General features: G+C 44.4%; 35 protein-coding genes and 3 long non-coding RNA genes across 58 annotated transcripts; 17 read left to right on the top strand and 21 right to left on the bottom strand.

The window, feature by feature from the left end:
* The first annotated feature begins 16,034 nt into the window (after positions 1-16,034).
* LOC6730293 lies at positions 16,035-17,110 on the top strand. Its single transcript, XM_044923283.1, has 4 exons — positions 16,035-16,094; positions 16,153-16,308; positions 16,378-16,545; positions 16,600-17,110. The coding sequence occupies exons 1-4, from the start codon at positions 16,035-16,037 to the stop codon at positions 16,753-16,755; spliced, it is 540 nt and encodes a 179-aa protein (XP_044779218.1). The 3' UTR covers positions 16,756-17,110.
* Positions 17,111-19,921: 2,811 nt separating this feature from the next.
* On the top strand, positions 19,922-27,839 carry LOC6730294 (serine/threonine-protein phosphatase 2B catalytic subunit 1). 3 transcript variants are annotated; one of them, XM_016177876.3, is made up of 13 exons: positions 19,922-20,113; positions 20,569-20,895; positions 22,127-22,458; positions 22,522-22,633; positions 22,840-22,985; positions 23,043-23,260; positions 23,320-23,413; positions 23,667-23,792; positions 23,920-24,001; positions 24,246-24,323; positions 24,573-24,657; positions 24,723-24,820; positions 27,074-27,839. In XM_016177876.3, exons 2-13 carry the CDS (start codon positions 20,724-20,726, stop codon positions 27,400-27,402), a joined length of 1,872 nt encoding a protein of 623 aa, XP_016037052.1. In that variant the 5' UTR covers positions 19,922-20,113; positions 20,569-20,723; the 3' UTR covers positions 27,403-27,839. The 3 variants fall into 3 exon arrangements, 2 of the variants coding, with proteins under 2 accessions (XP_016037052.1, XP_039151806.1); XM_039295872.2 differs by lacking the exon at positions 24,246-24,323 and having other exon boundaries at positions 19,922-20,895; XR_005544334.2 differs by lacking the exons at positions 24,246-24,323; positions 24,573-24,657; positions 24,723-24,820; positions 27,074-27,839 and having other exon boundaries at positions 19,922-20,895; positions 23,671-23,792.
* LOC6730295 lies at positions 24,798-25,628 on the bottom strand. The gene is made up of 3 exons (XM_016173396.3): positions 25,569-25,628; positions 25,364-25,513; positions 24,798-25,303 (listed from the first exon to the last, which is right to left on the bottom strand). The coding sequence occupies exons 1-3, from the start codon at positions 25,626-25,628 to the stop codon at positions 24,914-24,916; spliced, it is 600 nt and encodes a 199-aa protein (XP_016037057.1). The 3' UTR covers positions 24,798-24,913.
* Positions 25,658-27,074, bottom strand: LOC6730296. Its single transcript, XM_039295873.2, has 3 exons — positions 26,290-27,074; positions 26,065-26,232; positions 25,658-26,012 (listed from the first exon to the last, which is right to left on the bottom strand). Exons 1-3 carry the CDS (start codon positions 26,299-26,301, stop codon positions 25,857-25,859), a joined length of 336 nt encoding a protein of 111 aa, XP_039151807.1. The 5' UTR covers positions 26,302-27,074; the 3' UTR covers positions 25,658-25,856.
* A 1,949-nt stretch (positions 27,840-29,788) lies between the features above and the next one.
* On the top strand, positions 29,789-33,619 carry LOC6730297 (alkaline phosphatase 4). The gene is made up of 4 exons (XM_002105544.3): positions 29,789-30,365; positions 31,733-31,974; positions 32,042-33,005; positions 33,066-33,619. Exons 1-4 carry the CDS (start codon positions 30,209-30,211, stop codon positions 33,491-33,493), a joined length of 1,791 nt encoding a protein of 596 aa, XP_002105580.1. The 5' UTR covers positions 29,789-30,208; the 3' UTR covers positions 33,494-33,619.
* Positions 33,620-33,687: 68 nt separating this feature from the next.
* On the bottom strand, positions 33,688-35,050 carry LOC6730298. Its single transcript, XM_016173367.3, has 3 exons — positions 34,893-35,050; positions 34,641-34,805; positions 33,688-34,387 (listed from the first exon to the last, which is right to left on the bottom strand). Exons 2-3 carry the CDS (start codon positions 34,765-34,767, stop codon positions 33,843-33,845), a joined length of 672 nt encoding a protein of 223 aa, XP_016037059.1. The 5' UTR covers positions 34,768-34,805; positions 34,893-35,050; the 3' UTR covers positions 33,688-33,842.
* Positions 35,051-36,021: 971 nt separating this feature from the next.
* Positions 36,022-42,133, bottom strand: LOC27206381 (discs overgrown protein kinase). 5 transcript variants are annotated; one of them, XM_016173347.3, is made up of 4 exons: positions 41,979-42,133; positions 41,277-41,365; positions 39,473-39,560; positions 36,022-38,906 (listed from the first exon to the last, which is right to left on the bottom strand). In XM_016173347.3, exon 4 carries the CDS (start codon positions 38,845-38,847, stop codon positions 37,525-37,527), a length of 1,323 nt encoding a protein of 440 aa, XP_016037060.1. In that variant the 5' UTR covers positions 38,848-38,906; positions 39,473-39,560; positions 41,277-41,365; positions 41,979-42,133; the 3' UTR covers positions 36,022-37,524. The 5 variants fall into 5 exon arrangements, with proteins under 5 accessions (XP_016037060.1, XP_016037064.1, XP_016037062.1 ...); XM_016173351.3 differs by having other exon boundaries at positions 41,972-42,133; XM_016173349.3 differs by lacking the exon at positions 41,277-41,365.
* On the top strand, positions 39,560-40,149 carry LOC123327321. The gene is made up of 2 exons (XR_006541985.1): positions 39,560-39,889; positions 39,955-40,149. It is a non-coding gene; the product is annotated as an uncharacterized LOC123327321 (long non-coding RNA).
* Positions 42,134-45,915: 3,782 nt separating the features above from the next.
* LOC6730300 (transcription factor Sox-10) lies at positions 45,916-57,050 on the top strand. Its single transcript, XM_002105547.4, has 3 exons — positions 45,916-46,462; positions 53,934-54,080; positions 55,026-57,050. The coding sequence occupies exons 1-3, from the start codon at positions 46,263-46,265 to the stop codon at positions 56,272-56,274; spliced, it is 1,596 nt and encodes a 531-aa protein (XP_002105583.1). The 5' UTR covers positions 45,916-46,262; the 3' UTR covers positions 56,275-57,050.
* Positions 57,051-63,827: 6,777 nt separating this feature from the next.
* Positions 63,828-70,431, bottom strand: LOC6730301. Its single transcript, XM_002105548.4, has 4 exons — positions 70,065-70,431; positions 65,154-65,642; positions 64,809-64,896; positions 63,828-64,687 (listed from the first exon to the last, which is right to left on the bottom strand). The coding sequence occupies exons 1-4, from the start codon at positions 70,177-70,179 to the stop codon at positions 64,492-64,494; spliced, it is 888 nt and encodes a 295-aa protein (XP_002105584.1). The 5' UTR covers positions 70,180-70,431; the 3' UTR covers positions 63,828-64,491.
* A 1,535-nt stretch (positions 70,432-71,966) lies between these two features.
* LOC6730302 (proton-coupled folate transporter) lies at positions 71,967-74,531 on the bottom strand. Its single transcript, XM_016173336.3, has 10 exons — positions 74,081-74,531; positions 73,917-74,026; positions 73,709-73,859; positions 73,467-73,650; positions 72,935-73,404; positions 72,738-72,874; positions 72,489-72,678; positions 72,382-72,429; positions 72,216-72,324; positions 71,967-72,158 (listed from the first exon to the last, which is right to left on the bottom strand). Exons 1-10 carry the CDS (start codon positions 74,190-74,192, stop codon positions 72,101-72,103), a joined length of 1,569 nt encoding a protein of 522 aa, XP_016037066.1. The 5' UTR covers positions 74,193-74,531; the 3' UTR covers positions 71,967-72,100.
* A 5,021-nt stretch (positions 74,532-79,552) lies between these two features.
* LOC6730303 (adhesion G-protein coupled receptor G7) lies at positions 79,553-82,433 on the bottom strand. The gene is made up of 2 exons (XM_002105550.4): positions 80,960-82,433; positions 79,553-80,892 (listed from the first exon to the last, which is right to left on the bottom strand). Exons 1-2 carry the CDS (start codon positions 82,176-82,178, stop codon positions 79,703-79,705), a joined length of 2,409 nt encoding a protein of 802 aa, XP_002105586.1. The 5' UTR covers positions 82,179-82,433; the 3' UTR covers positions 79,553-79,702.
* Positions 82,434-95,609: 13,176 nt separating this feature from the next.
* On the bottom strand, positions 95,610-96,643 carry LOC6730304 (proteasome subunit alpha type-4-like). Its single transcript, XM_002105551.4, has one exon. The coding sequence runs from the start codon at positions 96,527-96,529 to the stop codon at positions 95,756-95,758; it is 774 nt and encodes a 257-aa protein (XP_002105587.1). The 5' UTR covers positions 96,530-96,643; the 3' UTR covers positions 95,610-95,755.
* A 2,663-nt stretch (positions 96,644-99,306) lies between these two features.
* Positions 99,307-100,544, top strand: LOC6730305. The gene is made up of 2 exons (XM_002105552.4): positions 99,307-99,448; positions 99,856-100,544. The coding sequence occupies exons 1-2, from the start codon at positions 99,428-99,430 to the stop codon at positions 100,276-100,278; spliced, it is 444 nt and encodes a 147-aa protein (XP_002105588.1). The 5' UTR covers positions 99,307-99,427; the 3' UTR covers positions 100,279-100,544.
* A 609-nt stretch (positions 100,545-101,153) lies between these two features.
* Positions 101,154-104,869, bottom strand: LOC6730306 (adhesion G-protein coupled receptor G2). Of its 2 annotated transcripts, XM_016173313.3 has the most exons (3): positions 104,597-104,869; positions 102,428-103,803; positions 101,154-102,366 (listed from the first exon to the last, which is right to left on the bottom strand). In XM_016173313.3, exons 2-3 carry the CDS (start codon positions 103,548-103,550, stop codon positions 101,219-101,221), a joined length of 2,271 nt encoding a protein of 756 aa, XP_016037067.1. In that variant the 5' UTR covers positions 103,551-103,803; positions 104,597-104,869; the 3' UTR covers positions 101,154-101,218. The 2 variants fall into 2 exon arrangements, with proteins under 2 accessions (XP_016037067.1, XP_002105589.2); XM_002105553.4 differs by lacking the exon at positions 104,597-104,869 and having other exon boundaries at positions 102,428-103,856.
* A 2,676-nt stretch (positions 104,870-107,545) lies between these two features.
* Positions 107,546-151,120, top strand: LOC6730307 (guanylate cyclase soluble subunit beta-1). The gene is made up of 18 exons (XM_016177882.3): positions 107,546-107,872; positions 110,598-110,698; positions 111,552-111,625; positions 123,601-123,701; positions 123,780-123,898; positions 124,536-124,685; positions 124,814-125,117; positions 125,520-125,741; positions 125,818-125,929; positions 126,179-126,344; positions 126,544-126,626; positions 127,119-127,289; positions 127,420-127,491; positions 127,700-127,865; positions 128,040-128,177; positions 131,219-131,376; positions 143,759-144,385; positions 150,044-151,120. The coding sequence occupies exons 2-17, from the start codon at positions 110,696-110,698 to the stop codon at positions 144,084-144,086; spliced, it is 2,367 nt and encodes a 788-aa protein (XP_016037068.1). The 5' UTR covers positions 107,546-107,872; positions 110,598-110,695; the 3' UTR covers positions 144,087-144,385; positions 150,044-151,120.
* On the bottom strand, positions 131,137-141,938 carry LOC6730308. Of its 2 annotated transcripts, XM_016173306.3 has the most exons (9): positions 141,628-141,938; positions 140,876-141,310; positions 140,228-140,327; positions 139,267-139,376; positions 139,093-139,196; positions 136,464-136,559; positions 134,112-134,268; positions 133,897-134,015; positions 131,137-131,842 (listed from the first exon to the last, which is right to left on the bottom strand). In XM_016173306.3, the coding sequence occupies exons 2-9, from the start codon at positions 141,092-141,094 to the stop codon at positions 131,410-131,412; spliced, it is 1,338 nt and encodes a 445-aa protein (XP_016037069.1). In that variant the 5' UTR covers positions 141,095-141,310; positions 141,628-141,938; the 3' UTR covers positions 131,137-131,409. The 2 variants fall into 2 exon arrangements, with proteins under 2 accessions (XP_016037069.1, XP_002105591.2); XM_002105555.4 differs by lacking the exon at positions 141,628-141,938 and having other exon boundaries at positions 140,876-141,337.
* Positions 151,121-151,229: 109 nt separating the features above from the next.
* LOC6730309 (protein mesh) lies at positions 151,230-168,658 on the bottom strand. 4 transcript variants are annotated; one of them, XM_016173294.3, is made up of 16 exons: positions 168,511-168,657; positions 167,841-168,292; positions 164,409-164,644; positions 164,132-164,319; positions 158,788-158,965; positions 158,572-158,709; positions 157,829-157,997; positions 157,123-157,717; positions 155,871-155,993; positions 155,536-155,694; positions 154,712-155,456; positions 154,225-154,643; positions 153,964-154,151; positions 153,509-153,748; positions 153,389-153,439; positions 152,513-153,319 (listed from the first exon to the last, which is right to left on the bottom strand). In XM_016173294.3, exons 2-16 carry the CDS (start codon positions 168,235-168,237, stop codon positions 152,850-152,852), a joined length of 4,296 nt encoding a protein of 1,431 aa, XP_016037071.1. In that variant the 5' UTR covers positions 168,238-168,292; positions 168,511-168,657; the 3' UTR covers positions 152,513-152,849. The 4 variants fall into 4 exon arrangements, with proteins under 4 accessions (XP_016037070.1, XP_016037071.1, XP_016037073.1 ...); XM_016173296.3 differs by having other exon boundaries at positions 153,389-153,748; XM_016173297.3 differs by having other exon boundaries at positions 153,389-153,748; positions 167,841-168,289; positions 168,511-168,591.
* Positions 160,718-178,246, top strand: LOC6730311 (probable 2-oxoglutarate dehydrogenase E1 component DHKTD1 homolog, mitochondrial). Of its 3 annotated transcripts, none has more exons than XM_039295455.1 (12): positions 160,718-160,781; positions 173,642-173,759; positions 173,956-174,133; positions 174,215-174,434; positions 174,889-175,050; positions 175,405-175,478; positions 175,555-176,316; positions 176,375-176,792; positions 176,848-177,171; positions 177,554-177,742; positions 177,878-177,963; positions 178,048-178,246. In XM_039295455.1, the coding sequence occupies exons 1-12, from the start codon at positions 160,733-160,735 to the stop codon at positions 178,150-178,152; spliced, it is 2,685 nt and encodes an 894-aa protein (XP_039151389.1). In that variant the 5' UTR covers positions 160,718-160,732; the 3' UTR covers positions 178,153-178,246. The 3 variants fall into 3 exon arrangements, with proteins under 3 accessions (XP_039151389.1, XP_039151388.1, XP_016037076.1); XM_039295454.1 differs by lacking the exon at positions 160,718-160,781 and adding an exon at positions 161,372-161,402; XM_016177884.3 differs by lacking the exon at positions 160,718-160,781 and adding an exon at positions 171,367-171,593.
* On the top strand, positions 166,060-167,113 carry LOC27206492 (protein bottleneck). The gene has a single exon (XM_016177883.3). The coding sequence runs from the start codon at positions 166,175-166,177 to the stop codon at positions 167,084-167,086; it is 912 nt and encodes a 303-aa protein (XP_016037075.1). The 5' UTR covers positions 166,060-166,174; the 3' UTR covers positions 167,087-167,113.
* Positions 178,247-178,690: 444 nt separating the features above from the next.
* On the bottom strand, positions 178,691-184,986 carry LOC6730312 (chaoptin). Of its 2 annotated transcripts, none has more exons than XM_039295453.2 (15): positions 184,727-184,986; positions 183,978-184,193; positions 183,148-183,861; positions 182,874-183,049; positions 182,450-182,584; positions 182,136-182,364; positions 181,467-182,076; positions 181,282-181,412; positions 180,970-181,226; positions 180,771-180,912; positions 180,349-180,707; positions 179,867-180,290; positions 179,562-179,803; positions 179,314-179,500; positions 178,691-179,255 (listed from the first exon to the last, which is right to left on the bottom strand). In XM_039295453.2, the coding sequence occupies exons 1-15, from the start codon at positions 184,727-184,729 to the stop codon at positions 179,154-179,156; spliced, it is 3,927 nt and encodes a 1,308-aa protein (XP_039151387.1). In that variant the 5' UTR covers positions 184,730-184,986; the 3' UTR covers positions 178,691-179,153. The 2 variants fall into 2 exon arrangements, with proteins under 2 accessions (XP_039151387.1, XP_002105595.3); XM_002105559.4 differs by having other exon boundaries at positions 183,978-184,214.
* Positions 184,987-185,412: 426 nt separating this feature from the next.
* On the bottom strand, positions 185,413-187,795 carry LOC6730313 (protein zwilch). The gene is made up of 4 exons (XM_002105560.4): positions 186,596-187,795; positions 186,045-186,540; positions 185,731-185,985; positions 185,413-185,671 (listed from the first exon to the last, which is right to left on the bottom strand). The coding sequence occupies exons 1-4, from the start codon at positions 187,700-187,702 to the stop codon at positions 185,604-185,606; spliced, it is 1,926 nt and encodes a 641-aa protein (XP_002105596.1). The 5' UTR covers positions 187,703-187,795; the 3' UTR covers positions 185,413-185,603.
* Positions 187,796-187,865: 70 nt separating this feature from the next.
* On the top strand, positions 187,866-189,115 carry LOC6730314 (probable rRNA-processing protein EBP2 homolog). The gene is made up of 3 exons (XM_002105561.4): positions 187,866-188,032; positions 188,094-188,177; positions 188,236-189,115. The coding sequence occupies exons 1-3, from the start codon at positions 187,967-187,969 to the stop codon at positions 189,007-189,009; spliced, it is 924 nt and encodes a 307-aa protein (XP_002105597.1). The 5' UTR covers positions 187,866-187,966; the 3' UTR covers positions 189,010-189,115.
* A 57-nt stretch (positions 189,116-189,172) lies between these two features.
* Positions 189,173-190,401, bottom strand: LOC6730315 (G patch domain-containing protein 4). The gene has a single exon (XM_002105562.4). The coding sequence runs from the start codon at positions 190,297-190,299 to the stop codon at positions 189,217-189,219; it is 1,083 nt and encodes a 360-aa protein (XP_002105598.2). The 5' UTR covers positions 190,300-190,401; the 3' UTR covers positions 189,173-189,216.
* Positions 190,402-190,569: 168 nt separating this feature from the next.
* Positions 190,570-194,071, bottom strand: LOC6730316 (ATP synthase lipid-binding protein, mitochondrial). Of its 2 annotated transcripts, none has more exons than XM_016173273.3 (4): positions 193,966-194,071; positions 193,375-193,480; positions 192,177-192,381; positions 190,570-191,601 (listed from the first exon to the last, which is right to left on the bottom strand). In XM_016173273.3, the coding sequence occupies exons 2-4, from the start codon at positions 193,420-193,422 to the stop codon at positions 191,438-191,440; spliced, it is 417 nt and encodes a 138-aa protein (XP_016037078.1). In that variant the 5' UTR covers positions 193,423-193,480; positions 193,966-194,071; the 3' UTR covers positions 190,570-191,437. The 2 variants fall into 2 exon arrangements, with proteins under 2 accessions (XP_016037078.1, XP_016037081.1); XM_016173276.2 differs by lacking the exon at positions 193,966-194,071 and adding an exon at positions 193,606-193,794.
* Positions 194,072-195,068: 997 nt separating this feature from the next.
* LOC6730318 (myb-like protein AA) lies at positions 195,069-204,775 on the top strand. Of its 2 annotated transcripts, XM_016177886.3 has the most exons (7): positions 195,069-195,243; positions 195,313-195,865; positions 200,257-200,520; positions 200,584-200,692; positions 200,808-200,945; positions 201,009-201,523; positions 203,138-204,775. In XM_016177886.3, exons 2-7 carry the CDS (start codon positions 195,766-195,768, stop codon positions 203,563-203,565), a joined length of 1,554 nt encoding a protein of 517 aa, XP_016037082.1. In that variant the 5' UTR covers positions 195,069-195,243; positions 195,313-195,765; the 3' UTR covers positions 203,566-204,775. The 2 variants fall into 2 exon arrangements, with proteins under 2 accessions (XP_016037082.1, XP_016037083.1); XM_016177887.2 differs by lacking the exon at positions 203,138-204,775 and having other exon boundaries at positions 201,009-202,943.
* Positions 195,508-198,868, bottom strand: LOC123327248. The gene is made up of 2 exons (XR_006541841.1): positions 198,709-198,868; positions 195,508-196,662 (listed from the first exon to the last, which is right to left on the bottom strand). It is a non-coding gene; the product is annotated as an uncharacterized LOC123327248 (long non-coding RNA).
* A 1,081-nt stretch (positions 204,776-205,856) lies between the features above and the next one.
* On the bottom strand, positions 205,857-206,738 carry LOC27206377. The gene is given in 2 exon segments (XM_039295765.2): positions 205,857-206,617; positions 206,619-206,738. Coding segments are annotated over 2 exon segments (363 nt in total). The 3' UTR covers positions 205,857-206,374.
* A 35-nt stretch (positions 206,739-206,773) lies between these two features.
* Positions 206,774-209,897, bottom strand: LOC6730320. 3 transcript variants are annotated; one of them, XM_039295764.2, is made up of 6 exons: positions 209,527-209,895; positions 208,545-208,661; positions 207,988-208,479; positions 207,829-207,918; positions 207,275-207,771; positions 206,774-206,862 (listed from the first exon to the last, which is right to left on the bottom strand). In XM_039295764.2, the coding sequence occupies exons 1-6, from the start codon at positions 209,707-209,709 to the stop codon at positions 206,826-206,828; spliced, it is 1,416 nt and encodes a 471-aa protein (XP_039151698.1). In that variant the 5' UTR covers positions 209,710-209,895; the 3' UTR covers positions 206,774-206,825. The 3 variants fall into 3 exon arrangements, with proteins under 3 accessions (XP_039151698.1, XP_002105602.1, XP_039151697.1); XM_002105566.4 differs by lacking the exon at positions 206,774-206,862 and having other exon boundaries at positions 207,061-207,771; positions 207,988-208,145; positions 208,203-208,479; positions 209,527-209,896; XM_039295763.2 differs by lacking the exon at positions 206,774-206,862 and having other exon boundaries at positions 207,061-207,771; positions 209,527-209,897.
* A 563-nt stretch (positions 209,898-210,460) lies between these two features.
* On the bottom strand, positions 210,461-226,769 carry LOC6730321 (all trans-polyprenyl-diphosphate synthase PDSS1). Its single transcript, XM_016173225.3, has 8 exons — positions 225,815-226,769; positions 216,904-217,080; positions 216,459-216,598; positions 215,961-216,102; positions 215,323-215,412; positions 212,756-212,887; positions 212,374-212,568; positions 210,461-211,883 (listed from the first exon to the last, which is right to left on the bottom strand). The coding sequence occupies exons 1-8, from the start codon at positions 226,025-226,027 to the stop codon at positions 211,662-211,664; spliced, it is 1,311 nt and encodes a 436-aa protein (XP_016037084.1). The 5' UTR covers positions 226,028-226,769; the 3' UTR covers positions 210,461-211,661.
* On the bottom strand, positions 226,089-229,059 carry LOC6730323 (methionyl-tRNA formyltransferase, mitochondrial). Its single transcript, XM_016173189.3, has 5 exons — positions 228,818-229,059; positions 228,436-228,760; positions 228,216-228,378; positions 226,966-228,160; positions 226,089-226,847 (listed from the first exon to the last, which is right to left on the bottom strand). The coding sequence occupies exons 1-4, from the start codon at positions 228,991-228,993 to the stop codon at positions 227,796-227,798; spliced, it is 1,029 nt and encodes a 342-aa protein (XP_016037085.2). The 5' UTR covers positions 228,994-229,059; the 3' UTR covers positions 226,089-226,847; positions 226,966-227,795.
* On the top strand, positions 227,016-227,800 carry LOC6730322 (39S ribosomal protein L32, mitochondrial). The gene is made up of 3 exons (XM_002105568.4): positions 227,016-227,140; positions 227,196-227,435; positions 227,492-227,800. Exons 1-3 carry the CDS (start codon positions 227,056-227,058, stop codon positions 227,752-227,754), a joined length of 588 nt encoding a protein of 195 aa, XP_002105604.1. The 5' UTR covers positions 227,016-227,055; the 3' UTR covers positions 227,755-227,800.
* A 180-nt stretch (positions 229,060-229,239) lies between the features above and the next one.
* Positions 229,240-230,813, top strand: LOC6730324 (protein spindle-F). Its single transcript, XM_002105570.4, has 2 exons — positions 229,240-230,126; positions 230,196-230,813. Exons 1-2 carry the CDS (start codon positions 229,400-229,402, stop codon positions 230,561-230,563), a joined length of 1,095 nt encoding a protein of 364 aa, XP_002105606.1. The 5' UTR covers positions 229,240-229,399; the 3' UTR covers positions 230,564-230,813.
* A 130-nt stretch (positions 230,814-230,943) lies between these two features.
* Positions 230,944-234,134, top strand: LOC6730325 (carbonic anhydrase 2). The gene is made up of 5 exons (XM_002105571.3): positions 230,944-231,937; positions 232,322-232,431; positions 233,012-233,102; positions 233,165-233,427; positions 233,688-234,134. The coding sequence occupies exons 1-5, from the start codon at positions 231,871-231,873 to the stop codon at positions 234,054-234,056; spliced, it is 900 nt and encodes a 299-aa protein (XP_002105607.1). The 5' UTR covers positions 230,944-231,870; the 3' UTR covers positions 234,057-234,134.
* Positions 233,307-234,511, bottom strand: LOC27207595. The gene is made up of 3 exons (XR_001600490.3): positions 234,410-234,511; positions 233,471-234,352; positions 233,307-233,412 (listed from the first exon to the last, which is right to left on the bottom strand). It is a non-coding gene; the product is annotated as an uncharacterized LOC27207595 (long non-coding RNA).
* Positions 234,346-236,111, top strand: LOC6730326 (carbonic anhydrase 2). Of its 3 annotated transcripts, XM_016177890.3 has the most exons (6): positions 234,346-234,482; positions 234,646-234,740; positions 234,815-234,905; positions 234,967-235,229; positions 235,287-235,640; positions 235,698-236,111. In XM_016177890.3, exons 1-5 carry the CDS (start codon positions 234,416-234,418, stop codon positions 235,638-235,640), a joined length of 870 nt encoding a protein of 289 aa, XP_016037088.1. In that variant the 5' UTR covers positions 234,346-234,415; the 3' UTR covers positions 235,698-236,111. The 3 variants fall into 3 exon arrangements, with proteins under 3 accessions (XP_016037088.1, XP_016037089.1, XP_016037086.1); XM_016177891.3 differs by lacking the exon at positions 235,698-236,111 and having other exon boundaries at positions 235,287-235,682; XM_016177888.3 differs by lacking the exon at positions 235,698-236,111 and having other exon boundaries at positions 234,366-234,482; positions 234,967-235,223; positions 235,287-235,682.
* A 532-nt stretch (positions 236,112-236,643) lies between these two features.
* On the top strand, positions 236,644-237,856 carry LOC6730327 (carbonic anhydrase 2). The gene is made up of 5 exons (XM_016177892.3): positions 236,644-236,763; positions 236,820-236,971; positions 237,028-237,118; positions 237,177-237,590; positions 237,646-237,856. Exons 1-5 carry the CDS (start codon positions 236,703-236,705, stop codon positions 237,834-237,836), a joined length of 909 nt encoding a protein of 302 aa, XP_016037090.1. The 5' UTR covers positions 236,644-236,702; the 3' UTR covers positions 237,837-237,856.
* A 1,151-nt stretch (positions 237,857-239,007) lies between these two features.
* LOC6730328 (sodium channel protein Nach) lies at positions 239,008-242,800 on the top strand. The gene is made up of 8 exons (XM_039295425.2): positions 239,008-239,956; positions 240,183-240,386; positions 240,450-240,767; positions 240,841-240,954; positions 241,035-241,161; positions 241,225-241,429; positions 241,511-241,682; positions 242,009-242,800. Exons 1-8 carry the CDS (start codon positions 239,700-239,702, stop codon positions 242,466-242,468), a joined length of 1,857 nt encoding a protein of 618 aa, XP_039151359.1. The 5' UTR covers positions 239,008-239,699; the 3' UTR covers positions 242,469-242,800.
* Positions 242,801-243,793: the final 993 nt, after the last annotated feature.

The raw sequence follows: 243,793 nt of genomic DNA on the forward strand, positions 1-243,793 counted from the left end.
GTTGATAATGCCACGTCAATCGTCTAAGTAACTGGCGATGGGCTGTCTGTCGGGCTGACAGTCCCTCTTCACCTGCTTTAAATTTCCCGACTCGCCAATTATTATGAAACAATGATTGATCCGCTGGAGAAAATCAGGGAAAATCAGGAAAGCTCACGAATCGATGCCGACAAGGAAGCGCCGACAGATAGAGGCAAAACAAATTCGCTACTCAACTGGAAAAGAATCATAAATAAAATATGCGCGCCAAGCAAACACATCAGGCAGCTCCCTCCCAATCGAATCCCAATCGGAATTTCGGGGCGGCGGATACAAGGGTACAAGCTGAGGAGAATCCAATTTGATTTATGATAAATACCCCATGATTTATGCCCTTTGTCCAGAGCCTAAGCCGTCGATACGCATCAGTTCAGCTGGCGACCGCAAAATCATCGCATTTCGCTGAGCGTTTTTCAATTTTTCATTTCGCTAAAACTCTTTTGGGTTTTCATGCGAGATGCTCAGCCATTGATGGGTATGCTCATCTGGAGCATATTACCGTTTTTAAATATACATAAAATTCCAAAAATATATGCTCATCGCAAATATCTGAATAGATTTACTAGATGTGGTGGAAGCTGTGCTTTTTAACGGGTATCAATTGTTCGATCCGTCCACATTTGCAAGCTCTGCAACCGAGGTCTTTGTATTCAATTCATTGTAGATTCGTTTCGATTCGCTTTATTTTTTCGTGCATATAAATTGGCTGCGTCATGAGTTTAAAATTTCGTTGCATACTTTTGCGGGTTTGGGTTTGTGTTTGCTTTGGTATATATTTGCATTCGAGTTTGCGGTTCGTCGTTTGTTTGTTGCTTATTTATTTAGTTGTAAGCGAGTGCGAAACAAATATGGAGGTAAACTTGTTCGACGCCCATTTCGTGTTCGTGGGAAATAGAGTAAATATGTAAATCGACCGAGTTTGCCTAAGTTTGGGCCATATTTTTGAATGATAAATGTGCTGGCAGGTTGGCAAATTGTGTTGATAATCGCTGCCAGAACCTTTGGCGCCTCTAAATCGCTAATGTTGCTGGAATTAATGAGTGTATTTATGCTTTATGGTACCGGCCCACGCAGTTCAAAGAATTTGATGTTTGCCTGCTTCCCAACTCTGCAAACTATCAGAGAGTCACGCACTCGGCAAGCCGAAAGTAAAACAGAAACAAAATTCAATTAACTTCCCGGCTCTGAGCCTCGCCGAAAAGCGGCATATAGAATTCAGGATTTAGACGGCTTATAAATAGGATCGGTGCTAGGCACTAGCTTAAAGCCCACCTCATGTCCACCCTTATCAATTCCTTCATTTCGGCTAATTAAATGGACATTTCGACAGTTTGACATGTGTGTACTCGTAGGTTTCGGGGCCATTGGGTAATCCCGTTCCGACGGTTTTAATTCGGCTTAAAGCTGGGGGTTCCACCAAACTGACAATGTTAATTGAAACTGTGGAAGTAAAAACTGTAAAAAAACGGAAAACATCTGAAAACCCGAAATAAACAGAGTGCCAAGCGAAAAAACCTGACGCGTAATAAAAGCACACTTCGACATTGCGTATACGCAACGTGTAGCGCAGGAGACGGCGAAAATAAAACTTTATTGCTAATTTATTTGATTAAATTTCACGCCGCCACTGCTGTCATCTCAAATGTATTTTTCGTTACACTTGTTTTGCTTTGTGTGGATTGCCTGTGAAATCTTTGACATTTGCTGACACAGGAGAGGCCTGCAAGGCCTGAGATTCCCTACAAATTGATAAGAAATACACTCGGGCAGCTGATTATCGGGCGGCCGAGATCAAAGCAGGTGTTTCCCTTAAAGATTTAAGCTGCGACTGAGCCTGCCGTTGACCCGCCTTCAAAGCAATTCAATTAGATCTTCGCTGCGGCAGACAGCGCGGCGTATGATTAACATTTGGCGCGCCGCTCAAAAGTATGCAAAAACCGAGAGCGAAATGCAAATGTCAAGCACACAAAGACAATAAATGAAAAATAAATGAACGGAATGCATAAATAAGAAGCGTAAAAAGGCAAGTGCCAAATGTAAAAAGGTATTATGACACCACACACGCGCACACATGCAGAAGACAATTAAAGCAGGTGAAAGGCAAAGGCGAGGGAAAATAGGAGAAAACCCAGGATAAGAAGGGACAGCAGGGGCGTAACTCAAAGCTAAACCATCGCGAATTTCCGCAACGCTGACATTTCCATTTAAATGCGTAACACACTCGCACTTTGCGGAAAAAGGAAAAGTGTTTGCGGGGTGGCTTGAGGAATAACGTCCTTAATTTGAATGACGCTTTTTATGCGCTCAACGTTCATTTGGCTACCTTTTGCAATTTCGCCTCCTGCCATAAAAAACTTTCACTCAGGGAAAGTATGACCGAAGTCGAGCAGCACGTGGTAAACTCCAGCGGGTCTAGTTTCCCCAGAATTCACCCACGAGCACCACCATTTCGTGGGCGTGCTAGGAAAAGCCGCAGGCCTGCGAAATTGCGAATCTAATAAAAATATATAAATACAACAAGAAGGAAAATCCAACTAATCACAATGTTCGGCAGATACACGCGGAATAATGCAAAATATGTTTGCATATGCCAATATGGAAAGTTAAAAATAATTTAGAAACTATGTTAACGACAAACAAAAGCTCATTGATTCCAAATTTAAGTTAATAATTTAATTCAGCTTGATGAAACTAGTAGAACCATAACACACTTTAGTTTTTATGAGTGTTTCAGTACTCATATTATTGAACCGCAAGAAAAATCGTCGGGCAATGAAACACTTTGCCAAGGCTAATGCCCTGCTACCAACAATTTTATCGCCCCCAGTACATAACAAATATCGAGGCAATAAAAAGCTGTAACTAAACGGGCAAAGAAAAACACAAATTGCAGCGACCACGGCACAGATTGAATTTCCACGCATCAATAGCATTGGCGGAAAAGTCGGTCGCACAAAAGTAGCGGCCATAATAGCCTCGTCAAAATGGCCAGCGGCATTAGTGTGCATGTGTGTGTGAGCGTGGGTGCGAGTGTGCGTGGGCTACAGGCAAATCGAATTGACATAAATTGAGGGTATTTATGGCAGCGCTAGATGGCAAAACAGGCCTTAACTCAGTCAGTCCAACGGTTGCCCAAATGATATTTTAGTGCCTAAATTTGCATGCACACATCAACGGAATTAAAGTCGTAGAATACATACATAAAATGCAAAGCATGGCTTTAGACCCAAATCAGCTTCATTTTCCTGCAGAATATTGACGACTTTCTTGCTATTCAAAACCAGTTACTTACAGGATTAAGTTATCTTACTATGCCTCCAATCAACAGCTTAATTAGCCCACATATTGCAGAAAAACTGGAATCAAAGAGATTTCCAGGCAAGACATTCGAATGCCAGGTCCTGAAAAAACCAAGGGAAATGCACATAATTGAAGAGGGAAAATCAACATGATTTGCGAGCAGCAGCATAATTTTTGGTTCAATTTCCCAGCTCAGAGGCAGAGCTAAATCATGGAAAATGACAAACGCATATGCAAGGGATGCCGAACATGAGTAAGGATGTTGTGGGTTTAGAATTTTCGCTGGAATCCTCGACATCGAAGGGATGGAAGAATTTCCCGCTCATGCAAACGAAAAAATTCCATTTTAAATGTTGTTTTTCCAGCTACGAGAAGCTGAAGCAAGCTTTATTAGCCATGAATGAGATGTGGAACGAACATGAGCTGTGGAAAAGCGGTTAGAGGATGATAATCCCCAGTCAATTAAGGACGATGAATGCAGGATGCATTACTGGGATAAAAGTCTATTCAAAGACCATTGTAATCAATATTAATTAAGTGACCTTTCCAGCGAATCGTTTGCCTTAATTAAAAGATACCCAAAGGGACTTGGACACGGATAGAAAATAAGACTGGCACACAAATTGAAATTGCTAGGCTACATGGCAAATCAATTCGAATGCAATAAATAGTCGTTTATATTTGCTTGCCAATGCAACATGCAAATGGAAATGGAAATATAAATAGGAATGCTGCGTATACGACGTGTTGGCCCAGAAACCAGAAGAGCAAACTTGGCTGCCAAGTGACAAATCGAAGCTCCCCTCCCATTCCAGCAGTAAAATTTGATTACTTTGTGGCTGAAGCACAATGTTTGCACTAGGGCTTCCACTTTCAACCGAAATCCTGGTGAATCCTTCTATTCACCCACTTTGTGTGCATTGCGCTTTTGCAGCATTGTGCAAATAATAAAGGCCCTGCCTTAAAATTGCATTCATGGGACCTAGGCCTATATTTGCACAACTTTACTGCAAACCCGAACCTTCCGCCCCGAAATCAAACTTCATATTTAATTAGTTTCGCAATGAAAGTTCTCTGGCCTAACTAAATATTTACAAAAATCAGTCTTTGGGTCCCAATCCCAGACCCTAGTTTTCCTTTCCCTCCCAAAAATTGGTCGGCTCTCCTCTAGCTTTTTTGTGGCACGTGTCCGGCTTGTAGTTAATTAAGTATACGCACTGAGGCCTACACAATTTAGCATTCGTTTAGTTTCTGCTGACTTTGCATAATTTGCCAGACGCTTTTTTGGCTATCCGGTGGTAGGTCGTCCAGTAAATATTTCAAGTTAAATACGGCCAAAACACTTGCTCCGGCTCCACATGCAAATTACATTTAAAAGAATTTTCGTATGTACTCAGTCGAATGCCTGAAGTTTTGCTATTTAGGCATGCACCACCCTCGTTTGTGTGCTTGTTTTTTGTACTTAATTGGAATTCCTGTTAACTTAAACATGTGTGAAGTTATCTAAATACGAAGTGCTACTAAACAAACACGTAGTTCTTTAGAAAAAGGGGACCCCCTCTTTATTATGAGGATACATTACTAGATCTATCTATTAAACTCAGATGAAGTAGTAAGTAATCATAATAAACCAAATAACAAATGAAGGAGCTCACAAAATTTAATGAATGGTTTCGCACAACTTGAATGAAAATCATTTGACTTACGAACAAAAACTTTTCAATTTCGGGGAGCCATCTGGCAGTAGAAAGTCGAATATCTCTATAAGTTGCCAAGAAAGCGAACAAATGTATTAATTAATCTTGAAAGTATTTATAACTTTTGTTTCACCAATTCGAAACAATTGTAAATAATTAATGCACCATTATACTCAATTACTGAAAAACCTGCATACAAAATCCCCAACGGAGTGAAACCGAAAGTCAAAAGTTTCACAAGTTGCAGCTGTTGAGGCAACTTTTCCGGTTGGAAAGGGAGAAGGGGTCAAGGGTCACCGAGTGGAAACTAAACTCAGTCAGAATTTAAGCATTCCCTCGTGCTGCGGCTGGTAAGACATTAAAGTTGCATTACAGACATGGCCACGATATTTTTTTAAACTTTGTGTTCAAATTTGAAGGGCTGCTTGAAAAATGAGGTCAAAGAAGTAAGGTTGGGGAGTTAGAGAGACGTGGTTTTGTAAAACATTTTTACTAAAACCACCGGTAACTTTAATACTTCTGAGCCCAAAGCTTGTATAGTTTTGTTTAAAAGGAAACGATTTCCTGTACAATACCATGGTGTTAAATGGGCAAACTTATGACCTCTTCCTTCCTGGAACTTAAATCCCATTTTGCTTCTTCCTTCGCTTGGCGCTGAACTTTTTGAGCTGAAATATTCGCCGGAAAAGACAAAATGCAAATGCCTTAAGTTACAATTTGGTGTGGCATTGCGGGCGGGGCAATCAACTACAATTTGCATTATTGCAGCTCCACGCGGATGCCGCCAACAGAGCTGCCCCAAAAGCCCCGAAGCCGACCGCAAATACTTGCAGCAGCAGCAACAAAAACTTGCAACAACCATTGCCACAATAGCACAGAAGAACGAGGGCGTGGGACAACTATGCGGCTCATTCGCAGCGACATTGTATAAACAACAATTTTAGCGGATATTAAAAACAATGTTGCTGCTCTCGGCGGGCTTCCTTCTGCTTCTGCTGCTGCTGCTGCTGGGAAAATGAATAAATGGGAGGGAGATGGAAGAGGGGAAGTGAAAGCGGGGGAGAGCCGGAAAATGGCGAGCTAAAGGCACCCCTGACTTTCCGTGCACGTCAAATTTCAAGTCGTGTTTTGTCATTTTCCATTCAGCTGTCTGCAGCTGTTTCGTTTCGTTTTGTTTTATTCCGTTTTGTTTGGCCCTGTTTGTTATCGCTCACTTGAATGGTGTTTTCCATTGAACGGCGGCCGGATATCCGCTTGTCGCACTTAAACACAGTCAGCCGCCAAAAGCCGCCGAAAGTCCTCCGACTGCGGAAGTGCCACTGACTCGGACTCTTTTCGGGCCTAATTGAGCCTTTGAAGCCGTCCCTTCGAGTTGATTAAAATTTCATTGGCACCACATTTCACTAATGCGCCAGTAGTGATAGAAAGTTCTGCCACTTTGGCAGCTCGAACTCTGGGAGCATTTCCTGTTTATTAACAGTTGAGAGCCACTCGCTGAATTTAATTTAAATAGAATCTGTAAATAAAGTTTAATAAAGTCCATCCTGCAGGCCACGTTCCTTAAAGGTCGCAGCGTTTACACTGTCATATTAATAAATATAAAATGGTTCGGTTTCCCATTTGATTGGTCAAATATTGGCTTATTAATTCGAAATGTTTGCTTGGGCGGATGGTGACAACAATTAGGTGCAAATGGGAAAGCATTAGCACACAATCAGCACTCCAATCGGGCCAATCGCCCAGCATGTTAATTAAATGCTATTAATTTAAATTTAAATGGCGACGGCGCTGAAAGGTCCACGGAGATTTGTCTAAATTTAGCTGCTAGCCAACTGGGGAATGATGGAATTTGGCGCAATTATCTGACAATGAGGTCTCAGCAGGGTTCAGATCAGGTGTTTCGCAGCTCTAATTGGCACGTGTTATCGCGTGTCTGCGCCCCTCGGATATCAACGGCTAATCAAAGGCCCGCCATCCCCGAGGTTTGCCTTTGTACGGTGTCACTGACATTTGGCCAAGTCAACTGGAGTCAAGTCGAACGTGGCCCAAACGTTTGTCTATCATTAACTGCTCGGCAATTTGTGCAATTCGGCCATATAGGAGCTGTCACACGCACACACGTCCCTTATGCGCTTTTGAGTGGACCGGCACGGCTTAATCAACTTACGGCCAAACAAAAGCCCATATAAATTATTTAATTAATCCTTGGGTTTCGGCTTCGGCTGGAGTGCGCCTAAGTGTGCGTGCGGGCAATCAATGTCATAAACGCACACGTGTAGGTGTGAAACAGTCTGCCATGATTGTGATTTCCAATTAATTTTGTTGCCTACTTTCGGGAATTCCTGCGGGGGAGTCGGCATTCCGGAGAAGGTAACCTGAGGTTTGTGGGCTGCGAAAAGTTTGACGAGGATTGGCACACACTTTTGGGAAAAATGGGTGAAGGTTAGCTTAGGTTAATAAGGCGATGACACTAGTATGGACCCTTAAACTTAACTTTGCCAAATGTTTAATTACACCATCATTGGCCTTTTGATAGATGAATAACTAATACAATTGGGTAGGTGTAAAGGTTAAAGAAGAAAAGTGTACAGTCTTCGATTTGCAATACAGCAAAATAGCCACAACTAAAAGGATTTCGAATCCATAGACAATGTTTTATTAATGTTGTTTTCCTTTTAAAATGTCGAGCCTGTCAGCTGTGGATAACCTTGCTAAATAGAAAGATACACCTGGTCCCTTTTTCCCTACCTATGCAGACACACTCATGGATATCCTGGATATTCAGGAACCATAAATATTCATTGCCTGGCCAGCGGCATGGGCTTAAACTCGCAACCGAATTGGCAAAAGATGCTTCTGGTAAGAAACTCACCAGGAATATCATTGTCTGCCCCCGGAAAATCCCAACAATACATCTGCAGACAATCCAAGTTCATGCCGACACGCACTAAATCTTTGCTTTCATGTTTGCGTTTTTGTTCGCAAATGAAACGAGCGAAAACTAACCCTTCATTCCAGGCCAAGTTTTTGCCACCACACAAACACACACATAGACACACAAGCATTGGGGAGAAGAGCCGAAAAACCTATAGTGTAGTGGATATAAATCCCTGCCACATGCCTTTATGCAAAGTTTGGATTAAGTTTTGGTGAGCAGGGAGGTCCTGGCAAGGTCCTGGCAGGGCCTCCGAAAGACCAAGGACCAAGGACCGACCGCTTCTGCATGACTGCCCAAATTTGTAAACAATCAGAAAATGTGTCAACTTATTTTTTCAGCCAAAATGCCGAGCAGGGCGAACAACAATGGCAACACAATCTGATGCCTGATGCCTTAAGTAAATACATAGTTTGAAATTTGTTTTGTGTGTTGTCGCCAGTTGGAAAATTCAGTTAAGCCGCTTACCGAATTTCGTCCTAACAATAATAGCATCATAATAGGAAGCGATTTCAACTTTTAAACGCTAAACGCATTTAAATTGCACAGGAACAACAAGCTCGGTGGCTCGCATTTGCATAAGTTTGTTGGATTTTGAGAGCATGGCCAAGTGCTTTTTGGCCAATTGTAGTTGGCAGAGCGTAAAATGAACTCCCAGTGCAGTTTTCAATTGCAAAAGAAAGGCAGACACACATGCAGGGCGGCCATTGATATTGATCCCTTCAGCTGGACAATTGTCAGACGAATAAATTGGATTTCGTATTCTTTGGCAGACCGATTTGTCCCTTGTCTGATAACATTTAATTTGGCCCACTACTTGGCTAACCTTTCGAGACAAAAGCTTTCCCAAGTCGACTAACCAGACGGAGCTGTTCCAACAATTAGTAAGCCAACACCACGACACAGCTCGCATTTCAAAGCCATTTAAATCAATCGATCGGCAACACTTTCCCGCAATGATAACAACAGAGACGCAGAGAATTTAATCGAATCGAATCAACAATGGCGAATATTATTGCGGTAATCATATCTGTTTTCCATCTGCATAGCTTCCGCAGCAATGGCTCTTTAAACAACGTTATTTCGCTCGTTTGGCTAACAAGCAGTTGGCCTTTTCGGGTTTATGCAGAAGAATATATTTGAGAAAAACACATTTAACCTGTAGCCACCACTTATAAAAGCTGATTTTAAGTCTAAGCATTCACATAAATTCCAACTCGTTGGCTTAAGTGCTTAATTAATTATACTTTAAACTTGCACCATTAAAATATACTAGGTATGCATTCGAAATTGATTTTCTCTAAATTCAGGAGAGCATGCAACTTTGCCACATGAGCTCGATTGGGCAACACTAAATTCAAGTTCTAGGCAACCTCTAAGCTTATTTTATTGCACCCACTAAGCCCACCCAACTTTTGCGAATTTCCGAAAAGTTGCTCTACTTCATGATATTGCACTGGCATAAACTTTGGGCCCCGATCCAGGATGCGAGGCTATAAATAAACTGCCAAATGTGTAAAGTTGCTCCACTCGAAAAGGCAAACAGGCAAACAAGGACCAGAAATGCGAAGGGCTGAGTTGGGAAATATGTTTGTCATTGTTAGAAGCGGCATTGCGGCAAGCGATACCGTTGTACTCGCATCACGAGCACGTGTGCCAGGACATTCCCCATCTCCGAGCCCCGAAAAGGATACCCCTCGAACAGGACGAAATTTCCCCAGTGACTGACGGACAAATTTCACATTTTGTGTCAAAATTCTGCTGCCAGGAGTCGCAGGAGCAGCATCAGCAGCAATAACAGGACACATTCAATTGCGGCAACCGCAACACAGACACTCATTGAGCTGGGGTTTCCAAGGATATGCCTGAGAATCTGCTCCTGCATCACGGTATATTCTTACCCATTACTGAAATAGGGAACTTAAAAAATGTATTCAGTGCAAACCCAAAAATAGAGTTCTAAGTACGTCAGTAATCCAAGGCCTCATTGGCCTCATTACTAATTTAATGTTCCTCTTAATTGTTGTATAAATATAAATATTATGCAGAACTTTATGATACAATATACAATACATTTTAATATATATTCTCAGTAAAGTAAGCATTTCCGCTGTACTTAGCCCCAAAATGGGTTTGAATCGTAAGTCTCACTTAGGGAGTACCAACATATTTTGCATATATTGGGAAACAATAAATTTTGCAGTAAGAGCTCCATTGTGGGGGTGTCACTCGATTTGGGTGAATGTGGGCCCACGTCCGACAGAAGCTGACCTTCGACACGGCTGGGGAAAAGGAGGAAATCCAAAGACAAAGGACCCAAAATCGCCAGACTGTGACAGCTGCGGGGCTCGGATAACTTAAATGGGTTAAAAGGATATGTTCCTGGCTCGGGCTTCCCCCGTTCTTCCCACTCCCATTTCCCATTTCAATATAGAAAACAGAAAGGAAAAGCTTATTAAACGCATGAGTTGTCGAAATTGAATTTTCTCTGACCGAGAAGAGAACTATGTGAAATCAGAATTGAGCACCTCCCCTGCCACTGTCACCAATCGAGATACAGAGGGATTTGTGGGAATAACTTCAAATGTCGACTCGCAAAACAATTTACAATTATAATGATAATCAATTTTACTTTTCGCTTTCCTCCCGTTTGCAATGCAAATTGTTTCCTTCATCAGGCAAAAGTAATGCCCAAGTATTTTAATGCTCGAGCGCAGGAGAAAAGTAAAACAACATTAGTGACTTGGCAGCAAAAAACTTTATCCTCGACTAGCTTTCGCTTTTCTACGGATGCAAGAGCAATTTTTTCATTAAAAAGCAGCAAACTTTCGGCACAAACAATTTTAATAAACATTCACAAAAATTTAATTATATGCATGGGCATTCTCAGATGATCGGCCAAAATAGAGCCATCCAGCGGGGCGCCCAAGTAAACATGGCCAGATGGAAAGTCGAAGATAACCCACACAGGAAAAGCCAAGAAACAGAACCTTTAACCCGGCTGCTAAGCCGAAATTTAATATTGGAAGGCAATGAGCCAGCGCGCAATAAAAGCCAGGCCCCCAATGGGATTGGGTTCGGAATTGCGGAGTGCCAATGGCTGAGTGGGGGGCCAGGAGTGGGGGCTACGGACGGAACTTTAGGGGCCGTCGGCCCCTCATGTGCTGCATTCAAATTGGGACTTCTCCCCGATTTCTTGTCTATTTCAGTGCCTCTTTGGTAGCAGCCAATAAAGTATGGTGGTAGTCAAGATACTACCAATGCACTGGAAGATACACTTGGGAAAATGAAAGTTAGTCCAATGCGGTTATGTGTCTGTTTTTCTTATTAACTATAACTTGATTGTACATAACCCTCTATATGTAATATATGCTTTACTTCTCACTATCTTTCTCTCAGTGTAGCACTAGCCCGTGAGTCGATCGACAGGAACCTGGGGGCTGCGGGATGGGAAAACGATGGAGTCGTTGGCGGTAAGCGTTCTGTTCAGTTCTGGGCTTTGTTACATAATAGGTGAAGTTTTATTGTCGAAAGCTATTAAACTTTTCCCATCAAAAGTGTACGATGTTGCCACACGGAAAAGGTGTAGAGCATTAAAGTTGTGCCAGTCGGGAAAGTGGAAAAGCGGTCCGAGAATCGGAGGAGCAGACCCTCGGGAGTTTGGGAAGTAGCTCTTATGGTAATGATGATTTTGCGGTCCATGATGGCAAGCAGTGCACACACTATTCGATTATAGTTAATTGATTATATGTTTTCCCCCAAAGCCTATCGAATTCTGAATGTCTATTTTAGTATATAACATAAGAAGGAAAAGGAAACATTAAACTTGAAAGTTCCATTGATTTGTATTAAATTTGCGGCCTCATCGGATGACAATAATATGTTGGCCACATTCTAACCCAAGGGACTGAAAAACAATTGACTCTCTGCGTTGTTGCCGATTGTTGGCACTCCACTCCATCTTCGATTTGTGTTCTTCCTGCCCTGCAGTCGGGGCACGCATTGCGCATAAAATAGCTGCCACAGAGGGATTTCGAGGGGGCTCACTGGGGCTTGTGGCCCCCAGAAGTTCCACTTCATTTGGGCCATTCGCTTCGTGTGCGGTTGATGTCTACATTTTCAGCATGTTGGTTAAGCACTCCGGCAAGTTGCTTGTTTTTCCGGTTTCCCGGATCCACCGCTTCCGCCAATATTTTTTGCGCCCGCTGAAATTGAAAAAGTTTATGAGCAATTTTAAAAGTGAGTTTCCGACTTAACCGGACGGACGACCCGTCCGTCCGAGATGGGGTTAATTCGGATTTTGTGTCGAATGGTGCTAATGAATTGGCTCGTTTGCACTTGTGGTTGCACTGCTGACCTCCGACCTCTGGCCACGCCCACCAGCACTTGAAATGCAATTAATCAGTGCACGATGATGGCAAAAAGTTGTGGCCAAAACCGATAGCAGGGGCACACCGCAAAGAAACCTCAAAGCCGAAAACATTTGCGAGTCCATGCATACATATAGTTGGAAATTAGGGTGGATGACAGGCTATTAGAAGGCAGTTACTTTGTCTTAAGTGAAATTTCCTTCAAGCAAAAGCAGAGAGTTGCGCTCTATAATGTAGTTTTCTTTTTTTAGGATCTAATTGATAGCGCAAATACCCAATAAGATATTATACATTTTTGATTATCGATATGGGTCGGCCTTAATTGCCCTCCAATGCCAGCTATTAAGGCTGGTGAGAGTTATGTGTCCTAATTGCAGCTTGTACATGTGTTGTGTTGCACCCTAATTCCCGTTGTAAACATGAACCCATACCAGTGTACTTTTTGGCGCACATCCACGCACACCAGCGCACGTTCGGAGAGCAAGAAATAATGTTGATGCAATAACATGCAACTTTGACACCATCACAAGTGCAAAGGCCACCGAAAGGACTCTATGCTCGTGCGTGTGCGAGTGTGTGTAGTGGTGTGTGTGTGAGCGAGTTACATGCTCTTAACGTTGATTTGTGCATCGACCGTAGGATCTGAAGCCAGTTCAGAGGCACTTGCAAGTCCTGCTTACCCCACTTCAGTTCACAGGACTCCAATCCACTCCTCTCCATTCCACTTCGGCTTACTTCAGCTGAGCACGGCTAAGTTTCATTTGCAATTTTCATCTGCAGCTGTTGCAAAGTGCACCGCACACAAGCCCAAAACACAGAAATATCATTACGGGAAACTGGGAAACTCGGAAAATGGAATTGGAAGAGCAAGCTCAATTCGTAATTGAAATGCCGAGTATCTCTCGCTTTTACCCAAAATTTGATACTTATGAGGGCTGACTGAATAAATTCATTTATAAATTACAACATTTCATCGTATCAATAATCATGTTGCAATATATGCTTATGTGAAAAGTTTTAGAGCAAATCTATAAAAAATATATAGAAAAGGTAATATATATAATGTTTGCAAGACATACCACAGCTGTCGGTTGCCTTTCCGAGCGATTTTTCCATCTCCCTGCCCGGAAAATGCAATTAGATTTAATAAATAAATATGATTTGCCGACTAGGAGAAGACGCGAGACACGCCACAGTAAAACCCGAGAGGTATGGCCATTAAAATTGTCGGAGCCAAGAAGTGGAAACGGAATTATTACAACGGGCTATTAAATTATTTTTAATTGGCCGCCCGCAAGCAAAGCTCAGCGGAAATTGAATCAAATGTTGAGAGCCACTCTCACTCACTACCAAGGTCAGAGTTCGTAATTACTCGATATATTTTCGCCTGTCTACGTCTTTTATGGGACATTAGCTACAGGAACCCGGGGTCAAAGGGATGCCGGTCTGGGGGGTCGAACGAAACCACAACCTGCAACTCCGTGTTCCAGATGCCCAGCCAGTTGAACTGAGCGATGGGGCTAGTAATTATGACAACCGCAGTCATCGCAGGCATTCAGGGACCAACAATGAAGCGGTCCTAATGGGTAATTAATTGGTGTGTTGACAGTTCAAAAACCACAAGAATTCCCCATGCAGGGCAGGGGCTATTGGGTGCAGACACATTTATTTGAACATTGACGTCTTCTGTGTAACTCAGTTAGAGCTGAGCTCCCTTAGATCTACCAATATAAAAAGGAGTTATTTTCAAAAATTACATAATCTTTTTAAAAATATATAATCGCAGACAACGTGTCAAATGACCCATGAGCTAAAACCCACTAAAACTAATATATTAATCTTGCAAGGTTCCAAGTCATGAACTTATTTTATCGTCTGCAGTTCCATCCCATAAATCATAATCAACGGAACTTTGGCACCTGAAAAAAGTGCTGAAACAGTGCGCGTGGGAATGAGAAGCAATAAAAATGATATTGCCTGTCGGGAAAAGCCAAGGACGAGCAGTGAAATCAATTAAATGCATTTTCCGAAGTCTCATCTCATTCTGTCTTCCGCTTCCGCCCAACCACTCCTCTTGTCATTTCGTCCATTTTCTGGCTTTGCTCGTTTACCTAAGCTTTAAGTTGTTATAATTTATGGCGTCTATAATTGCAGCAATTTGTGCGATGCGCCAGGTAGGCACAACCCCACTCACCACTTCCAATGCCACCCACCTGGACGTGCTCGTATTTGAGATGGAACTTATATACAACGTGCTACACATGACCCCACAGCCATGCTGGGATGCACTGAAAAAAGTGTGGAAAGGATCATACACATATAGATATGTTGATATACGATTAAATCCCATAAATTTTAAAGAGTTCATATAAGAATGTGTCTGAGAGTACGCTATAATTGGCAATTTCCAACCTTTCGCTCATTTTGAAAATATGTTCGCAGTGTGGAAATTGCTTTTCTTCATCCATTTTTTGTCGTCTCCGTTGCAGGCAAAATGTCAGCATCGTTCAGGACCTGATGCCCTACCACCTCTCTCTCTCTCGCTGTGGCCCCTACCCGTCTCTTTCTTTCTGCGGTCCGGGCTGCTGCTTGATTGCACTTTTAATTAACTTTTTTGCGAGCTTCCCAGCTTGGGATCCTTGGGATCCTTCGGATCCCGCTCCTGTTTCAGCTGCTGCCAATTGTCGGCACTTTGTGCTTTATACTTTCGCCTCGTCATTAACAAAAAGCAAACAAGTCGTGCACGGGGCCCATAAATAATGGCAATCTCGCACGCCCACCGCCCATCGGAAAATTATTTGTAGACAGTTTAAGCCATATCCCGCTACCTCGGCTTTCGGCATTCGGCTTGCAAAGCCATAATTCCGCCCGCCGGCCAATATGTTAATTCAATTCACCGCATTGTAATCAGCGGCAGCGAAACTGCGAGTGCCGCAAATGTTTACGGATTCCCTCAGCTCACCGGATTTCCACATATTTTCCCCGGCAGGTGAGTATTGGCAGTGCAGGCACGCGTAATGTTATGATTGGAAAATGAAAATCATTTACGTGAGCAACCAATTGGTAGCTCATATAAAGCAAATCTAGCGGCAGTTGCATTACCCACAGCAATTCGGGCAAATCGATCGGTTTGCCTGCTTATCATGTGGGCAAATTAATGCGCCCAACGTGATGAGCATGGCGATAGATTCCACATCGTAGCTATTGACCCGGGGCGGAAAAGTGGTCAAAACGGCTGCCAAAACGAGGTAATCGAGGATTGATGGAAGGGTGCCCGATAAATAAGGATAAACGCAGTTTTATTGTGCATCCGTTAGCCCATTTAGATAACCTAAGCTCAACAACGACGTTAACATTTAGTTCAAAAGGTAAACAATTACTATTTCTCGATTATATTGGATGATTGCTGAACATCAATATATCAAACAGATAATAAAGAGAAAAATATATAATTTATACATTTGTTTGCTTTTGATGCTCATTTTGAAACGCACAATAAATTAAAAACATTTAACTCGTGCTCCTAAAAGTCGTAATTATTGCTTTACGATCTGATAAGCGATTTATTTCAATCGGTTATTTGGCCAAATAAAACGAATCACTCGAATGAATTTATAATCATTCATATATTTCGACTGTAATTTTGACTTCCGCACAAAAACTCAGTACTGAGTTGGTAGCCAAAAATGGAAGATGAGCGCCAAGGGAATTAACCTGATGTTGGCCATTTCGATGCTTTATTCAATCATGGAAGTGCGTAAAATTTCAAAATAAATTTTAACAATATATGTAATCTTAACATTTATTCAAGACAAATTCCCGCTTTGAATTTACGAACTTAAACTGCACTGCTTTTGACCTGCGAGTTGGGGAATTCGAGTACTGCAACTTAAAGTCGATAAATCGAAGCTACAAATATGTTTCCGGAAAGTATAAATTACATCAAATTCCGCTGCCGAACATGAAGGTAATTCAATTAGTAAACAGGCTGATTGGATTTCATGATAATGAATAAAGATAATTCAATTGCTTAAAGGTAAATTTCATAATGTGGAAACGACTCAACGGATACAGGCCTTTTCTCTACAACATAACAGTAGATGCATGCAAATTCATTGAGAATCCGAAATCTAACCCGGTCCTGAAATATATATTCGAATCATTTTCCGCGTATTCCAATATGAACCACTCGTGTCCCTACTCGGTAAGTAAAGTTAAATTATTATATATGAAATTATTAATTATTAACCATGCTTAGAGCGACTTAATTGTGGAAAGGCTGCCCATTGGCTTTATGAATCATCGAGTAACTGAAATTCTTCCCATTCCCGAGGGCAATTACCTGTTTGAGTTTCGCTTCAGTCACCGAAAATCTATTTTTGCAGGCACTCGAGTCTATTTTACTATTTCATAAAAGTGTCAAATGTGTACAGAATTATAACTTATCGAATGTTTAAAGTGAAAGCTGAGAACTTGAACAAATGGCCGAGCTTATTTGTTAGTGTGTTGGTTTTGTAGTTACGATCGTTTATCAAAATTGCAAAAATAAGAGTTGAAGTCATTGCTACTGTTATCAATAACATAATATGCCAGCGTAAGTAAATCCCCTTGGTTACTTTTCAATTAACAAGATTTTTATGGACCTGCATTAACCCTCAATAAAGTTAAACACAAAATTGGCCCCAAACAAAGAGGCTAAGACCGCGGCTGGGGGAGAATTGTATAAATGAAAACTAAATATTTACTTTGGGCCCTTGTTATTGCTGCCAACTGACAGCAGGAAAACAAAGAAAATTGAGAAAAGGTTTTCCCGGCGCTTATCTATGAGCGCTGAGCGCCCAAATAAGTAAGTCAATAAATCAATTCAATAAAATTTCTGCTGCCTTTTTATATCTAAAGTTTTTGGCTCCGGTTCTTTTTTGGCAAATCCCAAGCAAACAAATGTGAGCGCAAAAAACTTACGGCCTGGCAAATGTTTGGCACTCAGCAGGGAAAACAATGACGTGGGGCAGTGGGCAGGGGGCAGAGGGGCTCGGGAAAGGGTCAAAGGTTAAGAGGGAACGAAGGCTTGGACCAGAAAGATACATAAGCACTGATAGCTGAAAAGTTTATCAATTTGTAAAACGACAGCCGCAGACATAAGGAGTTTTCCCCGGAAAAGTGTGGGCGCAGTTTTCCCGAGCTGAAGAAACGTTTGAAAAAACGAAAAGAGCTTTTCGTCGGGGTTTCTGAATCTGCTGAGCTTTCCTCACGGACATTTGCCCCAATTTATTTGCTTTGAAATCAATGCAAATAATTAATTTAAATTAAGTGCTGGCCCGGAGGAAGTGTTTGCTTTGCTGTTTCCTTCTGCCAGCCACCGAATAGCCCACAAATCGGCCATCATTCACACATAACCCCATGCCTGTGGTCACATAACTCAAATGAATTGTTTATACAGCGCCAGAAGCTAAACAAAAAACAGCAACAATTGCGATTGCCGAAAAAGTTGAAACAATGAATGAAATGTTTGCGTTGCGTGTCAATATTATCTTTTTATTTCACTGCCGTTTTGTTTATGCGCAAAAAGAGAGGAAGCGCCGTTCGGCTTTCTGCGTGCGAGCATAAAAAACATTGTTTTAAAAATACTCGGCCAGTGCGGCTATTGCTATTTTGGCACTTCTATTTTGGCCATGTCCAACGCAGAAAATGTATATCAGCCCGAAGACTAAGTGACATGCCGACATGACGAAACGGGTGTTCAAAGTGTCAGGCGCGAAATCTGTTGAAATGCGAACAACTTGAGTCAACTTGACTGGCAAATAATTCAGCAAATCCCCAGCGTTTGCTCTAGCCGAGGCGATCGGCTAGTCTCTAGTTTAGATAATCTTGAGGTGAATCAATTGCGGGTGTCGGCCACTTAATCTCGGCCAGCTGACCGCAGTTGCCTCGCCTCCTAATTGCGCCTATAATGCGCTGCCAACGGAATTTTGGGGCTATTTTAATAGCCGCAGATCGGAAACACAGGGTTTTGATGTAAGGGGAAGAGCAGCTCGATTGACTAACTTAATTGTATATATTTTATGCCCGAATTGATATTTAATTTGCAACCAACTATTACGCACTCTGTGTTTAAATAATAAAGTAGAGTAGTAAACCATACTTAAATACCAATTTAAATGCAATCACAAACGTGTGTTATGATAATCTGAAACATATTAGTGAATTGAAAATATATAGTGACACCTATTGAGCTCTTCTATTCCTCGGCGGCACTTTCGAAAGTTAAAAACCCCGTATTGCCATTGGATACCCCCAGAAGGATGGGGGGCTGGACTGGGCTGAGCTGTCAGCGCTTTTGCCAAAATTTCGCGATGGGAATGCAATGCTCTCATCGGTCCGCCCACCGCACCCCTCCACGCCCCTTTCGAGCACTTACAGCCCCTCGAATCCAATCCCACCCACTGGCTAGCACCGGAAAGTATTTCTTTCTAGTCTGCGGCGGTCGTGCGACTCGCTTTTGTCTCTCTGCGACTTGCGAATTCGCGGGGGCGTCCAAGTAAAATCGTCTCCGCTCTTTGCCAAATCGAAAATCCAAGTGCCATCGATGCGCATTTGGCTGGCAGCGGGTGCATTGGCATTGCAATGGATTCCGATTCGGAGATTCCGATTCCGAGTGCCCGAAATCGGCGACCCATCCTTCCCAGCATATATTATGGAACTGGCTGTCGAGCGATATAGCGCTTCCCCAGCCAAATCGTACATATCAATTGACCATCGCGACAAACAACATTGACGGGGCAAAACACACATATTGTTTGTGGCTGTGTTTTTTATGGGGCCATCCACACAGATAGTTGCTCAAATATTGCCACGCTTCGCATAAAAGTTGCATGAAATCGGTTTCACCAGCGAAGCATTCAAATGAAAAGCAGAACCTCGAATGCGCTACCATAAAAATTAACTTACTATACTATTGCAAGTACTTTCAAAAAAAAAAATGTGTTTATTTAATATTTAATTTAGATACAAATTTGTGATTTCTTATTTTTTTTTTAATATTTTATTTTAATCAAATATAAATTTTATCCGAACCGAAACACCCCCTTTTAATTGTAGATCGCATATATTTTTGCACGAGGCGCGCACAAAGTCAAGACTATAATTATAGCGACACCCACCTATTGGCGCCCAATTTCTGGCAAACACACACAATCGCACACACACACACGGACGCACGAAGCACGCACACACAATCAATATCACGGTCAAGTTGAAAATCATTGAGAGCGGATGTGGACATGGAATGGGGCATGGAGGTGGAAACGGGCATGGGGATGGGGTGGACATATCACAGATGTGTAAATGTCTGTGAAGGTCGAGCAGTCAGTCGCCCGCCCAGTCGACGATCGCAGAAGGGCAGTGATACGAAGATGAGACCAGAGTGCGTGTGTGACATTAACCCAATAAAATAAACAAATAGATGGAACCCTACGAGAGCGGGGTGTATTCTTATTTATATTTTCATTTTCGGCGGAGAGTGGGAGTCAAGGGCGTGAGATCGGCCGATCTCAGCCGATCTTCTTCGGGCTTTCAAATTGGGTCTTCTGAATGCCAAACGATGCCAGCGAATTTCGCTCAGTTTCGAGGAAAATCGCGTCGCGCCAACTTGGGAAATGCGTTGCGTCGTGTCCCGTGGAAATCATCGCGACTAAGGCCCCGAGAATCCCCAAAGGATTAGCCCGAAAATAATAACAATAATCGCAAGCGGCAAACGGCGAACTGCAAACAAAGTGTGACCAAAGTGATATATGTGTGGCCTGTCTGGCCGTCGATTCGCAAATCCATTGCTATTTTCGTAGTCGCTCGCTTTGTGGGCAATTAGCACAAAGTGTCGAGCAATTTTCCGTCTCAATTGAAGTGCTGCTTACCCTTTGCCAAAAGCATCCGTTAAACAATGTGATGACTTAATGAAAAGTTAATACGTCTCTGAATAATTGCAGCAAATTGAAATATTAATTGTTCAACATTTGTTTCGTGTGCGCCGCGGGCCAAAGTTGTCTCTATCTCGCTATATTGGCATTGCCTGGCTAAAAATACAAGAAAGTCCACAGCTATACAAATTATAACAACAAGTTTTATTTATTGCCTAAATATATTTGTGTGTTTTGTGTGCTGCTGTGTTGGTGTCTCGTCGTCCATAAAGACGCTAGGCAAAGGCGTATAATTATCTAAATTCCTGTGTTAGTAACACTTTCAGCACCAGCAAACAGTCAAGCCATTAAAAAATATATACCGAGCTAAGGCATCGCGAAAATCAGCACCAACAGAACGCAGAAAAATTAATAAAAAAATAAATAAAAATTTAACAAAAAGCAGGGGCCGAATAAATAATCAAGCATCATGTCGGCGGCCTCCACGCGAAGTTCGGTGACGAGGAAATCATCGCTATCAAAAAGTTCTAGTTCAGACAAATCGGCAAAGTCCTCGACGAATTCCTCGAAATCCCCGACAGCCGCCAGTGGAAACAAACAGAAAATGCAGTACACAAAAACCAGGGAGCGCATGGTCGATGGTAAAGATCTCTATTCTCTATGGGCACTACGGAGCCCAATCAAGCATTATCCCAAGCACGATTCCCTCCTGCGATTGTATCTTTAATGACATGCGATCATGCTTCAATGGCATTCCGATGTGCTGACCGCCGTCATTAATGTCAAAACTGAGGGTTTCACAAATTATTTCCTTTGAACATTTCGGTCAGCGGAGGCAAGCGTTTCGAAAAGTGTGTTTCGAGAATTGGGAAGTCATGCTTGTAATTTTCAAAACAATAGCATGGCTGCACCTTCTCGAGGAGCAGTACATCTATCGTTAAGTTTTCGTGTTTAAAAACCAATAAATGGGCATTTCAAATGGAAATAAACATAGAAAAGAAAACATTTTGTAGCTCATGTAAATTTAGCTTATTTCAAAAAAAGATCTTGATGGAAGTTTTGATTTATTTTACAGACCATACTAAATGCGTTATGGGCAACATTTATATATAAATAATTTACTGTTTTTTAATAACCCATATATTCCGATGCAACTGCCATAAAACTGCTTTAATTAATCAATTATTCGGCATCGTAACTTTAAACCCTTAAATGAAAAATGCGGTGCTCGCTTTTGTTCTTTGGTTTATTGGGTCCATAAAAATTAATTTAATTATCTTCGAGCACCCATAATAAGCAACAACTGCAGCACATTGGCATTTTATTGGCCATTGCGTCAAAATTCGAGACATTTACCCAAATTATGACAATTAAAAATGGCGTTCGCCCTGGCGTTTCGATGTGTGTGTGTCCGATTACGTTTGTTTGTTTTGTGTGTGCCAATCAATTTTCGACTTTTATATTCACTCAGTCAAATTTTGTAATTAGCGTACGAATCTCATGTGGCTGCATCTGGCGGAATTTCGGTTTTCTTTATAGCCGGGCCAAGAAAAGCGGCCAAACCGAATGAATATTGGCGCTAAGTTGCAGCACCTCGTTAACCCACATCGCCGTCGGACAGCAATGTTTATTATAATTCTATCAATGCAGGCCTACACCGAAAAAATTCAGGGGAACTGTAACAAGGAAGCCAAAAATCAAAGAGATGTGCCATTCACGTCATATCAGATATAAGATACAACAAGATACCATACCATAAGATACCATTTATAATTAACAATTGAATCAGGCGCTTCCTCTAGAAATGGGTGATAACAGTCACGGGATGCTCTTTACTTAATAATTTGATTAATTTCCTATTTACTTCCCCAGATGTTCCACTGCCGCCCACCCACAAGCTGACCATGTCGGAGGTATACGACGATCCGAAGACCGGAAAGCCCAACTTCGACGCCCTGCGCCAGCACTTTCTGCTGGAGGGGCGGATCGAGGAGGCGGTGGCCCTGAGGATCATCACCGAAGGAGCCGCCCTGCTGCGCGAGGAGAAGAACATGATCGACGTGGAGGCACCCATTACCGTGTGCGGGGACATCCACGGGCAGTTCTTCGATCTCGTAAAGCTCTTCGAGGTGGGCGGCCCGCCGGCCACCACCAGGTACCTTTTCCTAGGCGACTACGTGGACAGGGGATACTTCAGTATTGAGGTGGGTCAACAGAACAACATATATTTTTCGAAGCTATTCGCTGAGTTTTCCACCTAATTTCAGTGCGTTCTCTACCTGTGGTCCCTGAAAATAACCTACCCCACCACACTTTCCCTGCTGCGAGGAAATCACGAGTGCAGGCACCTCACAGAGTACTTCACCTTCAAACAGGAATGTAAGTTGGACTTAATGCCAGATATGGCCAGTTATAAGAAAGTTGATTAGATTCCTGTTGATTTACATAAACTACAAAATGAGCAAACTTGGCTGCTTCAGCCACTTTACGATTGTTGTTGCAGGAACTTAATGCGCTTTTAAGTGCGAGTATGAATGCAATAAATCTCCTTGCTTCGCTAATTCATTAATATTACTCTGTTGAAGGCATCATCAAGTATTCGGAAAGTATTTACGACGCCTGCATGGAGGCGTTCGACTGCCTGCCCCTCGCCGCGCTCCTGAACCAGCAGTTCCTCTGTATTCACGGCGGTCTGTCGCCCGAGATTTTCACACTCGACGACATCAAGACGGTAATAAAGCAGCGCTGAAATGTTTACAATATAATGCATCTGTGCGGATTTTCCCAGCTGAATCGCTTCAGGGAACCGCCGGCCTACGGGCCCATGTGCGACCTGCTCTGGTCCGATCCTCTGGAGGACTTTGGCAACGAGAAGACCAACGAGTTCTTCTCGCACAACTCGGTGCGCGGGTGCTCCTACTTCTTCAGCTACTCGGCCTGCTGTGAGTTCCTGCAGAAGAACAACCTGCTGTCGATAGTCAGGGCCCACGAGGCCCAGGATGCGGGGTAGGATCGGAAGTTCCAAGTAATATCGACGATCATGTATCGAACTCCTTCCGCTCCAGGTATCGCATGTATCGGAAGAACCAGGTTACGGGCTTCCCCTCGCTGATCACCATTTTCTCCGCCCCCAATTATCTGGATGTTTACAACAACAAGGTATGAGATAGTTCCACCTCCCTTCCTCTGCTCGCCCTATCTCTTTCTGGGTTGTTTATTTATCTTGCTGTTGTTGTTCCCGCCTTTGCTATTTTTAAATAACGAAATCTTTTTTGGCTGCATTGCGAGCTGGTGCGGTTCAAATCGCGCTGCGTTCGTAATACCCACTCTTCCCTCTCTTTCTCCGGCACTCGCCCCGTCTCTTTCTCCGCTCGCGCTGATTTTGTCAACCATCGAACCCATTTGACAAAAGGCAGCTGTGCTCAAGTACGAGAACAACGTGATGAACATCCGCCAGTTCAACTGCTCGCCACATCCCTACTGGCTGCCCAACTTCATGGACGTCTTCACATGGTCGCTGCCCTTCGTGGGCGAAAAGGTGGGTTCCTAACCAATCGGGTGGATTTATCTATACATATATTTTGAGTTCAGTGATGGATCTAAGCCATAATACTCGAACTAGCCTTTCAGTGATTTTAATTTCCAATTTACCATGCCGTTCAAAGGTAACCGAGATGCTGGTCAACATCCTGAACATTTGCTCAGACGATGAGCTGGTGGCCGGACCCGATGACGAGCTCGAGGAAGGTAAGTTTGGGGATCCGCAGAGCGTCTCTGTCCGTACTAGACTGTGTGTAAATGTCGCAGTGCTTTGGATGTTGTGGGCCAATACGGATACACGTGAATTAAAAAACTAATCTTCTATTAAAAATATTTTCCGAAACCAAATACCGAAATACGACAACTGCAATCTACTACCAACACCCATAATAATTTCTGTACCAACACCACCAACTTTCCACTCAAAACACGTCCAAAACACGACCAAAAGAGCTCCGCAAGAAAATTGTGCTCGTGCCGGCGAACGCGAGCAATAATAACAATAACAATAATACGCCCAGTAAGCCAGGTAAGCCAGGTATTAAGCGCAGGCCCAAAGTGAAGCCAAACAGTACCGCCAATGCAAATGCCACTGCCACTCCCTCTGCCAAAAATAAAAATGCCTGAGCCAACAAAAAACCGCCTGAGCGATGATAGGAAGCTTAGTTATTGCCTTGCGCCCAGCTTTGATCGGCTTTTCAGCGAGTTTTCCAGCTGATTACCATTACATTTACCCCGTGACCCCGAGATTCCGTCTAATCGAGCCCTCAATTCGCAGCTTCAATGTCGGCGCTGCGCAAAGAGATAATTCGGAATAAGATTCGGGCCATTGGCAAGATGTCGCGCGTCTTCTCCATCCTCAGGTGCATAATGACCCCGATAATCCCCTGGATTCAGCTAAATAATTCAATATTCCCACTTCCCGCAGGGAGGAATCCGAGAGCGTGCTCCAGCTGAAGGGTCTGACGCCCACGGGCGCCCTGCCAGTGGGCGCCTTGTCCGGCGGAAGGGATTCCCTCAAGGAGGGTAAGTCAAATACATAGGTATTCCCAGGATCAAATTGGAGTAGTGTGTGTGTTGAATTGCAACTTGTTGATTTTACATATGCCTATAAATTAATCAGGATATAGTTCCGTACACCTTGATCACAGCCCTCCTTATGTCGTAGGCCATCCAATTTGTTTCGTATAGGTAATCGCCTTCAGGAACGGGAAGGACATTTGTCACCTGGTGATTAACGAAGTGTATGGGTAGTTTTTCGATCAAGAGATCGTGCTGTATAAGAAACCAGAAACATAAGCACAGATCGGAGTCAGTTAAGGATATACGCACATCATAGGGACAGTTGTGATTCATGTTGGTGAAGGGCCTAATGAAGTCATAAAGGTAACTGGCTATCGGGTTCGACTTCGTGTTGTTCAGGAACCTGCAAGCATCCACTGTCATATTAACCATGAAGGGTCTGTAGCCATTATATCCATTAAATCGCTTGAGGATCACTCCGTTGATCTGAGAACAGTGATTGTGGAAGCGAAAATGTTGTTAACCAAATTATTGAAATACCTTCACTTTTGTAATGGGCGTTTTAAATAATTTTGCTTTGATCGACACATACTTGTAGCTTCGATTAACCGACTTTATGTAGCAGTACTCAAAGTCGGAAAACTTTTTATCCAAAGAATTGCAAATGATATTGGTGAACTCGAATTTCGATGATATCTGAGGAAGATTCTGAATTGATTCGTATTGTACCTAATGTTTAAATAACTCTTACCTCGACTACTGAAATTGAAAGAGCCAAAAGCACCACAAAACCACATTGATTTATACCCATCTTTCGATGTCGACTAACCAGTGTAAGTAGTTTACAGAACCCTATTAATATTCTATTGATTCAGCAACATAAATCAATTTCCAAAGCAATTAATAGCTCCACCAAGCCAGAAAATCACAATGAACCCACATAATGAGTTTGGTATAGTTTTGTTTATTAAAAATAGTTTTTAGTGTCTACAATTTACACATGCCAACAAAGTTTACCAGTTTGGTGATAGCTAACCGATCAGGAGAGGGTGCCATATACTTTCACCACGGCTCGGTCGATGTCGTAGGCAATCCAGTGGGTTTCCAGTTGGTAGTCTCCTTCGGGAAAGGGCAAGACCTTTGTTGCCTGATGGTTCACAAAGCCAACTTCCAGTTTCTCCACAATCAAATCGTGCTAGAATCGGTCAATTCGAGTAAGCCAACCGAAAGTGCTAGGACGTACTCACATCGAAGGGACACGTGTGGTTCATGTTGGAGTACGGTTTCAGGAATTCAAAGAAGTACAAGGCTGCCGGATTTGACTTTGTATTCTTCAGGAACCTGCAGGCATCCACTGTGACATTGAACATGAATGGCTTATAGCCGTTGTAGCGCTTGAAAAGAATGGCTCGAACCTAATCAAATTGGTGATCAAACACAATATTCTTGGCCAATGTTACTACCTTGCGTACCTTGACCTTCATGATCGGCGTTTTGAATAGTTTGACTTTGAGCGATAGATACTTATAGCTCCGGTTGAAGGATTTCAGATGGCAATATTCAAAGTCGTCAAAGGACTTATCCAAAGACTTGCATTCTACGTGGGTGAATTCAAACTTGGAGGATATCTTAAAGTGTGGTTTAACATATAAAAATGTGTATAATTGTGTCCTTCAAAATAATAACCTCTACTGCAGAATACAGGAGAGTCAATACCAATATGAAGCCGATGCGCCTAGCACACATCTTTCTAAATTGACTAACCAACCTAAACAGATTCGATTGGAGCTCAAAGGCAGACTGGTCAAAATCCATTACAATTCGATTTGCAGCGAGTTTTAATCTAGATGTTTGCTTAAATATTGTTTAATTATTTGCCTATCACGGCCAATTAACCAATGCTGATCGCAGACTAGCCTTCGTTTCTATACTAGATTCGTTGAAAAGTATGTCACTAGCAGAAGGAATATAAAGAATAAAAATTCTTGATCAGGATTCGTCTGTCCGTCCATATGAACATTCACGTCCATTCCAATATACCCCGTCCGCACCTTACAGTATTCAAATTATTCTTTCCCCAATTTCTACCGATATTCCTTAAATATAGTTCGACTATAGCGTTCTCTTGCTTTTAATTAATAACTAAGTAATAAACCCCCCCATGTTAAGTTTAATTGAAACTTTTTGCCAAGACACTGCCCCGCCGATTATTAATTGAGCTGTTTCCCATCCCCTCCCGACTCTATGAACCCTCAGCTCTGCAAGGACTGACCGCATCCTCGCACATCCACTCCTTTGCGGAGGCCAAGGGCCTGGATGCGGTCAACGAACGGATGCCGCCGCGTCGTCCTCTTTTGATGAGTGCCAGCAGCAGCAGCATCACCACGGTCACAAGGAGCAGCAGCAGCAGCAACAACAACAACAACAACAACAGCAGCAACACCAGCAGCACCACGACGACAAAGGACATCAGCAACACCAGCAGTAATGACACCGCAACCGTAACCAAAACGAGCAGGACGACTGTGAAATCGGCCACCACCAGTAATGTGCGGGCAGGATTCACCGCCAAGAAGTTCTCATAGGGGGTGAAGCACTTGCCTGCTCAACACTGATTTGTATCTTTTTCGTTTCGACCTTCTGTTACCCATTTAAGTTTACACCTTGTTAGGGTAAGGTCAGACGTGGCCATAAATTAACGCAAACTGTTGCCACCATTCAACTTTCGTCACAAAGTTCTGATAACTTCGCATATGAGATAGATAAACATGAAACTAGGACACTAGTTTGCGCCAATTTATTTCAGTGTCTGACCTTAGCTGTAGTTAAAATTTTATACAACAACTTTCTCTAATGCTAGTCATAAACCAACAAATTGCAGCCTGCGATTGCTCAGCTTTCGATTGCAGGTGCATACTTATAGAATCTCTCCGCAAAAACTCCCGGGCGATATTAGCAAAAATTTATACGTGACATGAAAAACAGTTTAATAAAAGGTGGCTACAAATAGCTAAACAAATGAGTGCTTGATTTTCTCTTGTTTATCTAGTTTTTGAGAAAAAAATAACTTAAAAACTTGAACATATTTTAAAGCAGAGACTATGTTTTAAATTGGCTTTAACGGATAAGTATGGGTTAGATGTAAAAATTGCTATTCCGCTCTGTACCAAGCTATGTACTTTAGTTGCACTTCAACTTCACATCGCTTGAGCTCTCTAGTCAAGCGTAAAAATCAGCACGACCCGATGTAATAATAATTAACTAAATGCAAACAGAGGGGAATGAACGGGTCCAAAAAGCACGTCACTTGCAGTGGAAGTTTCCCCATTCCCCATATTCTATTCCAATTTATCTGTTTGGCCATAAAGATAGCCCGGCGGAGCAGATTAAGATTTACAACGCTCTGAATGTCGACAATCTATCATCACCATCCCCAATGCTCTTCTATTACCACGTTTATGTTGTACGATTTCACGGTTTATGGAAAGCGTAAAATCCACTGTTTATACGAAGCAAAATGCACTCTTTTATTTGGTATTTGCTAAGAGGAATGTTTGATGGCGGGACAAATGTACTTTGATTAACATTGATTAAATACGTGTAAGATGTTATGCCAGACCAGACTATCAGACACCTCTTACGCACCACACTCATTCATATGCAGTCAACAGTAAAAAACTCAATTCAAATTCAAGCAGTTAAAGTTTAGCTAATTCATATTTCTTATGCGGACGATTGGCTTCCCAAGTTATACAGACGTTTTGTCTGAATACAAAGTTAACTTTCATATTTTGGAGAATCCGTGAAAAGTGCATCGTATGAACACAGCTTAACACAGTATCTTGGTAGCCCACTATGACATTAACTGTCAAGATTAATATTGACTTTGATCTCACCCCTGTCTTTTGTAAGCACTAGTAAGTATCGCATAAAAATGATCACGTGCTTTTTTGAAAAACATTACGGCGATCTTGAAAAGTTAAGTACACAAACTTTTAAAGGGACTGTCTTCACTCACAAAAATATGTGTCGTATAAAAACAAATGTTTTTGAAGAAGACAAAGAAAACATTTAACACAGAGTGAAGATGAACAATGATTATAAGAACGTTAAAGAACGCCCAATATGGTACCTATATATTTTTATATTTTAATAGGGCCAGTTATTTTTGTCTGGAAAGTCGAATGCGTCACTAGACGCAAACGTGAATAGCACACGCATAGAAACTAGAACGTTAGACCGTGACAATAGACCGCATTTCAAGCCGCTCTTCATTGTATTCCTCAGATCCAGTAATATAATAAGCCCAGCATATAAAAAGAACCGAATAAGTGGCATTGAGGTCCCCCTCAGAATGGGCGATAAACTCTTCTCGGAATGGCAGCCAAAAGTCAGACAAGTGCAAATAGCAAATATCGCGCATACGCAATGTGTGCCGCTGAGGGTACCCCTTGATTGTCCTTATCTGTTCCGAAGAAGACAAACAGCGGCCTCTGCAGACATCGGCAGAGATGAAGATAAAGATATAGATAAAGATAATGCCAACCAGCAGCCGCTTCACGTGCAAGATCCGCCGTAAATCAGCCCATCGACACGGGATCCGGCGGAGAATTCCGCGCCAGAATCCGGGCAAACAAATGATCGCGCGGAATGGGCTTATGGTGCGCGGGCCCTTAGTTCGTAAAAGCTTTGCACGTTTTTATGGATTAATCTCGGCGGAGCCGTAATTTTAATTGAGACAAACGTTTTGCAATTGCAAGCAGCTCAATGGCTTCGTTTTGGGCTATGGACTGCGGGATATCCTGTAGTTGGATATCATTGCCATTAGTAGGTACTTTATACCCATTGTAATGGGTATGACACTTTTGCTATTTTATTTTTATGGATGTATTTATTTTATAGGCTTGCAAAGTGCTTTGCACGGTAGGAAACATATATATTTTTGCTGGTTAACTACGAATACATGTGTTTCAGTTTTTTTACGTATAGAACGTGTCTAAAAGCCGAAAATGTCGTAAGCTGGATATGGTCCGCGAGTACCTGGTATAATTCCCGAAGCGCCACACGAAGCGATCCACACGCACACATGTGTGAGTGCGCGGACTTCGGGTCGAGCCGATCGTCTGGGTGGACAGTTAGTTCGCATATAACGGCGCTTGCTTGCCGACTTCGGTGTTAGTCGCAAGTTGAGAACCACTCGGCGCAGAATTAGAATTCCAGGCAGAGCCGAGAAGAATCGTTCCGATCCGTTCCACTCCGCACTTCGAATCAATTTCGATGGCCCGCTGAAGAATCTGCGCCTCGAGCTAAGCTGTGATACGAATCCGCATTTGAAAAGAAGTCGCCATAGTAGTCGCCCCCAATTGCTCGCGTGTTGTGCACATTAGAGAAATGCATTCCCTGGTGATACTCGGACTTCTGCTGGGTGGCCTGGTGGCCATCAGCTGGGCAGGAGTCACCACCCAGCCACCGCCGCTGATTCGCACCCTGAGTGCCGGAGGAGACATAGGACCGCAGTTCGACGTGGGGAAGCCCAAGGAACCCGAAGGTGAGACCCACATCCCGATCCCACTGCAGCGCAGTTGCAAACGTGCGAAATGTGAGCTGGAGCACTACTGCGCTTAGAACGTGAAATAATTTAAATTACTTGAACTTGAATGGTGGTTGTCCAGTTCAATTATGCAACGAGTGCCTAACTTGGGTCTATCAAGGTTGCAAATCTTAGGCACTAAATAGTCACTTGCGTTTACTTTCCAAACTGAGAGCTCATTGCTGGGAAATTAGCCACAAAGCAGACTGTTCTACGTAATCCAGTGAAACAGAAAGGCATTACGAGTGGTGGTGACATATTACGAAATAGGCGCTTAACTGTAACTGTTCGAATTGCCAACAAAGTAGAGTTTACAATTTTCTAGTCACCTAATTGCTTAGTTTCGCTATGAGTGCAGTTAACAATCTTTTTTGGCTTTCGAAAAACCACACGAGTAAATCAGCTAAGCAGCTGACAAAAACTGATTAATCATATACTTTTGATTTCATTGACAAGCCCAAATTAACAGTCGGCGAATGAAGCCTAACTGTAACCTGTCTCAGTGTCGAGGTCGTCGGCGGTGGGCGGTGGGTGGCGCTGGGTGGAATACCCCGCCCCTTCCCCAAGCTACCTCAACTGAATATTAATTACGATCATCATCACCGCAAGTAAAGCAGTGAATGGACGTCGCTCCAAATCGCGAAATGCAAATGTTATAAAGCCAAAAAGTAATTTTTAATCTCTGAAAATATAGATATAGATATAGATATACCCGCTACTCGTGTAGTAATTTTGTATCTAATGGAAGACCATTTCAATATTGCATCACTATTAAGAAGTCTTATAAAGATTACCACCTTGACTTTATAACTATTTTACTACCGAAAGTCTGAGGAATACTGTCGCTGCTACTAAAACAATGATCGTGTCGTATAAATTTAGACGGGCTAATAAAATAAAGATTAGAACAGGGAAAATGGAAATTCGAGTGCATACATTGACTAATTTCAACGTAAATAATGATAAGCGCATATAAATCAGCCGAGAAAATCGAATTCAGAAATTCTGGCTTACATTAAACAATGCAAAATAATATATATCGAGCAGGGCTTAAAGCGCATAAATCAAGAAAAGTCGTTTTCCACTCGAAGGGGATCCACCTGCCACCGAATTGTGGAAAGCCTAGGCATTTTCTGCGACGTACGTCGCGATAATAAGTCCCATTAACTAGTCGAGTACTTAAAATACGATCCGGAACATGTTCAAGTGCCAACTGGATCTCACTGGAGATGGGCAATTAATACGTGACATGGCACTTGACTTACCCAGCGATTTCCGATCCGATTCAGTTTCAATATGTTTTCGATCTGCGAATCCGATTTCAGATGCGGAATTCTGGCACAAAGTGGGCCTCAGGCAGCTGGAGAAGACCATTAAGCACGCGCAGCGGCTGAAGGAGGACTCCTACCAGAAAAAGGCCCGGAACATCATCATCTTCATTGGAGACGGCATGGGAATATCCACGATCAGTGCTGGGCGCATCTACAAGGGGCAGTACCTGAAGCACGGTTACGGCGAGGAGGAAACCCTCATCTTCGACGATTTCCCAAACACTGGAATGGCCAAAGTAAGTTGATATCGGAGAGCTAGTTTAAATAGGAACAGGAAATTAATGTTGATACAATCCTTTACAGACCTACAACGTGGACAAACAGGTTCCGGACTCGGCGGGCACTGCCACTGCGATCTTCTCGGGTTCGAAAACCCATTATGGAGCTATTGGAATGGACGCCACCCGCTCCAAGAAGAACGGCCAACAAGGCAGGGTCCAGAGCGTCATGGAGTGGGCCCAGAAGGAGGGCAAGCGCACGGGCGTGGTCACCACAACCAGGATCACCCACGCCACGCCCGCCGCCACCTACGCCCACATCTACGACCGCGACTGGGAGTGCGACACGGAAGTGCCCGCGGAATCGGTGGGCTATCATGTCGATATTGCCCGTCAGTTGGTGGAGAATGCTCCGGGAAATCGGTTCAATGTGATCCTGGGCGGAGGAATGTCGCCCATGGGCATCCTGAATGCCTCCGAGGTGAAGACTACTATTTTCGAAGGACCCACGGAAACAATTTGCAGCCGAGGTGATAACAGAAACCTTCCTGCCGAGTGGTTGGCTCATCACGCCAACGACACAGTTCCTCCAGCATTGGTACACAACCGTAGGGATCTGCTCAATGTGAATGTCAAGAAGGTGGACCACTTGATGGGCCTGTTCCGAAACAATCACATTACCTACTCCATAGCCAGGGAGGCGGGAGAACCTTCCCTGCAGGAGATGACGGAGACGGCGTTGGGAATCTTGGAAAGGGGCGATGAGTCCAACGGCTATGTGCTCCTGGTGGAAGGAGGTCGCATTGACCAGGGTCACCACATGAACTACGCCCGCGCTGCTCTGCACGAGCTCTACGAATTCGATTTGGCAATCCAAGCGGCCGTGAACAACACGGATCCCGACGAAACGTTGATCCTGGTGACGGCAGACCATTCCCACGCGGTCACCTTTAATGGTTACGCGCTCCGTGGAGCTGATATCCTGGGGACAGCCAATTCGCACGAGAAAAACGATCCCATGTTCTATGAGACCATCTCGTATGCTAATGGTAAGCTAGACCTTTGCATTATCATACTTATCTGGTAAAACGAACTTTGAATTTCTTCAGGTCCTGGCTATTGGGATCACTTGGCTAATGACTCCAGACCTCAGAACAGCTCCAACATGTGGATGCCTCTGAAGCATTTTACCGCTGAGGAGCGGGCTGCTCCCACTTATCGCCACTTGGCGACGGTTCCCAGAAAGGACGAAACCCACGGCGGCGAGGACGTGGCTGTCTTTGCATATGGACCTGGTTCCAGCTTGATTCGCGGAGTCTTCGAGCAGAACTACTTGGCCTATGTGATGAGCTACGCGGGCTGTCTGGGTCCCGCCAAGGACTTCGATGACTCTTGCGAGGATCACAAGGATGGGCAAAAGGAGAGGCCGCTGGACAAGCCCAATCCAAAGAGAAGTGGCGCCTCTGTTGTGGGAGCCTCCTTGATCCCCATTTTGACGGCCGCCACTGCGGCTATTTTGCGCGGTCACGGGCTGTAATTAATGTTGTTTAATTATATTAATTGTTATTAAAGATTATAGACGTACGGATGGCTTCATTGAATGAGAGTGAGCGAGATGGAGGAGTGATCGTTGCAACTTAACAAATAGATACACTAAAAAATATGCAATGTTTTTTATTTTCGTCATGGTAAACTTGAATAGAAAGTCCCGGCCATAAAAACATCCATGGATTGATTCATTTAAGTTAGTTTACTACTATCGCTAGCAATGACACTTTTGCTTAAGTTTTGAGTGCATCCCCATCGATCGCTCAATCGTTTATACAAAACCCATAAGGGGAATCTAAGAAAAGTCAACAAATCAGGACAAAGGATCTGCCAGGATCCTAGGCCGCCTTGGCAGGAACGGTGGCCTTGGAGGTCGCTTTCGGCGACTCTGGTTCCGCATCCAGCTTCTGGACGCGATGTAGATCGATGCACTGTCGGAATTGGGCCACCTCCTCCATGCACTTCAAGGTCTCCCCGGGATGCGCGCGGTAGCAGGCAAGCAGCTGGGATTTCAGGTCCTGGCAGGGAGGCACTTTGTGCGACGACGCGGTGCTGACGAATCGCTTGTGCACATTGTCTACAGCATTGGCGTACTCCTTCTCCAGGATGGTGTTGGTCTTCTTGAGGTTCTCCTCCAGCTTCGCCATGCGCTCCTTCCACAGCTCGTCGTTCTTGATCAGCTCCTGGTTCATCTGGCGCTGCACATCGGCCGCGCTGATGGTGTGTCCTCCTCCCTGGACGTAAATGGGCACTGCAGCGGGATAGGAGGATACTTTCGGAGCAGGAGGAGCAGCTGGCGAGGATGCGGCTGGCTTGGCGGCAGTCTTCGACGTTGGCTTGGGCACTGGTTTCGATTCCTCCGCAGCAGCTGCGTGCTCACGAGCTGAAGTGGACAGATATAAATCAATAGTTTAATGAAAAACACATACAAATAGGAATGGAAACTAGCTAATAGAGCCAAAGCTACACCCTCTGAAGTGCGGAAACTCTCTCCACAACTTGCAGCTGTTCTTGTTAACGAGTTTCCACTGTGTTTGGCGTAAACATTTGCCCGTTTTGACAATTGTTGCATAACACCGGGCAGAGTGAAATGGACATTTCCGGATATTACTCCACAATGCCATTGAATTCCTTACCCTGCTGGGATATTCCCGCCTTCAGTCGCTTGACCACATCGTCGGATATATCAATAACGCCGGCAGGAGTTGGGTTTTCCATCGAAACGGAGCGGGGCTCGCGGGATTGAGACTGTCGGGCTCCCATCTTCGAAGTTCCTCTAGCTGCTGATCGTGGCGCAAAACCTGGAATATCGGCGATTGGTTAATGGGTTCCAAGTCTTCGCAAGCTCAGGCAACACTCCGATCTGTTTATTTCGGCGCTTTTATTACCCTTTTCGGTGAAAAACTACAGGGTCAACCCAACAAAAATAAGACGTGCTCAGAGTGACCTTAAAGCGCAAGCACGAAAATGCGCAAAACAGCTGACCGCTAGAGTAGCCAGACTGTTCGACCAGGGCAGGTTGTTTTCACTTAGTGGCGTTGCCAGATTATCGAATATTCAAATCCTTCACTGAAGAATCCTTTCAAAAAAGTTGAATTTAGTTCGACAATTTACCCCAACTTCTGGTTGACAAGACAATAAGCAAATCCGGTGAATCGTGTTATTATTGTTTAAGCTTTTTAATGCCTCGTTCGTAATTGTTATTGTGAATGGTGTGGCTTATTAGTAGCTGCTTTTATTCTGTTCACACATACATATTCCATGTTCGGTTTAATTCGAAATACTTGCTAATTACATAAATGTGGCCTTATCGTGCACTTATCGATACATCCGTCGAATTCCGATCCAACGTACTTTTGAAATGTTTCATGAACCGCTTCGATTTCGATTTCGTTTGTGGTTATTTTGTATTCCATATCACTGGTGGTTTATTTTTAATGATTTTCTCTCGTATCGCCCACGATACACTCGAACTCGATCCAAGTATAATTAGTTATTAGTTCAAAATTCTATTCTCAATATACATATACAGTTAATTATACAAAACTTCGAAATTACTATGTTCTCAATTTGTTAGTTTCTCTATTTCGCTTATGCTGAATGGACTGCTCACACAAGATCATTTAGTTCCCCAGTTCTAGTGGCTCATAATCGCTATGAATCAGTTTGTCGGGCTTCGATTTCGTTTCTTCTATCAATAAAATGCTAATGGTTTAGGTTTAGTACTCTGTATGCTAGGAGGAAAATCACACATATATTTTAATTTTATACTTTTCTTAGGGTTCGGGTATTATTCTTATGTACACTCACTAGGTTGTCAATTCGGTTTGGGGAGGGGGCTTGGGGCTTCTCGCCGGTCGCGGATCCCCTAGTCTGAATGCGCTATATGGTCGTGTTTACAAGGTTGGTCGTTTGCAAGGCGTGCGCTTCGAATGGAGTTGTGATCCAATATAAAAAATAAAAGTGAAATGACTGAAACAAACCGATCAGAAACAAGGTCGATAAAACATAAAACAATTTGTAAGAAATATCACGTAATGTACTTTTATTTAAGTTTTAGTGGCTTCTGCGTTCAGTGATCCGATTTGTGTTTTGCATTTCTTTGATTTGTTAGTTCTTAGCCAGCCAATCGCTGTGGGGTTTACATGTTTACGTTTTCGTTCTCATAAGATATAGTTTATATTAATGTATATTCATATTTTTGCCCATTCATTATCTCTTGGCGCATTTAGAATTTATGTTTTTTTTTTGCATTTTCCTTTTTATTTTACGGTTTGGTATTACTTATAAACAAATTTCATATTATAGCTATAGTTTATTAGCTAGCGTTGTGTAACTTTCCTCCGCAGGGCCATTACTTACATTGTTAAATCGAAACGTTAATGCAATTGTTTTGTTGTGTATGTCTAACGCAATTTATATGCTCTCTATCTTAGTTTCATGATCTTGTTGCGTAAACAAAGGGCTGCCCCAACTCCCAGCTCCCACATCTCGCATCCCGTTTGCCCACCGCTCGGGAAATACGCGCTTAAGTTTTTAAATTTCGGAAAGATATATATGAACACAGGCAGCGAAGTGCAGACCACGAAAGTATATATATGTATATATAAAGGGGAGAGTAGACGGTACAGAAGGATACATAGGATAACATAGGAGGGCCTTATAAGTCAGAGCGTTGCTTAAAGCTAGAGAACTGCACGTGATAATCGCAATCATTTTGCCATCAACTTAGATTACAATGTGGGTGCCTTGCTGTGTGGCATATGCTTTTGTATGGATTGGATTGGATTCGCTAGAGCTAGAGCCTATAGTCTAGGGTTAGGGACACTCGCTGAACGCGGTGTCCTTTGTTTCTTTTACACAAATATTACACTTACAATCGAGTTATTATGTGTTCATGATCGGTTCTGCATGTTCTGCCTGATTTGGTCGGGACTTCAAGTTAACAAAGAAAAAGTTGAGCCGGCCAAGAGCAATAGTCAAATGCAAAACAGAATTAAATGCCTGCGTGTCCTGCTGACCCTCCTCCCAAACCCCGCCGCGGACCCCTAATTAACCACCGATCTATTGGCCGATCTTGAGGCAGGGATCTCAAATCAATTGAACAGTGCGGTGTTTGTTGCAGTTTCTTGCAGCCAGGTTGCAATCGTTTATGTTCTAATAGTATAAATTAAATTAATCATAGGCTAGTTAATTAATAATAAGCGCGCTCAACGTTCTAACATCTGGGAGCAGAAACCAAAATGTCAGAAAACAAACGAAAATGTACACAAAAAAAGAAAAGCGCCGCGCTTTGCTATGCTCTGCTCTTCTTCTCTCACTGCTCTTGTCCTCCGTTTCTGGCAGGGACCTGGTCATCCTGCCGCTTGGATACATTCAACGTGTTTTACCGCATATATAAAGCAAGTATTATATATTTTAGGTATATATAACTATATATCCTACATGTATAGTTTGTTGAGTTCTGTTGTTGTTTGTCTACTGTGTCGTGTCCAGCGTCGCAACCTAAACGATAAAATATTATTTGGCGTTCCCCACGCCACCGCCCCCTCCGCCGCTCTGCATACCGCCCACACCCACTCCGCCGCCGCCTCCTCCGCCTCCCTGGCGCATCCGTATCGAGGGCCGACGCTCCGGCGTGTCGTACGGCGGTCTCGACGAGTTGGTGGCCGCCATCGAGTCGTCCATGTTGAGTCCGTTGCCGCCGATCAGTTGGCTGCCGTTGCCGCCCCCGTTGCCGCCCAGCATCGCCAGCGTTTGGCCGCCCTGGAGTTGCTGTTGCGCTGCACTGCCTCCTCCGCCGCCGAGCGCCGCATTGACCTTGTGTTGCTGCTGTTGATGCGAGGAGGCGGCTGCCGCTGCTGCCACGGCCGCTGCTGCGGCCACCGCATCATGACCCGCCTGGCCGTCCGCTCCGTCCTGCGCCTGCTGAATGGCCTGGGGATTGCGAGGTCCGCCAAACTTAAGCAGGTTCCAGTCAAACACATAGTCGTAAGTGAAGCCCAAACGGTGGAACAAGTTGCGGAAGAGCTTGCGCAGGTGGCAGTAATCGGGACGCTGGTCGAAATGCATCTGGCGACAGAAGTTCAGATAGTTGACGAACTCGCTGGGGAAGCCCTTGCACAGCACCACAATCGAGGTGGACAGCTTCTTCTCCGAGATCCTTTCGTACTTTTGTCTCTTGTTGGCTGCCTTTAAGCCCTGCCAAGGCAAGGCGCCCAGATTGAAGTACATGAGGACGTAGCCCAGGGATTCCAGGTCGTCACGACGCGATTGCTCAATGCCCAAATGTGTGTTGATGGAGGCATAGCGGGCAGTGCCCGTGAGGTTCTTGTTTTCCCGATAGGGAATGTGCTTCAGCGACCGGGCATCGCGGAACTTCTTGGCCAGGCCAAAGTCAATGATGTACACCAGGTTGCCCTTCTTGCCAAGACCCATGAGGAAGTTGTCCGGCTTGATGTCGCGATGGATGAAGTCCCGCGAGTGTATGTAATCGATGCGGGAGATCATCTGGTCCGCCAGCAGCAGAACCGTCTTCAACGAAAAGCGGCGCGAACAAAAGTTGAAGAGGTCCTCCAGCGAGGGTCCGAGTAGCTCCATCACCATCACATTGTAGTCGCCCTCGCTGCCGCACCAGATTATGCGGGGTATGCCTATGCCGCCCTGCATTGTCTTGTAGAACTTCGACTCTATGTGCAGCTGGGGGTGCTTGGTGCGGATGCACTCCAACTTGATGGCCACCTCCTCGCCAGTGTTGATCGTGGTGCCCAGATAGATGTCGCCGAACGATCCCGATCCTATCTTGCGGCCCAGGCGATATTTGTTACCCACGCGCAGCTCCATTTTTTGACGACTGTTTCTGTGGGTTTCTGTGTGGTAGAGTCCGGAGTTGCGTTGCCTTTCTGCGGGAGCGGAGAATTCAATTTTAGTTTTAATTGCACAACACATTGACTCGAAAAGAAGGCTGCACGCTTTTCTTACTCATAATACTACACGAATTGGTCGATCCCAGTTCAGATTAGCTGTGCTTAAAATAATATACAGTTTCAAATGTCTACGCCAAAGACTACAACTTTTACTTTGTAATCGCGATAGGATATGGAAAGGTTGCTACGATGCAGTCAAATGGGTGAATTCGATCAGAATGTTAATATGCTTAGTCACGATTGCTTTGACTAATTATAGAACTATCAGCGCCGTCACAGGTTTTTACGAGTAAATATGAATCAAGTGACTTCGAAAATTCGGCTATTGACCACTAGCAACAATGTGTGATGTTAGCGATAGCGGTAAATATTCGTCGGATTTTGTTAGCTACAATATCTTCTTCTTTTAGTAAAAATACTTTTGATTCTTCTGACACGTGATGTGTGACAACCCTGCTGTTCTGTACAGTTTGCTAAAAGTCTACTTTTGACAGCTAACAGGACTTCGTAAGTCTTTCCCAACACTTCTCCACTTTTCTCACCTGGCGCTGTCCTTTCGTCTGAGCTCCTCTCTTCTTCTTGTTCCGATTTGTTCAAGGCAGTCGCTTATGGCTTTGTTTTCGAAGGGTTCTGTAATAGGAGGTACTAAGTTAGTTTTTTAGATCTTCAACATGGTTAATCGAAATTCCCCACGGCTGTTGAGTAATCCTCTGTTTTTACCGTGCATAATTCGCTTTTGTTTGTGGTGATAAGGATTGTGGGACACAGACATGAAAACAACACACGGCAACAATCGATATCGAAATTAGAAAACGGTTAGCTAAGAATAAAACATGAGAGAGAGAGAGAGAGAGAGAGCTAGAGAGAGGGAGAGAGAAGTAAGCTTGGCTTACGTTGACAACACAAAAATAGCAGAGAAAAGCGTACCAAAAGAAATTCAAAATGCAAATGCACAGTGGGTAAATATGATAAGAACCCGAACCTCGCACAAAGTAAAAGTTTATCTCGTATATTTATATTTAAGAGTGAGCGCGTCCCTGCATTCGGCAGCGTTTATTGATTACGAATGGGAAAAACAACAGATTTAATAAGTGATGAGTAACGATAATTTATAAGCACAGAGCAAAAAAGCACTACTTTTTGACATTCGTCACAGTTATTGTTTTAGTCAATTTAATATTATATTGTACTATTAAAAAATAAAGCAAATGTGCCACAACGCTTATACATGTTTGAATAGATATAATTCTTTTTTTCAAGTGTATTTTTTACGTGACGACACCAGCAACATGGAGAGGTGAATCAGCAATCAGGAAAAGACAACGAAGAGATTAACAACAAATAGATAAAAGAGACGTGTGTTTGTGTATGCGTGGAGTAAACAATCGACGACAAAAGGGAGAGAAGTAAAATAAAACGCAGCGACTGTGAAAATGCCACTTAAATGACACTTTCAGTGGTAGAAAGCACAAACAAATAGCGAAGATAAAGCGCATGGAAGTGAGAAAAAGAAGCAACAAGCCGAAAGTTTTCACTTGCCGGCCGAAAATCAAAAAAAAATTAGTTTAATTGTTGTTTTCGGCGGCTCTCACTCACTAACCCCTTCCCTCTCCTCTTTCCGACATTCTGTGCGCTTTCTTTTACCGCTCACGCATTTTGATCGCTCTCTCTCTCTCCTCCTTTTCCCCACTCTTTATCACTCACTCTGCGGTTCTAACCTCAAAACCTGCCTGTGTTTGTTGTTGTTTTTGCTTTGGCTTTGATTTATTTAACCGAAATGTACCGTTTTTTATTGGTATCTTCCATGTTCTACACTGAGAAAAATCACTGCATAAGCACTGTAGTCATGTTGAATGTAGTATTAATTTAAAGAGCTTTAATTTGTGTACTGTGAGGCGAGCAGGAAAATCGCGGTTTTTCCTATTGGTAACTGAATATTTTCCAGGGTATCCAGCTGTTGTTTCGGCCAAGCGGGTAAACACGATTGATTACAATTGCAGAACAGCTGCACGTTGCGTTGGCGGCTGCCGAAAAGCTTCCGCAAAAAAAAAAAAAAACGCACAAGAGAACAAAGAAGATACAAAAAACAGTTGTTCCAGCAGGCGCCACAAAAATAAAAAGCTTAAGTAAACAGGGAAGAGCAACTGGAATGGAAAACCAGAGCAAAATCAACGGGGAAACCTCAGAAGGGGAAGGAAACTTGCTATTAATTGTCAAACGCTAATGGCCTCCGAAAAGTAACGGCACTCCACGAATGCACTGCGAATAACGGGGCTGATAAGAAACAGCCGATAGCGGGTGGAGAAGGGAAACTTGAACGCACAGTGGAACAAATTCCGCACTTACCGTGGCTTGTTTTCTTATTTTACTTGTTTCCTATTCCGCTTTGCCCACTTCCTCTGCTGGCGACGCTGCTTTTCCTTCTTCTAATTCGACTGAAATCGAAATCGAATTTTTTAATTGGATTGATTCTGCCACAATAATTTTCATTTTCTTTGTTTTAGAGCCCAGACGTTGTTTTTGTTGTAGTTGCCACAGTCGCACACAAACACACGCACACAGTCGCACTTTTTGGGGCCACACGCAAGCGCATTTTATGCAATACTTTTAATAATAATGCATTGCTGCCATATTTCAGTTATTTTTATCGTTTATTTTCAAGTCGGTTATGCTGTTCATCTCGGATTTTATGGGCGCATCGATTAGCATCGGGTTGCAAATCAACTCGAGAAAATTAAACGAAACCAAACGGAACTCGGAATCTTATTAAAAAAACCAAACTTATGCGAGTCGTTTGCCCTGGCAATAGATTCGTGCACACTAGTCGTCCCGCCCGCACTCACACGGTTTTTACCGCGAGCACGTTGCTATCCCTCCTGCTTCAGCATTTTCACACCAACACAAAGACGAGGGCACTCACTCACACACTCGCACGCTCAATGAGACACTGAAATGCTGCTGGGAAATTCGAGTTTTCCTGCGCGTGGTAACCGCCGCTTTTCCGCTCGCAAACGGGTCTCTCGATCCGAAACGCTACTGACCACTTACGTTTTGCATCAACGCTGCGCTTTCGTTTCAATTTTCCTGGCTATTTCACATAGATTTCGACGATTTTTTACAAATTTACGCCATCTTGATATTCGCAGTGTGACCGCGCCGAAAACGAAGAAAATTACCATCTGGTATTTACTCCGTCGCGAGTGCCCAGATAGACATGTAATTGTGAAAAACTGTGATTCATATACTTAGTTGTGATGGTCCAAAGATAGTTTCGAAGTACCACATTAAGAAAATGAAGCTAGAGTATTGGTAAAACCAGAGAAAGAACAAAAATATTTCTTTGCAACAGCTAGCCAGAAACTCAAATTGAAAGAAACTATAAATAGCGAGAAATAGCTAAGTTGTCAACGTTGTTTTTATAATATGGGCACACTAGTGCTTACACTGTGAAATCAGGCAGCACCGTACTTATTATCACAGACCCAGTGCTGCCAGATGGAGGCAAACTACTTGTAAGCTGCGCCACCTAGCGGATGAGTAGGCGAAAAGTGGTACCCAGGTGGCGCCTACAATTTCAGTATATCTGAAATTCAATTTCAAATGAATATATTTCATGTTTTTGAATCTTACATTCAAAGAAAAGACCCACCCTTATGTTATTTTTAAAAAGAATGCAAATAACAATACATAAATCGGACGTTATTTAAGGATATATAATATACAAATTTGATGTATCAACAATATGTTAATAGAAGTCATGTCTTAATTTGCAATAATTTTAAAAAATTTGTTAACCCTTTTTTAGGATTCAGTTCCACATTCACGTGTAAATAGAAATTGAAAATGTATTTTATTGGCATGTTTTGCAGTTATAGGTAGCATGCCAATTTTGATGTTACGCCGAGGCATCGAAATACCTGAAACGAATACTTTTATTGCAGCAATACGAATAAAGCAAAACACGTGTGAATTCCATTAGCCCGCCCACCCGCTTTCCCCATTTCCACTCACATCGTGCATTTTCCGGCTGTGTAACCCAAGAAACGGTGACATAAAAAAGGAAGCAGAGCCAGTTATGTATGCATATATGAGAAAATGTGTGTTTTTTTTTGGGAGTATGTGCCAAGGTGTGTTTCATTTCAAGTGGGGGTAGGGTAGATAAGCAATCACTCGAAATTGATAACAAAAAAGGGGAGAAAAGAGTGTAACGATTCGGTATCGGAGCCGACAATTTAAAATGAAATATAGACAAAATAAATCACCTTAATTGCAATTACCTACTATTTTTGTTTCCACTGCTGCTATTTAGATGCATTAGCTTAATTGCATTTTTGTATGCAACTATAGAAATCTCCATTTTCTATTTATTGGTGGATCGTTCAAGATCTTCGTAAAAACCCGCCTTTGTCTCCCATTGGCTGGGAAAAAGAGAAAACAAAGCAATCCAACGAGGCAATTGAAGATACAACAAGTAAAGCGAGAAAACACTCACACACGCAAAGACGTGCGATCGCCGACGAATGAAAACCGTCGTTATTTCGACCGATGGTCAACCACCAACAAATAAATAACGAAAACCGTAAACCAAATATGTAGGTGCGAAGCAATAAAAACCGAGCGAGACGCGTGTATGTAAATGATCCATTCAAAGAACACTGTAAAAAAGTATGCCACATTTATAGGGATACCGAGACAATTTATTTTATTAATTATGCAATATAAACCTATTTTTCAATTCATATTTAAAACAAAAATACGAATCTGACCACAGACTTAGCTGCTTTGGTAGTAATTTTGAATGATATTTGAAAAACGGTAATCGTTCATTTTTCTCAGTGCCCTTTTGTATTTTTGCATATTTCCTGACTGCGCCTTGCTGCTTTTCTTGCTCGCAAAATATTTCCGCAACACATGTCGCATATCTGGGCGCTTCCAGCTCCTCGCGGCTCCCACTGCCCCGCCCCCTTGTCCGCGACGCCCCTGGGCTTCTGCTTCTAACGCAGCAGTTAAAAAAGCGCCATTTGGTTTCGTTTAGCAGTCGGCTTGAAGATTTTTGTATTTCCTTTTTTGCTCGTCGGCGGCTTAGATCAAATAATGCGATTTCATGGCAAGTCGCAAATTGTCAAGCGGTCGTCGCATCCGCCGCCACGCCCCCCCCCCCCCACGGGCGCATTCAGATGCATTTCGACCTTTCTGCTCCAGTTTGATTATGAAACATAAAAAGTGGGGGAAAATTAATTTGCCTGCGCTGATTTTTTTCCTATACAGCGCAAATATTTTTAATTAATTCATAATATTTTTTTAGCTTTTTTTCAGCGAGTTGTTTATCAACAAGTTGCGGGCTTTGAAGTTTGCCGGTCCAGAAAAAAATGCTTGAACGCGGCTGGGGAAATTGTTAGATGGTCGGCCATTAAATTTCCTAGACGCGAATCAATTTTCCAGTCGCTGCAGTTCAGCGAACTGCCCTCGAAGTTCTGAGCGTTTGTGTATTTCATTCTTTTTATGGAGTATCGTATAATTTTCATTTTGATGCCTTTTATGACACTTCCAAAAAGAGTAAAAAACGGGCGCTGCTTTGACGTCAGGTTCGATTTCATCTCCCCACTTGGCATAAAACATCCGAAATGGCCTAGGTATTTATGATTTCGTTTATGCATTTTTCTCTGTTTTATTGTTTAATTTCGATACTTCGATTTGTCTGCCCGGCCGGCGGCGTTTGAAAAAAGTTAATTGAGCTGTAAAAATTATAAAGATGTAAAAACCCCCAAAACTATTTGGCGGCTGAGATACGTGCGCTGCAGATAGCCACTTGGGTCCTACCATAACTTCCAGTTGAAACCAGCTGGAAAACAAAAGCGTAACCAAACTACACTTCTTCGATCTTTTACGATCGTGGAATGAATAGCCCTCCGTTGACCGATTATTTCATTTCTCTTCTTCGAGGGTGTTTTCTTCGCATTTTACGATTTCGGATCGCATCGGATCGGATCGGATCGTGTGGAGCATAAAGTAAATCTAGTGCAAAGTGGTTATGAAAAGATCGTACCAGATCACCTGATCTCTACTTCTATGTGGACTTACTAAACGTTTGATCGATGAAAGGGTACAGCATTTGCATTTCGCTGGATGGAGCGGGGATGAACTTCGTCTCTTGTATCTGAAAGTATGTCGAACTCAGAGTGCCAAGGAAGTAGGTCATAGTTTGTAGGAATCTAGTTTTATGACCCTTTCATAAGATATTAATTTCTATCAGTACATGTTAATAGTTTCAGGTAAATAGTCCTCCCACTTTCCCCAAGTTCGGTCCACCCTGGGAACCCATCCATCACTTCCCACCCCCACTCCCTCGCATTATCTCCATTCACCGCAGTTAACCCTTAAATCCCTAATGATCTTATCGACTCCTCATTACCAATCGTTACCCATTCAGGACCTATGCGCCCCCCTCCCCTCCCGGAAGGGACACCAAATACAGCTGCAACAAGTGGCAGGTTTCTAACGACCCCGAGAGTCCACCCTCTGGCCCGAAGTCTTTGAGGTGTCATAAATCCACATGTGGCTGTAAAGTGTTACTAATTTCTGTTTCTGTTTCCATTTCGATTTATGTCCCAGCTCTTTGCCATCACTAGATATCCTGGATTTTTGGATATAGAGGGTATGTTGTATTCTTCCTATATTTGGTGGGAGTTATTACAAAACCCCGTTGGATTATTATTTTTTATAGATAATAGTGTTATGTATATAATCCAAGAGATACAATCACTGTTATTTTTTTATAATTATAAATTTCGAATACTAGGTACTCAACAGTCGAACCACTGCCGTTTATATATTGCCACTAGTTTCTCGGCGACAGTCGTCACCCCCGCCCCATTTTCGATTCCGCTCTGGGGCCAACTAATTTCACATGAACATGTTAATATTTACACGCGTACCGCCGCGATTTTTATGTTCGCCCCCGCCGAGTACTGCTGCCCCCTCCCCCTCACCCTGCCCCTGCCCCGCTCCAAAACCCCCAGCACCCCCAAGTGACAGCAAACGATCCAACCAACCACCGTCTTCAGCTTATCGCCACGATCGCCTCGAAATCCGACGATTGCCGAGCTCGTCTTGGGGCACCAGACCAGCGATCCCCAAGATCAGTCGCAGTTAGTCCGTCGACCTCGTCGCGTCTCTGCTATCCGTAAAACTCGAAAGCCCCATTCAAAATTCCCCGAGATCTTCGTGGGCTCCAAGCAGCTGCCAGAACAAATCGTGATTCAGTGACATATTTCGATTGTGAACAGCGGATGATTTAGTTTAAGAGGAGATTTAAGACAAGTGCCGCCGAAAATGAGTGACAGTTCCAGCTCCACTTGCTCGAAGGATCGTGCTAAGCCGGTGGAAACCCTGGTTTTGGCCAACTATGCCCTGAAAGCCGAGCAGAAGAAGGCCCAAGGACAGGGTGGTCGAAAGGAGGACGAGCGCATCACCACTGCGGTGATGAAGGTCCTCGAGGGCTACGACTGGAATCTAGTCCAGGCATCGGCCAAGTAAGTCAGACTTGTGGTTTATGCCTTTTACGATTAAAAGGGTGTTGATAATAAGGCTATTTCAACATCATAAAAAGGTTATGCAGAGAACTAAATTCAGAATATAGCATTCCGATGAGCACAACGAGTCCTCAGTTAAGCCAAGAATGACTAACCCACCAACCTCCGATGAGTTCGCTGATTAACACAATTTCCAGGCTCATATGCACATACGTGGGTTTTCTTTTATTTAACTGGATAAACAAACTTGGCGAACCGCAAAGGGAAAGGAAAATACATGGGCGAAAGAAGGGAATACGATTGGGAATCCGCCGGCATTTATGTAAATATAAATGAATTTACACATTCACACATATTAGACAAACAAACGACGGCAACAACAAATTGGCCAAAGGCAGCAATAATAGGAAGAGGCAATAACAAGCCACCAGATACAAAGATACGAAATACAGGCCTCAATAAATGCGCCTTGCGGACTGGAACTAAATGCTCGAGATGAAGACGAGACGACGACGACAAATCAATTCAGGCATAAAAAGCGAATAAATATGTTTTTAGCGTTAAGATGCTAACTGCTAACAAGGTGGGGGATGGGGTTCTCGGGGGGCCAGCCCCAGCGGATCTCAGCTCAAGCGGACCGGGGAGGTGACACTTGGTTCCGTATTTTGGAGTACACGTAGTGCTGCAGGTCGTGGGAAAGACGGGCGGCCGCAGCGGCTGATCTCTCTGATCCCTCGGATTCCAGATTCACCAGATCCCATATGCCAGATCCCAGATCCCAGATCCTCGGTAGCTCTATCTGTCTGTCTGTTTGACCGGCAATTAGCAAATGTCGGGGCTTCCACCTCCGGTCTTTAAGCAGGGCTCCATTCTTATCTGAGTTTGTCAGCCGCCTTCAGTCGCTTTGTACTCAACGGCGCTTATCACTGGCTGGGATTACACTGGAATAAACAGTCTAGTAATCATTTGATTTATTTTGAGTGGTAATTAGTTGTTTAGTTTGGTGCTGATCAATTTTAACTCGAATTTTTAGAACATGTTTTGAGCAAGTGCACCTAAACAGGAAGGGTTTCTCCCTCGGATGAACTCGAAGAAAAGCCAGAGTCAGTATTGATTTGCGATTCTGTTTCCCCCAGTGCCGCCGCCGCCGAGTGGAGCTGATTCTCAGCTGTCCAGGGACAAACATCCTTGGGCGCAGTTGCCTCCTCGTTGCGAAATGCGCAGAAAGCGCTGTCAAGAGCACGTGTGTGTTTGCACAAGGATATGAGCGCCATTTCCTTTCCTTTATCTATCCACGGTGGGGCTCCTCGGCCCCAAAACCCACCCTGCCCACCACTCCACCCGCTAGGTGCCCTCCTGCACTCACTATCCCCCAACTCTCTGCAAATTGTTTACCTTGCGCTTTATGAGCCTTGTTTATTTCCACTTAAAATCGCTTAAATGCACATCGTTTGCCTCCAAGTCCCGCTCACTTCACCAGATTACCACGTATCCCTGTCACCTTAAAATTAAATCTTTTAAATGGTGAAAAGTGCTGTGTGGGAGATACGTTTAATTGCTTCGCTGTTTGCCCTTATTGACAGCAGAAATTGATTCGCAATTGCTTTGCTTTTCGCTTGGAATTTTGCTAGGATGAGGTGAGAACTCAAAGCGCTGGCATTTACCTTGGTGTCTCTTGATTATTTTACTAGTTAGTTACAATCTTAACTAACTAGTAAAGAGTAACTAGTAACTAGTGATTGGAAACGATATAGCACGGCATAGCAAGTATCGAACATATCTGAAGTTTTGTGACTTCCTTCTGCCAACTTTTATGATCCACTTTTGGCGAAGGGGAGACCGCAAACATTATATGGCTGTTTGATTTGGTTAAATTAATTTCGCATGAATCACTTGAAAACTGTTACTTAAGAGCAACACCAAAGTGCCGAGGAGCCACTTGAATAGTCAGACGATCGTCGTAGCCCGATATAAACCCATATATGTATATGAACACACATATGTGTGTATGCTATGGGAGGGCTGGGGTTTGTTATTAAATAATACAGACACCATGTGCGGAACCCCTTCTTATGCGCCCTGCTCTATTTACTTGGCTCGATTAGATATGGGGCCCTACTACTAAGGAGGAGGAAATGCGAGCCCGTCGGAGGAGCCGCCACTTCGGGTAGGACTTTGGCGACGCTATAAATATTTCATTGCTTATCTGCGTGTCCGGCCCGAGGTGTTATCACTCGCCCATGGAGTACCCCTCGGCCAGGTGGGCAGAGCCAGAGCCAGAGCCAGAGCTCCCAAGTTCCCAGCCCCTAAGCCATCCGATAGTTCCACTTTCGGCGCTGCGACGAGTCAATTTACATGGCCCCAACAAGTCATCTCGGGCAGCCTAACCAAACACTTCCCCATGGTGAAAGCTCCGCTGGAGGCCCCAACCACATCAGCCCATGCAACCCAAGTGGGGCTACAGTGGGGCATATCCAGATCCAGCGAATTGAGGGGCTATAAGGAAAAAATTATACGTTCAGACTTGAAAAACAGGAAACATAACATAACATATTATATCAAACATACGTACCTCAGCATTATTCTCAATTATTTGAATCATAGTTCAACCCTTTCGAAAGCAGTAGTGTAGGCTCCACCGTTTCCTGGTTCTTGGAGCTGGACCGGCAAACCTGTTTGTAGCTGTTGCTCCGCCTCATGTTGGTAAAACCTCCTCATATGTTGGTAGAACACCGCCCCCTGCAGACCCCAAAAATCCGCCCCAAGAGTAGCAACCTCAGCTTTCGGTGGCCGGTAAAAGTTTGTGCAGCGGCAACAAGAAGAACAGATACACGTGCGGCTTACAAGGCAAATATTGATTTTGTTGCTGCTGATGGCGCTGTTTTTGTTGCTGCCCCACAACCACAACTGCTGGCCAAAAGTTTCCAGCCTAGACTCTCGTTTTGCATACTTTTTGTTGCAGCAGGAATTTACAAAACATCGGGAGCTCATCTCCCCGAGGTGTTGTCCTCCTCCTGTAGTCCGCATCAATGGGCGAGTTTTATGGCCAGGTGAGCGCGACAATGGCCGAAAAAGTTGGCAGCAACTAAAGTGCAAGTAAGCCAAGTCGCTGGAACGATGTGGGCCAAAGCCAGCGAGGCTCAAAGGATGCCCCGATTAAGGCCACAAAAATCTGTCCTTCAGGACGGAAATGAAAAGGAACTTCGATTTGATTAGCTCAAGAGTATGCCATTTCATGAAGTATCTGTTACTTTACCAAGGTTGCTGTATAAAGCTAAGAGACAAGTTCCTTAAATAATATTAAAAATTATATTATATTATAAATTTTTATTTTAATAAGAAAGCCTTCTAGTGTACTGAAAAATCTAGAATATCTTTGCTTTGAACATCCGAGGGTATCACAATACTGAGTAAGCTCCACGTTCTTTTCCTAAGCTCGGGGTATTTTGCCAAATATTGAACAACATTTGCGCATCAAATTGAAGGCGCATTTGATCCGGCCATAAGCTTTTAGCCGAAGTACTCGTACTCGCACATTTTGGCGCAAATCCGCTCGATATGCCTTTCAAAAAGGGTTCAATGGCTCAGCAGCCATTCCGTTTGGAATCCCCGTCCTGTATCCATTCCGCATCTCGGTGCGTGTTTCTGGCGGCACTGGGAATCCTGTGGCCGCTGTTTCCATGGCGGGAACACCCACGCGATTATTCCTCGGATGCCGAAGTCTACCGGATTTCCCGTGCTGAAACTGACGATGGATGGACGGAAAATCGCCAGCGGCAAAATAGGTGTGGAAATTCAGAGCAAACTTTTCATTTTTGTGAGATTCCGAAAACGTACGTTACGCTAGAAAACAGGCAAACATCGCTGGGCGCGAAGCCATAAATAATATTTAGTGTTTACTTGCTTTGCATTTGGGTGAATCATGCATATTCCCACGAATTTTAAATATTTAACTACTCTGTAGCGACTGCTTTGATTGGAGGTGAGTCATTAACCAGTTTAGATAATTGATATGCCAAGACCTCCAGTAAGCTAAAAGTCAATGTATTGAATTTTGAATTACCAATGATATTCCATTCGAAATCTGTCATCCTTGTTGGGCAGTGTCTTCTGATTCACGGCCACTTCACCACAATGACAATCATCAAATGTCAGGGACATATGTATATACAGCATTGATTGTAGCTGCAACCACCCACCAATCAGGCGCAAAACAGCCAGCAAAAATAAAGGGACCACCCACGAAAACCAGGATGATGCAGAGCTCTTTCCTCTACGCCACTTAAGCTGTCGCTCTTCATCGCGTTCCCGCACCCAGCTGCCACGCCCCCTTTGCCTGGGTCCTTTCACGCCTATCCAGTTGCTCCTAGCTGGTCAGCGGTGCCGGGGAATCCCCCGAACTCTCTGTCACTTTGCTCGAGTGCGGCACAGTGCGCTGTAAAAATAAATTGACTTGGAAATTGAAAAAAGCAGGAAAATGAAATGAAAATGAGAGTGGTGGTGGAAGTGGAAATGGATGAGGACGTGGCCAAATGAAATGATAACAGCGAATGGGATCGAGATGAAGTGGCCAAGAGGCGGCTTAAGCCGAAGGGGAAAGCTCAAAAAGGCCGCTTCTCGAGAGGTCGCCATGTGTGGATGCCACTCCGATAAGTTTCCAATAAGTCCAGCCATTCCCATTGATCCCTGACCTAAGTAGCAGCCAATAACGAGATGTTTTTCTTCTTACCAGAGCCGCACAAAGTTGGCCAAAAGCACTGAGCAAAACTATGCAGGACATCTGAGCTGGCTACAATTTAAGAATAGTATTTATTCGTCAACGTAACATAGCTGAATTGAAAGTCCATTTAAATATTGTAATCACTTTTAAGCAGAAGCAAGAAAATGCGTAAAATAAGACAGAGCTCTTGAAGATTGCCGAATGCACCTAAATTCCCAGTGCAGCTGGCGCAGAACAGCCACAAACACTGAGCAAACTCGGATGCCAGTCTCACGGTAGCAGATCCCCCGGATTGAGAAGAAAGGGGCAGTTCCAGCGCCTTATCACCTTATCAGTGCCCTAGGTGTTTGACCACCTTTTCGGACGAACTTCGGGGGCCAAAAGAGGGCAGAACATGAAAGGAGAAGAAAGGCCAACCGACCGCAGTGCAAACAAGCAACTGCATCCGTTGGATGCATTTTAAATTTGTTTGACAAAAGTGTCGTAAAAGCGGCGGCTGCGTGGGAAAATGTGGGCACTGCCTAAGCAAATAAGAAATAAAAACGAAAATACTGGAGATACAAAAACAACGAGCTGCGGCGGCTGCAATTTGTTTACACGCGCTGTATCTGTTAGATACATTTCATATTTGTGAACTTGTGAAAATCGCTGAGACGTCTCCGCCGCTAATTAGGCGCATTTGTCCCCGCTTTTTGACATGCGCTTACAAATTGGAAATGAAAATGGGCATGGAAATGGAAATGGGAGTTTTCATGCCGTGTTTACAGCTTCGTGTTAAGGCCGTAAATATTTGGGATTCGCCCCTGCCCCCGCTGTAAAACTTAATAACAAAAGCGGCAAATGGCCCGTTGCTGATAAAAGAGGCGCAACAAAAGCCGAAGTGTATCTTGGCATCTTCGCGCATCCCTGTATCTTGTATCTTTGGCATATGCGAAAAATGGAAAGCTGCACATTCAAAATTCCTCGCAGTCTCCGCTCATTTCTCATATTTGCTCATGAGCTAACGGCCACTTGAAGATATCACTTAATGAGATTTGCGCATCTCCGAATGCAACAACAGCAGCAAATAATGAAGACGTGCTTGAGTTGCCAAGTGCCCCGCGGATATGCTGTGCATGTATCTCTGGGGTTCGGCGCTGCACGCGAAGAAATTCAACAAAGTTTAGTTACTTCTGCCCTGAAAATTAAATGTACAATAGATATTGTAGATAATAATTTTGTTCAGTGTATGCCTGGGAATGGTGCACCACCTCCCAAGCCCCAGAACCGAGTGCAGCAAAACGAACATCACTTGATTCTGATTAGCGTGCTGTCAAGCGTGAGAGCTGCATATACATATATATCTGTATATGTACGCGCAGATACTTTTGAATCGGGGGAGGGCGTTGGGATGCTGAGCGGGGCGGGGTCGTGACGCCGACGATACCAAAAGGCAGATAACAAACCCCAAGACGATGTCCATTTGGCCTCCGGTTGCGTTTTAAATCGCTTAATAAGCTCGGTCGAACTTCTAATTAAGTCCAGGAGCAAGGCGGCTTTCAACTGAAATTTAAAAGGCAGAATGGTAATATATAGGGGCTATTAAGCTAATCAATCCATGGGTCTGCTGAAGACACCTGCTTATTGATTTGCACTGATTGAAAACAGATGGAGAATCTACCATTTTCCGGCCAGGCACAGGATGCAGCCAGGCATATCGAATAAACTCGCCCACAGGGCCACTGGCACACGCACACCCAACTCAATTGAAGGATTTACCTAACAAATCCTTGCCCTGATCATGTTTACTTAGGATAAATAATTCAATATACGAGGCTCCCAAAAGGTGGGCAGCCAATGGGAAATCTGGGCCACTCTGCCATAGTGTTCCGCCCCTGGAACGCCTATCTCTTTGATTGAATCTCTGTCTTCCTCGGAGCTCGACATGCTAAATAAAACTGAATGAATAGATAAGAACAATCTGGGTGCTCGGATGTGTGTGTCAGAGTTAGAGTTGGTTAGGGGTGTCCTTATATATCACTGCTGAAAATATGTAGAAAAAGGCTTTTACATTTTTGTGTTGAAGAATTCATGTTACCAAACAAGGCTTCACTTCTCTCTCTCAAAGGGAATACAAATATTTATAGGAATAGAATGGAATTAGACAGCAGCAGGCTTAAGTTTCTTAGAAAAGTATGCAGTATTTTATTATTTCATTGTGCTATGCTATTTGGTACATGGGCATACCACAGTGTTCGTAGAATAGAAGCCATCATACGCCCCGTTGGCTTTATTTGGACGAGCTTGTATCGCACTGTCAATGGAATTATTGGGAAGTTGGGCGAGAGACAAGTGGATGGACTTGGCTGGGGATAGACCGTTGTACACTTTATGCAAAGTCAAGAGTTGAGGCAACCACTTAAAGGATTCCCAATGCTTTTTGGCACAGCTGAAATAGATTTTGGCCCGCCAAAAGCCCGCCTTAATCGAATTTTGCACGATTTTGCTGATTGCTTTTGTTTGCACTTCACTTTTGCACTGCCCGCTGCCATTTGAGCTCGGAAATACATTTTTGACTGCACTCTTGAACTTTCCTGGGAGCCATTCTATTTACCACGGCAAATAAAAGTTTTAATTGCAAATTTCAGTTTGACATTATGCGTTGTTGTGCCGTTTTTCGGTCTGCGACGTCTTTTAGCAATTAATGAAACTTGTTTACCCGGCCAACAAGTCACTGCATTTCTGACTGACTTCTCTCCACTTCATTTCCAGAGCGCCCACGGACCGCAAAAAGGAGCACATCAAGCGCCCCATGAACGCCTTCATGGTTTGGGCCCAGGCAGCCCGCAGGGTCATGTCCAAACAGTATCCGCATCTGCAGAACTCGGAGCTGAGCAAATCGCTGGGCAAGCTGTGGAAGTAAGTACTGGCTATTCCATTCTATGCCCCACTATACTATATATACATCACTCGGAACGGAGGAATACGGAGCAGATGCGAAACAGAGACACGTATCTGGCTGCGTAAACGCTGGGGCATGGGCCACTTGAGAAGTGTCTTTTATAAGCCCCACTTCTCGGCCAGACAAAGAAGCCATCCGCAGGGGGTGGGAAGTCGCCCAAGTTTGGTTAAGGGCTTTCCGTCGGGACAGGGAATTGCATCTGAAGGCGGTTTGTACTGTCAAAAAGGAGGAGTCAGTTACTCAGAGGACATCCATCCAACTGCAGCCCAGCAAATAAAGTCAGATAAACATCTAGGAGGCCAAGATAAATATATTAGGTTCACCTGGTGGACACTTGCCAAGGACAGTCATGAGCTGCAAGCTGAAATATTACACTCGATTGCATTGGAAAAACAGGGTTTTCTTTGTATATAGTACTCTTCTTACCTTATATTTCCATAAAGCATACGTTCTTGCAAGGAAATGTCGCTTTTATTATTATGCTCAAGAATACTGCGAATCGCAGTGACAGTTAATTAAACAGGATTTATTTATGGGCCAACAAATGGGCCCAGCTCCATTCCCAATTAGTTGGGGCGGATGCTGCGACTTCTTATCAGCCGAAGACTCCACTGCTTATCGCGAGTCGCCCCAAGCGCTGAACTGTGAAATTTTAATTTCGAACCGGACAATATTTTATTACAAACAATATATGAAAACGACGCCGCTGTGTCGCAGATCGCCTTTTGGCCTGACAGACAGGCCTGCATTAATCATGAAAGAGGCGATCTGCGGCAGATAGCTTTTAAGAATAGTGGAATCCAGTGCAAGTGTTTTGTAAGCCTGGCGGATGTTTATTTATAACTATATGTACTTTTCCAAATAGAATCTGCTTTACTGAGTATCCCCACTTACACTTGCAGAAATCTAAAGGACAGTGATAAGAAGCCCTTCATGGAATTCGCCGAGAAGCTTCGAATGACCCACAAGCAGGAGCATCCGGACTACAAGTACCAGCCGCGGCGCAAGAAGGCGCGGGTGATGCCGAGCCAGCAAAGCGGGGATGGGGGATCCCTGGGTCCAGAGATGACGTTGTCCGCCACAACGGGTAGCTCCGGGAAGCCAAGGAGCAGCAATTCCAACGGCCAGAGGCGAGCTGGTAAGGGAAATGCAGCTGCAGATCTGGGCAGCTGCGCCTCGACCATCTCCCCCCATTCCAATGTGGGCTCGAGCTCCTCGGATGTCTTCAGTAATGAGGCCTTCATGAAATCCCTGAACAGTGCCTGTGCGGCCAGTTTGATGGAGCAGGGCCTCATCGAAACTGGCCTGGACTCTCCGTGCTCCACGGCCAGTTCACTGTCCTCGCTGACGCCCCCAGCCACACCCTACAACGCAGTCCCATCTAATGCAAAAGCGTCTGCAGCAAATAACTCCAGTCTTTTGCTAAGGCAACTAAGTGAGCCAGTGGGAAATGCAGGCCATGATTATGGAGTTCTCCTCGAGGCAGGCAGGGAATATGTGGCCCTAGGTGAGGTCAATTATCAGGGGCAATCGGCGGGAGTTCAGAGTGCAGCAGAAGGAGGAGGAGCAGGTCAGGAGATGGACTTCCTGGAGAACATCAATGGGTATGGTGGCTACACGGGCAGTCGGGTGAGCTACCCTGCCTACTCCTACCCCGCAAACGGAGGCCACTTCGCCGCCGAGGAGCAGCAGCAGCAGGCGTCACAGGCCAGTGAAGCCTTAAATTACAAGCCTGCAGCCGCCGACATCGATCCCAAGGAAATTGACCAGTATTTCATGGATCAAATGCTGCCCATGACGCAGCACCACCATCCGCACCACACGCACCCGCTGCACCACCCACTGCACCACTCGCCGCCTTTGAACTCCTCCGCCTCGCTATCCTCGGCCTGCTCCAGTGCCAGCTCGCAGCAGCCGGTGGCGGAGTACTACGAGCACTTGGGCTACTCCCCGGCCGCCTCCTCCGCCAGCCAGGTCCCCAACTTCGGGCCCCAGCAGCCGTATGCCAACGGGACGGCCTCCCTGACCCCCACACTGGGTGACCCCGCACCGCAACAGGAGCTGCAGTCGCAGCAGCAGGAGCAGCAGCACCAGCACCAGAATCCATCGCAGCATCATCTGTGGGGCACTTACACTTATGTCAATCCCTAAGCTACTTCATTTGCACATTTGTTGTGAGGCACAGAGAGAAAGAAGGCATCGGTATTCCTAAACTTATGTGGGGATTCAGTCGGAGAAATCCAATGGCAGAGTTATCAACAATCATCTATTAATTGTCATTCCTCAATGTTACATATTAGTTTTAGCCGATTTGGGATAACATAATTCTTTTTATCTAAATTTGTTCTACTCTTCCGAATATTATTTAAAATATTTATACCCCACGTTGTTATAAATTAATTTAAAATAAACAAAAATTGCTCGTAAAGCAATTATGCATTGCACCTAAGACAACCACCAATTTCTCTCCGTGCACCTGCCCCCTCCACTTCCGTTTCCGCCCCTCTTTATGGGTCACTTAGATGGCTTTCGTTTATTGGTTTATTGTCTGTGCAATGTCCGTGTGAGCGGGTGACTGTGCATGTGTGTGTGTTTCTGGCTCGAGGGTCTTTTTGGAGATTCCCTGCAATTTAAGCTAATCGCTGCGATTTTCGTTTATGGCTGCATTATTCCTTTCCCCATCAATATGCAATTCCAGTAAGAATCGAAGAAAGAGCCATGGCTATACAATCTAAATGGAAATTGCCGGGGGTGGCAAGAATACCGAGATCATAGCTAATTGGAAGCAATATAAACTAGTAGTAATAAATTATATTTGTAAGAACATATTGTTTAGAATTGGCAAGATAGTATACGAAAATGTATGAGCAGTGCTAAGAAAATATATAAACGCCTTATTTAAAGTACGAAATAAATAGACAACGATTTACACACTTAAATGTTTTGTAACTTTATGCAAAATCTTTTGCCGTATAAATGTTTAAAGTCTAAGCGAATGAAGCTACCAACCTTTGAGTCTAAAGGTGAAGGAATGGACTTGTAAAAGGTAATCCCATTTGTATCAATTTTCAGTTGGTCAATTGAAATCAAGCCCGGTATCCCAGGTATCCCACCTTGAAGCACTGGCCAATTCCAAATGGCCCGAGGTTGGTACAAATTCACTCAGTTGGGCGTGGCTTCTGACAGTTTCCCACACTCTGCAGATCATATTTGGGCCTTAGAGTCTACACCTGGCTGTATGGCACCTGTAACCGTTGTAAAACCAAAAAAATTCCAGTGAAATTAACACCCGCCTACCAAACGGGTTTTTCACTTCGTTTTTGCCATGCAAAACAATTTGTGACAAAATGAAAATCACACTCAGCTTCGAATGGGCGACGCACATTTTTTATTTGCCGACTCTTTTGAATTTTTTATTTAGCACGGCATTTATTTTATTTATTTAAATTTGGAAGCTTAAGTTCAATTTGCGGCTGTAACAAGTTGTTGTTAATTGAAGCGCAAGCAGGAAGGCAAAATAAAAAATAAAAAAAAACAGATGGCTATTAGAAAAGAAGAAAAAGCAATGGCCATGCCAAAATGGCCGGAAAATAAAATGGCCGAGGGCAAACAGAAATTCATTTAGATGTGTATGCATTAATTTCGAAAGTTGCAAATTAACACGTTTAGCGAAACCCTTGTTTATTTATTCACCATATTTATGGGCAGTATTTATTTTCCGATTTTTTCGCTTCTTTTCATTTGGTGCCAGGCGCCGGACGCTTTCTCACTAATTATGTAAATTATTTTCGCCGATTGGGCAGAAGATCTGATGAAATTGTTGCGCCACAAAAGTTACACGAAAGTATCGCAAACTTCTCGGGGCAAAAGCGGGATTTTGAAAAGTACGTGCCAAAATTAATAATCAGTTAATTAGATTGAATTATTTGTACCTAAATTTGTTTTGATTGAGTTGTTATGCACTGAAAGTTGTTTCGAATTCTTAAAACACTTCGTTTTGAAAATATATAAATGACAAGAATACAGAAAAGTGTTACTAATTTATTATACAAAATTTTACTTTGAAATTTATTTGTGAGCTGTATTCACTAGTCTTCTAATCGACTTGCTTCTCTTCAATGATTTTCAGAATTTGCCGTATAATTTAAATGGAAATTGCTTTGCGTTCTCAGTTATTGCACACTCATGATTAGGGAATAATTTAATTAACTCAATTTGATGATTGGCAGGCAGCCTTGGGAATCATTATTCATTTTGAGGGAGCACGAAATTCGCTCACGTGGCAAATCGGAAGCAGAGCCAAATGCATCCAACCAGCAAATGTGAATGTCATTCCTCATTAAGATCCGAGAACAAATGTTGTGATGGCCCGACTTTCACCCGAGTCCTACCAAGGACGTCCATTTTCGTTTGGGTTGCTTAAATGTTATTAAAACTAATGATTTTTGCAGCAAACTTTGGCCAACTGTGCTTTTACGCCTGGTCGTGCAACGTGTCGTATGCGTAATGGCATTCCGTGCTAGTGCCCTGTGCTCTCGGCATAACTCAATTAAACTTTTCCTCTGCGGTCTCAGTTTAAATTCACTTAGAACTTGAACGATTGGAGATGGAGCTTACGGGACACTCTCATTAGACGTCGGCTTAGCACCTGGGAAAATGTTATTCAAATTGAGCTGCACACGAGATCCGCCTAATGGCCGTTGAAACTTCTGACCCTCCTCGGAAAACTCAGCTTGGACCAGTGGGGAGTGTGCCAAAAATTGGAAAACCGAGGCGAATGGACAGGAGGGGATGCCGCGTAATGGCCGCATTCTTGCTGTTGTTTTCCTGTGCAATTTCTTTTTTAACGGCGGCAAAATGTGAAAATGTCAGGCACTCAAGCAGCTCAAATTATCCTGCGGAGCAGCGTACAGCAAACAAAAAGAGAAAATAATAATGTGAGCCATTTGAATAAAATATAAGGCGAGAAAAGTTAAATGTAATGCCAAAGCCACAGCCAAGCTCCATTCTTTTTGCCGACTTGAAATTGAAATTTTGTTTCGGTTTTAATACTCTTGCCCGGGTACATTAGAGATGGTGGTTGAGATGGTGTCTGCAAGATGGAATCATAGACATCTCCCCGGATTACACATCTTGTAGTGTGCGAATGAGCTTGTCGCCATAAATCTCCCGGGATTTTAAATTAAAATGTGATAAGGTTCGGGCAACATTGCCTTTGACAGATAGATTTATGTATTTACTACAAAGAAAAGTCAATTATATTTAGTTTTTGTATAATACACCGAAGTTAATACATACTACCTTAACTGCTTGAATGTTTTCTATGTTTTCGTTTTAAATGTGTAAAAATAAGAATATCCTAGGTATCCCACAACCGAAAGGTAAACACTGAAATCCCTCAGTTGCTTTCTCAATTTGACCTGCCTCGTTTAACCGAAATTTATTCCAATTTTTAATGTGACCCCGCCCCAGAGAGGCAAACGGCAGGAAAGGTAAGATGATTTTAATGGCGGACAGCAATAGGCGAGGTCCTTGCCCAAAGACCACCCACCTCCCTTGCGGACACCCATGCCCCCGCGCGCACTGCTTGCTCGAGCAGAGGAAACTGCAAACACAGTAACACTAAACTCGAGGAACTGCTTTAATGCGCTCGCCCGAAAGTATGCAGCGAAATAATTTTGTTTGCGCATCAATCAAAGCGATTTTTCGGGGGCGTTGGCGTTGTGGGCGGAGGCGGTGGCAAATGCGTGGGCGTGGCCAAGCCAAGTGTGGGAGCCGAAAAATCACTTTTGGACCAGCGCATTTGGCCCATCAATCAGCGTCAGGCAAATGCTGCTTATCATATTGCTGGTGTACTCGTACGAAAAACGCTGGCAGTGCATCAAATTGATATTTGTCAATAATCTTCTTTTTTTCGGCTGCGGATGCTGCTGCGGATTCTGCTGCGGATGCTGCTGCGGCGCCAGCTGCTGTGATAAATGTCACTCACCATGACAAAATATGCTCTGTGGCTGCTGGAAAACGTGACGTGGGCAGCGACGTCGATGCATAAAATATTGGAAAATCACCAGCAAATGGCCACATCAATTTAATTAAAAATGCTTACTTTATGGTGACATGCAAAAAGTACCCGGTTTTTACAACGCGGTCGCTTTTTGTGCCGTTGGCGGTAGTGGGGCTAATTAAACAGTCACTTTCGTTGGCCGGAAATGGACAAGTGCTCGCATTATTAAATACAATTGCGTCATGAAGATGTAATTGAATTAAAACTCTCTCCAAACCAATTGCATGTATAATGCTGTTTTCTTTTCATAATTGCTTAATATCCAATTAAAGTGTTATTTAATATTCCTCAGAGCTCTTTACATGTTTTCTGGGTAATTCACATTATTGTATTCCATGGCAACATTTTTCACGAGACACAAATTGCCCCTAGGTGGGTTTGGATTACCCATCAGTCGATGCTTAAATAAACCAAATATTTGTCCGGAGATAGAGTCTCCATTGAGTTGAGCTGCGCTCTCAGTTAATATTTGTCCATGCCGTGTACTCAGCTGAAGACCCTCCATCTCTGAATTCGGGCGATGCGAAACTATCAACTCGATTCGAAGGACAGGACTTTACACAGCCCCTCCATTAGGAAAGGCATCGGGCTGCCCCGAGCCCCGATGTCCCCATGTAGATACATGGATGCTCGATGTGGATACTACATGTGAAGAACCCCTTGCAGTTGCTACTTTGCCAGCTCCTTCCACGGGCCTTTGCCGGCTTGTTTTCAATTATCAGGCATTACACTTAGGTACACACTTTGATACACATCATTGCCTTCCGTGACCTCTGTGCGTGTGTTCTCGTCCTAATCAATGAACATTGAACAACTTCTGGCATGTGGATGGAGTGCGGCTCTTTATGAACACGTCTGCATTTCACATTCACTGAGTGCGAAAGACTCGGGGGAAAAAGTAATGCATACACAATGTACTGCTGGCAGTGATGGAATTTATCCAGCCAGTCGCATCTATATCATATTTTGCAGGTATTCCCAACATTATCTTTACCTTTTGAGATGAGTTTACCCCACTTCTTTTAGTAATTGATAGCTTAAGTTTTTATTGCTATTTTATTATACACCTGGGGTGCCATAGTAAAAAAATAAGAACAATAGAACACATTTGCCGCGTAATACATTTCACATCTCCATTATTGTGAAGGTGCAAGTGTGTATCTTCATCTGATTAGCGACTGCACCATTAACCCCTTGAGGCCTACACGTATGTGCGAGAAAATTGAAATTGGCTCTCAACTAGATTTCCCCTCTTCCCCCTTTCACACAGGCTTTGAGTGAACAATGACTTGGCATATTTTAATTAACCCATTGTGCCAGAGTTCCTGTTTCGCGCCAACAATTATCATTTGCGAACGCATTCGCACTGCGCTCGACAAAACGACGATGACAGTCAGCGGTTTTTAATTAACTTTACAAGTCTCGCGTTTCTGCGGAAACTAAGGACTAAAAATAGCGGGTTGTGGTTGACTTTGATTTTAGCGAGCTTTGGAAAATTGTACAGAAAATAGGGGAAATGCTTTACAGGAATGGGCTATAGCCGGAGGTTTTCAATTTGTTTTAAATTTAAATACTTGTGGCCGTTTTCAACGACGTAAAAAGGATCTCTCATTAATAAAATAATTTGAGCTGGACCAATTTAAAGATAGCTCATGCAAAAACCATTTGCAGCAGTTTAAGGAATTTCCTTTGTTACATAACGGTGGTAAGAAATGTAACCCCCTCTCCCGCCTCATACTTTTATATAGTTTTTCAACCGTTTCCAGCTATTCTTCGGTTTTGCGAAGTTTTTGTTATGTGTGAAATTTTGTGCTCGCCGCAATTTTCCCTTTTGCTGGCGCCTTCGAAAGTCCTTTGTCTGCGGTCCCCGTAATGTGTGTGTTTTTTCGTGGGTGGCTTCCAAGGCAACTCGGAGCGTCTTAATTAGCTAATGGTTGCCTTGCTGCCTTGCGGCCTTGCAGGCACGAAAAAGGGCTTAGACTGCTTGTCGGCTCAAACTCAATTTGCCTCGTTACAAATTGGCCTGATTGGCATGCAAAAAATGCCAGGTTTTCCTCGCTGCATTGATAATAATGCAGGTGCTTCTCCATTTTGTTAGAAGCTTTGATGGCCTGTCAGAGGATTTACGGAAGCGGTGGAAATGCAATTTTCCTTCAGCAGCCTGCAGTCCTACCTCCCTACTAATGAAGGCAATGCAATTTAAGGTGGATCAAAACTCACCTAGACGAAACATCGGCTAAAAGGACACTTAATGGTTTATGGAAATTTCTGCTCTTGAATGGCCTTTTGGAAAGCGAGTTTTAATATGTAGCCACATAAACATTGCGCCGACCCTGTGGTTTTGTCTATCTGGATGACTGGCTTTTATGTAAATGCCGCCTGGCCAACAGTGCGTATGATGTACACATAAAATGTTTACGAGTGCCGTAATAAAATCAAATCAAAATTTAATGCTTACACCAGACTGGAGTGGAGATCCTTTTATGGCTTTGCATCCATCAAAATGTCAAATGAGCTGTCCACACGAGGTGGTTCTGGACATATGCTTAGCCCAGGATTCCCAATTCCCGGACTGAAACCTTTTGTTTTCCCCCTAGGAGCGCACACTCTGGACCTGGAGCATCAATCAGGTTTTCGTGGTATGTAGGAGTAGGTATTACGGTGGAAAACTTTCTGCTAATCCATTTTACGTGCCTGGGATGGATATTCGTTTCAAGGGCAAGGCCAGCAGCACTCCGGATCATTCGGTTCTCTGTTCGAGCATGAGAAATGAATTTACTTATCTGTTAGGGTAAATTCATGTTGCCCCACTCCCCATGGTGATTTCTACTGGCTGATTTCCTCTTCCGGCGAAAGTCGTCATCAAAAAACCCAAAACACACAAGTCCTTTCTCGTTTAATGTATGCGAAAAGATATGGGGGAGGGGAGATTTTATTTGAAAACACACGCTCCCTGAAGCTGCTCAAAGAGAATATATATGTATGTTTAATGTATATAACATACACTATTTATAATGATAATATTTGTTATATAAAACGTATTTATCTGAAAGAGCACTCATCCTATTTATTTAAGAACATAGAAACCGGATGCAAGCAGTTGCATGGCAAGCAGAGCAGCTTCCCCCAAGCAGTTTGTATAGATGTTCGTGCCAAACAGTTATCGCAGCTCGATGGTCATTAAACCGAAATATGAACCCTTTTGGCCAAACGAAATTGCTTACCGAAGTGCGAGAGACATTAGCAAATGTGTATGGTACTTAGAGGAGCTCGTTCGAGGTTAATGCTGAACTTTTGCGGCGGAAATTATTTTTGGGGGCGAGCTTAAATGACCTTGAAGACGGGCAAACTTTTTCGCCTACAAAGCAGCGTGCTGATTTCGCCCACTTCATTTGCTCATCATCAAGTCAATCAAGTTTTAATGATGCCACAATAAACCCCGCATCGCCCGCTGAATAATTTAAGAAATGTCCACGGGGCGTTATTATTTTCTGGGAGTTGTGTTGTTTGTCCAGCCCCCAATATTGCGGCATACTTATGATCTCAGGGGGATAAATCTGAAATTTTAATTGCTTGCCATTTTCCTTAAGTGTCCAGCAATAACTGGAAATTAATGGAATTCTTAATGAACGAGTACAGATTGCTGAACATGCTTCGGTTTCGCACAGTTTTATTTATTGAAAAATACATTGGGTTTTCTTTGGTTTCTCATTTGGTAAATAGTTTTGCATTTGTCCTGGGGCTTACACATATGTCGTTAATGATATGATTTCCATTTATGGAGTTTCGTATTCGACTAGCTCATTTTACACACACATAGATATACATTTACATTTATATTTATAACTTGGTTTTTAGACCCCCAGCGGGGTCTCTCGTAGTTGAACTCTAAAAGTACAGACAACACACAGTCCACAAGTATTTTATATCTTGTCCTGGCGTCTCTTCTTGTTTTTGTTTATCGGTTTTTTGGTTTCTTGGTTTTTGCTATTGGGTCCTGGCCAACAGTTTTCATTGTTTGGCTTGCGGCTTTGCGTTCGGCCAGATTGGGGTTTAATTCATTTTCATTAGGGTGACAAGCGGTCCGCCCCGTGTGTCAATCTTCATCAGAAGATGAGCGCCCAATTCCAAGTTGGATGTCCTCCCAATTCCATCCCTTCCACTTGGCGCCGCAGGATATTCCGCCCAGCATTAATGGGGTTGGACGGCTGGCTACTTTTCGGCCGGGTTGATTCAAACCCAGTCCTGCCCCTCGCCTTCCCTTCAGTCACTGCCATCCTTCAGCACGGCCCGGTGTCCGGTATTTACAACAGCCTCTCCAGATCCTCACTCTCCGCGTCGCTGATAAAGGAGTCGGTGTCCGTGAAATAATCGTCGTCGCACCTGTTCCGGCGACAGCAGACCCTGCGACCAATCTCCTCGTCGCTCCAGTGCTCAAATTCCTCCTTGTGGTGCTCCAGCAGCATTAGCGACGGGAACAAACTATCGCAGCCACTGCAACTGGTGGAGGCAGGTCGGGAAGTCGCCAGGAAGGCCCGCAAAAAAGGGAGAGAAAGCACGGAAGAAAGGCGAGAAGTAGATGAAAAGCGAGAGCTAGCTTAATTAAGTGCATTTCCCTTACCCGAAGTGTCGCTTCTTCTGCTGGTGCGATGCCAACTGGCGGTGACAATGGAAAGCTCGGTCGCACACGTTGCAGGTGAGTGATTCGTCTGAAAATTGGGTAACTATAAAGCAGGCTTCGGAAACAGTGTTCATCTGATGTGGAAACATTTCGGGAAACAGGTGGTAACACAAAAGTAAAATCTAATAGTTTCAAGTTCAGTAAATGAACATATTACTAAGAGTATCTCCGATTATATAAATTTAATTTACAAACAAAGGCTGTCCGCCCATTCGAGGCCCCACTGTTCCTCATCCGCCTGCATCGCCTGCATTATCGCTGGGCTTTTGTGGACCCAACACTCACCGTAGTCATCATCGTCATCCGCCATGGCCAGCGCATGCAGACGACTTATTGTGTTTTCGTTAATCTCCTTCGATGTTGACGTGCTGCCTGCGCCGAGGTCCTTTGATGTTTTGGCTTTCGCCTGGCACAAGCCCAGTTCGCAGAGGGCGCTCTCCACCTCGTAGTTGCCCTGGCAATCGGCATCCATGCAGGGCAGGAGTGCCAGGTTCCCGTTTCCACTCCCGTTCCCGTTCCCATTGCCGTTCCCACAGCCAGCCGCTCCTGTGGATCCCGAGCCTGAACCCGAGCCCCCGTTGACATTGACGTTGCCATTGGCTTCTCCTGCTGCCTGACTGCTACAGCCGGCGGTGGCGGAGTTCGCTGCCAGCATTTCGAAGTCGTCTAGCTCATCGAACGGATCATCGATTTTGTGGCCAAGTGACACGGCATCGTCGGCCTCGGCACTCAGTCGTCCATATGCCTTCCGTGGGGGCCGCTTCACATATTTGTCTGCCATAAAATGAGGTGGAAAATGCATGAAAAACTTTGCTAAATAAAAGCCTGTTCGTATTGATAAAACATTCTGTGGAAAATGTAGCGAAAGTCCTTAGGGGTTCGTTTTCTGAACGAGCTTTATGGACATACTTTTGCTTTTGAGCTGGTTTCTATTCATGGTTCAACACAAAAGTATGTATAAGTGTTTTTTGTAAAAAACAGATATGTTTTTTATATTTTAAACATACACTAAAGGGAACTTTATATATATTTTTAAGCTTGCCTTAAAACCTAAGCGGTTGCTGTATTCTTATAATAATGGAATAGATAATAGTTATTACAGTCTGAATGTAAACATATTCGAAAAATTCAATTGACTCACATCTCTAACTGAATGAAAACGTAATATTTTAAATGTTTTTCCAGTACCCGGGAAAAAAACAATTCAAACGCAATCGCTTTTTGATTGCTTTTGAATTGCTTGTGCTGTCGGAGGGTTTTGAACATATTTTTACTGTAACGCGTTAGTTTTTTCAGTGCATAACTTTTGTTTCCGCTTTGTGGGGCAAGTTTCTTTGTTATTGCTGAGCGTGGAAATTGAGAAATGTGCCTCAATGCATCAGGCAATTTATGGAGGCTTTTGTGCCGCTTTTGATATTTGCAGAAGACCTGCCGTTGAGACAAAAAGTTTCCGCTCTTCCTTATATTTGCCTGCATGTCCTCGACGTCCCGAAGTGATAAAATGAGATTTATTGTCGGCTTTGTTTGTGCACTGTAGGTTTGTGATTGGGGAAAGGACAATAAATATAGTGGCTGGCGGTGAGATTTGGAAAGCCTTTATTTACGGTCCCAAAAATATATGGTGTGCTGACTTGGCCCTGTATTTTTATGGCGCACTAGCCGTTCGAGCTCCCATTAGCAGCTCATTATGTGGGCTTGTCTTTGTGCGGGCTTTAATTGCAATCGAGTTCAACAGTGCGTATACGTGACGACACGAAATTGGCCATTCGCACGGCTTAATCGTATTTAAATGCTAAAATAAACTAAAGTCGAAGTGCTCAAGCACGTTGCTATAGCAAAGTCTTTAATTTCTGTGGCATTTCGAGTTCGTTAATTCCCGACAAGAAAATGAAATTAAAATGATTTAATGGATTAACAAATCAATTAAAATACATTTCATTTGAATGAATCCTATATACTCACTAAAATGGTGATTAGAACCTTCAAACAAACGCCTTGTGACGACTTTATTATTTAACCACAAATAAAAAACCATTAAAAGCTCGTATTGTTGAGGCAGCCCAGGAAAAAACGACCATGAATATTAAAAGTGAGTCGAGAAATGGAAATAAAAAACGCATATGGGGAGAAAACATTCGCAGAATATGACGGACGGAGTGAAAAACTGGTGGAAAGCCGGCCGAGATTGGTGTCGAAAAGGCGCCAGACCGTGAGGCGAACTAAAACTCAATTTTATCGTCAAATTGTGGACCGCAGAGCGGCAAACATTTACCGCGATGTTTTCTGCTCTGGGACTTGGATGGAAATTTATGACCACGGGCTTTAAGTTTGCCCCGGACTCGTAATCTCAAAAGATAAAAGTTTCTCTCGATTTTACTTTAGAATTACAGCACAAATTATTACAAATGATGCCGCCCGCCGGCAAGAAAATATAAATCATGGCTCGGAAATGCTGGAAAAGCTGGAAAAGCGTACAGTGCAGACAGGACCGGCGATATTAATACGCCAGATAAATGCCTAATAATTCTTCTCATGCTGCGTTTAGGATACACACTCGTTTTCGATGCCTGCCCGAATGGCAACCATAATTTATGATACATTTTGTTTGCCCCGTTGTTATTTTTATTATTTCTGATGTCTGACCAAAGGCACGAACTAATGATGCCGGCAGCCAAAGTGAGCCACATCTGATGGCATAGAAAACCAAAGCAAACAGAGCTGGAAAAAACCGAAAATCAAAACAGACATCCTGCAGGACCTTCGGCTAATTGGTAGCAGAAACAGCAGTGTTCAAAATAATAATGTGAACATTCGATAAATAGTTTAAAGGAAATAAGTTTAATGGAATTACTCATTATCTTTTTAAAGCTTTAAAAACTTCCTCCTACCAGTAGAAAATAAAGAAAATCGTTTGTATTATGTGAAAATACGTATGATATTTCATTTTGATTCCCCCAACGCTTGTATTACGAGAAAATCCGCTGCTAATAAACAAGTCCTTTCCCTAGTTTTCCCCATTAATCATCATTTGTACGATGATATCTGTGTGTGGACATCAGACATGGTGGCATAACAACATGCCTAGGCTAATTGCCATTGCTTGTTTTACAATTCTCCAAATTGAATGCACAAACGCATTATTATCAATGACAAATGGCTGTCATAATATCGGTTAATGCCGCGGCCATATGTTGCCCAGAATTTGCATAACGCACATAAATCTCGGCCACGCCCCCTTTTCCGCCCCGTGGGCGAACAACAGTACATATGTTGACAAAAGCTTAAGGGCGTCGTCTTGTTTTTGCTGTCACTTGTGCGAGTTGGCAAATTAAATTTTGTACGATTAAATTTCGCGCCTGCCACGGGTGATTGGAAACATTGTCGTTGCTATTAATGTCATAAATGTTTGCGAATTTGCAAAGTGAGTAATGGCAATTTGCGATGTGCGAAAAAGCTTTCAATTATTGTCCTGACATTAAGGACATTGTTTACGTATCCATTCTAATGGATTTATCTGTGGAAATTCATTAAATATTAATTGTTTTTCTTCGCCAAGGCGAGAACTGTAGATAAGGTGGTGAAAAGTGGGTGGCTCAAGCAGAAGTCAACTTGTTTTTCTTCTTGGCAACAGCTGCTGGCAGTAGTAAATCAAATGCCAGAAGCCCCTTAAGTAACTTTATGTGCCATAGCTGTTTCGTAGAGTAAACAGCAGATTTATATACTCTTCATTTTTCAAACATAATTATACGTACAAATAATCGAAAGTTTCCAATTTGCCAAAAGCAAATTCAATCAGGGAAAATCAATACTGCCAAAAACTATCCCGTTCGCCACAAAAACAAAGGAAGTTGGTAAACATAATTTAAAATTTCTGATTAACATTTTGATTGCATTTTACCCATGCTGGCTTTTAATTTGCTTCGTGAACATACGCTAATTATTTTATAATAAAAACCGGATTGAGAATCGGAATAAAGCCGCAATTTATTTATGGTCGCTTATTATTGGTATGTGTCCGTTGTTATATATTCATGTGATTCAGGTCTGGGCACCTAATATATTATTGATGGATGCTTAACATAAAAGTGCAGCAACTTTCAATTTGCGCGACAGAATCAACAAAGCCAACTAAAAATTTCAATTACCAGCCATCAGCAAAATCCCCCCCAGAAGTATCCTTTATTTTCCCCCAGCAATTTTCCTGGCGGGTGCGAGACTTAGCGCTTAGACAAAAGCATCTTGGGGCCGAAAGCCCAAAGTGTTTTCTTTTCGACAGTCACATCCGCACCACGTTTTCTGCGTCGCTCACACGTGCAGAGCCTCATTATTGCGTGGGTTGTAGGATCTCGATGTTATTTACTTTGCCTCGTTTCCCCCAGTTGCTAACATAAACCCCCCCACCCCCTCAATGTTTTTCCACTTTTCCATACGGCACAGATAAAGGCAAACAATAGGAGTGTGCAGGCAAGTAGAATATACATTTATTCGGGGCCTATACTCACCAAGTCATTTCGGGAATTTTAATTAACTTGTTTAGATAACGAGCGAGTGTTTGGCTTATGAATGAAAGCCAGGTCTGAACTGATACATGTCTGGCATGGCAAATCGAGAAAATCGTGAAATGCACCTCAGCAGTTGAAGGGAAATTGACTTGTTGAAATTCCTGCTTGGAAAATGTAGATATATCTGCAAGAAGCCAAGATTGCCAGCTTGATCCAGTTGGCTTTAGTCGTCAGCAATCATGTTCCCTATCAAGATTTAGTGCTTTAGTCTATGATCTGCTTAATTTTCATGCATGTCATATTGTAATTTAATTGATTACAGGAATGAAACGAGCTGACAATTGCAAGTCAATCAATTTTAAGTGATTCGAGTTACGTTTCAGGCACCCAGAGTGCAAAGTAATATATGAGAATGGAATAGAGCTCTCGTTTGAAGGATTTTAAATAACAAATTTGTACATATCTATGAGATGTTAAAGATACCCAACTGATCCTTGGAATAGAGCTCCTTTCCTCGTTTACCATCCAGTAAACTCCCCAGCTTGATATCAGTACTGCAGCTATTCATGGTTGATTTACGCACAAGTTTGCGACTTAACCCGATTAGTTCGCTAATTATTGATAAATTATCCTAATTGAGGGCGGACTTTTGCAGCCAACTGGACTAATTGATGGCCCAGGTGTGGGAACTAACCTTGTGTGCTGTTGCTGTGATTACCGCCGTTCGAGTTGCTCTTGGAGAAGCTGCAGTTGTTGTTGAAGGAGTTGAAGAAGTTGGCGGCACCGGTGCGCCGTAAAATCCAAAACATGGTTGCAGGTGTGCAGCAGTGTATCCTGATTAATGGGCTGTCGGAAAATTCCAGTTGATATGCTGCAGCGCCCTGAAGTAGGCAACGAATTATGCCAACTGCCTTTCCACCGACGGCATTTTCACGCGACGCGTTCTTGCGCTGATAAGTGGGCTACGGAAAATGAGGCGAGGACGCGACGATAAGCGAAGTCGGAAAAGCCCGGAAAAACTGGCGACCGTATCGTGTGGAAGTCTTCAGCGAACTAACCCGACTTCGGTTCCGCTCTCGGACTTTATACCCCACGAAGGAAAATGAGAGCGAAAATGTCCGTGTAACCACGATGGCTCTCTGCCTCTACGTGATAACGTAGGGACTTACGTTTTCCCACTGCTCTTTTGCTCTTTTGACGTCTGTTGTTGGGAAAACCAACGCTTGGCAAAGGCTAAACTTGACCTTCGTCAACACTTGCATGTCGTTTGGCCCGCTGGCAGCCCATAATTCGTTTTGTTTAATAAACGATTACGTATGCGCCGTGTGGACGAGCCTCAGCTGTCTTGCGACTTCGGGCACTAAAACGCCCATCAATCATCGCCACCGGAAGGGGTCGGCACTTTGTTGTTCCTGTTTAAAGTTTTATATGCTTCTTATCGGGCTGTTCAATTAGACAGCGTCTTTGACTACTTTGCGCACTGGGAGAAAATCGTAGCAGTACATAAAATATATACAATACACCTTTTTTCTATCTCGTCCACTTTGCGATTGCTTTTAACGATTTTTCTCGTACACTTTTCCGTACAAATTTCCGTTCTTTGTGCATATTTATTTGACACTTTCCCATCAGTGTTTGTGACGTGGAAACGGGCGGAAATGCTGAACGGTTAACAGCTGGCAGCACATGCATCCGCATCAAAGTTTCCCCCTGGTGGTTAACGCTGTGGCAAAAACAAAGACATCTCCATTAGGTTGGCGTGTTCTAGGGTTTCAAGTGCAAGTGCAAAGTTCATGTCCTGCGAATTCGTTTATGGTGCACGCGCGGCGGCATTAAAGCGTTTTCCGAGCACCCTCGACTTAAATGCCGCACGACAAATGGTTTTCCGCAGACAAGACTGTGATTTGATGACTCGGTTTCGGTTCGCCGATTTCTGCTGCTCGAGCGGGGTTAAGTTAACCCGATACTGATTGCCGTGGCTTGGATGTGGCCGCCACGAGGGGCAGTAGTCGCCCACACACACACACACACAGAGGACAAGTGACATACGACCCACCTTTGTGCGCATAGTAGAGTCTGAATTTAATATTTAATCAGCGAGGGCGGGCGTTTAACAATTCAAATTGCTGCGAATTGTGTGTTCTGTGAACTTTCGGCATTGGCGACATTACGAATTCATGCGCTACGTGCCAAAGTCACAAATGAATCCAAACGATTCTCCGAATATGTTTGAACTTTGCGAATATGTTGCGCAAACTTTGCCCCATAAATTATGCACTATTAAAAGCTCATGCATAAGGCATGCCCCATGTCCCTGCAGCAAAAACAACAAGGACCTGGACCAGAAATAATAACCGCAACAAAGCATTACACATGGACGGCAATTAGGTCCAATTTCGATGGAAATGCATGGCAAAGTAGTCACTTATGTCCAGTTGATGCAATAGAATGGTTCCACAAATTGTTGGCCATGGAGAACATGACATTTTGGAATTCGATTAGTTTAAATGGCAACGAACGTTGGTTAATCCTTCAACATGATGTAATTCCAATCGGCACATAATTCCCTTGCGGTATGCAAATTAAATTAGCTGAATACAGAGAAGTGCTTCACACAAAGCCAGTTATTTAATGCTGTCCACACAAAGTTTTCGACTTAAGCATAAACAAAGCTCTGGAAAGTTGGCAAACTTGCCACAATCAATATTGATGGAAATTCAGTTTACTTGGCTATTTGAGCGTCTCGGCGTAGAACTTTCGGTGCTTGAATTTAATTCGCATCACCCAGCTGCAATAAATTTATTCAAAATCATTTAGTGTGGCAATGGATAGCGGCCATACTCACCCAATCAGGATGAACGCCAGCAAGTAGAAGGCGGCGCTGAGGAAATTAAATCCTCCAGGATTGCTGGCCAGAGATTCCTTATAGATGGCCGTGTAAAGGGGGGCGGCGACTGGAAGTGAAGTGTGATGGATGGGGCAAGTATTCAGGGAATTTCAAGGGGTCTTACCAAAGGGCGCGAACGATTGTAGGATGTTGCCGATGGCAAACAGCTTACCTGCGATGATTACAAAAACATTTAAGTGGCAACGAAGTGCATTCCTGATTATTACTTACCAGTGTCAGAGGGCGGAACTATATTCGATACCATTGTGCGAAACATGGGACCCTGAATGGAGCGAAAGATTCCTAGGACAACAGATAGGTACAGGTGCCAGGAGAGATAGGCAAATCCTCTGGCCATATTGGCGGCTACTTCCGAAAGCAGAGACAGCAACGCCAATGTAACAACGGACAGTCCAAATAACTGAGCATATGTGAATAAATATATGGGTAATATTCGATATGATACATTGTTTAAAATACCTTTCTCAAAACAAAAATCCCCAAAATAGCTCCCACCATGGGAACTGATTGACTGAAAGTATCAAAAATAGTAAAATCACGCACTGTGAAGTGAAACTGTTGGCGCACGAACAAGTAATTTACAGTCATGATGCCATCTGCAAGCATATCAGCACATAAAATGATTAGATTCCCAAAAAAAATCTTTCCAGACTTACCGGCAACAAAAATGGAAACAAAGCCGGCCAAAGTAACCAGCCAAATAACGGTGTGAGCATTATTTTCCCTTTTCTTAAAGCAGGTGCTAAACATATCCTTAACGTGTGTAAAGCTGAACAAACCAGCCTTTTCGACTTTATCCTCTGAAGGCTTTTCTGTCGCCTCATATTTGGGGGGATCTTCACAATTCTCGCTTCTCTCGGCTTCAGCCGATATTTCATTCGTTTTGTTTTTTTGATCTAAAATTGTGACTACGACATCCTTTTCTTTTTCAGGCACTTCGTCGTCCTCTTCTTGAGACATTCCCAGACTTTCGGGCATGTAGAAAATAATAAATAGTGTTGCAATAACGACTATCAAACAGGAGAGACTCTGTACAAACGCAGAACTTGTGGCTGCATAAACAAAACTGGATAGCAGCGAGCCACTTGTGAGGGCCACAAACAGTATGATCTCCATGAAGATCATTCTGAAAATTGTAAATTATAGAGGGGATGGCAATAATGGCACTTGCACTCAGGTGGCACTCACCTGTAGGGTCTGGTTTTCATGTCCGTTGTGTCCGTGATGAAGCAGAAGGCAGCCACAGAGAAGACGCACCATCCTCCAAGCACAGAGTGTGGCACGGCAGCCAAGGTGTACCACCAGGGATTCACCATATAGTAGCTGGACAGCCAGCAAATGACAGACGAGATCAGGGCAGAAGCGGAAAAGCCTAGTAGGAAACGGATTACTCCCATTGCAGCATTGAACGCATTTCCGGAGAAACTCACCGATCAGCGAGACAATGAGCAGGGGCTTGCGTCCATACTGATCCGACCAGGATCCAACGAATAAGCCACAGATGGCGGGCATAATACTTTCGAAGAGGGTGCGGGTTAGAAACATGTTAGCCACGTAAGCCTGAAGCTCCGTTTCTATGGCCTAAAAGTCGAGAGAAGCAAGCTTAATAACCCCCTTAAGCGTTGAGTAGCTGCAAACCTGTATTTCTGAGCTGGTGTTTTTGCTATCCAATAGCTTACAATCGGTTTCATTGTACTGGAATATCACCGTGCAGGCCTGATAAATCACCTGATTGCGCATGACAGTACCTAAAGGGGTGATCGGGATGAGGGCCTATCACAATAATCTGATTTTCCTCTCACCTGACAGCATATGCGAAAATATCAGCATAAAAAGCACCGGTTCTATGTATAACATTTTGAACAGACGCCTCCATTCCAGAGTCTTGAGTTGGGAAAGCGATGCCTCCTCCATTATTTTAATTGAGATTGCTTATCTTTGTTTGTTTAATTTAACTCGCTTAATTCACTCGCTTTCATTGATCACAGCATTATATATGCTTGATATGTTATTAACTTAAACTTTGTAACTCACTTCACTGGACTTAACGATCCCAAATTATTGAGATTGATCAGGTAACATTTTTAAATTTGTTTTTCAGCCTTCATAATGTTGTTTTTTGGTATATGTATATTTATATTATTTATATTATCTCCATCCGACTTATCGCTCTGCTGGCTTTGTTGTTTACCCGGGCAACGCGAGACTAGAATTTCAAGTTCTATTTCATCTGAGTTTCGAACACGAACTGAATCTGAAAAGCTTCGTTCATGTGTTTAAATAGGTTTTAAGTGATATAGGCGTGTGTGTAATTATTGTAGGGGGGATTTTTCCCTACCTACTAGAATAGATTGATCTACGATGCTTGTGTTCAGAATACATCTATCGCAGGGCTTTAACATCTTGTTTGTTATATGCAGTTGCAACCATAACTTTCTCAATTTCTAATACAGGGCTCTGCACTTAACCCTTTTATGCTTGAAAACTTTTCCTCCACGCGCACACACACACGAAGTTTAAGAAAAGTCTTTTCCGCCGAGGAAAGCGAACAACTTTGCCCGTGTAAATAGCAGGCCAACACTTCCGGCAACATGTTGGCGGTGGTACTTAACCCCTTGTCCCCTTTCACCCGCTTATTTCGCGCTTTTTATTACATCACTATTTTCCACCTCGCATAAAATATGCATAAAGATTTTAAGCTTGGTATGGAGAACATTTACCAAAATTATTTCGAAATTGTTTTGGGGTTTTAATTTGGCTGTCGGCAAGGGGCGTTCATTAAGCTGCGTGCGGCTTTTTTTAATCGTCGAGGTGTAGTGGAAATATTTAGTTACTTTTCTTCTTGGATTTCAAATTGAAAAACTCTAAGCTGCCGGCTTTCAGCTATGAATAATTCCCGAAAAACGTTGCAAAATATAGGGTTCACTGCAGAATAAATGCATTGCAGGCACATCACGCATACGCCGCGTACGCCTGGCCATTGTTGACAAGCTAATTGTAAACTTTTCCGCTTTGCGTTTCAACTGGCGGGAGAACAAAGGACCGGCGGGGCATATTAGGTCTCAACCGACCGACTGGCAGATATGAATGCCCGAAAGGAGTTTCGTCCTGCTGTGCAACATACATGCTAAGTTCGTGCAACTATTGTCTTGGATTGCGTTGCGCAACATAAAACCGGAATGGAATAATGGAATGGGGCAACTGTTGGCGATGTGTGCGGCTTTGTGTTGTTGACACAAAAAGCAGCAACAAATGGCATGGGGCAACTTGTGCAAACCCGGGCGAAAATTAAAAAAAGAATGAGTGTATAGGGGCTGGTGAAAAGGAAATACCAGCCAAAACATAAAAGGCCAGAAAAGGCGGCTAAGTCAAGAGCGCCCCAGAGAACGTAGATGGAAAAAGCAATTTCTTAAACGCAGCACGTGCACGAATTCATTTCTATTTGCTTTAATTATTCCGAGATGAAATGGCAAAAGGGACGCGAAAACCCAAAAATCCTCCTTAGTTTCACTTTTTCGGATGATTTATTAATGTTTCCGCAGAAATCTGTTTATGCTACCAAGTAAAATACCACAGAACTGCTACTTTATACGTAGGCATTATTTAAAGCTTAAATGAGTTTCGAATCTGCGAGAAAACCAGATAAAGCTATTTATCTCCATATCTGTAATCCAGTAAACCAATAATGTTGCTTAATTTGCATGATTTTTTTGTATCTGATAAGCACGAAACACGAAAGCTATATACAGGTCAGAAAAAGATGGTAACCCTTTTAAATGGCCCCCACGCAGTTGGGCAATATTAAATTATGTTTCCCTTGCTGTTGGCGACAATTTTAATTTGCCTTTTTCCAATTAAAATATTAAAAAATACTTCCTTTGATGCGGGCAGCTCAGTCCCTTTTGCTTCTCAAGTGTCCTTTACAATTAGGCCGAAAAGGCTTAGCGGCCCTAAAGTTCATAAGCCGCGGCAGCTGTTGCCCATTTGTTTGGTAATAAATTTCGATTCAACCCAATGCCAAAAACATTGAGAATCCGATGGTTGCTATTTGGTCCAGCGGATTCGCATCTCAATTGTGTGAAATTACAGTCACTCGATTTCACTGGCACATTGTAGAGCATTTCGAGTGGGTCCTTCGCGGCCAGTTGGCTGCCATAAAACTAGCAACCGTAGTTTTGCGGTGGCATTAGTTTTTGGCAGTTTTAATTGGCCGGTCAGCGCCGTTGGCCATGTTTCCAGCTGCCCAGCGCTTCAGCTGAAATGACATTTCGTTATTGTGCTGGCCATAATTACTCCGCAAATAACTCAGCCGTGAAGATTGTGTACGTAATATTCGGTTAGTTTGTAGATCGGCACGGGGAAAAACATTCATTCTGTATTGCACTGATTATTATTTCAAAACACACACTACTAACTTCAAAGCTTAAATTGAGTAAATCTCTTCATTTTAAGAGAACGTAACGATTCTGATTTATAATTGTTATGTAGAACAAACACTTTCCATCAAACAAATAATAATTTATATAATTTCTCCGTACACGAAATAATTGCGTTGCTATCCAGGGTTCAGGTTTTCGATACAAACTCAGGCGGACGGAATGCCACACATGCGGCAAGTCGCGTGTTTTGTTGTGGCAAATGCTCTTGACAAATTTCCGCACATCTAACACATTTGTTATGAGCGTTTTGCACAACTTTCGACACACATGCATGCCACTGGCAGCAGAATCGGGCGCACTTGGCCCATTAGTCAGACCAAATGGAGCTGAAACATATGGTTCCACTAAATTCGTGGAGTAGTACTACGCACAGTTTATTTTCTGGCGGAATTAATGAACTCGTGATGTAGACATGTCTCACTTGGATTACGGCCAATTTCTCAATTCTGATGAGCAACTGGCGAAAAACTGGAAGAATGCGGAGCTCCTTTGTGTTCGCCTGCATTGCTTCGCCATTTGCATGTCTGGCTGCAATTTGCCAGCGAAATGCGGTATGTGAATGCGATAAATATTTGATAAACAACATTTCTGCAGCTTTGCGGTTCAGTGACTCTCCAGGGCGTCGCAAATTGCGGCAAATTTCTCGCATTTATTTTCCATTTCGTGGGCTGCCCCCGTAGCGCCGCATTAAAAAACTTTCATAATCATAACTCTGTCTTGGATCTCGTGCCATTGTTGCCGGCGAAGCTCCTGCGACTCGAGGACCCTGCTCTGCGCTGCTCTTCAGCCGGCGATAAGGAGAATGGAAAATCAATACATATTTATGGGTTCATGTGGTGGGTGCACGTACGGAATATCAGCCGCACATACGGGAGTGCTGCGTCCAAAGGAATGGCTTTCATAGGAACTCCGATCCGACTCCGGCCGGCTGCCCATTTGCACGTTTCGAATCGTAAAATACTTTTCCGTACGCCCTCAGAAATGCGCAAAGGAAAATATTTTTTAATAGTGCCACATGTCCTGGCCTATCCTCGTGGGTGTGTTCCCTTCGTATGGGCAAAAAACTGGGGCTGCAAACAGGTTAACGTTGAAAAGTTTGCTTCTAATAAAGTTAAAGAGTTTGCTGGCCAAAAGTTCTAGGTTATTGGGCCTTAGGGTTGATATGTTTGTATATATTTACTTTAACTTTCCTCTACTGAGCATGATTTTCAAATGTCGTCCTTCAATATTGATGTTCATTATTCACCGCCTAATCGAGGGAAAAATCATTCAAAGTTCTCTATTGACAATCCTCTTAGCTCCTCCCTTTTGATGAAGCTGTTGGCTAGGAAAACTGCATTATTTAGCAACAATTAGTTTACCTTCGCAGAACAGGTAACACGGTGCGGTTCCTGTTCAAACAGCTTAGTTGCATGCTACACTTGGTCGCTATTGGTGGTAATCGGCTTAGGAGCTTTCTTTCGAGAGTGCACTTTGCGGTAGAAAATTGATTTGGAATCTTTCCGCAATTGCCAGCGAACAGACAGACAATGGCATTAAGCACAACTAATTTAAAATATAGTTCAAGGGTTTGAGGAGCAACTTTAAGAGGTCAAAAGGCTGGCAGGATTGCAATCAAGCGTGCCTCCCAATTCATTTCATTCCACTCGACGTCATTTAATTTAGTTTCGAATGGCTGCTGCTGGGATGAAAGCAAACATTCCTCGGAAAAAATGAAGGATTTCGGCACTAACCAGGTGCTCAGCCTCAGTTGGCAGAAATTCTGCAACAAAGTGAAGTTTACTGCTGACTCGAGTAGACTTATTGGCAACTGGCGAGTGCTGCTGTAAAAGCGTAAAATGAAATCCTGGCTCCGCTTTCACTTTCACTGTCTCTGCATTCGAATGCAGGCGAGTCCTCAAAGCTCTCACTTCCTGTTTGATTGCAATTGATATACGTTCTGTGTTGTTTGTGCGAATATAAAGAGAGTGGAAATTTCGAAATTGAAATAGGTCCTTTACGCCGAAAAATCGATTGATTTTCATTCTCCCCTCGGCGCTTTCTTGTTTTGCAAACTTTGAAAGTTATTTGCTTACTTGATGCTGAAAGAAAATATCAGTTGACTGATGCTTTATATAAAAAGTACATAGCCGCTTTTTAACCTTTTATTCGAAATTTATCCTTAGTTGTTGCATAAAAGAGTCTATGTGCTTAGATGAGGATTTCAGTCGATATCTCTTTAATTGGCCAATAACTGCTGAATATGTGGCACCACAATATAGTTACGAAAGTAATCGGCTTAAGAGCCCCCACTGCGAAACGCAGTTTAGTGCATTAAAAGGACTTGCAATGCACTACTGTCTAAGCCAGATTACGACGACAGCCAATGGCTTTAAGCTCAAGTATTTTAAAACGGAACTGTGAGCCCAAAAAGGGGGTCTTCTTGCCCAGATTCCAGCTGGAGTTAAATGGGAAAACCGTTGAGGTTGAAGCAGCTGTAGTGGCAAATACCAATCGAGCATGGCTTCAAATCAAGTTCATTTCGTTCCACATGACATGACATCATGGCAATGGAATCAAAGTGCACACTTGTAGACACAGAAGCCTCGAGCTTGCTTAAATTTTTATGGCCTCAACACTTACCAGGTGCACAGCTTTTCTTGCCAGCTACTGGATGTTCAGGGAAATCCACTGCTGGAAACTCGAGTATCAAGAAAATTGAGAATGAATGGAAGATGGGTTACCACCACTTCCTTTGTTGCAGACAAATATTTCTGTCTAATTGAAAGCAAAAAGGATTGTATATATTGTTAGTACTTACATTCGAAAATTTAAAATGTAATATTTATTAAATTGACTCTTTTGGAAGCATTGTCTTAGCATTTATTAGAATTTGTTTCATTTTAAATTAGGGACCTATACATAATGGCAATCAATTAGCATAAATATTAGGTTATCAATTGGTCGTGGACCTTTGTTCGTCGGGGAATACGTATTTTAGTATATCTACTGATGCGATCTGCTGTTGTAGTTGGTGGATGAGGTGGTCATCGACTGGAGCTCAGTGGTGCGCTTTTGGACGTCCAGCTCCATCTTGGTGGGGCAAATCAGACCCACCCACAGCCGACGGTTCGTGGAGTCCAAGAGGACAAAGTAAATGAACATCACGAATCCCTGCATGGTGGCCGTGATGCAGAAGAGGTATGAAAAGGCCACACCTGCCTGCATAAAGGCGAATATTCCAAAGATCCAGGTGAGACCCAGCAAAAAGAAGAGCATTATGGAGAGTCGGATCTGCTTAACCACCATTTTCTTTTCGTTTTTATGGATGCTCTGGCTCAAAGAGTGCGAAATGCTGTAGAAAACATACACGAATATCACCAAGTTGGACACAGTAATCAAGGTCACAGGGAGCACCACCCCAAAAATGAGACCATAGCCCGATGGATAACAGATGCCAGTGTCCGTGGAAAGTTGGGCAGCCGAGGGGACGTACGAATCGGGATCTATTAGGGCCACCAGCAGGGTGGGCACCAAGGGCAGTAGCCAGGCCACAATGGCGGCCTTCAGGATATAGCGAGGTGGTCTCTCGATTCCGATAACTGTAACGTAACGCTGGAACTGCAGGAAGGCGATGATCAGCATCCAACTGAAGAGTACCAGAATGGAGTACTGCATGGCAGCGCCCAGAGCCACGCAGCGAACTGTGTTTCCATTCACAACGAGCGCTTCGGATACATCGTCTGTATTGAGAAACACGAAGAGCACCATCTGGAGGCACATAGCCAGGGAAAGATGCAGTAAGACCTTCGTAGAGGCCTGACTGCGCCAGCTTTTGAAGAGTGCGGCAGTGAGGAATATTCCCAGTATACCCAGAAGGGAAAGGCTGCAGCCCACTATCGAGATAATGTCCAGCACTTTCTCATTAATGGGAGTAATTAGAACCTCCTCGCCAAGGTCGTTGGCTCGATAGCTTCCACCCACCAGGAATGCAAACTGTGTGAGGTGGTTAGTGTGGCACTCGATGATGGCATCCTTCAAGGGGTCCGAACTGCTTGCAGTGCTTACTCCTTCGTTTGACCAGGTCTCATAGTTCCAATATCCGCATCCACTTCCGAAGCTAAAGGCCTTTGAATCCGGATTGCGCAGATTTTCATTTCGCAGAAGAAAGGGCAGTGGCAGCGAAAGATAATTGCCTGTTAAATGGAATGGGTATTCAAATTAATTCCAGTATTCGAAAACAAATATTCATGTCATTCTTACTTCTCAGTCCTGGTATTGAAATGGAGATTACTTTGCTGCGAGGCTTGCGAGTGCGTTGCAGTGAGGTTTCCACGAACAGAGCATCGTGGGCGTAGACCTTAAAGATGAGATAGGTTGCCCCCATGCTATTCACTTGCCGCCAGAGATTCTCCGGCAAAAATGTAGCTGTCTCCAGATTGGATTCCTCCTTGACTTTAGCCACGTCTTCGGAGAATCGGATGAAGCGGTACCAGAACCCACTGGCGGAAGCTCTTCGCTGGTCCCCTGGCGCAGAGAATATAGCTATTCCAGTTATGCGATCGCATTCGGGGTTGGCGAAGAACACGCTGATATTGCCGGTAATCAGAGCTTGGACACCGATATCTGAGAAGTTGTAGGTTTCCACTCCAGTAGTGGCTGTTTCTGCCTCATCACTGGTCGGCTTGGCCACCACCTTGCCGCATCTGTCCCTGGGAACCAGTTGCTCCGGAAGGGCATCCATGTAGCTCTCGAACTGGCTGAGCAGGGAGTTGGTGGCGTTGAGCTGGGCGGATAATCTGAGAACCTGACTGTCGCAGGACATTATCTCCTTGCAGACACTGACCAAGTCCACACTGACCGTCGCATCCTTGTCCTGCTGCATCAGGGTGCCGAACATTTGTCCGGTCATGTGGACATCGGCGGGTAGAAGAGTCCTATCCCTCTGCCGGAACATGTTCCTCATGATGCCAGTCATCTCACGGCGCCCCTGGGAGTCATTGGTGCGCCTCCTGCCCTCGAGAACATCGTCATGCAGACTGTTCAAGTCGCCACTGATCGTGTGCTCCCTGAATCGCCTCAAGCACACCACGGGATCCCAGTGCTCGGTGGACTCCCAGTGGGCTCGGTTGTCCTGCACTCTGCACTCCCTGGTGACCGGCATTCCGTTTCGCAGAAGGCAAACATCGTGCAGGGTGGCACGTTCGCCGATTCTAGCCCGTTTCCACTTGTTCTGGTGAGGTGTTTGATCGTGGTTACGCGTTATGTAGTCGTGCCGAAACTCCTCCGGCTCGCAGAACATGGACGTACAGTAAACCAGATTTGTTTGCGTAGGTTCATCCGAAGAATTACGTTCCTCTCCATCACAAGACGCAAACGTTCCGTTTCTCAAGCACATTTGATTTTCCTTTGGGCAGGCGGAATAGATCGGCGAAACCAAGGCCAAGATCACAAAGAGCCCTACACACCAGTTGAAATTCATGGCGATGAATCAGGTGCCACAGCTGTTTGCAGTTCTCCGAAACTGTTTACAAATTCTTTGGCAGATAGTACTTTTCACGTCCGACGTTCTTGAAATATCGCGGCATACTGAGCTGTCTGGCGATCGATTAGATTTCTGTAGACCCCTTCACGGTGTTTGCTATCAGTTGCCACCACGAGCGCTAATCGACCCCCGTTTTTTGTATATCTACACACTACTCACGAAAAGACCTCAAGTCTGCGGCATTTGATACAATTTACATTGTGATTAACACGACCTCGGCAATTGAAGACAAATCCGACGGACCCCTTTGAGGCAGGGAAGTAACACCAAACTTGTGACGTCGTCTTTATTTGTGCAAATAGCGATTTCACGCCTTTTTACCGGTCTTGGTACTTAAAACGCTCTGGCTGATTCATTTTTTACTCGCTTGAATTGCCAGATAAGAAGTTGTTACCGGGAAACACGGCTGTACGTGGGCTATTTATACATCAATGATTATCGCAATATTTATCAAATAAAAAAATGTTAACAACTTTAAAAACGAGTTTCAGAATGAGGGTCAGTCCTAAAATCTTTCAGTTGCATCCGTTCAAGAGAGCTTTGTTTGATCAATTCATTGCTATGGCTTCTAAAAAATGTAAACGAAAATTCCTTTACGTTAATAAGTATGTACGCAATTCACTCGAGTTGAACAGATCCTTTGGCCTTGAAAAAAATCATAAAATGCAAAGCACTTGGTTGCATAAAGTGCGATTTTCATTTTGACAGGTTACACGTTTCCAAAGACTCAGCCTTCGATTAAAATCCACCTGTACCGACTTCATTGTAAGCCAGCTTTTGGGCCAAAAAGTAATTTTTACAGCCGACTTCGCAGCACGTAGACTGCGTGTGCTAGCGGAAATTGTTGGCTTGTTGACACGTTTTCAATTATCAGTCAAATGCCGCTGACGAATTCAAATACGAGCACTAGGCCCACTCGCTTTCAGGCAGCCAATAATCCACCTCCATTGGCAGCAAAAATTGATTGGCCTGCATGCGTTCAATCAAATGTGTCACATCTTGACATGTTCACTTTTCCTTTATTGCCACGAGGCTATTGGGATTGGGATCCGAATATGACAAACCTGCAGCTGCGGGGCGGTGGCACTTGGAAAATATGGGTGCCCTTCCATCTCAAATTTGGGCTTTTATTTAGTAAGCTTCAAAAATCGAGCTGATTTTCCTTCTTTTCCCAGCCAAGAAACTGTAAAAGTAGGATATAAATATTTCGAATTTTCCGATTACTCTTCAACAAAGCCAAAGCAAGTATTTGGCCAAGTGTGGTGGGCCATGATATTTGGATTGTCCTATTCCTAATTTATGTCCCACCGAAAATCCAATTAGTGGTGTGGCCGACAAAAGCATAACGAACTCTTGGATCTGAGCCAGCAAGTAAACTTCCTCGGGGGCAACAAGTGACTGGCAGTGGCAGAAAGCTGGGTTTTGCCATTTCGCCTTGGCCAAGTTAAGTCAACGATGCAGCAGCAGCCAGGAAATCATTCAACATTCAACAAAACTACCAGCTCTGCGGTGGTGTGACCGCCAACGACGGCAATACATTTTCCAGGGCCATTTTTTGCATTAGCTGAGCTGCACTAACAAGTGTTGTTGGTGTCGGTGGAAAAGGTTGTGGTTAAGAGGGAAAACGAGATTAGGGTTGGACTTCGAGGCTTTCTCCTTTCCAGACCCAAAAGGTCTTTTTCAGCCGATAGCCAATGAGCCGTGGCTACATTAACGCACTTTTAACGACTCTTAAAAGGAGGCAAGGACACGCATTAAGCGCGTTCGATAAAAATTGGCTAACTGGACGAAGCATAAGTTTTAAGCACTTAAATGACTCGCTGACGTCGCCAACGCACTTTTAAAGGCAAAGGAAAGCCGGAAAATCTGAGTGGAATAAGGCAAGATGAAAATGGAAAATAGCATATGCAGATGCGCTTAAGGCCGCTACAGATGGCGCCCATTAAGCTCATTATGAGCTGCCATTCTTCATTTCTTTTCTTGGGGAAACAATTTGGCCGGGAAACAAAGACGTGGCGCCACAGAAACCACATGTGAGCAAGTCCTTCATCCTTCCAACATTTTGGGCCATGTCAATTGCAGTCAGAAGAAATTCATTTTGGCTTGCGGGCAAAGTTAAATTGAATTTTTTCACCAGAACTCGTTCGGTTCACTTTACTTACCCTCGAATCGGCTCAGACAACAGGTTGCGGGATTTAATGAAATTAGGAACTGACGAAGGCAACGTAGCCATCGTCTAAATAAATACTCCGAAAAGTACAGGGGGCCTTCTGTTGCAGCATACTAGAGAACACTGCAAGTGGAGCTAAAAATATTTAAAAATTAGTTAGCTACACAAGACGATACAGCAAGTGTTTAATCCTTAATAATAGATATACATTAAGTATAGAAGCACTTATTTACGGAAGCACACCCTGTTTGCATCTGCCGGATTATGTACACACTTTTCAGCTGCCTTCATTTTGCACAATTGCCCGGGCAACAAATATATGCTCGTGCATTCTGATTCAGCGTGAACTTTGACACGGCACATGTGGCCCAGGATGTCGCCATCATCCGCCCGACCTTTCCGGATTTGTGTGTTTTATGCCAACTTCGAGCAATTTAATTTAATTACAACGTCTGGTGGCGCTGCTGCCGCTCCGGCATCATCTAATTTCATTTGGAACCGGAGACCGGGCAACAGTTGCCCCATAAACACTGCCACACGATGCCGTGTTTTTGGCCTGAGGTCCTTGCCGGGATTGGCTGCAATCCCTACAGCATTTGCATAAGCCTTGATTAAATTCGGCTCTGACTTTTGCAACTTATTCACAGGCATCGATTGGAAATCCAGCAGCCAGAACCGGAAATTGTCAAGGAAATGAAATGGGCTGCAAGCCTGGCCATTTAATTAAATACCAACTGGCAATACATAGAGTGTTTGGCTTGGGTTCGTTCACATATCACGCGGCAAAAAGTTTCCAATTACGAATTCGTTGGCCGAGTTGTTTGCTACATCCGCATCGAGTGAAAACTTTGCGATGGGTAAAAGTTTGAGCGACCGGAGAGCGAGTGCTTCTAATGAAAAACCACTTAGACGGAGACAAAGAAGTCCACTTAGGCTGCAGGACATGTATCCTGTCCCGGTGCCCCTCCACAAGTCAGCTTTATGCTGCTGGGGAAAAGTTTCTGCCGCTGCACATGCAGTTTGTAGCGTGCCTAACGACGGGAAAATAGCCAAGGACATGTCCCCAGAGCACATCACGTCCAGGGATTCCCAATTTAATGTGCCTACTTACAGAAATAACAAGCGTGCAGCTACACAAATGTCGGCCAAACAAGTTAAATAACTCAGATTCACTGGGCTGACTGTGTACTTACCACATTTTATTACTCTACGTGGGCCTGCTCTTAAAGCTGCCGCACATAACATATGGCCGGCAACATGTCGTATGCGTAATGCGACTTTTGTTGTCCTTATTAAACAATTAAGCGGTCATTTTTATTGCATCGCTGGACAAATTGGGTCGCAATTACATTCCATTTGACCTTGAATGATTTTAATATATATTTAATTCGATTCCCATCCGCCGCATCCGTTGCCATCAGTAAAACAAACATCAAAAGAGAGGAAAAGGCCCCCGGCAAAATGGAAAAATGTGGCATAAAGCTCGGGCTTAATTGCCGGAAAAAAGGGTTAATTGCTCGCGTATTTGGTTTGTGCATGCCAGGAAACACCCAAGAGCCCTCTGAGCGAACATAAAAAGTTTCGTTAATGGAAAACGGTGGAACAGCATGTCAGGGGACTCGCTCTAGATACAACCCAAAACAATTGGAAATTTCAATATTTCCGCCAAGCAAACTCGAAAATTAATTCAGACAGCTCCCCGGGAGCACTTTAAGCCGGAGCTGCCTTCAAAATGCTGCCTCATAACATTAGCAATAGCCCCTGCCTCAAATTTGAGTGCCTGCAGCGGACTTTACAAGCGCTTGATGCATTTTTTATGTTGCCAGCATTACTGGGCACTCTTCGTGGCCACGAGTGCACTGAGCGAAAATATCGTAATATATGATGTAAATACGTATAAGAGTGTGACTAAAATGATTTGTCCTATAAAGATACGAATGCATTGATAGGTATTACTGAATGTATTGTTTGTTTGACTAGTTCGCCTGTCACCCCTCAACTTTAATTGTCTAGTTAGTCCCTTTAAGTCAAGCTAGTCCATCCAGTACCACTCCGTCTAGCGAACATTTTTCGCCGTGCTCGTGTATGTGCACAACTTTTATCACTTGTTTGCTTTGCATTTTACGAGCATTTAAATACAATGAGTGCCAAGCGGACAGCTGTTGCATGTGCTTGTTTTCTTTTCGAGGGCGGAGGACGCAGTGCAGCATCACGTTTCTCTGGTAGGAGGACAAGGGGGCTAAGCGGACAAGCTGTAATTTGTCATTTTCCGGCATGAAGCTGGCTAATTAGAGGGACAGGACGCAGGATGAAGTCCGATTCCATCCGAATTCGGAACAAGTGTGATTAAATTCAACTCCGCACAAAGTAATGCATCGAACGTTCTTTGCCATTGGCTAGGCTTAAAGCTCATTTCGCCAACGTGCTCGCTTTTATGGCGCATTCAAGTCCACTATTGTTCAGTGCTAAAAAGCAGCTCATGAATGCCGAGCAGCAAACTGGCAACTATTACTTAATAAAGTGAAATATGGGAAATTTATAACCAGACACACACACACACACAGATACACACACCGAGTTCGCAGTTCAAAATGGCAGGAACGGGTGGGTCACGAACATGCTAAACTTTCCATATTTGAGCTTCAGAACGGAATTTATGCGCTTTCCGTGCTGCGGATGGGAAAACCCGCCCACTAGTCTACTAGCCCACTCTCCAGATAGTTATGCAGTCAGTTTTGATTACTGTTCGGCAAACACAATAGATTAAATAAAAGCGCAAATAAATTGCGTTCGAACGATGGTAAAATATTGTACATAAATATGAGAATTTATTGTGAGGTTGGGGGAGTTGCATTTGTATAGATCAAAAATTATACAATGATGGGGTTATTTACGTAAAAGAGATTCAGCCTCAGGCAAAACAACCAATGACTATTTCATGGAAGCTCCTTTTTTCTGATATAATTAGAGTCAGTTGACACAATCAATTTAAGTCGGTTTGAATGAAAATAAATATTTACTTGCATAATAGCTATAATTTAGTTTCAAATGATAGAATATAATAATTTCAGATATAAATAGCATGTTTGCTTATTCATTTGCTAATTAGTACAACAAACCTTACTTTGCGGTTAATCAAAGCAGGAATATATCAGGGTATGACATTAATTAGCTACAAGGCTTCTATAACGTTTCTACGCCGAAATAAATCAAACATTTAAATTGGGTTAGGACTAGATGAAGCAGAATTTTCAAGCGAAATCCAAAGCCAAAATACAACCCGACCCACACGAATTTCTCCGACTAGATATTTGTGCTGATTCCGTTGGGCTGGGCGAAACGAAATGCTAATGGCAGCCAGACAAACACACGGACTGAAAGACACTTTCCCGTGACAGGTAGCACTTTCGGAATGTCAACCCTTTTTATGCATACTTTCAAATTTAACAGCACTTGCCTCATTAATTTCTGAGCACTTTTACGCCCTTTGACTTTGCCACATGACAATGACGATGGCAAAGCGAATCTGCTGGATGGCCTGGTGTGGCAGTGGCATGAGTAAAAGCCAGAAAATCGCAAAATACTTTGGCTTAACCCATTCATGCCAGCCCCACTGACTGTCCTGCACAGCTTAACTCTCGAGTCGACTCGACTCAATTCCAGTTTTGTTTACTCTTTTTTTGGCAACTTAATTTGCTCGCATTACGTATACGACATGCAAGCCGGGCTATGTGGAAACTTTTTGTTTCTGCCGGACCAAAAGCCAAGAAAAACTAGGAGAGAACAAGTGTTTCAACCGAAGGCTACCCTCTCTTTTGGTTCGTGGTTGCTAGCAAATTCTTTACTCGTATTTTATTTGCTTCTCAAGCCAACAAATGATTGCTCTGAAAATATTACAAATTATTTCTTGAACTATAATTGCCTCCATGCCATAATGAAAACCTCTATATTTCATTATAGTTCTATTTACTTATATACCCCAAAAACCTTGACTGAATAACAAGAGCATCTGTTTTGCCAGGCTGCAATCGAATATTTTGCTGTGGTCTGGGTTTGAGAAGTGCTCGTATTTGGCATTCTGGGGAAATTCATTTTGGTTCAGTTGTTTGCCCATTTAACTGCAAGCCACGGCAGCATGTAAATATTGATTTTTTTCCTCCTGTCCGCAGCGAAGAGCCAGTATCGAAATGAAAACTTGTTTGAACGATTTGAGGCTTGGACATGAGTGGTGCCAGTTTGACAGACTGAAGGAATCGAAGGCAGAAACTAGAGGCACATATAAATCTAGCCGCTCAGCAGTGCGAAAACCATAACCCAGACCAACAGTCGAGTCAAAAGCCAAATGGGATTTGCTGGAACTGTGCATTGTAAAACCAATTCGTTTCCATTTGTCCTCGGCGTCACTTGCACTCTACACAACCGCATACTCGCACAATGCAATTGAACTCTGCCCCTTAACCTCCACTTCCGTTTCCGGTTGCCCAAGGAGAAGGAGTCGCTCTGATCCTGCTGCTGACAATGCGAGTGACAGTAGGAATGCAAACACAATACACAATATGGAATACGCAGCACAAAAGGATAAAGCCAGAATGCAGAATGCGCACTACGCACACAATACAGGTGTGCTACGGTGGTTAAGGTTGTGATTGAAAAGGGATAATAGAGTAACAGTGGGGAAAGGGCTACGAATATTATTTGTTATCACTAGCTCTGTTCAAATTGAAACAGCTTTTCAAAATCGATTGGAAGTGTTAATGTTTTCCACGAATGAAGTATCTGGACTTAAATTAAAAAAAAATATCCATTTTTTCGAATTGGAAGGCTACTATTATTCCCCACTGTGCCAAATTAGAAGTAAGAAATCGCAGGCGGAAGCGCTCAACACTTAACATGATTGCACTCGACTCAAAGGCTGAGCTGGGATTTGCGGATTCTCCGTGTGGCGAACCATTGGGGCAACTTCGGGCTTTGGGCATTTCAATTTTGGATAGAGGCACTGCTCCGCCGGGCTTAATGGCCCGATTAACACTTTATGACGTACTCGGGACTCCCTGCGACATTAAAGGCTGCTTATTTATATACTCGAACATTTATATTCGTGCATTTATGTCGAGTGCAAAGGGGAGCTATTTTTGTACAGGACATTTTGCAGGAATTGCCGTTGGTCACGACAGCCCCCACATTTTGTTGTCGTCTGGCTGTTTGGTCAATACTCAATTATGGCACCCCAGTGGGCTCCGGCTCCATATGCTGCAGCTGGCAAAACAGGTCGAAAACAAATTGAAGGTGCAGAGGTTAAACTGCGAATCTGTCACCTGCGAGCTGACACCCGCGAACTTTACCGAACCGTATTGTGGGGCAAATAAAATGGAAAGCATTTAATGTGGCGTGAAAAAGCTGAGAGCACCAAATGAATGGAATTCCAATGAATGGAGCGCCGATTTGAAGATTTCAACTTTGACAGCGCCCACAGAACGCCTGAATAATTCACAAAACGGCCACAATTTTCTTTTCAGCGTCAGGGAAAATTGACTTTTAATTTTCCACGCCAGCTTGGGCAAAATGGAGTATTTCATTTATAAATCAACAAACTGTTGGTCATCAAACAGCCAGCATTTCAATTAATATGCAAATGTACACAAGGATAATTAACCAGACTGATGTTTCCGAACGGCGAGCCTCTCAGCCTTTCGCTGCTCTGCTGTTGATGTTCAGCCATCAACCTCCAATCGCTATTCACATCCCGAAAGGACCCGCATTTGCAAAGTCATTACCTTGGCGTCGCTGACAGGACACATTCCTCGAATTCCCGCATGGCCGTTGGGCCCCAATAAAACTGACTCGTTGCCGAACTGATGACATTTCAATAAAGAGATCCAGACCCCAAACAACATTGATTAACAAGCTGTGGGCTCGTTGGAAACGCAAATGGATTAGTGACAGCAGAGATGGCCAGTAACTAGGAAGGTAAATCGAGACTCGCATCATATTTTGCATTTTCAGGTTTCAACTTACCGATTACCGAAGAATAGGTAACAACCATCTAATTGCTACGAGATATTGGTATGTTAAATGAAACTATTGTGTTGCCAAGAAGAGAAACGCAAAACTGGGCAATCTAATTGGTATAACGCATAATTTCAATTATCCCACACAGAGGCAGTGTTAAAACTTCGAAAGGATACATTTGTACTCATGTCTATAGGTAATTAGCATTGGCATCCAGTCCAACCCACCTGCAGAATTTGTTTGGAGAAGCGAGTGCATTGAGTAAACACAATGAGAGGGCTGCCAGTGCAGTGATAGCAACCCATCAAAGCCGAATTCCCGCCGAGAACAATGCTCTCCAATTAGGCAAATGGCAAAGTTGATTAAGTCAGCCGCCGTGCTGGGAAATTGCAGGACCGCCCCTTATCCACATGGCCATCAAATAAAGGACCCAGCAATTTTCATTTATTGCACACAATTTCAATTATATCGAGTGCTGTCCGGGCCAAATCGAAGCCGTGACAAATGCCTATTGCGGGATGGATTTGCACGGCCCCTGCCGCAAATGGAAGTCATTTATCAAAAACAAAGGCGCTGACTCGGCAGCCATCACCTGGAGATAAGACGAGAGCCCGGAAAGCCCACCCAAGGACCTTTTGTTTGATTCGATGTTGCCATGTGGGGTTGGCTGTGCCGGGTGGTGGTGGCTCCTCTTGTTGCTGACAACCGGAGATAAATACGCACATACAGGTCATTTTGCTGTCGTCCGTTTTCGTTTTCGGCGCGGATAGGAGTCCTGGCGAAATCCTGGCAGGGAAATCAGTGTGCTGTGCATATTTAATGGCGTATGCAAATGCAGAGGGTCCGAAATGGCTCAAAGGCTTGTATGTTTACGAGTCCAACAATGCCACGAAAACATATTTAACTCGCTCGCATTGTGTCTTGTATCTTCGGTTATCCGCCATTTGTAAGCCATGCCGAATGTCACAGGAAGACCCCAAACAAACCACTTGGCCCCGGTTCCCTGCTCCAGTCGCCTTAAAGACCCCAATCCGCATTAGACTGCGCAGCTGTCCTAAATCAAATGGCCCATATTTTTGCCTGTCATCCGATAGGATGTCTTATCGATGGGTCTTTTTTGACCTAGCTTACCTAAAAGAAATGCCAAAATAAAGCCCATTCATCTCTCTCCTCAATCGCTGAAATGGCGATTAGGGCACTTTAAATAATACATACAAAGCATTTGGGTACAGGTATATAAGCTATACAATAGTAGAAATAGATTATTGTAGGTTCATAGGTTCATTCATAGTTCGATGATTTAACTCATCAACTGCAGACGATATTAATTTGCGCACTTTACAAGAAATTTACCTAGTGGTAATCAACCTAATTTCTTGTGTTTTTCGGGCTCGTGTTTTGATGAACGGCAGGTGTGAAACATTTCATTGCCCAAAAATAACGACCTCTGTGAATTTTCACCGCCCCCAGCGGTCGGATATTTATTGTCTAAACGAATCTGCCGGAGTGCTTCGAAATTAATGGCCGTGGCAACTTGAAAGCAGTAAAGGGACCAAAGGGAGGGCTTTAAAGCCAAGTTACCTGGCCCCCGGCTCATTGGAGCGTTCTTATCGATTGGGTTCGCGCCTTAATTATGAGTAGGGCGAAAGAGATTGGAGCTGCCCATGCTTTTTCACTGATTGCACAACCGATGCTGATTGATGGCCCCTTGTCAGTTAGATTAATCGACTGGCCCTGGCCGAGCGAAAAACTCAAAGTGCACTAAAAGCGGATCCTAGGTGCACGGGCACTATATGAAAATCGCATTTGCTTCTTTTACGGCCTGAGTTAATTTGGCTTAATGTATTCTGCGGACCCAACTTCTGGGGTGTCTGGTTTAAAGCCTCAAAAAAGCTGAAGGGGCATTAATATTAAATGTGCGCTCTAGGGTTTGGAGTTTGGGCTAGAAGAGCTCAAATCATGCGCAACTTGAAACAAATCGTTGAGCATTCCGTTGGAGCCAAGGTCCCGACCCGAGACTTGGCAATATATGTAAGCCAAGTCAAGCCAAAGACTGGCAACAAGTTAGCAAACATACAACAATGTCTTGGATGTGTGCATTAAAAGTCAATGACTCGGCAAATGAATTGCAGGCCCAGGCAAATTAAATTAGCGTAGCGACTTGATGTCCTTGTGGGTGACCCTAAGTCGAAATGGTTCTTATTGAAGGATTCAGCGATCCCGAAGTGCGTCGTCTGTCCACTTTATGAGTCGCCGGCATGGCCGAATGTAGCATTAAATATTTAAGTTACCTGGCGTAAAATGCCCCAAATGGTAATCAATAATCTGCGAGGACGGACTTAATTAGTCAAGTCCAAGGAGTAGTGTGGGATCTTGGTCCTGGTCAGCTGCCAACTTTATGTTGGTTGGAAATAATTAAAGTTAATTGAGTATAAAAAGTCAGCGGAAATTGGATAGGCCTGCACAAGTTCCATTAAATCTTTGGCTGAAATTCCACGCGGTGTGTTGTGGGAAATTAAAATGCTCAGCCAGTTTCGATTTCACAGCCCAGCATCTGACATAATTGCACTGCCAGCAAGTTGTCCTCTAAGCCAGCTTTAATATGTTGGCGAAAGACACGAAGAGACTGGGCTAAGAGAGCGCTGAAGAGAGCGAAAGAGCGGTCCTGCGCAGCTGTGCGCAGATCCTGTTGCTGCTATGCCCCGCCTGCCACGGCTTACGTTGCGTATACGCAACGATACGCTTACTCACAAGCCACGTAGTCCCAAGGAGAGACTAGCTGGACACAAAGAAGGACGAAGGACTGCCAACAGTTGGCGGCATCCAACGCACTCGAACGGTACTCAAGCGGAAGTGCGACTTACAAACAGCCAAAATCCACAGTCTGGCATTCTTGGGCGTACATAATGCATATTTATATATATACAGGGATAACCCCTGGGCGCATTGTTCTCTAGGCATTATGGAACGTGTCTGGGCATCTCTTGAGTTTTGCTGTTCTTCTAGGGACGAAAGGTGTTTTTTGGAAGCACTATAAAGGCGCTCGCAAACTCAAATCCATAAAAGTGTCATTAGGGTGGCGCATAAAACACAAAAGGTGCGCTCCGAAATTAATTAAAAAGGCAAACTCGAGACCGGAATTAATGGCGCATAAGATTTATGCAAACAGGCCGAAATAGGCTGCCTTTTGGAAATATCCTCGCTGAAATGTATTTGCCTTAAAAGTGCTTCAATTCATTTGGCAGCAATGGCTGAGTTACTGCTCGGCCACTTCACAGGTTGAATTAATTCGCTATATAAATAGTTGTCTTTTCCCCTGTCGCTCTTTGCCCAAGATCAGAATATTAAATTGGTTTTTGTGATGGGACAAAAAGGTCAGCGCGTTTAATTTTGCACGCAAAAATTAGCAAAAATAGAACTTAAATATTTATACAGCCCAGAACACGTGGGCGCATTCAAATTAGGTTGTCATGGGGTAGCAAAGGAGTAATGTCCTCGAGAAACTCGTGTAAACGGAATGGACACTAATGCCAGCCTTTGTTTACGTTTTGAGCTTTGTTTGCCCCATAAAACAGCAGGCCCAACGAATGTCAGATTGTCCAAATGAAGTTATTTGAGTGTGTGTTCGGCAAACACACTCACACAGATACTCACACATACTCACAGAAGTGTGGGCAATTAAGCGATGCGCTTAAGCCTGATGAGGTTTTCAGCGCGAGATAAATATCAGAGGAGTAAAAGAAAGCAGCACGACCACATTTGTCAGTCAAGCCGAATTAATGATACACGGAAAGAAAATGCTTGATTGTTTAATATTCGCCTTCCAGCCTTTTGGATTTTACTTAACCAAATTCAGTGGCATTACAAAAAATTTAAATAAATTGGAAGTAAATTGATAAGTCAAAAGTTCAGTTAGTTTCTAAAAAGCTTTTTCCCCAAATAGTATATTTCTTTCGCTCAGTGCAGAGGGATATCCACACATATGTTTTGTGGTCCTGTCGAGAGTAATAATTGCGTAGACACATTACGGTTATTTGCTGAAGTAGGCGCAAGTATGCGATTAATTTGATTACACTCCAATGAATAGATAGCCTGTGTATTTGAGGGGATTTGGCTGAGTAGAGGGCTATACTCTTTTTGGGAATCCTGTCTGAGTAAGGGGTTATCTGCCACCGGTTGCATTGAACCCTTGCCAATTCCGTGGAAGAAAGAACACTGGCAAACACTTGGACACAAGGGGTGCCATTTCATTAGAAGTTAAACATAAATTAGCTTTTAAGTCGCTGTTAGTTGTATTTGTCTGCTGTCTGTTGCTTTGTTTAAAGTGCATAAAGCGTGAAATGCTAACAAGTTAATTGAAATTCCTGCAGCGTTTCACGTGCGATTGTTTGCTCTCACAGGACACAACAAGAAAATGAAAACTCGCCTCGAAGGCAAGCATTTCTTTCTTTTTGCAGCTGGCTTGACTTTTCCCCTCTGGACTCCTTCTTTTTTCCCTTGGCTGAGCAAACACTTAGCCGGTGTGAAAAAATGTAGACAAGTGTAAATTTATATTCCCTTCTGCGGAAAAGGGGCCTTTGGCCACTTAGAGCTACTCGCCGGAAAATGCGAGAGTACGGTGTATAACTTTGACGTGAGCCATAAAGGAATTTAAATATTTCTCCAGCAGAAAAGCTATTTGCATTGTTTATTCAGCGTGACTTCAAGCAGACAAGGTATCTGCTATTCAGTTTTCCAGGCGTGCTGAAAGGCGTAGAAACTACCAAGTTTATTGCACACGAGCGCTCAACTTTTGCGAAGGAAAACACAGAAGCTCCTTGGCAATCTAAAGTCCAAATGTAGCATCTACAGTACCTGAGCTGCAACTATTCCCCTCCAGTTTCAGTTTTACTGGCTTGCGATTTGCATATTTCACATAATGTGTATATAAATAAACCGTATGGTCGCTAAAAACCACACCGCATCAAAATGGCCCCCGGGAATCGCGTCAAAATGAGAATGTGTTGCCGCATTTTCATACAACTCCATCGAGATTGGCTTATCTGCACACTGAACCAAAAAATATGCAACAAAGTGTGTTTATTTAGTTCATAAAACAACTGCATGCTATAAATAATTCAAGCGTGAAATGAGGCATATACAAAGATAAAGCTCTCACGATTCTACTGTCTGTACCCATACTTTTCTACTTTTCGGTGGTCGAAGTATTTTGAATATATGAAGTTTGGCTGGCTGGATCTAACTTTTAGGAAACAATTGAATTTTAATTGTAACATTTTGTTGTAGTAAAATGTAACAGATAATCAAACATAATATAAACATTTTTCGAAAGTAACTAATGACTAAAATATTTTCGCCTTACGACCCGCTTCTTCAAAATGTTATACCTTTCGATTAGGCGGTGGATCTCGCTTTTTTCTAAAATATGAAAGACAGTGGTGCCACAGAAACGCTGTATGGAAGCAATTTCCAGGTTTGCGGGGGTCAAGCTACCTCTGTCCAAGGTCATGCCCATGACCTTGATGGCTACGTCCTTGGCTTCCTCGAGCGAAGGACATACGTAACCCTTGCTGAATAGTTCATTCTGAAGCATTTCCAAGGCTGCCCCTGACTTGCGGCCAATGCAGGTGGCCTTCCAGCCACTGTAGTTTCCACTCGGATCGGACTGATACAGCTGGAACCCGAAGCGGCGATCCCAGCCCATGTACAGAAAGGATACCCCGAAGGGTCGCTTGCCACCATATTGCGTATAAGCCTGTTTGATATCACACAGGCTCCTGACCAACTGCTCGCAAGGAATCTTCTCACCGAAGTTGACAAGATATTGTTGGCTGCTCAATCGCAGTTGGGCAACCAGCACGTTACCATCCGCCATGTTGCCCGTGGCGCAACAGGCCATGTCCTCGTTCAACGACGAGATTCTTGGCACAGGAATACTGGTGTCCATGAGCTTGTCAACGCTTCGTTCAGTGGCCAACAGGACTCCGTTCTTGGCCAGGATGCCCACGCATGTGCCCGACTGCGAGGCGGCCTCCATCGCATACTCCACCTGGTAGAGGCGGCCCTCCGGTGAAAAGATCGTGGTGCGGGAATCGTACAGACGCGCCATCGTTTTGTAAAATATAAAAATATACAGCAGAATACTTGAAACTTGGATATGGATTGATAGCTACAAAATATGTGGGGCAAACGAGAAGTTTCCACGTACTAGATTAGCAGGAATTCTAGATCTCATCGCCAATACAAAAAATACAAACGTTTTTCAAATTCAAAATTTATTACTTTGTTAAATGTAGTAGCATTCTCTCTTTTTGAGATTGCTCTATTTTCTCATATTTTTTTTTCAAAAGTAAATGCATTTTTGTAAGTAAAACGTACAAAATGCTGCAAAAAATAAAAAAATTTCACCTACTTTTCCATTCCCTTTAAGCATCATTTATTCTCATTTTCCGCAGCGAAAATTGTATGTGGCTTTGGGGATTATTGCACAAAGCGCATAAACTTATTTAATATGCAAAATGCCTCTTATTTTTCCTGTGGTAAATGGAAAGGCTCGGCTGTCAGTCGCAAATTTGAGGCACAGCTCTGCGTTATGATAAATGATTTGCCAGCGGGGAGTTGTCGAGCGGGCCAGGAGGCATAAATTATGAACGGGGCCAAAGGTCAAAGGTAAACCAATGCCTCTGGGCCGCAGACGCTACTCCATTAATGTCGAACTTTAGCCCACGGAGAGCTCTGTCACTTTTCCAATTGACTGCAGTCGGCAAACTATCTTAATTAGTTTCGCGCTGGCCAACAAGTTCATTCAACATCTGGATTGCCCTCACTGAAAAACTGAGGAGAGAAGCCGAAAAGGATGTCGTGCCAGTGCAGTATAAAATCGATGATCCATATTACGATCCCGATTGGTGATTAGGTAATGGTAATGGGTCTGTCTGGACGCTCCGCACCCAAAAGGCTGGAATGATGCCACTCCCTGGAAAACGGGCAAAAGTGGGTCTTAAGTGGAGTGCGCCAAGTCGATTGGAAAGCAATTCGCTTGCCCTTGCCATGCATAAAATATGAGGCAACCGGGGCCATAACTCAATTTGCTGCTACATGCATCCCCTTGCCATCTCCCGAGTCCTGGCAGCATCATCAAATCGAAATCGGTATCGGAATAAAAATAAAATGCCTGTCTGCAATTTGGTTTGGTTCAAAAGCCCATCAAACTCATTACGTAGCATTCATGCCTGACCATTTCGGCCACGTTTCCATGTTTTGTGAGCCGCCTTCTTTGTTTATTTTTTGACAGACGAATCCCCAAACGTGGAGCGTATGTGACAGAGGATTTAGCACTCAGCGCCAGCTGGACTCAAATCAGCAGAAAAATGAGGAGAAGCTGGTGGTTATGGCTGATTATGATGCGCCCCTTGTAGAACTCATACGGCATATGAAATATGAACGAGTGCGAAGAGCTGAGCCGGAAACGACCCTCATCAATATGGATTTGGCGACGGACATGTGGGCCACGTTCGCGTTGAGTGCCAGTCCGAGTTGAGTCAAGTTTGTTAAATTAATTGCATAAATAATTTACATAGTAATTACACGCAGTCCTGCGGGAAAGAGGTATGCAGACACCCCTCCGTTTGCATATAAATCAAAATGCTAATGCAATCGAGTCGATATTTGCATTTTACGTAATCTTGCAAATCCGTAATTACGTAATGCAGCCACAAGCTGATTGCCAGTCGCAGTCGTTGAGCTTTAATTGCGTTTCCGTTTCCGTTTCGCTGACTCATCGAATATTAACCCCAACCTTTCGGCGGGAGAACTAAAATTGCACCCACTTCCGGAAGCCGAGGCCACAAACGATATATATTGGATGAAAGTGTAAAAGGGCTAATTTAAGGTCTGAAAAGAAATCCAGGAGGGATTTAAGATTTAACTAATAGCTTTGTACCTTAATTTATGGTGATTGTGAACAGTTTAACTAGCATAATCGATCAATAGAAAAACACATCAGCGACTGCTCCTATTCTGCTCTGCTGATTACCATTTTACAATCAATCGAGTAGTCATAAAAATGTTCAAAGATCATTTACCAGGTTGCGAGGTATATATATGTTAATCTGCTCAATCGATTGATCATCGCCCATTTCAACATCTCAATCGATCAGAGGCAGGTCGAACAACTATTGCACGACCACAATTTAATGGCTTAGCATATGAATCGCATTATGGTTTCTTTTGTGGCTGTCTGTCCATCTTGGGATCAAAAACCATGTTAGAGAATCACATCTCTAGACGTATCAAATGGCAAGACAAACGATCGACGCGCTTTTAATGCGCATTGTTGGCACAAAGAGGCGTCGATTAAAAATCAATATAAATACATCGATTGCTATTATGAACGCACTACAAAGGAAGCTCTGGACACACTTAATATATCTTTATAGAAACTTTTATGCAAATTACTAGGTGAAGAGCCGAGTCCATGTAAGCTGAGCACTCATAAAGTTGATTTATGCAGCCGAATCAAGACGAATTTGCATAATTATAATGGCGTGAACAGCCAAAGAGTCGCCCCAAAGTCTAAGCCCGAAAACGAGACCCACAAATCTATCACTAAGATCTCTTTGGTGGTCAACAAAAAAAATGGCAAAGATCGCGATGGTATCTCCCAGGGGCTTGGACCCTCGTTTGTCCAGATCTGGCGGCACCTCGTGATCGATCCAACTGGACTGCCAAATGCATAAATCACGTGCCAGTGCCAAAAAAACAGAATCAGATTTTATACAAATCAGAGAATGGAGATCGGAGAACGGAGAATGTCTGTGACTGGCTTCGCTGACTAGTTGGTAGAAATTATGTAAATGCATGAGACTAGACCCTGAACTTGAAGCGAGTCGCCGGAGCAGAAGCTCGGACCGCTTCAGTTTGCTGCTGAGTTAACTGGAGATCGGTCGAAAATTTAGAGTGGCAACTGCCCCTCGAAAACAAAGTGTTGGATACGAATTTACGGACAATGTACAGGACTCTTGTTTGGGTAAGCTTACAGCCGAAAGGAAATTGAGATGGATACAAATGCTATTCAAAAATTGGACTAGTTCGAATTGGTTTCATATTTTTCAATGTGTTTCTTGCGTGATTCATTAAAAAATTTACGAGTTTCTAGTCAGTTTGATATTCAACTTCTATAAATAGAGATGGTTTTTTTAGTGACTTTTAAAAATAATAAAAAATATTCGATCCCATTCATAGTCAACTGAACTCAACTAGTTGTTTTTTGAAAATTTTGCAACTAATTTATTTAAGTTTTAAGATAAGGCTGCGTGTTAATTCAAAACCAAGGTTGGCGCTTAAAAGCATTAACGTTTTAAAAGGTTAGACATTCGGACGCAGTTATCGTGCTTATTTAAATATATTATTAATTGAGTGTAATTTGTCTTGCAGCTGTTAACCCTAATGGCAGTGGCAAGTGCCGCCACCACTGGTCGGGACTACCTGCCACGCCCCCCCGCCAGAGCCTATGTCTATGGCACGCCCCCGCCCAGCACGATGGCTCAGTTGCGACGGATAATACAAGGCCACCTGGAGCGCTTCCAGCAGGCGGAGCAGGCCCACTTCTCCCGCCGCGCCAATGTGCAGCTGGGGAAATCGGAAGTGCCGGCGGAGAGAAAACCGCTGGCGATGCAACTGTGGGTGGTTCGCACGCCCGCCATTTCCGGCGCGGCCTCGGATAACGTCCTCGATTACGCCCTGCCGCCCAACACGCCCACTCCGAAGGACTACGCGCACAAGTTCCTACCCGAGGGCAAGGATGTGGTACCCGGAAGCTCTTACATACCGCTGCGGTTGCTGGTGATAAAGCGCTGAGGCTGATATATGAATCTTGGGCGGCGGCTTGCCTTTTGTTGTTCGAAAACAAGTTCCGGCGGAATGCCGATACCCGATACTTAATGCCCAACCAGTAGTTGGCTAATTGGCTTTAAGCTTACTGGTTCCTAGCGCTAGTCTAGCAATAGTTTAGTTGTTTATGTTAAGGCCCAAGTTCGCTAATCTAAATTAAGCCACCACATCCCGGGGTCCGTGACTAAGACTTCCGACCTTATCGCATCCAATAAATCCGAAACTAAGACTCAGCCACATGCCGTCGTAATCTATGAAATACATTCACCAAAAACTAAGTTGTCATCTCATTTACATAAATTAGAAGTCATAAATTTGAAGTGAGCGGGGAACTACTTGGCTCGAAACGGTTGAAAGCTGTATTCAAAACCGGTTAACGTTTATCTGGCAGCTGTAATCAAAAGCTTAAAGCTTCGCTTGTTGGGTTAAGTCTTTGACTAAGTTTGGAAAGTAAGACTAAAAGCTTGGTTTAGCCTATACTAAAGCTCACTGACAGATATTATTTATTCAGAAGTAAAATGGCAAAACTTGGAAGTTCTTTGGTAATGTAATGAACCCCAATATTTACATTCGGGTTTTATTTGAAAAGTCTGATGAATCATTATCTGATGACTGGCCCCTAATTTACTTTTCATGTTCTACGCAAGGGGTATGATAACCGGTTGACACGGATACCAAGATTAGAGATTGCAGATTGTATAATCAGCCAGCAAACATTATGGTGCATTGTATACCTTTTATGTTATGAGTGAAAGTTATTCTCGCACAACTAACTTTTTGTATTGCTGTACAGGAAAATGAATCAGATTATCCACAATAATTTACAAGTCAATTTATAGGTACTATGTCGAATTTATTTACATTTTGTTTTCCTAACATAAACTTAATAATACGTAGGCTTATGTACTTAAATACTAGTACTGTTTGTTGATGAATGGCTTAGGCCTTGCAAAATCGAGTCAGTGGGCATTTGTATAGTTTCCTGATTTCTCTTCTTGCTCGAATTGCAACAGAGACCCAACCAGGCCCGCTGGTTTTCTTTGTTAAATACTATAAAGTAGAGGAATAAAACGAATCCCTGTAAAGTGGCTGTCAGGCAGAACAAATAGGCGAAGATCCTTCCGAAATCGAAGTATGTACACAGTCCAAAAATCCAAGTTATTCCCAAAAGAAAGAAGAGCAGCACAAACAGGCCCAGTTGCTTGAAGATTAGGTCACGTTTGAACAGGGCTGTATAGACACTCCAGGAGATGTATCCCACCAATATTGCATTGGCCACCGTGATAACACCAATAGGCAGTATGACTCCCAGACTTAAGCCATAGCCAGAAGGATAGCAGAGGATGGGATAGTCCATTGAAGAGTTATTGGGCCTGTAGGAACCGGGTTCCAGAAAAACCACCAACAAGGTGGGTATAAGTGGCAATGACCAGGCCGCCACAGCCGACATTAGTATGTAATGCCGTGGGTGATTAACTCCAATGACCCTCACATATCTTTGATACTGCAGAAATCCAATGATAAACATCCAGCTGAAGACAACCAGGAGTAGATATTGCATCACGGCTCCAACCAGGGTACATCGTACCGACTCAGATTGTTCCAGCTGCTCCAGCAAATGGCTTTGACTCAGGATCAGGAAGAAGAGCAACTGTAGACCCAGGGCAGCACAAAGATTCAGCAATATCTTCGTGGAGGCTAGTGTCCGGAAGCTCTTAAAAACGGCAGCAGTTATAAAAATCATTAGGAGGCCCAGCAGAGAAAGGGTCAAGCCCACATTGGTGATTACATCCAAGGAGTGATCATCTTCTTCATTGGTGTCCACACCTGTCTGCATCTTGCTGACTCCCAATAAAAATGTAAACTGGGTCAGATGATCCGCATGGCAGAGGATCACTGGGTGCGATGAGGCTTCCAAGCTGCCACCACCGCAGGTGGATATTCCATCGCTAAGCCAGGTCTCATAGTTCCAGTAACCACATCCTCCCTCAAATTGAGTTTCATTCGCTTTTGCATTGCGCAGGAAAAATGGCAACTTTCCAGGTAGCTTGTTATCTTAAGAAAAGATTTTTGAATTACAACATAAATGCCATATTTTAGCCCAAAACACACTCACCATTCAATCCTGGTATAGTTATGGATATAACATTACTAGTTGGCCGTCGTTTGACTTCCTCTTCCGTCTCCACAAAGAGAGCATCTCGAGTATAGACTTTAAAAACTAAGTAAGAGGCTCCCTTCCTCTTCAGTTGACTCCATAGTTTTTCGGGAATAAAGACCGCACTTTCTAGATTCTCCATGGACCTTATATCTTCCTCATTATCCGATAGGTGAAGCATTTCAAAACGCGAAATATTGCCAGCAGAGAAGTTCACTATCCCACTCACATTTCTCACTTCTGGATCCACGAAGAATACTCTGAGTTCGCTCGTCTTTAGAACAATAACACCCATGTCAAAAAAGGGATGGAATGTGAACTCAGTGCTGTTTGCAAAAATAGTGCTGTTTAACTTTAAAATCGTTGGACTGAGCTCATCTAAATAATCCTCGAAGTTGCTAAGGAGGGCATTTGTTGCATTAGCGTCAGCTGAAACACGAAGGGTTTCATTGTCTGTAGACATCACTTTTTGGCATATCTTCATCAAGTCTCCTACAACTGCAGCATTTCTTTCCGGTTTTTTGACCAGGGAATCGAATATCTCCGAAATACTGAAGACATCGGCGGCGGCCAGTTTCTCCTGAGTCTGAGTCAGGAGGTTACTCAGTTGGCTAATCATATCCGGAGGGCTCTTCACAGCGAGAAGGTTTATACTTGAGCTGAGTTCCGGTGCTGACCTACAGGTCACGTGATCCAAGCTCTGCCAAACTCTATTCCCATTACGAATTTGGCACCTCCGTCGGATGGGAATTCCCCTTTCGTTCAGGCATAGATCCCTAAGATTGGCCTTTTGCCCAACTCTCGTCTTCTCCACGCGATTGATTCGCTTTTCCTTGCCCTCCTCCGTTTCGTATTCCAGTTCAAAGTCCTCGGCCTTGCAGAATCCCCGGTTGCAGTCCTTGTAGGGATTGTGCGACAGCTGGCCATCTGCGTCCACGCAGAGGAGGAAGCGCAAGTTCTTCAGGTGGCAGTAGTCCAGACACCGGGCCACATTCGGCTGATCCAGGCCGTACGGGGGGGGACTCGTACCTCCAGATACGAGTATTATATAGCCAGCAATCCACCAGAGAAACAGCAGCATACTGCTATCTATTTTTACCCAATTCAAGCGCAGGCTGCGATGTCGCACTCCCGAAGCTCCGCGATCGACTGACGAGGCGGAGATAAAATGCGAGTGGCGATAAAACGAGTTTTCCTCTCCTCATCCCTGTAAATAGGGCCTGCAAGAATTGCCACTTTCCTCGCTGTTCTAGCTGGGTATTTGAATTGCTGGTCTACTTCGAGCAGAGCTCAAGGTCAACTGGTTCTCTGGTCGACGATAAGAATTGCAGCATCTTCAAAGGTCGAACGGTGCGTTATTTCTGAGTGTTAAGAATACTTTTCAAAATATCTTTAAATACAATAAGCTCAGCGAAAGTCTTGAAAATAGCACGATCCCCTCCTATAATGGGTATTATTTATACACAGTAGTTCTGTTTACTTTGATCACATTTTTATCAGGGGAACTTCCTAATTAAAAACAAAAAAAAAAAAACAAATAGCCCTGATAAAGAACTAAATGGTAATTATCAAATTTATATATACACCCAACAATAATGATAATTGGTTTATCGCATAAAAGTGAGATTCTCCGAATTGATAAAGTTTAATTGCCTCTTTTCAACACCATTGCATGCATCGATAAAACTAATAGGAATTATAAATAAATTAAAAATCAGTTTTTTTTTATGGCTTACAATGTCTACCATTTCTAAATGTTTCTGTTATTCTCTCTGATTTTAAAATTGCAACGATAATTAAACACGAACTTTGAGTTGCTAGTTGCCATAAGCATATGCATGCATTGATCGGTAGCTAGGGGCTGTCACCAACTGTGACTATGTATGATAAGCAGACACCTTTAGATACTTCCCTTACTAACAGCTAGAAAGTAGAGATAGAGATATTCAAATATTTGCATTCAGATACAAAATAATGTTCTCTTGATCAAGCTGTGAAATTTTTATCTTTGGAGATAAGGTGAGCATTTCAATTGAAGAACCAATGGGTGTATTTTTTAGATTTCAACAGAAACATGGATACAATTTGTCCGTTTTTAAGTTTTTAAAACTAAGGAACTGAATATACCGAAAGCCACGTAATTTTTTCCAGTGCTCTCCTCTCAGCTCGTAAGATCCAATCCGTCGATGGAATTAACGGCGTGAATAATTAGATGCGCTACTTGAATGGCTGCCACCAACATCGTCAATGATCACTTGATATTTTTTCACTTTCTGAGTAGCCCCACTCGAGTTTGGAGAACTCGCGCGCGCTTGTAGAAACGAGTCTGAATATTTTCCGACAATTCAGAGTCTAGACTCTCGCGAACCCCCATCATCTGTCAACGGCGGCAGAAGATGAAGCAGAGCTGTAGTTGATGAATTGCTCTGTGTGTACTACTGTTCCTAAACACCTGTGAGTTGTCGAGTTGATAAGAAAAACCACTCGAGCTATTCATGGCATTCACCCCTACTATTGTAGAATTAATATTACATTCATAATTATTCATATAAATTACATTTGATTCTACCACTCAAGAACTTTGAATAACCCTGCTGCAATCCATGCAGATTAATGAGAAGACTGTGACCTCTGGCACTTGGTTTACAGTTCTCGCAAATCACTAAGCTGTGGTCAACTGCCAGTATTTAGATTCAATTATTATTGATGCGAGTGGAAGATGCAACAATTGAGAGATGGCATGATGTGGCAAGGATATTATTTACCTCAACTGAGAAGCATTATCACAGATGTGTGCACCTCAGGGCGATTAAATTCCAACAATATGAAATTTGTGCTTGGTAAGCGTGTGTTTGTAAATTAGTAGTTAATAAGTAGTGTAAGATACAAACACATTTGTGATGGCCATTCTAGGTAGTTAAATATTAAACGAGCTAGCGAGAATAAGTATTATTGAGTTTGGCGTTCGAAAAGTGCTTAAGAAGGCCATAAATTATTTTTAAAATTGGTCGTTTGACCTACTTTGAGTAAATGAACGCTGGAATACTCATTTCTATGGCAACATTTTTCCCCAGTTTTCGTTTTGGCTCAGAAGCAATATCATCACTGGCACGTAAAGCGGCACAAAAAGACGCAGGACGAAGCAGCTGCAGAGGGTCCTTCTTTTCATTGTCATAGAAGACATGTTTCGGCTGTGCGGAGTGCTCCGGCAAAGTTGGTTCCACTTCAGGAATTTATTTACTCAAGTGTGATGCGATTATCCTGATGCACTTGTTCTTTGTCTCAATGCGCTAGTTACGCCCGCTGGGCACCGCCCAAAAACAAAAAAGAAAAAACACCAAAAAACGAAACAGAATGGAATATTTTCGTGAGACTCTAGATGGCGTGTGCAGCAATAGCAATTGAGATGCCTTCAAAGTTTGGTAACCCTTTCTTCGTTTCGGCCTCTTAATTAAATGCCAGCCCGATAGTCATCTTCTGGCAACCGAACTTGATTAGAGTCCAGGGGCTGTACGTATTTTTCTCCTGCAACTAACGCGCTCAATTTCCCCAGCACAATGTTGGCAGGACCTCTCGATGAGTTGGCTTCTTTTAACTCGCGGTTATCCACAGCTCCCTTACCAGTGCCCACCCAACTGAAACCGAATCAAAAGGATGACTAGTTACGACCTCAAGTGTCCAGGACAGAAAGTCTTCGAGTCTTCGGTAATCTTTCGCGTACCTAAACTTTATAACTTGGGCTAAACATAAAAAAATATAAAATAAATTAAAGTTGCTGTAATCTAAAAACATTGATCATCCCTATATTTTGTTTTTAAAATTTGTACCTTAGGGTATTTGAAACTTCGTTGTCAGTATTTTGCCTTCCTTTTGGTTTCATGGTAACCATGAATGGGTGAAAGGGTAAGGGGTATTCCGGCGTAGTTTTTGTGATTGTGTAGAGCCATAGCCCCCGGCAGACTGACAATGACTTTGACAGGCAGCGCATTCACTATGATACCTGGTTACCTGACTGCCAGCTCCTGCTCCTCCTTCAGTGTCACCGCCAGCGATGTCCTGTCAGTGAGCAAATGCCTCTGCCTTTGCTGGCGGGTGCTCTTTCGACCTGTGTGCGATCCGCGGTGCTGGGGAGCGAATAAACGGCGCCAAAAGCCAGCACAATTAAAACTTGGACAATGCATTTAATTATGTTTGCGGAGAGTAATTAATTTATGCAGCGCTTAAGCGCACATGAATATCCGATTGATGCACTCTGCAACGGCCGGTGTTGCGGTTTTCCGAGTGGGTTTGCCTTGGTGTTTTGTCGCTAACAGGTGCTTGTTTAGCCACGCCCCAGTGCGCCCCATTGGTCGACCTTGCCACCCCGCCACCCACCAGACCACGGACCGCCCACCCATTCAATTTCAATTACCGTACCGTACGAGCACTCCTGTTTACCATTTGCACTGCAAGTGTCTCTAATTTATTTGCTGCGTCTGGAGCGCCGAAATGTTCATCTGCTTGACTGGAGCTGCCCGAAAATCCATTGTCGTAGGTAAATTATGCGTGAGCCATTGACTGGGGCGGCAAGTTACAGAAATCAGCAGGAAAGTAAATAAGAATGGCAATAAATAACGCCGGAAACGGAAGTTGGTGCGAGGTGGCGCTGGAAAAGCGAATGCAAAGCAAACACTTGCCGGGGAAAATTGAGCGGGTGATTTGATCCGCATCCAACAAATCAAACTAAGACACTTTTCAAAATGTATCTGCTTATATATATAAAGGTTTTAATATTTATGATTTATTATTATGATCCCTATATTTATTATAATTATTAGAATGGCTAAATGAATATCTTTTAATTAGCTTATTCAGATTAAAAAAAGTTACTACCTATACTTAAAACCTTCTTTAGTTTATATACTTTTATTTTAAGTCAGGCAGACGCCATCTATTGGCAGGTAGCCGAAGATGGTAGAGCGAGATAGAGCTCGAGAGCGAGCTTCTGGTCTCGAAAAGCTTTCCCGACGACCCGCAACATCAAACAGCTGAGTGGGTGGCAGCCGACAAAGGAAAAGCGGACAAGTGTCCTGCGAGCCGCCTTTAATACGGCGCTCCTTCGGCAGGAAGCGCTCAGTCGTCGACGGCTGATTCAGGCGAATTGTTCACTCCGGCGGACAGAGTGCGGCGGAAAATCGTAGCGGACTGGGCAAACTCCTTGGGAAAAGTCGCGCGCGCGTTTCGCGTTTCTTATCATACGAAGCGGCCAGTGAAAGTGGAAAGTTATTGCGGGAGTGAGAGCAGGCCCCGGAGAAAGAAGCTAAAAAAGAAGGCAGCAAACACAGAGATAAATCACAAGTTGCAAATAAACAAAAGCCGAGGGAATCGTCGTCCAATAAAAGGAATCGCGCGGCTCAAACAAATGTAAATTATCCACCCACACACACACATGCTTTGTTTTTTGTGAATCATACATAAGCGAATGCGCCACACACACACACACACACAATGCCATTCCAGTTGGCCCCGGATATTAAAGCATACTTCTGTGCGCTCTAATTTATTTTGGTTCCCGGACGGATATTTTGGTTCACGCTATCATTGTCCTTAATTTATGAGGTTCTGCGATTCTCTCTGCAAAAGTTGCCAAATAGAAATATTTGCCTCAATATGTCAAAGTTTATTAGACATTTAGCTTTGCGTGCCCACGGCAATTTGCTGACAGTTGTTTTAGTTGGTCGGACGATAGTGAATGACCATTATATTTGATAAATGCCCAGGCGGACACCAAGTTGAATGTACAATTGCTTTTGCCGCATTTTCCGCTCAGTTCCCTTTACCCAAAAGATGCACTGCGCAAAAAAAAAAAAACAAGGTCTAAATTCATTAACCTATGTTATAATAAGTTGTTGGGAAACCTAATATTTCGTTAATTGGTTTAACCAAACAAATAAATGGAAAATAATTGTTAATAACTATAGGATATTTTCAGTTAGATCAGGCAGCAAAATATTTTTTCGCTCGGCCAGCTGATGACTTTATGATATTATTTTTCACTGTACAAACTCAACTTTTGCGGAGAGCACGGCATCCACATCCTGTGGCCGTTCCGTGGCCGTGTTGTGTGCACTGTGCCTCATTTTGCGCCGGCCTAATGGCAGGCTCATCATTAACTCAGTTATTGTCAGTTTAGCGCTAAATTGACAGGCGGAACGACGGGCCTTTGGGGAAATGGAAAGGGACTTTTTCAACTGGGCCGAGTAAATATCGTTTTGTTTTTACTTTCGCAGCGGCGTCATTTTGTCGCAATTATCAAATGGCGTGCCCGTCATCGCCAAATAGCAGTGACAAATGGCCCCATCGAAGAAACTTCGGCCCCTTCCCCAATAAGCCTGGCCAAACAATTTGCAAAGCCCTGGGAATCGAGACTTATTTACACTCTTGTCTCTCTCTCGACTGGCACGAAAATAGCACAAGGACCTTCTGTTGACAGTGCCTTACCGTTATCAAAATGCCAAATGCTGCACGTAATTAAAATTCGCTCAATTGGAAGGATGTCAGAGGCCCCGAGGTCATTCGCAAATAGGTATTGCCGGTGGAACGCTCTCCTGATTAATATTCCCTATTTGGCAATCGCAGTGAGCAAACATGGGGCGGAAAAAGTCTAGCAGTTACATACCAATGGCCAAACGAACAACAGGCATGTACACATTGTGTAGTACACAATGTGTACTTTCATATATCTTATGACGAGGCTCCTAATGGGCTACAGAAATGTCTGCCAAGATGGGCGAAAATCGATATTTTCTCCGCTCGCTGGCTGGTTTGTTTAAAGTATTTAAAGCATTGCCGGCTGGCAGGTGGAAATCCCTTACGGCTCGCCGCACTCACTGTGCTTTTCCCCGTGTAACTTATCATTGCTTTGCAGGCCAAGTTTTCCTCTTTTCAATTGGAGGTAACTTTTCCGGCCAGGGCTGCCATTTTGTGCTCCACTCGCTTATGCCAATCCTGCCCCAAGGCGACCCATTCCCTGGGCAACTCCCAAGCCCCAGCTCCAAACTCCGCGAGAACTCAACGTTCGCAGTGCCTTAATTGCCCTGCACTCGTCGTGGCGCATAAATTTCTTGGCCAAAAGTGTGTGCGCTACCTGTTTTGGCCCGACTTTTGTGTAATTAACCAGACGTATGCACACTTTGTAGCTTTGTTTCAAAAACGCCATTCTGCCATTTTGGCGCTACTCTGCGATTTTTTTAATTAGTCAAGGAATCCCTATTCATATGGTATTTAGGATTATAATATTATATTATTTGAAGAGATATAGAAGTAATAATCTATAGTTTATACTTGAATGATGGGCTATTATTTCTTTCACAAAATTTAAATTGCCATTTATTTAACAAGGGGACTTCCAGGGCATCCAAGGATTCGGCCAAGCGGACTCCAAGCCCCCATTTACCCGACTAAATTGTGACCCAGTTGATGGCTGAGCTGCGGGTTTTTGGTGTGCCTTTCTATTGGTGCATCGGTGTATGGTGCCTTTGCCTTCCGCACGTGTTGCATGTGGCATGCAACAAACAGCACATATGTACATACATACACCGCTGTATAGCCCGCAAAAATGCAGATGTAACAGCGTGGCAGCAGAAATGGCCCTAAAAATTGTAGCTGCCAAGTTTGGGAAATGCTCCGGGCCACTTGGGCCGACTTTTCGTTTGCGCTCATTTAAATATTTGATTAAAGTAGGCGCTTAAAGTTAGCCTTCGTATTTTAGCCTGAAAGATTAAAAAGTGGAAATAATCATGGCAGAATGGCAGCAAGCAATGCCGATTCGGTATCGCATAAAATATTCATAAATGGCAGCGGTGTAATAATAACACTCCAACGCCTTCGTTGCTAAAGCACTGCTCATATATTTCCACTTTCACATGCTCCGCTCGTTATTGCGCAAACCGCAGTGTTTACATTGTAAATTTCATTACACTTTTTGTGTTTATCATAGCAGTCATATCGGTTGGGCAAACAAATATAATTTATTACATTTTCATTGTCGCGCTCCCAGGGGAGCAGTGAAAGTCGTACGGCGGACGGACGAATCGCGAAAATGAAATAAATTGCAATATCAATATTGAATTCTGGTGTCCAATTTCAGTTGTGATATGCGTTTGAACATATTCGTTGTGAAGTGAATTAAATACGCCAGCAGAGCGTTTCAATTAAGCGAAAACCGGAAGAGAAAAAAGCTCTAAAATGGTAAGTGGCATTTAATTAAAAAAGCAATCAAAACTGATAATAGAGCACATTACAATCACACATTTCGCTCTTAAATGAACGCAGCTGCTTAAGAAAGTCCTCGAGCTGACATATGCAATCCAATGATTGTGATTTTCGGAGCATTTCCAACAACCTTATTTATCATTTCACTTTACTTGTTTCTGCGTGTGGCACTTGGGACTCTGTTCTCCTGCACTGCCACAACATTTCAATGCGCCCAACAAAGGCAATAAACATCAAATATCGGTTAGATACATCTTCATCAGACAACCGAACAGCAAAGCTGAGCGCCCGGGTAGCAGGAAAAAATCCGAAAAGCAACAGCAGACACAAACAAAAAGCGAAAACACACTGGCGGCCCGAGGATGGAGCCTCATGTGTGGCCAACTAGACGTATGCGTAATGTATGTAAATATATTTCAAGTGTTTTGCTTGTTTAGTATTACTTCCGGCGGAAGCGATTGATTGTGCTGCGTATCTGGATGGCAGAGGTATGTCTGATGTCTGCTGCCTCCCCCTCCTTCTTCCCGCCCCTTTGAGGGTTTGATTTCGCACAACAAATCAAATTGATTGCTTTTCGGATACATTTAAACGAAATGAAAATGCGCAATCGCTATTGGTTTCGCATATTTCAAATTTATCGACTCGAATCAAAGCTTGTGTCCCGTCTGGGAATGTAATTAAAGTCCAAGAGCTCCTTTTACGATTCGAAAGAGCCCAGTACGGCAACATGGCCAGATACACCAGACACTAGAGTGAAAATATTGATGTTTTTTTAAGAGCAGCCATAAACATAAATACTAATCGGTTACTGTTTTCCCTTCAATCGCAGTATGGCTTCGTTAACTACGCCTTGGAGCTGCTGGTGCTGAAGCATTTCGGGGAGGAGATATGGGAGAAGATCAAGTAAGTAGCGTTCAAGTGCCAAGTCAATAGTTACACAAACTCATTAGCAAACGACAATTAAATGGTGAGCCGGCATAAGAAACCCAATGAGAAACCCTGGCATATATTCTCATATTACCCAATATATCCTGCGATTCATTTCAAGGCTGTGTGCCCCCACAAACATATTAACAGCCACGCACTTAATTAATAACTAAAATACATAAATCCCCCACATTTGTCTGCCACGTACCGCAATTAACTAATTATCCATTTTTCACATCGGACATGGCCGTTCAGTCGTTGGGCGTGGCCCGCCCACACAGCCGTAGTGAGATATACATAAATTAATCGAGGCCGCTTGTTGTTGGTGGCGCATAAACAAGCAGGACACGCGTCGCATTAATGCGTACACGGATTTCCCAGGCTCAGAGATCCACGGGCTCCAGCCTGCGAGTGCAGCCAATCTCTACACTCCTCGAACTGCGGATAGAGAACTCTTTTTAGAAATACTTTTCACATTCTAAGGATTCAAACTCAATTAATTTTAAGGTATCAATGATATGAGTTAAGTTAAGTTAAAATCGGAATGGGTTAATGTTTTCCCTTGTTCGTCAGTGTATTCAGTTAGCGGAAATCAACGCCCCGAAAAGGCCACGCGCCTTTGGCAAGTGTGTGGGTGAGTTTATGGGAGCGTTAGTGTGACTACAGGCTATGTGGTATATGCGATTCGCATTTATCTTAATTAAGTTATTGATATTGCTACATGGCTGCGCGGGTGAGCCTGAGTCATAGACCAAGGGAGTAGTCCTCTACTAATTGGCCGTGATTTATGATTTCTGATTGCTTAACCGCAAGTCACTTGCCATTTGTATTGGCCACGTTCACAAATTGCTAATGAATTGAGGCAGTCAAGGGGCGAATCGCATCGGGTGTCGGCATCCTGGCCCAGACAACCCTTTAATTATGGCGAAGAAGAGGGAAACATGGCGAACTTTTCTCATTAGAAGGGTCTGCTCCAAAGGAAAAGGTAACAATAGCAACGTTCGCAGGACACTGTCATCTGGCTCCAACTTTGATGTTATAAGCAAGAGTTAATTCAATTAATTATGGCATTTAAGACAGCTATAAATGGGTTGATATTTTAGAAGTCTTGCGACATGGGCACTACAAAATTTTGGAATTCAAATAGAAATGAAAGAATATTTTAATATATATGTTTGGCTGCTGTCTCTTAATTTCTCTCGGTGCACTGGCGGCCCTTCAATTTAAATGCCTGCCAATGGGGTCGGCATTGACATGACTTTAATTACATTGCAGTTAGTTGGCAGCCACAGTCGTAGACATAGTCGCAGAGCCTAGGGAAATAGCTGCAGCGAGAATCAAACTCATTATACAGCACTTGAGGCGCCAAGACAAAGACGGGGTCTCAAGTCCTGCGCCTTATGTCTTATGTCCTACGTCCTGTGGCCTCAGCCCGGGGCCACAGTCTCTCTGCTCTCTCAGTCCCCATTCCTCAGATGGGCCACATCGTTTGTCGCCGTCCTCGCACTTGAAGGCATTGTCAAAGCGATCATTAAAGCGGGGAAAAAGAATAGAAAAGCCGAGGCCACAATGGGAACGGGGCCCTGGGGAGGGGTTCGTCTGGTTCTGCCCGCCTTGGCATCGTGGCATTGGCATTGGCATTTGCCTTGATTGACACCCAGCTGACCGCATTGATAGATAGATAGTTGGTAGTCAGTAGTCGGTCTACCTCGTTGTCAGCCCATTGCTGATTGCTTTTAAAGCCTCTTCGCAGGACCTTAAAGCCAGCTCCTGTTCCGCAGCCTCGCCGGTCGTGTTTGCGCTCACTTAATCAGAATCAGTGCGTTAAGTGCTTTATGCTACTTGGTCCCGAAGCATAATTGCAGCACATCAATCTGCAAATGGGTCTCATTAATTTGCCCAAACAAGATGCTCGACGAAAGGGGAAACGGAGCCGACTCTCAGTTTAAAGCAAAGATGAAACCAAACAGATAACTTAAGGCTTCTGCAGCTAAACACAGCACGGCAAAAAATATGTACTGCATTCGCTTTCAAATTATATCTCATTGTTAAAACATCACAAATAATCAGATTATTATTCAGTTTTTCTGAATTATCCCATTATATAGTATTAGCTTCAATTCAATGTAAGGAATAGTAGATCATTTTGAATCCAAATTGATTATTGAGGCTTTTCCTCGGAGTGGCTGTAGTGCCAGTTGTTCAACTAATACACTCACAGCAACCAGTCGACCAGTCGCGTTATTGTTGTTTTTCCTGCCTCAGCTTTTCATCTGCTGCTGTTGCAAAAGTCCTGTTATTGTTATCCTGCTGCCGACGTGCGTGTTTGTGGCACTTTAGACAAAAATCGATTTGCCTATAAAATGCTTTACAGCAACGACCACAATGCGGCCGCAGGCGAGAGCTGAGGTTGGAGCTGCTCGGCTGCGATGGAATTGGATTTGCCCTTTGTGCGAGTGTGTCAATATGTCAGTCAACTCCATATACACCCTATGGTTATGTGGCCATATGGTTGGAGCTGTCATATGAGCCGCAGCTGCCGGTCACTCGCCAATTCACGCTAATGGGTTCCGATGCCTCGACCTCATCCTTTTTGCCTGATTTAATGCGTGTGGAATGATATCACTAATTTAGTTAAGTGTCCAGAGCTTTTAGCTGCTCGAAATCTTATGCCATTTACATGGCGCCCAAGAGGGGCAGGTGAATATCAAGCCTAGAGTTTGATAAATGGCTAGAAAACTTGCTCGAGCACGTCAGCGCCGACTTGTCATATTAAATGTAAATTTAAGGCATTTCTGAGGCCAACACGTGCCATTGCCGCTTACCGAACATTTTTGCGACCTATTAGCTTTGCTGCGGAGAAGGAGTTGAGTTCAAGGGGAGATTCTCGCTGACAAATACTGAAAATCCATCAATCTTCATTGCGCTTCACTGGAATTTCCATCAACTGCGCTGCGGCGGTGGAGAAGCAATCAGCCAGCATTTTGTCAAGCATCCTGCTAAGGACACTCGTTTGATTGCAGGCATTTGCGAATCCTTTGCCATTAAAAGCGCATTTGTACACTCACATCGTGGTATCTGTGCAAAAGTATTTATATACGGCTTTGATACGCGCTCAGCTTATTTTTTGGTTACTTCGGGCCATTAGTCGCCCACACTCCCACACTCCCCCACTCACCCAATGACCTGACTTTTTTGGCCATGTCGTCTTTTTTTTTAGATATTCATAGGAACATTCGCACACACACGCCCGCAGCATTACGTCTTTTTCCCTGCTGTTTGCCACACTCACATTGCTTTACACACCCCCTCGAACACACGAAAATCGATCGCATTTTCATGGCAGACATTATGGAAATTCGAGTCGATTCTCGAGTGTGTGTATCTGGGCTGGGGTTGGGAAAATGCCATTTTGAGGCTTGTAACGAGTTGAGGGTTGCCCGTGCCCGTGCCCGTGCCGGTGCTAATGCGTCAAAAATGTGCGTTGGCCTGGCCAAAAAAAGTTCTCAGCCAAGCTCAAACTCCGCAACTTTTTAGCTGACAGCTGGTAACATTTGGGGAATGCAAACTGTGCCGCCGGCAGCTCCAAAAACTCAAACACGAAAACAACCATCGGGCGAACACAAGAGAAGCACCTGTTTCACCAGTGCTGTCGGCGCCTAGCTTAAATCAGAAAAGAAACAAGTCAGCAAAATATTTAGAAACAACAATAGTTTTAAAAACAAACAAATAAGATACATAGTATGTTTTAAGCATGCAATTTTCGCTAACATATATTAATAGTGGATAAATGCCACGCTAACAACTAAAACACGTCTAAAGAAAAACGCACTTTATAGAAGTTTCTGTTTTCCAATTTTATCCGCCGTTAAAGTTTAAATCGCAAAGTCACTATGGAGTCGTTCGAAAAATCGCAGCACTGATGGTTTCACCCTTCTCCTCTGCCAGGTGAAGTTCCGCCCCAACTTTTTGCATTTACAATATTTTCATATTGCTGCTCCAACTGTCGTCGCCATTTTGTCAACTGTTTTCAGCGCGCAGAAAATATTGTTACGCTTTATTGACTTCCATGATGCGGGCAAGCTGCTCCATGACAGTTGCAGCCACGCCCCCTCGCAGGAGCATCCTGTTCCGCCCCTGGCCAGGACATTTGACACGTTTTCGCACTTATCGCCGAGATTACTTTTTGCTTTGATTGCATTTCTTTTGGCTGGCGTCGCGACTCCTTTGCTTCATTTATTGTCTGTTTGATTGCTTCATATTTTTGGCCAAAACCTGGAATCCTGGCATCCACTACAATCCCCCGGTTTATTGTTGAAAGTTTCCCGTTGGCGTTTTATGTGCTCTCCACTTTTATCGCTTTATGAATTATGCGTCGCGTGCGTGCGGCCCAAAGTTGGTGGCGTTGCGCATACGCAATGTTGGACCTGCCGCCTTCAATTCGCTGGCACTCAAGTATTATCGCCATTAATGGCTTGTCAATAGGGCCAATGACTTGGCCGAGTGTCCTTTCGTGTGTTAAAGTCAAATGGTGTGCAATAATCTAAATAAGACCGAGTCCAAGGAGGCTAATTATAGTCAAGACAACGGGGCAGCCACTTGATAACGATTATGTCAAGCCATTAAGCAGGCAAAAGCAAAAGGAATAGCCATTATTAAGCGACTCACTGGGCGGATATTTAAGTAAGGAGAAGTAAGGCGGTATTGGCTATCAAAAATGTCATTTACATAACACGAAACCTTATACTACGACACTTTAATTCATTTTTAATGAAGAGAAAAGGATATCAATCGATAGACCATTTGTGTAATATGATATACCCGAATATTCAATACAAAGTTTACTACTAATTATTCTGCCAGGATTGGTTGCATTAAAAAAATTTAAATAATTGTAGCTATATTTTTTACTATCTACGTACTTTTGACTCAAGAAGCTGTGTTCGTTCCAGAACTTCTTATCAAAAGTTCAATTACACGGTAAAAGTAAATATTTGTTTTCCGACCGCTTGGGTACACAGGTTTGGTGTTTCCGCGGGCCCTTTCCTCATGTCTCCAGCAAAGGTCCTCATTGGTCTTTCACGGAGGGTTGAACTGACTCGAGTTCACTTGACGGATCCAACTAATTACGTATTCCATGGCTTTGGCGAAAACCAAACGCCAACGAAAATTCCATTAATTTGTAATAATAATTCCACGATACAGTAGTCATTAATTATGTAAACTGCTGGCTGACTGCTGGACATTTTTAATTAAATGCGGCAGTCGAAATATGTTTGCCAACTGGGCGCCAACTGGGCGCATACGCAATGTCTAGTTAGTAGTGTTGCAACAGCCTGGGCTCTAAAGGATAATTAAATAACCCGCCAGCCAGTGGAAGGAGTGACTGGGCACGTATTTCGCGCTCAAATGCATCGCTGAAATTTTTATTTATTGCATTTTGCGAATTGCGACACGCGCGCTAGTTTTGAGAGATCCTTTGGGGCCGAGGGCAGGACACGTCGCTTAAAAGCAATTTATTTTCCCCTTATGAGAGGGTCAGCTGCTGGTTGAAACGCTTTGCCACCGTCCGCTTTTCGCAAGCTCGTGTGTGTGTGTGTTTTTAATAAAACTAAAAACCGCACAAGACTCTCCCTGAGCGCATTTGTAACATTTCGAAATTGCATTTGGGCTGCTTCCCGGGCGAAATCTGCATATTGAAATCGTGTCCTCTCCAAAGGCAGCAGGCATTTTTCATTTGTTGCTGTTACTTCCGGCCGAGATTTGCCAACGTCGATGATGCCAAAGGGCAATGCGTCCCGCCCATTTGCATTTTACAGCAAAACAAGACATTTCCCGGAGCAACTGCTCTGCATCTGCTCTGCATCAGGATGAGCAGCAGAAACATCGTCCTCTAAGCCGGAAGTGTTGCCATGTGCCGCCTCCTAGATTTGCGCCGTTTTGTTGGCCTTGCGAGGCTGCAGCTTTGAGTGGAGCTCTGGCCGGCGGCCATCATTAGGACTAAAGTTCTGTAGGATTGTAGGACTGTAGGACTGAGGGGCAGAGCCAACAGAGCAAATTTGCAGCATAGAAATGGTTCCGGATAGGCGGCCATTGCAAATTGTGTTAGGATGCGAGTTGGCAACTGCCAGTGGAAATATAAATCTAATTTCCCTCTCGATTCGATTGGAAATCCATTTTTCAGCATTGTATCGAGTGCATGAAATTGTTCTGACGGCTGACGTCACACGAAGGGTATTTTACTAAATACTATTTGACTTTAGTTAACTTTTAGCAAATACACTTTAGGTGGCAGAATCTTTCCAAAAAAATGATTTATCGATTTACCCTTCTCATGAGAACTAACGACTAAAAAAGGATCACTTTATCAGTATTTTGGTAAAAACAAGGCAAAAAATCGTCAAAATTTGGAAAGTCGTACAGTTTTAAGCTCCTACTGATTTTCCTAATTAACTGGTCCTTAAATCTTGAAACTTTTATTTTTTGTCACTTTTCGAAAATATTGATGATGTAACCCCTTATCAAAAAATCGTTAATTGGCCAAAAAAAAATTTTTTTTCAACAAGCCAAAAGTTATAAAAGTTGAATGTTTAGGTTATAAGCTGCATAAAAAAGGGAACACCAAACTCAAAAACCATTTTTTAAGCAAGCTTTGTTTTATTTCGTTTATAATAGAAATCACCCCGCTCATTCAATTGAAATAAGCACACTTAAATAATTCCGTACGAACACATTGGTCTTAAGTCCCCTTACACTCTCTCATTACATCAAATATTTAAGCCCCATTTTTTCGCTGCATACGTAAATATCAGCTCTGCATACAATAACGTTAATTTACCCTTAATTCCGCCTTAGGTCAGCTTTAAAAACTAATTGTGTTAAGGGCGGCTTAATTCTTTGCTTTCCCCTGCGAAGACCAAACCCGAATCGGGAAATGGGAAATCCAGGCGCAGTGGGGCGGCTTCGACCGCAAATTCCGCAGAGAGAGATGGGCGCGATGTAGTGGGATTGTTCGGCATTTATCAGGGCTTTTCTTTTGGCGGCATCGACAGTTGCTAATGATGTCCTAATTTCGAGATGTCACAGTGCATGCGTAGAGATAAAAAGTAAATGGAAATGGCCGAGGGCCAGGGCGAGTCAATCGATGGCGGGCGGTAATAAATGACCACGAAAAAGACAAAAACGAGAATGCTGCCCGATTGGGCCTGCATATGGACAGATATTAATGGTCCTCGCCAAAAGTGCGATTCATTCGATTTTCCGATCATCGTGGCTGCTTCTTTCTCCCTTTTCTGATTTTTTGGTCACTAGGTGTGCGACACACACTTCAAGCTGCATTAAAAGTTAATCATACGCCCCGTGGCCGCCGTCGCAGCTTAACGATGGTAAAAATGCTAATCCCCGGGAAAATCGACTTGGCGAAGCCAATGCCAATGGCACTGGCCGTGACAATGATGCTGGCGATGATGATGATGATGAGATCCTTCATCCTTCATCATTAACAACGTACATCACGTCTGCATGTGAATTGCTTGGCAGCGGTTTAACGCTAATCGCATACAAATACACACGAGACAGCAGACAGGATACACCCATAGTCACCAAAGTGGCAAAGTGGGAGCACCAGGGTGGATCTTCCGGTACCAGTAAAACTAGGGAATTGGCTTCCACTGCCTTCTTCCTGATTTGAATAACACGCCTCAGGGATTACCACAAACACACAGAGTCCTAGGCACACAGAAAAAAACACACCGAAATGGGTCATCAAATGGTTGTATGAACAACAAGCATATCGGAATGGGGCTCTTTAAGGACATAAAATTCGACGAAAAAAACCCTTTAGATAAGATAAATTTACATAAATATATGTTATTATGATAATTTTCATAATATTGTTTAAAAAATATTTAAGCAAGACTCAATTTTGATATTTTTTGTAGTTTAATTTATGACCCAGCATAACCTAAGGCAAATACAATTTTGTACTTAATCGTTACATAGTCGCCAGTTTAGATGCTTGGCCTAGTTTCCACTGGAATCGCTGTAATTTCGATGTTAATTTCCCGCCTCTGGCATTCGATTAAAGCGATGCTCTTGGCTAATTCGACTTGACCCTGGCACAACTTGGCTGCATCCTGTATGTGCGGGTGTGTGTGTGTTTGTGCACAATAAAACATGTGACTCACTTGAGTTATGTGCCACATTAACTTGCCCGAGTCTTAAGTGGCTTTTAACCTTATTTCGTTTCCGTTTCTGCGCTGCACTGGCTGTGGTTCTTTTATTTTTATTTTGGTTCTTTGCAGCTACTTGGAAAATTCCAAATGCAAGTTGGCCCATCTAAAGCTGACTGTGGCATACTCTATTCCGAAAAGTGCAGGCATTTAGCTGGCATCATTTAGCCAAGCCAGGCTTATTACGGTATAGAATCCTTCTCACCTCGCTGCAAGGCCGAATTGGATGAGTTTCTTAGACTTCTCTCCATTTTCTCTTTGGCTAAGTGCCTGCCAAGAAAATGCACTAATGTCGGCTAGTTTAAGTTCGTTCATATGTGTGTAAAACATTTCAATGGGCGAATACATAACTGCAGACAAACAGTGGAGGTAAAAATACTAGGACATAGGTTGTGTCTTATTTAAAAATGGTAAATAATAAAGGAATCCGCTCCCAATTAACTAATTTGTACGGAATGAACCAATCTATTTTTCATTTTCGTCCTATATTTATGGACTCTGCTGTCCGGCGGTTGCATGTGCAGCCCACATTCGCATCCAAACTTCTGCGGTGCACGTCAGAAACAGCTGCGGGCTGATTTGTTAAGTCGAAGATGGCGAAACGAGGAACCACAATTAGACGCGGGCTCATCTTCTCGTAACGAACTCATTAGGAATTCCTCACCCGACCGCACGCAAAGTCATCCTCAGACTCGAATTAGCTGATTGATTATGGATTTTACTCACTTTGCGGTTTGCCGCGAGGCCCACACTCCAGCGCAGGCTAAGCCAACTTAAAGTTTCAGCTGCCAAAAGTCAACAAGTAGTTCATAATAAAGCGATTTAATGCCCTGCCATAAAAAGTGAGAGTCATGTGAGGAATTGCGAGGAAAAGTGGGAAATGCGGGGCGGAAAAGCGCGAAACGGGAGTTAGAGAGCGTGTCAGTGACGCGTGAATTCCTCGGGTTGAGCATTCTGGCCGGGGACTTTTCATCCACATCCCATCCACACAGAGCAGCGCAGAACGTGGGCTGCGAATGGCTCTGCGATTGGCATATTAAATAATAATATTTACGCGCGAGAGCCACCAAAACCAAAGCAGTGGCCTGCTGGGGGATGTGTACACAGGATATCCACACAGTATATATAAACTTTCGATGCTGAAAAGGCAATGCGCGTGAAACTTAAACCAACAATCGCGAGGCAAAACAAAAGCACTTGGGCGTTGGCCTAAGCTACTTAGGCGCGAAATGTTTTCGTATTTCTTAGGCGCGCTTCTTCGGCTCCTTGGCCGTTTTCGCAGATTAAGCCACTTAGTTTCGGCCGCCTGTCGTTGTCACTGAGTAAACAATATTTAAATGAGTTTAAAGGGGCTGCGTTGCCCAGCGGAAATTGAATTTGTAATGAAAGCGGCGGGAGACGCGGCCACTAAGTGTCGCCTTGCATTTGCCAGGCCAACGCGGCGTATACGCAATATCCAGGAAAAGAAGGAAGAACATGGCTCCATAAATTGCCGTCGTGTGTGCGTAATTAATTTTTACAGCTCGTATTAATTGACGCTTATGCTGCCGCAAATGTGCTAAATTTAATGGCAAACTTTTTTTCTTGGTGTGCGTGTGTGTGTGTGACCGAGGATTTAATGACAAATTGCATTAGGAGAGAAGAACGAAAAAACGTGCCCGAATCCAATGGACTAATTCTGCTTTCTCCACGCACATTAACTTTTTCAATTAAGTTGTCGATCAAAAGGCGAATCTGCGAAACACACACACACCGACAGCTTACACACACTCGCCGACGCCAGACACGCACATTTAAATCAATAAAAATCAATCATACGCAGTGCTGGGCGGCAGGTAAGCTGGGCCAAAACGTGCAGCATAATTTAATTTACGGCACAAAATGCTGCCTAGCTGGCACAATAAAAATGATAGACATTTTGCCGCTGGAGTGTTGACTTTATGAAATTATATTGCGCACAGATAGAAGCATTAGGCGAAAGTAACCAGCTGCAGATGATGGTAAAAGCATCTCACCTCAGCTCAACTGAGCAATTAAATGGAACCAGAATTTATGAAACGAGTGAGCTGCAATCTTCACTTCCAGTTCACTGGCCATTTAAAGGACTTTAAGTAGCGTAGTCGTAATATTTATGCATGCACTCGCCATAAATCTTGGTTTAATTTCGAGCTTCCCTCACTCAACCGCATGCCATATATTTTATAGAATAATAAATTGCATGACGAAAATCAATTTCCATTTTGGTGTGTAATATGCAGAAACTTCCTTGGTTTTGGCTCGAAAGCTCTTTTTCAGGTTCCTGTTTCCCATTCAATGTCCGCTGGCAGTTCAGGAAATTAAAAATCAGCTTCCACAATAAAATAAGTACGTGTGTGGGCGTGTGAGAAGCTGCAATATTAAACGTTTTCTATTGCAACAACTCAATCTTAGCAGGGGTGCAAGTACTTCTCGCATTTCAGCGACAGCTGCTGACACATTCTGCAATCCAACAGCATTTCGCATTTGAAATGAGCAATAATGAAATACCGCATTTCGCCTTCGCTCACCTGCGATGCCTCGCCCACTTTGTCGCGACAAATCAGAAGTTTTGCGTAGGGAAAATGGAAAAACTTTCTCACGTACAAAATCTACTTTCCTATTACGTTTTTTCCTCCAACTCAACCCACCTCCCACACGATTTTCATGTTCGATTCTGCAAGGTTGGCGTTTTTCCCGACTTTCTCCGGGTTACTTTCACTGTGCCGGCACGTTGTATTCAATTTGTTTTGGTAACAGCTTGGCGCAAGTTCTATTAAATAATAAAGTCGATTTGCACGATGTTCACAAAGGCAAATGGCAGCGGGTTTTTCTGTTTCTGTATTATTGTTATTCGATGCAAATAGCGGCCAAGTTTCTACGAAGAATATAAAATACTTACCCAAAAGCCAGCTAAGTTTTGAGAGAAACTTAAAGGATTTTGGTGCTTAAAATTGACTTTACAATCCGCATTATGCTTTATCTCAAAGCAGAAAAGAAAGAGGAGCTACACACACTGCATGCAGATGTGTTTAAACTGCTTCCTCTGATGACCATCAAACAGGAAGTGCCTGCTCTGCTTTACGTTTAAGAACTGCTTGCTCTATTAACTTAAAAATAACCTATCCTACAGAGATAAACATGTTCTTTTCGGCATAATTGAATTATCCAAACTACTTTCTTAGGCCAAAGCAATTATTCCCAGAAAAGTTATATGAAAATATGACAGTTTTTCTTAAACTTACTCAAACTGAGGCTGTCCAATTCACTTTTGATAAAATTTCATCAAAAACCCAAAAAAAGCACAAGGCAACGCATTTGGAAAATCCTTTAGCGTGAAAAGGAAAGCTGAAACCCTCGCCCCATTTTAAGGCTGACCAAAATTTCTCATTTGAAGGGCTTTATTCCGTCTTCATTGCTTAATTAAAAACATAAATATGAAAAAGCATATAAAGTGACCGCCATATGGGCAGCTGCCCGCCAAAAACACACAGACAGACACACACACACACACACAGGGTGGAGGAATGCCAGCCACTCACTCATAAATTCACGAGCACAGAAGCAATTTAATTAAAATTAATGTATTTGCCACTCTCTTTTTTTCCGTCTGTGTGGAAAACCCTTCTCTGCCATTTCACATTTTGCGGTTTCGCCCGACTCGATTTTGATGGCTGCTTATTTTTGGCTCGGCTCGGAATTCAGGAAAAAGGCCATGGTCAGCATGGAGGGACAGTTTCTGGTGCGACAAATTTACGACGATGAAATAACATACAATCTAATTGGAGCAGCTGTCGAGATACTCAGTAAGTAGTTAGCTGTTGCCATTTGGTTATGCAAGCATATGTGGGTCATAAAGTACTGACTTACAACTGTCCTTGAAGATATTCCCGCAGATGACATCCTGGAGCTGTTCGGCAAGACTTTCTTCGAGTTCTGTCAGGACTCGGGCTACGACAAGATACTGCAGGTCCTGGGAGCCACGCCGCGGGACTTCCTCCAGGTACTTTCGCCTTATTTACCCGATATATCTGAACGTTCACTTAATTGAAGGCCATTTCACACTCATACGCCATGCATCTGCGGCACAATTGCATTGGCCAATCGACTTTTAAGTCATTTTTCATGCTGCTCCCTTGGCAGTTTCTCGGTTTCGGTCTCGGTCGAGACTCGAGTTCGACATTCGCCATCATTGATAAGCATTAAGTATTTTGCTTGAGCGCACACATCGCCACTCAAACCCGAACCGTAACCCATTTCCCTTGGCGTCTTTTGTTGCACTCACATTCGATTTATTTTCAATTTTCCACATTTTTCACCGCAAATGCTTCTCGAATCCTTTGTCATAATGAAAAATGAAATTGAATTTTTTCGTCTGCACCACCGCAACATCAACAACAACAATGCCACACGGAGAACAAATGCCACGAATGCGGGCCATCAATTCACTTTGAATTCCGTGGACAGCATGATTTTTATCAATACTGAAAAGATATCGATTGACCTTTTATATAATTTCTAAAACAAGTTTCTTGCTTGGAACCCAATATTTATTTTTGTTTTTTCACTTAGCTAAGCTAAGAAAAATGTAACTCTATCTGAATTATCCACTCTTCTTTTTCTCGCTGTGCAACAATCAGAATCTGGACGCCCTGCACGACCACCTGGGCACCCTGTACCCTGGAATGCGGGCTCCCTCCTTCCGCTGCACGGAGAAGGATGGCGAGCTGCTCCTCCATTACTACTCTGAACGGCCTGGCCTCGAGCACATAGTCATCGGCATCGTCAAGGTGAGATACGACTATATACGAGTATATGTGCCCAGTCACAGTCCCATTCCCATTCCCGATTCCCGATTCCCTGTGGGAGACCCATTGACGCCTCCGCTTCGCTTATATCTTATATCTCTCGCTCACAGGCCGTTGCATCCAAGCTGCACGGCGTCGAGGTGGAAATCGACATTGTCAAGCGCAAGGGAGAGCCCATCGACGAGGCCGAAAAGGAGCGGGCCATCGCCCGGGAGAATCAACAACTGCTGGAGGACGCGGTGGCCACGACGACGACGGGATCGGCAACGGTTGTCCTGGCTCCTTCGACGGATGCCGAGCGAAACAATAATCACAATGGCAGCAATGGCAGCAACAATAATGGAATGGCCAACAACGGCAACACCGTCAACGTGAATAACAACAACGATGGCCAACAGATTGCCAGCGAGACAGGTAACATAAAGGCAAAGGCTCGGAAGAGTAAATAATGCAAAAAACAGTCGCCACGATTAACATATTGCGGAATTCACAGAGCTGGCTGGCATGACAATAAATGTAAACTGTATTGACTGGCCGGGCCTTATTTATTCATTTCATTGTATAATAACGAGGAAACTTTGTGACATTGCTCTGATTTTTATAAAACTGGCTGACTTCGTTTGGCTTTTATGGCTAAATGTACTATTTACCAGCTAACAACGGTTTATGTTGAATAAAATGCAATTATTTCGTATGCAATTAGTAACGAAAAACTGTCAGATACTGTTAGCCCGCCGAAATTGTATTTTCTGAACTACTGGACTCATCGAACTATATATATTTATTTATTTATATATTGCTGCCAAACTTTTGCAGATCCCTCCATTGCGCTTAGCACGTGTCCTATCGCCCAGGACAGCTTCGATTGCGACGGGGACAAGGAGCAGAAGTGTTTGCGACTGCTGAAGAACAAGAGTGACGACATCGAGCGCTACGACCACGTGCAGTTCCTGATACGGGAGATCAACGTGGCCGCCAAGTCGCAGGTGGATGCCAAAAAGGACGAGGTCGCCGACGACATGGAGTTCCTCTGCGAAGGTGAGTGTTCACCTACTCAGGCTAATTGCCTGGCTAATCCGGACGCAAATGCTGACCCCTCCTCCTCGTCACACAGCTCCACTCATATCGCCCGCCACTTTCTGCAAGGTGTTCCCCTTCCACCTGATGTTCGATAGGCAAATGAAAATCGTTCAGGCCGGCAAGGCTGTGTCTCGAGTAATTCCCAGGTGAGTCCTTGCTAACGGTTTACAGAACGCCATTTACTTATGAGCCATTGTTTGCGATTAGTGGCCATTAGCTGGATGGCGTTCGGATTTGCCCCAGCCCTTTCCCTTTTCCTCACACTGCAAAAAATTACTTTAAAACCTTAACCAAAGATGTTAGCATCTTAGTAATTTCTGCAGGGTCCTTATATGTGAATTATAAGTTTGGATCAAGGAATTTATGCTTTGTATTTCTCCCCGTGCACCCCTCAGAGTTGCCGAGGAGAACTGTTCCCTAATAGAGGTGGTGGAGGCCATCCGGCCGCACCTGCAGCTCAACTTCGAGAACATCCTGTCCCACATAAACACCATCTATGTCCTGCAGACACGTCAGGGGGCCATGAGCAGCCGGCACGAGCAGCGTTTTCTGAGACTGAAGGTGAGCAAGGGCCAACAAGCCATCAATGTGTCTGGCACGGTTATGAAAGTCCCATTCCAAAGGACCCTTACGCACAGCCGCCCCGTGGCATTAAACTTAATGCTCGGCCTGCCACAGAGTGCGGAATAAAAATCAATTTTATTGCAGTGGCTCACCCTCGGCACCCGAAAATAATCTGTTATTCTTTTGTACTCCTCAGGGGCAAATGATGTACATTCCGGAAACGGATCGGATACTGTTTCAATGCTATCCCAGTGTCATGAATCTGGACGATCTGACCAAGTAAGTACCAGTTAATGGGGATTACAACAGGGAGACAGGGATAAGTGCTCATATTGCACCAGTTTCTAGTGTATTTGAAATACGGTTTTAATTAAGGCAATAATCTTTTGGAAACACCAACCAATTTTTCCGCAAGGAAGGACTTTAAGTATCGTTCAACCATTTTAATAAAGCGGCAAATGTGTCTTAGCCTGATTCTAGAGGCACGACCATATTAAAGGTATTAGCTCTTAAATGAGGTATTGCTAGAAGATACCTTTATGGCATTAAACTCGCAGTCAAATTGAAACAAATGCTCCTTCAGCTGGCTGAATTTATGGGTGACATTAAAAGTGTTTCCTCTTGGCTTATTTTCTTCGCTCGGATTCTATTTGCTGCCTGGCGATTTCAAAAGTCTTAAGTAAAACAAAATGCGTGTCATTTTTCCATTTTACACCCACGTGCCACATCTTTGAACTCGCCGTTGAACGTGGAATGTGTCCTGTTTTTCAGAAAGGGACTCTACATCTCGGATGTGCCGCTGCACGACGCTGCCAGGGATTTGGTCCTGCTCTCCGAGAAGTTCGAGGCGGAGTACAAGCTCACCAAGAACCTGGAAATGCTCACCGACAAGCTGCAGCAGACCTTCCGCGATCTGGAGAGCGAGAAGCAGAAGACCGACAGGTAAATGACAAATGACAGCACCGACTCCTTAATGGCGCGCAATTCTCTCAGGCGCGAAATTGAAATTACTTTTCCATGTTTCTGCATTCTTTTCCTGCTGCTTCTTTCTGCTTCATCCTGGCTCATTCAGGCTGCTCTATTCGGTGCTGCCAAAGTCGGTGGCCAATGAGTTACGACATCAGCGTCCTGTGCCGCCCAAACGGTAAGAAAAAGTCAATTTACCCTATCCCTTTGGGAGGAAGTGCACAGAGAGAAAAACAAATGGTATTGAGACCAAATTACAGCTATACAACTTACAGTCCCATTACTTTTCTCTCTGTGCATCACTCTCATATGCTGGAAAATGCAAGCAATTTGCCATATTTGTGACCGTTTATTTATGAGACCACACTTCCTTTGCCATTCGACAGCTACGACTCCGTGACGCTGATGTTCTCCGGCATCGTGGGCTTTGGCCAATACTGTGCGGCCAACACGGATCCCGACGGGGCCATGAAAATCGTGAAAATGCTGAATGAGCTCTACACGGTCTTCGATGCTCTGACCGACTCCAAGCGAAACCTGAACGTGTACAAGGTGGGTCAGTCAGAGTTCAAATGCAAGTGGGCAGGGCTGGCCAACAGCCCCTGCAGTGGCCACTTAATTACACTTTTTACCTGACCACAAACACGATGCAATGCCGGCCCTTTTTTCGGGTCAGCTCTCAATTTGGTCCATCTAAAGGACTCATTGGCATGTCTGTGCTTTCAGGTGGAAACAGTTGGCGATAAGTACATGGCCGTTTCCGGACTGCCCGACCACTGCGAGGATCATGCCAAGTGCATGGCACGAGTGGCCCTCGATATGATGGACATGGCCAAGAACGTCAAAATGGGGTCCAATCCAGTGGTGAGTGTGGAATATAACAAATGCCGAATATTTATTATTCTGTTATTTTGGTGTATATAGTGAGGGAAAACTTCACCTTTAGAACTAGCACAAGTAAAACTCGCTAAATTTCCCGCAATTGTATTTGAGTCTCGGCTTCGCTTTTCATCAAATTTTAGCATATCCTGGCGTCTTTCCTTTTGTGCCATATTTTGTGCAGCCTTTGCCGAGCAACAAAAATGCATTCACAACTGACAACTTGTGCTCAAGTTGCTCAAGTGCCCGCGGATGAAAAGCGGGGTTGGGGCTGGTAAAATGCTGGGTTTTTCCAGGGGGCCGTCACTCTAATTGTGCGCATTGAAAGTAGTTGGAAAATTGTCTCGCGCGTGTTTTTGTTCGTTCGTGTGAGTATGCAACTTTCGCGCAATTTGTTGCTGAATGCGCCATTCGCCATTCGCAATTTTCCATTTGCCATTCGCCATTTTGAGCAACAGCAACTCAATGGCGCATAAATTTCAATGTCTATCCCCTCGCCCCTCGCAATCTCTTAACCCTCGACTGGCCGGATTGAGTGGCAAGTGCACGTAAAATATTAACAACTTGTGGCAGCAGGCAAGTGCGAAAAAAGTTCATTTAACAAAGTTTCCCATTCTATGCGCAAGGCGTGGGCGCCAAGTTTTGGATGGAAAACTGCGAAAATGGCTAAAATTAATTCAAAATTGATGACACACAATGTCAAAGGACGCGTCTTGTACCATGGTACATGGTCTCGGATCCTTGCCAGTGGCCACTTGACCGTCAACTGTCACCAGAGACGTTGAAACTTGGCCGAGGATGGTGACGAGGCCTCCTGCCTGCTGTTACTATCTTTTTTTCGGCTTAAACACTTTTGCTTTGAGTGCTCGGGCTTAAAATACACTGCACACATGCAGGGCCACAGATAAATGTAGATATGAAAGGGGGAAGCAGGGAGGGCGGTTCATCCACAGGACGAGGCGAGGACGAGTGTGAGGACGAGGATGCGGATGCCCCACTTGATGGCATCCTTCACAATTACAGCATTGTACGTGTGGACAATGCTTGTGGCTTGTCAGTCACTTTTTTTTTTTTTGCACATGTCTTGGCATCTGTATGTCTATTAGGGTGGCTCACAGCGAAAATGGAAACAAACTATATTGTTGGAATAACATTATGTAAATATTCTAAATATATTCTAAATATATAATCTAATTCAAAGAGAAAATATAAATTTTAATTACTTTATTTAGTAGATTAAATAAGCTGTAAATATAATTTCCGACTCACCCTAGTGTAGATATGTCGCAGGATCTGCGTGCGTGTGCCACATACCCACCCACACAAACTTAGCAACTCTTGCTTGGGCTCGTGTCACTTGGCTTTATTGTCAGAGTTGTTGTTTTTCTGTTGCTAAAATTCCATTACCTTATCGTCTTGCCGTTGGCTGTCCTCGTAAGGAAGTCTTCTTTTGGTCCTGGGATCATCCATCTGTTCCGCCCACCATAAGCCATAAGCCCCAACTAGTCTCCATTTCCATCTGGCCTCGCCGCAACTGCAGTCAAGTTTTTGTGGCTGTCAGTATTTCATATTTGACTGATTGCCTTTGGTAATGCAGGGGGAAACCCCTTTCATGCGGACGAAAAGGAAAAACGGGGAGGGGAATTCGAGAATCGAGTCAGCGTTTGATAGATCGCTCGAAATCCAATTAACAATCGCCACGGACGACTAATGGCAAAAACTAGGACACGACATCCGAGCCTGTTGCACTGCCCTTCCCCAGGACTCTCTGCGCCCCTTTTGCGCCCCACCCCCATCGAACCTCCCTCGCCGCCACTGGCGTCATTTTGCGCTTCATTAAATCCTGATAAAAAGCAGCAGCAGCAGAAGCTAGTCATTCCGCCCGGCACCTCCTCCTCCGTTTATGAAGCCAATTATACCGATGTTTTTCTTTATGCAAAAACTTTGCTTCCAGCCCTCTTTTCCCGCTTTTCCCGCCAGTTTTTCTCAACTCAACTCTTTGTTGGCTACTTCCTGTGCTTACAGTCCATAAATATTGATTCGGCTCTCAGCAAAAACTTTCTGCAGTTGCTATGTATTTTATACACTCGAGGGCGAAACCAGGAAAATCATTTTCCTCACTGCCATGCATCTTGGCTGATGGCTAAAAATAAACCAGCAATTTTCCAGAAAATAGTTCCGAACTAGAATGGACAATCCGTAATGTCCTTTAGCATTTTCTGGCAAGAAGTTTCCTTCTCTAATTGGAAAAAATTGCGAAAAAACTGTTTTTGTTTCCTGAATTATGTTGACATTTGAAGTATGGAACATATCATAATAAATAAAATAAAAGCATTGGCTCCAACATAGCTATCCATCATATAATCAATAGAATCTGTTTTAAGCTCGATGTTGAATCATTCATCAGTGGTGCAGTGCACTGGTTTAATTTCATTTTGTTGCCAATTTTTTCGCAACTCGACTCTCTGCACATTGGGCTTCCAAATGTTTTGATACTTTTCTTATCGCACTCCGCCGCCTAGGCGATTAGTTTCATGTAATGTTTTTCTGGTAATTACAACTTTTGTCCTTCGTTTTTATCTCTGAACTGCTGGCACTTTACCCATTTACACATATTATCCTGGCTCTGCGTTTCTGCGAAACCCTCTCGCTTTTGGATTTCAGCATCGTCACCTACTAACAAGGACCTATTGTGGGCGGGGTTGGGACTTGCTCCTATTCTCTCTGGTCGCCGCTCATTTCGTTTTAAATTTAATTAAAGAAAACTTTTTCCTACTGCTGCTGCAAGTTTTTGGAAAGTAATTGTGGCAACTTTCGCTTGGTTTTTGCAGCTACATTCCGTTGCGGTTGGCAACTTTTCGGGTGTTGATGATGGCGAAAGTTTATTAGCGCAATGAAGTGCCTTTTTAAGACCCTGCGAGGCCCGATAAATTCAGCTACGAACTCAGATTATACATTTATTTTCTAGATAAACTCCTTACAAATTCTACAATTCTAAATTCTTTGTTTGGTCCTTGTTTTTCCAGCAAATCACTATTGGCATCCATTCCGGCGAAGTGGTGACTGGAGTGATCGGCAACCGAGTGCCGCGCTACTGTCTTTTCGGAAATACTGTCAATCTCACCAGCCGGACGGAGACCACTGGCGTTCCGGGGCGCATCAACGTCAGCGAAGAAACCTATCGGTGAGTGCTGGTGCTTGTACTGGATGTTTTTTGCTATCTGGGCTCCCCGGGCAGGGAAATTGGCGGAAAATCGGGATCGAAATCGGGTGGACAGGCCGCCACGTAGGCCTCTACCGCAGCCTTTTTGGCCTCCTCCGTATACGCTCCATCGCCGGTGGCCATGAAAGCCGCCAATGCGGCCTTTTCCGGATCCGTGACAGCCTGCAGGAGCTGCGCTTGGTTCTCACTCTCGTCCTCGCTCTCCCCTGCACTGCTGATTGTATCCAGCCGGCCCGCCTCGCTTCCCAGCTTGCATTTGGCCGAGGATTTTTCCCTCTGCTGATCCTTGTCCTCCGTGTCCTGTGCCTCAGGTCCTTCGAGCTCCTCGGTGAGATCGATGTAGCGTTGCAGGCGCTTTGGCAGCCTCAACGTGTCGATGCCGTTGGGCAGTTGATTGTGCATCCGCAGGACGTCGCGGATACAGCAGCTGGAAATTCAAGTTCAATGTTAAAGTCTTTAAAACATAATATAGTGTTAATTTAATGATGTCTTGATGTGATGTCTTGATAATCGTTCGCAGGATTGACGTTTTTCGAGCTGCTCAAGACTTTTGGTATACTTTTCTCGCCTTTAGGCGCTGCTCCTGTCAATCTCAGCGGGATATTTCATAAATTAATTTAAGTTTCGCACAATAAGCTCATACGGTGAACAAAAAATCCGCACAGCAAACAAAGTTCATGTGCTTAAAACTTTTCTCGTGAGTGAAAGGCAGCAAGAGCGAACAAACTTTCACTAAAGTTGCCTGCGAAACTAGAGGAAGAAGTTAAAGTAGCGGATATTGGTAGCGGATTCTTTTTGGCCCTTCCACTTTGAGCCGCAGTGAAAGCTTCCTCTGAAGTTTGCCAGTGTGTGGAGCCGGTTCTAAAGTGCCTTTTTGATACAGCGTGGAGCAGCGGCAACTTGTCCGAAATTCTTGCGAAAGTGAGCCCCAAATTGGCGTCATAAAACGCACGGGAAGCTTAACAACATGCTAATCAGCTGCCAGGGGTATCGAACCAGGAACTCCGCAGTTTATGTCCATGTTAATTTGTCCTGTCAAGTTTCTCTGTTCTGGCAATATTTTGGCATTTTTACGGCCGCCGACGACAAATTCGACCAATCAATAAAGCAAGCAGACACCGCCCAAGGGGAACAGATGAGCGGCGGAAGTCACTGAGCAGCCATAAAAGCAGGCACAAAAAGCGTTGCCTACTTGTGAGCGCCTCTACGGAAGTCGGGATGCCGGGGCGTATGCGCAATATATTCGCCCATGACGGCAATCGTCACATTCTCTTCAAGACTCTGATTTCGGGGCCAATGCGCAATGTAATGCGTTATGCATGCATTCTTTGCGGGTACCAAAGAGACTTGCATAAATTGAAATCGCAAAATGGCTGGCTTCAAGAAGAGGAACTGCGGCAGAACATATAAATCAAGTGCTCATTTCGAGCACATTGTTGAAGCCTCGACAAGTGGACGCCGACTCGACTGCAAATACTGTGGCTATTCACTTTTCAGCAAAAGAAAATATGATGCGAGACTAAAACTATATTTATAATTTAACTCAAAGCTTAATTTATGTAAATAATCTTCAAAGAATGTCAGACAAACGGAACATAACATATGCTTTCTATATTCTATATAAACACTTAAAATACTTTTTTCTGGCTTCAACACCCATGCTTTACTGTACGAAAAGCAGGGCAGGAGCGCGAGTTTTCGCATCGCAAACATTGGCCAGAGAAAAACAAACTGGCAAACAAGCTGGAAAACGGGTTTCCAGCTGAAACGAGAGCCAAAGTCAATGGACATTTTTGTGACACGTGAGCAGGCGGAGGCAAATATGTTTGTGTATTTGTGTACCCGGCATCATCGGGTCACGGAGTGCTCCACAAATAAGTGGCACATATGTGGGCTAAGACCCCGCATATGGAATCCCACAAGAACCTTATCAATTGTAGACGACAACTTCTGGAATTAAATCGAAGAAACTTCTCGACTCAAACAGCGATCAACGTGGCAAGGAAATTCGCATCGATTTAATTTATTAAGTTGGCCGACATTTGACTACATTGCGACCGAGTCAGTGAGGCAAGCGGGAAAGTTTCGACCCGACTTCTGGATACAATACATGAAAGAAGAAGGCCAACTTGCACTAAGCCGCCCGACAAAAGCGGCAGGACGAGGGAAACTTGTCAACTTTTGCCCAGACAGTCTGTCAGTTTGTCAGCCAGTCAGTTGGGCTCCTGTCTTATGCTTATTTCATTTTTCGGGCTTATAGCCGAATTGTCTGCCCGTAGGAAGTTAAGCAAGCGTGGCGGACCTAAGCCAAAGTAATTGAATAAAAAAGTGAAACTTATTATGGCTGTCGGACTCCATTCTCCCTGGCCTAATCTCCATTTCCGACCAAAAGACGTGGGCAGCCCATTGTTGGTCACAAGCTCAAGTGTTCGAAGCGGTTTCCATCCCCTGCTAAGATTACAGGTCAAAGTTGATAATTACCGGCATAAATGACGAAGACTGGGCACTCCGTAGACCTGCTCTTTGCCAATAATCTTGTCCATCAAGAGGCGGCCGTAGCGATCGAAGAACATTTCCCTGCGGGCGGCGTATAAAAGGGGCTGAAATAGAATATTAGAGAAAATAGTAAGACAAACTACTTCTTACATATTGCATCACTCCAGAAGGTATAATTAATTTAATAGGCATTTGCTCACCTTGAAGGGCATCTCAATCATCACCACATTGCGCAGCAGAATCTTGAGGCACATGACCAGTTCGAAGCTGTAATTGCGGCCATCCTCGATGAGTTTGTCGAGCAGCGCTATAATTACGGAGGCGCCTCCGTCCGGCGGCTGCGGTGCGGCGCCGTATCTGCAACGGATGGAAGGGGCGTGGGTGGTGAGAGGGCGTGTCAGCGGTCGGGAGTGGGTAACTGTTTGCAAATGAGATACAAGCTGCCAGCACGTAGTTGGTTTGCTTGTGGTCAATGCAAAGGGTCAGAGGTCGGTGGGTGAAGGGGCGGCAATAAATGCTAGATGCCCCGATAAACACAATGTACAAATGAAATAATGAACAGACACGACTCGCGGTTGTGTCAGTTGCACACTAGTACACACGCACAGGAGCAGAGATGTACACATGTACACTGAGAAAGAAGTGTTGTCAATTAAAATAATTCCTGAGCTGAATGTTTGGCTTTCTTAAGGTGTATTAAAAAGTGGTATAAATTACAATGGGAATATCTTCAAATATCTACAATAAGGCTTATCAATTGTTAAGTGACCATAATTTTCTCTCACTACATTCAGGCCGACCTGAGTAAATGGCAAATGAAGTGCGAATTGCAAATTGCAAATGGCGCCGGCAGTGTTGTCACTTTTTAAATTGAAAATGTTTGTCAAAGATCTCCCCCGCATTCGCATTTCTCGTTTTCTGCCTGATAAGCATTGTAATTTATATGTTTCGCTTATTTATGTGTTGTTTCACCGCCGGTACATTGTATAAATATTGTCTTTTTGCCAGCGAACAGAGTCGCAGGCCACATGGCGTATGCGCAATTATGCACTAGTAAATCAATTTGGCAGCGAGTGAAAGTACCAGCGAAAAAGGAATTCATTTCTCCACATTCATTTGCATATTTTATGGCCAATTTCAAATGGAAATGCAACAAAGCGCAGAGCGAAACGCAAATTAAAACACACAAAAGCGAAACAATATCGAAAATTTATGGCGCATCAGCATCAGTAACTCGAAAAACAGTGGCCGCATCTGAATAAAAATCAGTCGAGGCCGAAAGGCGTCGGCGCAGAAAGCGAAACAGAAACAAAAAAACCGACTGACAAAACCCACCTCCGAAAACATCCGGGAAAGCGGTGGAAAACCGGAGGGGAAACCGACAGCGGGGAATTGGCAAGCCAAACTCAAACATTTGCCATCAATCGAAGCCATTGCAATTGCAATCAGCACAGCTGGCGGGAATCTCAATACCGAGCTGAATCTGGGATGTACAACTGGCCTCCGCCTCATAATGCGAATTCTTTCCGCATTACGCCCCTTTTGAGGAGTGGAATTCACTTTTAATTTCGTAGGGCAACAAAGGGGGCACATAATGTTGCAAATCGGCGGATGGGGAGGGGGTGCTCAAAAATTCAGCCCAGAAATGATTCGGAATTTCATTTGGCAGCTATACTGAAGCTGTATAGCATTTTGAAAATTATATTTAACTTCAAAAACCATAGTTCTATTACTTTTAAGGAAAATAAATAAAGTGCAAATTTAAAGAGACTTCTTAAGTCACTTCTAGGAAAAATCACATAAAATGTGCCACTCAGACCGAAGGACCTGCGGAAATTGAATAATTTTTGCGAAAATCTTGATCTAATGAAATTCAAGCTGCCTTCCGCCAGCCGTCGACATAAACTTTGACAGCCGAGCATCTCAGACGGGGACTTTGTTGTGACTCGCCTTTTTGGCCAGCAATCAATACTCGCATTTTATGCAAAGCATCCTTTTTGGCGCTGCATCAAAAATTGAAATCGAAGCCAGCGAAATGGTGGGGCGGGCGGGAGGCGTGGCCGCGGCCATATCCAGTTAGGAAACAATAAATTGCCGCGACGGCGAAAGTCAAGGACTAAGGACGAAGGACTCAGGATCAGGACCAAGTCGAAACTGCAGGCGTTTACATATAAATTTATGAATCTCGGCCGAGGACCCGAGTGCATGCTCGTAACTTTTTACAAGCTGCTTTTTTGGACCTCGAGACTCGCTGGAGACCGCCTTGTGATGCAAATTCGCTGTGGCAGCGACTTTCATATTTAATGATAATTTTTCCTTTTATTTTCTCTACCCGCTCCTTGGCTTGGGTCTCGTCGAGCGTTTTCTTGTGGCTTCGCGAGCACTTGCTTATGCTAAGCGTCTTGTATTTTATGTTGCATACATTGCGGCGCCGCCAAGTGGCGCCGCTTTGCATATTTCTCGCTAATTGAAGTGGTAGTCGCTGGCACTTCCCTTCCTGTCCCCTTTCCCTTCCCCCTGACCGGAAGTCCCTTTTCCAGGCCACGACTTACCTCAGCAGGATGAGCAGCATTTCGGGAGCGTTCGCCTGCAGGGCAATGCGAAGGGGCGAGGACTTGCCGCAGGACTCAATGGGGACATCAATGAATCTGCAAAAAAAAGCAAGAACAAAAAGCCGGATTCGGATAAGTCAGTTAGTTTTTAGGCACACATTCCGAGTGAGTTTAGTGGCCGCCCAAATGGGCGACAAGCATCAAAATGGGCTTCGCACATTAGCAGGACTCTATGGAGCTGAGAAAATGGGCTGAGCATGAGCGGGTGCCAGACCTCAATTAAGCTGCTCGCTTGTTGCTCAGTGCCCTTCCATTACAGGAAACACAAAATATAAAGCCCTTCCTTGTTTTTACTTGGAACTAAAAGAAGAGACCAAAGTTCGTACTTTAAGATGTCTTAAAGACGGATTACTGAGCCCTATTACCTATTTAACTTCTAAAATTTTGCCATGTTTTTTTCTGTGCCTAACTTGACATTGCGTATACGTTATGTGTTGTGTGAGTGGTGGGCGTTTGTCTCCATTCAGGCATTAGCATGTACAATGCACTTAAAGCACATTTCCGACACAGCGCACACACACACACACGGCTTTTATGTCTACGCATAAAAGTAGGCAAATAAAAGAGCAGAAACCACAATAAACCGGAAGTAGAAGTAACCCACACAGCAGACGATAAGCGCACTTTGAGCCACCATCCAGTGACAGCTTGGAAATTGGCTTGGCAAATTCATTTGCGTTTTATTGGCGGCGATAAAAGTGAGTCCCTGCAAGAATCAAGCCATTCCCCAATCGCATCCCATGACAGGTTCCTCAATAGCCGTATATAGCACCTCGTGGCTGGCACATTCTCCTCCAGTCGGAAGTGGTTTGCCCCCAAGTCAGACATTAACACTTTAATCAGCTGCTGAGTGGGCTGACAAATCAAATTTCTGTCTAATGGTCTGCTTAGCGAGTATTAGGCGGCGTTTCATGTTAATGTCTTTGCTATACAGTGCGCACTTCGATTCAATCCGATGAAAGGAGTGGGAGTTCTTTCGGCCTGTGCAGTTCCCAGTGCCTTGCCTATATTGGCAGGGTATAAATTATTCCGGGTGCCATTAAGTCGGCAAGTGGACTAGCTAGTGGATTATGCTAAACAGCAGTGCAATAATGCAACTTGCTTGTTTAAGCCCCATAAGCTGTGCAATTACTGAATTAAATAATGCTTTTTTCCATTCGTTTCAATCGACAATAAAGCTATACACCTTTTTACAGCTTCTTTTGTTGCAATAAGAACACTAACATCGAAAGTAAATTAAATCTCATTGTCAGCTTTCGGCTTCAAGACCATTCCTCTTCACGAGTGTTCACTGTTCTGCGAAAACTTTGGCAATATGCTGCTCCAGCACTGATTTATGCAGCTTCAACGGCATTTGGCCGAAACGTTTATTGTCACATTGCTTGTTTTTCTCAGCTCCTCGGTCGCACACACACACACGCACACACACACGGTTTCCGGCCCCACATACATTTGCAGCTATTAACGCTTATTCATGACTTTGGCTGCTGTTTTGCGAGAGGGCATCATAAATGTCGTCTTAATGCTTGCCAGTCAGTATGTTTTTTGCCTTCTGTTTGTTTAAGAAGCGCAAACAGTCAACTCTGCAATGGTGTGGGTGCATGGTATATCCGTGGGGGCGGGCTGTATCTGTGTGGATTAGTGGGCGTGGTGGGGTTGAGCATGCTTTTGTGCGCTTATTACACGCATTTTTGACTTTAATCCTCCGAAGTGCTGGCGAACAAAGCCGAAATAACAAAAGGTTTACATCGCTGCCTGTTGGTTTTCAGCTTATCGCATCAGTGACACTCACACACGGACCTCGTGTGCATGTGGGCGGGTCGGAAAAAGAAGGCGGAAATGGGAAACCCCCCGAAAGCAAGCTGCAAATGAAAATCTTAATTATACATGACACCAGCAGAAGTGAGAGAAAGCCACCGCCAGTGATTGAGAGCCATTCCCTGTAAAAGTGTATTCGCAGTCGTGTCTGTGGTTGTAAATTGTCGCCATCTTTCACTCAATTATGGCAGTCACACACACACACACACTCACTCTGTGTAGGTGCCACAACAATGGCTGATGAATTAATTTAATTAAAATCCTTTCATTTCTCTGGTTACCCTGCACGTTCGTCCACCATTTTCCCAGCGGGTATTTATAGTATCTTATTGTTACCGAAAACATTATTATTATGTGGAAAACTGGCAAGCCATTAAGGTTGCTCGGTATCTCGGCACATACATAGTCCGATTTTTATAGTTTTATTTTTAATTCTTGTCGATTTTCCTTGAAAGCAACTTATAATTTGCATTAATAGCCATAAGTTAAGCGTATAGAAGGTCTTACTGTCACTGTTATAAAAGTAAGAGCTCTCCATAAATGTCCAAGCATACTGCTAGTATAAAAAACTCTTTGGGGAATGAAGACCTCGGCATGGCACCCAGGCAACTATCCAATTAACCCGGCTAGTGTGAAAATCGCTCGAGGCAGCAAAAGAGCGCGACACATGAAAGCCACGCGGAGAAAGTGGTGAGGTGGGAAATGGGGGAGAACGTCAGGACAGGATGGGGGGGCTGGGCTGAGGACTCACCTGAGCTGTCGCTCCTGCTCGAAGCGCGGAATCCAGACGGGCAATGTGAGCTGCTCGCGTGTGGCGTGCTTCAGAAAGTAAACCATCGCCCGGACATTCTCGTGCTGCGAACAAAGGACATACATGGGTGTCTATTCCACGGGGGCAGGAATAGGGTCTGCCTGCCAGTCTCACCTGATCCTGGAAGTCACTGCGCCAGCCGGCGATGAAGTGCGGAGCATGTGGTCCAAACAGGGCGCCCAGGAAAATGCGCTCATATGTCTTCTCGCACTCGTAAATGGCCACTGTATTGCACAGAAAGGGGATAAATTAGTCATGGGAACAGGAAAATAGTTAAAAGTTAATTTATATGGAAAAGCCACGTTTAATAGCATTTCGAAGTGGGTAATGCCATAAACCAAATTTGTATACACATTGTGACCGATTTTGCCGCCATGCAGGCAAATTGTCGGTAAGGAAGAAAGCGGTTGAATAATGTCATCAAATCGCAGCAGCGCAGCCATAAAAAAGCTAATTACGTGGCTGCACTTGTTGCTGCTTTGGTTTTTTGGCTTTCGGTTTCGCTGGCTTTTTGGCACAGCCCAGAAATGAAGTCAGCGGAAAACGGAAACGGCCACAATGTTTGCCAAACCAAGGCCAGAGGGTCCAAAAGGCTGGAGTCAGCAACAAAGCAACTTGGTGAGTGAGGACAGGACAAACAAGGAGCAAGTTTTATTGCACACGAGTCCAGATCCCCCGACGGAGGCATGCCATTAATTCCAGGCACTTTTCCCGCTCGCAAAAGTTTACGCAGCCTTTTAATTAGAGGCAGCCAGCATGCGTACGCCCCAAATAACTTGCAACACTTTGAGGCACTTTACAAGTTTTACGATGCAGCAACAACGGAGCAACAGAACGACATCAGCAACACTTTCTTAACGCAATTAGCAGAAACACGTGATTAAAGTGAAAACTGCCTGCTTATGGGCGTAATAATCCGATGCGATGGGATGATATTTATGAAAGTATGCAAAGCACACAGCCACGCCCAAAAAGCAAACAGGAAAGTCGTGCCACACACACACACACACTCGCATACACATACGCATACATATGCATTTAAATTAAATTATTTAGTTGGCCCGACTCCACTCACCCAGCAGCTTGACGACCACCTCCGAGTCCCGGACTCCCCAATCCCAGCAGGTGCGCAGTCCGATGTACAGGATGTTGTGATACTTGCCCATGAGGCAGACCTGGGGAATACGCAAGAGGAGGAGGAGAGGTGAAGGGGCTGAATCCCACCTGAAGTGCTACTTTTTAAATTATAAATAATTGCCATATGAAGAGCAGGCATTTAAAATGCAAGAAAATTAAGTTTGGCAGACTCTGCCAAAGGAAATTAAGCCAGAAACAACTTGCCATATTTATTTACATTCCAAAAAGCCAATTGGATGAATTAGTTATGCATAGTTTTAGTACTTTTATAACGGTTTTATAGAAAGTTGTATTAAATTCCACTTTTATTCCACTCAAAAGAAAAGCAATGTTATTTGGCTAATTACCCATTGGTTTTCATTCATAATTCATTGGTATAGTTTAAACTTTAAGATGTATTTAATACGACAATGAAATATAATGTTATTTATTTATCTCATTTTTGAAGTACAGAAAACTAATTTTCAAAGCTTTATTAATTAAATTGTATAGACTCTTTTAAGCAAATATTTATTAATATTAATTATTGAAGTATTGCACACCGAAATGCCACATTTGCAACACTAGATTTGCATATAAAGCTCACCTGGCCGTTCTGCTCCTTGGCCATTCGGTGGTACCTCATGGCCGCCGTCACCGCGATGGCGGCCACCTCGTCCGTCTGCGAGTTCTGGCCACCGCTGCAGCCCTTGATGATGGAGCTCAGGTGGTCGAGGACATCTCGCCGCGACTGGCGGTCCTGCAGGCCGTTGCGCGAGATCTGCTCGAAGGTGTCGTCGAAGAAGCACTCGAAGATGTAGTCCATGACCAGATGGCGGCGCTGGGTCCGCCGGTTCCGCTGGTGACTGGCCCGTTCGGCGGGATTCCGCCGCAGTCGTTCCCGCAGCCGCAGACGCAGCCGTGCCCGTGACTCAGTTTCCCGGCGGAAGCCGTAGAACTGCCGTGGTAATGGCAACCAGCAGCGAACCCACACAAATTGGCTTTTTAATTGACTTACCAGCCGATGGAAAGCCTGTAGCAACTGCGAAAGCATATTGCAAACAAAATTTAATTCACTTTAAGTAGGCAAATATTTTCGATTGAGGTGAATTGATTCCCTCCAAAGAATTGAAATTCCGCTTCAAAAAAACTCCCGCACTGCTGAAGCCAAAGAGTCACAATGCACAAAAAAGAGAGCATTTCTTCTGCGGGGGTGACTCTCTTTCGCTATCGATTTTTTGCAGCTGGCAATGATGTGCTGGGAGAACTTTTGATAAACATAAACAACTCATAATGAGCAGGGAATGAATATTAATTTTAATATTTCTAAGCATTGCAATCATTTAAGAACGTAATTACATAGTATGTGAAGCTTATTCAAAAGTTGATATACAGCTCAATTACTTTTGAGGCCACTTTATTTCCATGAAGCTAACAGCAAAGCAATTGGCAAACAGGTGTTTGATTACCAGCCGACAAGTATATTTCTATGAGCTCTTCAAAAACCGAATGGAACTCGAGGACTCCATTGAAACAGATTCGATTCGCTTCAATTCGATTGGCTTTTGCTAAACAGTCTATTGCACTTTGAAATTTGCTGGCATTTTTCCGAACCATTTATTCACTGCACGCAGCTCACACACAATTTTCCACCCCACTCATCAGCAGCCGCTGGAAAACTAAACAAACGAAGTCCAAATTCTAAGAACGCTCAGCTGTTTACCTAAGCGCTCACTCTCCCGCTTGCTCTCCTCTCTCTCTCTTTACACGGAGAGCAGCGGAGCTATTAAATACGCGTTTCATGAGCATAAAGCTGAATTAAATTCCTATTTAAAATATATAGTACATACATGTATGCTCACACATTATTTTTGTGCAAAATGGATAATGTTTGGTGATAAGCATAAAATCAAATGAGGCATAAAAACGCAGGTTTTTTGTAATTTTGCAATGTTAAACTGGAAAATAATTGGTTTGTCATTATGAGGATTATGCTTGGCTTCAACAAAAATCAATTTATTTCGAAATAAACGCTAATGGTGTGCTGTTTATTGTTTGAGTGCTTTTTTCGATTTAAATCATTAATGAATTTTCTTTTACAACTGAAAACTGATAACTAATGATCAATACTCCCTCAATACTTCATTTTAAAGTAAAACCGATATTATAATTTTTTAAGCTATCTTTTTAGAGATATACTAATCCCCCTTCAATGGATCCATTATATTTGCAAGGCGTTCATTTTGAAATAAATATTGAAACAAATATCCACATGAATAAATTTAAATCTGTAAATAATAGGAGCGTTTTGTTTTTCTTGAGCTTAAGCCACGTCAAAACAAATGTAATTTAAAACACGACTCCGATTGTCATGTAAATCTCTCAGCTGCTACGAAATAATTTCATATTTTAAATAGCAATTGTGCACATTGTTTACATGTTTTTCTATCCCCCTTTGCCAATTAATATTTATTTATGCGGCACATATCAATTTACCCATACATTATTCAGGCACACTCATTCCATTATTCGCCGTATTTGCACGTTTAATATTTGGGCTGACAATTAAGCGCTGGGTAAATATTTAAGCACTGCCATAAACATTAATTAAGAACGCACACGCAGAGATCCACAGATGATGGCTGGGATAATCATGTCTGGCAGGGATTCCTGGGGTCCTTCGCCTTAATCGCATATGCAAATAGGTGTCGAAGGACATTCGGCGCAGTGTAATTAACTCAGGTCCATTAAAACGGTGCATATTTGTGCTGGTTACCCAGGACAACACGGCAATATTTTCACCTGATCAGGCTCACCTGAGCGCTAATTAAAAGGGCAATGCAATTGTGGCCATATGCAGGCTATCCGATGCCGCAAAGGTCGCCAATAAATTGAATTAAATGCGTATCCAATCAGCGGCGTATTCGCCGTAAATATATGAGTCCGAATAAATGCAACAATGTGTGGTTGCACTGTGGTCGAGCCAAGCGGAAGCGGAAATGCACACAAGCCAGCGAAATTTTTATTCCGCTTCCGTTTTGTGCTGCACTCGATTGTGCGGGCACACGGAGCACAATAACCGAATTTACATAATTTCTGGCGATGCAATCTAACAGCTGAATAAGGGCTCTCCCACGGTGGAAATTACGATGGCAATTTATTGGTGTGCAGATTGAGAAAAATACGACCCCCGTGATATATGTACATCATTCAGAGTGCATTATGCCATCAGACCAGGTCCACCACAGAACTCCCTAACACGAATTTATGTGACTGCCAAAAGGAGTCACATCTCCCATCTTAAGCACTACTATTCTTTGCTTACTGAATTGGTTTGCATCTTAAAGATATAGTTTATACTCAGAACATAAGTTATATTAAAACTTGGTGATTACTTTGTAATTTTGCATAGAATTATTTACTAAAATTCAGTTTACACAATGCCTTCCGCCCTGCAACTTATGGCATCTGTCACTTCTCCTTTTTGCAGGCTCCTCTGTCTGGCTATAAACCAGGATGACTCGTTCCACTTGGAGTACCGCGGACCCGTTATCATGAAGGGCAAACCGACGCCCATGGACTGTTGGTTCCTGACGCGTGCCACCAGCAGCATTTTGGGAGGCACTTCCTCGACCGGAGGCGGTGGCGGCGGAGGAAACGGGAGCTTGGATTCGCCGTTGCTGCAGCCAGCCACTCCGACGGCTGGCGGGGCCACGCCCATTCCCGCAGTCGCCCAGCGGGTAGCAGGACATGCCAGCGTGTCACGTACTTCGTCCGCAGGAGGAGGGGGAGGAGGAGGAGCGGTCGTGGGCACATAGGAACTGTGCAAGGACTCGTCCTGCTGCTGCTGAAACATCCTGTAAAGTTGCCACTGCGTGCGTGACTCCATCTGTCCGAATGTCTGCGGCCAAATCTGCAGGTCCTTGGACCACTTAACCACTTCATTTCTATGCCTTTGTGTTTGTCATCCTGCATCCTGCATTCAGCGCCCTGTGTCCTGTGTCCTTTCTCCCGCGTCCTGCATCCTACAACCCAAGTGTGTGTTCTTGGCATTGTGTGATTGTTGCTGCTGGCACATTGCGGCCGGAGCCCGAGGAACGTCGGATCGTTGTGCAAGGTAATTTATGTTAATGCTCTCCTATCTGCAACCATTCAAGCCAACCATCCGGGCCAACCACTTAGCCCAGTCACTTTACAAATGATTTACATTTCTCGTGTCTACGCTGGGAAAACCATCATTCGGGCTTAAAAACTGTGTAGATTGTATTGACTATCTTTTACCCACTAAGTGGAAAGTATAAACTTAACCTAGCTTCCACTTAAACTTGCGATATCTATGCAAATGTGGTTAGAGTTTAACCTAATGTGCGCAAATCGTTTGATTAATACAAAGGGTTATATTCAGGGCACGTAATTTATTCCACATTATCATGTCATGTACTGCAATTCCTTGAAATTAGCCTCGCCCTCCAGGGGCCTTATCAGAACAAATTCTAATGCCAGCCATAAAGAATATTTTGTGTCAGGACAAGTTTCAACCCATCTGGCCCTATCCGCTCGGCAATAAACTAGATAAGTCCAAAACAACTCAATATAAAAGCCATAATATGCCAAACAGTTAAATATATCTCTCACTCGAACTCTAAAGGATTTTGTCAGCACAGCCAGCGAAAGCGCAAAGCCTTTCATCCTGTCACGCCCCCCGCCCCACGCCCACTCTTTATCCTCGAACCGAAGCTGGCATTTGTTCTGTGTGTGTTTTTGTTTACAAAGTTTTGGCCAATCAAGCTGCAAGCCAAAGAGTTCTATTTCAGCCGAAAATACCCCAGAAGGAGCGCATTCGGGTGATCGGAGGAGCGGGTGTGCATAGAATTTAGCACATATTTTGAAAACAAATATTTGATATGAGCAAGCTGGCGAACCAGCCCGAGGCACTTGCTCCAGTCCAAAGGAAAAGCCACAGCGCGGGGAGGTCCAAAATCGAGGATTAGCTATTGGGGCCACCCTCCCAAGCAGAACATAACTAATTTGACTGGCCAGAATGTTCTCTTTTTCGAACTCAAGTCTATTTTTGGGCCAAGCTTTGCTTAAAATACCATGTACCATACAAAGCATGATGAAATCGCATTAAACGCCCCCAGAAACCCACTCTCATATTAGCTAAGTAGCATGCCACAGCAGAAAAAAGGCAGAGACTTGCAGGAAAATTCGGTTGTCCCAATTTCTGGGCTGGCATTTTAAGTGCACACATATATCGCCATTGTAGATATCTGTCTACCCTTCGGATATATATCTGCTTATGGCCTCGATATGGCGCACATTATCGTTAAATGCCAGCGGCAACAACAAGTTGGCATGCAATTTGATGACTTGGAAGTTGGCAGGCATTTTGATGATGCCATTCAACTGGCTGGATTGTGGGCGTATGTAATTCAGGCTTCCTAACGATGGCTCGTTAGAAATGGATTAACATTGATTAGTTCTCGCAGCCGCTCGCTGGCGGAGCCAAATCATAAATTTCCCTAATTAAATGCCCCCAATTTTGGTCCAGAATTTTTCACAAATCCGAGTATTTCGGGCTCCCTTGTTGCTCATTGAAATTCACTGGAGCCAGAAATAAAAAGTACAAATACCCATAAAAGTTGCCTGATTTGGTGGCCCCCAAGAAATCCAGCCCGCCTTGTTTCCGCTCCTGTCCCTTTTCGCCTGCTCATAATTTTCCTCATTTTTCCTATTTAGTCTTATTTATTCTTCACATCCGGCCTGTTTGTGGAGGAAGTTGTTCGGGGGATGCGGTGGCTACCTTTTCCGAGCTTTGCCTCATTTAAGTTGGCCCACTTTAAAGGCCTTCGCTGAAGGGATGCATTGGCCACACGGAACCACTTCAAAATTGTAATTATTTTTAATGAGCGACGCCTTCGATTGCAGGCTAGTTGTAATACAGTTGAGTGTAAAATAATATGGCCAGCCCGAAGTAAATATAAATAAAGGGGAAAGTGAATAAATAGCTGTGAAGATAATATTTTCAATATTTCTAGTTCATTGTATGCGAATTATGTTCTGCAAAAGCTTACTTGGTTGGAATTCCTTCTGCATACATTCCATTAAATACAACTGTGTATTTCTGAAGTACACATCGGCTTTAATGAGCCCCCAGTTCGCCTCATCAGCTCCACTTCTGATCCATTTATCATGCGCCAGACAGATACATATATCCATATATATGTATGTATACAAACCGAGGCAAATTTATTCGGTCCGCAACAAAAGAGCGATTTTTCTTTGCGTTTCCGCATCATTGGGAATATGGAAATAACGCGGCTGCCATCAAGCCCGTACAATTTCCGTTTCCTGTGCGCGCTAACATACAAATCCGGATATCGCAAAAATACCAATCAAATAAATATTTACCCGACTAAATACGGCATAAGCTCTTATGCGACAATTGGGCGTGGCAGCGAGGGCGGGGCATCTTATTAAAAATTTAGCTGAATTCGCAGTGACAGGCGTGCAAAGTTTGTCAGCTGCAGGGAGAAAAGACCGACGACGAAGACCCGGTCCCAGTCTCATTTAAAATTCATAAAGATGGAAATTATGATTGCGATGAGCCGACGACAAAATGTCAGAGGCAAAGGCTTCTTTTCTACTCACGGTCCCAGGCGACTCTTTCGAGAGGAACAAAGAAGGGGAAGAAATGGGAAAAGAAGGAACACTATACACTATACACTGTGGCATAATAACGCTTATATAGTAATAAGGCTGATGAGACGATAATGAGGCTCTGGCAGATGAGTAACGCATACGCCACGTGGCCCCGAAGAAAGGGGTCGACCTGTAGAAGTCCAAACATATTACTCACATGTTGGCACACTTTCGGCAGTCAAAGGAAGCCCGCTCATTGAATTATCCCATCTCTTTGCTTACCTCACACAAAACTGGGTGGGCGGAAAATTGGGTTGGGCAAAAGTTTTTCCAGCTTGCTTAGTTTTTTGGGGAGCCAACATAAAAGTTTTCCTATTTAGATTACTGTCGAATGTCAGTTCTGGCAGGGCAAAGGAAAAAGCACAAAGTTTTATTGCCCCAACTCGAGGGGTTTATTAATAAATGATACAAGGATGCAGGACATTCCGGCAGGTATTCGTTTGACATGTGTGGGCCCTTGGGTAATTTGACTGCAGCAAGGACATGGAAACTAAGGACTCTGGGCATTGTCGCCGCCCGATCAACACTGGCAGGAGTAAACAGTCGAGGCGTGGCTTAATCGAAAACTCGGCACTAATTTCAATTAAAGTTGGAATGATTGCAAACAGGCAGGCATTCAACTGCAGACAGTGGCCACATTAACTGTCTTCCTTCCTCCTCCTCCTCCCCCGCCCTCCGCAAATAGGTCCTGGGCAAACAGGACGACTTCGATGGCATTCATTTGCATAGCGCTGCAACTTGCCACGCCCCTACTCGACTGCCAAATCAAGTCTACTAGCCTCTAAATGTTGCCGACAACAAATCAATTTGAGGCGGTTTACCATACCAAATTGAGCCGGATCGTTGTTTGTTCAGTTGGCATTGGAGTGCGTAAGGAGCAGTCAGTCGGTAGTCGCAGTTGTTATGACAGCTGGGGACTTAAAGTTGGATGCATTCGCACTAAGTTGCATCTGCTGAGAGGCTTTCGAGTGCCGAAGAGGAAAACCAATCAAATCCAATGATAAATGGGAAAACTTTAATCCAACTTGCTAAGATTCTGATTTTATTAGAGTTGGGATCCTGCGAGCACTTTTAAGTACAACTCTGTTTCTGCAATTGTCAGTTATTTCCGCTTTAAAGTTGATATGAATGCAAATACAATTTGGTTTTTCTTTTCACCTGAAATATGTGAAAGCATATTTATTTTCCTGCGCAAATGTTTATTCCTGAATATCCGTTATCGACGCAGCGAATCGCTTGTGTGAACGCAAAGTTTATGCTTTTTGTATCCAATCGAATGCAATTTGCCACAAAAAGGGGAAACAAAGCAATCTTGGCTACGCCCGCAACATCAATATCGGTAGCTTTCCATGGACCGATTTTCCGATGCTATTTTTTCGCCCATCGCATTCTTCTGCCGTTTTGCTCTCTTTCGATTTTCATTCCGCTCGACAAAAGGCGCAAACTTTTCAGACAGCAAGGGGTGCAAGGTTGGCACTTTTCCCACCTCCTATCCATTTCCACTTTCCATTCGCACTCGAACATTTCCCTTTCGCCGCGGAGTGTCCACCTTCGTGCATTTGATTTGTGGGGCCATAAAGTTCGAGGCGAACACTCGGATGCAATATTTACAATTTTAATTCAATTTGTTCAAAATTCCCATGTGAATGGGGGCTATGTGTGTGTGTGGCTGTCGGATCAGGGCTAAAGGGGCGTGGCAGGATGACCCCCAAAGAAGCACTTGCTGCTATTTTTGCACATTAAACTAATCGATATTTTATGTGTGGGGAGGGCACAGGGGCCCGGCATTAGATGCAAGTACATTTTAGCCATTTTGTCGTCGTAGTCGATTCAATGACAGCTCGGCCGAAGGACAGCCAAGGACTCGAGGATGTTGTTGTTTAATTGTCTGTAAAATTGTTAAATTGCTTAGCGTGTCAGCAGGAGCCGAAAGCAGGGCAGGGGTTTTCCGGAAGCTGTCAGTGGCTCGGGGTTAACATGCATGTGCAATTACTATCAGCTGCCCTGCCATCCATTCGACACCGTCGACTTATTTATTCATTTCCCACTTGCATGCCAAAGGTAAAGTACAGATAGAGAGCGGTTCAATGGAATCCTATTTATTTTTAAAATCAGTCATATTTAAATTTAAATGCGTATGTAAAGGGAAAGTTACCAAGTCACAGTAGGCACAACTCGCGATAGAAGAAACAGTTGAAAGCTAACCCAAACTATTTGGCTTAAAAGAATATTAGCCATGATTCTCTAACCAAATTATAAGGATCCTTGGGCACACCTTGGTATATATTTAAATTCAGTTTTTGCACTTTTCCCAAATTGAAATGGCAAGCTCGCCAAGCCGCAAATGCATGTATGTATACCTGGCTGTAACCAAAACTTGGGGGAGCCATCAAACTGACTCCACTAATACTATAAATAATCGTTTTCTGGCAGACCTTTAAACTTTTCTTGTGGCGGGGTGGGGAGGGGGAAGGGCAGGGAATTGCTTACGTGATTGAAATTTTGAAAATGCCCCAACAAAGGCTGTCGGCATAGGTTGGCCAGTTTTTGGCAATCAAAAGTTGTTTGCGCCTTTGTAGTTGGACTGTTTTGTGGTCGAAACGCCCCGCATCCAAACGCAGTTGGCATAACAAACAAGGGAGTTGGGTGAAAAAACAAGCCAAGTTTCTTGTTCCGTTACGTTTCCACATGGCCAAAGTCCAACTTTTGACATTGACACTGTTTCCACCTCGTGTGTCCTGCGAGTCCTCCGATCCTGGCCCGGATTCACGGCGTAATTGGGCGTGAAGGGTTAAATTGAATTGCGTGCTCACGGAAGCCAAACGGTTAGACAAACAAACTGAGCTCTGATTTCGAGTCCTTGCCACAGAGAAATAAAATCTGAGGAATATCAGTTCAAGTCACCTGTGAAATCATCATATACATACTATCAATGCGAATGACTTGTTTCATTTTTCTAAGTGTATAAAATGGACACCTTTTGAGATATATGAGTATTTATATTCCCCATTTTGCGTTTGTTACTATCGAAATATTGCCACTAAAATCTCTCCAAATTGTTTTCCCATTTCAGCCTGTGGATTATTATCCTGTAAAAATGTTTAAAATCATCTGTGCGTGTTGCGTGAGTCCTTGTAGATGTGTATTATTGTGTAAAGAACGTGTAATTTGTTAATATGTATTTATTATGATTCTACTTTGTGATGGTTTCTTAGGCTGAACTTTTTCGTGTAACTATATTAACCTAATGACAAAATTACTCGAACTGTAAAAATCGACGAGCGAAACAATGTAAGGCAAATATTCTAACCAAACCACTCGACTTTGGGACAACTTAATTAAGGCGTAAACGTAAATTAGCATAACCACAAGGCACCAAAGAAAAACAGACAAAAAGACAAAGATACAAAGATACATATATGCATATACACACAATATATAGATGTAATTGGGTTCGTCAACTTCTATACAGGGCTACCGACCAGTAAACCAACCAACCAAATTGTTAGTATCCCAACTGCACCAAAAAGTAACTCTATACAAATGTACAAGCGGAACACAAGCAAGTATTTAGAAAACAGGACATTAGGTTAAGAGCTCTCCAATCCGAGGTTCGTTTAAGTTTCCATTGATCTATGGCCATTGTTACGAAGGACAAATCTCTACTTTACTATAACTGAGAAATAGCTTTATAGTTCTTAAGCCATCACGCCGGAAGTCTCGCTCTCTCCTTCTGAAATCATGGACTATTATAATACAAACCTATATATAGATATATTCATAGCAATATCAATGTGCACAGATGCAAGTACTAAATTTATATATCCAACTGTTCAGCTGAATGTTCTTCTAAGGCGAAGCTTAGCTTAAGCTCTGGTCCACATGGACTCGATTCGTTTTTTGTTGATCCAATTGGTTGTTGAGTGTTAGTCTAAGTTACTTACTTGTACTGCAAAAAGGCTAAGAAGTGTTAAGTGCTAAACTAACTACACCCTAACCCCGATCTGTCCACCCCTATCTGATTTCATCTGTACACAGCGTGGAGTAAATGTTAAATATGTTAAATTAAAATCAATATGTATCTGTACCCAAGAGTAAATCGCAAGATAAACATACGCAGAAACCAATAAAATATTTCATTGAACCCTGACACGATGTGATTTTACCTAATTTGGCCTGTGGTAAGCCATTTAAACAATATTTAATTGAATTAGTGTTGTTTATTTGTTATTTATTGTTTTATTGGTTCGTTAATAAATAAAGATTTGATGCAGTTTCGTTTTAAAATGCAATTTGGCAATTACGCTTGAGGTTTCAGAGTCCTCTTTTCGGATTCCGAATTCAAGCCACGCTCGCAAGTCCTCGGCAGCTCATCAATGTGCTAATCAAATTACATGTTGTTTCGACTGCTGCCACTTGGATTTTGGCAACAGAGCCTGGGCCGCCTCCTCCTCCTCCCTGGCGATTCGTTCGCGAATCCAATAACTCGCCCCGCAGACGAGGAGTAACAGGCAGGGAATCAGGATGAGCAGCACCATGCCCAGCGAAATGCTCGCGACCCGCGCGGACTGCTCCTCGTGTCCTGCAAGAGTATGCAATGGGAAATACACAAAGGATTCTACAGGACAGAGGTTGGGGTTGGGCAATTACATTTACCAACAGGATTGGAGGCCTATACGAAATTTATAATACCCTTTACAGAAAAGTCATTTGTAAATCCATAATGGTTCCGACATGCGAGTTTATTTTGGTAGGAATCTATTGTAAAGTTTGAATTCTGGCAACTGTATATCTATTCCACCTTTCCTTCTGCAAACTGATACCTTTCCATCACTGTACATAAATAAAACAACCTAGCAAGACATCCATCTAGCTCCTTCCTGCCATCAATCCACCCACTCAAGGCTGGGGCCTAGTTTTCGCCTAGTTTTGAGCCCCTTCGTCCTGGCATTGTGTGGCGCCTATTTCCCAGATAGACCAGGCTATACTCTCGCATTGATGAAGAGGACAAGGAGGACGAAGGACGAAGGACTAAGGATTCGCCGGTGGCAAAGAGGCATAAGTAACGGCAACTTGTTCATCAATTTGCTCAAGATTGATTGACATTGGCGTAATGCACACAATACATTCTGTCCCGATGGAAGTGGGCGTAGGTGGAGTACCAGGGCGTGGCAGTGGTTCCAACAAAAACGAGATGGGTCACAAAAAACACTGTGACAGTAGAAGATTAATGTCTTTGGCTTCGTTCCTATTGCTTCGTTGTAAATTTTATGTAATTTTGGCTTGCACTACCGCTGCATTGGTAGAAGAATTAGAAGTGTTCTGATCCTTGATTTTTCTGAAATAGTTAACTCTTTCCCTACCATTCGTTAATTTCTATTTAAACACTATTTCCCGCAGTGTCTGTCATGCAAATTATTACAGAAAATTGACAGCCAGCTAAATGGCAAACAAAGCGAACCCTGCGAAGTGTCAACTTTCATGTAACAATTGGCATTATCGAATTGCGCTGCAAGGAGAACTAAAAACATTATTCAACATGTACAAGTAACGACTATAAACAAGTGTTTTTGGTTTTATTCAATATAAAATGATGATTGTTTACCTGGGCCAAAGTAATACGTAATGAAATTGCCGTTCTGATTATGCTTAATGAACAAGGATTCGGTTCACGGATTGGGACTATTAATAAATGCTTATTGGATGTGGTCATGGCCGTGGTTATAAAACAGCGGTGTAACAATAAGTAAAGTTAAGGAAAACTGATGGACAGGTGGGCGGTTCCATGTCGGTGGCAATGGAAGGTACTTAAGATTAGTTATTATTGGGTGGCTCTTATTTGAACTTTGCAGCTTAAGGATCGGGATGAGTGCCGATCCTCAGACCTCCGTGGACTTCTGCACCGAGGGAGTGGGCGAGGTGGCCAGGGGAGGCGAAGGCAGACCAGTGTCCTGCGTCAGGGGCGTGGGCGCAGTGCGGAGCGGCACGGTGTTCGCGCTCGACGGGGGTCTACTGTAGTACTGGGTGTTGCTGGGCAGCACCGGCACTCCTCCGAAGCGGTTCTGCGTCGCCGCCTGTGGAGTGTAGTTTATGGAACTGGCGCCGCTGGTGCGACTGTCCAGGCCACTGAAGGTGGGGCTGTACTGCTGGCGATGCAGCTGATCCGCCTCCTCCGGCGACAGGGGCTGGTGGTATCCGGCTGGATGAGTGGTGCCCGTGTGGACATCCGCCTCGTCGAAGTCATCGTCCTCGTCGGGATGATCTCCGTCCACCGGGGAGCCATGCTGATCCAACTCCGTTCCGGAGGCGGAGTGCAGGGAGCGGCGACCCAGCTGTTTCGGCTTCTCACCTGTGGTTACGTTCGGATTAATGTAGGAAATGTCCCTGGCTAACTTTGAGCTGTTTCTATTTTGACTACCTTCCGATGAGGTCACATCCTCGTCGTTCTCATCCAGATCCCATTTCTTAGCTGGAAAATCAATTTGCGGTTTGCCCGGTAATGGTTCGTTCGTGCGATATACTTTGTCGTAGGACCTACTTTTCTTCAATGTGCTGGCATCCGTATCGCTGTCGTCGTCGTAGTTAAGTGTCCTTAAATTACGAGCCGAACTAGCCCTCGATCGGGGCAGCATGGGCATCTGCCACTGCGGATCCTCCTTGAGCTGCTTCTGGCGATAGCGATACACTCCACACACGATGCACAGCATCAGTGGACAGATCACCAGGAAGATAATGCCAATTGCTATGAAAGCGACGCGACGCGTGTAGTACACCTCACCTGCACGGGTTCAAAGTTGGTAAGGATTGGTATCTATCTGGGTCATCACGGGACATGCTCCTACTACATACTGGCTGACTGGATTAGCTATGAACTTCTATTTGCATATTGGTTCAATGTATCTGTTTCTAATCTAATTCAGTCAGTCAGTATAATTGTAGGCACGATACGAGGGTCTCTTAACAACGATATAGTAATCAGTTTCTGGTACTTACGTAGACATTCGGTGTATCCGTATTCCGGAATGTTCCACAGACCGTTTGACAAGCACTCACGACGTTGATCTCCAATCAGGATAAAGCCCTCGTTACACTCAAAGGATACCTTCGCACCAGGCATAAAGTCAAAGCTCAGCTTTCGACCAAAACGAGGAGTCTGCAAAACTCCACAGGATACCACACGCCTGTTAAAAATAAGAAGGATAACAGGATTAATTTCTGACATTATCCAATTCCGTATTTTAGTGGAAAACTTACACTGCATTTTCCGCCTGCATATTGACTATGGTGTCGTAGTAGTTCTTGGTAAAGTGTGCCAAGTCTCTATTCAAAGTCATTGCGTAATCGTACTGGCACTGCATACACTCTCCACAGAGTTCCTCAGCTCTTTCAAGATCGTAAGAGCGATTCGTTGGCAGGAAGTCCGCAGGATCCAGGACATAATTCGGCTGGAAGGTGGCATTCGCGTAGTAACTGGACATTCGTCCAAATTCTCGGGTAAATAGAGCGGCTCCCACTCCAGGAACCTCGCGATCCGTGAGCATCCACTTGATTCCAAAGTTGGTGTGAATGCTGCGCAGATCGTTCAGATTGAGTTGGGCCACTTGTCCATTGGGCAGCATAAAGTCGTCTAGTTTATTAAAGCTCCAGTTGCCAAACAGTCCCGCGGTTTTGTTCTGTAGTTAAATAATGAAAATGTGAAAATGTAATATTTCAAATATAGCATAATTTCAAAGCTACTTACTATAAACTTCCAGGGCAGGAAAACGCGACCGGTCATGTATCCCTCGTTCTCCACCACCTCTACTCCGATACCAGCATCGAATTGCACCACCACCTGCGACTGATTGAGCAGGTAAGTCGGGGTATACACGGTGACACCGTCGAAATGCTGGAACTTCAGACTCTCGCGATCGAAGTAAACCCTGCGTCCATCGGCCAGGACATCCAGGCGATAGCGCCATCTGGCGTGCAGAGGACGCAGACGGACCTCAATCGTCGTGGTGGTGTTTCCCCGCATGGCAACCGCTGTCAACTGGGTGGCCTTCACCTCGCCATAATAATTAACTGGCAGCTGCTCGAATCGTCCTTGGACCTCAAACTTATTACTCTCATCCACGCTGCGTGCCAGAACGAATTCTCCCAGTCCGTTGAAGGTGTAAGCCGAGCCATCGAAGGTCACAAAGTGGGGATCGCCGAAAACACCGGCGATTCCAGGCGCCTGATAGGCCACACAATCCTGCGAGGGACGACGCTCGAAGCGGTAGGTTTCGCAGCCCACCGCCTGCTCCTCCTGCCAGAAGCAGCAGGAGTAGAAGGGGCGCATGTCGTGGAACCACATGGACAGCGAGGGCACCTTGCTGGCCTCGTTCCAGGGCATCTTGCCCAGGTTGTGGACGCGACGGGGACGGGAGCCCCACATTTGGTCGTAGGTCAGCATCAGGAAGCCATAACGATCGTAGCAGCACTGCTGTTCAGCTCCTTGGGCACTGGATAGGAAAGAGCACGACAAGGTAAATTTGCATTAAAGTTATTAAGTATATATATTTAAGATTTAGAGTGACTTACACTGGCGTTCCACTGACCACGCAGTGAATGGCCCCGCGATGACGCAGGCAGCTGGGGTTGGAGTCCTTGTCGCACTCGCGGTCAGGGCGGAAGCGTCCTTTGTCCAGGACAGCCTGGTCCAAGGTGCAGGGGCACAGTGGCAGGTCGGCGGCAAAGTTCCTGCGAAATGAGGAATATGTACTTTCAGTGGGACAGTCCTTTTATCGCAATCCTCAGCTAATTAGCTGGGGAAGGATGCCCATGCCCGAACAGCATCCATTTAGCCAATCCCCATCGGCGTTCTGGTTGCTTTTAATTAGCGGGGCAAATGCAAATGCATATTTGTTGAGCCTTACCTGAGGAATCGGTCGGCGCGAATCCAATTATCGCAGAGAGCCCGCGCCCATCGCTTTCCATGCTGTCGCTCCCACTGGGGCGCCATATACCAGGCCAGAGGAATCGGCCGGGACCAGAGGACCCTGCGAATGGGAAAGTGCAGTGTGAGAGTGTATGCCCAAGATTAATTTCAAGCAAGCAGCCCAAACGGATGACACTAATCGACCTTTGACATTCGTGCAGGTTGCACAATGCCAGCTTATGAACTCCCACGCGATTTAACTTGCTCCTTTTGACGAGCAACACGATTTTGCCATTAGCCGTTGCCTAGTTATCCTTCAATGGCCATTCGCGCCTCGCGCTGCCATGGAAATATTTTTCATTAAGTTCCACAATTACTCGGCCATCAAATGGAAATTAAATGTTGAAACAATGCTAACAATTTATTTGGGCCCATCCGCCACTTTAGGCCGGCTAACGACACCCCAAGGTGCCGTAAACCAAAAAAGAAAGAAATTGTCTTATATTGCGTCTTGGGGGAAAAGGCACAGCGATAAAAAAGGAAAAGATAGATACCTATATATCTTACAATACTATCACGAGTATCTCGCAGAAATATAAACTTTCTTAGCTGCATTACCGTATTTTCTTCCTGTGTAGGCCAGAGTTTCCAAATAAGCCCTTGCAAGTTCGTAATGTTCAAACTGGCCATCCAACAAAACACGACTCGTATTTTTGGCCCACAAATTTGATGGTTCGGAAGATGATTCCCGTTTAAGTGCAAAATAATTGCTGGACGTGAGGAAAAAGGCTTAGATGGGAACGAACATGGCAGCGATTACCATTGGCCGGGGCCATTAAAAACACATTTCCATTATTGATTAGCTTCGAGAATGTCTCGCAATTACTGGCTGTCATAATAAGCAATCTCCAGCCAGCCAAGCCAGAGCAAATTGATTGCAGCCGAAGGGAATGGGATGGATGACTGGGTATCTGGTTTCTGGTGGCTCTGGAGCAGCCCAAGTCCACATAGCCCGTTCGCATTGTCATTGAAATTGCCCGACAAATTGAATAAAAACATGGATAGACCATGAGAGCGCCAGGCACTCGGAACTGAGATGGCATATTGAGACAGCCGGGAATCAATTAAAGCTTAATAACAAAGGAATGTGGCGATGGATTTAATTTAGGAAAACTCAACTGAGTGAAACCTTGTATTAACCTGTTTAAACGATTTATATGAGGTTGCTTGCCACAAATGTATCTACTTACGGACTGATGGCCAATCCCGAGTATTGGTCGGGCTGAGTGAGATTGATCTGGAGGAATCCGAACTGCATGTCCCGGTTGATATTGTTGCGGTTGATGTAGTTCGAGGGCGTGATCACGTAACTGCCGGTATTCGAGTAGGAGGCCTCGATCACATCGATGTACTCCAGCTGCGGCTCGATCTTGGTCTCGCGGTAGCCCCACAGCGAGATCATCACGTTGGCATTGGCGTTCGAGGTCAAATTGTACTGGTTCCAGGTGATGCGGATCTCGGCGGGGTTCTTCTTGTGCACATCGTCGGTGGTGAAGAAGATCTTCTCGGTGGCGGCAGCCGGGGTCTCCACGAAGTACTTTCCGCGCCACTTGAACCTCTGGGTTCCCACGGAGATCTGGAATCGGATGTAGCCCTCGGCCTTCAGGTAGGGCTGCACACAGATCACGCGGTTCCGATCCACATAGGTTCCCAGCACGGACTCCGTGTCGAAGTGGCAGGTCACCCTGATGGCCGGATCAAAGCAGGGGCCAGTGATATTGACGACTTGGCCACCCAGCATGTTACCAGACTCGGGGGCAAAGGTTAGAGGTAACAGAGCAGCATCTAAATGAGTAAAATGCATATAAGATACATGGAGATTGGCAGTTACCAAAACACAACCGGTTTCTAAACTTTAGTTGCCACCCATGGCAGGAACCCCGCAATCAAACGTACCGATATCCTTGTTGCAGGAGCCAATTAGAATCTGCTCGTCCACGCGGAAAATGTGGCGACCCGGGAATCCATTGGCCCAACCTCTGTTGGCCAGGTCGCGAATCACCATGTTCTGACTGTAGGGCCTGTACTCGTAGGCCTGGGTTCCATTACCGGCATTGAAACCGACCTGGAAAGGGGGAGCAAAGTTCACGTGTTAAGGGTGTGGGAATTTTCGGGGGCAGAAGTGCAATTAAATACATGCATTCGGATTTCCCGCACATTTAATTAACTGTTCACAAAGTTAGCAATTATGTTTCGGGCTTAGGAAAAGTTTAAATTGTGCGTTTAATTACTGCAAGTGGCTGGTGGCTGAAGGGCACTCGAGTTTCAAAAGCAAAATGATTCAAGCTAATGATAATTGTGAATTAAATAAGTGATTCTTTAACATTTTCGGCAAAGGAAATGAAGAGTTGCCAACTATTAGGTATTTTGTATTATTTTGAAAGCTTCTAAGCGAAACTTTATGTCTTTCTGTGAATTCCTAATCGAAAAACTTAAGTTGCACTTTACTTTCTTCCTTTAGATTGGCGAACAAATCACGAAAGCAAACAAGGCATGGCTAGATCCTGGGAAACTAAAGGGAAAACAAACTCTCCACTCGCAATCAGTTGGCAAGTTTTCCCTTGGAGTCAACTGTTTAATTGAGTGCCAACCGACAAAAAGTGAAGGGACTAAAAAAGGGACAGCTTGACAGCACTTACATATGCAGGAACTCCACCCTCGCCCTTCGTCGTATCACCTCCGGCCTCAGTATGAGAAAGCCAGTTCAGAACGGCATAGTTGAAAATAATATAGGTGTAGACCTCGTCGGTGGCCAGGACCATTTGGAAGGTGTTTGTCTGTGGAAAAAGAGTGAGTACATGCAATATTTATAAATCAGTTTACCAAAAAACAAACTTCAAGTATATATAACATACCGTGTAGAGGGAGTTGTCGATGCCACCGGCGAACGAGACGTTCTTCCAGGTGGCGATCACCACGTGCTTGGGGATGAAGGTATCGGCGCCCACGACTCCCTGACGGATGTCCCACATGGTGCGTTCCCGCACCTCCACGCCGAATCGGTCCGTACGTCCCATCAGATCACGTTCCACTCTGCAAATAGAATGAGTTTTGCGTCAGTTTGGTACAGCGGACCAGTGAGACTCATGTGGCTGATGCGAAAATGGGAAAACAAATCGGATGCAAGGCAAATTTTGGTTTGGCGTCCGCCTGATGATGAATGGATTCGATGTTCGGCATATAAATCAGGGAGCAGGCGGAGAGATTTCTGATTTGGGCGCTTCCTCATTACTTTCCCTGCCGGGCATATTTTCATAAACATTTTATTTATTTTACGCTCTCGTGAGCCCTTTCAAGTGTGCGTATGTTCGTATCGACGGCCGACACATTGGCGACGCCAACGCGGCTACGTGGCGTATGATTTATATGCTTTAATTATTCATTACGCATACGCCGCGTAGCACACACTCACACCCAGTCGCCACTTCAAGCCGTGTTTGCTGCGCCATAAATTGCTTTAAGCCAGTTTGGCTAAATTACATTCGGGATTCATGCAAAATGCTTAGACAAAAGCCATTCCAATCCATTTCAAACACCAGACAAATAAACCTTAAGCCGATTTACCGGGGTTTTTTATTACACGCATCCCCTTTGAGCCAGTCCACTGGTACTGGCAAATCTAACGCAAGTTTTCACTGCCGGACAATTGCATTGGAATCGAGGTGAACAATCGAGGATTGACAATGCTCTTGGTTGGAATAAGAGGCTTATCAAATGAAGCGTTCGGCTCAGTAGAAACATGTCCAGATGCTGGCCGCAAGAATAACTGCCAAACTCTGTGGGGTTCTATTTTGCCAATAGTGGCATTAGACCATATTCAGAATGGAGATAAATAATAGAAATGATTCAAATTGCATTTCAAATGAAAATGAAAAATGTATTGTTCTCCTTTAGTTGCAATCGAAACTAGGGTGGATTATTGCATTAGGTATCCATTTTGTACTGGTCAAAATAAAAAGTCTTCCACTAATCAAATTTATAGCACTCAATTAAGTCCTTTTAGAAGCCACTGAAAACACTATAATTGAACCGAAATCATATGCCACATTCTGCCAGTCCTTTATGCCACTTACTTAAATCTAATAAAGTCTTTGGCTCCAGAGCATGCACAAATGTAAACTAATTCCCAATCGCTTTGACAAGGACATTCATTTAGGGCACTACACCCATACGAGTGCAACAATTGGAATCGAAAAACTCGTTATGCTCCAGCATTTCTGTGTGTGGCAAACAAAGATGAATGTGGGCCATTTTCTATTTGCATTTCCCCGGTAACATTTTATTGATTTTGCCCCGGCGTTTGTTAGTGATAAATGAAACAGACACACACACAAGCTGGCACTGCAATGCAAACATGAGTGGTAGAGTGGTGTTTTGCCTATGTTCGGCTTATTTATTAACACTTCAACGATCCGTAATAAAAACTCATAATGCAGCCATTATCATACAACATGCGCTAAATTGCCGCCAGTGCGCTTATGTGCTATTCAATTTTTGAGGGCACATAAATTAAACCTGGCAGCAGATGGCAATGGAAATAAATTACAAAATTACGCTTTCCTTCCTCTCGACGGGCGTAAAAAATAGAAAACGTTTGTTGGCAGCCAGCAAAAAACCGCATGCCATGGCCAAAAGAAGAAGAAGGAGGCGCTCAGAGATAACCGCACACACAAAAACCCACACTCACACTCAAACTCACACTCACATAGTTTATCATCTGTGTTTGCCCTGAGCAAAAACTTTAAAAGTCTGCAATTGACATTTGGGCCAAAAAAATGCGAATTGTCACTCAGCCTAGAAATGCGCGCGCAGCATCCAAAAACAGCCGCAGACTCGGAGACTTTTACGTGTAAGTAAGCCAAAAAGCCACACATTTATATAGGCACTCAGAAAAAAAGGATATTCAAAGGATATTTTTGGGTAAAAACAGTACACTTGGTTGGAGACTTCAATGGAAACGTTGTGGTAAGCTGACGCAATCAAGGCAGATGTAATATCCATAGCTATAAATTAAATTATATTAATTTGAATTGTAAAATTCGACAGCATTTTTCGCTGTGCCGACATAGAGAGAGTCGCAAAAAAGTAATAGAAACTCAGAAGCTCGTACATAAGTCGGGCTCCGAGCCGCCTTCCACCCGCTTTTCCACCCAATTTCCCGGCCCCTGCCCACTTCTTCCCCCGTTTTCCCATCGCAGGCCAGTTCTTGAACTGCGCCATTATGTACTTTATTGCACACATTCGGGCGCTGCCACAGTTTTGTCTGCATTTGTAGGTTAAAATGCCTTTTCGCCGCTTTGCATGGAAATATTCGAGCCCCAGTCCCTCATCCTTTCGGCTCGGTTTATCCACGCTTCAGCCATGTCTCGGTCTTCGCCTTTTGCCGCTTGCCGTGTGGCCCAATTCCATCTCGGGGTGTAAATGAAAGTGAAACAATGGCCGTACTTAAAGAAAATGGCGAAAATTGCATGTAAGCTGCAGAAACAGCGCGCAGAAAGCGCTCTCACCAGCAAATGCAAACAGAGACTTGCAAATGGCCCAGCCAAGGACTTTGGAAGACGCGGCTTCAAGGGATTGGGGAAGTTCTTGTTATGATTGGCAAAAGGGAATAATGAAGCGGCATTATTATGGCGCCCTGGCTACAAAGAAAAACTTTGGCCAAAAACACTTTTACAGGGAACTGGCTGGCAAGACCAAGAGTGCTATGTCTGCACTCTATAAATTTAACGAAAGTGACTTTTGGCAAGTACTTCACAAAATACATCTCCTTCAAGGTCTAGCCCAAAACCTTACCTTAACTTAAAATTCGCAAAGAACTTTGTTCGGAAATATTTATCTTTTAATTGCATTTTCTAATTGTTGTTCTTTTAAATTTTCACACGCTGACAAAGTTTAAAGCGTTTAACAAAGGCAAAAATACTGAACAAACGACATTAAGTTTTTATTCGCCACCCGGCGCGGCTAAACGTTTGTGTGTGTAATTAAACGTGCGCTCATAATGAATTTAATGCTCAAAGTGGATGGCGACCCACGCGGCGTATGCGCAACGCCCTGCACTTTCAGCTAATCCAATGCTGAGCGCTAAGTGTGAGTGTGTAATTAAATTGATGCGAAATAATCATGGTCCGACATGTGGGCGGGATGTCAATGACGGAGTGGGTGAGAAGGTGAGGGTTGGTGGGTCGGTGGGTGGTGCCCTTGTGTGGGTGGCCAGCAATTTTACATCACTCGCATCTCGCTATTCCGCTCTGCCTGGCTTCTTTATCTGCAGCGCCATGCAAAGTTATTTAAATTAAATTCCAGTCACAGCTTCAGTGACTCCCCATTCTTTAATACCTCTGCCCTCCCACTCACAAGTGCACTGGTAGAAAAAGCTATCACAAGAAATAGCTAACTGCTTTTAAAAGTTAATAGGTAAAGCCTATAGGTTTTCTTTTTTCAGTGCTCTCATGAAAGTTTGGCTGAGCATTTACCCTTTATATCGCTCTACACGAGACGAAGACAATTAAATGACAGGGACTTGGCCATTGAACGAGTTATGCGGGGCAAGTTTGACATATTGTCGGACTGTGTATAACTATGAAAATGCATTGGACGGGACACGCACTCGTGTCCTGATCCTTGTGCTGCTCCGCGCAGGATGTTAATTGCTCAGCTATGGCAATTTGTCAGCAGAGTGTTGACAACAAACCCAGTGAACGGAAAAATGGAAAGTGCCAGAAAAGAACTCGCTGGAAAAACATTTATCCAGCAATGCTATAAGCCATTCATAATGCTGTCAAATCGATTAAACCACTTTTGTAATTCTTCCTCCACTTTTTCGGTAGATTTCCCATGAATTTTTCAACTTGCATGCATCGCTCAACTGACTTGTCATTCTGTGCCATTTTGAAGTAATTTATGCTCGCATTTCCTTATTTTTTCGTTGTTCCTCGAGGCCATGAAATGCAAGGCGATGAGACAATGTAGACGAGCAGCCATAAGTTATGCTCCAAATAGCTCGGATCTGCGAGTTAACCAAAGAGCAATTTAAGATGAAAGTTGCTTTAACTAATTAATGCACTTTTGAGTGTCTGCCTCTCTGTGTGTGCGATTGCGGAATTTGTAAGGCCAAGCTCTTTTAAGTGCTGCCATGGGTAAGCCCATATAAATACACCACAAATAACTTTCAACCCCCTCTGGCATTAATTTGCATAATTAGCCGGACGAGGGCAAAAAAATGGAAATTCATGTTTGTATAAATTTAAACATTGTCCTCGGAAAGTTCAGCGTGAAAGTGCATGGCAACAGAATATAATTAGAGTAGAATTGGTCACAGAGAGAATCCATCCTGAACTCACAAATTATATTTCGAAATGCATTGTTGCACTCAGATAAAAACGATTTGAATGGAGTGTAATGCTCTTTTCTGCAAAATCCTTAACAATGCATCAGAACGATGGACACTTCGCAATGAATTCACGCTCAAGTGCATGCTGAAATCAGCAGGAAAATAATGGAGCTGGAATTCTGTTGGGAACCCGGAAATATTACCAAGCACAGATGAACAGGTAGCCACCACTGAAATAATGCAGAAATTCTGGGGCAATAAATGACAGTAACAAGCAGCGAAACACTAACGATGTCACACAATGATTCAGTTTGGACCTCCACGAAGTCGGAAGAATAATACACTTAATACAAATATATATAGATAACATTGTTTCAGGGTAAATACAGTCACTTAACTTTGTTGACTTTAATCACAAGAAATTACTCGACATGGTGCACGTGTGCCAAAATATCAAGTTCTGGTATTTCATAATTTAATTCCTTGAATTAATATAGAACAAGTTGTTTGTCAAATAAATTATACAGTTTGGAAGGACATATGCATAAATGCAGGCCCACAACATGCACCACACACACATGCAGAATGGGGCCATGGGGACCGGAAGTGGAGAGTGGGGCACGCACACACTCATGCCATTTTGTGTTAGTTTTCTGTAAATGGCGACTGGCGCACGTAAAACGAATGTGAACGTATGAGTACTTTTGTTTGGCGCGCACTGTGTGCTGATTTTGCATATGCAAATGCCACGAGAAACAAGGGCGAATAAATACGGCTGGCAAATAAATACAAACGAACCGGAAATGCGAGCGGGGAAGGGATAATGCGGAAATATATTGAAATGCGAGATGCGGGATGCATTGTCTTACCGGAAGTAAACACCGGGCGTCCTCTGGTCAATATCCGATGGATAAATTCGTCCCACTCGGCACTTGCTGAAGAAGATGCCCATGAAGGAGGGATCGCGCTTGGCGGGCCAGTCCTTGATCGGGAAGACCAGGGGGTATGTCAGATACTCTGGCGGATCCGAGAACTCCAAGTAGCCGTTGAGGGAGAGCTGTAAGAGGAGGAGATTGTTGGATTAGAGTCAGGTTCACATATTGTGTGCAGCTTCACAGTCATGTCAAAATCTTAAAGGAACCCTACCCTGGTGTAGTTGAATCGGAAACCGTAGAAGGGCAGCTGGAAGTTAAGATTCTTGTGCAGCTGCGTCATGGAGGCGTGGATGTCGAACTGGTAGTCGCCACGTCCGCCGTACATGTCCTTGTCGAAGTACCAGTACATGAAGTTGCTCCTAAGCTCCGCAAGACGGGCGGCGGTTATGGTGTATCCTCCGGCTGCCGTGGAGTATGTGGTCGGCGGAGCGACATTGTTATTGGGATCTGGAATCAGCGAGAGGAGAAGACAAATAGCTTAGAGAGGAGAGCTCTGGCCTATCATTATAATTTCACACCTAATCCGGCGAGATTACTTTTTCAATTCCACAATATTATCCCTGGCACTTGCTGCGTTGCAAGGCATAAAGTGAAAGAGAACTTTTTCCTGGCCTCTTTGCATTTTCCGGCTGCAACTTTGCCACCCACATCCTTGCAGCTCCCGTTCCGGGTGCTTGGCCATTAAAGGTCACAGTTAATATTCATTTCTGCGCTGCAAACTTTGCTGTCTTCCTTCTTCTCTGCTTCCCTTGGCCCCTTTCTCCTAATTTCGCCTCACCGCTGGCCTTTTAAAGCAATTTAAGCTGATTAAGTGCAAAGCTGACGTTCCCAATGGACACTGCAAACGGGAGCCCATGAAAGAACCCAGGATCCGCTTAAGGATATTGCTCCTGACGCTGGCCAGAAACTTAAATTGCTGACGAAGTTTTCGTGGTGAAGTCCCGGGAAAGATTTCAAAATATTCCTGACATCCCTGGGGAGTTGTGGTTGCCCCAAAAGCGGTTGACATTCATTGCATTTTGCAGGAATACTTTAATATTTTGAAGCTTTCTCTTGTACTTCTATAAATCAATTAGCTAACTAATAAATAACTAAAAATAGTGATAGTGTGCAGTGCAGATATCTATGCCTCTTCTTAAACTCCTCTTTTCGTGCCTATCCCGAATTCTTTATTCCACAAATTCAATTTTAATATTTAAGTTCGTTGTTATTTCAATGGAACCCGCTCCTTACTTACAATTTAAGCTTCATTTATAATTCCATTAATTAATGAACCCCATTAAGATCCTGACACCTCATTTCGTCTTTTCGCACAGGTATTTTCCCATTCCCTCTGTGTTTAATTGCGTATTTCTCTTTGAATATATGGAAATTGCAGTAGTATGCTTAATGTATAACACCGTTTTTATTTCGCTTCTCATTTCCTTCTATCATTTTGTCGGCTGTGAATTGCAGAGTGTCGGGTGAATCATTAATTGCATTGATTTTGATTGTAATGAGCCAGCTAATGAAACGTCAACAGTGTGAAGTGGCCATAAACCCCAGCGGATTTATTGTAGAAACCCTGAACATCTGTCGCGTTTAAAGTTTTTAAGCTATTTATGAATCGATACCCTCGCTAATCCTTTTTGGTGGTCCTTATAAAAGTGCGCGGATTAGCAGACAGTCTTTTGCCAAAGATTTGTGTAAAATTGGTGCGCGGAAAACACGCAAAACTCGCGTGTTCGGGTTGCAATTACCGGGAAATCGCTCCTTTGACAAATCTTCCTTTTTTACTTGCATAGCTTAGGTAGTCGCCTCAGGTAGTTTCCCAGAATTAAGTTAAGTTAGGATGGGTATCGACTATCGGGAGCGGCTACCTGAACTTTTGGCACCAGCTGTCGGGGGCGAAAACTGGACCAGGTAGTCCTTAGAAGTGCACCTATATAAGGTCTGCGTTCCTTGCCTCAACATCACAGTCGTACTTCAACCGTCAACATGAGCATCAGCACTTTCAACTTCCAGTTCTACAACTACAAGCTGAGCCCGTCCTCACCGGGATTCGGCAGCACAGCCTCCCGCTCCTCCTCCTCCTGCATCAGCGAACTGGAAATGGACATTGACGAGGACATGTCCGCCCAGCCCACCATCACCTCCACGCCCAAGCCGCGCTTCACCACCCAACTGGCCGTGGAACTGGCCAAAACGGAGCCGGGTAATGGCATATCCCCACTGCGACCCAAATTGCATACGGCCCAGAAACGCTGGTCCATGGAGCTGAGGGAAAAAGTGCTCGAAATGTCCAAGCGAAATAATGGCCAGGAGAAACCACAAACCGCAGGGCAACAGGAACACCAACAGCCACAGGAACAGCCACTGCAACAGGAGGAACTGCAGCATCAGCAGCAGGAACCCACTGTCACCGACAAAATCAACTTCTTCAACAAGCTGACCAACACCTTTGAGTCGGGTTTCAGCAAGCTGATGCCCCAAGCTAGCTCCACCAACAACCGCTTCATAGCCATGTTGCGCACCGCCCGTCCTCAGAACGTTGCCACCACCACCGCCAACAGCAGCACCGCCAACAGTTTCCTGGGCAGCGACCACAGTCTCAGTGGTTCCGTGACCGGTCAAGTGCCACCACCCAAGCCCAAGAGACTGGCGGCCACCACCGCCCAGTTTGCCACTCCCCATGTACCCGGCATGGGCGTGGGCAAGGGCGGCAGCCAGCGCAAGTGCTCCCTGCGCCGCAAGCCTTCGATGGACAAGTCGAGGGCCACCATCTCCCGCCAGAGCTCCAGTGCCTCGGTGCGAACCCAGAACCACGCCATCATGGAGGACCTCAGTCTGGTGGTCCCAGTGAGATTGCGCATCGCGGAGTACGAGCAGCGCATCTCGATGAGTGCGTAGGTCCGAAACTAGGTTAATTGTAAGTTCCAAAGGATTGCCTTACTTTAGTTATAAGTTAGCCTAAGCTTCTAAAGACAATTCAAATATAAGATATATGGAGCAGAAATAAAGCGTCTTTTTCTTGGCAAATTACAAATATTACAATATCTGAAATCAATACTCCATTGCAATCGGTGAGCAATGCAACATATACATTTCGAAATTCTATTTCTGACCAAACCCTTTTTTATTACTTAGTTACATTCGAACAAATACAAATGACTGTGACTAATGCGGCAAAAATTCCAATTCCGAATAGCCAATATATCAGTTCTAGGAGACTGATAAAACAGAGTTGCCTGAATTGCTAAATCCACACACTACCACAGGTTGTAAACTGAATCACGCAAGACTCTGTGCCCCCGCTGTCCCCCATGTCCACACCTATATTCGTGTGCATACATATGCGTATATTCACTATACCACCACGCACCTGTTTTGTTTGCCGAAGCGGAAAACAAGAAACCGTTAGCTTTTTAATGCCTCAACCTGGGGCATTATCTTATCGGGAAAAACACAGAGAGAGAGAGAGAGAGAGTGAGAGAGAGAGGGGCTTACAGCACCTACACCTGAATGCCCGAACACAGGTTATCGAGCAAATATTGGTAACTAAACCAAACTGAAACCCACTGAGCTGTTCTGATAAGATAGTCAACGCGGCGTATGAGTAATGGGGTGGAACTGAATCAGCCCAGGGACAACGAAACCGACTCACCCCAATTGTAGCCGCTGTTGTCCACGTCGTACAGCTCCCCCAAATAGTCATTTGGCATGATGAGGGCTCCGAACATTTTCTCGGGCTTCAGTCCCGCGACGGTGAGGACATCATCCGTTCCCCGACTGCTGACATGCACCACGGGAATCAGAGTGGGCTTCTGCAGGGCCAGTGGTTTGGTTTTCGGGTTGTCCGCTTCCGCCTTTTTGGGAGCGGGCGTGGCCTTTGGCACCTCAACGAATTCCGCCTGTGCTTTGGGCTTAGTCACCTTGACCGTCTCCGGAACAGCATTGATTATTTGATCCTCGAACTCCTCCGTCGATATATTCTCGTTAGCCAGGACAAAGGCCATAAACCCGCAGGCCAGCGCACAAACCACAAACAGTTTGAAACGCATTTTCACTCGATTTCGATTTGTCACTTAATTGGTAATTCGTTTTTTCGTTTCACTGCTAAAAGAAGAACACAAAGGCATCAATTAGGCATTAACAATTTAAGCATCACTCAATAAACACTCAATTCATGCGAAGTTGTACACTATTTAGGCACCGTTTTTCCTCGTATATCCTCGTTTTCTAACAATTTTCACTTGATGAAATCATCAGTTAAGGCAAAGGCTTATCAGTTCTCTTATCACTTGTCACCAATTTTCAATTTTAACTTTAATTACCAGGCAGGAAAACACGTTCGTTGCAGCGAGCCGCTCAGCTAAGACTGAAGTTAAGTTAACTCTAACGGCCCGATCGGGGCGTTGCCAAAACTCAGTTCACCTGTCGCCGTCTACTCGATTGTGAAACATTGCCTTATCGGCCAGATAAAGCTGGCCATATCTTATCAATGGAACACTACGCACCGATAACGCATTCCTTCTTCGGCCCGCTCGGCTTTTTCGGGAAGCTTCACTCTCTTCTCTGTGCTCCAAATTTACCAACCTATTTGTTTATGCCCATTCCTGGGAAGGTTACCTCTTTTTCTCTCTGTTGACAATGGTCTCTTGCCGATTTGTGATTCACTTCCATTACAGTTAATCACCCTCATGACGCGGCCATTTTGTGAAAAGCTGAATGAGCTGTAAAGCCTACACATGTATGTGTGTGATGTGAAATTGATGAGAGCACGCTTCCGGTTTAATTATAGACAATGACCCATTACCGACCATCAAAAGGCATTTCCGATGAAGCTTAAGAGTTATGAATGGAGCAGCCCGTAAAAAAGCCTACGGATTGATTTCATTAGGCCATGAAAGTGTCATGGTCGTCATTAATGAAGAAATCAAGTGCAGAGCGGGGAAGTCTGAATTTATAAAAGCAAAGCATTTTGAGGACCAACTTGTGTGACTAATATGGTATCATAAAACAATAATGCAGATTCCTACAATATAAATCGAAGAATAAGATATATTTTTATAGTGTTTATTGTTAGGGGTATTAAAAACAAATTGCTTTTGAAAATTTACCCCATATATCGTTTAAACAGCATATTTATATATAAAATAAAACTACATAAAACTAAAAATGTTTTTAGTTCATTTTATTATATTTCTGAGCGTATGGATGACTAACTTCATGGATACAACTCTTCCCTCTCTCAAAAGCAATCCATTATTGGCCAACGAACCTGTTGCATTATCAGCTTTAGTGAACTGATAAGAAACTATTTTGAAATTCATTATCATGTCATACATGTACAGCTGTGTTCAAAAAAATAGCAGTGCGATGGAAACTAAGAAACACAAATGTATTTCTCCATGTCCCTTTTTGGAATTCACTTTTTTTTTCACTTATATTTGTAAAATGGAATGTATAGATATAGAAAAAAAGAAAATCCCGTCAGTTTTTCATGTTATCCTTTTTTTATTTACATTCTTGAGCAAATTCACCACTTTTAGGCTGTTCATAAGAATAGCAGTCTCTGGTTTTGTCCATCGTAAAGTCTCGAAATGATCAATATTTTCTAAAAAGTGAGTTTGGTTAAGTTAATTCGTATATTTTAAAGGGTAATAAATTAAAAAAAAATTTAAAAAATTTTATTTTAGTGGGTAGAGGACACCACTGCTCCCAGGAGAAAAGAATGTTAATTTTAAAGCTTAGAAAGGAAGGAAAAACATATGAGGACATTCAAAAAACCCTTGAATGTTCTGCCAAAATGGTATCCAATGCTATTAAATATGAATGGAAGCCCGAAAACCGTGGTACCATACGTAAAACCACAGATATAGAGGATCGGCGCATAATTCGTTACAGCAAAGTCTATCCTTTTGCATCCTTTGGGGACATAAAGTCTGAGCTGAACTTGGGAATAAGCAACGTTACTATTCAGAGATGACTACTGAATCATAATTTATGTGAGAGGAGTCCACAAAAAGATCCCCTACTTAGCCCTAGGCATATTAAGGCAAGGTTAAGCTTCCCTAAAACCTACCTAATCTGGCCAGTCTCCAAATGGCGTAATATCCTTTGGATTGATGGGTCAAAAATAGTTCTATTTGGTGGAACTGGTTCACTACAGTATATCTGATGACCTCCAAACACGGAGTACCACCCAAAACAGCCACTGATGACTTTCAACCATGGTGGACCTGGTATCCTGGTATGGGCTTGTTTTTTCTACAATGGTATGAGTCCATACCATATGATTTATGGTATTAGAGATCAAAACGCATATGCAAATATTCTTAGTGATGTCTTACTGTCATATTCTGAATATAATATGTCCTTAAAATAGGCATTCCAACAGGATAATGATACGAAACGCAGAAGCAAATCGGCTAAGAATAGGTTCACCCAAAATAGAATAGATGTAATGCCGTGGCCAGCATCATCTTCCGATTTAAACCCGATTGAAAACCTGTGGGGGGACATTAAACAATATGTGTCGAAGAAATCCCCGACGTCTAAGGCTCAGATTTGGCAAGTTGTGCAGGATGCATGGTCAAAAATACCACCCAAACGTTGCCAGGACCTGGTGGACTCCATGTCGCGTGGGTGTAAGGCTGTGCTGGCTAACAAAGGCTATCCAACCAAGTATTAGGCCCTAATTAACACATTAAAAAGAAAAACTAAGTTCGTTCTAAGTCAAGTTGATTTTTTTTTACTATTTTTTCATAGCACTGCTATTTTAGTGAACACCTGAATTTCTGCCTATTATGTTGTTTTAATCTATATTTTCGAAACTATTAAAGAAATAAAAGTGAAACATTTGCTAAATTGTTTGAAATTAAATACTTAACGATATTATAAAAAAAATTTGGCCATTAAAATTGTAAATCATAGGAATTTTTTAACTTAAACTCGCAGGTCCCAAGCACTGCTATTTTTTTGAACACAGCTGTATAACAATTTGGTAGTTATTTAGTTTTAACAGAGCCCAAACAAGCGCACTGTTAATTAACAGCGATCATATCACACCACCAGCCCAAAAGTAGGCACTACTTTTTGGTGGGATTTTTTCTCTCCAGGTTTCTTTCCCAGCTTATCAGCAATTTAGTTTATTTGGAATATGGGGGTCCCGGCTCCAAACAAAAGTGAATGCCTTTAGTTCTGGGTCGAACGGCGGCGAGAAGAGACCGCGATTTCGCTGCGAACTTATCAGGTGATCCGGCATACACGCCTCGTTTTTAATCCATCAGCATGCTGCGTTATCTGGCGCTTTCGGAGGCAGGAATCGCGAAACTGCCACGCCCACTATCGCGGTGCTATCACAGCGAAAAGGGCGTTTGGGGCTATAAGCCGATTGCCCAGCGTGAATTTCAAGGTACGGTTGTAAACAAGTGTGTTGCCAAGACTTCAATAAAAACCTCATCCGTCGAGATAACCATCGCATCGATAAGAGTCTTTCGGGATCAAACATTCATATGAATGAGCAGTGGAAATCTACCCAAGCAAAAAGAAAAACCGCCGAAGTTTGCTCTGTAGTGACATTGTGTGTGTGTGTGTGTGTGCGTGCGTATCGGATTTTCCAGCCGGCTATTTATCAGTGGAATTCAAGCAGCTGACCCACAACAATCCCCGCAGAAACTGCAATAAAACAACAGCCTGAACAAGAGATCGAGTGCAAATTGCTGTGGGTGAATTCGAAAACCAGTTTGAAGAAGATATATCATTCGTATACCCTGTAATCGGAGGGTATATACAGGATTATTTATCACTAACTTTATGTGATATTCAGACTTAACTTCATTTCGCAAAATATTTTTGAAATTGAACTTCATTGCTACCCACAAAATATAGCTCCTGTTGACTGGTGGAATATTTTTTATGGCTTTAATGTTACCGTCCCAAGCTAATCTTCAAGTTCTCAGCTTATCACATGTTTCACTCTGAAATCTGATAAACCCGAAATATATGGCGCTACACCCAGTACCCCGAATTTATAATTAGAACGAGCAGATTGTGGCAGACCCCCCGTGCGGTGCACTAATTAAGTGAAGAGAGGCGGATGTCCAGTGCAGAGATACTATATCTTTTCCCAAAACGCACGGCAGGGAGTCCGAAAAGGACCCGGCTAAATATCAAAGCCCGGCAAACAAAGGACCCCAAAACGGGAGCTCCTTTGTGCTTGTCCTGCATCCGTTGCGTACACAATTGGGGCTTATCGACACCATGGCCAACAGACACCAGTCACCAGTTGGAAGTTGGTAGTTGGATAGTCTGGCAGGAGCCTTTGACTGGGCAGCAGAGGAAAGCCTTCAACGCTTGACCATGTGACATCAGGCGCCTAGGATGCTGCATTTGGAGAAAAGCATGTCTTTACTCTGCCTTTGGGAAAATATGTTAAATATTCTAAAGCAAGCCCAATTGGCTTAGTAATCTATGGCCGGTAGTTTCAATTATGGTGAAGAGCACCTAAACTGACTTCAACTGTTAGTTTTGTCTCAGTGTAGTATCGGTATAATTCTCTATACCCGCTCACCGCCTTGTTTGCCGTTCGTCCTTTGGCTGCACTTCTGTCAGGGCAATCATTATCCTTGGCAAAGGACGCGCCGCTGAGCTCCAATAATATTTACACGCTCAAACTGAAATGTTGTCGCCGCAAATACAATTCATCATGCACCCTGTGCTCCTGTCCAAGCGACCTACTCTTTAACATTAAATTGATTTATGGCCGAAATGCCGCCGAGAAATTGCATAAATTTCTGAGGACGACTTGGGGTCGGTCCAACTGGCGAATGCCAGCTGTCGATGGCCCGTGTCCTGTCCCACGGATTTCGAATTCTCAGGGTCCTGTAATCGAGTGATATGCGTCATCGCATATAAATCCTGTAAGCAGGATAACACTTTAGCACGTAAACACCTAAGCAGCCAACGAGTTGTCAATGGCTCAACCAGAGAATAAAATCCCCCAAAAAAGGCGATAAAAACAACAATCGTAATTTCTCATATGTAGCACAAATTTCTTGCCACCGGGAAGCACAAACATGGTACACTCTATAGTTTTAAATTCGATGCGAATCTGCTAACTGGAATAACTTACGATATATAAGATAAGAATATATGTTCTGCATGCGATCTCAATAAGCCCCATTTAAATCCTTAGCCAACTCCTTTTGTCATTTTCCACTTGAATTCATTTCGAATGCCAAATATTTGCCGGGTAAATACGATTCAAAAGTGCACATACCTGGCAGCTAGTCCATCAAAGTGAAGCAAAGCGTAAAAAGCAAAGAATAAATATCATAAAAGTAAAAGGCCAATAAATTCAAAAGGCCGCACAACGTGGCAGTGGGCGATGCGCACGTGAATCCTTTTTTAAATAATTTATAACGTGGGGCGAAATTTATATTGTTTACGCGTGTGTTTCAGTGGCCGAGGATGTGCGGGCCTCAAGGAACTCGCAGGCCAACGTCTATCGCTTTGTGGAGGCCTTTCGCCAGCACGGGCACAAATTGGCAGCCGTAAATCCCATCAGCATCAGGACGAGGTAGGAGGCTCCAGCACCCAGCACCCAGCACCCAGCTCCCAGCTCCCAGCTCCCAGCTCCCAGCTCCCATTTCCCCATACCCCTCCCGAAATCGTCCTGGCAAATGTCATATTTTATTCTCCCTTTCTGGCTGCTTTGTAATATCGCCCCGGCTGCGTGTATTTGTCTTGTGAATTTTCGTGGCTACTGGACACAGCCAGCAGGAGCTGCAGGAATTAAGTCCCGCATTTTATGGACTGCAGACACAGGAGCCGGTGCGCACCGATGGCCTTTTAAGTGGTCCGCAGGTGGCCCACAACGTCGCCCAGCTGGAGCAGCTGCTCAAGGACATTTACTGCGGCCGCTCAACCAGCGCCGAGTTCTCCTACGTCGAGGTAGGTGTCCCATCTTATCGCATCGCATCCCATTCCATCCCATAAACATTGCGTGCTGATCCCGCTGCCTCATTTTCGCAGGACATCAAGGAGCGTGAGTGGCTGGCCCGGAACTTTGAGACGCTGGACCAGCAGCAGCTGGGAAACAGCGAGCGCTGCGAAATCGCCGAGCTGTTAATTAAGTCGCAGGCCTGGGACAATTTCATGGCACTCAAGTTTCCCACAGTCAAGCGATACGGCGGCGAAGGAGCCGAGTCCATGCTGGCCTTCTTCTGGCAACTGCTCCGTGACAGTGTCCAAGGTGAGTTTCCCACGCAGTGGATCACTCCGTTGAACATCGATTTGTCAGAACAATATTCTTGCAGTACATTGAAATAAACTTCTGCCATTAAGTCCATTTTATTCCGAATTTCAAAGTTTCATCCCATATTTATGACATGATTTATACGAGCTCGTGCGTGTGGACCGCTCCTTAAACGCGATTAGCGAAACGCGGAATCGCGCACCCATTTCAAGGCGCCAAACTTTGTCTCGTGACAGTCCGCAGAGATGGTGAATCTGCTCCTCGGAATTCGAGCTAGCCCACCTGAACTCTAGCCAGCATTCCAAACTTCCTTCCCACAGGCAGGCTCACATATCATCGCACGCTTACTTAACCCTAATCTGCTTTCCCAAAACTTTTCCCTCTCGCATGAAACCCCGAAAAACAACGGAAACGACGACAACGATAAAAAAATTATACAATGGAATGACAGCGAACATCGAGCACGTGGTCCTGGCGATGCCCCATCGAGGAAGGACTCCGCTGCAGGCGGCGCTCCTCAACATGCGGCCGGCGAAAGTTTTCCGCAAACTCAGCGGCGCATCCGAGTTTTCCGAAGACATCGAGGCCATGTCCGACGTCATAAGTCATTTCCGTAAGTGAAACTTTGCCGGGGCGTTCGTTGGGCTTACAGGTATGGCAGGGTATTCTGGAATATTCGTTTATTACATGGGCAAGAAGGATCTGAACTTAAACAGACCATAAAATAGTAACAGAAGGAAAAATGTAACATATAACTTATTTATAGTAAATTATTTATCCAAAAGTATTTTGTACTAGGTGCGAATATTATTTCGATTTTAATATCCTGGGTATTTCATAGTCTTCATTTGAACTGAAATCGCTTCATCCCATCCTTTTCGTGCGCGCCAAGCAGTCTTAGTCTTGCTGGCCTAAGCACACACGGCGTATGCTTAATTTAATAAAACCTGAACCGAATCGCACACAGATGTTTCCGAGCAGCTGGAAATACTGGGCAAGAAGCTGAGCTTCAGCATGGTGCGGAATCCCTCCCATCTGGAGGTAAGCCGACACACGTCAAACTTTGAAATTTGATTCCTGATTTAAGCATCGTGTTCCTCCTTAATCCCCCTTCTAGGCGGCCAACCCTGTGGCCATGGGAAAAACGCGATCGAAACAGCAAGCCAGAGGCGAGGGAGCCTTCGGGAATGGTAGTCAGCCCTTTGGAGAGCACGTGCTCAACGTAATCCTTCATGGAGATGCTGCGTTCGCCGGCCAGGGAATCAACCAGGAGTGCCTCAACATGGCCTATGTGCCCCACTTTGAGGTGGGCGGAAGTCTGCACTTGATTGTGAACAACCAGGTGGGATTCACCACGCCCGGAGATCGAGGACGATCCACTGCCTACACCTCCGATTTGGCCAAGTCTATTCAGGCTCCTGTGTTCCACGTAAACGGCGATGATCCCGAGGCTTTGGCCAGGATTACAAGCTTGGCCTTTAGGTACCAGAGGGAGTTCCGCAAGGACATCTTTATCGATCTGAACTGCTTCAGAAGATGGGGTCACAACGAGCTGGATGACCCCACCTTCACCAATCCCTTGGTCTACAAGATTGTCCACCAGCGGGAATCGGTTCCGGACTCGTATGCCCAGCAGTTGGCCAAGGAGCAGGTTCTCTCGGAGTCGAAGGCCAAGGAAATGAGGGATGGGTACATGAAATATCTGGGTGAGGAACTAGCCTTGGCTCCTACCTACCAGCCACCACCTTCCTACTTCGAAAAGCAGTGGAAGGACCTTCAGTTGGCTCCCTCCAAGGAGCTAACCTATTGGGACACTGGCTTGGATTACTCGCTGCTTCATTACATTGGTCAGCATAGTGTGACTTTCCCAGAAGACTTTGTAAGTTAGCTCAGATATGTGTATACATATATTCTAAAGGTTCTTTCTTGGGTAACAGAACATCCATCCCCACCTGCTGAAAACGCATGTCAATGCTCGACTGAAAAAACTGGAGAACGGAGTTAAGATCGACTGGTCCACAGCCGAAGCCTTGGCCATTGGCAGCCTGATGTACCAGGGACACAATGTGAGGATCAGTGGCGAGGACGTGGGCCGTGGAACCTTCTCCCATCGCCATGCCATGCTGGTGGATCAGCAGACCAACGAGATGTTCATTCCCTTGAACAGCATGGAGGGCGGAAACGGTGGAAAACTGGAGCTGGCTCACAGTATTCTGTCGGAGGAGGCGGTGCTGGGATTCGAGTACGGCATGGCCATTGACAACCCCAACAACCTGATTATCTGGGAAGCGCAGTTTGGGGACTTTGCCAATGGAGCACAAATTATAATCGACACCTTCATCGTCTCGGGAGAAAGTGAGTTGGAAATTGCTTTTTTCTTCGTACTGATTTTAAAGAATTTCTTAACCAGCCAAGTGGATGGAGTCCAACGCCCTTGTAATGCTACTGCCCCACGGATACGACGGCGCTGCATCGGAGCACAGTTCCTGTCGCATCGAGCGCTTCCTGCAGCTCTGCGACTCCAAGGAAACATCCGCCGATGGCGATTCCGTCAACGTGCACATCGTGAACCCCACCACGCCCGCCCAATACTATCACGTGCTGCGTCGCCAACTGGCAAGGAACTTCCGCAAGCCCCTCGTGGTGGTGGCCCCCAAAACGCTGCTCCGTCTTCCTGCGGCCACATCCACGCACGAGGACTTCCAGCCGGGCACGCTCTTCCACAATGTCCTGGGTGAGTAATGGCCTCTGTTTATCTTCACGGACTCGAGGGATAGCTGGTGGGGTCACGGCATGACTAGGGTACTGTGTCTCTGTCCCTAGGCAAATATGTAGAAAACTGCTTTAGTTAAATCTATTAAAAATACACCTCCTTGGCCAAAATAGTTATTAGCCACATACATAAAGGCAAACTAGCAATATAAACTTTTCAGCAACAGAAATGAGATTTCCAAAGCACATAATTGACTTTTAATGCCACATATATCTTTTTATATGCTGCCCTGCTACTATGAATTGTAAAATGATGTTCACGTAAATTCAGGTTTATTATTCGACGATATTAATCTGCATTTTCCTCTTTACTTTCCCCTGCTCTTACCCACTTCCAACGATAGGAGACACCACCGCGAAGCCTGAGCAGGTGCGCAAGGTCATCCTGTGCAGTGGAAAGCACTACTACACTCTCGCCGAGGAGCGGGAGAAGCGGCAGGCCTACGACACGGCCATTCTGCGTCTGGAGTCCCTGTGTCCTTTCCCCATCCAGGAGCTGCAGGCCCAGCTGGCCCAGTACGGCAACGTGCAATGTGAGTCCATCGTAAACTTCGGCCACAAAGTTGACCGGACCTGTACTTGCTATCGTTTTTATACACGCAAAAATATAGCTAATATCTTTCTTTATATATATATTGTATAACTATATATATTTTCTCTCCGTGCAGCTTTTGTTTGGAGCCAGGAGGAGCATCGCAACATGGGCGCCTGGACGTTTGTGCGGCCACGTTTTGAAAATTTAATTGGCCAACAGGTAAAAAGTCGGCCTGCCACCGGCGGCCTCGGAAAAAGATCTAGACACTTTTCACTACCCACCGATTTTCCCCGCTTTCCACAGCTCCACTACTGCGGTCGCTGCGAGGCACCCACCCCCGCCACCGGAATCGGAAAGGTGCATAAACGGGAAGTCGATGAGATTGTTGCTGCCCCATTCGAACTTTAGGGCGAACCCGCCTCCTCAGCCTGTGCATATATCACAAAGTACTTTAGCCCAATAAAACTGCCAAAAATATATGTGTAAAAATATGTGCAGAAAACAAGACTTTTGAAAAGGTTGATCGTTGGAATACCCTCAAATTTAATCACTTACAAAATGTTTGAAAACTTGAATGGGTTTTTAGTGGATTTAAATTTTTTTAAATTTATTTTGTTATTACTCGGTGTACGAAGTGAAAGAAATATTTCTAAATTTACGAGCAGTGATAACAGTCAAGATTTAAGTATTGCATGCAAACATTTTCAGCAAAATTCTTTACAAGCGCCCTTAAAGTGCCATAAAAAAAAGAAACTAAAACGAACCGAAGTGGGAAAATGCTTCCCGCTCCGCACAAAATTCATCGTATGGAAAAGCCGTCCGAAGAGGGGAAACTTTAAGCGAAAAGTTTTTAATTGTTTGTTTCTGAACCAGCCTGGTCCGGCAATTGTGAACGTAACTTGTTGTACCAAGTGAGACCAATAAAAATCATAATGCCCCAAAAAGGTAACCTACCGTAAATATTTATTATATGTTTATGAAACATTTTACAGACTTTCATTTTGAATTGTTTAAGCAGCGCAGTGACCTAACTTATAGAAGAAGTACAGAAAGTATTCGTGGGTCAGGTCAGGCGGTTTACTAGATAGCTGAATTAGCTGGATTAGTTAAGGCCTACGAGAATATACATACATGGAGATAGACAGTGAGGCGAGGCGAAGAATGGAGTGCTTCGGTGGTGGGTTGTGACTTGTGAGGAGTACTACATATAAGGCGTTACCAAGGACCAGCGGATCGGTGAGAGAAGGTTGTCGGAAGAGAAGCAACTAACTGCAAAAGCTATCAAAGTGGCCAAAGTCTCATCATCACGCTTAAACTCTAGACGGCAGGACTCATATGACCTGTCTGCCGTAGACTTGCTCAAGAATGGTATAAAAGTCGGTGGACGTCTTATATGTGAAGTGCAGAAGTCACATCCAGAAGACCATGGCCACGCACACCATCACCACCACAAAGGCGGCCTCCCGGCAATTTGCATTGTCCCACCCGCACTCCAGATCGAATTTGAGGGCCTATCGAGGGATAGCGATTAGCGACATATTCCTTGGCAGTATTCCATAGGATACCCACCTCCATCAGCTGCTGCCCTCCTTTGTTCTCACAGCGCGTCTCCCTCAGGTCATCATCGTGTTCGTCGCAGTTGTGGCGTCCGTACACCTGGCAAGGTGAGTTCATGAAGGTGCGGAAGACGGTATCGGTCCAGGTTTGGGAGGAGCAGATGTACTGGCGCCTCTTGCGCTGCCAAAACTCCACCCACCTATACAAACAAATTGTGATAATCAATACAATATCGTACTATTGGAACACCATTGCCTTACCCCAGGTCGCAATCGCAGTTAAGATCGGTGTGAGACATCTTCAAGTCCGTGAGGAACACACTATTCGGCAGATAGGGAACAGCTCCTGTGTTTGGATTGGGAATCTTCTTCAGGTTCCTGTTGTGGTAGCGAATGTCCAGCGAAATGTTCCGAACTCGGCCCATGTACTTAAAGAAGTTTGGAGGCAAGGCTTGCAGCGAGGTATTGAATAATTGCATGTAGAGGTATGGAGAACGCATTCCCTGGAACAAATTAAATGTATAATTTATAGTTTATATAGACATCGAGTTGAAGGAACTACTCACTCTTAAAATGCGTTCATTTAGGTTGGTGAACTGGGGACCACTGAAGGTGATGTTGGTCAGCTTGGAGGGCAAATGGCCCTCCATTTCGCGCTGCAAGTCGGTGGGATTGCCTAGCTGAAGAGTCTGCATCTCCTGGGTGGGTCCAGATCCCTTCTTAACAATCCGGGTGAAGGGCTGTGGGGCCTCGATCCACAACTGCCGGATATTATAATGGTGGCGCAGCAGATGTGGAATATTGAAGTGCTCCAAGTGGGAATAGGCAGTGAGCTTAAGCGATCGCAAGTGAGGCAACGAGTCCAGACAGCCATACTCGAAGTAGTGCAGCCGGAAATTCGATATATCCAGCATCTCAAGATCCTCGTTTACGCCATCGAAACTGTTGTTGTTCAGCGACGTTATGGGATTTCCAGATAGCATCAGGCGTCTGTTGAGAATTGCGAATACTGATTAGATAGACCATTTATCAAGTTAAATTAACTCACCTCAAGTGGGGCAGAGCTTGGGTCATCAGTGGCACATTGGTCAAGTCGTTGTTGGAGAGGTCCAGCATGCGCAGATTACTCATATTGTGGGCTAGTTCCTGCGGAATCGAGGGCAGTTCATTGTAACCCAAGCGGAACTCCCGCAGATACTTCAGTCGAATCTCGGGCACTGTGCTCAGAGAAACGTTCTCCAGGCCCAGTTTGATCAGCGAGTTCTCCAAGCCCATAAACGACTTATCCATCACCTTCAGATCCCGATTGTGGGATAGGTCCAGAACTGCCAGTTTTGGCATGGTGGCGAACACTGCATCATCGATTCGCAGCAGATAGTTGTATGAGATGTCCAGGTAGCGCAGTGACTATAGTCGGTATTAGGATTTCATTTTATATTTTTAAAGTTAGTGTTTCACCAATTCACTTACTCTAAACTTGTTGGACAAATCCATGCTGTGAATGGTGGAGATGAAGTTGTTGGACAGGTGCAGTTCACAAAGCGTCAGCGCAGCCAAACTGGACAGCGATGAGGAGGGGATCTTCAACATCATGTTGTGCGACACATCCAATCTTTAAGAGTCACGAATACATCATGTCCATAAATTGACTATATAGTTATTTACTCACTTTTCCATGCCTCCGTTGTAGAAGAGATTGTCGGGCAGGCCCCTCAGGTGATTGTGCGAGAAGTCAACGATGCGCAGGCCCTGGACGGGTTTGAATATATCCTGGGGAATGTCACTGAGGTAATTGTGGCCAAAGAAGACCAGCTGGAGCTGCTTGGTGTTCTTGAAGGCATCAAAGTCCAGTTCGTGGATCCAATTGTAGCTGAGGTCCAGCCATTGCAAGTGGGGCATGTTGCCGAAGACATCACGAGTCGTGTTCTAAAGGGGCAAAGGGTATGAAAGGCTGGTAACAAAGTCATAGAATTGGATTTACCATCAGCGAGTTGTAGCCCAGATGCAAGTGTGTCAGCGAAATTTCAGCAGGCCGGAAGTATCCAGGATGGATAATAGATATGTTGTTGTGTGAAAGATCCAATATCTTGATGTTCGAGTGATACATGCCACCTGTATACCGAAGCTATTAACAAACTGAAGATTTGCTAGTAAAGAAGACCCTACCATGCTCGTTTCGTCCACTCCACGAGGAATTATACATCAACTGCCTGATTTGATTGTGGCTCACGTTCACATTAAGATTCGACAAGGTGCCCACTTGGTCGAAGTAGTCAAAGTTAAAGTTCGGTAGCTGATTGAAGGCCATGTCCAGGATCTCCAGTTTCGGAAGGTTCTGGAAGGACTCGTCGGCCAGGTTGTTTATCTTGTTGCCCCTCAAGCTTAGATACTCCAGTTCATCCAGGTTCATAAAGGCTCTTCGCTCGATCTTGTCAATCTTATTGTCATCCAGATGCAGTTTCCTCAAGGCTTCCAGATCGAAGAAGGTATGCTGGGATATGGAGGTCAGGTGGTTGAAGCGAAGCGAGATCTCCTCCAGCTTTGAGTGAATGTCGCCCTGGAAGGTGCCCTTCAAAACCTGCTCGATCCTGTTGTCATGAAGCTCTAGGAGCCGCAAGTTCTTCAGGAAATGGAAACTGGTGTCGCTCATGCTGCTGATGTGGTTGTTGCTGAAGTCCAGCTCTTGGAGTGAAGTCAGATGCCTTAGGGGTTCAGCTGGCAGGGCACTGCCAGAGTAGCCGTGCGACATCTTCAGAGAGATGAGCGAGTGTCCAATCTATAGAATAAATTTTATTATTAAATGAGCCCAATTATTTTAGGAAAATCCTGAATTACCTCATGGAAGGCATCGTTCTCTATGTTGGATATTCCGTTCTCGCTAAAGTCCAGCCTTTTCAGACCCCTGACATGCTTGAAGGCGTGCGATTGAATCCCGGAGAGACTGGCCCTGGTGATCTGCAGATCCTCCAGCTCCACGCCGAAGTCCTTGAAGTCCTCGGGTCCCACGGAGGAGGATCCCAGGCGCGAGATCGACAGTGATCGCATGTTCCGCATTCTGGTCATACTTTTTGTAAATAAATACAAGAATGGTTCTGGGGTGAAGGGTGTGTGGGGAGCAGGATGTTTCTCGGTGCACTGGGTTCACTTACTTGCGCAGGGTCTGCAGATTGGTGGGGTCGTTTCGGTCTCCACTCAGGTCCAGTTTCAGGAGGGTGTAGTGCACAGCATTGAAGGTCTCCGTGGGCTTCTGGATCTTGATCTTATTGTCCCGCATGCTGATGACCCTATTATTTAAGAATAATTGTATATAATTATAAATTACAATTATAAAATTCAATAATAGATATGCATTTTCCCAGTGTCGCGTATTTTTGCATGATTGCCTGATTGCGCGGCTTTTCCCTCTTCCTCGAATTCTTTCAAATAGGGTCACCCACTTAGCGCACACACGAACTTAGGAACTGGAGAAGCCCTAGAGGCTGCCGGCAATCCGATTAGTTCCCCCCAATATGCACATGTGCAAATGGAATGGGGTAGAACGTGAGTGAATCGGAGTGCAGGTGCTCGACTCACCTCAAGACATCGAAATTGTTGAAGAGCTTGTGATGCAGCTTGGTGAGATTGTTGCCAGACAAATCCAGGATCTGGAGGCTGTTCACCAGGCTGTCAAAGGCCACAGGCGAAATGTTTGTCAGGCCGCAGTAGCGCATGTAGATCTCCCTGATTCGAGCTGGCTTAAAGGCATCTTCCTGAAAGCGAAGTGTAAGTTCCAAATATGCTCTTTAATAACCAAATTTCTGGGAGGGATATTCGTCCAGTTAGGTTTAACAAGGGTTAGTTTACCTACCCTCAGAGTGTGAATGGGATTGCCATCGAAGAAGGTGCGGTTGACGGTGTCGAAGTACTTGAATGAATTCGGAGGCAGGACCTCGATGTGATTGTACTCCAGATGCAGATTGTCCAGATTCAGCTTGGTGCTGGCCTTGATCTCGTAGGTTTCGTTGCCACTGAGCGACCAGATCACATTGTGGGAGATGTCCAGGGTGCGAAGGCTCTTCAGCGGACCCAGTGCATCGTACGGAATCTCCGAGAGGATGTTGTCCGTAAGCAACAGACGGGTCAGCCGCGGCATTCCATCGACGAACACATTCGGATCGATCTCGAAGAGGTTGTTCCCACTCAGGTCGAGGGTCTCCAGGATGAGGAGTCCGGAGAAGCTGTGCGACATCAGCTGCGAGATGCAGTTCTCGCGCAGGATCAGCGTCTGCAGCGAGTCCTCCAGGCCGCGGAACGAGTCGTGCTGGATGTGCGTTATGTGGTTGTAGCCCAGGTCCAGATGACGCAGCTTCTGCAGGTGCCGCAGGGACTTGGACGGGATCTCCACCAGGTCGTTCTGCGGCAGAATCAGTTCCCACAGCGATCGCTCCAGGCCGGTGAAGGCATCATCGGGAATCTCGGTGAGATGGTTCCCAGAGATCTTTAGGCGGTACATGCCCGTGGACTGCAGGAAGTAGGGCTCAATCTCGCGCAGACCTGTGTTCTCCATGTGCAGCATGAAAACCTAAACCAGAATACATTCCAGTTATTGGAGTTAATACATTGATGGGTAGTTATGGGTAATAAAATGGGTAGAACTAAAAGTAATGGGTCATGTAGAAAGCTAATCTTACGACTCACCTTTGACTGGTTCACCATGCGCGGCAGTGCCGGAAATGGAACATTCTTGCAGTGCACTATCCCCAGATCCGTGGATGACTTGGAGCAGGTGCACATCACGTTGTAGGTGCAGGGCGGGTAGTGCGTCTCCTCCATCTCGCGATCGAACATGGAGGCGCGGGCCAGCGACATCCAGATCATGATCATCAGCGTTATGGTCAGGAAGGCATAGCCGAACTTAAAGAAAAATTCGAGGCCCTAAGGATAGAATGGATAATGTACTGGGTACTGGGACGACTAATCATCGGGAGACTAGCAACAAGTCACAAGAGAAACTTTTCCATACAGCTTCATAGTGTCTATAGTTATCTATCCATTTAATAATATCCCTTAATTGATTTCAAGCCCGCGTTGCAAAGGATCAGTTATTTTCTCAGATAAATAGATTATGAAAACGTCAGCAGGACGCTTAACGTTTTCTACTTTTAATATGGCTTCTTAAGCCCGTTACCGGTTTCACTGCGACTTTGCCAAAAGGATTAGCTGTTGTGTCTGGAAAAGTTTCCGAGGATAAGTTCAGGGGTGACTAGACCAAAAGGGTGTCTTCATTTCACAGGACTTGAATCCGTCCACGGTTTCTTTTGAGTCGCAAGACTTATGCACTTCAAGGGCTACTCGCATAGATTATCAAATGTCCTTTTTTTGGGTTTTAATAGCCATTTAGATTTAGTTTAGCAGGATATCAGGCCATTTTGTTGGCCAATACACACCATTTTGCTGTTAATTAAATTAGGCACTCGCGACAGTTGGCGATTTAAACAAACTTAATTAAGATTTCACGGCCACCCTTCACTCTTTAGTCAACTGTCCAAAAAATTTGATTTGATTTCCAGCTCCCAGTGGCTATATTCCCTGGCCAGGACACTCGCGTGGAAATCCTTGCTTGAAATTCCGTTCGCTTTTCAGGGGAAAAACAGGGCTGGAAAAAACACGACCGAACCGCTGCGCGTTCCACGCACGTCTGACAAACTGCAAATCAATCGGCGACGGGCCAAGTACTCTAGTTGGCCAACTGGCGCATCCGGCTAATTGGATTGTAACATATCGGGAATGCTCGATGGCGCCGTCACCATTGGGCACACACTCTTTTCGCCTCATTTGCAGCATTACTTCACTGGAGGAATGGCCAAATGCTGGTCATGCTGGCCTTTGTATAGAATATGGCCGGCAAAAACACTGCGATAAAAGTGCGAGCAGGGCGGAAGCGGATTTCGGCCAGGTTTTCAAGATTTCCAATGCAGCGGCAATAGCCTCTGGGTCGGCTTAAAACTTGTACGAGTTCGTTTAACATGATTTCGGTGTGCACTGCTGACTTTTTTGGGGGTTTGCGAAAAACGCGTGTTCAACAAGCTCGAACAATTGAAATTCGGAACAATAAGGGTACAAAAAAGTTTGAAAAGTTACAGACAGAGGCATTTAATTTCATATACAACAAGCTTTGTTTGAAACAATTCAACAGTTTAAATGTATCTAAAAACATTATGCAGCTAAGGGCATTTCTTGCAAGATATCAATTAAATAAATAATTACAAAGTGAAAAAGGACATGCTTAATTTAAATTCACAATTTTGTATTACTAAGCAAGCCTTACTTAAGTGAGCGAATCTTGTGATATATCCAGGAATGATATGTGCGCTCCTTGACCATCTCCTTGTCTGCGAAGTTATATATATTACCAAAGCTATAAAAAAAAAACTAATCAAAGCAAACTTACCGTCACACTGAAAGCACTGAGCCAAATTGGGCGGACAAATGTTCTCCGAATCGAAATAGAAGGTGGTCTTCAGTTCGCGGAACTTGTTGTGCGAACGCATGGTAATGTGCCGCGAGTAGGGATCCTTGCCATCCAAGTGATCCCTGACATAGTGGGCAGACAGGCGAATGTCCACAACATCGCTTAGCTGATCATCGATGGATTCTACTAATTTAGGGGGTTTCTTCAGCAGTTCAGAACAGACATCGTTGTAAACTGTAGGTCAAAAACAAAGTTATAGGTGAAAAAACCCTCTGGCTGCTTTTTTTTCTTACCGTTTGCCAGATTCAAGTGGATGTGCATCATCAGCAGATGCTCTAAGGTGCAGTGAATCTGAAACAACTTGGAGATTCTCTCCGTACTCTCGTGCTCGTCGAAATGGCTGTTTTTGAACCCGGCATCATCGTCGCTACCGGCATATTTTGCACTTCGCGAATTGACAGCGCCGTGATGATGCAGCAGCGTCTTCCGCATTCCAGCTGCTGGGGTCGGATCACCCCTGACCGCATTGTGCAGGGATTTTCGAAGCTGGGGCAGATTCTGGGGGGTGGCATCGTCCATCGACGCTTCGCTGGAGTCCTCCTTCAACAGATTGGTGCTGCACATCTTGCTCTCGGTGTAGATAAACTCGTAGTCCTTGTACAACTTCTCCAAGCCGATCTCCAAGAGCAGTTCCAGAGGCTCGGCCCCACTTAAACAAGGCATGGCCAGACGACGGTTGGCCAACTCGGTGATAATCTTAGCCAGTCGATTTTTGTTAGTAGGCGTGTTCTATGGAATGAGGAACATGAATAATGTGTCGTGGTTTGCATGCTTATATACTTACTACTATGTTACACCGTGCAGCACATTGGAAGAGCATACTAAAGGCAATTTTGAGATCCTTGTAGGAGTGGCAGCACTTGAGCAGTTCCCAAAGCTTATCGGTGAGATCCGTGAGCTGGCGCACCTTGGCCCTCTGCACCACATCTTCAATGTCAAACTCCGCATTGCTGATGCTATAGCGACCTATAAGGCCTGAGACATCTGTCATTGTCTGATTAATGGACTCGCGCAGCTCGTCCATGTCAATGCCACTGCCACAACGATAGGTGGGATCCCGCGAGACGCCCTGTTTGACATCCGTGTGGTAGGAGACGATGTCTTCGCGTATATAGACCAGAATGCGCAGCTGGTTCATAAAGTCCTGCGTCAGAGAACTGCAGTCGCCCACGCGGAAAGTGTGATTCAAGGCCACATCGCAGTCGTTTAGGTTTACCAGGAGCGGAAGTGCAGCACTAGAGGTCCAGGAGCAGCGCAGTCTCATGTGGGAATTGACCTGGTAGCTGTTTTCGATCAGGGTTTCATTTGGGGTCTTGCCATGATGGCGCACCAGGGATTGCGAGGTTACCAGGTAAGCAGGGCGCACACCCTGGTAGCTAAGGATTCCCCTGGAGAAGTGCGTAGGGTTGAACTCATACTGAAGCAACTGAGTCTGCCCTAAATCACTGCCGTCGCACAAAAACCACACGGATCCGAGTCCCTCGGCCAGCTGCAGGAACTCTGAGCACACAATGGACCTCGCCTTGTCCACGGGTATTCCGCGCTGGTACTCCTCCTCTAGCTTCCAGGGATTCGAGTGTTCCAGCTGCAGGTCGATGGACAAGTCAGCAATGGCGTCCACCAGGCAGTCGTCCTTCAAAGGACTCCCCGTCAGATCCATGTCCGCAGAGCTCTCTTTTTTTGGGGCTGCCCTGGTGGGCGTGGTCCGTAGTCTGGCCACTGCTCCATTGCGATCCTCCTTGAAGACCAGCACAATCTTCTTGCCAGCATCCGCAGCCCCCACCATGCTCACCAAGTAGGTGGGTGGCGCTCCATAGGTGATCGTGTAGGACTCGCCACACCGCCGCATTAGCTCCGCGTAAACGTTCGCCAAGTTCGCAGAAGCCGACATTTTTGAAGCAAATTGGCAAAATAGAAACAAAAAGCGGCAGTATTTGAAAAACGAAGCCAGAATTGATTGAACGGTCACACCATGCTTCACTTTTTAGTGCACCGCAAAAATACTAGCAGTAAGCCACGTGAAGGTCACACTGCAGCTGGTGGTAACATCGATAGTCGATACGCTCAGGTCAGTAACAATCGATAAGTCTTATCCCCGCACGTGTTGAAATTGTTTTCTTTTATTTGGACCAACTTTAATTAAGTTAATTCAGACATGTCGGACTTTGAAATGGAGGACAGTGCCTCTGGCTACGACTCAGGGGATAACTCAGATGCCGAGGTAAGTGAGGAACCGCCGAAATGAACCCTCCGTATACCAAAAACCCCATTCTTTTCCGCAGCTGCAAGCGGCATTTGAGCGAGGCGACTTAAAACCAGGCCTAAATGTGGAATTCAATGGCCAGAGAGACAAAGTGAACGATGTGGTAAGTAGCTAGCTGGATTCCCGCTCACGAATTGACTAACCCGATCCTGCCCACATAGACAAAATTGCTGGCCAAGACAGAGGCTATCAAGATGCAACTGCCTTGGCTGGAACGCCTGGACATGATCAACACACTGGCTCCCCTGGCGCCGGAACTCGCTGTTCAGCTGGAGAAGCACGAGCAGAAGCGGGCCAATCTCTTCAAGGGCAACGCCAAGCTGCCCTACATTCGGCCCGAGGAGGATCCCGTCCTGAATGACTTCAAGAGAGAGATGCTCTTCCACCGACAGGCGCAAAGTGCTGTTCTGGAGGCCATTCCACGCCTGCAAGAGCTGGGCATAAAGACCCGTCGGCCCGATGACTACTTCGCCGAAATGGCCAAGTCCGACGAGCACATGCAGAAGGTGCGCGCCAACCTAATGGCCAAACAGCAAGGTCAGGCGAAATCCGAGCGCATCAAGCAGATCCGCGAGCAGCGCAAGATGGGCAAGATGCTGGCCAAACAGACCAAGGTCCAACGCGAGGCCGAGAAGAAGGACATGCTTGACAAACTGAAGAAGTTCCGCAAGGGTAAGCTGAAGAACCTCGACTTCCTGGAGGACGCCAAGGCGCTCGAGTCCAAGCAGAAGCAGTCAGCCGAGAATCGCAAGAAGCGCAACAAGAAGTTCGGCTTCGGCGGCAAGAAGAAGGGCCTCAAGAGGAACACAAAGTCCTCCTCCGCGGGATTGGATGGCGACAAGTCCTCCAGGCGCCAGCGGGGCGTGAAGGCTGGTGCTTCGGTCAACAAGCGGCTTGGCAAATCGCGACGCATTAAGGCCAAGGGCAGAAAGTAATCCCCCGGGACTGCCGACTATCTTTAGGTGACCAAACTCTAGTTTTATAAAGCCCCCAATCCTGTATAGATTTTTTAGAACCATAAATACATAAAATTTGTGTGCACGCAGCCTTACTTTCAAAATGTGGAATACTCCTTATAGAATTTTAAAATTCCATAAATTACATTTTTCTAACATCTTTTATTCTAGAGTGGACTACAACTATTACACGTTCTCCATGTTCTTTCTTTTCTTTTTTAGTTTTGTGCTAGTTTCCGATTCCTCCGAAGAGTCCGCCGTTTTCCGTTTCTTTTTTGACTTTACTTGTTCATCAGTTTCAGCATCCTGGGGTGATCCTTCAGTTGCTCCTGGCCCTGCTTGACTTTCCGCTTTCTTGTCTTTCTTCTTTTTTGTCTTCACTGGCTCTTCCGCAACGTCTTGGACTTGCTCTTCCGGCTCCCGTGTCTTACTTTTTTTCTTCTTGATCTTGACGGGATCTTCTTGAGTTTGATGTGCTGGGGATTCCTCTTCTGCCTTCTCAGCCTTGTCTTTCTTCTTTTTCTTGGTTTTTATGGGCTCTTCCAGTTGGGAAACCTCACCTGCCTCAGGAACCTCTTCTGTCCTGGATTTTTTCTTCTTTTTTGGCTTCGTATCACACTGCTCCACACTGTCATCAACTGACTCTACTGCTCGATGCTCGGTTTGCTCGGTTTCAGGCGCAGTTTTCAGCTTGCGCTGAAGCTTCTCCAGCATCTCGCGCTCCTGCTGCTCCAAGCGGGCGATCTTTCCGCTCAGCTTTAGGCCATGCCGTGCTCCTTTGTGCGCCGTCCTTCCTCCGCAGGCCTTGAAGAGTTCCGCATCTGTGAGTACCGCCACCTTGGTGACCTCAATGTCCTCCACCCTGATGCGCTCGGAGGTCTCAACCTCGCCGCCGCTCTGCGTGAGCAGCGAAGTCTGCAGGAAGTTGTCGTAGGTGGTCTTTCCAGCGCTGGCGTGCTGCTCCTTGGCTTTCTTCAGCTTGCGCGCAGAGAATCCGCTGGTGGAGATCTCCACCGCTTCTTCGCCCTTTCTGCGGGAGGTGGACACCTGTCCGTCCTGTTGAACTTGGACGTCCACATTGCTGGCGGCCTCGTTGAAGCAGCGCTCCCACCAATGGTCATTGAATTCCTGGGCGCGATCCACTCCCAGTCCTGCGTTATCGAACTTCAAGGCGGCCTTCAAGGGAACTGCTATTCCGGTGTTGTTCTTGCCCAAGCCGTCGCCCTCTTTCCAGCCGTATTTTCCAAGTATCTTCTTGGCGAAGTCCATCACAAGAAATATGAAAAATCAAAATAAACAAATTTGCACGTGCGGCGCAATTGTTATCGATAGCGCATGTCTCATTTCACATCACTAATAACTATTACAGGGCTACTTGTGTCGATAGGTTCTGCCAGTTACAGGGTGATTACGGTCCTAACACAACAGAGCTGCATTTGGGCGCCGAAATTTGAATTTCCCAAAATTATATCCAACTTTGTACATTATCGACCAAGTAAATCAATAAATAACTTCAAATAAGAACAAACTTGGCCAAGGTTCCATTACACATTCACATCTCCTTTATTTCAGGTTTCAGCTGCGCTCTTCGGCTCATTTCGTTTGCAACTACTCTTAGTACAAGTTCCTTCATATAATATTAAGTGGCAATGAACAAAAACAGCGTTTACATAAAGAAACTGATTTTTTCGAATACAAAATACTTGAAAAAACGTAGACTTTCAGTACGCGCCACAATAAAATCGAAAAGTCGTTGAACCCAACGATCCGCCGCATCTCCGCCCAGCCACGCCCACACACTCGCCCATCAGAGATGTTAGTCGCAGATGTGATCTCCACGAGATGCCCGTCGCATGTCCAAGAACTTCGGGGAGAGAGAGAGCCTTGGTGGGCGCCCATGGAGATCCTCCGCCGGATGGGCAGAGTGCACGAGGATGGTTGGACTTCGTCCGGTGAATCGATTATGTTGGGTTTTCGTTGAGCCGGAAGCTTGCTTCAATTAAAATCTAATTTTAATGTCTGTCGTCTTGGGTGTGGGCGTGGGCGTGGGCTAGTCCAATCCGATTGAATCCAATCCTCCTCCTCCTGATATTTCGGTTGTTCAACTTAAAGTAGGTGTGGTCTTCTCCTCGCTCGCATGTTTTTTAAAAACAAAATTACTTGTATTATGTGGTTGTTGTTGGTATTTATAATTAGATAGTGGTACAGGATGTTCTTGTTTGCTATCAATCAATCAATCAATCATTTTATCATTAATAATCGAAAACGAACGTAGGTGTTGCTTGTTCTGGTTGTTGTTGTTGTTTGTTTGAAGTGTTGTTTGGTTGCTATTCTCGTTCGCATGCGACTGGCGCACGCGCCCGATCGCAGGAAACAAGGACGAGCAATCGATGTGCAGCAGGCGCGCTTAGAAGGCGAACAGCAGCAGGAAGGCCATCATCAAACAGAACAGACCCATGGCCTCGGACAGGGCGAAGCCCAGAATGGCGTAGGAGAACAGCTGCTGTTTCAGCGATGGGTTCCTGGCGTAGCCGATGATGAGGGAACCGAATACTGTTCCGATACCAGCACCTGTTGTATTGGTTCGTTGTGTTTCGGTCGCGAAGTTGGGAAGAGAAAGAAGATCAAAGCATTAGTACCCTGTCCAAGTCAGTTGGCATCTCCGGCTCTCGCCGAAGCTCGCAAGTGAGAACTCGAACTCGAACTCGAACTCGGACAATGGGGAATGGATGGGTCACCCCGACGCCCATTTGGCTTCTTGCTCCAGGTAGTCAGTCACAGATTAGTCTGAATTGAGTTCTGCCTGGGAGGCAGCAAGCACATCGCACTAAAAACGCTGGCCACGAAAGGTTTCAATGCCAACCAGGCGGCGGTCACTGGTGGGCAACGGCAACGCCTGGTAGCAGGATTTCTGGTACTTTCGCCCTGCAATCACACAGGTTTCCTGCTGGGAAATGAAGCCGCAACAAACAGCTGGCTCGGCCGATTCTCAGACCTTCCCGGGGCAATGGTTTGTGGAGTAATCAGATACTCGTTGTGTGGGCCCCAGATGCTAGTTTGCAACTGACTGGAGGAGAAGGAGCCCAAGGCGTCTGGGGATTCGCTCTGACTGAATGAGGTATGTGCCCAACGAAACCAATACGTACCGGATCCAGCGACACCGATTGTTGCGGCACCAGCGCCAATGAATTTGGCGGCCGAGTCAATGTCACGCGTGACTGGCGAGGTCTGGAATGACCTGATCTGTGGCAGCAATGCAACGGGGGTTGTGTTCTGAGCCGCCAAAGTCTGGCTCTGGCTGATGATGGCGCTGCTCAATGGTCGCAAGTACTGCTTGGAGTTGGCGAGGAGCTGGAAAGTTGGATGAGCGTTCGTTGATTATATAAGCGGTATTCCACGCCGTGTGTACATTGCTTGAGATAAAGTTTCTGGCCGTGATAAGGGATATATTATGAATAAAACTCATAATAGTTTACCTATTACCACTACTAAGTTGTTTTAATCTTCTCATAGCTAATATACAACAATTGAGAATTGATTCATATAATCCGCTCATTGTTTATCATGTTTACCAATTCCATTTAAAAGTATAAGAATACTATGGAAAATGTTCCATAAATACCCCAAATTCCTTTACATCGCACAAGTAAGAACTATTTGTGTGTGATTCTAACTCATGGAAACTTAGTGCTTGGACCACATATAGCCCGATCTTGGCAAATACACTAATACTGCTGCTTAACCCTCGAGTGCCGACCAAGTTCATTGCTCTGCTGTAATGCCAAGTTATGCAATCGTTAAGTAATTTTCCCTAGATTGGCACTTTGGCTGCTGTGTTTGTTGTACTTCAGAGGCTACTAGCATAGTTGTTTGTGGCCCGATATTAACAACTATAGTTTTATAAACAATGTCAATTATTGCCAATTTGTATTACCCCGCACCCCTCTCTTTTTTCAACGCTCTACTGGAAAGCTTTCGCCGGTTCTAACCTCAAAGAAACACACCACAGACCTGATAGCAGGTGTTATACAATAAGGGGATAGCCTTCGAAACTGCAAATAAAAGAACTCACTGAACTCTACGCACAGATGTTGAGCGATAATTCAAAATTTCTCGCATTTAATTAGTAACTTCCACTGGGCGCACACATAACCTCAAAGTTATGCAACTGTGTGCCGTCCGTGTTTTCTCACCGCGGCCATTGGAAGTTCACCACGCCAGGGCGGCATTCAAATGGTTAGATCGGGAAAATCAATGCACTTTTCCGATAATTATGTAATTCCCTGCACATTTTAACTTTATCTCGCACAATTCAGGCAATAAAACGGGGGGAGGGGTACTTACGGCGCTCCTGGCAACGGGGGCAATGCGAGAGACTGTCGACACGAACATTTTCGGTTGAATTTCCTTTTTGTTTTGCTTACGACAAAATTGAAGCTAGCGCACGGCTCTGCAAAGATATAGACGAAGATATCGATTAGTTCTGGGCTGACTTTCTGTCCCAAGAATACATTGTATGAAGTCCCACGCCGCCTCAGATAAGTTACGTAACATGCGGAAAATCTGCCCTCGCACCGGATTTTCACTCGACTCTCAGCTCGATCTGTGCTCAGTCATCAATTGAAACCGATTTGCTGGCTTTTCCTCTGCGAATTTGCCGATTTTCTAACTTTTCCAGTGACGCAACGACTCGAGGCACACACGCACACCACTGCAAAACCAGCCTGGCACACGTGTGTGTGTGCGAGTGTGCCGCAAGATGGCGGCGCATTATCAAACACGTTTCGCACTTTAATTGGCGAAATTTCACACGATTCTTCACTGATTCCGCGTTTTTTGGCTATCTGAGGCGTTTGCACGGCTGTTACCCAACAGAGGGGTGCTGATAAGGGGTGCTCCGCCAGCGGGCGGAAAAACCCGGAGAAAGCAACTCACTTCGAACAAACCCTTCACAACAGTAAAACGAATTTGACAATTTCGCTGACTTTTGGGGGGTGCTCAGTGTGGCCGCCAGCCCGAGGTGGAAAAAATGCCGACCGCTCGATTTAATACTGGAAAGTACCAGAAATACCATTTTAGTTGAGGAACCAACCCATGGTGCAAGTCCTGGCTAAACATTTTCAGCAGAGACGCCGCCCAGGAGCGAGTCTTCGGTAGAATAGGAGGTTGCGCTTACACAAACGGAACAGTGTGACCATATCAGTAAGTGGATACGTCGAATCAATCAAATAGCCCTTTCCCATGAAACTGCATCTTTCTGTTTTTTATTTAATCAAAAAATTAAATAAAATATATTATTTTGCGAAACGGTCCATAAGAACGGTTGTTCTGAAAATGTTTCAACCAGCAAATGCAATAGATAAACTATATAAGTTTTCTATGTGCGAGTTGAATTTGGCAAGTTAAGGGCAAAATAGGTATAATCGTTTGTGTTTTACATGCATATAATCTGTTCATTTATATAAAAACATACATAAATATTGTGAAATATATATTTTCATCAATATAGTTGATGAAATTATGTATATAAAATATAACCAGACTTAAGTTTTTATAATATTTATCATTTTAGGGCACAATTTTCCTGTCTTTTGAAAATATATTTGATAGGGTTGAAAATATTAAATTCATATGTGAAAATTATATATATGAAAACTTTTTAATAAACCTTAGCTAAACTAGTATGCCTAACCCGAAATTGAAATAAAAGTGTAAGTCAAGATGCAATATCCTCTATATAACTAATTATTTCATTTTGTTTTGATTATTTTTTACGGAACAACATCTACAAAAGTAAATGACTAGAGCCCGCCGGCATCTTTACATAATTCTATGCGCAATAACAATCCTCTATATAAAAATGTTTATTTATTTCTCGTAATAATTTCTTATGGTACAATACGTAAGTAAATAACTAGAGCCGGCCGGCATATGTTCATCGAAATATAAGTTTGTATTCTCGAAATATTTAATGTTCTCTAGGAAGGTGTATCTGCTAGACTTTAATGAGTTCGGAGGGGGCACTCGCTAAGAGCCCGAGAATGAACTGCAGCCCTGGTACGGGCCAATTCCCCACAGTCACGCACACCACCACAAACGCAGCATAACGCGTCGTTCGACGTCGGTGTTTGTGTCTACGTCACGTCGGCTTAAATTATGTTTTAATTACCCAGCGGCAACTGCGAAGGTAACTGAATCGAAGCACAGAATGCTGTAAGTATATAGAGTACTGATTCTAATTTGAAGTCGGTTAAACCCAGTTACGCCCCCAAAATGTTGCAGCCCTCAATTGCATAACAGCACTTGCGCATGAGTGTGTGTGTGTGTGAGGAAACGCCAGAGGACCGAAACACACCACACCGAAGAGCGGCGTAGGGAAAGAGACGGCAGAAGCAGCTGAATTGCAGTACAAGAAGAGTTCATCGCTAACACAAACACAAGCCATGTCCTTCTGCTGAATTTCTAAAGCGACTTACCATCGCTTAATTACCAACGAACAGTATTCGCCCGATCAAACGCCACATAACCCCCTAAACTCACCACAGCACATTGGAAGTGGGTGGGAGTCGCCGCTAAGCTGAAATTGCAGCCCTGGAAAATGGACGTTTCGGTGCAGTGCTGACCTGGCCACACTGACCAGCCCCCGACTTAGTTGCTGTTTTTTTTACATAACTCGCCACATTCGTTCGCCTCGGAATACGTGATATATATATATATGACAATACGATATATATTATGGCCGTTTTCCTGATCAACGTCTGCAAATACAATGGCTGCGGCATCACATTTCCGAGCTTGAGCGATCTGATTTCCCACATCGAGGACACCCACATAGGTGAGACGGGTCGTAAACACCGTAAATATCGCTATCATTTGACCGTCGCGTGATGTTCTCGGTGTGTTTTGTTTATTTTATTTACTCGCCGCGGCATAAATAAAAAAACAAATCGGATCGCAGCGGGGCAGAGGTGTGCGAGTGCGTCAGTGTGTGAGTGCGTGAACGGCTTCGTGGTGAATTGAATGTTGTTTCTGCGATATGAATTGCAGTTTGCATTCGGCATTTATTGCACTTAAAGGCAAAATCGATGCTGGAAGCCTGGAAATGGCTACCTGTGCCCACGCACACCGCTGCACGCCGCACACACACGCCCTGTTTTCCAGGCGCGTACAGCATTCGTTGATCGGTGCGCTGGCTGGAAAGTGCGGGTGCGAGCGAGAGCGCAGCACAAGCAAAACAAAAGCAAAAAAGCCGGTGATCCATTCAATACCCCCGCCCGTCTGTGTGTGTGCGTGCGTGTGTGTTTGGAAGGCCAGCACAGCATCTAGTTGTTGTTTGTGGTGTAGTGGAAACCGGCGAGTTGAGCGCCCTTTTTTTGACCTGTCCGCATGGCTTGGCTTGGGTTTGGCTGCTTCTGGCGTTCGTTTCCATGGCAGGTGTATCCGCATCCGGTAATCGGAGTTGAAAGTTAGAAGTTGTGGGAGATTCGCTTCTTGTCCGCCCCCTGCGCCTTTCCCCTCCGCTCATCCCTGGCACTCAAAATCACAATCGATACTTGAACTTTCCCGTCCACGTGACTCCCGTGGGCTTCCAATTAATCATTTCCAGGGTGTGTGTTTGTGGACTTTTACCGGCTGAAATAAACAAATTCTAATTTTAGTGATTGTGCGGCGAGGGCGGGGTTTTTTGAGGGCGAAAAATCAATAGAGTTAAGCTCAGTAGTGTTGCCGCATTACGAAAACGGGGGTTAGGGGGTGGTTTAACCGTTAACGGGCTTTATTTATGCCCAACATGTCGTGCGTCTTACACTGAGAGTTTTTTAAAGTACGTTTGTATGCTCGACTCGCTTTGTTGTTAAAGTGAGGTACTCTTTAAAGGTCGTTAAGTTATTCGTGTAATTTATTTACGAAAACACATAAAATTAACAAGTGAGATCACCATTCATCCAAGTCAATACCTTTTCATGCTATAGGGGCAAAGTAAAGTGGTGATTGCAGAGCTCGTCTACTGTGTAAGCTGTACACACACACGTTATTTAATTACCCTTTGGACTTCAATTTTTCTCTGTGTACAAACAGGCTCTCTCACACACGCATAGAGAGAGGGGTTGGAAAGAGAAAGCAGAGGGGTTGCTCAGCTGACGATTACGTTGGCAGCTGTTTTGTTGTTGCCACTGCTGCGTGATAACGGTCAACACACACACACACGCACACTTGCACATATAAAATGGCTGCCCGGGCAGGCTTTCCCACCTAGCCACCACCCCCTTTTGCGTCCCGGGGCATTACATAAAGCCCAGGCACGAGCATACGCCCACTTGGCAACTGCCACCCCCAAAAACGCCCAGGCCCAGATACCAAATACGCCCGAGGCCCCGAAAACCCGCATCCCCCATTTGCCCATTTTCCCATTTCCCCACTTCCCCACTTCCATTGCGTATCCATTACGTGAGCGAGCTGTTCTAGGGCTTATAAATGCCCATCATTTCATTATCTCGAAGGACATTCGATGCGTGGGTTCTCTGAGTGGATGGATGGATGGATGGATGGATGGATGGTTGGCTGGGTGCATGGATATGAATGTGTGCCTGTTATCAGGACTCGCTGGGCGTTGTCGCTTCGTTTCGGCCCTGTTCGGTTGTCATGGCAACGCAAAAGGCGGCGGGACCTTCAGGTTTGTCCTTTTCACAGTTGCCAGGCACCTGTTGTACGGTCCCGAAAATGCCCGGGATAACTTATTTATGAGTGTTTCTGCACTCGCATTTAGATAACCAGCTGCGAAAGGCGAACTGCCGCAGTAAACCGCAGTAAATGTACCTGTGCACCTGTCGAATCGTTTTTGCCATTTGAACGGGGAATTTCATCTGAAAGATAAGATTCTAGCTAGCTATGAGTCACCAAAACGCATTTGGTTCCATCCAAGATTCATTTTCAAACTAAACAGTCGCATAATAGGTACAGTTTCAGAGATTGTATGGGGGATTCCAGAGAAAACGAGGATTGTATAAATCTGGGGACTTAACAACAAAATCTCACAATGGTTGGGTTGGGAGCAAACCCTTTTGACCTTGAAATACTTTTGGTTTGCAAGGTTATTTCTGTGACTTTTCTATTTCTTATGAGATGGGGCATCGCAACCATTTAAACATTTTTGATTCAATGAACTTTGAAGGTTATTAAATGGTTTCAATAAATAGGTTTTAACGAAAAGGTGTCCCAGCACTTGCCATGTCAACATAATTCGACTGCAGTCAACGACTTGTGTTCCTCAAATTTCGAACGAAACGCTCTTGCTTCACAGCTATTGGAAAGTTTTTGAGATAGCCGCCGAAATGAAAACAAACCAAAACAGCATGTTCAAGCAAGAGGAAAACATTTGTTATCGTTTTTAAATTCTGCAACAAGTGCATGAGTCACACGAGTGCAAAAGAGAGAGGAATCTGCGTTTATTTTGTATCTGAAATGCGAAAAACGTATGAAATACGACGCATATACAGATGTGGGCTTGTATTTTGCATGTATGTAGGCTATTTGCTCAAGAGCTGTTTGTAAAATACCCGATTTGATACCCTGCATTTTCATTCATTGCCATTCCAGCATCTCGAGCGCATAATCACCGATTTTGTGATGTTTTTGAGTAGCTATGAATTGTGGAACTGCAGGGTATATGTATGTACTTACATGCACACATCGAGCCAAGAGCAAAGAGTCACCTACAGCGAAGTCGTGAATGTCTGGGGTTATCAACGGCAAAATAATAATAACAATAACGAAGGCGGAGCAGAAATAAAAAAAAACCCGAACCGGGTGAACTGATTTGACCGTTGACAAATGACGCCGTGTTCTCGAGAGGATGAGGGGCGTGGCATATCGATTTCATCAGCTGGAATACGTGTATATAATTGCAGTTTTAAGTGGCGAGAGTCCAAGGCAATTGATACTTGCTGAAATGTTGCCCAAAGTACGTGGAACTATTACGCACATATGGTGTGTCCGTATGTCGGCCTGTCCGCATGTCCGTATGTGTCATCCATTGATTGCCGGCACGTAGACATCATCGCAATCACTCCCGCAAATGTTTTTAATCGCCTTTCGGCTGATAAGCGAGCAGAGTGGCGGGGCTCGGGAGACTCCAGATGAAAGCATATGTTTCGCATAATAGCTAATTTGCGGCATATGCTATCCGTTTGCCCACGAGTACAAATCGAAGTAATTAAACTGCAACGTTATCGAACTTTGTCACGTGGGCACTGTTGGGCGGAAATGCAGTCTGTTTGCGATTTCTAGTCACTAATGCTACGAGGTCTAGTGCAGATGCAGATGCGACTTAGTTTGGCAGAATGGCAAAAGATATCATCATGTACCCTATCATCTGGCGATTTTAGTTGCCTCATATAATAATCGATTAGCTGGTTTTAGACTAACTGCAGTGACACAATCATTTGTGAGATCCGCAGCTGATCGACGCGTGTTGTTTGATCGTTTAGCAGCCCCTCGTTAACTGGAACTGCAATCGCATGACGAATGTACAGGGTGCCCGGTGGCGCATATGATGAATGGCCCGGCTGACACAGTTACGCACCAAAATGATTTAATTGGGAAATAAAGCGTGCTCATGGAGGTTAGGTTGTGCGCACACACATGGATCGAGAAGTAAATAAAGACGGAGACGGGGACAAACCGAGGAGGGGCACCTGTTATTATGCACTCGCTGATTAAGCAAGCTTTGGGCTTATGCTTGTTCTGGCGATAAGATAAAGTATCCACGCCGCAGACCATGTGCTCCTCCTGGTGCTCCGTCGCAGTACCAGATCGAAGCCCCCATAAACTCCGCGGAAAATGCGTCAGCAGGCGCACTAAATCCGTCGCCATACCGTACCCCGTACGTGCACTCTCGCTATTTACTTATTTCGGCATTTTAATAATAAATTGCCCGGGCTGTGGGCCCCTTGAATGTCTGTGAACTTGTTCCAGAGCAAACACAGAGGTTGGCGACGAATTGTGGATGCAGGTTTCGCGTTCGGCTGCCCGCATTCCGGTTCGGCTTTCGATCCCGTCTCGAAAGGGAATATTTAATTGGGTAATCCAGTTTCGGTGACTTCTAGCAGGGTTCCTAATTACTACCAGTTTTGTTCAAAACATTACAATTCACATATGGTGTGATTTGAAATTGATTTGTTTTGCAACGAATGCATACTAACAGGCCTATTTCATTACATTTTCTTGCAGACTATGACCCAAAGGTGGTCGAACAGAAGGAGCAGGCCCAGCCTGCCTGCCTGCCCTTAAGTTACGTCCTGCGCTTCATCACCGAGGAGAACCGCAAGGAGGCGGGCTCGTTCCTGGCCAGCAACACAACAGCCCCACCGACCACCAACAGCGGATCCAATGCCGCTGGCCACGGGAATGGCAATGTGGAGCTCAAGCGAAAGCTGGCCATCAAGCACCACAGCTACAGCATGTCCTCGTCCAACCGCAGCACCACGCCCACAGGTGAGTCATATTGCAACACTATACATAAGGATGACTCAAACTCCTGATTCTGCACCCATTTAGGCAGCGAAATGGACGAGGACGAAATGGTGGTCACGGAGTCGGAGGATAGCAACGACTCCTGGACCACCGAGGAGTTTAGCTCAGAGTTTATCATGCGCTACGGCAGCAGGTTCGTTTATAGCTCTATACTTTTAAATAAAGCTTAAGCTCTTATGACTCGAATGTTACATGGTGTTTGTCACAATTTGCTTAATTAATTTGTGTACTTTGGTTATCTTAAATAGGCATTCCGGTGGTGGAAACAATGGCACGCCCGGCAATGAGAAACCCTTCGCCTGCCCTGTTCCGGGATGCAAAAAGCGTTACAAGAACGTCAACGGCATCAAGTACCATTCGAAGAACGGTCACAAAAAGGACGGAAGGTAACGATTGGCCACGAAATTACTGATTGGTAAACTGGAAGCTGATAGTTCTATGTTCCACAGAGTGCGCAAGGGCTACAAGTGTCACTGCGGCAAGAGTTACAAAACGGCCCAGGGCCTGAAGAACCACGCGCTGCACACCCACAACTCGCAGCCGGATAGTGTGCTGAATGCCCAGCTGGCCAATGCGCTGGCCATAGGCGACGGGGCCAGTGCGGCCACGCCTGTGGGCAGTAGCAACACCTCCTCCAATCCGAACCCGCCGCCCATCATTCAGCGCAGCAACTCGCCGTCTCAGTCGCTGGGCTCGTTGAGTCCGTCGAGCATCAGCAACATGTCGAGCAGCGCCAGCAGTTGTCATGGAGGCAGCGGCAGTCTGTCCAACGGGAACAATGGCAACAATGGGAGCACCACTAGCAACACTGCCATTCTCACTAGCAACGGGAATGTCCTGCAGCAGCTCAGTGCCGGGAATGTGGTCACCCTGACCAATCTTCCCACGCAACAGCATCAGCAGCAACAGCCGCAGCCGCAACAGCAGCAGCAGCAGCAGCAACTCCATCAAAACACTGCAACAGGTAACAGCAACAACAACAATTTAATGCGCAGCACACTCGGTTTAGTATCCATTAAAACCAACAACACGCCGACAGCCAAGTCGGTTAGCAATCTGATGGCTGCTAACGCCACAGCCAGCAAGATACTCAAGCTGGCCACCAATGTGGCCAATGGTGGCTCCTCTATGGACATTGTGCAGCAGCAACAGCAACACAACAAGACCACAACTACTGGCCAAACAGTGCTCAATGGCAGCAAACCGCTGCCCAATTTGGTCAACTTGGGCATTCTCACGCCGGCCACCTCACCCACCAAAAACACCCAAACGCTGACCTTCACCACCACGAATGGTAGTACCCAGCAGCAGCAGGCTCTAGTGGCCTCGTTGGCCAAGAAGACCAACATACTGCTACTACAGGAACCAAACCAGTTGGTGCAACAGGTACAGCAGCAGCAGCAGCAACAGCAGCAGCAACTGCAGCAGCAGGTGCAGCAGCAACACCACGTTCTGCCCATCAGTCCCACGAGCAGCGTCAGCGGGAACAGCAGCAAGAGCAGCTCGCCCACGCCGCAGCAACAGCAGCAGCAGCTGCTGAAGAAGGGCAAACTCGAACTGATAGAGCCCATGGAGACGGATGAGGGTCAGAGCGACGGCATTTCGGAGAGCGTGGCTGCAGCGATTGCCAGCATCACAGATTGCAAGGAGGACATAGGAGGAGCAACAGTGGCGGGCATTGAAGTTGTAGGCGCTGGCGCCGTCAACGAAGAGACGTAGCCTATACTCAAGCAGCTACTGATGCACCGAAAACTGACACTGGAGCCACCTAAGGCAAATTGACCAGCTTGTCCGTATACGAAAGACATTCTAGACTCGACAGAATGCCGATCTTCTTGGGGGCAGACAAGCCCACTCACTCACCAAAACACACATTTGGAAACATTTCGTAGACTGCTTACTTGTTCTTAGTTTAGACCCCGAGTCCAATCAATTTAAATCAATTGTATCATACAACTAAACATAATGGAAACAATCCCACAAATCGCATTATTTGTGCAATATTTAATTCTGTATATTTTAAAGAGAACATTTTAATCATTTATTCATCGATTGTATGTATGACTTTCATGCTTGTATTAAACTATTTACAACTGCTGATCTCCTCTTAATTTAATTAGGCTATACAAAAAAACACCAACACAGACGAAGCACGAGCAACAATTGTAAAAATACGCAAGAAAATGCTAATTTCAAATTCATTTCCAACTGATCAATTTAATTATTGTTAGCATTACCACTTAGAACTTTTTTAATCTCGGCTTTAGCTTTAGTGACTATTCGTATTCGACTAAATCCAAGTATTATTTATGTTCTAAGCACTAGCAAAATGAAATTTAATTATACTATATATATATACACATATAAAAACACACACACATCTACTCGGATATTTAAAGTCTGCTCATTAGTTTAAGACGTCCTCCGACTTCGTGCAATATTTTTAATTTACTCCTTAGTAATTCCTAGCAATTCCATCTCTGTCGAATTTTGGGTATTCTTTATTTTCGTTTCGTTTGTTTTGTTTTTATTTTATGTTTTTCGTTACTTCTTTTCCTTTTCTCTCTACCTATTGCAGAAACCTCTTACTCCTGCTCAAACAACAGCAACCTCAGCAACCCCAACAGCAACCACGGCAGCAGCGATTCCAGCAAGCCGCCCACGACTGTCCTGTCCGTTAACAAGAGGTCCACCGCAATCGCTCCAGCGAAACTGCCCACCACCGGCAACTCCCTGCCCATGCAGATCTCGCCCAACTTCATTGAGCACAAGTATTCCGCGCTGGCCATGAAGGAGAAGTTCTTCTTGAATCTGAGGGCCGGCAAAGCGGTGGCCAGTTCACAGGGAGCCGATGGAATGGGCTCACCCATGGGGCACCAATCGGATGTGGGCATTTCCGGCGGATCAGGAGCAGGCGGTGGCTTGCGGGCGGTTGCTGTGGGCCAAATGTGCGCGCTGCAAAACGAGCACATTCACCAAAATCTCTTCAAGAAAACGATCAACTGATCGGCAGATCGGATGAGAAGGCAAGAGAGTTGGCTGTGATGAAGTAGTAACTAACTGACTAACAAACCTGACAAGAGGCGGAGAAAGAGGATTCGTCAATAAGGCAGAGATGGGAAAAGGATGCAGAAGCTGCAGCAATTAATGGAGGAGGGATAAGTGAGGCAGTTGGGCGCTGCCCTACGGTCCTTAGAGAAGTTTTCCAAGACAAGGCAACAAGAAGCAAGAAGTAAGAAGCAAGAATTTCCATTGGCTTCCAAAACACCACAAAATGCAAAAAACAAAACAGAAACAAATTCCAAGCATTTCGCAACTATGAAAAAATCACCCACTAGCACACACAAAAAATCATTAAACCTAATCTCAAACATATTTAAGCTGGCCTGCTTAGAAAAGCTTCTCTAAAACAGCTTTAGATAATTTTAAAATTAAAGGAAACAAAACAAAACAAACAAAAAATTTGAAAAAAAAATTAATTATACAAGCGACAACATTTTAGTAAATACATTTGGAGAATTTTCTTCAACTAGTCATTATTGTAGTTAAATTAAATTTTTGATTTTTATACGCATAAAACATAACTATCTAACCTACTGGTTGGTGGAATTCCCGAACCCTATATTTATAACTTAAGAAACCTCTATCCCGTGTACAATTTCAATGAAATCTAAGTAAAGGGTCTTTCCCCAATCAGTTTGCGTCATTCTAATTGAAAATTATAAATTGTCTAAAAGAAATCCATAGAAGCGAAATGGTGCACGGAACTCGTTTTCGTGAGACCGTCGGAATTAGGAAAATTATAGGTCGCCAGCTTGCCAAGGCAACTTTGAGCGAGAGATGCAAAATTTATAAATGTCGAATATTTCAAACATAAAATAGTTAGCTACAAATTTAGGGGAAGCCGGGAGGCGTTTCCACATAGGAGCCACAATAACTCTACAGTAGTTATAGTATTATAATTATAGATTACGCTATTATTTATAGAGCAGAGCATGCATCTGTAGCTGTGTGAGTGTTTGTCCGCGCATGTATTGTAATTGTTTATTTATAGTGTTCGAACGTCCCCTAAGTGTAAAGTCCCCAACAAATACAAAATATACGATATGAATACAAAATATATTTGTCCATTCTCTCGACGATTGTATAGCATTGTACGCCCCTGATTCAATCGAACTTCCTATCCTAGCAGAATCGGGTTCCTTAAGCATTCAAACAGAACAAAAATGAAATTTTTAAAATACGATACGATATTTACATCAAGTATACATCATATACATCAATTTAGTCAGCCGCCAAAACAAAACAAAATAAAAGTAAACTTTTCAGAGCGCATTTCGCAGACGCGCAGCGTCTTAAAAATTAATCACAACTAAACTAAATAGTTCAGCGTCCCTATAGATATAACACCTAGCTATCGATGAATACCTACATCTAAATACAACAATATCTTTAAGACCTCACGCTTAAGCGATGCCAAACGGATCGCCCTAGTTTAGCCAAACAACTTTTATATGAACGGAAACTGTCTTCGGATCCCCGGAGCCCCATCGAGTTTTCGGCCAGGAGATGCAAGTAAAATCCCTACCCGATAACTCGCATTCAAACTTTCAGAATGGATATGAACTCAAACCCTCTAATGAAAACAATAAAATGAGTATGTCATCTTATATAAGACTGCTGTTATGTTCGTAAATATATTTAATATATGTATGTAAAATTAACGAAAAACAAAACCACACACAAAAAAAGTAATAAAACCGAAATAACTTTTAATTAAAAAAAATCACAAAACAGAAAATGAATAAAAATCTATATGAATAGTTAACGTATTCGTACTCTACCTACATACTATTACTATGTACTATATAATGTATTGTAACTGTAATTTACTAAAATCGTAATAATACGTAGAGAATTAACTGACGTTTAAACATAAATCATAAATCATCGACATCCACATAAACACAAAAAAGTCCCTATTTGAGTTGAAAGCGAGAGCTCAAAGGGGATTATTGGCACATCCATAAGCCAGAAGAAATCATTATCATCCACAAAAACAAAAAAGTAGTAAAATATTCTCTTTTTGCTTTATGTGATCTATTACATACTACATAAACATATGTATAATAAAAATGTCCTTCAAAAACAAACTCGAGAGAAATTGTTGAATTTATTTTTCCTAGTAGTCGGAACGATGCAGTTTGAGGGCAACTGTCTATTGCTAACACAGTTTGAGGGGAACTGTTCGACAATGTATATTTTGGGACGGCGAATGCCAGTAAAAGTGGTTTCAATTATTTGTTTGATTTAATATATTATAATTTACTGCATAATTTATTGATTTGTATTTACAAGATATTACTTATGCTAGATACAAGCCAAAATAAATTATTACTCAATATCAATTAACAAAGCTTTGAAAGAGTTCGTAGATCTATTTTCTCTTTATTACCTATTTATTAAACTACCTAAACTTTCCTTCCAACGAGTTTTTGTAATTCACCACCCTGACTATATTTTTTAGTTTTCCCTTAATTTGGAAAACCACCTATTCAAAACTTTGGTCAACTTACTAGAAGCAAGTTGGCAAAATTTTCACAGAGATAGAAGAAATGGCATATAGGCTGATGTTAATATTACTGGAAATGCGAACTTGGAGAACCAAAAATAGTAATAAATGAATAATTAGTCCAGTAATGTGATCTCATGGGTCTTGGCATCGATTGATTTCTGAGCAGATGACTTAAGCACACAAACTACGAGCCAGTCAGAAGGTGAGGGAATATCCTTGAATATCCAGGAATCCTTGGCCTTACGCCGATTCGCTGGCGCCGTAGAGCAGATTGTCCAGTTTCAGTTTGTTGATCTTGTCGCCACGGGCTCCATGTCCTGGTCTGCCCCAGAACGTCTCGAAGGTGTCGAAGTGCTGGTTGCACAGATCCCTGTCCAGTTGCTTGGAAACGGAGACGGATCGACGGTTCTGGGAGATCTGGACATTCAGGTCGTGCAGATAGCGCATGTCGGCGGCCGTTTGGATCCTGGTTGTCGGTCAGTTGGGTGGGCAGCAATATTATAGTTTCATTTATATCAGTTCGATTTTTCAGATTTCGAATTTTCGAATTTCCGAGCGATTTTCGGTTTTCAGTTCAATTCGTTTTGCACGGGGATACATACATAGAAGATTGGTATTATGATTTTTGATTTTTGCTGTTGCGGTTTGTTTGATTTTGGTGAGATTGGTATTTGGTTTGCTCGTTTGGTTGCTATACTTTCACTTGTATTACAATGGATATTTTCTTGCTGGATGAGCCGAGGAGAAGTGGGGGATTAGAGAAACCATTAACAGGACAAGATCACAAGGCAAAAGCACAGAGGGGCAAGCGGACTTTCGTTTCAATGTCTGGCGCAGAGCAAGCAAATGAGAAACGGAGGGAGCGGGTAGGTGGTGGAATGGAACTATGAAAGCAGGAGGGGATCAGGATTGAAAGAACGTGGGTTTCAAGCCTGGCGAATGTGCAGGGTCAGCCGCTTGAGGCAGCAGCCCGTGGCCAAGGCCGTGGGGCAATCGCAACTGCAACACTGCAGCTTGCAGTTCAGATTCTTGGGCAGCCGCTTCATGTGGCTGATGTTCTTGATGATGCTGTTGATGCACTTGATCTTGGTGGTGGTCAGCTGACAGTTCTTTGGTGGATGCTTGTGCTTGGATGCGTACCTATCGTGCGACGGCGTCCTCTTGGTCACGTCCGTGCTGGAGAGGCTGATGGGTCGGTGCATGCCACGCCTTCTGGCGAGCAGGGGAACCAGCTCCACCCCGCCACCCTCGCCATAGGCTCCTCCGTTTCCTCCCGCCGTGCTGGCATCCGGAGTGGCGGTACTGGTGCTCCCGGGACAGGGACCTCTCGACGCCATGCGGGGGCACAGCTTGACGGGCTTGCCGCCGCAGTCTTGCGGCTTCAAGTGGTGCAGCATCTTTCCGGGCGGCGGACCTGGCGGACCCGGGCACTTCTTGCCCGGCGGAATGGGAAGTGAAAGTGGCGACGGCTTGGGCGGACTCTTTTGCATGGCGGGACAGTTGCAAGTGCACAACTCACAGCAGCGCTGCGGTTTTGGCGGCTTGCCCGGTCGCGATTTGCGAAAGGTATTCTTCTCCGCCGGAGTCACCGGGTTATCCTGGTCCAACTCCTTCAGCATCTCCTTGTTCGTCCAACCCTGAAATTAGATTATAATTAAACAGTGTACATATGGGCACTAGCTACTGATACCCACCAGTGACTTCATGAACGTGTTGCCCACTTCCTTGGGACTCCGCCAGGGCTTGCCGCCCGGACCCGCCTTGCCCCAGGGCTCCTTGCAGGACTAGAAGGAGGACAGATGAAGAGGAATCAGTTAAACTTGGTTTCAGGGGGCGTAATAAGTGCCGCTCACCGGCTTTTCTAGTTTGGCCTGCAGGCGCTTCTTCTGAGTGGCCAGCTTTTCCTGCAAAGGACATCGCTGCTCACTCTCGCTGACCACGATCTTCTCCAGGAGCGGCTTGCCCTTGCACGGAGGAGAGGGCTTGTAACGCAATTCTATGTCCACGTGGCCTTTATTGCGAAACGACATTGAAGGATGCTCTTTCAGCTCGATGTGAAGGCTCTCACCGTTGGCGTTTTTGGCCACATTGACACCAACTGCCGCTCCGGGCTTGTGCGGAATCTCCCGCTCGCAAATCGTTACGGTGCTGCTCCTGGGACCACTTTCCTGCAGGTGATGAACCGAGTGCGCGTGGCCCAGTCGACCACCCGGCGGTGGGGCAGGCGGGGCGTGGTGGTGGTGGTGATGGTAGGCGGCCAGCGGGTTGTTGTGGCACTTCTTCTGCATCGAGAAGAAGTCGTTGTAGCGACACGGCTGCAGCAGATTCATTCGGTGGGCATTGGTCTGCGGCACATTCAAATTATTGGAGTAGAATACATAATTTGAGAGAGGGATTCAAGAGTCCTTACCACTGTGGGCGTGGAGTGAAGACCTGCGGCTGTGATGTCCTTGCGGCGCACCTCTACGTTGGGTGCCCCACCACCAGGTCGACCCCAGGGACAATGTTGGTGAAACAGGTCGTAGTACTGGATAAAGGAACATTGTTGGTATTAAACCAACTGTTAAGAACTGATCTTTAAGTAACTAATCCTTAATGCAAACTAGTGTATCCTCCGCTAAGATCATGAATCGCATTACCCGCAATAAAGTCACAACATAACTACATTAAATCCCTTCCGCAGGACGATTACAACACCGAGTTATGCCTTATCGATTGGGTGGCAGCCTATTTATGGCTCCAGACTGGCTCAACCCACCTCGTCGTGTCACTCCGCGAAGTGTGGCGATGTTTGTTTACGGAAATTGGCAAGTCCTGGAGCTCCGCTGCCCTGGCCCACAAACTTTGTTAGTAGGTTGTTGTTATAGTTGCAGCGAACGGCGATTTGCATTTCACTGATTTTTTTCACCCACATTTCGGCTGACGCTTTCACACAGCTGCAGGTTGTGATAGGTAGTGGAGCAAGGAGCCAGGACTCCAGTCACGCAAGGACTCGCCGGAGCACCCAATTGGCATTTAGTTGGGCTTTTGGCCGAAGAGAGGTGATTTGATTACCGAAGTCGAAATTGTCAAAGGGTTTGTTGAACCAGATCCGCGCGGGCGGATGCCTTACATGTTGCTTGGGGCAGGTCTTTGAACTTACCGAAAGTTGCAACTATCGCGTGGCTGAAGGTTCGAGATGTTTTTCGATTGTCATAGGTTCGTTTCTGGTTTTGCCTTAGACTTCCAAAATAACTTGGAACTTGGTGAATTGATTATCGCCTTTATAGTTTTTGAACTATTATATTTTGGGTTCAGAGTTCCAAGTTTAAGGTGTTTTAAACAACTACTAACCCTAAAATATAACTCATACGCACGGTCTGGAAATATCACACATACGCACTGTTACCCACCTCCTGCTTATCCTTCTCCTTGCGAGCACACTCCTCCGCCTTCCTGCGCCGCCACATGCGAAGACTCTCCTCAGCATTCTTGCGCTCCACAAGACGCTTCTTCTCATCGCACCACATCAGCGGGTGCTGGATGTGGTCGTGGCAGAAGTTGCCCCCCATGCCCATTTCATCGCTAGTCGTCATGGCTCTTCGTATGCTCTGGAAGTCCTATCTGGATATCTGGGAAACTGGGAGAACGAGAACGGAAGTAGCGCTGCGTTCAGCAAACGCGGCGTTACTGAATCGGTCTCGTGTCCCGTCCAAGCCGTTTAACCGCCGAATTGGCTGCCAGGATCCGTGCCAGGCACTAAAGGGCCGTGGATGATGGGTCGGTTGTCTAGGCAGCACGCCCGACTATTTATAACCTAGGTTAAGGCACACTTCGGTCGTCTGTCCTTGAAGGCGAGTCGAAGGATATCGAAACCTCAGCCAATTTGGTCTGGCTATTTAAATATTTCGCCAGTTAGACACGACGTTTGCCTGCTCCACTTTGCTAGGCTGCCTGGACATAAAATATATAAAATATATTGACTTTATGTTGCCTGGAAATTATGCCACGGCTGCGTTGGCTTAACCTGAATCGTGATGCTCTGTATTAATTAAGCGGAAAAGTAAGTCTACTGCAGTATTGCGTGCCTCTTCATACGAAACTTGTTGATGTTTTAAATTGAAAAGCTCTTGCAAGCCTAAGCAGCTTGCATTACTCATACGCCCCGTGTGGCAGCTACAATTTCAGGCAACTCACACCGCCAAATTTATTTGTTTGCCCCAATTTCGGTTTCAGCCATGCCCGTCGCAACATGAGGCACTTTGGCCATGTCCAAAACTATTTCACTGGGTCAACCTGGTTGGTGGTTAATATGTTGCGCAGCTACAAGCGGCGAAATCATCTCCATTTGTTTTACAAAATCGAATTTTTATTCATCTCTTTAAGTGTACAAATATCGTAATTACAAGTATCAATATCAACATCTTTATCATTATTTTGTCGTTCGCACTCTGAAATATGTGGGTATATCGTCGTCAGCACCCAATTGTATTGATGAACTAGCCAGCAAATTTCCGCGTTTTATCTCTCATTTGCCTTTCTTTCAGTGTAGAGCAGGCTGTAAAGGAGCCCAATGAATTTGCATCAAAACTAAACCGACAAAAAACGAATTTTGCTGACTAACTTAACTGAGGTTGTGTTCATAAATTAAAATAAAAACTTACATCTAAAAAGAGTTGTAGAACATTTCGAAATGGGGTCTGCGGTTCGATTTCGTTTCTAATGTCTTTTGGATTACTATTGCATTAGAGGCGGAGAAGAAAGATTTAAAATTAAGACTGGGCAGCATTGTTTCACGTACAATCCTCGTTACATTTCTTACAGAACATATTATAATATGCATTTCATGCGCGAATGGTTCAAAATATTTTATTTAATCCAGCTAAACTACGGGCTTTCCACTTTAAGTTACAAGTTTGTGCGGTCGGAAGGGATTTTAAACAGAGTGCAGGCATTGAACCATTGAACCATTGAACCATTTAGGCATGAAATGCCCTAAATCAAGTATTAATATAAAATAAACCAATTATGCTCCTCGGCTTCGTATTAAAAATATCGCTCTACACACTGGCGGCTTTCTTTGTTGCATTGACTAATAAACATTTTCTTTTATAGTAGATTCCTCATTTGGTGCTCGCCTGGCAACCCATTTCCATTCTTTTATTTGAAGAAGTGTTTGTACAATTTTCTCGTTTCCCCTATTGTTGTTGGCTTTTGGCTCATATTTCGCTCTCTATACATATAAATAAACTTGTCGAAAAACATTGCATACAAAATTTGTCAAAAATTCATTGAACATCTCGTAATTATGTTATGTACAGCGATCGTTGCCGTTTAGTGTGTGTTGATTAGGTTTGTTTATGCAATTATTTACAGTGTCAACAACAAATGCCTAAAAACTAAATAATAATTCTTGTTTACAAATTGGCCCGCCGGCTGAACAGGACTTGATCCACACATCAAGGGGCCTACATAACACTATTGTTATTATTATTATTATTATTGCATTACGGGTATGGTTTATGTTAGGGTGTTCGGGTGCTCGGCTCTACTTCATGCGGTTGATGACTAAGTCGGCGACCACCTGGAGGCCCTTCTGGTAGGGCGACTCCGTGAGCTCCTGGGCCAGCCGTATCGCCTCGTTGCAGTGCTTCTTGGCCAGGAAGCGGGTCTGCTCCAGACCGTGCGACTTGTGCACCAGCTCGAAGGCGCGCTCCACGTCGCCGGGCTCGCTGAAGCGCCGCATCACCATGGGATTCAGCTCGGGGTACTGGAATGTACGGAAAAGGCATTTCAATTATGCTGGTTATGCAGTTTGCAGCTACGGAGCGGCTTTAAACGCACTGCACGCGTGCGCAGCCCGCGGAATGCATAGCAAATGGGCATTGGTAATCGGTGGCAATTGATGAGTTACAGGCCCATTGTATCATCTGCGCATCTAGCCAACCACCCACCCACATGACCTCATCACACCTTCACCGCCGGCACCATGAATACATCATCGTTGCGACGGCGGGAAGCCACTTTGGATGCATAGCCAATAGACATCTGGACAAAGAGACAACTCAATCTAGCTCATTTATACACAGAGAAAAATGGTATGCAGCCATATGAATTTAAGTGTGGCATACTTTTTTTATACACCTACGACTTAAACGATATTGATCTAAACATTTTTCTCTGTGTACACAACGAATCAGCTTAGATTTGTTGGCAAGCCAACAAGGAAATATCCAACGGATCCCAGATTTCGCACTCACCTTCTCGCATGCAAAGAGGACGGGGGCGGTGGCCAGACCCAGCTTCAGATCCGCCGCCGTCGGCTTGCCCATCTGCTCGGTGGAGGAGACAAAGTCCAGCATGTCGTCGACCAGCTGAAAGGCCAAGCCGATGTTGCGTCCGTACTGGAAGGCCACCTCGGCCACGTTGTCGTCGGCCTGGGCAATCACGGCGGTCTGCAGGAGAGCCGGAGAATCGAGAATAGAGAACAGAGAACGGAGGGTTCAAGATCAGCTCAAATTGCAGGGGATTGGGCACAATGGCGCGAGACTGCGTGCACACTAATTGCCGAATTAAGCGGCTCGGATCTGGCCAATAAGAGCCTGGTCCGGTCGGGCTCGCATGATGGTAATGAATACTCACCGCCTTCAGTGCATTGGCGATCAGCGATGCGGTCTTCCTGTATGTCTTGGTCAGGTAATGGGCGAAGCGCTCGTTCTCCGTTTCCCTTGAGCCCAGCTGCATGAACTCGCCTTGGACCAAGTCGGTCAAGATCTGCAAGAGATTACGGACAAGGCGTCATAAATATGTCACAGTAAGTGGTTGGGGATATGGTTATGGCTTCAATTGTTCTCGGCCTGGGATTCCCGCTCGCAGATGAATGGTTCATTACGCAATTCGCAATGCTTCCCCTACACTGATCAAAAATTTGTAGAATTTTCAATATGAATATGGCTATTACAGATATAGCATTTCTCTCGCTGATACGCTCGTGTGTGTGTGTAACTTCCGCTTGGCTAAAACCTCGCATGCAAACAGCAAATACAATTGTGCCAAATGAATCTGGCAAACAAGACTTCATTCAGAGCTCCAAAGAAGATGGATATTTTGGCTATCGCCGCTTCTGTTTGCCCATCAACTGTGTGGCACGCCCTTCGATTCGCCTTCGCATAGGCATTTTCATTGATTCGGACGAGAAATTCACAGGCAGTTGTCAAAATCATTGGCAAACAATAGTGGGCGCTGAAAAATGGCGGCTTCCACCAAGGAGCTCAAGGTGAGGCGGCCGCAACTGGCCAACAGTTTCTGGCCAAAATGCCCGGCCAAATTCCTCGGAGCGACCACCGCTGGACTTTCAATGTTAATTAACACGGACAAAAAGCCAACTACAAGTGCGTGAGCTCTAACAACTTGGCCAACAAGTGCATTTGGAGCCAGACAAATTAACACAATGCCGCCTTTTAAGCAGCTAAATGAGACCAAATGCAGCGCCCGCGGAATCGAGTGCAATTTTCGGAAAAACTATGCTTTAGCCTCGAAGCCACTTTGCAAGCCACTTATTGGGAATTTTCTTCTTCAATCGCCAGCTTCCGACCAGGGGAATTTGGCGGCATTCAGTCATTTTCAGAGATTATACACTGAAACAATTAAATGCTATGTACTCTTCGCAGCTTATGAGCCTAATATAAAGTGGGCTTTCCCAACGGCGTTAAAAGTGATAACCGTTTGGTTTAGCCCAAAATGCGGGTATAGTCATAAATTCACTTGATTGAAAGGCAGACGGACATTCTACCCATTTTATTAATGCCATCCGACGTCTTAGAAACCGCTGATTTTATTCAGACACGTGCACAGCATATTTAATATGAAAAATCGGATGAATATATGCCGAAGATTGTAGATTGTCGTAGATGAAAGAAACTGGCAAAAGTCGTCTATAAACGAGTGACAAACAGAGTTGAATGAATACAAAGTTTTGGGCACAAAGAATCTGGTTTCTTAGCACATCAATTTTCAGCTTTTGATTACCAAACTAGTTGGACAAACTACTTAGAATAGATCTTTAATCGGACGCACAAGTGGTGTGTGTTGGTTCATCCCCAACTTTTCTTCATACATATGTGCAAATTCGGCAGCCCAGAGAAATTTGCATAAATAGTGGCGACCAGTTTGGCTTAGAACTAGTTTCAAGACGAATGATCTCACGATCGCGAAGAAAGTTTCATTTTGCTGGGGTCAAAGTGCTTGGCATGCAAATGAGCCACATTATGCGATAGACGCACGAGTATGATATCGCCCAGATCGGGTTAATCATATAGACAAATAGCGGCGGATAAGTGTCTGGGCCGCACCTTGGCCATCTTCAGGCCAATCCTCAGGTGTTACGCATGTTTTTTCTACGCGAATTGAGAAAACGCCAAATGTGTAACCCAAAAACGTAGGCAAGTTTATTGTGTTTGCCTTGGCTATTAACTGGCTCGATTGTGTAAATATGCAGGGAAGCTGGGAGCTTGAAGAGATCTGAGATTCGGAGCCACCTTGGTCTTGGCTTCCAGGGCAATAGATCTGGTTTCACTTTCCGTGGCAGGTGTGACTAATTCGAAATTCGTAGGAACTACGTGTGAGTATTTCTGCGGAATGCGGGGGATTCACAAGGACACGAATGCACATTTCCGACTCATGAAAAGTGAATGCCGCTTTTTGCAAAGTTTCTCGAACTCTGGCGAAGGGCAAACCTTGGGGATCCAACTTCCAGGGACGCAGGAAGTTTTCAGGCCCGGTGATTTGTGCCCCATTAAAAGCGGCAACTGGTTTTGGGTTTCCCAACCAACAGAACGAGAAACTTTCATCAGTTTAAGACAAATGCTGGTCCATCAATCGTGTGAAACTTGGCACCTTACGCGATTACGTACTTTCTTGGCATAAAACTAAAGGCTCGTTCTTGTGTACAGATATATTTACCCAGAATCCGCGCGTTTTTAAGATGGGCAGCCTTTCTAAGTAAGTTTCTTAGCTTTTCAGTTTGCTCTGGCAATTAACCAGCAGCATAAAATGTGCGAGGCACTTGGTATCTTCTACAAATGTTTGTTTATGGTAGAATTTTAAGCAGCAAAGTTATTTTTATACAATGATTGATTGTTACTTATATATAGTATATTCAGTTTGAAGCTCGTCATTAGTCATATCCTTGCAACTCGAAGTTTCCTTACCTGACTCAGCACGATCGTCACATCATCGCTGCGCAGACGAGCTATCATAATCGAGGCAATCGATAAGATGTAATCACCAGCCATTGTGACCTGTAAAAGCGATGAGACATGGTCAGAAACAAGCGGCCATAACAAAAGATCGGCCAACACAATCGCGGCAAGACAGTTATGTGTTGCAACGTTAACAGCCAGCAGCAAGTTGGCTCGAAAGCAAGAAAACCCAACCGACATGTGACTAAGATGAGCGGCGATACAATCAAAGGCGAGAAATTTCCGCTTCTTGTGAAGATGCGATTGGATTAATTTGTGCATTTTAATTTGAAGACATGTCGAAAGGGAACTATTTTGGGATCTATTATTGAATTATTGAACGCAGCGGCCAGCGGCATCGCCATTCGATTTTGAGGCCTTTCAAATGATGCAAGATGGATGTTGACAAAGTCAATAAACACTTCAAATCGAAATACGCAACAAATTGATGTCAAAGTCAGGCTTTGGGCCCCAACGATTGCTATTCGGCTGTTTCGGTTGCCGAGCGACTCGGGCGCGTGTTTGGCTTTGTTTGTTTGGCTCTGGCAAACATCGGTGGCACCGATGATGCCACAGATACCACCTCTATCACGCGGACCGATCCTTACCTTCTTGTGGTTCCACAGAGCGTTCACGCTGGGCTTGCCGCGTCGGAAGTCCGACTGATCGATGACATCGTCGTGGACCAGACTGGCCGAGTGCACCATCTCCGAAAAGAGGGCGATCTGTCGCTGTTTGTGTACTAATTGGCTGTCAAGGCGATAGGAAGATAAAGTTAGGATTAGGGCAAAAATCCGAAACTACATTTACATATGTAGGGTGATTTCATTCGGACGGGCTGCGCACATTTCGCAAAACCGTGCTAATCAATTACACTCGTCTACACAGAAAAGTCTTCTTCAACTAATAGCAACATTTTAAGCTCTACTGTACTTAAAAAAAAAACAGAAGGTTCATTTAAATGTAAATACTTTTACGTTAGGTAATAACCATGAGTTCTTTTTGAAAATAATAAAATCAAAAACGGATGCAGTATTTTTTTACGACTACCATTATTCAGCTTGTAAACTCTTGTTATTTAGATATTAAATAGTAAATTGACTCACTGTGACTCGTTGTTCAGGTGATAGTTTATCGCCTTGGCCATCAGCATGGTAACCATGGGTCGCAGAGCCTTGCCCTGGCCATCGAAGTAATAGCTGGCAATGGTGTCCAACTCTGGCTGGGATGTGCCCGACTTCAGCAGCTAAAAGAAGAAGATCCGAAAGGGGAATTAGTCAGGCCCACTTTGAGTTGTTTTCTCCGTTCTGTAGAAACTGGCCTAAATACGCAAATATTTGTGTTCTGGGGCGCGAGATAAAAATCCCCTCGTTTTGAGGGAAAAAACCATCTAATGAATGACGTTCTTAGCATCTGGAATGGAACTGCTGACCAAACTCTGTAGGTGTGTTTAAGATTTGCGGTTGGAGATGGCATATTTGTTTCATTTAAACTAAACTTTTCAAACTAATAAGGATCTAGGAATTATCTGACCAATATTTAACCACTTACATATCGCACATCGTCGTAGAAGTACTTGAGGTCGTCATCGAGTATGATGTAGGGATCGATCTGGAACTCCCTCACAGGACCTGCTGGCTGTTGTGTGTGGACCGAGCTGTGCTGCCTCAGATTCGCCTTGGAACTCTGCGAGTACTGCAGCGATTGGCTGCACTTGTGGGGACTTTGCTGCAAGTTGGAAAATGGTAGAACGGTTAGCGATTTCGATGGCGATTTCGGCCAAAGGCTGCAATTACTAACAAAGTGTGAATAATGATGGAGCAAACAAGTCACTTAACAACTTTCAATTGCGGCTGTGTCACGTCTAACAAGTTTTGCCTTGCCCGCCGGCGTGTTTTCTGTTTTCTGTTTTCAGTTTTAGCCGAAAAATTAATAACTGGAAAATTGCAGTGGCTACAGTCTTGGGCTGTAACCCCCGTAAATGGCCAACTAATTGTAGTCGCTTGTTGACGCCCTCGCGCGACTCTTGACCTTGTCGCCAAAATTTGAATGGTTAAAACCACAAATCCTTTTGTTGCCGACACAAAAGAGAGCAACACGCGCTGCTCTGCTGAATTGTTGCTAAATTGTTAGCAAAACTAGTGCCATTTTCCACACAGGAAAAAAAATCGAAGCTTTCAAGACGAATGAATACTTTCTTAATCGCAAAGTTAAAAAGAAGTTGCACTTTGCTTGGATCAATTAATCAGAAACCCAATAGACAGTCACTTATAATTTCTCGCAGTGCATTGCTTTTGAATTGATTTTCTTTTCAAATCCGTTTATGTGCCATTATGCAATGTTTGCATTTGTTTGCTTCTTGTGCAGCCTGTCAACTAGTCAACCAGTCAACTAGTCAACCAATCAACCAGTCAGCCTCTCAGTCTGTCAATAAAGCGCCACACATGCTGGCATGATAACATGTAAATTCGATGTTGCCAGCTGTCAGCGGAGGTAGCTACTTTTACACCATCGAATCTTTGGCCATTTCGACTGGGTGTGATTGCGGAGTACGCGGTGACCCACTTGTGGCCCTGGAGTCCTGCCACGGGCCAATGACCATCACTTGCCGCCCTTGGCCAGCGGTCTTCATCCGCATCTTGTGCAGCATCATCAGCAGCATCATCATGATCACCATCTGCGTGGTTGGGAATACACGTGTGGGCTTTTGGATGGCAAACTGGTTCGGTTTTGGTCACCGAAGGGGCAGCCAAGGGGCCCACAGCATCGTAAAATACCCAAACAAATTGTTGACCATTGAAAAGAGCTTGTAATGACCCAGTTTCATATTTAATATGTGTCATAAACATCGGAATGGGCTTTGCTTTTGGCGAGTAGAAAGCGCGCCGTGCGATCGGCGGCTTATTACAAAATCGACGCATCACAATTTACAGCAGCAGCCGGAAGAAATCCAATTAAATGCGAGTCGCGGTGGCTTTCGTTTTCAATATGTGCGCCAAATTAAAATTAGTTGATAATATTTTGCAAAGGCCAAAAATAACAGAAACCGAGCCGCACAGCCATTTCTTTGCGTGGAACGTGCAGAAATGCATTTAATTGTGGCCATTTCGAGTTGGCCGCAAACGTTGAATGACTTTTAAGCGTTGTAAAACGCTTTTCACAGGTGCCCACGAAAGCCGAACGGATTTTAAGTGCCTCTAAACCCATTGAACTGCTTGCCGTTGGCCACTTGGTCATGTTATGGATGAAGTGCCCGAGTGTACTATAATAAAGCCAGGTCAACGATCTGCGCTTAATTCTGGGTGCCTACTAAGTCTTAGATCCCACCGAATTTCACGATGCAAATTCAAACTGGAGTTTTGCGAGCTTATTGCGTGTACAAAGCCAAAAGCAACAGCTCTCGAATTAACCACATAGGAAGTGGACTCTTTCGTTGCACTTGACTGCTGAAGACGAACCGAGGATTGGGACTCAGTCAGCTCGACTTGGTTTATTGTGCAACCGGGGGCAAGGAAATCGCGAAGTATCTAGAAAAGTGGAGATGCACGTACATTACTCGATTAATCAAACATTTGACTAATCTTCATTGGAGGTTTTTTAGTGAGTGGAGTTCGGCTTGCGAGTTAATCTGGCATCGGTTGATAAGGTTAAACCGCAATTGCCTCCGAGCGAACCAACTCCGAAGATATCCAGTTTAACCTCCTTTTGCCCCACATGCAACTGGCCACAAAAGAGGAGCCGCGGCGATTGGCAAGCCAACTTTCACATCGATTCGAAAGGAAATAATAATAACGATCTCTTCGGCAACAATGCGGCTGATAATTTACTTTTATTTGCTTAGTGGCCGGCGGCGCCTCTGCCAATTTTCATTTAAATACGCGCATTTTCGCAGCCATTAGATTAATTGTGGAAAAATTGGCCAAAATGGGCGCAGTGATCAAAGCAATTGCAGCATTTAGCGGCGTGTGCAAATATCGGCAGCCAAGTGCCAAAAGCGAATCAAGCAAAACTGAAAGTGGAATTTTCGCCCCAGGGCGCTCCCACGACATAATCCTCTCCAGATGTGTACCATCCAATTCAGACCACAGCCCAGCCCACTCGGAGTTGCCAACTGAAGATGTAGACAATTAACGGCTGAAAGTATTTAAACACTTTCGAGTGCCGGGCCAAAATCGCACTGATTGATGTCTGTTTTGATTGAAAGCCCCACATACATAAAACCGGGGAAATTGCGACATTTTGCATTGCTTATTGATGGCTTTACGACTCACTTTTGTCCAGAGCCTCGCATTGTTGTGATCTCTCTCTTGTTTGGCCCGGAATTCGCTCAGTTTCTTTTGGCCATTTGTATGCGGCATCATAAGCCATTTTTTATTCAATACGGCAATATGAGAAGCTCGAAAATTACCATTGCATGTTGCTATTTTAATGGAGGCCAATTCGAAGTACACAAACTATTAGCACCTGCGATTCGAAAACTATTCAATTATGGCAAACAACTCACAATTCTGTGCCTACCTTGCGTAGCGAAAGAACATTTATTATTCGACGCAATTAACTTAATTTGATAACAAGCTGTGCTTATGCGACAATCGGTTTTACTTGGCTGACTTCTTTGATCAGGAAGATTGATGTCTAGAGGATGAAAGAGCTCCTTCGACCTTGGAAAAATCGGAAAGCCCTGCTGTCATCAGTTCGCAAACATTTTAATTGCTTCCTTTTCTGGCTGGCCAAAAAGAAATACCGCCGCTGCGATCGAACATGACAGGCCGTCGGCAGCGGAAGCGGCCAAAAGCGAGGTATTGGCCAAAAGCGGACACAAGACACGGCCAAGAAAGTGAGCACAGCTGAGGGCCGCGAAGACGGGGCTTTGGACTTACTTTCCCTTTTTGTCATCGCTGCGGTTGTATTGCCACGGCTGACATAACCAACGCTTTTGTGGGCCACAAGGGGAAGAAGGGGGCGGGGCGGCAACGATTGGCTTTGTAATTTCTCCGTTCGATTTGAACCGCGGGAGCTTCTTCATTAGCCAAGTTCGCTGGCAAGTGGTTAACATGCGTGTTAACAACCCAGTCGCACCGCAGGCATCCGAGCTCAAGTGAGTGTGAATGCCAAAGTGGCCGAGTGTTTGCCTCCAAACTGGGCAATTTGTGTTTGACAAAGTGCTCGTCGCGGCATTGAGAACGCTTCTGAATCTCAAATCCCGCCGAGATGCAGCAGCTCGAGTGCGGCGAGCATAATCTGTCGGCATTGTTTGCTAATGTCTCAATTGCGCAGGCCACGATGCGTCACGGTTTCATTGCGATCGCAATAGGGCTCATCAGAAACTGTGACAACTGCAATCGATTGGCCAATTGAAGTCTGCAAGTCACCGAGCCAAAAGATGAAAGCAAACGGTTGCTCACATGGGAATCCCCAAAAGTATCGAAGTTGTTATTAGGTTATAGTTTCTGCCATTGAAGTCAATTGCAAAGTCCTGTTTAAAGCGGAAATTACTTCCTTCGTTAATGTCAAAAATGTTTCGAATAAACAACAGTGAGCACCATCAGCACTGAGTTTTCGAACTAATGAGTTGTCATCCCAAACGTGGATTTTCACTTATTAATTGGTATATATCCACTTGATTTCCGATCCAGTTTAGCCGACCATTTTCCGCAGCCAAGTATCTGCCATCGAGTCACACGGAATTCCCCCGTCGCTTTGGTTATTGCGCAATCGCGATTCACAATTGAAATTAGTGCGTGCCCGTCCAACGCGGCGGCTGCGTGATATTTGCCTATGGAGGCGACTTTAAACGCTGCCAAAGCAATGGCGAATGCGTTTTTAAACGCCTAAACATCCAAGCGATTGTAAAACGCCGCCAGAGCCTGTGAAAATCGCTTGATGGCCGAAAATATTTGTTGCCTACCATAATTTCTGGAGGTGTCAGTGTGCCGTTGGTAATTATAACAATCTGTCAAAAGGCACAGGCACTAAAATGCAGCCGAAATTAAGGTTCGCCGAGGAAAGGCAAAATGTTTTTGCGGACAAATTGGAAACCAGTTGGCGGTGGAAAACCTGAAAATTCAAGTTTATCCTGCATTGGCCACTTCGCGGGTAAATCAACCCAACAAATTACATAAAAAGCGCAGACGCAGACAGGAAAAAAACAAATTCCGAAGTGCAACTGCCAATGCGACGCGTGCCGCCAATAAATGCAAATCTAATTTTTCGTTTCAGTTTCTGGCCAAGCGATGTCGCAACTCGGAATCGTTGAGTGTGGAAAACATTTAACCAAATTCCAATGGTAATCAGGTGAAACCCTCGGCCAATTAATAGGGCCCCGAGTGGAAGTAGAATGTTGAGCAAACACTGCGAACAAGCAAGGCAATCAGTGTGGGAAACATATGCAAACGCCGCCCAAGATAGTCAAATTTATGATAATTGCTGATAAAACATCAACAATGTAAACCAATGAGCGACTTTGATGAAATGCGGGCTGACAGCTGGCCAGTCTCGATGGGCATGGCTTTGGTTTTGGCCGGGTTATGCAACATGGTCAAAAGTATCCGAGGCAAACTTGCTCGACCGCCCAACACCGCTCCCTTTGCACACAGAGAAAAGGGGCACCGATATCTAAATCTACATATATTGGTAGTTGGGTAAATATTACTATATCTTTAGTAATCAGACTTAATTTATGCATACTTATAGTTGGAAAAACTGAATAGATTTTTGATGTCTCACTTATTCTTCAGCAATATTTCTTTCGGTGCACTTGGCGGCGCTTCTTTTACGGCTTTCAAATCGAAATTCGAAAATTTGTTGTTGAGGAAAACAACGCCGAAATCATTAACAGTTAACAGACTTGGCGCGAAAGAGATGGAAATGCGGCAGAAAGGCCGAAAACCACCGATACCAATACCGATACCGAAACCAAAGAGCCAAAGCTAAACCAAACCAAACCGAACCCGAAACCAGTTTAGGACAACGGGCCAAAACGCATGCGTCTTCTGGAATTGGGTCAGCAAGTACGGGCCGAAAAATACCAAAGCCAGGCCCGAGCGATCAAAGAGACCATTGCAGGTGTGTGGCTCATGGGACAGGTTGAACGAAAGCCAGGTCAGCCGGCCCAGTCGCAATCCGCTTAGGCATGCCCACATCCAAGCTCCGAGGAGCCAATTAAGCCGCCAGCAAGTGCACATTAAACACAAATAATATGGAGCTGATAGAGAATTATTCGGCGGGGGTCTGTCGGCTTGGAACTTCTTCTGGCAGGGCCGGAACACCACTCGGACCGTGGGTCAGTGAAAGTGTTTTGCAGAAATACAGAAATGAAGACACAGCCGCTAAGGCGGAGATTTACGATATGACCATCTCGTGCATACGACGGATGTATCTTTTAGCATATCTGCCACTTTTGCTCGGCTCTTTCGTACGTATTTATGCCCGCGATGATCACTTTCTCACAAGTGGCTAGCGAATATGACTGATTGTGAAATACGGCTGAAAGGAATGCGGGCTGAGGGCTTTTAATTGAGAGATACGTATGTACATATGTATATCTTCTTGAGTAATTTGGTACAAGAAATATGTTTACTCGCTATCTCGAACCCATATGTAGGTTAAGCACTCCAAACCCCGTTTAAATGCCTCTTTTATTGATACAAGCCAAATCGCAGCTGATTTAATCGAGTATTGACTTCGTGCCCAAAATTTCTAAAAGTTTCAATGAAAACAGGTTGCGATTCGGTTTCACTTTCTCGAGACCCTCGCATTCAAATTAAGCACAAGCGCGTAAAAAACGCGGAGAATCGACCGAAATCGATCCATCTAACCGTTCACAGACTCTCTAATCTAATTGAGGACCGCCACCTTGGGAGTATCTACACATGTGTGTACCGTCAACCCATCGAATTCACACGCTGGCGTTAAAAGACTTGGCTCAAAATCACGCATTTGCAATGAAAGTGAAAAGCCTATAGATACGAAAATACTTTCAGGCGGAAGCGCTGGAAAATATGAAAATATGAAAATTGGGAAACTAATTCGATGCAGAGATAACGAATGTTAAGAGCTGGTCAATCGGCTTCTTGCCAAAATCGTGTGGCGCATACGTGTAGATATATGTAGATAAAGAGTCGGACTTCCTTTTCTTTTTGGCCGGTTTCTTTTGGCCAAAACAATGGAGAGCCCGCTCGGCAGCTTGGCAAATGAAATGAAATGAAGAAGAAAGTCAAAGAAACCGTTAAAAGTGAATTTCTTCTACGACTGCTATTGCCGACTATTATTAGTTGGCGTTTTTTTCGGTTTTGGTTTTTGGTTTTTGGCTTTGCCTGCGACGTGCGCTTTCTATTTGCGTTTTGTTTATTGTTTACCTATGATAGATGAACGTATCAGTTTCCAGGTGCTCGTGCTTTGCCGTCTGCCCGCCGTGTGGATGGATGCGAGTTGGGCACACATCCAATTTGGCGTTGAATGAATTTTTATTCGGCTCCGAAGTGAAACAAAAAAGGGTCTTAAACAACTAAAATGCATAAATAATTCGATGACGACGAATGCATACAAAATTATCAAACTTTTTCCAATATGATTGCGAACATTTATGTATATGTGAGTACTGCTTATAGTAATGTTACTTTCTTTAAACTATAATTTTATCTGAAAGATATCAAGATATCATTTGGCTTCTCTCATTTTCGGGAGGCAAATGCAAACCCCCAACCTTTCAGAGCAAGGTCTTTTTTACGGGTGTCAAAGGTGTGCATTAAAGTGAATTAACGAGCACTTAACCCGTTTTATATACATATGTATACCCAAAACGCGACCAAAGTGCGGCCATATAGATACAAATAAATATGTTCAAGCCAAGGCTGGCCGCCAAAATAGCCAATGCACAAACTGCATTCAACTTGCTGCATTCGCAATGCCAAAGCAATTAAATCAAAGTCGCACTCCCGAACGCCACCCCCCCAAACTAAATGGGTTGGCTTAAATGGCGTGCCATAAAACAATAAACTAAATAGCAAATGTGAGAAACCGATGCACTAATCGCGGCCTATGCATACATGCCTACTCAAGGCATACATAAGTGAGTAAGTAAGCAATTAAGCCGAAGGCTTGACTAGCCAATTGAATTTCAAGACAATTGCCCGAAGTTCCTTCTGGGTTTTTCCGACTCGCAACAAAGGCTGGAGATGTTCCCCAAGAAATATGACCTAGGAAGGCAAATAGCTCCATAACTCTATAATGAGCTCGGTTATTTACGACCCTTTTGTTGCACTCAGTGCGTCATTCGTGGGATTTAAAAAATTGCATGCATTTCAATCGTTTTATTTGCTACAGTAAACTCGCTTTATAGTGCCATGGCAATAAAATATTATGAGAGAAAATTAATATTTATATTTGACACCTAGGACAATGTCAAGTTGTTATCATAAAGCAGAGTTAGTAGTAGAAATATGTAAATTAAATAAAAATATCTTCCTTATTCCTTAAAGTGTATTCACTGTATTTGCAATAGTTAATCAATCTAATGAAATAGCTGATAGTATTTACCCCGACTGATAAGGGCACCAAATCCGCATGTTCGACACAACGCAGAACAGAACCCACTTGAGATATTACGTATACGCACAGGTCGCTGACAAGTGGAGCACAGTTTTGGGGGCACTGGCCCCCAATCAGCTGTTTATTGGCGCCGCAAATAGCGCGAAAATCAACAACGCGGGCGATAAATATTGATAAATACGAGCAATAAACCAGAGCTCAAATGCAGCCAGCGAAATTGCATAACTCAAAGAAAAAATGAAAAAGGAAGAAAAACACTACAGACTAGCGACTTGTCAACGATATAAAAATAATGACAAACTACAGACAGACCAGAAAGAGACATAATTATCGGGCCAGAAAGAGAGGCAGATGAAAAACTTCACCTTGCAAAAATGCGGGAAAAACACATGGAAACGAAGCGGAGAAAAACAGAGGCGTTCGGCAAATGGTAAAAAGCCAAGGCACAATAATAAATAAATGCGCCAGCTTCCGCCAACAACAACACTGCAACTGTGGGCGCAACAAGTTGTTTTTCACGCTACTTGCACAAAAGCAATGGCCAGCAACCAACAACCAACAAGCAACAACCAACGGACAACTGCCAGCAACCAATTTCACTTTCATTTTCTTTTTGGCTTCGCAGCGAAGAAAAGAAAAGCGGACAGCAAAAGCCAAAGTCACGCAGACGCATTAGCGGCCAAAAGAGTTGGCTTGCAGCCAATGCACTCTGCACTGCAAAAAAAAGCCTATCGATTTTCAATCCGATTTTCATAAGGATTTATTTCACATTTGCCAATTTTAAAATTGTCCTGTTTATAAAAAGGATCTTCCCTCTTCAAGTTTAACATAAAAATGTTTCATCACTTCAACTATATTTGCCACTTAACACAACTTTTCTCGCTGTGTAGGCTTCGTCCGACAATGAACTTACCAGCAGATCGGGGTAATCCTTGCCCATGCTGAAGCTTAATCCGTGGCAGAGTCGCATGGCCTGCTGTTGAACTTTGGGCGGACTGAATAATCCGGTCGCGGCGGACGGGGCTGTGTATCCTGGCCGGGATCCGAGGAGCTGATAGAGCAGCTTGTGCGTCTGCTGGCGACGCGAGCCGCACACGACGCGACCGGAAGTGCTCAAGCAGGCCATTTTGTGGGTGTTGTTTGTGAGGATTTCGTGTAGCAGGGCTTATGCGTTGGTTTTTTTTTTATTTTGGGAAGGGCAGGATGCAGCTTCTTGATCGAGACACAGGCACAGAATTCAACAGGTGAACAGCATTATAGTGGGTTTTGTTTATGTTTTTTGCAGGCTCGCAGGATTTGAAAAACGCGCGATTGCGTGGCGATTTCGGGGTATCGATGGACTGGCGATTTCGAGGCGACGGCGAAGCGCGGTTTGCTTGCGTTTGGCTTCAGCAGCTCCAGCGAAGTGTTTTCGCTTTTTGTGGATTTTTGAATCGATGCGCGTGCGCGCGGTCAGGTGTGGTGGGAATCCCACTGGCCGACTGTGGTGGAAACGATCGCTCACGAAGGTAAGATCGGCTTGAACTTGAACGGGGATTTCGGTGGCTAAGCCAGCCACGCGGTTTTGCAGTCACTGGGGGTCGAGGTCTGTTTGGATGACCCCAGTTTACCTGTGGGTCACACTATTGGAGGGATATATATTCGGACTCAAGCGTTGCTCACAGAGGTCCTATGGCCACTACCGCCACTACCATCCAGTCCCGCCAGTGTCCTCATGTTCCGCAACAACTGGGACGCTCGAAGATCCCGATGAAAACGCGTTTTCCGGCCTGGCAAATAGTTTTTATTTAACTCGCACGCAATTTGCACCTTTTCACTACTTTATTTTGACGTAACAGTGCAGAACAGCTGCTGCGAACAGCTGTTTAGGGTTGCAACGTGCGCGGTGACGCAAGGCAGCCGGCTAAAACGTAGCACTAGAGGTGGGCAACGTAAGGTGACAAGGTCTGCAACATTAAAACGGTAGTTATTTACGGATGCTGACATTATTTTAAAATTAGTTACACTATTTTTAATGCTCTTTTTTGAATTAACATTTTTTAATCTATTTTGTGTCTTACTTACGTTTTTCTATAAACATATCGATAGCACAGCTGTTTCCTCTTGCGCATCTCTAATCACGTTTACGTAAATTTCAGAAGAGCAAGTAACAAGATGTCTAGAAATTTGTTTTTATCAATTACAAACTTTATTAGGAACCTAGAGAGCCTGTTCCTGCCACATGGAGGACACCCGCCTGGTGAGAAGCACCAGCCCAAGTAAAAGTTACCCTGACTTACCCACTTTCTACACAGCTCTGGCGTTGGCCGGTTTTCAGCATGATCACAGCCCAAAATCCTCCACGGAATTCAGTTTGAAGCAGCTTATTGGCGACGGAATGCTGTGGGCTGTTCCGAAGCACAGGAGGTCCGTGGAGAAACGCCTGAAGCGGAAGTTCGGACATCCGGAATACAACTGGAAGCCTCTGAGGGAGAAGAGAAACCTCCGCTCCTGTCTGCAATGTGGCCATGACCACGAGATGGGAGTTCTTTGTCGTGAGTAGCCTTAAAAGAGTACCAAGAGGTAGCCCCCGTTAATGTTACTCTTTCAGCCTTCTGCTACCAAAAAGTCCTGAAGGAGACGGAGCTCATGCAGTCGAAAATCCAGGAGACACTCGGTCTAGATCCCGTGGACAAGGAAGTAATTGTTCTTTATGAAGGCGAGAAGGCCGAACAGTCCACAGATGATCTGAAAAACAAGCGCATCGTGGAGATGAAGAAGCCTCGTCCCATGTGGTTCACCAAGAATCTGCTCCAAAAATCCACGCAGCAATTGTCCGAAACCAAGGAAGTCAAGCCCTCCGACTTGGCCTAGATACTAAGCATCCATTGTGCATTAAATCCACACGTTCGTTATCAAATCGATGCTAGTTTATTCTCGGTGAAGGATAAGGACCTTGCCTGCTTCAGGAAGCCGTTGTTAAAGTCCTGGGCACTCATAGGTTTTCTACCTTCCACGCGTAACTGAAGCACTTCCAACTGGCTCTGCTGAGCACATCCGATTATGAGGGATCTCGACTTCCGCAGGTAGCTGATGACACCAGGTTCTTGGACTGGAACTCCCTTCTCCGGTAATCGCAACTCCAGCAGTTGGACTTGTTTGCCTAAAAAGCTGGTTGTTAGGTTTTTGTAGCCATACAAAGCTCGGTGACGAGTGTATATTTCAAAGGCACTAAGCTCGGACCAGATAATTTCTGTGATTTTACTGGTGATCTTGGGAGCTGAAGGCAAAAATATAGATTAAATACGTTCTCGAAGTGCTTAGATATACTTTACCATAGCTGGCCCTTGTACTATCTTGGGGTTTGGCTTCCTTAAGTCTTAATGATAGATTGTTAACAGTGTCCACAAGTAAATCTGCTCCTAGCGTCGCCAAGGATGCATGCAGATCCGGCATGAAGACATCGGGCTTAATATCCACTACCCGCTGAGCTAAAATCTAAAGCAAAAGCCGTGAATACTACTGCATACAATGGTAAGGTAAGAATGAACTTACATCACCGATATCGAACCGGTGAGGTTCGATTTTCATGATGGAAACTCCAGTGCTGGCATCTCCCTTCATGATGGCATATATGATGGGAGCAGCTCCCCGCCATTTGGGCAATAGACTAGCGTGAACATTGATCATTCCATGAGGAAATCCATTGATGATATTAGCAGGAATCAGGTGGCCAAAGGAGACCACCACACCAAGATCAAATTGCGGACACACAGAAGGATCTATGGGCCACTTTTGCAGGGGAAGCTTCTCCTTTTCCGCGTAGGTCCTCACACAGTTGGCGGGACTTTTGAAGGAGGTAACAACTCCCAAACGGTCACTAAGAAAATAATTAATCTTATTAACCACTTCTACATTATTGTTTTAAACATTTTACCCGCAGTTTTTGTGTAACGCCTGTAAGCTGGGCAAGGAAAAATTGTCGGTCCCGAAAAAAAGAATTTTCGGAGGGTGGTAAGTTCCCTTGCAGCGCTGTGCAATTGGGATTACATTCTGCCACACTTTTCTTTTATATTTGTAGAAATTATTAACTAAACTCTTGCCGCAAAACATCGGAAAATTTGTTGGATAATAATACCGCGTAAACAAAAACAGCTGTTCGCGATACCAGCTGGTCACTCTACCAAATAACGTAACAGGAATGCTGAGGTACAGTGAAACCTGTTGCGTCTGAATAACTATGTAAATTGTGGTCATTCCTTTATATAATTAAGAGTCGTTCTTTTTGTTTAAGTAATTAAACTTAGCTAAATATGTTACTTTACTTTTATATGTCGGTCTTTAGTGACTGTAGACTATCGGTAAACGTTTATTATTTTTTGAAGTTCATCGCACGGTCATACTAATGAGAACGCAATAAAAATTTGGAAAATCAAACATTTACAAAAATACGTATATTATTCGGATCGATTGGGCGACTGTTTTGATGCCAAGTGCCAAGGAGCTCCATTAATCTAGAATGGACGCATCTGCTGCCAAAATCACGCCCATGGCCAGTTCCACGTCCACTTCCGGATCCACAAGCTCCCCCTCCAGTGACAAAATGAACTACGCACTGCAAGTGGCGCTGCAGACGATCAAGGAGCGGTGCATCCAGCTGCAGCGCCGCGTGGCCAGCATGGAGGAGGAGAACCAGCGGCTGAGGGAGGCCTCCAGCAGGTCGGAAGGTGCTCCGAGTGTAAACGAAATCGGGGTCACTGGGGACGTACTCTCTCTGAAAGCACAGGTCTCTGAGCTGCAGCGCCAAAAGGAGCAGCTGGAGGAGCACATTGGCATGGTATCGAACGAGAACAGACGGCTCTGGTCCCGCCTATCGCAGATCTCCAAGGATCAGCAGCTGAAAGCAGTGCCCAGCTCAACAGACTCGCGAGCCCAGCAAAACCAGAACCTGGTGCGCTCCAAGACCTTTACGCAGCACTCCCCCAATCCTCACCTTCGCCAAAAGATGCTCTCCGACGGCATTAAGGATCTCAGCCTGGAGGAAATAGCCCTGGATGACTTCGGTGCCAGCAGTGAGGAACTAGGTTACCCCTACAACCTGCAAAAGGTGGAGGAAACCACTAGTGAACCAGATGCCAATGTGGATGCCAAAAGATGTTTGGATGGACTGCAGGACCTGAGGCGAGAGGCCATGAAGCAGCAGCAGGAGCTCAGATCGCTAATGACTCTACTAGAAAGTCGCATAGGTAAGCAAGAAAATGAAATTCATGCTAAAAAAAGAAACCTCTTGTAACGCCTTTTTTATGTGCAAGCAGCACTCAAGCCCTGTCCGGAATGTGCCCAGAAAACCATCAAAAAGCCTGAGATGGCCGACAAAAGTCTGGAAACGGACGACAGCTTGACCAGCGAGCTGAAGAACTATGAGAACCAACACAATGGACACAATGGAACGCCGCCCAGCCAGAGAATTAACATCATACAAGAGAAAATCAAAGCAGATGCAGCCGACGCAATGGAGAAGACCTGCCCTATGTGCGGCAAGCAGTACTCCAGCCAAGTGTCCTTCAATGCCTTCCGCGAGCACGTCGAGATGCACTTCATCGACGATGCACTGGAGCTGGAGTCGGAGAACAGCATTGAGCGCCAGTTTGAGTTCGTTTCCCATGCGGTGGGTGACTTCTGACCCAGTAGGCGCATTTATTTCGCCACCGAACTCTGACCTGACCCGGGAAATCCAAGGATTAAGGAGCAGTTTGACTGCACAGGAGCCGCTTGTTACGTTTCTATGGATAAGACGTTAGGGCGATCATGTATCAAAACTATACAACATTATACTTTAAGAAAATACAAATATAATAGTTGCGGAGAGTGCATGAATACTTAGATGTTAGTGACAGAATACGAAATACAGTTTAAATGAAAAGCCTGAAAAAGTTGAGCGCTCTCTTCGGTTAGTTGGAAAGTGAAATCGCCGTGGACAACATAAATATTATATTATTAGCGCTGACAAATATTGTAGTATCGTTTGTGGTCATTATCCGATCTAATTAGCCGCTTTTCTGTGAGTCACACACTTTGGGGGAATAGTGGAACATTCGACAAAGAAGTTTGGCTTGAGGCCATTGTGCTGTAACTGGTCAGAGGATTTCCCTGTTTTTTTGGCTATGACGTAGTCGAAACCCGACTGGCAACTTCTGCCTAATCGGGCTGATCCAGTCATTCAATGCGAATATTTGCCAAAATTTTGGCCATGAGATTTGCCATTGATAACAATACAAATGCAAATGCTCAGAGCTACTTTCTTTTAATGCATTTGGAATGGGTCGCAGCAGAAATTAAGCTTAAGGAAAAATTTTAATTGGCGTATGCTAATAAGTTTGATAAATAAATATTTTTAAGACACGTGGCAACTCCCGTGGAGAATTTATTACGTTACTATGAAATGCACAGATAATGAAACAAATTATCAAATTGGTAGTAACCCATTCACAACTAATGTGCATAGAATTTGTAAGAGTTCAAGCAACTTTTGTTAGATCTTTTCCGCATTTCCAACTAATACTGGGTTTTCCTAGCTCCATGGTCTATATTGCGATCCATCATTTATCATTTCGAAAACCCAGCGCTGCAATTAGTCTGCCACTTGTTGCTACCGTTTGGGGCTAATCACGCGCCACTTAGGTGTCGAATTCAGATCCGATCCGATTCCACTCCGTTTCCATTCCGACTCCGCAGACGCCAAGTCTACGTGGGCACCGTGCCCCTCCGCACTATAAAAGATATCGGAGCATTTGTGGGCCGTTTCAGTTGCTCGCAGTTCGCAGTGGCAACAGCATCATATTGAGGCCAACATATCTCCCGCACATTCGCGCCGGATGAATTATGTAAAATCGAAAACGCCGCGAATCTCAATACAAAGACACACGCGTCCGCGGGAATCCAATAAAGTTATTAGTAATATTAGAACAATCACATCTGCGATCTGCAACAATGCAGCCGAATGCCTTTCACAAGCTTTTGTTACTACTGCCGCTCGCCTATCAGCATACATCAAATGGTAATTCCGATCCCAGATCTTAAGGTAGATCGATCGAATGGAGTGATAAAAGTGCATAAACTAGCCTTCAATGGCAGGAAGTGATACATGTGAAGTATTATTACTATCATAACTTGAGAGCGATTAAAAATACTTACTTCCCTCTAAATTATTACAAATGGGACTAAAAGTTTGAAAGGGTGCACACCCATTACCATTAATTGTATAAGCTACTGTGATTAATCACTCTGCCATACCTTGTTTGGGTTCCAAAATAAGAGAGTCGGCTGAAAACAGAAGTGAATTTATTCACGGTCTTGGCTAATAGGATTACCAGATGCTAGATGGCTGAAAGAAAGTGAAAACGTCTCAGAGCTAACATTTTCTTCAATTCGAAACTTGTAGATGATCATAAAGACGAATCGCACTGGAACTACGAGACGAACGGACAGAACTGGGGAGGAATTTGCTCATCGGGCGAAAGGCAGTCACCCATTTCATTAAACGTCCAAAAGGTAAGTAACAAGTACATGTAATACCTCTTATGATCAGAATTAGTCAGAGTTCCTATGCTTCCGTCTGTAATGATTTAATTGACCAGGCCTAATTTGTTGGTCTACAGCTTCAGACCTAGTTTAAAGTGATGAAAAGAAATCAATTAAATTAAAAATGTGTATCACCAAATTCGTATTAATTATGCGTGCCAAAACTCAGCCCTATTTCATATGCGCATCTATTTAAGCGCATTTTGTTACTGCGTAACAAAATCGTCTAAGAACTTGTATAATATTTGTCAAAAGAAAAGCTTTAAATTCCGCAACTGATGATGCGTTGGTATGAAAATGAACTATAACTGGGCGATGATTGGCACTATTATCCACCCAATTAGCCACAGTGCTTACATAATTGGCTTGCAACATGTGGAATGTGATAGCCGAAATTGGCATATAGCTTATAACATAACTACTTTAACAATCGGGAGCTCTTTTAACGCCACTTTTTGCATTACAAGGGGTAATGGGTGTGGAAAATGGAAGCGCTGAAAGGGCTAATTTATTTCAATAACCACTGATACATTGTCGTGCTTCCCGGCAGTCGCTCATCGTCCCACTGCCGCGGATCGTCTTCGGCAACTATGACGTAAAGCTGAGGGGACCGCTCACCCTGCACAACAATGGACATACAGGTGGGTTGTGGGTTCGAGAGATCGCCAATGGTTTTGAACGAAAGCTACTAATTGCTTGGCAGCTCACGTGGAGATACCAGAAACTGCTAACGGCAACAAACCCTTCATAACCGGGGGTCTGCTCAAGGGCAGATTCGTGGCCGAGGCATTCCACTTCCACTGGGGATCCCCGAGCTCCCGCGGATCCGAGCACTCCATCAACCAGCAGCGATTCGACGTGGAGATGCACATTGTCCACCGAAATGCGAAGTATGGAGATATCGATGAGGCGAAAAACAAGAAAGATGGCATTGCTGTTATTGGAGTCATGCTGAAAATAGTGAAGGTAAGTATCCAGCTATCTATTTACCTTAGGTCAGTAATCGTACCGAGAAACCGGGTGCAATCTAATCCAACGTGATGGAACGATGATGCAATGAAAATCTTCACCGTGAAACTAAATTTGCCGAAGAAAATTAAACGTGCCAATACGTCACTTTCAGATGAATATTCTTTCAGCTGTTTTTCTGCTTATATGAATCAATCATTTGAACACAATTTCATTAGGAGTTTGTAACAAATAATTTGTGATTTTTTTCTTAACAGAATCCCAATCGCATATTTCCGGGATTGAGCAAAGTGATGAGTGCGTTGCCGCGAGTGACGAAGTACAACGCGAAGACGACCATTCCGGGCGGACTGAGTCTGGGCCAGATGCTTGGAAACGTGAATCCGCGGGACTTCTTCACCTACCGCGGATCCCTGACCACGCCCCTTTGCGAGCAGTCTGTCACCTGGACGGTGTTCTCCCAGGTCCTGCCCGTGCCCTATTCGTCGGTGTCGAAGTTCTGGAAACTGCGCGACTCCGAGGGACACAGGCTGATCAACAATTTCCGGGACATCCAGCCACGAAATGGGCGCCCAGTGTTCTACAGGATCGGAAAGGATCTGAGTGGGGCCTACCTGGGAAAGTGATGCTACTGTAGCTAGACTTAAGATCCGTATTTATTATAGTTTCTAAGACAAATAAATTATTTCATCTGTTGTAAGCTACTCTCCCTCTTGGCGTTCCAAATCAGATCCGATACGGTGGGAGTCCACTTGAAATCGGTGCCAATCTCATCTGAACCGAGAGTAAACGGACTATTTGGGATCCTATCCAGTTGCTCTAGGTAGGCAGTCGGAGCAGCAGCCAAGTTAGCAAATCTCCCGCACATTCACATAGGAAATTTAAGTAAAATCCGACGAGCGACATAAGACACACGAGTTATCTGGAATAAATTACAATAATAATAGTATTGCAATAGTAACAATCACAACTGAAATACACAACAATGCAGGCGAATGCTTTTCACAAGATGTTACTACTGCTTCCACTGGCGTTTTATCAATCAACAAATGGTAAATCAGATGCCAGAAGTTATATGTATGTGCTGACCAAGTAGAGCCGTTTAAAAGAATAAATTAGCATTTCAAATCAATTTAGCATTCGATTATGAGTACTAACAAGGCAGTTATTGGTAGAAGAAACCACTCATTTGCTTCCATCACTTGAAACTTGCAGGTATGGAATGGAATTACCTGAAGAATGGCAAGGACTGGGAGGACCTCTGCTCCACCGGAAAACACCAATCGCCGATTTTGTTGGATACTAAAACCGTAAGCAGTAAATCAAACTTCTTTAAAGTAAGCAAATCTTAATGTTCTTTATGTTTTCTCGCACTGACTGGTAGGCACACAAGTTGGTCTCACCTCCGATCACTTTCTGGAACTATTATAAGCTGCTTAAGCGTCCGTTTTACATCAGAAACAATGGACACTCCAGTAGGCTTTGTATAGTGGTTCGTAGTTCGAAGCAGAGCGCAACTAATTGCAATATTGGTAGTTAGCTTAGACATTCCCGTGACGAGCAATGGAAGGAAGCCCTTTATAACCGGCGGCCGTTTGAAGGGTCGCTACTTTGCCGATGGACTTCACTTCCACTGGGGTTCCTACAAATCCCCCGGATCCGAGCACTCGATTAACAAGCGCCGATACGACGCTGAAATCCATATCGTCCATCGGAACGAGAAGTACAAAAATATTGCGGAAGCCGTCCGTCATAAGGATGGCTTGGCTGTGGTCGCAATCATGGTTTCCATTGTTAGGGTAATCCATGATAGAAATGATGTGTGAAGAATTCATGTTCCTTGAATTTACTTGTAGAAAGACAATGCAAAATCCACACCCTTGTCCAAGCTCATGGAGGCAGTCGTGCGGGTGCCGATTGAAAACTCCAACGCCACTCTTTTTGGCCAATCAAGCTTGGATCAGTTGATCGGGGGTGTGAAGCACAAGGACTTCTTCACCTACGAAGGCTCACTGACCACGCCCCTTTGCGACGAGACTGTCTCCTGGATTGTTTTCACCGAGATTACGACCGTCACCATTTCGTCCGTCTCAAAGTTTTGGCTGTTGCGAGACCACTGGGGCAACAGGCTGATCAACAATTATCGGATTGTCCAAGGTCTAAACGATCGCACTGTGTTCTATAGGACGGCCAGATCTTCGAAATCATAAGTTATATGAACTAAATACAACACACTCCTGTACTAACCACCACTTCATGTTACTTAGATATATACCAAGGGCTACAATCTCGAACAATCACCCAAAGTCCCAGCCACGGATTAGGAAAAAGTGGGACAAAGAGCAAAGACGAAGGTTTCCGCAGTGCAAGTCGATCCAGATGCTATTTGAGTTTTGCTCAAGTTGTTACAACAGCTGTTAGTCTTTCTATCAAGTTGTGATAGAAGCACACCTTTATTGAACAATCAAAAATCTATAGTTTAGTTAAAGTGTGTATGTAAAGTGCATTAATCTGAAGTATAAGTAGTAGTAGTGTCAACAAGAGAGGTAGTCTGGGTTATTAGTATTAGTATTGGTTACCCAAGATCAGTAAGGGCAATGCCTTGGTTGAACAATCAGATAAGCGCCTAATGAGTTTACCTGCCATCCAGACAGGTAATTTAGCAATTGCGCTGATAGATTAGGGATTCCAACTAATAATAGGAAATATATAAGTATTATCTTTATATTATACAATGTATAAATTTATACAAAATTGTAAGAACTCGAACCTACCTCAATCTGTGAGTCGTTAACTCATTCCGTGGGTGTTGATTAATAGTGATTCACTGGACTTGGAAACCACCCATCGCAATGATTCAAGCTACGTGATGGCGCTCCGCCTCCTTGCACTATTTAATTCTGATTCAGAGCAATCAGGGATTCTTCGATCTATCTGCCACGTAGAGCGAATGTGTGAGGTAGCGAAGAGGAGAGGATTCATTAGTTACGGGCTCAGTGTCTTGGCCACAGTCAAAGTCAATTATGAAGCTGGTTTGGCAACCGCAAAGCTGTAAACTCATTTGCAATTTGGATGTAAATTGCGCCCATAGGCTGGCTAAGCCGATTGCGCTTATCAGCCCCTTGTGCACACCCATTTAGAAGTTATGGCAGTTTTCCCTGCACTTGCTGGTATAAATGGTCCTGTTTGAAACCCAGAAGCTCACAGTCTGACTGGAATCTCCAAGGCGAACGGATCTGAAAGTACTCACACAAAAAGTTCTTAGCCCTACAATGTTTGCTGTCGGTTTTTGCTGGCTTCTAGCCATTTGCGGATGCACTTTCGCCTATATAGGTGAGTTTGCAGGCCCTTAGTTCTAGCCCAATATAATCGATGAAATAAATGTGCAGAGATACCGGAGGCCTATCTAACTGCTATCAGGCAGGATCTGGCGGATGAGAAGGCAGCAGGCGAGTACAACTACGATGAGCAGGGCGATGACTGGACGGGAACGTGCCAAAGTGGGGAGAACCAGTCACCCATAGATTTGATTTTTGAAGATGTAAGTTTCCAGCGGGTGATCTATTTTAAAGAGTTGCTAACTTTCTATCCAAATAGTCCAAAATTGTGGCCATTCCCCGCCTGCGTTTCAACAACTATGATCAGCCATTGCAAACCCCCTTGGTGATTACCAATAATGGACACACAGGTGGGAGGAAGCTATCAAATAACACACATGCTTGTAAACTAATTTAACATTTGGATAGCCAACATGGTGATACCGCAAACTCGAGGTGGCCAGCGGCCCTCCATTAACGGCAGTCTCCTGCCCGGGAACTTCGAGGCCCAGAGCGTCCACTTCCATTGGGGATCGCGGGAGGCCAAGGGATCGGAGCACGCCATCGAATTCCAGCGCTACGACGTGGAGATGCACATCGTTCATAAGAACACCATATATGAGACGATGGGCGAGGCAACCATGCATCCCGATGGCCTGGCCGTTCTGGGGGTTATGTTCAGGGCGGTGGATCGGCAGACCTCCCAGCACTACGGACTCAACAAGATCTTCAACCAGCTGCCGAGAATCGTGCAGTACAACTCCAATGCCACGATAACCGGCCGACTGACCGTGGGCCAGTTGCTGGGTAATATTGTGACTGGAGAGTTCTTCACGTACAATGGTGAGTTGGGGTAACCACATAAAGATCCTTGGTACTCATTGAAGGTTCTCATTAGGATCTCTGACCACACCGGATTGTGCCGAAGCGGTCACCTGGACCGTTTTTCCCGACGTTCTGGACTATCCGCGTCGCCAGATCACAAAACTCTGGAACCTCAGGGACTCACGACAGAGGCCCCTCATCAATAATTATCGCAGCATTCAGGACACCAATAGCAGAGATGTCTATTACCGAACCATTCAATAAAATTATTCACGTAATTAAGCAACTCGTATCTTGACTTATTAAATTTCATATTTATCACCCATTCATTTTTGAAATTACGACATTTAATTAGCAAATTTATATCTTACTAAGGAATCAGTTTACTTAAAAACAAGTTTTAGCAATTTCACTTGAGTTCCGGTGCTTGGAACTGGTGTTCGTTTTGAAAATAACTCATTTGTTGCTAAAAGCTTGTTATCGAAGGTCAGGATTCACATAACTTTTCATTTCCTATTAACAAAAAAAGTTTTGTGAGTAATGAAAGGCGCCAAATAGGTTTCATAGCATTCAGCACATAACAGAGTATCTTCCGCCTAAAATTATGCTATACATTGATTTGTTTGGTTGTGTTTTGGTCAAAATGCTTAACTCGCAGCTAAAATAGGGATCGTTTTGGAGAGTATGGTTACTAGCTTTTATGACACTCCAGTTCTTAAGTGATCTTAATTTGTCAAAAATATTTACTCCATTTGCACGGAGAATCGTAAGGGTGCCTTTTAAAACTCACCTATTTAATTATTCAATCAGTAAGACACACACGATTTTTATAATTGTACGCAAATATCCAGACAGGAAATCTAAGGCAAATATTGAGAATCAATTTAGCAGGGGTCCTTTTCGGAGGAAGTCCCTGCTCGGAGCGAAACATCCGTTGCGGAAGTGGGTGGCGGAGGAAGAATTCGCTTGGCTTGAGCTTTTGTCTGGATATGACAGATTTACTGCGCCATATATACGTATTTTTTTGTGGAAGAGATATGGCAACTATTGGCACCGGAATCGGCGGGGAGGGGACGCGGGGAGGTTGAGGCCGAGATAAAGGACAAGTCAGCATCGATGTTACTCATACGCAGTGTGCACCAGACACGCATACCCACATACGCACCCTAGACAATTTGCATTTGCAATTTTCACTGCACCCTCTTTCTCGCTTTTGACTGTCGTTTTTCGCGACTCGCTGCGCATTGCATTTTTCACATTTTTCATTTCCGTTTCCGTTTGCCGGCTCAAAAAGAGAGAAGAATAACCCCCCAACCGCGTTCCCAGATTTTCTGCGCTTTGTGCGTTTATCTTGGCCGACTGCCTCCTCCGTTCACCCCCTCCCCCGTCTCGACTGCTTATTTGCAGATTAATTTGGTCCCACACTCACCTGGGGAGCAATTTGTCGCACAATCCTTTGTCGCTCCACCGAAAGCCCCCCTTTTCCAGGCGAAAATGTGCCATTTCCGTCCGTGTCAATATGTTCCAACAATCGCATTTCCATGCAGGCTGTATCCACGGATTGCCAGGTCCTCTTCGCCATTTCAGCTAATATAGGCAGAATTTCTCCGTGCAAGCCACAAGTTTATCTCTCTTTAAAGCAGCGGTTTAGATCAAGTATTTCAGAGGACTAGAGGTCAGCTTCATCTCTAATTAAATATTTCCAGTAATTTGTCTCTACTTAATCTTGAGTATTTCGTAGGAATCTGTATTTCTATGCCCACCACCGGAAATTGTCCTTCGTTTGCCTAAGCAGCTCATAATCCGAAGGAGGAGGGGAACATGCTTTTTTTTGGGGGGCAAGAAACAAGGACGCAACTTGCTACTGCTGTTGCTGATGATGATGATGTTTCCGCTGGCTGACATTTAACGCACATTTAACTAATTTCGTTTTAAATTGTTGACAATTAAGGGAAATTGCCAAGACGAATCGAGAGCAGGCCCTCCTGGTTCTGCCCCCAGCGAACACCACGTGCCATGTCGCAGTTAATTTGTTGGCAATAAGTTGGAGCACCAGGCCTAATTACAACAACACGCACGACATGACTGCGAAATTTTCATTAAAATCGGCCCGTACTCGCAAGCACAATGCCAGTTGCAATGGAGTCCTTGGATCAGAAGCCCTTTCGCTTGGCGGTGGGCCGAGCTGCCTGGTGGATACCCAATCCCGGAAGGGTAGCACGATACCCACCCATCCGCACTCTGGCACCCAACCACTTACCTGGAACTTCCGCGGAGGATACGCGAAAATTGTCATTTGCCGCAGCTTTAAAGGATTTGCTGCAGAACCTGTCGTTCCATTGTTACAGCAAATTAGTGGAGTCGGGTCGGCGGATCCAGGAGCGGTAGGTGGTCAGCCACATCCGGATGGTCGATGGCCTTTTTCAATTAGCATTAGCCATTACCCGAATCCGCTGGCCACACAGACAGAAAAGTTTTGATTTCATTCGGGCTTTAAGCACATTCCCCATAATATGAACAAAAAATATTTCTATCTTCTTAAATATTTGAAATATTTCAGCTTCATATAAGTTAAATTATTCACCACATCTTTTTTCTGTGCACCCGCAGTTTCTTTTGGTTCGTTTTCCACATAACCGCTCTGACCGTGCTAATTGCATTCCTCTGGGGCACCTACACCAAGGAGCAGGAGGCCTTGGTGACAACCATGTACCATCCGATGTATCCGATTTGGAAGGTGGAGTTCCCAGCCATATCGGTGTGCAGCTTGAACCGCATCTCCCAACGTGCGGCCTGGCAATATGCCCACAATCTGTGGGTCTAACCCAGAATCCATATGACCAAAGATGACCTTAAATGACTCTATATTCTTCGCAGAAGTGGCAAAGATCCCAAGCAGCGCAATGCCAGCCATTTCTACGACCAACTGAAGGCCTTTATGTACATGTACTACGATCCCTCGGATCTGATGGACATAGACAATGCTCTTCGCTTTCAGAGTTTCCTGGACAAATTTGATACGGCTAAAGAAGAGCTCTTCTTTAACACAAGGAATCGCATGAGTGCCCTCACCCCGAACTGCAGTGATATGTTTGTGAGCTGCAGAATCGCCGGTCGTCTGTTCGACTGCATGGATAAGTTTGAGACGACCCTGACCAGTCATGGCTTCTGCTGCACATTCAACTACGATGGAAGGTGAGCGCAGGAGTAACTAATTCGGCTCGAGGGACCACCGTCTAATAATTTGCACAAACACTTCGCTTAACAGATATGTAAATAAAAGGGACTTTAGGCAGCGCTACTTCGGACCCGACATGGGATTGGTTTTGACTCTGAAAACAGACCCCAGTGACAACTTTTACAAGATTAATGGCCACAATGGGTTTATGGTGGGTTGTATATTGGGTTATGTCCCCTTCTCTCTACTTACAGTTCTTAGATCTCCATTTACGAGCCCCACAGCTATCCGGACCCCTACTCCGGCGGAGTGGCCGAACGGGTGGCCGAGACCGGCTTTAACACCTTGTTGCCGGTGAGGGCTAAGATTTTCGAGACTCTGCCCGAGGCGCGCAGTATGAGCTCGTCGGTGGTAAGCGCACAGTATAATTAATGCATTTGCTGTTCTTTGGGACAACCTTTTGCTTAAATCCAGCGCAAGTGTCTGTTTGAGAACGAGATGCCGTGGATCTTCGCCCGTCATTATACCTTCAGCAAGTGCATCTCGGCCTGCAGGGCGCAGAGTGTGGTCAGCCTGTGCGAGTGCGTTCCGTTCCACCTGCCGCACAGATACATCGATGGGAGCGAGAAGAGGATCTACTGCACTCTGCAGCACCTGGCTTGTCTCAAGCGCTACGAGTGTGGGTTTTAAGTGGAGTTAATCGCGAATTCATTGAATAAATGTCTCCCTCCTCCCGCCTTCTCCCGCATCCACCGTCCAGTCAAGTGGTTGAACGTCATCACCAGTCGCGAGAACGTGACGGGTCTGGAGCACGAGCTGCAGGACGCCCTCTACTGCCCGCTCTGCCTGGCCTCCTGCACGGAGACGCGCTATAGTGTCCGGGGAGCCATGACACTGGGCCTGCCCACTCCCAGCCAGATCAAGGGTCCTGCGTAAGTCCACTGGCCAAAGCGGATTCGCTGCGGTGCAAATTGCGACTCCGTTGTGCCTCCGACTCATTTGCCATGCCAGGCTTTCTTTTCAATTTCCATATGGAGCCAGTTGGTGGCCCATACTCCTCTCCAATTGAGAGCTGCAGTGATGCCACTTTAAAGTTGAACTTAAAGCATATCCTATTTGTTTGGACTAGTGTGTATCCACCATGATTCCAATACCATTATTTTGAAAATTTTAAATATTACTTATAGTCTTTAATATTCTGCCAGCACTGACAGGCTTGCCTGACTCCTTGCCGTCGTAAAAGATTTCCATATTGCAGGCGAAGCAATCCCGGACCGCGTGCCAATAACAGTTACGGCCCAGCATCGAGTTCCGGATCCGGAAAGGGCCCAGTCCACAGCTCATCCGCCCCCGCCGAGCTGGCCGTGGTGCGTATTTATTTTGCCGAAACGCACATTCAATACTTTCGCCAGATTATTAAGTGCGCCTGGTACGAGACCTTCAGTGAGTATGCTCGTTTTGGCATCTCCGCATCTCACCCACCATTTATGTGTGTTCCCGTGCCAGGTACAATTGGCAACATCTGCGGCATTATAGCCGGTTTCTCGCTGATTGGCATCTGCGAGCTGTTGTTTTTTCTAGCCAAACAATTATGGCAGGCATGCCGCGCGGAGCTGCGGGCCGAGCTCGCCCACATCCACGTCCAAATCCGGAATGCGCAGGTAGCGGAACCAGAACCGGAAGCGGAGCGGCCGATGAAGTTGTTTATACTGCCGTAATTGAGCGCGATGCATCGTTAACTTTAAAGCCCACTGATTTTTATGCACATCCTTCGGACCTCATGTGTACCTTCCAAGCAACTCGAGTGCACTTACTTTGCATTGCCATTGTCGCATAAAAACAAACAGAACTCACGTACGATTGCCAATTGGCGAGGTTGCCAAAAAGGCCCAGACGGTGACATTAGCGCCGGTTGCCGGCCAGTTGCCACATTTCCCGGCTGGCCAGTTGCCCGAATGGGACAGGGGTCACTCGACCAGTTATGGGCCGCAGATTCCGGAGTTCAGAAGAAGAATATACTACACCAAAAACATTTGTTTTCACATCGAAGGGTGTCTAAAAGTATTTAACATTCTTATTGAAAGATCCTTGGATTCCTTTAGAGGAGCAAAGTTACTGCATACTTTTTGACACCAATTTCATTCAGTCAAGTGATGTAATCCAGAAACTTTGCAATATAATTTCTTTCTGTGCAGCACTTACCATCAACATTATCTTTTATTTTGTCGTATGCAGAGTTGGCAGAAAAAAGGGAACACCCAGAAACAAACAAACTTCGGTCGCAGCTGGTCGAAATCAATGGTGCACAATTGGGTATAAAGTCTGCGGAGGCCACTCCATCGTTTGCGACAATTACAATTTCAATTATTCTCCTCGAATTACTTTTATCTGGCGGAGTAATTTATTGCCAGCTCAAGGAGAAATAAGCAAATTTCTGTTTACTTATGCAGCAGGGCATAAGGTTTCATTGGAAACCCTCTGTCATGGATAGACAAGTGATTTGGCTTCATTAAAGCCTCACCTCAATGGAATCTTCCGTGGGCTATATCATCTGTCGATTCTTTTGCACAAAGCGCCCCAAATGGCAGACAGACATTCGAGCCGAATGTATGCAAATTTGCCAGAGAAATGGAAATGATTTTCCATAGAATCTGTTCGCCAGTTGTTGACTTTGCCAAGCATAAAACTGCCTAAAAATCGCAAAAAATTTAAATGAAACGCACTCCATGGAGGGAAAACAACCGAACGATATCCGGAAAGCATTGTTAAACAAAGGAGTCGGTGGTGGGGGGGTGCGGGGAGGTGGGTGTCCATAAAAAAGCAGCAAGGATATCGGCAGGACTGCCGCTTTTCATCTCCGGCTTCGTTGCGAGCCGTAGTATTATCGCACAATACAATATGTATATTGGATTATTTCGTTTGTGCGAGCTGGCCAGGGATGCCAGAAAGCAGAGACCAGACTCCTGGAACTCCTCCAGGTGGGCGGCACTAATCCTGCCCGTATAGAATTTCAGCAATAACAGAAATATGCGAACGAAATCAA

The sequence above is a fragment of the Drosophila simulans genome, chromosome 3R (genome assembly GCF_016746395.2).
Source record: "Drosophila simulans strain w501 chromosome 3R, Prin_Dsim_3.1, whole genome shotgun sequence".
NCBI lineage: Eukaryota > Metazoa > Arthropoda > Insecta > Diptera > Drosophilidae > Drosophila > Drosophila simulans.

What these genes read in the sequence shown, in the direction of transcription:
- LOC6730295 (XM_016173396.3), bottom strand. Translation starts at nt 25,628, where the DNA reads ATGGGTATAAATCAATGTGGTTTTGTGGTGCTTTTGGCTCTTTCAATT. An exon ending in TTTCAATTTCAGTAGTCGAG is followed by an intron (nt 25,514 to 25,568) that starts GTAAGAGTTATT and finishes AATCTTCCTCAG; the next exon opens with ATATCATCGAAATTCGAGTT. An exon ending in TTAAAACGCCCATTACAAAA is followed by an intron (nt 25,304 to 25,363) that starts GTGAAGGTATTT and finishes CACTGTTCTCAG; the next exon opens with ATCAACGGAGTGATCCTCAA.
- LOC6730312 (XM_002105559.4), bottom strand. An exon ending in AACAATTTCGATGTCTTGAG is followed by an intron (nt 182,585 to 182,873) that starts GTGAGTCGAGCA and finishes CTTAAATAATAG; the next exon opens with GGTCATCAGCATGCGGGACA. An exon ending in TGGGCTACAACTCGCTGATG is followed by an intron (nt 181,227 to 181,281) that starts GTAAATCCAATT and finishes TTGCCCCTTTAG; the next exon opens with AACACGACTCGTGATGTCTT.
- LOC6730294 (XM_016177876.3), top strand. Translation starts at nt 20,724, where the DNA reads ATGTCGGCGGCCTCCACGCGAAGTTCGGTGACGAGGAAATCATCGCTA. An exon ending in TAATACGCCCAGTAAGCCAG is followed by an intron (nt 24,324 to 24,572) that starts GTAAGCCAGGTA and finishes CTCAATTCGCAG; the next exon opens with CTTCAATGTCGGCGCTGCGC. An exon ending in AAGGGATTCCCTCAAGGAGG is followed by an intron (nt 24,821 to 27,073) that starts GTAAGTCAAATA and finishes ATGAACCCTCAG; the next exon opens with CTCTGCAAGGACTGACCGCA.
- LOC6730311 (XM_016177884.3), top strand. Translation starts at nt 171,470, where the DNA reads ATGCTGCGTTATCTGGCGCTTTCGGAGGCAGGAATCGCGAAACTGCCA. An exon ending in GGAATCCCTCCCATCTGGAG is followed by an intron (nt 175,479 to 175,554) that starts GTAAGCCGACAC and finishes TCCCCCTTCTAG; the next exon opens with GCGGCCAACCCTGTGGCCAT. An exon ending in TGACTTTCCCAGAAGACTTT is followed by an intron (nt 176,317 to 176,374) that starts GTAAGTTAGCTC and finishes CTTGGGTAACAG; the next exon opens with AACATCCATCCCCACCTGCT.
- LOC6730326 (XM_016177890.3), top strand. Translation starts at nt 234,416, where the DNA reads ATGCAGGCGAATGCTTTTCACAAGATGTTACTACTGCTTCCACTGGCG. An exon ending in TTTTGTTGGATACTAAAACC is followed by an intron (nt 234,741 to 234,814) that starts GTAAGCAGTAAA and finishes ACTGACTGGTAG; the next exon opens with GCACACAAGTTGGTCTCACC. An exon ending in CAGAAACAATGGACACTCCA is followed by an intron (nt 234,906 to 234,966) that starts GTAGGCTTTGTA and finishes CAATATTGGTAG; the next exon opens with TTAGCTTAGACATTCCCGTG.
- LOC6730296 (XM_039295873.2), bottom strand. An exon ending in ACCACACGTGTCCCTTCGAT is followed by an intron (nt 26,013 to 26,064) that starts GTGAGTACGTCC and finishes GACCGATTCTAG; the next exon opens with CACGATTTGATTGTGGAGAA.
- LOC6730307 (XM_016177882.3), top strand. An exon ending in CGCCGCGGGACTTCCTCCAG is followed by an intron (nt 123,899 to 124,535) that starts GTACTTTCGCCT and finishes TGCAACAATCAG; the next exon opens with AATCTGGACGCCCTGCACGA. An exon ending in AGCGTTTTCTGAGACTGAAG is followed by an intron (nt 126,345 to 126,543) that starts GTGAGCAAGGGC and finishes TGTACTCCTCAG; the next exon opens with GGGCAAATGATGTACATTCC.
- LOC6730328 (XM_039295425.2), top strand. Translation starts at nt 239,700, where the DNA reads ATGCCAGTTGCAATGGAGTCCTTGGATCAGAAGCCCTTTCGCTTGGCG. An exon ending in GGTCGGCGGATCCAGGAGCG is followed by an intron (nt 239,957 to 240,182) that starts GTAGGTGGTCAG and finishes GTGCACCCGCAG; the next exon opens with TTTCTTTTGGTTCGTTTTCC. An exon ending in ACATTCAACTACGATGGAAG is followed by an intron (nt 240,768 to 240,840) that starts GTGAGCGCAGGA and finishes TTCGCTTAACAG; the next exon opens with ATATGTAAATAAAAGGGACT.
- LOC6730325 (XM_002105571.3), top strand. Translation starts at nt 231,871, where the DNA reads ATGCAGCCGAATGCCTTTCACAAGCTTTTGTTACTACTGCCGCTCGCC. An exon ending in CTATCAGCATACATCAAATG is followed by an intron (nt 231,938 to 232,321) that starts GTAATTCCGATC and finishes CGAAACTTGTAG; the next exon opens with ATGATCATAAAGACGAATCG. An exon ending in GCACAACAATGGACATACAG is followed by an intron (nt 233,103 to 233,164) that starts GTGGGTTGTGGG and finishes ATTGCTTGGCAG; the next exon opens with CTCACGTGGAGATACCAGAA.
- LOC6730301 (XM_002105548.4), bottom strand. Translation starts at nt 70,179, where the DNA reads ATGTTTTGGATTTTACGGCGCACCGGTGCCGCCAACTTCTTCAACTCC. An exon ending in TCACAGCAACAGCACACAAG is followed by an intron (nt 65,643 to 70,064) that starts GTTAGTTCCCAC and finishes ATTTTATGGCAG; the next exon opens with ACAAATATGTGAAGCGGCCC. An exon ending in CAGAAGAAGCGACACTTCGG is followed by an intron (nt 64,688 to 64,808) that starts GTAAGGGAAATG and finishes TGCCTCCACCAG; the next exon opens with TTGCAGTGGCTGCGATAGTT.
- LOC6730309 (XM_016173296.3), bottom strand. Translation starts at nt 168,237, where the DNA reads ATGCGTTTCAAACTGTTTGTGGTTTGTGCGCTGGCCTGCGGGTTTATG. An exon ending in CGCGCCGACCGATTCCTCAG is followed by an intron (nt 155,695 to 155,870) that starts GTAAGGCTCAAC and finishes CTCATTTCGCAG; the next exon opens with GAACTTTGCCGCCGACCTGC. An exon ending in GGATGTGACCTCATCGGAAG is followed by an intron (nt 153,320 to 153,388) that starts GTAGTCAAAATA and finishes ACGTAACCACAG; the next exon opens with GTGAGAAGCCGAAACAGCTG.
- LOC6730316 (XM_016173273.3), bottom strand. Translation starts at nt 193,422, where the DNA reads ATGTTCGTGTCGACAGTCTCTCGCATTGCCCCCGTTGCCAGGAGCGCC. An exon ending in CCCCCGTTGCCAGGAGCGCC is followed by an intron (nt 192,382 to 193,374) that starts GTAAGTACCCCT and finishes CCAACTTTCCAG; the next exon opens with CTCCTCGCCAACTCCAAGCA. An exon ending in AATCGGTGTCGCTGGATCCG is followed by an intron (nt 191,602 to 192,176) that starts GTACGTATTGGT and finishes CCAATACAACAG; the next exon opens with GTGCTGGTATCGGAACAGTA.
- LOC6730300 (XM_002105547.4), top strand. Translation starts at nt 46,263, where the DNA reads ATGAGTGACAGTTCCAGCTCCACTTGCTCGAAGGATCGTGCTAAGCCG. An exon ending in CTAGTCCAGGCATCGGCCAA is followed by an intron (nt 46,463 to 53,933) that starts GTAAGTCAGACT and finishes CTTCATTTCCAG; the next exon opens with AGCGCCCACGGACCGCAAAA. An exon ending in TCGCTGGGCAAGCTGTGGAA is followed by an intron (nt 54,081 to 55,025) that starts GTAAGTACTGGC and finishes TTACACTTGCAG; the next exon opens with AAATCTAAAGGACAGTGATA.
- LOC6730305 (XM_002105552.4), top strand. Translation starts at nt 99,428, where the DNA reads ATGTACAGGACTCTTGTTTGG. An exon ending in TGTACAGGACTCTTGTTTGG is followed by an intron (nt 99,449 to 99,855) that starts GTAAGCTTACAG and finishes TTTGTCTTGCAG; the next exon opens with CTGTTAACCCTAATGGCAGT.
- LOC6730297 (XM_002105544.3), top strand. Translation starts at nt 30,209, where the DNA reads ATGCATTCCCTGGTGATACTCGGACTTCTGCTGGGTGGCCTGGTGGCC. An exon ending in CAAACACTGGAATGGCCAAA is followed by an intron (nt 31,975 to 32,041) that starts GTAAGTTGATAT and finishes AATCCTTTACAG; the next exon opens with ACCTACAACGTGGACAAACA. An exon ending in GACCATCTCGTATGCTAATG is followed by an intron (nt 33,006 to 33,065) that starts GTAAGCTAGACC and finishes GAATTTCTTCAG; the next exon opens with GTCCTGGCTATTGGGATCAC.
- LOC6730302 (XM_016173336.3), bottom strand. Translation starts at nt 74,192, where the DNA reads ATGGAGGAGGCATCGCTTTCCCAACTCAAGACTCTGGAATGGAGGCGT. An exon ending in ACACCAGCTCAGAAATACAG is followed by an intron (nt 73,860 to 73,916) that starts GTTTGCAGCTAC and finishes CTCGACTTTTAG; the next exon opens with GCCATAGAAACGGAGCTTCA. An exon ending in ATGAAAACCAGACCCTACAG is followed by an intron (nt 73,405 to 73,466) that starts GTGAGTGCCACC and finishes TACAATTTTCAG; the next exon opens with AATGATCTTCATGGAGATCA.
- LOC6730314 (XM_002105561.4), top strand. Translation starts at nt 187,967, where the DNA reads ATGTCGGACTTTGAAATGGAGGACAGTGCCTCTGGCTACGACTCAGGG. An exon ending in GGGATAACTCAGATGCCGAG is followed by an intron (nt 188,033 to 188,093) that starts GTAAGTGAGGAA and finishes TCTTTTCCGCAG; the next exon opens with CTGCAAGCGGCATTTGAGCG. An exon ending in GAGACAAAGTGAACGATGTG is followed by an intron (nt 188,178 to 188,235) that starts GTAAGTAGCTAG and finishes CTGCCCACATAG; the next exon opens with ACAAAATTGCTGGCCAAGAC.
- LOC6730315 (XM_002105562.4), bottom strand. Translation starts at nt 190,299, where the DNA reads ATGGACTTCGCCAAGAAGATACTTGGAAAATACGGCTGGAAAGAGGGC.
- LOC6730323 (XM_016173189.3), bottom strand. Translation starts at nt 228,993, where the DNA reads ATGTTTTGCGGCAAGAGTTTAGTTAATAATTTCTACAAATATAAAAGA. An exon ending in ACCGGTTCGATATCGGTGAT is followed by an intron (nt 228,379 to 228,435) that starts GTAAGTTCATTC and finishes CTTTTGCTTTAG; the next exon opens with ATTTTAGCTCAGCGGGTAGT. An exon ending in TAGTACAAGGGCCAGCTATG is followed by an intron (nt 228,161 to 228,215) that starts GTAAAGTATATC and finishes TTTTGCCTTCAG; the next exon opens with CTCCCAAGATCACCAGTAAA.
- LOC6730306 (XM_016173313.3), bottom strand. Translation starts at nt 103,550, where the DNA reads ATGCTGCTGTTTCTCTGGTGGATTGCTGGCTATATAATACTCGTATCT. An exon ending in AACTATACCAGGATTGAATG is followed by an intron (nt 102,367 to 102,427) that starts GTGAGTGTGTTT and finishes TCTTTTCTTAAG; the next exon opens with ATAACAAGCTACCTGGAAAG.
- LOC6730308 (XM_002105555.4), bottom strand. Translation starts at nt 141,322, where the DNA reads ATGCTTTCGCAGTTGCTACAGGCTTTCCATCGGCTGGTAAGTCAATTA. An exon ending in GGTGGTCGTCAAGCTGCTGG is followed by an intron (nt 139,377 to 140,227) that starts GTGAGTGGAGTC and finishes TGTGCAATACAG; the next exon opens with TGGCCATTTACGAGTGCGAG. An exon ending in GAGCAGGAGCGACAGCTCAG is followed by an intron (nt 136,560 to 139,092) that starts GTGAGTCCTCAG and finishes TTTTTTTTGCAG; the next exon opens with ATTCATTGATGTCCCCATTG.
- LOC6730318 (XM_016177887.2), top strand. Translation starts at nt 195,766, where the DNA reads ATGGCCGTTTTCCTGATCAACGTCTGCAAATACAATGGCTGCGGCATC. An exon ending in CATCGAGGACACCCACATAG is followed by an intron (nt 195,866 to 200,256) that starts GTGAGACGGGTC and finishes ATTTTCTTGCAG; the next exon opens with ACTATGACCCAAAGGTGGTC. An exon ending in CCGCAGCACCACGCCCACAG is followed by an intron (nt 200,521 to 200,583) that starts GTGAGTCATATT and finishes GCACCCATTTAG; the next exon opens with GCAGCGAAATGGACGAGGAC.
- LOC6730324 (XM_002105570.4), top strand. Translation starts at nt 229,400, where the DNA reads ATGGACGCATCTGCTGCCAAAATCACGCCCATGGCCAGTTCCACGTCC. An exon ending in TCTACTAGAAAGTCGCATAG is followed by an intron (nt 230,127 to 230,195) that starts GTAAGCAAGAAA and finishes ATGTGCAAGCAG; the next exon opens with CACTCAAGCCCTGTCCGGAA.
- LOC6730313 (XM_002105560.4), bottom strand. Translation starts at nt 187,702, where the DNA reads ATGTCGGCTTCTGCGAACTTGGCGAACGTTTACGCGGAGCTAATGCGG. An exon ending in CTGCACGGTGTAACATAGTA is followed by an intron (nt 186,541 to 186,595) that starts GTAAGTATATAA and finishes CTCATTCCATAG; the next exon opens with AACACGCCTACTAACAAAAA. An exon ending in CCACTTGAATCTGGCAAACG is followed by an intron (nt 185,986 to 186,044) that starts GTAAGAAAAAAA and finishes TTTGACCTACAG; the next exon opens with TTTACAACGATGTCTGTTCT.
- LOC6730327 (XM_016177892.3), top strand. Translation starts at nt 236,703, where the DNA reads ATGTTTGCTGTCGGTTTTTGCTGGCTTCTAGCCATTTGCGGATGCACT. An exon ending in TAGATTTGATTTTTGAAGAT is followed by an intron (nt 236,972 to 237,027) that starts GTAAGTTTCCAG and finishes CTATCCAAATAG; the next exon opens with TCCAAAATTGTGGCCATTCC. An exon ending in TACCAATAATGGACACACAG is followed by an intron (nt 237,119 to 237,176) that starts GTGGGAGGAAGC and finishes ACATTTGGATAG; the next exon opens with CCAACATGGTGATACCGCAA.
- LOC6730304 (XM_002105551.4), bottom strand. Translation starts at nt 96,529, where the DNA reads ATGGCGCGTCTGTACGATTCCCGCACCACGATCTTTTCACCGGAGGGC.
- LOC6730303 (XM_002105550.4), bottom strand. Translation starts at nt 82,178, where the DNA reads ATGAATTTCAACTGGTGTGTAGGGCTCTTTGTGATCTTGGCCTTGGTT. An exon ending in TTCAATACCAGGACTGAGAA is followed by an intron (nt 80,893 to 80,959) that starts GTAAGAATGACA and finishes TCCATTTAACAG; the next exon opens with GCAATTATCTTTCGCTGCCA.
- LOC6730293 (XM_044923283.1), top strand. Translation starts at nt 16,035, where the DNA reads ATGAGCGCCAAGGGAATTAACCTGATGTTGGCCATTTCGATGCTTTAT. An exon ending in TGCTTTATTCAATCATGGAA is followed by an intron (nt 16,095 to 16,152) that starts GTGCGTAAAATT and finishes CATTTATTCAAG; the next exon opens with ACAAATTCCCGCTTTGAATT. An exon ending in TTCCGCTGCCGAACATGAAG is followed by an intron (nt 16,309 to 16,377) that starts GTAATTCAATTA and finishes AATTGCTTAAAG; the next exon opens with GTAAATTTCATAATGTGGAA.
- LOC6730298 (XM_016173367.3), bottom strand. Translation starts at nt 34,767, where the DNA reads ATGGGAGCCCGACAGTCTCAATCCCGCGAGCCCCGCTCCGTTTCGATG. An exon ending in GGCGGGAATATCCCAGCAGG is followed by an intron (nt 34,388 to 34,640) that starts GTAAGGAATTCA and finishes TGTCCACTTCAG; the next exon opens with CTCGTGAGCACGCAGCTGCT.
- LOC27206492 (XM_016177883.3), top strand. Translation starts at nt 166,175, where the DNA reads ATGAGCATCAGCACTTTCAACTTCCAGTTCTACAACTACAAGCTGAGC.
- LOC6730322 (XM_002105568.4), top strand. Translation starts at nt 227,056, where the DNA reads ATGTCTAGAAATTTGTTTTTATCAATTACAAACTTTATTAGGAACCTA. An exon ending in ACATGGAGGACACCCGCCTG is followed by an intron (nt 227,141 to 227,195) that starts GTGAGAAGCACC and finishes CTTTCTACACAG; the next exon opens with CTCTGGCGTTGGCCGGTTTT. An exon ending in CGAGATGGGAGTTCTTTGTC is followed by an intron (nt 227,436 to 227,491) that starts GTGAGTAGCCTT and finishes TTACTCTTTCAG; the next exon opens with CCTTCTGCTACCAAAAAGTC.
- LOC6730321 (XM_016173225.3), bottom strand. Translation starts at nt 226,027, where the DNA reads ATGGCCTGCTTGAGCACTTCCGGTCGCGTCGTGTGCGGCTCGCGTCGC. An exon ending in CACCTGAACAACGAGTCACA is followed by an intron (nt 216,103 to 216,458) that starts GTGAGTCAATTT and finishes TCGCCTTGACAG; the next exon opens with CCAATTAGTACACAAACAGC. An exon ending in CTCTGTGGAACCACAAGAAG is followed by an intron (nt 215,413 to 215,960) that starts GTAAGGATCGGT and finishes TCGCTTTTACAG; the next exon opens with GTCACAATGGCTGGTGATTA.
- LOC6730320 (XM_039295763.2), bottom strand. Translation starts at nt 209,709, where the DNA reads ATGACGACTAGCGATGAAATGGGCATGGGGGGCAACTTCTGCCACGAC. An exon ending in AGGAGAAGGATAAGCAGGAG is followed by an intron (nt 208,662 to 209,526) that starts GTGGGTAACAGT and finishes TCCTTTATCCAG; the next exon opens with TACTACGACCTGTTTCACCA. An exon ending in TTCACTCCACGCCCACAGTG is followed by an intron (nt 208,480 to 208,544) that starts GTAAGGACTCTT and finishes AATGTGCCGCAG; the next exon opens with ACCAATGCCCACCGAATGAA.